The sequence below is a fragment of the Mastacembelus armatus genome, chromosome 5, assembly GCF_900324485.2.
Source record: "Mastacembelus armatus chromosome 5, fMasArm1.2, whole genome shotgun sequence".
NCBI classification, from domain to species: domain Eukaryota; kingdom Metazoa; phylum Chordata; class Actinopteri; order Synbranchiformes; family Mastacembelidae; genus Mastacembelus; species Mastacembelus armatus.
The window spans coordinates 19843973-20132330 of NC_046637.1; the positions used below are offsets into that span (position 1 = coordinate 19843973).

The 288358-nt window shown below is 39.7% G+C and overlaps 6 protein-coding genes across 17 annotated transcripts; 5 read left to right on the forward strand and 1 right to left on the reverse strand.

Moving 5' to 3' along the window:
• The first annotated feature begins 6226 nt into the window (after nucleotides 1–6226).
• Nucleotides 6227–21472, forward strand: rybpb (RING1 and YY1 binding protein b). Its single transcript, XM_026306784.1, has 5 exons — nucleotides 6227–6359; nucleotides 6966–7091; nucleotides 18841–19146; nucleotides 19236–19334; nucleotides 19659–21472. The coding sequence occupies exons 1-5, from the start codon at nucleotides 6334–6336 to the stop codon at nucleotides 19906–19908; spliced, it is 807 nt and encodes a 268-aa protein (XP_026162569.1). The 5' UTR covers nucleotides 6227–6333; the 3' UTR covers nucleotides 19909–21472.
• A 37390-nt stretch (nucleotides 21473–58862) lies between these two features.
• Nucleotides 58863–61152, forward strand: prok2 (prokineticin 2). The gene is made up of 3 exons (XM_026307577.1): nucleotides 58863–59018; nucleotides 60557–60682; nucleotides 61027–61152. Exons 1-3 carry the CDS (start codon nucleotides 58863–58865, stop codon nucleotides 61150–61152), a joined length of 408 nt encoding a protein of 135 aa, XP_026163362.1.
• A 4789-nt stretch (nucleotides 61153–65941) lies between these two features.
• Nucleotides 65942–67058, reverse strand: gpr27 (G protein-coupled receptor 27). Its single transcript, XM_026307537.1, has one exon. The coding sequence runs from the start codon at nucleotides 67056–67058 to the stop codon at nucleotides 65943–65945; it is 1116 nt and encodes a 371-aa protein (XP_026163322.1). The 3' UTR covers nucleotide 65942.
• A 5863-nt stretch (nucleotides 67059–72921) lies between these two features.
• LOC113130962 (eukaryotic translation initiation factor 4E type 3) lies at nucleotides 72922–80844 on the forward strand. The gene is made up of 7 exons (XM_026307975.1): nucleotides 72922–73239; nucleotides 74162–74234; nucleotides 75753–75847; nucleotides 76322–76382; nucleotides 76479–76545; nucleotides 76690–76845; nucleotides 77762–80844. Exons 1-7 carry the CDS (start codon nucleotides 73043–73045, stop codon nucleotides 77806–77808), a joined length of 696 nt encoding a protein of 231 aa, XP_026163760.1. The 5' UTR covers nucleotides 72922–73042; the 3' UTR covers nucleotides 77809–80844.
• A 2676-nt stretch (nucleotides 80845–83520) lies between these two features.
• foxp1b (forkhead box P1b) lies at nucleotides 83521–225739 on the forward strand. Of its 12 annotated transcripts, none has more exons than XM_026306082.2 (21): nucleotides 83521–84096; nucleotides 88114–88192; nucleotides 100335–100396; nucleotides 115309–115347; nucleotides 130083–130149; nucleotides 147128–147297; nucleotides 173789–173914; nucleotides 190800–190937; nucleotides 191210–191311; nucleotides 194729–194876; nucleotides 201047–201236; nucleotides 206195–206302; nucleotides 210473–210560; nucleotides 211857–211940; nucleotides 215912–216116; nucleotides 216351–216427; nucleotides 217054–217155; nucleotides 218275–218396; nucleotides 219234–219303; nucleotides 219511–219677; nucleotides 222294–222438. In XM_026306082.2, the coding sequence occupies exons 6-21, from the start codon at nucleotides 147139–147141 to the stop codon at nucleotides 222436–222438; spliced, it is 2031 nt and encodes a 676-aa protein (XP_026161867.1). In that variant the 5' UTR covers nucleotides 83521–84096; nucleotides 88114–88192; nucleotides 100335–100396; nucleotides 115309–115347; nucleotides 130083–130149; nucleotides 147128–147138. The 12 variants fall into 12 exon arrangements, with proteins under 12 accessions (XP_026161867.1, XP_026161858.1, XP_026161860.1 ...); XM_026306073.2 differs by having other exon boundaries at nucleotides 83522–83856; nucleotides 191207–191311; XM_026306077.2 differs by having other exon boundaries at nucleotides 83524–84096; nucleotides 191207–191311; nucleotides 222294–225739.
• Nucleotides 225740–282342: 56603 nt separating this feature from the next.
• On the forward strand, nucleotides 282343–286508 carry mdfic2 (MyoD family inhibitor domain containing 2). Its single transcript, XM_026306366.1, has 3 exons — nucleotides 282343–282439; nucleotides 284222–284443; nucleotides 286252–286508. The coding sequence occupies exons 1-3, from the start codon at nucleotides 282343–282345 to the stop codon at nucleotides 286506–286508; spliced, it is 576 nt and encodes a 191-aa protein (XP_026162151.1).
• The last annotated feature ends 1850 nt before the right edge of the window (nucleotides 286509–288358 follow it).

Consider the following 288358-nt stretch of genomic DNA (forward strand, 5'->3'; position numbering starts at 1 on the left):
TGGTTTGTGAGGTAGAGCTCTGTGTTAGGAGTGAGGGTGGGGGTTAGGAAGTCCTTGCAAAGCAATTTATCCTTTTCCACCCACAGCCACCTCCTACCTGTTCACTCTCCAGCTATTTTTAACCATCTCCTCTTCCCATCTCCTGGAACACTCTTACTCCATCTTAATTTTCTGTCATGCCTTCATCACCTGCTGACTCACCTTCTGCCTCTCAGCTCTACCGCCCCCTCTCTTAAAACTCCTATATTACTCTCTTTCTCTGAGCTGCATCACACTCTTACACATATCTGGTGTCGTAAGAGTCAAATGTGAAGGCTGGCCATTCATTTGATGCTTAAATCTCCTCATAATGGAGCCCAAGGGTATCTGAAATTGAGTGTGAAGACTACATCAAGGTCATTTACTCCACCCTACAGAATAGTGATGGATGTCTTGTCTGATTGCTTGATTTGGCTGCCCTACTTGTGGGTGGGGGGGGGGGGGGGGGGGGGGGCATATCCCATTGCACTTTCTGAACAAGGAAGTGTTGCAAATATATGGACAGTCAGAAAGTCCTTCTAAGCAGGAGAGAAGAGATGGAGGAGGAGGTGTAATTGGTATGGAGGAGATACTGTAGCCACTGGAGCCTGGGGAGAGAGGTGTTTTGTGTCCAGATTCTCGAGTAAACATTTGACGGATTAAAATAAAACATATTGATTGTTGAATAGATAGGGAACCATCTGTCAATACAGTAATCTGCCAAATTGACTGCGCCTCTTGGAGCATTGTGCCGCTCCAAACAGCTGGATTCACTCATAGTAAACCATAAACACCAGCCGTAGTCAGCTGAAACCTTTCCCAAGTGCCTGTGATTTATAATGCCTGGATTGTGTATGTGTGTCTGTGTGTGCGTGTGTGTGTGTCTGTGTGTGTGTGTGTACTTCCAGAAATTACTATAGACTGTGGTTGGACATGTACCATAGGGCTGGGTCCATGCACTTGTACCGTGAGAGTAAAAGGCCCATACACTTAGAGAAGCGTGATGTACAGATGCATTAAATTGTGTGTCTTTACCGTTTTTCTTGCTCCATCCTCTTTCGTAAAAGCAGTGTTAAGAACCGGAAACTGGTGACCCAGCACCACTCATTTTTTCATTCTCCTTTGTCTCTCTCTTTAGGCATTTCTGTTATGAAGATTAGGTTAATTATTTCATTTGATTCTCTGTAATACATTGTGTATGTGTCTAATGTCACCCTGTTTCCAGATAGCTGCTTGTGTTACTTTGGTGCACTGCATTGCCAGTTGCCAATACCTCTATAGTTTTTTACTGATGCAACATTCTGAATGAAGAACTTGTACTTGAGTGTTCCATAAAATTCAGTTTCAATAATCATCCTATGTTAGGTTAGAGCAGGAGTCAAGTACAAACCCTACACTCTGAGGTGTTGGGCTGTCAGATTGGTAATCAACAGGCTAGGAATTGACAAGTGGGGTGTGATTGTCTTAGTCTTTATTCAGTGTTATGTTTGAGAGTTAGCAAAGCGTGAGATCGCGCCGTGCCTCTACGCTGCACATTCTCAGCTTGCAAGCCTTTTGTTCTGCAGTCCTTTGTCGAGCCTGCCCCGGATTCATTGAAACTCTCCACTGCTGAGTGAGCTGAAGGAGCTGCCTTTTTGTCACACACCCTTATTCTCTCCTTCAACACACACCCACACAAACACATGCACATACACACACACACAGGCATGCACAAAGCCTGAAGCTCTGCCAGCATTTCGTGGGATAATCTACCTTCCTGAAGGTTTGCTTAAGCACCCTTCCCTCCCTCCCTTCCCACAACCCTACTTCTTCTCCTCCTCCCTCCTCTCTCCTCTTGCCTCCTCCTCCTCCTCCTTATCGGGCCTAGTGTAAGCAGCATGTGGTTTCCTGCCAAGTTCTGGGAGCCGTGAGCAGCCTCTCCAAACAGGAACACGCATGAAGACATTCCACCGCTGAAGGAAACAGTGTCCTCAACCGCCCTCCCCCTCTTTTGCAGTCCCCCTTGATGCTTCCATACATCTCACACAGCTCCGCTGGGGCTTGACCACTGGACAGTCAACGTGCATAAACACACACAAACATGCACAGACACACAAGATTGGGCATAGACTGCAGCCATTCAGCACCGCCATGGACATGGAAATGAAGATGGCTGTGAAACTGTGTGTGAGAAACAGACAGAGACAAACAGAAATAGTTGGAGAAAGAGAAAGAGTGTGTGCATGACTATTTATGAGTGAGGGACTGATATAAATTTTTTTTTGGGGGGGGGGTGCATGGAATGCTTGGGTTCACATGGACTTTGTATAGAAACCAGCTTATTCTACATCATTTATCATCACATGGACTTTGTATAGAAATCAGCTTATTCTACATCATTTATCATCATGTGCTGTCATATTAGAATTTTGGTGTTGGCGCATGAGTCTGAACCTCTCTTCAGCGTACTTGTTGTTGGAGAGGTTCTTCTACTGTATGGGTTTTATTGGAAATCCATGAAAGCTTCAGTTGAAAAGTAAACATCACTGTTAAGAGGACTAAGAGAGCAGTTGGAGGGCTGTTATGTGCCTGATAGAAGAGTAAATTTGTTTAAAATCGCAGGAACACTCTAGGACCAGACATCAGGTCTGGGTAAAAGCAATGACTGTACAAAAAAATGGCAAAGCTGCTTTGGTAATTTTGATGAATGTGGTGAGATGCAGAGAAAAAGAACAAAAGGCAGATTGGCATGTACATCATCTGCAGGGGAAAGGTTAAACAGGTCTAATCGTGATAGAGATAGGACAGAGACAACAGCAGTCTGGTGAAAGATTACTCTTAATGGCACAGGCAGCATCGCCGTAAGGTAAAAATAAACTATCTAAGCAGTAGCCATAGGAGGAAAACATATACTTGCTCTGAGCAACAGACAAACAGAAATTGGAATTCAAGTGAGCAACCAAAGCACAAAAGTAGGCTTTAAATCATTTAAAATCTTATTTATCAGCTCAGTGTTTTTTCTCCTGGCATGCCAGGCGTATTGATTGGGGAATGTTATTGGGGAATTCTGTGACAGATGATTAATCATAAGTCACTTTTCTCCACTGTGCATATGGACCAGTGCCAGAGAGAGAGCGAGGATGTGCCCTTAATCTGCTGTCCCACTGTCTTTTTAGCAGCCAATTCTCCCGCTTCTGCCCTGCTGTCTCCATCTTATCTCCACTCCTCAGTTTCTGAGCACTTCTGGGGAACAAGTAAACAGAGCAAAAAGGGCCCGGACAGATTTTCCTCTTTCCTGGGTGGTTTTGCTCACCAGGCATGTACATGGCACAACATCTTTTTGTGTGCCCACATAAATGATTCAGTGGCATATTGAAATTATACAGTGGGCTCTTCTAGTGAAACTGTGGAGGAGTTTTGAGATTCAGGTCAAATGTTGTTAGCGCAATACCAACTGAGGAACTTTGAGCTAGAAGACTAGTGTTGAAGATGTTGAACAGATTTACTCCTCACTCAGTTTAATAGCCACATTCTTCAGGTTTGTTATTTGCTGCTCAAGCTTTGAATAGGGTCTTTGTGAAAATTTCATTTGTTTTCGTCCCACCAATAGTGTCTACAAGAGTGTCATTAACCATGACAAATGGGTCTTACTCATGACCAGTTTAATCCTTCAAGTTAAATACACTTTTAAGTCCACAAAGTATTGGGATTTAATGAATTTGTCACACTGCACTCGGCCAGGCAGGAGGAGGTAAGAAAGAAACCAGGGTTTGAACTTCTCTCAAGCTCTCTGTGTTTCATTCTTTACATGGCTATTTCTGCCATATTTGTGTGAACAACCAAGTGCAACACTATGAATGCATAGAGAAGCCTGGAAATGTTTATATATTCCATATATAAACAATCTAATGTCTCCCACTTGTTACGATGGCAAGCTTTTCACCCCAACGTTGAGTATGGCCGTTCAACGTAACTGTAAAAACTTTTGATATCCAACAAAATTGAACATGTGGTACAAATGATTTCTATTTGAGCATAACCGCAACCATACATTCATCCTCTTTGCATAAAGGGCACACTGTTTCCTATGTTGGCACTCACCGCTGGCATTGCACATAAATTCAGAGGTGTGGAATTGTCTAATATGGACATAATTCCTGAGATTACTGGGCTGTGTATGTCCCTTCACACTGTGATGATGATGTTTGATGGGCATATTGGCCACTGCAGAGACTGAACCTGTGATTTCACCGAACACTAGACATTACTCAGTTTTTTTTTTTTTTTTTACATTCATGCCCAGAGGCAGTACAACCTCAATCTTCTACTGTCAGACACTGAGCAACCCTCTGGAGTTATTGGAATTCAAGGCTGCTGTGCGCTTCAAACAAAATGCTGTTTGAGACGACGGGTGCAGTCAGATTGAGTCTGAACAGTTTTGTGTTGTAGGTAAACCAACAATCTGACAGCGAGCCCTGCTTTCTTGGAGTCTGCTGGAATGAAATGTTACAGCTGTGCACGTTCATGATTGGCATGACTGTCGTCCTCCTTTGCCTCACATAAGTACTTTCACTGTATCTCACCCCTGATTTGTTTCACCACTTTAATGTCACGCTGTTCAAACTCGGGTGCTCACCTCTCATAAATAATGAATGAGGGCTAACTGTGCTGTGTGTTTTATTCTGTGAGTAATGTAAGCACCTTGCTCAAGGGTGTAGTTAATGAGGGAGGGAGGGAATCTGCCTCACAAGTGCTGCTCTCTCACCTTTATACCAGCTGCTCTCAGTAAATATTTGTAAATTCCCCTTAATACATTCTTCATCGCTGTTGTATCAATAAATCAGCCGCTTTGTGTACATATTGTAGTCTTTCTAAAAAAACATATATGTATGTAGCTGCAAGAAATCATTCCCTATATAAATTGCACTCATCACACTTTCTGGAAGTGTGGTAAGCTACAAGTTAAAACAAAAAAAGCACAGTTTTCCCTGGAGCTCATTACAGAACCAGCGAAGCAGGGTTTAATGTTGTTTTGACTGAATTGTAGTTATCGGTAGGCCACCGTGATGAAGCTCAATTAGAGCAGCATGCTATGAGCTAAGCAGAGGTAATCACTGGGCGGAGGGCAGACTTATGTAGAGGCATGGATATTCACTCCGAACAGAAAAGAGAGGGATTCACAATAGGACCTGGAGCCGTGGAGAGCAGCTAATGAGCCTACATGATTCACGCTTGGGCACCCCTACAGAGAGCCTTGTCCTGGGCAGAGCGGAGGCGCGCAAGAGGTGCAGTGTTTGCTCCAACACATTCCATGACGCAGCCGGTCAGAGCCAGAAGGGTAAAGGAGCAATTAAAAGTTTCTCTTTCAAATGCTGGGTGAATGAAAGTCTTCTGTGTCTTATTAGAGTCTTAAATCAATCCAGAGACTGTGGACATGTTTATTTCTGTAAACACAGGAGGCCAATGTGTCCAACAAAGCTGTATTGTCCTAATTTAACATTTTAATGTTCCAGATAGCCAAATTGCTTGATGTTAAAGGGGTACTGCTGAATATAACTTCACACTAAAGGTTGACTGATAATCTGTGGAGTTTCTATGTAAATTACTTTTTTTGGATAACTTTATAAAGGACACATTAAAATTCTGCACACACTGCACACAATGTATGCACATATGTTGCATCCAAAGTAGAGACATTGTCTTAGTGATCCATGACATTGCTCCACACTGAAAGGATTCCTGTTTAAATCACCTAGCCAGGTACAATGGCATCTTCCCATAGACCAAAAACACAACATTGTGAATATGTTGTTGTCTAGCCATGTTTAGACTGCCCAGAGAGTTTCCTCCTGTTTCATCTAGTGCATGCTAGGAGAAACTGACAAGCAAAGTATGCTGCATACTATGGTAACATGATTCTTCTTTTCTTCTTCTTCCTATTATTATTACTATTAATAATCATAATATTAATCATAATAATAACCATGAATGAGCTGGAAAACTGCCTTTGATTACCAGTTATCTCTAATGATCGTCAGAATACTGTCATCTGTATGCTTGTGTGTGGGTTGAGATGAGGTATGTCAAATATTTCTAGTAATTATTAAAATAGCCATAAAATATCCTTCCAGACTTTTAAACCGAACCGGCCTCTGATTGGTTGGGCGGCGGTCACGTGGGCCAGTGCAGTCAGTCGCTGTGCCTTGCCTCGAGCCAGCGCTGAGTGGAGCCTGTCTGCCAACAGCTTCAGCAGCGGCTCTATCAGGATCCTACTACACTCACTGACAATTAAAGGAGGCCCCTTTTTCTTCTTATTTCCGAGGATTAATCGTCACTATGGGCGACAAAAAGAGCCCTACCAGGTAATGCGACCACCCACTGTCGATTTATACTTGTTTTGTGCGTTTTGGACTCGACATTTGGATGCGTTTCCCCCTCACAGGGATCGTTTCTCCCTTTTTCAGTTGGTATGCCACAGCTAGCTAGAATAGTGCAGTCACTATGGCGGCTTCTCGCTCCCTACAACCCAGTCACTTAACAGACAAAGGGAAATTTTTCAGAGGTTACGCCTGGCATTCCCTGAAACGCTCTTCCGTCTCGATGAAGCCCTGTGGACGGTCAATGTCGAAATGGACATTGTTTGATATTGGTTTGGTTAGCCGACATGCTAAGCTTCGATGCCGAAAATTTTAGCAATGCTTGCCTGTCCGCTAGCCTAGCTGGCGATACAATCGGACGGTGTGACTAGTCGTCCGCTTCGCTGTGAGGATTTATTAACCAAGGACCACTACTTGCCGGGACTCGAACCCATATTTTTGACAGCCCCACCATGCTTTGTGCTGTACTAAGTAGCTTGTATAATACGTAGCGGGTTGTGTCTGTCACAGTCCCGTTTCTTGTTAATTTATGAAATATGTTGGTGGTATTTCTAAAACTAACTTGACCTTAATATTTATCTCATTTGTAAGGCCAAAACGACAAGCCAAACAGACCGCTGACGACGGCTACTGGGACTGTAGCGTCTGCACCTTCAGGAACACCGCCGAGGCTTTTAAATGCAGCATCTGCGATGTGAGGAAGGGCACATCCACAAGGTAACGTAGCGCTCTCGCTCTCTCTCTCTCTCTCGCTCCCTCGCTCTCGTCTGAGCGTCTCGTTTTTCCCCTGCTTGACTGGCTGCTGCAGCAGCATTGCATTGCAATTTATGGGAATGACAACTTTGATCGACAGCCTTATTTGTCCGTGAACGAGTGGGGACTTGTTGATGGACATTCTTGCAAACATCTTCTGCTGTTGTCTGGATTATCCGTAGTTTCTCATCTTATGCGACGGGCTTTGCATTGCTTTTATGCATTCGTCTAGGTAGGCAGGCAGGCTGCTTCAGTAGCCAGAGGGGGAGTGGGGTGGGGAAGAGGGACTATACTTCATGATGGCTGTACAGCTACAGTGCATCAACAAAGCAACAGCTGAAAGGCGTCTTTTTCATGCTGTGAAACAAGGTGAATGTGTGTTTCACCTACCTGTAGGATTGCAGAGGTTCTCTTAATGGTCTGACAAGTTAGATGTGTCCTGTATGAGGTGGGTGTACAGTCAGGAGATGAGCGATATAATCACATTTGTAGGTTATGAAAAGTAGTTTTAAGTTTAGGCTTACTATTGTCTTCAGATATATTCTTTATTTCTTTTGTCCATGAGACTTTTTCCATTGTACCATACAATTTAAGTCAGTGTCATTTCATACCCAACCTGGTGTGATACTGAGTGTTTAGAGGAGATCCACCCTCCAGTATTTTAAAAATCTATCTTTTGGCTATGGCTGGTCATTTTCAAAACTCAGTCTGCCATAAGCCTTTGTTCCTGAAGCCGTTTAGAAAAGACTTCACTCCTGTTTGATTTCAGAACAATTCTCCAGGATAATCATAGCAGCATTTATAGTAACAGGCTTGTATGTCCCAGACATTTCCCTTGAGTATAACTCAGAATTAATTTTGTGATGTCAGCAGAAGAGACTTATGGGAAATGGGAACTCAGATGAAATCACTGTATAACTTGAACATCACGATGGGATTCCCTTTCACTTTTGTGTACACTGACGCCTCCTCTTTCTCTTCTGGGGAATGTTTTTGATGATAAGTTGCGTGTGCCACAGTGTGAGTTTGTTTGCTCATGTCATCAGTTGCATGATGAGGTGGATAGATAGATGAGTCATTTGTGGGTGTGTTGACAAGTCCCCTGCAGTCTAATCTTTCCAGCTGTGGTTTTACAATGACTGGCTCGTCTTACACCCGGCCACACCACAAATGGGGAGAACAGAATTGATACTGGTTTACTGAGAATCCAAAAGATTGAGCTCAATCTAATTGTCTGGCTCCCCTCCCCCTGCGATCTATTCCCAGCAGTGTGTAGCTTAAGATCACAGCTGATGATACAGACTGAGCATGCTGTGAGAAAGCAGGAAACGGAGACAAATATAACGTAGCCATCCTGCCACTGTGCTTTAGCAATAGCCAGGTTGCCTCTACTTGATAAAGGGTAGCACATGAAAACACTTGAGTGGTTGTCACATCCCTGTTTGATCTGAATAGTTAACCTTAGATTAATGCAATTGTATAGTTGTGGCACAGGCTGTTATTCTAATGAGTACTAATTAGCTGTCTTTTCTTCAGTGTTTGATGTATTCCAGCAAAGAATGGGATGAAGCAACATGCTCTTAGCTAAATGATTCACACTTAATGCTGTGTGTGGATATTTGTCTTGCTGCTTTTATCTGCGGCTTTGCTTTGAATGCCCTTTCATGCATGAGGACATGTGTGTTCGCTAATTGACGTTCTTCTTTGCCAGCCGGTGTCAAATCACTACTTCTCTCAACACTGAAGTCATCAATTTGTGTTTGCTACAAGATAGATGAGCTTATGTATTGATTTGTGCAGTCATTGTGATGTGATTATGTTTAAAACATGTTTGAAGTGGCTGTTGTGTTGTTTTGAAGTGGTATTCTGCATGGTGTGAGTGTGGAGAGACTCTTTTCACCGTCCCCAAATGTAGCTGTTTTTCCATGTCCTGTAAAAAAAAAAAAAAAAGGTCAGCCAGTATTGACTATAATTGACGGTACTAAGGAGAAGATGGATAAAACTGAAGTTTGGACAGCATCACTGTCACTCACACTTACCTCCATCTATTATGAAAAAAGATGTTGGTACAACAGGTAGCAGTGAGCAGACAGTAGTGCTGTGCCATGGTATGGAATCAAATTACTGTCCTAATTGAAATTCAAGATCAGATGAATATTTCCATTTACTTACGTTCAACACATCATCAGTCATAATCTGCACAGTCACCGAGACACCAGCTGTTGCTACAGGTGCTGATAGTGATTATACAATTAGTATGATCCATAGTGATTGACAGATCGAACCTTACACTCTGGCGGGGCTTGAAACACACCTTATCCCCTGCTGGCGCTAGGTAACCTAGGTAACAGTGGGTCATGCAGCGCTTATTTACGTTAATGGAAGAAAGTAATGTGTTAACAAGAGCAGTGGCATCTGCATGCAGGGAGAGGCCCAGTTCTCTCCAGCCCAGCACAAACTAATGAACCTGTTGACCCAGTCCAACTTACTGATGTAACATGATATCTAAGTAGGCTAATTCTAGCCTCTGCTATTCTGACTCTTAAACAAGAAAGCACTGCTTTTTGCACCTGACCTGGCTGCTAATCTACAAGTCCAAGTAGTCCAGATCAGTCTCTGCATTCACTGCTACCTTCTTGGGTAACTTGAGAAGGGCTTGCTTCAGCATCCCCTGTGTGGTGCATGCTATCATATTTAAATGTTTCTGGCATCTGAACCTGATCGCTGTGTGAATGTGACACCATGTTGCTGTATATCAGTTTGCTTTGTGGAGGTGTTTGGTATGCATCTCTGACAGCCCAGGGGCCCAGGCAGAAACCATTAGGAGCCCTCTAAAACTGATTGATGGTGGGGATCACAGGAAGTCTTGAGGTACCTCAGTCTTTGACTGCTATGCTGTTATCTGTGCAGTGTTGCTCTGTTGTCAACAGTTTCAAGTAGTTTCCATCTGTGCTTTGTATAAAGCAGAACAAATGGGTGTCTCAATTCTCAGCAAAATTCAGTGCTCTGACTTGCTTAAAGAAACTAACTTAAAATTTATTAGAAACTGAGGATTCTTCAAGGACACACAAGGTTTATCAGTGATAGACTATGCATATGTAGCAGTATTAGCTATAGGGGTTTGTTCCTATGGATGCCAGAATATAAGGACAGTTGTAAATGGTCTTAAATACAATAATCATGTGTTCTTACATGTAAGTACTTTTTAAAGTACTTGATATACTCACACAGTGTTCTAGTGCTGCATTTAACATACAGGAAATGGTTAAAAGAAAATGAACAGAGAGCAAATATTAATTTTTGTCATGTGATGTCAATGGGTGGAGGCAAGATTGCTTAGTAGAACAAAGCCTAACCTGCCAAAGAAATCTTGATTGGCAGTGTGTAATATGCTGAAAAGGCGACTCCCTTGAAACATGCTTGTTTGCGCTTAATCAACTGAAAGCAACGCGTATTTTTTTTTGCTGTTAATTTGTATTGTTTATGTCATCGGGCTGTCTATAGATTTGACCCCACCAGTATTTAGTGTACCCATGAAAGGCTGTGCTGTGAGTTAAAACAAGTGTGTTTATTTTCTGTCCCATGTAGCCTGATGTTATGTTGTTCTGGGCTTGGTTTCACCCTGGCATGTTCAACTGGTTCAGCGTTAGACAGGTCTAAATTATGTTGTTAAACTGGTGTAATGCAAGTCAGATAATTACAAAAAAAATAAGGACAGACTTACTTTAAGCATAAACAGTTAGCCAACCTACCAGCCAGACTAACTTATAATTAAGACCCAGGTTTCTGTGGTATCAACCAGCGGCACCAACTGACAGGTGGTTTGCTGATAATACTGTAGAATGAGCAGTGAGAAGTTGATGTAAGTTGTATGCTGTGTTATTACATTATTCGCTGAATTCTTCCAGGAAAATATCCCTGTAGCTGTTGTGCAATTCATCCAGGAGGCCTTTGTTTCTGTAAAGTGAAGGGAGCTGAGCAGTTTTTATACAGTTTTTTAGTCAGCCATGTTTGTCAGTTTGAAAGAAGTCTTTAATTTACCCAGAATTCAGAAATTGTAATTAACATAGTCAAAAACTGAAGTTTTGTATAATAGAGAGATGTATATCTCCATTTCACTTTTGGTTAGCTTTTTCTTTGTGAAGCCATCCCTTAATCACTGTGGCCAACTTCCAAAAGTCAGCCATAAGCAATGTAACTGTAATTTGCTCATGACTGTTGATATTTACAGATGGTGACATGTCTAAGTAAATATGTTTTACATAACATCTGTGGCGTTGTAGTAAGACCATATGGGAAACAAAATCCACACATTATAAATGTTTGAGGCAGGATTGAAAAAACGAATCAGAATGGATTGCAAATCTGCAATCTCTCTCTCTCTCTCTCTCTCTCTCTCTCTCTCTCTCTCTCTCTCTCGGCTACACAATTATTGGAAAATGATTGAATGATTGTAGTGTTTGTGTGTCTGCATGTGTGTGTGGCTTCTGTCTTTTACAATGATGGAATAGAGTCATTATAATCTGTGAATTCTACCACTGTCACATTAAGGCAAATTGTCTAGGATAATGGAATTACATAAGAGGGACATGCTGGCGCTCAATTTATATCTGCACTTTCTCGCCCACCCCTGCCCCCACAGCAGCCCCTGCTCAGAGGAAACAGCTTTTGCTTATCCAGCATTATCAGCATCTGCACTAACACCCAAAGCACGAGCGCATAGCCATAATCTTTACATGTTAATTGCCGGATTTAAAAGTTCTTAATTACTTCATGGGATTTGGCAGAGTGTGAGTGATTAAATACAATAGCCAGTTTGGCAATTTGACAAAACAGAGAAATGTGGAGCGCTGTTGAATTGGGGCTCCTCCCATTCAGGAAAAAGATGAGGCAAGCGAATGAATGTGACAGTGTGTGAGGGGGGTATCTCAGGAAACTAAAGGAAAAGGCATGTGAGGACAAAGCGTGAGGGAGTTAATTGTGGAGTCACAGCTAGGACTTAAAGGAGTAAGGAGAAGAGGGCAAAAGAGGACAAGGAGAGAAATGGAGCGGTGAAGAGAGGAGTGTAGCGTCTGGACATTTATATGTATGTGTTGTAGAGAGAGAGGGGGGAGTATGGATGGCTACAAGGGGGGATGTGCTCACTCAGCCAAGAGTCTCCAGGGGTTGAAGCATAGCGAGGAACATCATTACCCAAAGAGGGAGAGACCAGACAGTCTCTTCTGTTTCTGCAAGAACCACCATCCATGCGTGGGAAAAGGATGTCACCAACTGACATGTCATTCAGTACAAATGGGATTGAAAAAGAAACCAGACTTGACCATTAACTTAGTAATTCCAAGGTTTTTTTTTTCATTTCAAAGTGTGCTAGTTGTGAGTAATCAGAGCATTGTCAAGAAACCATAAGTCAGAAAATCTGAAATGAGTGTGACAGGGTTGAATCCTGGCCATAGTAACCAACAGAGGCTTTGTGTTTGACCTCTTGGTGTCTGGTTTCGCCTCTTGTTGTTTTTGTTTGCTTGCTAGATGTTGTTCCTCTTTTGTAGAACACAACAGCCTGCTGTGAAGGTGCAGCGTCCCCTTTGGCAATCTTGATTTGTTGAACAAACTCAATCCGGGCTCTATTTCCACTATAGCAAACAGGCAGGAAGATCTGGACAGCGGTGAGATGGGGTGACCAGGTCTGTTTGATAGAGAACTCAGGCACAGTAGATGCAAGCAGAAGCATTGAGGGTGAAGAGAGGTGAAAAGCAGAACTTTATTTAAAGGCAGCTGGGTTTAGGGAGGGTGGATGTGTGGTTAGGGCACCAGTACGCAGGGAGAAAGTGAGAAGAGAGCAGAGAAAAAGACAGACAGTGATGGAGAGGCAATGGAGAGTAAGAAAACAAATGAGTGATACTAGAAAATGTGACACAGGGCTGCTGTTGGAATGACTTGCTCTCAGTTTGTCTGATGCCAAGCAGTTTGTAGACTCAAAGGTCAATCATGTAAAGGAAACACTTGTCAGTGTCAAGATAAGTGTCTTTATCACAGACACAAACTTATATGTCTTCCCTTTTAATTCTTCTGTTATGGGCCCCTTTTGTTTTTGATTGTCTGTCTCATTCAAACAAACACACAAACTCAGACAGCCAGACTCCTCTTAGCCTGTCAGGAGAAGCAAAAACACTCCCAGCAGGCTTTATAGTGCATAGAGTTTCCAGTTGTTGCAGAAAAATTGAGATATCTTTGAGAGTTTGCTCGGTTCAGTTTTGTCTGTACTCAGGACCACAGGAACTCAGTGTCATGCCTACTGTCTTTTTTTTTTTTTGCAGTTTGAGGAAAATGTGTAGTGTGTAGATACTTAGCCTGCTGTGCATATAGACAAAGCACCTAAAGAAATATGATGGGAAGATTATGGAGGATCCACAGACCCCCACAAGGATGGAAAGGTGTAGAGGGGGCGAAGCGACAGTAGCATTAAGCCCTCAAAATCCTGACTGGAAGGGACGGATGAAAAGATGAAAGCTTAATGCCTCTGGTGAGCAGTGGGAATGAACTGAGAAGCATTATGGCCCCAGGCTGCTCTTCAGGTGCTATCCTCATTCAACTTCCCCAGCACACACTCACTTATACAGATTACGCATGGACAACTGGAGGTAACAATACTACACCAGTCACTTTAGGCTCAGTCTGATCAAGAATTTCAACTTGAATATCTATAAGGTTGTCCATGTGGTCTCATGGAGGTGCATTTATAAAAAGATTTATATCTCAATCTTTGGACAGTCATTTTAACACAATTCCCCAAGACACAGAAATATGTAGCCCCAGTCTAGCCTAAAGCTCATTGACAAATATGTGTGTAGATGGAGTAATTTTTACTATCTGACATTTCTGACTTTACTGTAACCAAGAAAGTAATTGACAGATTGACATTGCCAAGCTCAACTTGGCACATTTAAATTTCTTTATGCAACCAGCAGTCCCAAAGTGTCAGAAAATGTATCCACTTACTCTGTGACCCCCCCCCAAAAACAGCATGTATTCCCATTTGTGCAATTAGAAGCAAAGATATGTTGTCATTTTTCTTTAAGCAATCTATTATCAAACACACATGGACTCATTGTTTCAGCTCTCTGCGTGGACACAAATCCGTACTGATAATTTCAAACTTGTCTTAAGTCATCTAACACTTTTTTGGACATTGTTAACCTGTTTTCAAGAAAAATATTGCCAGTGTCAGATCAACGAATTGGGTCATGAGGTGCTATTTCCAGATGTAGTTAAGTCATTCTGGAAACATTGTCCCACAGTACAACAATAAGGCATACAGATGGACTGATTAACAAATTTGAAGCAGCACAGACAAACTGCTCTGGGCTCAGCTTCCATCACCCCTGTTACTGGTTGTTCGGTGGGAGGCTGAGGGAGGGATTGGTCATCGCGTTTCTACATAATAACCAAGATGTACAGCAAATGTTGACACAGGCAAGGACATGTAGACCATGGTTGCAAGCACGTCATGGGGAGGTGCTGTGGCATTCTCACATGTTGGATCTGAGAGATGTGCTCCAGGCACAGGCTGTGAGGGTCCCTCTGTGCTATGTGGGGTGAAACCAGGTCACTGGTGAATACAGAATTCATGTTTCTGAACAACTTTGTATTTCACAAGGAGCCTCTGTTATAGTACTATGTGGATCTGGTTATTTACATCATCTGAATTAGAGAGTGCCTAATGTTAGATATAGTCTGACCACTTCAGTGGGCTGTCTGTGGTGGAAGAATATGGTCTGTCTTTTGGCTGTCTCACTTTCTCTCTCCTCTTCACTCAGCTGTTTGCCACTGCATTCACTCAGCCTGGCAGGAAATAATTGCTTGTCCTCTACACAGCACTTCAAATAAAAGAGCTGTGTTAATGAGGGCTTTCCTGCGCCTCTGTCTCTATCGCACTCTCCATCGCTCGCTCACGCTCTTCTTTACTCTCTCTCTATGAAGTGCTCGGGCTCATTGTTGTTGGTTTCTCTAGAAAGAGTTCCTCTGAAACAGCAGCTTCAGCTTTTGCTCTTGGCTATAGCAGGTGCCAGCTGCTCCTGACCAGTGAGAGCCCCAGCTGAGCAGAGGTGTGTCTGTCTCTCAGATGGTTCAGGCCAAGTGGAGCAGTCTAACTATGGGTGTCAGTCTGACTGAATTAGGAGCTTTTAAGCATGATGATAGTTATTTCAGGGCATCCCGTGGAGGGAGTCTCCCCACTCATCCCTCCCGCAGACAGTGGAATTTAGGGGCAAGCGTAGGAGGAGCTGTCAATCATGGTCTATTGTTGTGCGAAGGGGAGGTAATATGCTGTAAGCCCCTCACAGTGGGAAATGATTCAACAGCAGGCTTTACACACTTGACACTTGCATGCATACACACACACACTCTCTCTCTCTCTCTCTCTCTCTCTCTCACACACACACACACACAAACTTGGATTTCTGTCTTTGTTAGGACAAACAAGCATTGACACAATGCAGTCCCTTGATCCTTAACCTTTGCCCTCACAACTGAAGGCCTTACCTTAACCCTTACCAAAACCCTAATCTAAAACTAATTCTAACCTGAGCCCTAAAACCAAGTCTTAACCCTCAAACAGGAGTCTGAAAATGTGAGGACCTGCCAAATGTCCTCATTCGGATTAAATTATCCTCAAAATGGTCCTCACAGAGGTAGAAATACAAGTGTGTACTCTTTTACATGCACACCGACTCCCTATCAATATGTTGGCAGCAGCGGGAGGTTGGAGTAATTTCTGCAATTGGACCCTGGGGTTTATTCCTCAGCCTGCTCCCAGTATCATTCCTAGTAGCGCTTGTGCCATATAGATTGCCCCTGCTTGATTTGGACATTTGTAAAATAATGTTTCAGTTGTAAATTAACTTTCAGTAATGCTTTAGTTAGTTTAGTTTAGTTAGTACATTCTATGGTCAGCAATGTTTACACATAATTTAAATGTAAGCCTTAATTCATTTTAAATATGAAATAGATTTTTAAGCTAAAGGAGACTTTTTTTGCTGTGTCAGGCCACCACTGTTTAAGAAAAGCAAGTGGCATGCATGGTGCCAATGCAATATCTCCAGCCATGTTAATGAGCTACAGAGCAGTACCGGGAAAAGCCATGATGTGTGGACAGTAAATAAATAATGTGGCAAAGACAGCAGTGGCTCTGTCATGCCAGCAGCAACTCATGGCTGTCTTACAGCTGGCATTGAATCACCACTTAACCACCAGGGCTGATTGTCCTGCTGCTGCTGCTGCTGCTGCTGCTGCTGGCACAAATCTCAGGCTCCGACCTGGACCTCAGCTCCATAACACGACAAAGAAGCGTAGAGCTTATCAATCAATCACTCCTTCTCCATGCTCTGTCACTGCCAAACCTAACAGTGGTTCTGTTGGATGCTGTCTGTGCTCACAATCTGTTAACTCATGACTGTGGGTTAGAGAGACAAATATTTTTTCATGAGAAGTGTATAGGGGCGGTGAGTCGTCATTGCAGCTTTGTTGACTGCTGTTTTGTCAGATGGATTAAGTTACCTCCCCAAAAGCTGTCATACTTTGCCAGTGGCATTTAAACAATTTCTCAGCAGATCATTGGATCAGGAGTCTGGTGGAACTTCAGGGGACCTACAGAATTCCCATGGGGTGGGCTGTGACTGTGTCTTCCTAATAGGGACATGACAGAAAAATAAGGCTCGGCAGTGTACATGAGTCTGGAGGAATTTATATTAATATCATCTGTCATTTGTTTTAAATGTCACTGCCAGTGCAGCATGTGGTTAAGACATGTCTTATTTGCTCAATACAGATTTAGAAAATCAGCCACATACAGTATATGCCTGCTTTGTAACAAATTGATGTTGTCTGAGTGTCGATGATGGATAGCAAGGGCAGGTAGAAGGAGTCCCAGGCTCCAGAGAGCCACGGCAGCTAATGGATACTGGATCAACAGCCCAGGGTTCATCAGCATTCACCACAGCAGGTGTATTGATTGAAGTGTAGTGCAAACATTACGACATGATGCTCTATTAATGCCCTGATTGATTGCCTTCTGATTGGTTGCGTGTCCCCACCCACTCCTCAAGGAGAGCCGCTCTCACGCTGTAATAGGCCACAGCAGGAGGATACTAAATTAGCTTGATGGAGCAGTGGAGAAAAAAAGTCATGAAGGAGTTGGACTGGAAAAACAGAGGAAAGATGGACAGAATGTTAGCGTCTGAAAGTGCTAGGCTACTAAAAGATTAAGGGACTGAGGGAGTGGAGAGTCAGTTGTGAAAGATATGTGAGGATGAAAGTGCAGAGCTAGAGTAACTGGACTGGCTAGGCCATATGATGTTGCCAAATTGAAACACTGAGGCTAACCACTTAAGCAGCTGTCTGAAAACCACTCTCCACGGCAAGCCACTGAAATCAGCAGCATCATTCTGACACATCACTGAGCTTTGTCTATTTTTGCCAAATGCACTTTCTCTTAGACCCCTTTCGCTATAACCCATTCCCATGGAAAACACAAAACATTTTCTTTTCACTGGGAGATTTTCTTAACAGTGACGCTTGTTCATCTGGCCTTAGACTGACAGAGTTGCTCTAACTTTCAAGACTTCTTACTGGACCACAGGTCTTATAAAGCAGTCCTCATGTCAAGGACCCACTTGTACACTGCTGGGATATAACAATTCTTCCTGCCAAGACTAGAACTGGATTTGGAAGGCTTGTGTATACACAGCTAGCTAGTATAACTTGTGATCCTGTTGAAAGGCCTCCTGAGCAGCCATCGAGCCATGCCAGGCTGTTTGTTTGCACGCTAAGCTTTTCAAGTGTGTGTTTGTGTGTGTGAGCGTACTTGTGGTTTACTCCTTTACCATGGTTGCCCAGCACTGGCCTGTGATTATCCATGTTGCTGGCTGTGGTTTGGTCTTGGCTGAGTTGTAGTCTCTGGAAGGATGTAGTTATCCTTGCTTCTCTCCTGAGGTCCTTTGTGCCCCCCTCCGCCCCCCCAGATGTTGCTGGCTGTTTAAATTGTGTGTGTGTTTGTGTGTGTGTATTTCGGGTCAAGCAGCCTGACTTTCAGGTTAGTGTTCAACTTCAACATATTCAGACCCTGTTGATGTGCTCAGCTGCTGTGTATGTGTTTGTAGCAGTTCAGTGGTGATGCACTGCAGAAAAGTTGTTTTCAGAAAAGATTTCCCGTGAACCACCTCTTTTAGGAAATAGGTGGGATTGTTTGGAAGCTGCACATAATCTAAGTTGTCCTTGCTTGCATTGTCTGCTGAATAATAATGATCACAGAGGTTATGATTTGTGTTTGGCAGAGAGTAGCTCTGTCTGCTGGTGAGCTCAGTGAGTGGAACAGTTACACCATGTCCACCTGAATCTCAGTCTGTGACAAATGGGTCCAGCCCTGCAGTAATCAGATTAGAGAACTAAGTGACGTGCTGCAAATGTCCCACCTTGTGATCCTGTGCATTCATTTTATTACAGCCATGAGCTAACGAGATTAGCCTTCAAAACAGAGCTACTCCACCAGGAAGCGGCTGCACAAACCTCCCTCACCAGCACCAGCCCTTCTCCCTCTCCAGCCTTTGGTTCGGTCACCCCTTTGTCAGGCTCAGTGTACCTGTGTTAGTGCGTGGCCAGTGACAGCATACAACCCCACTATGAGGCTAACCCATGTTTGTGCATTGGATCTCCTCCACAGGAAACCCAGGATCAATTCCCAGCTGGTTGCTCAGCAGGTGGCTCAGCAGTACCCGATGCCTCCCCCACCAAAGAAGGAGCGGCGGGAGAGGAGCGAGCGCGCAGACAAGGAGCGCCCTGAAGGAGAAGGAGAGCGCGCCAATGGAGATGGTCGCCCAGAGAGTGAGCGTCCCGAGAGAGTCAGGCCAGAGGGTGACACCCCTGAGAAAGACAAGAGCGACAAGGAACAGCCAATAAAAAACAAACCCGACAGAGAGAAAGACATCAGCCCAGCTGTCACGAAGAAGCCTGGCAGCAAAAAGACCAGGTCAGTGTATGAGTCAAAGCTTCACTTGTGTCTCTGGGTGTCTTCTGTGCTGGCATTATCCTCACTGCTGTGTATCTGTTGTCTTCCAGACCCAAATCAGACAACCATCAGAGCCCACCCTGTGACAAACACAGCATACAGTCTGGCAAATCAGCAACCAAGACCAACAAGAACTCTCACATTTCCAGGTGTGTAGCTCTCACTCCTCCTCTGCATGTCTTTGTTAGAGCACATGGTTTCACATCTATGACTACACAGCACTTCTCTTGCAGTACAAGGTTAGTGAGAAACCTCAAATGATTCACAGATGAACTTTTACACTAAACACCCACTCTCACTTTATATACACTTGTTCTGACTGTTTATGTGTCACCCGATGAATTGAGCAATTTAGTGTAACCGCCCCCACAGTGCTGGCAGCCTCCCCCTTGTTATTGCTGAGGCACACATTTAGCTCAGCATTTCTAGTTATTAAGGTTTGTTTTTTCTTTGTTTTTCCCTGTGTCCATCAGACCCAAACTGAAGAACATTGACCGGAGCACTGCCCAGCAGTTGGCTATCACCGTAGGGAATGTGACGGTTATCATAACAGACTTTAAGGAGAAGACCCGCTCCTCGTCCACGTCCTCATCTACCATCACGTCCAGCGCGGGTTCTGAACAGCAGCATCAGAGCTCTGGCTCCGAGAGCATGGACAAGGGGTCGTCACGCGCCTCCACACCTAAAGGGGATCTCTCTGTGGGGCATGATGAGTCATTCTGAGGCCCCAACCCCCCCCCCCCCCATCTTTACCCTGCTCCACTCCCCGTTCTCCCCCACGTTTCTGGACACTATGGATCCCACAGGGGGAGAGATTTCACCTTTCCCATTGCCGCCCTGCCTCCATACCATTACCACCCCTGGATGCTGAGAGGAGCAGCCTAGCTGAAAGGAACAGTGCGGTACGCCTGGTGGGGAAACAGACACCCTGCTTGGGGAACTTCCCTCGTGGTTACATTCATGGCACAGGCGAGGAGAGCCGGGCTACAAAAAAATAACGCCCCACCTCCCCTGCGGTAGCATCCAGACACTTGTATGTATTGTTTTATATTTGTACGTGGATGTGAGGCCAAGTCGACATTTTTGTTTTTGTTTTTGTAAAGAAGAATTCTCCGCTGGGCACAATAACCACAATCATTTTAATAACTTTAAACTATTATTACCCTTATTTATTACCTGTTGCACCTGTATATTCTCCTTTTTACGTTGACGCTTTGCTGTGTAGCTCTGCCGATCGATTGTTCCTTCAGTGTTTTATTACAGTTTGAAAATGATAGGACAAGACTCAAGTCACAGACACACACACCCACATCATACGCACACACAGACACACACTGGTGCTAGTTACACTGTGAAGCGGTTTTGCAGATCTGGGATTGCTCATCCTCTCAATGTGACAAAGTGCTGATGAATCAAATTCTCATTCACTTTTCTCAGCAAAACTGTCTCACTCCGAACACAGTCTGGACCTCCATCAGGCCTGTGTGCTTGTCCTGTACAAGTTGATGTTCATGAGAAGGTCAAATTCAGTTCAGACACCTGACTTTTTCAACTGTAGATTGTTTGATTTAGTATGCTATAGCAGATCTCTTATACAGTATCTTATGTCCTTAACTGTACAGTGTAGGCTGTTGTGTAAAACACTAAAAGCTGTTGATATTTTCCGCATTCCCTACTTCAATATTGAGTTTCCTGGCTGAAGGCAGAACTGTCCTCTCAGCTCTTGAGCCAGAGTATTTTTCTGTTGTGACTGAAGGATGGTTACACACAGTTCCACTTTGTAAAACCATATCGAACTGTAAAATAGACCTGTTGTGTCAAGCTGTTGTGAATCGATTTCATATTTTTTTTTTTTTTTGTTGTAGTCTTGAAGACAACTTTTTTCTCAACCAGATATTCCGGAAGTGCAACATGAGCAATTTACAAAGTTAACAGTTCAGTTGACTTGTTTTTTTATTTTTATTAATTTAAGACTCCTGTCATTGAAGGCAGAACATGTTACAGTAGTTAACAGAATACGATTGCTCTTTCAATTTTTAGAACAGTAAGGCTTATTAAAGGTTTTTATTCACGTTCACCTTAGCTGATACTAGACCAACATAATTTCCTTTTAACTGTATGAAATTGTATAAAGAATAAATGTGTATATGATATCTTAGTTTTATTTATTGAAGGACCAAAGGAATTTCATAATGACATGATACATAGACAGATTAATAACAATTTGAAATGCAATTATCTAATGTGTGAGATGAATAACAGTTTAAATAAAGACTAATATAATCCATGTAAATGGTGTTCTTATTGTCCACTCATCTCTGTGCACAGCTAAATCGGGGCAGAGAACTGTCAATACTGTGAGCTGATTGGCAGAGCACTACTAGTTCCACACTGGTGGATCTTGCCTCACGGTGCAGACTAGGTGTGGGTAGGTAGCTGAGAACTCTGGGTCTGTTAGATTGAAGACTTTGGCCTTATTCAGCCCCCTCTTCACTCTGCTGGACTACCACAGTACATGTAGCTCCTCTAACAGAGGCCCCAACTCACCAATTCAGCTGCTCCCAGAGCAACTAAAACTGGGTTACCACAAAACTACTAGGATCAGGGGGCAGAATGTGATGTGTGTCGACTCACAGCTCTGCAGTTTGACACCTAGGGATGATAATCACGTGTGTTCTAAGAAAGGTTTCAAGTCCAGGAAATGTGTGTAAACTTTTTTCTGCTTTGAAGCTATGGTTAATATGTAATTATGTATTTTATTGCATACAAATATGGAATCAGTGTTTAAGCGAGGAAAAGCAATGTGAATTGAACTAAAACACGGGACTGTTGGGTCAGAGGGGAAAATGTGTCCAATTTCTGTTGAGAATAAAACCCCTGGTTTTTAATGCTATCTATCAGCAATGGGCCTAAAAAGCCATCTCTTCACCTGCCTTATCTGCAGCCACATTCACTTGACTGAGTACTCCAAACAGAAAGGATTCATTGTTAAATTATTGACAAATGGCGATTAGTATATGAATTATTGCTTGTATATAGAATTTTAAAAAGGTGCAAAAGCAAACACTATGAAAAATGGCATTGGAGCTGAAGTCTTTTGTTTCCTGTTTCCTTTCCGCGCAAGCAGTTCTGTTCTTGTGTGCGACCAGTAACCTTAATTTACTGTGTAAAGATGGTTACATTTTTTAGCTTTGTTTGTCAGAGACCCAAATATAGAATGCTTGTTTACTGTATAATCTTAACCGTGAATTTCCAACTAAGTGTATTATACAAACTCATTTCTTCCTATAACAATGTCTTGTACAATGCTTTTAAAATTTATTGCTCGGTTAAAAAAAAAGAAAAAGAAAAAAAAATAGTAGGGGCATAATCCATTCTTTGTTTGATCCAGTTTTCGTTTTTCTTTTTCTTTTTTTTTTTGTATGTTTGTTTTTTTTTTTGTTTTTTTTTTGTTTTTTTTTTTGTTTAACTTGTAGCTGATGTGTCATTGTTTCCCCTTGTGAAATGGTCACATTATGTTCCTGGTGTGGAAATGTATGCAGCATTTTCAGTGGATCACGGCTCCTTGTCTAGCTTATAATGTTAAAATAATACATGTTTCTGGCATGTGCACGACTTTGCGCTTATAGGCTAACCTGATCATTTTCCTCTGCTTCAAATAGAAATGTCTATTTATGAATTTTGCTTGTAGTTTTTCACAAATAAAATTGTTAAAGTTATCTATTTTCTTCTGGCGCCTCTGTGTCCTTTTTCATACGCGTTTACACACATATCAGAACGTCAGCTGCTTTACAGTATCAGATAACTGGAAGTGTGCATGTATCTGAGATGATAGGCTATTGATCAAAATGCCCTGAGGAGTGTGTGCTTGTCGAAGGGGAAGCCTCCACAGTGCAGTGACACATGGCATGAGGGAGTCCTCATATTGACAACTGCTTTCAATCATGTCTGTCTCCAGAGGCTGGTTAGCAGAACACTAATGCACCATCTAAAAGCTCAGATCAAGGACCGCATGTCTGTCGCCACTGATAATCTATGCAGATATGAAAGTCGACAACAGGGAGTACTTGTTTCTTGAGTAGATAAACATCAGTGATAAGGTGCTTGTAGAATTCCTTCACCATCAGACTGTGGCTGTCTTTGTTTTTGCACAAACATCTCTTTTGCTTTGGTATTGAAAAGAAAGTTTAATGGTTTAACCTTTTAAAGGGCTTTGCTCCAAAATTTTTTGCGTCAGTTTTGGAGTTGTTTTTTTTCCCTTTTGAATTTCATTAATCAATATTTCAAAATAAGGGCTTTTTTATATATATATATATATAAATAATAAATCAGAAGGGTTTTCTTTAAATATATAATGAATCAGAAAGTGGTCTTGGTCTTAGTGTCTTTAAGTGGTATAATATCTCATTTTTACATTCACAGGAGTTTGGTTTGGACTTTCAACATTTACTGTTCAAGTCCATCCATCATCTATAGCAGTTACCTATAGGGTTGTGCAGACACTGAAACCCATCCCAGCCAACTCAGATCAAATAGGGTTTGAACCCAAATCCTTGTTGCTGTGAGGCAACAGTAGTAACGATTGGATCACTGTGCTGCCCTCAGAGAGGGGAGAGGCTAACGGGAACATGAAGGATCTGGTAGTTTTGTATGTTGCCTTAGTCCATTTTAATGGTAGTGCATTATAGAAACTTTTTTAACATAAGAGGTAAATCTCACAAGTGTTTGTGCAAAACTACCCACATCTCTTATTAAAATCATTAACAGACTTTTCTCTCCTACCGTTTAAACACATAATGTACAGATGTGTTTTTTATGGTTTGCATTGCGTAAATAAACTAAATGCTTTTACTCAAATTTGACAAATTCATGAAAGCAAATCCGCCATAATAACACATCATCAAAGTAGCAGTTCAGCTCAAACAAGCTATTTTGGTATTCTTTCTGCCTCTGGCTATATATCTCCAGGTATCTAAGCCCTGAGCCCTGAGGGTATAAGCCCTGATATTTAACCTGTATCTGCTCCAGAGCTGTCAAAGACAGAGCGCAGAGAATCCCCCCTTTGGGGCATAAATTAAACATATAAAAAGAAAACTGCTTTCAAGTCACTAGCCAAGTAACAAGAGCAAAATCCTAACATATAAGATGACTTTCAAGCCACGAAATATAATTTCCATTTGATGTGATGGAGTGAAAATCGAAGCGGTTGACATTATTGTGCTTATTCTCAAACTCTGTGCTCTAATACTGTCAGTGTATCCAAAAAGAGCAGGTAGGATATCAGGAATCCATGTATTCTATGGAAAGCTATGAAAGAATAATGAGGAGGAGACAGAAATTTGGGCTATAATTTCTCTGTTGTTCAGCAAACAGCAAAACAGAATCCCACATCCTTTCTTTCTCTGCCTTGACTGAAGGAGAGCTGCAGACAAAAGCTTCACCGGGATTCTTTTCATCCTGGTCAAGGTCCAACCAGATGGCTGCATTCTGCTAGTGGACCCCTCTGCCAGCCCAAACTGCCATACCATGACCAGATCCATATGTTGAGGAAGGTTTGAACATCTGCAGATAACAAACTACCATTTTTATGTGAAAAGGAAATCACGAAACCTGATGCAGAACACTGGTAGTGTTTGAGGCAGAAGGTGAAGTGAGCCATATTTCCTCTCAAACCACAAATTTCTGTGATGTTTACAGCTGTGCCTGCGCTCGTGAGCCGGAAGTGCTGGGGGGGAGACAGACAGTTAAAATAGCTGTGCCTTATCATAACCAAGTGAAGCTTATTGTGTTTATTTATATAGTTTGAAGTGTAGTCATCAATAGGCAAATTCAAGTGACTCATATCATCCATTTTTGATTCACCTCACTCCTCCACCTGTACTCTATCAAAACTCCTGTGGAAAATGGTACAAATCATGTTTTACAAGTTCACACTTGTGTTTTCCAGAGAAAAATAGAACTATTAACAGGAAGTAAAAGATGGCGAATCACAAATCTTGCTCCGGTAATTATGTATCTTTTCCATGGCAGTTGAAGTCCAACAACATTTACTGCAAATGTTTCGCAGCTTTCTGTGACATTACATGGTCTTCATCAGCAGACAGTTTACCCAGTTGTCACATGCACGTGTTCAATCTTTCTGTTACTACTGAACACCTTGAAGACTTCACTCTGACGCTGGTTGGAACGTTGAACTTTAATTTTGACGTTGGAAACAGCAGTTGACAAAACAAGCTCAACTCATGGTCCACTTACTTATTTCAGAACGGTAGATTGTGTCACACTATATTTACAAAGATCCTGTCTGGGTTTGTTGCCAAAATGTGATATTTATACACAGAGTGCTGGTAAAAATGATATTTTATGTCAGACTCTGCATCCTTAGATCTACACATTCAAACACTGCTCACCTTATCAGAATGAACCCTTGCAGGCTTTTGCTCTTAGGCAGTATTGACCCCTATTTTCCAACTGCTTTTTAAAGCAACACCACATATTTTTGTCAGTTAGGCTCTCCTAGGCTCCGTCGTTTTTGTTTGCCGCCAGCAGCTTCCAAACCCAGACTGCCTGGATACCTGGGTACTTTGCCTTTATAGGTGACTCCAGTTGAATCCCCAATTGGGAGTTCTTGGTCCCATACCTGTTGCTGTGCCTGGCATTCAAGCATGCTAACGCGTGTGTTTCAGAATTGTCTAATTTGCTCACACTGTTCGAATACATACACCAAATACACCTACACACTTTCTGAATGCTGTTTTGTTCCCGCTGTTGTTGGAATCGATTTCTCTCGGTTTACATTTGAGCAGGCAACACCACCTTCTTCACTAGCTGGAGAAACAGCCTATTTCCATGTGTCAAGAACAGAAAATATATTGATGTAGACAATAATGCTGTCGAAGACTGCATCGAACTACGTTTCTGTTCTGATTCCTGTCTACTTCAGAATGTGTCTGCATCTGGGGGCCTAATCCAAAACAAGCCATTTATGATAGAAATTGCATGTAGTTCCAGTATAGAAGTTTTAAAAGATTATTGAAAGAAACCACAAAGTGTCAGACAAGCTTTATTTTCACAGTCCATTCACATTCTGTTTTGTCATTATTCAGTAATTGTCTTGCTTTTTCAAGTCTGGCCAGTCCCTCCTGCCCTGCAGTAACCCCAGCCCATTCCACCTTTCAAGTCACCTGGTTCCCTCACACCCACCTGTTATTCATTCCCCCATTAGCTCCCTAGAATAACTAATGGGTCACTTCCACTTCCACTGTTTGCAGATTGTATTCCTAGAAGGAGCTTTCTGCCCTTTTTTTTTTTGCAGACACCTGAGGGAGCATAGTTTTAGTACATTAATGCAGGTGAAGTCTGTCTAAATGTTATTTCAAGGATGTTAGAGGTGGTTAAATGGAGTTTATTTTTCTTTAGCATGTAATGGACATCTCATATACAGTGTTAGCCACCACAGCACCACTCCAGTAGCCACCATAAGTAACTAAGTGACTAACCCCAGTCCTCCACCGTGTTGTTTCTGGTGTGTGTGTTCTCCACTGGAGATGAACTCCCCCTGTTCCCACTCTGACAATTTCCTGCCTCTGCTTTGTCACCATCTGAAGTTAAAACAGTTGTTCTTGCTGTTGTGGACTGCTTTTCCAAGCTAGCACACTTTAAACCAGTACTACAACTTACCATCTGCTATAGAAACTGCAGATTTTATGGGCTCTGACCAGGGGCCTGAATTCACCTCTTGTTTCTGGAAAGAATTTTGTAGCTGCTTAGGAGCCAAGGCCACCCCCCCCCGCCACACCAATGACCTAATGGTGGGATTAAACCAGGAGCAGGAGATGATTGTGCATTCCCATTCCTCCCAGAATCAATCAGTCCTTGTGTGCCAGTGGAATATGCCTAGATCAAACTCTTCCATCAGTTTATGCCCTTTCTGACCAACCTCTGGCTCACTTTGGTCACCTGAGTATCTGCATACCACACCATTAAAAAAGGTCTATCCTGAAAGTGAGCATACACCAGTTGTGATCCACAGTAATGAGCCAAGCTGTCAGAGAAGAGGAAAATTACTTATTACTTATTATTTGAGAGTCCAGCCAAAGAGATTCAGTACTGTAAGGCTTTAAAACTGAACTTGATATGACTTATCAGGCTGATGAGAGTAGCTGATATAAAAACACATATTATGGAACAATAAACCTCAGCAATCCTTATTAACTCTTTCCAGATGGACACAATGGAGAATGACCAAGTGTCTATTAATCAACCGGACATTAGCTGCTACTCTGAGGGAATCTGCGAATGGTGCTGTAATTTGTGGCTACAGTAAGCAGTGATAACTTCCTTCTGAGATTTCTTTTCATGGGAAGATGATCTGCCTAAAGAGACCCGTGCTGTAATACTATTGATGTGATTATATTAAAGATGTCTGTCAGACTCCGTCTCACATCACTACCCACTGGAGCTCAGGCACAAGCAGCGGGAGCTCGCAGGAGGGGGGACGACGGGGGACGGTGGCACTCCAACTTCATCCACGATTTCCTCACCAAACTGACAAGATTACTGTAGGCTCCTAGATTACTATTGCTCCAGTGATGGTCGGCTCAAACAACACTAAACCAGAGTGAAGTCAGACAGATTTTTAACATTGCCCCCCCCCCCATCTGTCTGCTGAGATCAAATCTCCCAATAAAAGCACAACGATAAAGGATTTATTGAGGAGCAGTCTCAGTGCTCATAAAGTGGAACAATAAATCTCTGAAGAACTTTACCTCTTTTTTTTCCCCCAACATGTCTGTAGGAGGACATGTTTCATCTGTATTTTCTCTCTTTAGAGAGCTAAAGAGAAAAACAAATGCCAATTATGGACAATCGAGTGTTTGTTTTAATATTTGACATAAATGAAAGCCCTTTCGCTGTGGATGGACTGCACTGTGTAAGATATTACCCTTGTTGTTATTATCTGCCACTTGTCAAGATGCTACAAGATAATGAGGATCATTTTACGGCCTCAATCTGCTGTCTGTGCGTGTGTCTACAGTAGAGGCGGGATTGAGGTAACAATTGTCTGAGTGCATGAATTTGTCTTTGTGCTACAGAGCTGTATAATGAGCGGGCTTAAGGATAGTGTTAACATGACTGGTGGTGCAGTAAATTATTGATAAACCCTAGAGCCTTGTGAAGCTTCCAGAGCAGCTTTACCTGGAGGTCAGAAACTCAGCGTTTCACCTGTCACACCTCGCCCTCAAGGTCTGCTTTCTTACACCGTTTAGACATCACTCTCCGGATGATAGATAGATTAACCATAACTCATACAGGTTTTTTTTATTTTTTTGGTGTTCAGTGAGCTTTTTGACTTCAGAAGACACATATGAATCAGCTTTTTTTTTTCAGCCCCAAGCCTACAGACAGAATTGAGATTATGTCATCCACACGCAAATAAATCCTTGATCTCCGCTGCTGGTTATGTTGTTTTCTAAGTCTCGTCCCGAATACTCTGTCTTCTCTCTATTAATGGAGCCGTATTACTAGGCTAATTACTTCTGAACAAATTGTTTCTTGCTGCCTTTCAGCCTGCAGTGTGTAATCATTCTTGACCCACTCACTGAACTCCTTGTTTTAAGTATGTGAACTGTACAATATTCGCCATACTTAATTATTAACAGCACCAAACTGTGTGGGATGCACTGTCCATTTAATAACTGCAGTTGCACAGTCCAGAGAAGTCAGGGGAGAGGGAGAGGAAGGATGAAGCCAAGTACACATAATGAATATAAAATATGATAGACAGCGGCATACTGATAAAAAAAGAGATGATCAAAAGAAAGACTACTTTCTGGTGAGTAGTATCTGATCAGTTCCACAGTGGGGTCAGACACCATGCTACTTTGGGAATCCAGGTTTGATGTATGTTTAGGGCTCTAGTATGGGAGTTGGTGACAGTTGATAAAAGTGGAAGACTGATACTGTTATTACTGTGGTTTCGTTTTTTTTTTTTTTAGAGACAAACAGGTGTGCAGAGTCTCATCTCGTGTTTCCTTGTGGTTGATCAATCAACTGTCATATTTTTAAATCACAATATTTTATCAAGTTATGCTTCATCAAATGTATCTAGTGTTTATTTTTATGGTAAACAGCAGAATTTTCATACATGCTAATTTCCTTCTTCTTCCTTGCTTTTAACATGTTGAGTTATCACTTATTCCTCTGCTACTTTTCTTGCTGTCATCAATTGTAAATTGGGATTCTACCTGTTGAATGATGAGAGCAGGAAGACAGACATTTAACAAGCTATCTCAAAACCCCCTTTATGTTCAGATGTCTTTTTTTTTTGCATCAAATTTAAATGAGTATTTGAGTCAGAACAAGCTGCTCTGAGTGATTAGTGCTTTACTCATTTGGACACAAAGTTTGCTGCACTGACAGCCCCCAGAGGACTGCTCTATCCAAGCAGCCGGGCCGTCATTCACGCTGCAAATCATGCAAGAGTCCGACAGCTTGGCACAGCTCCAAACATGCGTTTTCATTTGGGAGCCATCCAAACAAAACCTTGAGTGCTCAGCCAAGCTCCTAATGAGCGATCCAGGGAACTGGAGGTAGGCTAACGTGAACTCATTCACTTGGACGACCCTGGGCCTGAAGATTTATTTATTTATTTATTTTGCCTGGAATTTAAATATCACAGCAAAGTAAAAGGAATCCGCTTGTATATATATATATATATATATATATATATGTCTGTTACTGCAACAAGATTACTTAACCCCGAAAGAACACAGTTTGACAGCTTTGCCGTTTGAGATGAGATTATGAAGTCATGCTTTCAGGGCTTTCCAGCTGGGGAACCTGTTCTGCCTGTGTACCTTTGCAGCCTCACCGCTGTCGTTGCTGCTGTCAACTTAAACTCATACAACACCTAAAATACTGCTAATTTATTTCCTCCTCTTTACAAAGTGTCACTACAACAGCTTCCAGGTTCTCCTGTCATAATAAAGGCAACAACTTGGCCTTGCTGACAAATGTTCAGTGAATAATCCCGGAGCTTGTACACTTTATGCAGCAACAGCTGAGAGTGTTTGGAGAAGTAGTCTTCATCACACACAAGGAGAGCATTTCACAAAACACCTGATGTCAGGGGGATCATGTCACAGATAAAATAATCAGCTGTTTTGTCAAGAGTTTTACAGGGATTTCACCACTCAGTGCCTGCCTCATGTTTATCTGTGTGCAGGTTCTAGACAGGGATTTTGGCTCTTAGTTTCTTAGATCTTCGTGTAGGCTCTGATGAACATAGCAGCTGCTGCCTGCACCGCTGCAGCTGCAGCGCTCCAACTAGAGACTGATAATGAAGACCATGCTGCAGAAGAAGGCGGAGGAAGGGGGGGGATTAGAAAGCTGAGGGGAGGCAAAATAAAGGTGCTTCTGCTGTGACATTTAATTTACAAGTGTGTGGTTGTTACGCACTGGTGTGATTGAAAAGTGTTAGCTGCTGCCTGATTATTTTTCGAGGCTTATGCAGCAGCAGTGAAAACCCCTCTTCTCTGCAGCAGGGAGCATAATGAGATGTTGAGAGAAGATAGAGCACAGTATGTATGAGCCCCACTCTTATTTCAGGCTCCGGTGAAGACGGCTGTCTGGATTCAGGAGCGGGGGTGGAAGAATGGGGGCATATGGGATGTTACAATCCTGTTGAAGATGTCAGTACCTACAAGGGTTGTGAGCAGTGCCAAGCGATGGCACCTTGCTGCCAGCTGGCACGACCAGCACTGCATATTGAGCATCTCTCCTGCAGCGCCCACAGAGCTCCGTGGGCCCCTCGGAGTCAGTGAGCCAGTGAATCATTTATGTTCTCACTCCAACTTGCCAACATTTGTATGACACACATTTTTTTGCGTTGTACTCTAAGGACGTTTAGGGATAAGACAAATATATTTGCAGAATGGGAATGCAGTAGCTCAGCTTTGTTTGCAGCAGTCATGAATTGCAGTTTTGTTTACAGCTTCCTCTCTCTTGCCTCTCAGCCTCAGACAGCCTTATGTTTTCACAGCCTGAGTCAGATGCAGGAGACTTATAGACAGAAATGATCGGCCCACTCTCGCACACCTCACCACACCACCCCAACCAGCCGAGACACAATGAAGTGAAGTGGGTTTCTGTTGGCTTAAAGATAGAAATTGCCTCTGCTCCTCTCATATATTTCATCAGCATTGGAACTCACCTCCATTCTTGAGAATTAATGGCTAGGATTTCTATGAATGTGAAAGCAGGCTGCTGTGCTGTCATGTTACCTCTGCTGCTTCACGCTACCGTGGAAACAGAGAAGCAGTCAGCTACATCACACAGAGCCAGAACCGACAACCGTTAACATACTCCTATCGTCTTGGTTTAGTTAGTACAGCGGCTCAAAAATGTTTGGTTTTGTTTACAGTAACAATATCAGATAGTTTTGGAGTGACTCTCTGATACGTCATTTTCATCGTTCTATTGCCTTTGTTACTCTTAAATGAATAGTTTGGGATTTTTGGAAATACACTCATTAAATTTCTTGCAAAGAGTTAATGTTGAAGGTTAAATGTGTAATCTTTAGAGCGATCTATAAGCAGAAATGGAATACAGTAAATCTACATAGGGAGCGGGTCTCCTCTCAGAGGCAGCCCTGTTGCACCGACCATGTTTCCACATTTGCAGTATCACAACTAGATGCTGCTGAATCTTTCACATTTTGCACATCGCACCTTTAAGTACACTAAAACGAAGAAGCAGATGTTTAGCTTAACTTAGCACAAAGACTGGAAGCAGTGACTGCACCAAGCCCAGAAATATTTACAGCATTTGGTTCCATGTGAAACCACATCTTGCAGCTTTTTACAGTTTAATATTTATATTGATTTAACAAACAAAATGTAAATTCACACATAGGGATTGTACATGTATTATTTTACCAATTCCTGGGGTCAGGTCAACTTGCTTCAGGGCCTGCTGGGAGGTACAATCCCTACAGCACATCTGGGGCTGTTCTGGCGTCTCCTCCCTCACAGCAGGTTTTCCTGGAATATCTTCAAAGGACACAGCATCAGGGATATCTTTGCCAGGCTCCAGAAGTACCTTTATGTATGGAAGTGTCAGGCAGACACAGAGATTCAGGCCTAACTTCTTTAGTGTCAGTACCCTCAGCTTTTGAACATTTAGTAGGCCAAAGGTAAATCAAGAGCTTTGCTTAATGGCTTTCCTTTTTCCATTATGGTCTGGAACAATGCTGGCATCAGTGAGGTCAACACGCATAACAATCCCATTCACCATTACAGGTTGATAATACTTTAATTCATTCCTTTAAGCCAGAGAAAGGCCACAGATTTCAAGGCAAGCTGAATGCCTCACAGTACTTGAGCCTCAAACGACCGAAAGAGTATAAGCAGACTCCCATGATTCCTCCTTGATATAGGTGGATCAAAAGGTGGTCTGCAATTTGTGCAGTTTCTCAATCTGACGCTCAAAAAGTGGTCTCCAACCCAGCACTTTGTTATGATGCTGGATTTCACAAGGAGTCTGAGCAGGACGGCAATAGATATTTGAGATGCACCCTCATTAAACGGGAAAAAAAGAAAAGAAACACACTGCTTGTACTCCACGGTCTACTGTCGCAGAGCCAGCAAAAAAAGAATATGAATGGACCAAAGCTAAACCATTTTTATCAGCCCAAAAATAATAATTTGGACATTCGGCTGTGTGTGTTTTTGTGTATGTGAATGTGTTTTTTTTGTTTTTTTTGTTTTTTTGGCTTCTGTTAAAGAGATAAACGTATGCATATTAAGACGGAATACCTGGCAGATGAGGCCTTTTCCTTGAACATAACTGTGTTGGCAGGTCTCTGCCTACTAGGCTTCCAAGAAGTAACCAGACAAATGCAGGAACAGCTCAATTGGTCAAACACCGTACGTGTGTTTCATTGCCAGCTAGTGGAAATCCAAGCTCCTTCTTGCCTGCGCAGCAGGAGAGCTGGAAGCAAAAACAGTTCGGCTTAGTCTGCAACTAGAGCCAGACTGTCCATTCATTATCAGCAACTAGCAAGCAGAATGATTTACAGACAAAACTTTTGAAATAAACCCCCTAACCCATATTTCACCAGAGGTATTAATGGCAAGCTACAGGATTCCCATTCAGTCCACTTTTGAGAAAAAGAGACCTGTAGAGTATAACATAATCAGATATAGGAAAACAGTGGTGTCCGAGTGTGTTTGTGCAGTTGGCTGGTCTCAACAAGGTGGATGTAATATTATAATGTAATAGAAGGACATTCCAGTATAGCCTGCTCTGTGATTCCACCAGTCATCACCTTGTTGATGGTTATAAAATATTTGCTTTTGCATGTTTGCTATGAGTTGTTTTTATTGTTAAGAATAGACAGTTGTGTTGCTACAAACTGTAAAAATTACAGTTAATATTAAAAAGAGAAATGTGTCAAAATCAGATGTTATGGGGCTTTTGATCATAACACACAAGCATCTGTACTTTTTTTGTTCACTCTTAATCTTGTCCTTGTTGGCTTAAAACTCTTCATTTATATTTCTAAGCATTTGTTTTTTTAACAATATATCTTAAAGAGATTGATAAAGAACAGCAAAAACTTTCTGAAGTAAGATTACAAAGGAAGAAGAAAAAAAACCACCAGGGAAGAGTAAAGACCATTTGACTTTTAATAGTCCAACTATGCCATCTTGTGGTAAGAGTAGACACAAAAAAGAAGAGTTTTCCTTGAACTTCAGGTGTGTTTTTCAGCTATAAAACATTTACCATCCCAGCATAAATCAGTGATGCAGCCTGGCCACTCCCTGAGCGCTGGAACCTGTTGTGACAGCAGCCCTGGTCCCAGTCAATTAGGCCATTGATTGAGTTGTCAGGGGTGAAAGGGAGTGATGATATGATGTGATCAGTGGTGACACCCAGTGGTAATGTGTTGCTCCTGGCGCTTGTTGCTCCATCCAGCTCATTTGGCCTCTGCATCTCCCTCCACCTAATCAGATATGACAAGCTCCCCGAGCCTCCACTTAAAAAACAATCACAGGCGGCCGGCCCAGTCGCACCCGAGCCCGATGTCCTGTTGAACGTTGGCCATTAAAGGGGGAGGGAGTGAGGTTTCCCTCTTTGCTCATTTGAGCTCTCCTCTTAATTGTAAACACATTATTCTCAAGACAGCCTTGGAAACACAGCAGATGTCTAATTGGCGTGTTAATTATCATTATGCGCCACTTATGAGTCAGTCGACAGCACTCTGGCTCTAAACCGGAGCTGCTGTCAGATGGCGCATGAGTTTTTCAACGCTATTTTTGAGGCTCCCCAAACTCACTGATTAAATCCATGCCTCATCATCAGACCATAATATCACATAGGCTGTGAATATTTGAGCAACTGTTAGAGCAACACTGTTAGAATGCCACTGGTTGTAAAAATGATTTTTCAAATCTGTCTCTGAGCGACAGAGCAAGTTAGTAGGACTCATCCCTCACTCCAGCACCAGCTGACCTGACAGGTTCTCCATTCTGCACGACATAGTTTTGTCATCAAACAGTATCAGGCATCAGGCAGTGCAGCCTTCTGTCTGCAGGAGGCTCTTCAGACTCCTCTCCGATTGTCATTCGTTCTCTCACCAGTAGAGGAGGTGCCATTTCACCTTCGGTCTGTCTCCTGCTGCCTGCTGGTAATGCTGGACACATCACAACTGCAGCTGATCACATATAAACAAACCAGAAAAATACAGAATATGTTTGGAGTAATGCTGCAAACATATTAGACTATCAGAAACATATAATGACAAATCCATCCATCTGTACTTCAGGGTTCGGAAAAAAAAAAAAGAATCTGTCCTACTTGTGTTTGCATCTTTTCCTCCCTTTATTCTCTTGCTTGGCTGGTGGTCTTAACCACAGTGACCACGACAACTTAAATTGGGAGGTCTGAAATCTTCAAAACATGTTCCTTCGTGTGAGGTTTTGATGGCGGTGCAGAGCACTAACACATCACTCCGGATTGTCCCATGGGTGCTCAGTTGTGTTGCAATACATATGATGTTTATGATTTTCATCATTTTCCCACTAAAGACACTATTCAGTGGCCCCTGGTTCCCTGAGCAAACACATCTGCATTCATTAAGTTTTTTAATGCTCTGTGCTGCTTGGATCATTCAGACCTTGGCTCAGAAATTCAATGGATGTGCACCAATTTTCTGTATTCAGTTGGTTTCCTTGCTCTTTTATTCTCTCCGTCAAGATCCACAGATAGAATACTTTGTGTTAGTGCTTTTTAAACAAGTATTTAGAATGCTACTGTGCTAAAACTAAGATAGGGATCATTTTATATATATAGCTACTAAAGTTTCTTAGCATGGTCACTGTGAGCATCTGAGGTCACAGAGTTGCCTCACAGAGTTGTTACCATACATATGGACCCTTTGCCTTATTCCTTTTTAATTTACTGTTTGTTTTACATTATCATTTTAAATTTCACACTAAGAGCACACCATTAAAACACCATTGCCTTTCCTAAAATAACTGAGAAATGACTCTACCATTTTAAGCCATAACTTAAATGTATTGAATTTTAAATGCAGACTCTCAAAAAGCCATATGTCATGTAAGAGATTAAATACTGTAATTTTTCCTCAGACATGAAATGTGGGTCTAACTTTAGCACATGCAGCACTCTCCCAACCCTCAGATGGGTATCTCCTCCTTTTAACAGATTGATATTTATAGGAGAGCCATCTGAATAATTGATCTGGAAGCTGAAGTAGCCAGCCGCTGCGTCACAAGGGCACAAAGAAAAGCCTGATAGCTGTGCTGGTTGGAGCTACTGGAGCAGAAGTTTCTGACAATGATGGAGGAGTGAGTGCAGCACTCTGCTCTGCTCTCCAGTGCCGAGCTGACAGCTATTTGGAACTTGTGGTCGGCGCCTTTCATTCTTCATTATTCTCCCATGTGTGCTAAAGATCACAGTCGCTGTTCTGGAGTGCAATTCCATTTAACCATGTTATTACAAATGTTTGAACTCTGGCACATTGGTATAAATTTGCACACATTTGCACACATTACGTTGCTGCAGGGGAAATTCTCAATGAGTCAAACATTTGCACTGTAGAAAATGGAAACATGAAACTGTAGAGAGGGCACAGTCCAAAAACAAACGACTTTACTGTTTTATGGTGACCTGACTTCATCACTGCACAATACAACCTCATTACAGCAACTCAGCATGGGTGGCCCCTTTCATTTTCTACTAATAAGACCCCCTTCATCTCTAATGAACATAAGCACCAAGGTCGCATAATTGGTGAACATAGCACCATGGGTATGTGCAGCAAGTTTGAAAATTGAAAAGTCACAAAAATGTCACATGAATATTCAGGCGACTCCACACAGCCTGAGACGGACAACAACAGCTGTGCCCTTACATCTTCATCTTCATCCTTCCACATCATCCTAATTATGGGGATATGTTAATTGGACATCTGTTGCCTGGAGTCAAATTCATCATTCTCTCTCTCTCATACACACACACACACACACACACACACACACACACACACACACACACACTCTCTCTCTCTCTCTCTCTCTGCTGTTCTCCCTGCCTCTGTCTCCATCTGCATGTCCCTGCTTTCTGCCTCTGTGAATGGCTGGGAGATAGAATCTGTATGTATCAACACAAGCATTAGAATGCACACACACACACACACACGCACACACACACACACGCACACACACAACCACACATGCATAGAGACCATAACCATATATATGCAGTATTTTCATGGGTGTTAAATTGTGTGATTGCCAGGATGCAGGTGGTGGTAATTTTTGAAGGCTGTAATTGGTTGAAGGCATCAGCTGGAGCAATAAGGCAAGCTGTAAAACCAAGTCAATTAAGGAAACATGAAATTTTCAGGAAATAAATATGCAATACACCGGCTGCTGTTCCTCTCTTCGTGGTGGATGTAACATAACATGCTGCCATTGGGTGGTTGCTTTTATGCCTCGCAGTTCTGTGAGAGCTTGAATTTTTAGCATGGCAGCAAATCAAACATTTAATCCTGCACCAACACTGCAAGCCAGGAGCTGTACTGTCTAGTAAAAGGCTAGTGAAGTAAAGGTTTAGGATCAGTGTTAGGGGGTGATGTCCAATGTTTCAATAAATCATAAATAAATGTGATCATGATCACTGATCAGGGCTGTAATTTAAGACAGAGACAAAATACACATATTTGAGGACAAAGATGTACACGTTTTGACAGAGAGGAAAAACTGTTCGAGAAAGGTGTCTAAGGAGCTCTTTCTATGGGGATGGGGGATATCAGACACAATCTGGCTGGAGTTTATTAGGCTGCCCTTTCATCCAGCCCCAGGAAGATCAAGAACACTTCACATGTCCATCAGGGAGGACACGCTCAACACCCTGTTTACCAAATATATTGAGTCTTGGTGAGAAGTGTAACCAACCTGGAGGATAAAATTCACCTTAAACTGGGGACGTATAAAAGAAGTCCACTTACCAGGACTCAACCTCACCTGGATGACTGAGAATCTTCATAGAAAAATCTATATGACCGTTTCAGTTGGAGGACAAGTTGTTGACAAAGAATGAACTTTTATTAAAGTGTCTCCTCTTCATGCTTACCTTTTCCCATGGCAAGCCTCTGTAAACCCTTTCAGTTGTCTCAGACTGTGCTGAGGGCAGACGTATTGACATTTCTTAACAGTGACAAATCTTTCCATAGTTTGTGTTGACAGTTGCTATTTTTGACTATTGTGTACCTGGTGCTACTGTGACAGGCAGCAGCCATACACCTGTCACCACTGGTAGGTGCCACAAAGCTGTATATTTTTCTGGGTTTTTATATTTAAATATCATCTGCTTTTAAATTAGGCAAAATGTTATTATAAATATAAAATAGATAAATATATGTAATCATATCCTCATGGTCAGGGTCAGGGTTAGGGGACAATCATGGAAAACATTGCAGTTTCAGTTAAGAAAATGCTAAATGAATTATAGGTTCATCACAAGAAGCAAACTTCAGTAGCTGGCATTGAAGTCTCAGTACTGCCTATATTGGCACAAACAGATGGTACTGAACCTAACGCCACAGTCCGTGTCTCTCCTCCGAGTATCCCTGGCTATGTTGCATCCTTAGACTCTCCAGGTGTCTCCGGATTTTCTCTCTGCCTGTGCCCTAGACAGCTGCCTCCCATTTCCTAATTGTTCGGTCCTGACTGCCACACCCACCACACCTGCCTCCTCTACCCTGAGTTTACCTGTCTGTGCTGGATTTTTCTGTGTACTAACTCAGCTCATTTTGGACTCTGCCTCTTTCATATTGCTCTGGATTCAGTCTTTAGATCATCATTTGGACTCAGCCTCTGGTTTTCCCGACCTGATCCCTTTCGCCTGGACAGAAAGTAAGCCTTTTTTCCCCCACTCTTGAGAAACTGTTAAGATTTATCTGCTGACCTGCCTGCCTGTTTGTGAGTCTTTGAGTCCTCTCCCCCTGCTTTGTGTGGCTCAACACTATTCATGACACTTTAATCATAAATCAAATTGCTCAATATTGGCTGAATCCCACGGGAGCTTGGAATGAAGTAGACTTTATATGACTGCAGTAGAGTTGGGTCAATACTTGAGTGGATTCCACTAAACTTGCTCTTAGCTCTGACCAAGTGGTACATAATGGAGAAAAATGTGTTTTTTGATGTGTGACCAGCATGTAGAAAACATTACTGGCTACCAATCAACTACTAACACTTGATATTGATCCTTTTATTCCAAAGAAGTTTTCTAGTGAAACTGTCCTGATCATCTCTATTCAACAATAGTTGACACACTTGCCAACCATTTTGGTTTTCCCTGGAAAATTCTGTTTTTTACTAACCTCTCCCTCCCTCCCCAAAATACTGATGCAGGATTGATTTAAATTTTTTTTTGTCAGAGTTCTAGCTTAAGTTTTGTATTCTCTGAGAATAGACGGTGAAATTAAAAGTAATTTATACGACAGTGCTGGGTGTTTTTTTTATTTTTTTTAATTCCTTCAAAGTTGCTAGAATGCAGGAAACAATGTCTTTGAGAGGGAGGACCCCAGATCTTCACTTCGGGCTTGAAATCTTCCCTGTTTTCTAAGTTTCAAGGTTGGCAGAGCCTCTTGATTTTTTTTTTTTATCTGAGCCATGAAGTAAGAAATATTTAACAAAGTTCTGCTCAGAAGCCACCAGACCTTGTTATTGCAAGTGTGAATATTTGTGTGATGACACATATGTCACCTTGCATCAGTTCCCATCTTCAGTGGTACCTCACATCTACTTTGCACATCCAGGTACTAATTAGAATTCACATTTACATAGTACTCACCTCTAAGCAGGAAAACAAGTTCTTTTAAACCTCTTCAAATAAGGACAAATTTTCAGTTGTGTTTTTGTGTGTGTGCGTGCGTGCGTGCGTGCGTGCGTGCGTGTGTGTGTGTGTGTGCGCCTGTATCACATGAAGGTTTGGTCTCTCTGATGATTAATTCTCTGTTAAATGATGCCAATGCCTCCCTAAACATATGAGGCAGACAAGGCTTTCTGGGAAGCCAGAGCTTACAGCTTTATTTCATTGCCTCAATGAAGGTTTGTTTAAGGTATATATACAGTACATAGATGGAGAGTGAGGGGATTCAGGAGGGCAGCTTGTATGGCTGCTCCTTCAGCTGACAGAGGGAGTCCTTGAGGACTCTTGACACATTATTCTGTGAACATTCATGCTCCTATCCTTTTACTCAGGAAAACGTTCTTTTTTCCCTAAGATCAAGCACATGTTGCAAATCTCCATTACATTACTGAGCAATTCTGCAATATATTCGAGTAAGACAGGAAGGGCTTCATCTGTATCTGTGAGGAATTTTTTAAAAAACAGTAATGGTATGCACAACTGTAGTGTGTCTATATACCATACGTTTTACAAGTAGCTTGGTCCTGATGCAAAATGATACAGTTAAACTCAAAAAATGTCAGTTACTGTAAAAGTGAGGGATCTGTGTATGGAAAGCAGTGACCACAACCCCCAGAGGAGATGAAATATATAACATGGCCTGTGAGCACCTTTGCTCACAACTTTGTGTTAATCAGCAAATGTGTTATTTAATATGCACATTTGACTCTGTTATACATTACCCATTCTTCAATGTCATTTATTATTGTTTGCCAATAGTATCCAGCAGTAACCCTGTCTGTGTTGGCCCTCCAGGCATTATGATTCCCAGTGCCAGGGTTATTGTGGCACTCCATTACAGCAGATATTTCCTCCTCCTCTGACAGCACAACTATAGACGTAGATACTGTCTACGGGGGCCAGTGTAGAAGAGTCTGTTGTCTGTTGTAAAATAATGTGGGAAAGTTTCAGTCGCAACTGCAGGCAGGTGCGGACGTTCAGGTATAGTAATGACACAGAGGCCGCAGAGTCATCTGTCTTCCCGGTTAAAACCCCAGAAGAAATGAATAAGCAGCTGGTTGTAACCACTGAAGTTTGGTGTTTGTCAAGCAATGCATTTTGAATTGATGACACATTTCCTGTTCATTTGGCGAGATGTGTAAATTCATCGTAACACTATTTTGTCATATTTCAACATATCAAAAAAATACTCACAATTTGACTCTGCAATATGTTGACATCACGTATACCAAATTTGAGATAAATCTCATATAAGATGTAAGAGAAGTATTTCCTCCAGTGCTCGGGCCCTAAAAAAAATGAATGGATGAATAAATAGGACTAGGTGAGGAAATGCCACCTACACTCTCACTTCTCCTGCAGTTTGCCATTTCTTTCAGATTGTTTCCCAGTGTGACACACTACTTGTGAGATCTCCTACACTGTAACAGTATTTCTGCAAGCCAAGAATGACACAAACTTCTGGGATAATTGTGAATTATAACAAAATAAAGTACTCCACCACTGAGCTGTTACCTGTCTGCTCGGTGTCTGACTTTGATTAACTACATTTCATTATTACATACATAGGTAACTACTTTAACTAAAATAAGTTATTCTGCTGTGCACAGTCACGTATTATCATATCCAAGAGATGTTTTTGTTTGTTCATCCTTTTTTTTTTTTTTTCTTCTTCTTCACAAAGCGATTCCTCTGAGACTGAAGTCTGTTTTACAAGTGAGTACCATCTATGAATAAATCACTTAAAACAAGTACAGAGACAAAAAAGGAACAATTCTCTGAACAACAAAGAGAACGATCGAGCTTTGCAAAACACTGTCAGTGAAGTTTGAGACAAAGACGTAACTGAGGTGTTGGAAATAAACAGGAGAAACAATAATAGACATATAGTGTATAGTAAAAAAAAAGGTGTAGGTGCTGTCACATGTTGATGTGTGGTCACATTTGTGTAGCTGTTGATTATTCCAGCAGCTGTTCAGTTTATGGCCTTAAAATGTCTCTTCCCACAGGCGATGTAAATTGTTGAAGTTGGAGAACTACAAGCTTTGCTGTGCCATACAATATTATTCTCTGTACTGTTTTACTATAGCTTGCTATGCCATAAGCTTTTATTTTGAAGAAAAAGCTTATATTTAAGAGATAATTTCATGTAATAAAAACTAACTGAGCTGGTCTTAAACACCCCATAACAAAGCAGTGTGGCTATTTAAGTAAATAGTGTAGAAAATCAGTCAGTGTTTAAGTAACTACAGGGCTGCAAACATATTTTTGTTTTGCATTTAGCTTGTTTGCAGTACATCTGTCCATCTATTACCAAGATCTTCTTATCTATAAGGATTGTGTGGGGGCTGTTGCTAATCCTAGCTGACATTGGTTGAGAGGCGGGGTACACCCTGGACCGGGCTGACCTTCAAAAATCCACAGTGATTATTAAATTAACTCCATTATGGAGCCCAGCTCCACTCTCGAAGTCAACATTAAGCATTCCTTTGATTCACTTTGACTCTGAAAGAGAAAAAGATCATCCCTACTCTGTGCTCATGCTCTGCCTGGGCTTTGTAGAATCTCATTTTTGGCAGAAAATTGAAAACTCAAATTGCATTGAACCTGCAACCCCCAGGCAACTCAGTGGGATGCCTCCATCTTTTTCAGCTCAGCATATATGAAGGGCAAGTAGGGGTTTTTAGAATAGCTTTGCCGACTGCTTTTTCCCCATGTTTTGAAAATGTTTGTGTAGCTTACTATTTACATCTGTTTATGAAGAGAAATCACTCTTTTTTTTTTTTTTTTTTTTTTTTCTTTCACTCGTTTTTCAGTGAAAGCCCATATTTTTTTCCCTGCTGTGTGCCACATCCCCCAGAGCTCTAAGCTGTGTGTCCTATTTATAGAGGAGCATACTGGCAATTTAGTTGAACAATGTGCTGGAGTCGCATCTTTGCTTCCATGTGATCTAGTGAGATGATGACTTTAACAATCACATTTGCTCTGTGTGTGTGTGTGTGCGCGCGCGCGCGTGTGCGTGTGTGTATCTGGTATAAGATATACACTAGACTCGTACTCTTTACTATTACTTATCCATTCCCCAATATGAGCACAAACATATCCCCAGGCTGCATACAAAAAAGAGCTGAGTGTCCCTCAAAGGTTCACTATTATTCCTCCATTATTATATTAACAGCCAGGCTGGGTTAATTAAATGGAAACCCTGTTCTGTCCTATAGTTCAGTGGAAGCAAGTTCAATTAACCTCCTAATTAAAAGCAGAGCTCTCTTGAAACATGAATTTATCCAATCCAATTTATTGATCAGTACCCTCCAGAAGAATTAAGTCACACAAATGGCAAAACGCCAACAGAAGAGGACATATATTAATAAGATATTTGACTGGCTAGTAATGTTATTCATGCTTATTTGAGCGACCTACATGTTTTATTTGCCTCGTAGATACACCTGTTTGCTGAATGAGAGCCCATAACTTCAAGTCACTGTGCCCAGGCGTCCTTGACTTTCCTTCTCCAAAGAGATTAATCCAGTGCTGCAGTGTCATCATTAGTGAGTCTTGGAACAGAGAACTAAAATATGAAAAAAAAATAAAATAAAATTTAAAAAGTACTTTCCTCCTGCCAAACATGAATAAACACAGCAGGTTCTTTTTTTGGCAGATGCCAGATGTAAGAGAAAGTCAGGTAGGGAGAAGCTGTGGGTGGATGCTGTACTCAGAGGAACTCTATGTCTGATGGATGGGATGAGAGCCATTAAAATGACACTGACAAAAAGGCAGGAAGTCAGATTATCATTGAGAGAGAAGGAAGTGTATTAGAGGTGATAGCCTTGCCCCACAGCAGGTGACGTACAGAGATCTGGGATGAGTAAATGGCAGGCTGGGTCTTTAATCATTGGGCTGCTTCTGAGTGAGCTGAGAGTTCAGAGCTAGTAGGACTGGAAAGGAGTCAGGAATACTTCACTTTTATCTGTGCTCTATGGAGGATATTCATAATAACAACATGCCAGGCACAAGTACGTACATGAATACAGTGTTGCTAAAGGATAAGCCTGGAAGTATTTTATATTTCTCTTTATTATCAAGAGATCTTATGAAAAAATATACTGATCATAACAGGCATTATTTACATAGCCAAAAACCTTCATCTATCCATGCCCAGACCTCCCTCTGTTTTTATTTTTTTTTTTGTGGTCATTTAGTGGAGTTAAGTGCATTGATGGCATTTAGGATAAAAGTCTTTTTGAAGGCTCCTTTAGCTATGGGATCCCTATTTCTCCTCCCTGACTTCAGAGATTCAAACTTGAGACCGGGTGGGAAACGTTTGCCAGGATCCTCCCTGCTTTCAGTCAGTTCCTTTGTTTTGGCCACATTAATTCCAAGTTGGTTGTTGTGGCACCATGACTCCAGGGCTTCAGTGTGGGCAAGATAAGCAGCTTCGTTGTTGGGGTTGGTTCTCTGTAGCAGACCAACCTGAGCCATATCATCAGCATATTTGATGCATTTAAAATTGTCCTCATTAAGTGTAAAGTTATTAGTAAAATAAGAGACGAGCACATGATAGAGAATGCTGCCTTGTGGGCAGTGTTTAAAAAGAGGGATCGGTTTGCCACTCCAGAGGCACTGTCCCCAACCTCCATATGATATTGCAGAGGTGTGTCAGCGAGGACAGCCCCACCACATCCAGGAACTCAGGGGAGGATCTTATCCACCCACTGCCACCTTGCCACTGTGCAGTTCACTGCCTCAGTGACTTCAGCAACAGTAATTAGCAAGCTCCCCCCCAAGTCCTCTGTCTCTGCCTCCTCTGCAGAGGCCATGTCGGTGGGATTCTTTCCACCACCCAACTATGTCCCCCAGTCAAGGTCAGCAGCACACCCTCTCCACTATACACACTGGCACACTGCGTTCCCCTCCTGAGTTGTCAGACACTTTGCTGGACTCTCCTCAAAGCTGACCGAAACCCAAAATTTCTGCTCCATGGCCTCACTGAACTCCTCCCACATCCAGGTTTTTGTTTCTGCAACCACCTGTGCCACGTAACGCTTGGCCTGCAGATACCCGTCAGCTGCCTCGGGAGTCCCACAAGCCAGCTAAGCCTGGTTGGACTCTTTCTTCAGCCTGATGGCATCCTTTACTTCCTGTGTCCACCACCATGTTCGCGGAATGTCGCTGCGACATGCACTGACGACCATACAGCCATAGCTCCATTCAGTCACCTCAGCAATCGTGTCTCAGAACATAGTTCATTTGGATTCAATATCTCCAGCCTCCCTCAGGATGTGTGAAAAGCTCTGTCTGTGGTGGGAGCTGAAGATTTCTTGTATAGGGGCCAACATACCTTTACTATGTGTTTTGGGTCTGCCAGGTCTGTCCAGCTTCACCCCCTGGCACTGAGAACTGTAATCAGTTGACAGCTCAGGCCCTGTTGGATGTCAGGTGAAATGACTACAAAGTCCGATCACTGACCTCCAACCTAGGGAGTCCTGGTACCATGTGTACTTTACAGACACCCATATGTGGAGGGCCATGTGTGGAGGGCCATGAGTGGAGGTGAGCCCGACTATTTCTAGTTGGTACCTCTCAACCTCCTGCAGAAGCTCAGACTTCTGGTGTGGTCGCGTGCCTTGATGTGTTTCCTTTCATATGGGGTCTTTTTGAGTCGTGCTTTGACTGCCCCGTTACCTGAAACCAATTTGCCTTGGGTGACCACACCAGGGGCATAAAGCCCCAGGAAACATAGCTCCCAGGATCTTTCAGGCACTCACACCCCTCCACCACAATAAGGTGGCGACTCAGGGAGTGGATAGCCAAAACCTGATTTAGCTTATTCTTTTGTGCCATACAGGTCCACTACTGAAAAACAACAAAAACTATTAAAAAGACATCAGTGAGTCACGCTGTTAACAATGTATGATGTGTTCCTTTGTGAATACACAGTCTGTTTATTTTGAGGCTGTCCCACATACACTTTCCGTTGGAAATTCCCACTAGGGCACCAAATCTGCAGCTGAAACTAGTCCCCAATAGGGTTGTTTGTCCCTACCCTGAATACAGCCCACAGGAATATCACCTGTACTAGCAACAGCTGCAGAAATGCCACAGATAGCATCTTTAAAATCGCTTATTTACTTCTGCTTCCCATAAATTACAACTGGAGTAGAAGTGCTCAGCGCTACAAGCAGAGCTGTATATACCTTTGCCAAAAAATGATTTGCTTTTAACACATTTTCATACACTGAGCAGACTGTCAAAGTGAAGGCTTTGGTTTGAAATGTTTCCAAATACCACATCACCTTAACAGCAGAGAGGAGTTTCTGTGTGTTTGTGTGTCTCTGTGCGTGTGTGTGTCCTGCCACGTCAGTTCCAGGGACGCCTGTCACGAAAGATATAGTACTATTCAGATCCACTCCAATTTAAACTAAAAAACCATGAAATGCAAATCAACCTTTAAGCACAGACACAAAAAATATAAGGAACTGTCACAACTTCCCTTTCGTGAAACTTCGACTGTCTGTATTCATATTTCTTACTGTCAGCCTGCCACATCTGCCACGAACGCTGCCGCTTCTGACAGAGAATCAGGACATGCAGTCAGCTGTTCGCCTGTAGGCATAAACACACTTAGCTATCTTTGAGATTTTATATCAGTGTCATGCACAAAGCTCTACGTGTCATTGTGAGTGTGAGAAATGGGGACACTGTGTGCCTTCAGAGCATCTTTGATCCCCTTTGTGCTGCTGTCACAGTCTATCCTGTGTGAAGTGGATACTGGACATTTCAAGATAAAATGCTTACATTCCTTTGAGGAATGAAGGAAGGGGAAATCAACCTGTAAAATGGCTCTGTAATAGTGGGCAAATATCACTCTAGCAACTCACTACCACTGTGGTGTGTAACAGTTGGCAATGTACATCACAGGTGTACAACCTCCTTTGGCCAAATGTGAGTCTTCTATAATATAAAACAAGCCATAAAACCCACTGAGGACCTTACAGATAAATGTTTTTTTTGTTGTTTTTTTTTGGGGGGGGGGGGGTTAGTAGGATTTTAAATCTATACTGTAATAAAACACAACATATACTGCAATTATATATGCATAGAGCACGTTGTACATGTCATCAGTATATACAGTATATTCATGATCATCTTTTTCCAAAATTTATCTGGATAGATGTGGTGACCTGGTCGAAACCAGATTCGAAACAACGTTAACCCCCACAGCCATTTCTCTGAGCAGCTGAGAGAGCAGGATGATGCAGGGGCAGGAGGAGGTGCCCAGAAGCCCTGCAGGAATTTGGGGGACAATCTTAATTACCCCCTCTAAGTGGCTAAAGAGTCTGAAAATGCTTCCAGGTGATTCTATTTCAGGCTCATTCAGCATTTCTGTATGTTATCTTTGGATATCAGTAGGTAACTGTCATTAAAAGTGTTTAATAATGCTCCAAAATACACCAAAGACATGACGCCACAAACACGCTACTATTCAGCTTTATTGGGAAATATGATTTTTGGAGCATTCTGAAAACCCCCAGATCATTACACCATTCAGATGCTCTCTCCTCAAAGGCACTGATGGCATTGCATGTAGTTGCACACATGCAATGCCATCAAAAAAAAAAAAAAAAAGTCTGAGATCTTAGGTAGGTATACTTTCTCATCTATGTATACCTGGCCAGTTGTTGTGTAAAGCACACATTGTGATTGCAGTTACAATAATCACCAGATTCAGTATCCCACCATTATCCCACATTCATATTTATGCTAGAGAGTAAAGAGATATGATGTGCAAATTTGCATATTAACCTAACTGTCAAAGTAATAACAATAATGTATCTCTGCGTCGTATAGCATGTGCAGTCTTCAGTCGTTAGTGTGACATCATGCTAAACTACATTTTCAACTTGACCATCTTTAGCTATGTAGAATAACTAGTCAAAGGTTGACCTTGCATGTGTCCCACCCACGGCTCCTTGAGGGTACATAGAACATACATAACAGTAAGCGATGATTGATGACAATGTTCTCCTCGAAAAACATTTTATATTTTTACCTAAGCCACTTTAATCTTAATGAACAAAGAGTGAAGAATCAGATTTTCTGGAAATAGAATGAAATGAAAGGATAATCAAATTGGCTGCCAAGATAAAAGGTGAAAGGCAATGTAATATTCCACAGCATCCTGCATAATATATGTGATGCCCTTGTACAGGGAGGAAATTGTCTTTCTAAAAATATTAGGGGAATAAAGGGAAATGTGTTTGAATGGGCATCTATGAATAATTGCATGCCCCTGATAACCACAATAATCATAATTTTTCTTTTACTTTTAATGATACATTTAATAAAATGATGTATCTACTAACATTGGCTATGTCAAATATGCAGCTTTTTCTTTTTGACTGACCACTGAAGGTTAAAGAGATCACTCAAGTGTTTTCTTTGTGGTTTGGTTCATTTTTAGAACAAGGTTGATTTTAATGAGCAACAGCATATTCTATTATTACCCTCAGCACAGTGTTTGGAGACTAGGCATGAATTTTAGGCTTATTTGTGCTGTTACATACTCATTTAGTCAGTAATAACAATGAACAAGTAGTTAAAATACACTTGGTTAGAATACATTTAGTTCATTTATTTCTGAGATAAAGAATGCATCATTCTGTGTCTCTGTTAGTGATACAGACATTGAGGTGCCATGCTGTGCTGCAAAGTCACACTGAGACTGAAACTGAGCCAGCACACTCTGACGTGTAAATTCACTGTATGACTCATTCACAAATGCTGAATAAATTACTTCACAGATAAAACATTAGAATTTGTAGCTTTGTTCTGCTAGAGCATAGAGAGATATTTATTTAAAGTCATTTCCATTCTCATGTATTTTGAAATCCAGAGGGGAAAAAAGGAAAGCTGAATAGCAGCCCTCATGATAAAGGCGAGCATGTAAGGACCGTGAGAAGCGGCACAGCACAGCAATGTTATTTGTCCATTATCTTTATACAGTTGAAAAATAATTTCCTGTTTAAAACCCTAAAAAAGGATTTAAAGCTGTGTTTGTTGAGTTTTGGCTACTAGGAGACCAGGAAAACCATAGAACAGCTGTGTGTTGTGATGTGACTGAAAGTGTAGGTGCCCTGGACTCCCTCCCTTGCTCCTGTTGTTCTTTTTCAATTTTTGCCAACAAGCTCTTGTTTTATTTCATTTGTCCACAGGACACTCTAGCAAGTGTTCTCATCATTCATGTCTCGTATTTGTTTGGCCATTTTGCCTCCCTGTGCTCCATCCAGCCACCAGATGGCTGTCACCTGGTTCACCTGGCTGTCCCTGCCTACTCACACACCTGTTCCCAGCTTCCTCATCGCCCCAGCCAGTATTTATACTAGTCATTTCCAGCTGATCAGATTGTCTCATTTCTATGTTGTTTTCTTGTTCTTGGGCTTGTTCTTGGGGCCAAAAAGTGGGCTTTTCGCTTTTCTTTTGCTTCTTTGTTCTAATTAACCCACTTTCCTTAATCTTGGACCTTACTGTCAGACACACACATCTGCCACACATGCTGCTGCTTCTGACAGAGAATCAGGACATCGCAGTCAAAAGCCATTTGGAGAGCTAATGAGGGAAGTGGAATCTTGTGGCTTTCAATTTGACCATGTCTTGGCAGTTATTCCTGCTTTATTTCCTCAGACAAGTTTCTTATTTTTCTTCTCTGCCCTGTGGTCATTGTTATGAAACAGCAGAATGAGAACTTTTTGATTTAAATGTTATATGACTGACATGTCATACTAATTGTATATAATACTGTACTCTAATAGATGCCCAGATTTCAGCTTTTCATTATTTTTCTGACAAAAGCTGCCTGCCACTGAAAACGGGACATTTAGGCTAAAACAGACAAGGAAAAAAGGCACTGGTAGTAAAACTATAACGAAAAGAAGTGCAGCAAAATTAGCAAATATTTCTCTGGAGATTCAGTGCTGCTACCAGTCCCATTCAGTTTTAAACAACTTGTAATTTGGTGTTATCAATATGCATGATGGAACGGGAGAGCCTTCCTCTGGAAGCTCCCCTATCTAGATTCTTTCCCTATTATGTGGCTCCATAGAGGGAGATTATCAGGCCATGCCATCAGAAAACTTCAGGGCCCCACAACAAGACCACACCAACCCTTACCTTTATCATATACCTGGATTTATATAATATTCTAAGTTGGTTTCTATCCTCTTCTCACTAGTATCAGGACAGTTTCAACTGTTTTTTAAACATTATTATAATCCTCTGAACACACACTAGATGATTCAACCAAACCAGGAGACCCTCGCACCTTGCCATTGGTATAAACGATTTCAGGATGGTGATCCCACAGACACAAGATTTCACAGAAAGTGATGTGATCAAACGTAACTTCAGAAGCCAGGAATGAAACGTGCTTGATATTTACAATTCTTGATCGGGGAGGACCCGACTTGATCAGGAGCAGCACAAAAATCTTATTGACACCACACACTTGAGGATTATTGATTGCATCAAGCCTTGAATTAGGCCACACCCCCATGATCACCAGAGGGACAAATTGGGCACAAAATCAGACATAAAATTGTCCAGTGAGTAGCCAACTGAAGCTAGTAGGTACATATATATATATAAAGTGTAGATGTTTATGATTTTTTTCTTCTAATGGGAGACAAGGCTTTATAAATAATTCTCACCATATGTCCAGGGGTGTTTTAGAATTTGTAGCACGAATAACTGAATGAATCCATGAATTCCCATTTATAATTTCAGTGTCAAAGACAACTCGTCTAACCCCAACACAGGCAGCTTTTCTTAATGCCATGGTGTTGTTTTTGTTCACAAATGATGCAGTCAAGTGAGTTGTTTCCTTTGTAATTAAGAAGCCAGAGCTAGCTGCTGTAATTCTCTTCATGAATAACAGTGCTCATTAACGCCCAGTGGAGCTATCTATGGACCAGTCTGAATATTTATGCTGCTCCAGTTCTCCCCACAGACACTCGTTTACTCGTTGACGATATTTGACATGCAGTACAACCTCTCAGGATACAGCTGTGCATCATGTTTTTATTTGTTTGAGGAGGCAAAAAAAAAAAAAAAAAAGATGTAGCAGGGCTGTGATCCCATTACAAGATGTGACAGCATGATTAAAATTAAAATAAAGGCTCCTAGGCTTTACCCAAACACGGAGGAAGTGATGAACAATCAACAGTATGAAATATAACCCAGTCACGTCTTTGTCCATCACAGACCTTGACCCTTTAATGAGGGGAGCATCTTTTTAACAGGACTCATGTTGTTCATCTCCTACCCTGGTGCAGTTGTCTTAGGTAAGCAAGTGGCTGGTAAGTGTTTTAAAAATGATTAGTTATTTAAGTTATATTTCATAATGTAATGCAAATGCAAAACATTTCATGGGTCAATTTAGCTTCTAAATAACAGTAAACTGAGTCATTCTGGAATATTGGTTACACAAAGTTGCCCCTTTGAGCTCTGGGTAAATGTAATTGTCATTTCTCATTATTTTCTTAAATTCTTAGCTGTAAACACTGAATGGAATCAAGAAAAAAATCAGTAGATAATGATCAAAATCCAGTTAGATTAGTCAGACTACATTATTGGTGGTGGTGGAGCTGGTTTGGCTTGCATTCTTATCAGATTTCAGTCGGGTGTCATTGCAATCCACACAACTTGATAATGTTCTTCAGAAAAAAATCTAACTGCCTAACTGCACTTCTTCTGGCTGGCTAATGTAGGACCAGAAAAAGCTGTATTCGCTACCAAAAACATTTATCCACGATACTCCTTTTTTTTTCTCCACCAAACTACTTTGTATATTGAGATTGAATGAAAATGCAGCAAAACCCTTCCATTAGACATCATTATCTAACTAATATAACATTAGGACTGTATTTGAGTTCACTGCTGCCAGGTTTATGGACCCAGGAATTAAAAATTGGGTACTTCCCAGTTGGAGTAATAATCAGAAAACCTAACCTAACAAAAAGGTTTTTGCTGCTTCGAGCAGATATTGTGGGAGTGTGCGTGTGTGGGTGGATGTGTGTGTGTGGGAGGGATTTTGCTGAAATTCCATATAAGGGAAACCTTGAAAGGAAGGAAAAAATGCTGGATGCAGAAGGTCCATTGTCTGTAATTTCAAGGATGAAGAAAAACATGTTTGGACATTCAGGGCTGCAGTGACCATGTGACAGAGATAGTTCATATGTCTTCTCAAGCTTGCAGAGTTAGAACATGTGCAAATTGCAGTCTGCTTTACACTGTTAACACCATATCTATATGCCCGTTACAGAAAGAGGTCATGAAACCCCTGGGCACAATTAGTCCTCATTAGGGATGCACAAATCAGCTGTTACCACCAGCTATTCATGCATTTACAGCTCAGCCCCTGTATGTGCCAAACATTGTGACAGAGAGTGTAGTGCTCAGAAACCTGCATCTGCATAACTTTACTTTATTTATACATATATTAACACCAGATGCACCAGAATAGGTGATTATCCAACAACAATTTAATACAATAAACACAGTTTCCACTACACATAAGAATGGGTATTAGTCTACATATAGTGACCGTTTCCTACACGAGTCACACAGACTATGCTATGATACTACTATGACCTCCAAGATGAGAATCACATGACCAGATAGCCAAAGGCATTAGTTGGCTAATTTCCATTTGCCTTGCATGTATGCATGCTTGTTCTATTGAAGATGGTGGAAAAAAAACAGACAAAACAAAATTGCTTGCTGCATTTCTTCATCCCTTCAACTCTTTAATTTTTATAAAGTGGTATTAAAACAATATAAACATCCTCAAATGTAAAAAAACAAAAAACAAAACCATGTATCCAATGCGTCAACCCTCCAAAAACTGGGAAAATGCCTGCTGATGAAGATGATATGTGATTAAAAGTTCACAAATGAAAACTGGTGATATTACTGTTTTAATTACTTTTCCAAGTTCAAAGTTAATGGCACTAATTAGCCCTGAACTTCAAAAGAATTTAATTTGAATTTCTATGATTGACATCAGTTCCTATCATCCCTACTACTATATTCATCTCTCTCTCACACTCACAGTTTGATTCCTTACCCACATTTTGCATTTGAGTTTCATGCATTATTTACTGTACAGAAACAGAGCCCAGGGACATTGTGGTTTTCCACATCATCCTCTCCATACAAAAGCAATCAACTCAACACCTTTTTTTTTTTTTTTTTTTTTTTTTTTTTACAAGTCATGTCGCACGGCTCTATTTTATGCACCAGTCACAACTCAACTCCTGAGTGTGCCATTACATATGAACTTACCCCCAGCCCTTTCTGACATGTTCCCTGTCCCTGTTGTATATGACCATTAGTTCATATACAACACAGGATTAATTATTCCACATGCTCTATCTATGTCTTCTTCTATGGCAAAAATGAGATGAAAAATTCTGAGAGAATTTGGAAAAAATGAGAGAAAATTCTCTCAGTTTGATGGCAAGGTGAGATAAAAACAAGAACGTGGATGTTGTAATAGCCTTTGATGCCTTTCTGTAATGAAGCTGTGCCCATTAAAAAGTACTCCAACTTTTTAAGAGTCTGGCCCATTGGTGCCCTCACACAACATATGATCAGAGGATTGGCACCAAAATCACTCCTGTGGCTCGCAACCCTTAAAAACACAGCATGTCAAGTAGCTGTTGTGTGATAATGAGCATCTGTAGCATACAGTATGTTTGTCTTTTTAACTGGCTGTTTTTAACTTAATCAGAGATCTAAAGCTGCCAGGCTTGTTTACTTGTTTATGTTGCTAACAATGTCTTCCTCATTAGTGAACTCCAATGACATTTTATTTTCATAAGGTATGAATATATAAGCCATAGAGTAAAATCCAAGTGTTTGCATGCATGACCAAACAAATTAAAGCGTAGTTGTTTAACAGTAAATGTATATCAGACTGGTGTGTTCATATTTCTCAATGGATTAAGATGTTTTTGCCTTATGGCTTTAGGTCTTTTGCTGTACAGCCACGTCAACACACTCACCCAGGGAGTGATAAACTTTACTGAAATGTGGCAGCAGAATTCACTTAACTTTCCCTATGTAAAAAAAAAAAAAAAAAAAAGATTCATCTGACAGAGGTGCTAATTGCAGAACCTACTCAGACTGAATATTGAATAGCAGCTCTTTTGGTGCGAATGGTTTGTGTGGACTGAAAGTTGTTTTTCATACTCTCAGTAGCAGCCATGCTATCAACTATATATACACACTCACATATATAGGATATGAATTGAATTTTTTTTTTTATAGGCCTTTGTTTAATTATTTGTCTTATGTTTTCATATCCCTAAAATATCATTCTCTGTACATTGCAACAAATTAGTTCAATCTGACGTTCATAAACAAGCTACATACAAAGCTTATACAGGCTTTGTGCATCCATAACACTTCAGTTTGCCTCAGGTACCATACTACCACACACACACTGTTATCCAGTAGGAATTCACTGTATATATCTGTCTTGTTCTTGACATACACCGTAGCACACACAGTCCCCTCCAGTGAAGTTACACGGGAACCTGTGTTTCAGCCACATTGTTAAAACATATTCTGCACTTCTTTGGATGATCTTACAAGACGTAACGAATATAAAGTCCACAATGCAGCATTTATTAGACCTACAACGTACCTTATGACTGTACACTTTCTGTCTGGAGTATTGCTACTTTCCCTGCTCCAGTCGCCTGTTTTATCCTTTTCCACTGCTGTGGCCTCAGTTGCATTTCTTACTTATTGGGCTTCAGTTTCCCATGTTGTGCTATCATCATATTTTTCACGCATGCAGTATTCCTTAATTTTATTCTGGAGAATATTCTGAACAGTGTTTGTGATTGTTTTGGATTAATGAAGTAATAATGAACATATGTTTGCATAAAGCATCTGTCCACTACCATCATTATTAGAGTTATTAATTAAAGACTTAATTAAAAAATAGGTACATTTAGAACAGATAACAATTTTACCTGTGTAGTTAACTATGGACATATGCGTTCATTCAATCAAAGTCAAATGCAGATTGACAAAGATGTGAAATTTAGTATGTCAATCACACAATTTCCTTGAGATTTCTTCTATAACTGGCATAGATGTCTCTTTAATTCTAGTCGTGCAATCCATTGTGGTAAATCACTAAAATGAAGTTAAGACCTTAAGAAGGGTTTTACACTTTATGTCATACATTTCAGGGTGGGGGTTTCCTTATTGTTTAAGGCCACCAGTTAACTAGCTGTTAGCAACTGCTAACATTCTCTTGCTCACTTTTATTACTTTTATTGTAACTAAAACTTCTATGCTCGAACTCTGACCATTACAGCCAAGCTTAAATCTAGAACTCCAGGAAATTAGCCTAATGACTAATCACGATATAATGAATTATGTACTGCTGAGCATACAAAAGTCTCTGTAATTAAGGCAGAGTCCTTTTATGTCGAGGCGAGGCTAAATTTGCACAATCACAAATATGAACTGCTATGACATGATGAATGTACCATCAGTCAGTGCATCACGGAGGTGTGAGGTGTGAATAAGTGATGGCCGTGAGAGGAAGTCTTTGTGAAAGGGAAACAGAAAAGCAAGGGCATCCCCAAGGATGAAATAGCTATGAATTCTCTTGTGAAGTAATGGAAAGCAACAAGACAGGGGTTGTAATCAAGGTAAAATGTAATCCATTTCTGGGTTGCAATGAATGCATCCACACAGAGACCAAAATTGTGCTCATGTCAACAAGAAGCAATGAGATCCAAGAGTAAATCTCTGTGTATAATGTGGTGCCATTCTTCCTAAGCATGTGGGAGTAACCCTGCTGGCTCTAAGATAATCAGAAAGGATTAGAAATAAATGATGAGATGAAGCTGAAATTCCAAAAAGCTATAGTGGCTTAGAAAAGCTCCCATGTGCAACATTTATTGTGAAACACTGTCAGCATTGAACTTTGCCACCTTAAATGAAATAATTTTCCCAGGCACACAACTCGCAGTTGGTCTCATGTCCTTCAGTTTTTGTACATCCAGTCCTCAGCTGTTCTGATAGCCAAGAAAAAAAAAAATTGTGTTCTGCCAGTATGCTACTGTATGAAAGACTAGTGGGTAGGGAAAAAGGCGAGGCATGTTGGACTCTGAGCGGCTTTGAGAGAATGTTAATTCTCCATGAAGATTGTGAAGTAGTAGACAGTGCAGAAAAAGGGAATAAGCCATCATTCAGTACTGTGATTCAGTTTAATTTAAAAAGTCCTTTTTTTGTCATAACTTTTTCAGGTCATTTTCTTTATTCAGTTTATGACAGTCAGTAAGGATTTATACACTAAAAAAAAAACGAGACAGGCAAAATGCTCATCCCTATACACACACCCTAATTTTTTCTCTGAGATTGTCCCAGCAGGTGGGGGCCCAACACTACCCAGATTTAGCCAACATGAAACCATGCAGCAGGGTCATAATTAAGAGAAATAAAACCCTACAGATTATGTGTGAGTGAGGGAAACTGGCATGTTGTGTGGCTCAAAAAATGTGAGGAGGCCTGCTGGGATCCTCGTGCACCCACCAGCAGCAACATTTTGTCATCCGAGGCTCTGATCCTCTGATGACATGCTTTGGCAGAAAGAATCCGATGTTTGTGACAAAACCATAATCTAGCCACCATGTGTCCCTTTCGCATGGTTATAGATGCAGAGTAGCTCTGGCTCTGTGCAGCCTGTGAAATCCAACATGTCTGTATATTTCCATAGAAAGCTACAGGGCTTATCCCTCTGTGCTTAGCTGCCTTGCAGCCCATGGAGATGTATTTTGTCAAAGATATAAGTACTGCTTGATGCACCTCTTTCATTCATTAAACGTAACCATTAGTGTAAATACGCAGACTGCCAAAAGGAGGGGCTGGGGGGGGGGGGTCTCCTCTGAGCCGGTAATCTCTGCTGACACACTGAGGAGTTGAGGATGTTAACCATGTCTGTCAGGTTGCCAAACACTCTGGTCTTGATGGCTCTTTCTGTCTCTCAGAGCCTCCCATCCTAAAGCTTACTAAACACGACAAAGGATACTCCACTCCTCTCCCTCTTTCATTACTTAGAAACTGTACTTGCACTTAAAATGACACTGTCCAGGAGACTACACAAAATCCTTCATCTTGCTGTATCACCGTGGAATTTGTGTATTTCTATTTGACCACTAGTGAAGTTCTGAATGATAAAAATGTGTTGAGGCATTAATGATTTTTTCATTAAGCAGGGGATGCTATTGTGAATTTATTGGGATAGTTAGCGGCATATGAGACAGTGACACCTAAAAAAAAATACTTATCTATTCCTACCTAATAGAGGCAAATGATGATTAATTATATCTTCTGGCAACACTGGAAACATTGTAAACCATCAGTGTTGCAAATAAACTTTTATACCAGTAATCATTTGAGGCAGTAGACTAGAACTGATGCACAGCTTCACTTCAAACCAAATGGATCCATTTAGTTCAAAGATGCTCTCTTTTTTAAAAGCCCTGGGCAGCAGTTTTGTGTTCACTCTGTTTTTATTTATTTATTTTTGCTTTACCTTTGCTCTTCAATTCAGAAAAAAACATGTAAGAGAACTGAATGCAAATGCTCCTCGAAGGCAGAAAATGATAGTTCCCTGGAATAGCTGTGAATGCTTATACAGCAGTGAATTTTTAAACTGTTCTTCACATTTTGTTTTTTTTTTTTTCAGAAATGTTTGTTTCCTTCCACTGTGTGAAGGAACAGAAGCCTCCATCCAGGGATTGGTCTATGCAAACAATTTCAGAATGTGATGTGTTGTTTTTCCATGGATATGAAATGTGCAGTGATGCACAGTGTGCTGTATTTAGATCTACACCATTCAGATTATGTATGCTAAGTCATCAGATTTTGACATCAGAACAGCAATGGTGATATAGTGGAGATACTATTTTACTCAGCTCATTAAATTACTATTGATTTTTTTTTTTTTTTTTTTTTTACAATCCTAATAAAATATTGTATATGCAGTACTACATTGCTTACTGCCCAAACAGTAGCAGCACATGGTGATTTAAGGATATGTCATTACTGTGCAAGGATATTCTTAATTTTATTCATCAGTTATACTGATGATTTTACTGCTTTTACCTGTGCTACTCACAGATGGAACCTGCACCCTAAAGATGTTAAATGCATCTCAGCTCAAACCGGTTTTAAATCCGGATTACAAAAAAGACTTGTTAGGTTGTATGTAAGACTTGTGTCCTCATGTACCACTCTGCCAAGCTGTGATAAAGACTGATTTAGCTCAGTAAAACTGACTGGCCATGTCAGTCAGCGGCACAGGACGTGCCACTGTTCTGCAGTACGTGACTTCAGGCAGAGGTACTACTTGGTTTCTTTATTACAGTACACTGCAGTCTCCAGAGGTTGCCCACAGTCTATACGCATTTGTGACAGAATGTAAAGAAGTAGTCAGGTTGGATGGGTGAGTGACAATCAAAGGACTCTGAAACAGAAAACACATTTGTTGTTTGCCTGAACCCAGTATACTATATACCTGTAATAATAATGCTGTTTCAGACCTTGATGTATTGTCTTCATGCAGAAGTACATTTCTCTTGTGAATGTCCATTGTTGCAAACAAAGCAGTGAAAAATTGCAGTACCATTTAGGCTTTTTTTTTTTTTTTTTTTTCAGGGGTGTAGTGGCCTTAAAAATTGATGTCCATAAAGTAAAAGTGTTTTTATTGTAAATACTGTTATAAGTGTGTTTGAAAGGATATATTCAAAATTGTCACCATGAAGCCTAAAGGATGGGGAGGGCAGGGCGTCAGAAGGATGACAAGGTGGTACAGTGAATAGGATGTTCATTGATTCTGACCAGCTTTAGAAAATTTTAGCATAAAATAAGTTTTGACTTTTTTAATTTTTTTTTTTTTGTATGAAAATGTCGTCACTTAAAAAAAAAAAAAAACATTGTCAGAAAAATGAAAAGCAAAGGAAGTGACATGTTAAAGTTTACCTTGGTTTTTTTTTTTTGCCCCAGCAACTCAATGCTGGTGTGAATGAGTCACAGAGTTTCTGAATGGCGGGCTGGGTTTATAAACCTCTATCAGTCTTCACCACATGAGGTTGGAGGCTACTCTTCTCTGCTGTCTGCCACATATGCACTTGTTGCAAAGTCCATCAGCCTCAGCGTCCTTACGTTTTACCTTGGAGTGCACAGGAGCCCAAAGTCAACTCTTCATCATGAGGCCCTTCTTTCTCCTCCTTTTCTCCCTGTTACTGGTGTCTCAGGGATCCTCAGCAGTCATCACAGGGGTAAGTGGAAACAAATAGTTAAGAGACCTCATGAGGCAATGGAAAGCCTTCTGCATAATTAAGCAGGCACAAGTACTTGCTGTTCAAACTGCTATTTTTAAAGAAAATGAAGCATGTTGTCCACTGCTTGATCTTTGTCTTGGTCTTAATGAGAAGTGTTTAGCATATGTTTATCAAGAATACAGTCATTTTTAAGCAAATATCAGCAAATTACATGAAATAATACTTTTCAACACAACACAAAGTAAGTGTCAGTAAGTTGTTTTTTTTTTCCCTCTTATTTATGCTTAAATCAAAGTATTTCATTGTATTTCATTAATCACTGATTTAATTTTCTCTTAGGTTTAAAATATTGGCAAATTATAGTTACTCCACATCAATAAAAGTAAAATATATGAATATTGTATATGTAGAAATATATTTACCAATCAATAAAACAACAAATATTTTAATGTGAAATACAACTAATTTAAAAAAAAAACACACACACAGACACACACACAGAGATACAGTTTTTAGGGGGTTCGGTAAAATGACAAATGCAGTAGATCAGTTTATGCATAAATACATATCAATTACAAGAAACCAGCCAGTGAAACTGCAAATATATTGTCTGAATGATTTGCCTATCCAAATAAGGATATAAGAGTATACATCACTGCAATAACCTGCTAATAAAACACCCACCCCTGTCACAACAACCCTTTCACTGCACATTGTTGATGCGAGTTGAGAGAGGAGCACACAGCCATAAAATAGAAATGATTTTCATCCACGTCTGTCACATGAAATCACTTGTGCTCCTCTCCATTGTGTTTCCTGCCTTTCATCTATAGTGAGAGCTGTCACTCAGCTTCTCATTTTAGAACCTGGAGCCATAAATCACCACCAATCCTGATGTGTTTTCTTGAGGTATGATATAACTAATTGTGTGATAATACTTCCATTAGCATAATACACTGTTACGGTAATAGCAGCTTTCAGTGTGTATTGCACTTTTGCCACTACAATACGTCAAGTCTGTCTAAAAGCTCACTGCCAATCTAGCTGCCTCTTTGTATTCATATAATAATTATTGCACAATTTATTTACTTAATATTACATACATGTATGTGCAACTACATACATAATTGATTTCATTGCTCCTTTCATTAGACATACGTCAATTGTACCTACATTGTTTTAATGACATTATATCCATAACAGTTTATTTTTTAAGCCTTATGCTAAAATGGTTCAATTAAAGTACAGTAGCTTATGTCCTTTAGGGTCTGTGTATGTGTGTGGACTGATATTATTCATGATTCACATTGTGGGGACTCAGCAAGCCTCACAAAGAGTAAATCATAAGTTTTGTTTTGTTTTTTGTTTTTTTTATGAATGAAGACTTGCTTTCTGTTTAGGGTTAGAGTTAAGAATAATCAAGTAATTATAGTTATGGTTATAACTGTAATTATGGTTTTAAACAAGGTTATTGTTAAGTCAATGTAAATTCCCCATAAAATATATAACAAGTGTGTGTAACTGTGTGTGTGTAGGCCTGTGAGACGGACTCTCAGTGTGGAGGGGGCATGTGCTGTGCAGTGAGTCTGTGGCTCCGCAGCCTGCGTATGTGTACACCCATGGGACTGGAGGGAGATGACTGTCACCCTATGAGCCACAAGGTAAGAGCTTCTACAGTGATAGTCATTTATGAAATGTGACACACTTGATTTTTCTCTGTGCAGTGAACTCTGCAAGTGGTGATACAGGGTGTAGACTAAATAATGTGCTCCTTACCATATTGTCCATTACAAAGATGCAGCAAACGGTCTGCATGTCACCGTAGCCTGTTGCAACTTTGAATGTGAGATAGTCTGCATTGTGAGCTTGTGTGATCACTTTTCATAGCCAGGAATTCCTAACCTATGTCTCGTGTCTGTGCCATGGCGCCAGCTTCCACTGTATAGCCATTATACCTGATGATAATGAAGCAAATCTCATGCTGTATCTCACTTTTGTTTTCTAGGTACCTTTCTTTGGGAAAAGACTCCACCATACTTGCCCTTGTCTACCCAACCTGTCTTGTATCACAATAGAGGAGGGCAGATCCAAATGTCTCTCACCACACAAGTACCAAGACTACTACCTCTGAGGACCAGCACAATCAGTTGTAGTAATTATTGTAACTATTGTATGTACCTTTAAATGCTGATTTCCATTTTGTTAATTTTATAATTTGTTTTGAATAAAAACATATATTTAATAATTCATCACTTTCATCATTTTGGACACTTTTGGTTACCTTAGACCACATGTGTGGTTGAACTGTACTGCATTATACAAGAAGCTATTTCTGTTATTTTGCCTAGTCTCACTAACATAAATAAGGCAAACAAAATAATAGAAACACCTGTCAGTACAGTTCAACAAGAGCACAGATTACAGCGTTCATAATGGTCACACAGGTGAAACAACATCTCCCTAAAGCAGTTGAAACTGAAAGGTATCACCTTCAGGACGGAGGATTGTTCTACTCTGCATTAGTTTTTGGTGAGTTTTCAGCTGCCCTCTAGGGAAACAGGGAGAGAAATACATGTTTTTTTTCACTGGTAATAAAATGACATGCTGAGTGAGCTCACAGGTACTTTACCCACTAGCAACTAATATGCAGATCTGACGGTATTTATTCATGCCTAATTCCTTTCATAATGACAAAAGGGGGAAAAAAAACTGTGTGAACATTTTAATTAGTGTTAGAAGATAAGGGGAGACAGGTCTTTTTTGACATTCACCTTGGCAGCAGGTCCTTTAAGACAAGGAAACAGTAAGACAGCCATGAAATGATTCACTGTCAAGCTATGATTAGTATTTGTTCAAGGCTCAAAGCTATAATCAGATTTGTCCAATATACAAGAAAGTGACTGGTGTCATTCTAATATTTTGTTATTGACACTGATTTTGAGTGAGCACATTCAAACAGCCTAAAATCTTTAATGTAGGGATGTGTGAAGAGGCACCGTCCCAGATAATGAAAGCCTGAAAACAAGAGTAGCATCTCAATAACTTCAGAATTTGTTCTAATTTTAATTCAGTAGTGTAAAAACATGGAACATGTGAAATATGACTATTAATTTTTTTAAGAATAAATGTCAAACAATATAGTTTCAGCTTCCTTAATGTAATGTAAAATGTAAGTTTTGACAAGGATGCCTTGGTCGAATGTTACCATACCATTTAATTGGTGTTATCTGGTGCCATCACTTCAATAATTGTGTGTCAGAAGGTGCACTCACCACTAGGCCAGAAAAGAGCATTGATTCTATCCTGAAAAACTTAAAGGTGTCACAGCTATAGTTATTATAACAAGAGCACAAGTCAGATGAAGTGGGTGACACATACAAGGGTAGGAGGATGTGATATATGGATGGGACAAGAAGATGCAGGACTTTCAAATAGGAGACAGTTGTTCATCCCATTTCAAAACGATAATCGGTGTTATAACTTTAGGAGGTTTTAACCTGATTAATGATTAGAAAGGCCAGTAAAAGAGTCAGCAGTAAAATCCCAACAAAGTGAGACACATTTCCCCCTAAGGATCTCAGCAGCACCAAAAATACCTGACCTGCATCTGCATTGCACACAAGCACGTGCAGAAGAGGATCTTCCTGCAGCTGAGAAGGCACAGCAATTATAGCACCAGACCTTGGCACGCTGGTAACAGAGCACAACCAGCTGTCAGGAACAAGCAGGCATGTTGTGATGCTAATGGTTATGGATGCACTGAGGGCAGACAGTGTGCTGAGGAGCTCAGTGTTGTATGGCAGATCAAAGTGATGGAAGGGGCCAGAGCTCAGAAACACCCCAGCAAATCACAGTGTGTAAAGTGTGTAACGAGAGAAGTGCTCAGCCTTTAAACACTGTGGTTTGGTGTAATCAAGACCAGTGTCAATGAATGCAACAGCAATTAGGTGAATCAATAGCCTGCTACAGGCTTAAGGATGGAGGAGGGGATTGGTGTTTGAGGGAGTTGGGTTATATAGCAGGAGGCACACAAAAAAAGCCCTTAGAAAAAAAAAAACTCTATTAACTGTTAAAGAGGTATTCTGTTGAGAACCATCAAAATCACACTTTTAAAATAAATATCACACCAAACGCTGGAAACACATTGTTTACCTGGTGACATTTTGTCATTTGGTGCTAGCCACACATTGACAATGTGACATGACGCTCATATAACTGACAAATTTCCACAGGCTATAATTAATTAGTTAGTTAGCATAAGACTTTTCAACAATATGAAACATTTGTGGTGAACTGCAGGAATGGTGTCAGAATCAAAAAGCAAAGGTGTTGTTTTAGATTTCCATTCCAACAATAAGAAAGACTCATATGTGAACAGGGGTGTAACCAAAGATTTTGGGAAAAAAAAGCCTGCTAACAATCATCAGTATATCATGTATAATGTAACACTCCAGTTTTACATATGAAATTCAATTTACTCCTTACAGTGGTTTTTACTTTGCCTGTGAAAATAGTCACACTGTCTTACATGACCCTGGGGAGGCTAGAGAGCTTCCCCAAAAACAAACCAGAAGACACCTGTTCTGCTTACAATTGTCTTTCCTTTGTAAAGCTACTGTAAGTGGACAACCTGCCATCTGAGCTACCTCTGCTGCACACGTGTTTCCTACATGTTTAGATTATTTGTGAACCAAAAATAATCTTATTGTAACTGGTGCAAATGAAGGCATGTAATGTGGTGAATTACTATATGATACTCTGATATGGCAATGAGGTATGTCAGTCAGAATGTGTTTTTTATGTAACAGACATTTGTGATGTATTTTATTATTTTGGTCTGCTTTGCCTTCATATAGGCGAACCAGCTGTTCTCTGATTGCTCTGGTCTTAGAGTACATTGGCTTTCATTCTAATGTCATCGGGGTTATCTCAGCTTCGCCTTGTGACGTACTCTGTAGATTTAACAGTAAGTGCAAACAATGTGGGGTCTGAAAGAAGTAAAAGCCATGGAGGGTTTAATGACTAATGCTATCTAGTTACATTTTGGGAAATGTAGGATTGGGAGCTTGTCTCATTTAGGACATTTATGGCAACAATATCTTGGCTGCTCCTTTAATCTTGACCATTTTCTACAGTGTGTCACACATATTGAGTTCACATACTTAACTGTTTCACCATTTATGTTGTGGTAGCAATGTAATTATTGGCTGTACTTTTTTCAGAGGAAACAATGTTTGAATGAATGACGTGCTACACGTATATTATTCTTAAGGTGGCTAGCATGTGCAAAGAGCACATGTGTCACATCAGTGACCTGCATTTGCATCTGCAGTAACAAAAGCTGTTTGGTTAAGCTTCTGGTTGTGGTTAGACCTTAACCAAGTGTTGTGAGTGCCAAACACAACCATAAAGCCAACCATGGGTATAGTCATACTGCAGTCACTACAAGCAGGTAGTAATCTACAAATTGCATATTTTGGCAAGTAACATTCACACTCTTTTTGAACACATTTGCGACTTGCCAAATACATAAATTAAAAACTTATCCTCATTGTCTTATTAAAAAAAGTAATCTGACAAGACCTCAATGTGCTTACAGGTGTAACTACAGTTCTAACAAGATTAAATTAAATATAAATTCACAATAGAAACATAAAGATGCCAATGTACAGACAGTATAGTTTGGCTGAATGCAGGGAAATTTTTAAACATATAACACGCTTCCATCTAAAATCCACGGGTAATTGCAACACTCATTCTCAGTTGCCTGTCAGGCATAGCTATGGCTGAGGGCAGGTGCACAGTGCATCAAAAAGAAAAGGACCCAAAACAAATATCTGATTATGGACTTTTCATTTAAAGATATAACCTGAGGTGCATTCAAGAGCAGAGTCAAATCAAGAACAGATATCTTTTTAAACAGATGAAAGAGTCTAAACAAATTATCATCCATTTCTTATTTATTTGCTAGGAAATACAAATAATGCAAACAACCTTTGCAAAGCATCATTACCATTTTCAGAATCCCAGTGTCCAAATCCATAGAAAAATATGGATTTTTGTATGTGTAGATTCTGTAGCGAACATGAATTGACCCAATTTGCAACACAACTGATCCATGAAGAATAAGAATTTGCAAAATTTTTAAGTTTTAACACCTTGTTAAACACAAAAAAGAGATTATGAAACATACAACATATGTTTGTTTGTTTTTTAAAAAGCAGAAACAAAGACAGAATTGGGACTTTACAGTATTTACATCTGTGACAATGTCATCATTAAAAATATACTGATACCTGTGCCTCATTTGTGTTATTTAAATGACTAGTAACCAAATATGTTGCAGATGATAAGAGAAACTGATTCTAGTCAGTTGATTAAATATCATCAGTCATGTTTCATCCCGCAGTTTTGCAGAAAGCAGAACACCTCAAACCGATGTGTTGGAATATTATTTCAAAATATACAAACAGACATTCATGTACAACAGAGCAGTGAATCAAATTAGGTCGTTTTACGCAATAGGGCAAATATAGGGGAAAATTCTCCAAAATTAGGACATAACATGACACATGTCATAAGGGCTATATCCTATATTGTGGTGAATCTTACCTACAGTACATCCAGAGGTGGAAATGAAATGATGGCTCAACCATTAAATCCAGCTGGTGAGGCCGGCAACCTCAAGCATATATATATGTATATATATATATATATATATATATATATATATATATATGCTTCTATTGCCTACCTCACATATCTTTATTCAGTCTAAAAAAAACGTGGGTAAACTTAAAACAGGTGGGTTTCCACGTTTCCCCAGGTTGCAAGTGACACATACTGGGGACCAGTCTGAGTACATTCTAAAACAAAGTGTAATGTGTCTTTGGCAGTAGGCCTGCTTGGGGCCGGTGTGGTTCAGATGACACAGTACGGCTCCATGGGTGTCTGTGTTCCCAGGCAGCAGGGGAAGCAGGCTCTGAGTCTCATGCGGAGCTCCTTGTTGAACAGGAAGCTGATGATGGGGTTCGCTCCGGCCTGGGCGAAGCTCATCCACACCGCAGCGGTCAGGTAGAGCTGCGGGACCGGGGCTCCCTTCACAAATATTCTCAGGTAGCAGGCGCTTATGTAGGGAGCCCACAGAATAAGGAAGGTCAGTGTGATCATGTAGTACATCTTCCCTATCCGTTTCTCCATCTTAAACTCGTCCAGCACCAGCAGCCGCCTGTTGCCGGGGTGAGAAGCCTGCCTGATGCCGACCAGCGTCGGCGGGGTGGGTCCGCGGCCGAAGCCGGCGATCCAGTTAGCTGCGGCCTGACCGGTGGCCCCTGGACCGTGGAAGGTCCAATTCTGGCTGATGGCCGGGACCAGCTGGGCCGGTTTCATTTTACGGTGATCGTAGACGAAGCACAGCATCTTTATGTAAACCACATGGGTCGTCCCCATGATGACGGCCAGCATCAGCATGAAGCCCAGGGTGTCGTTCGCCTTCACGTAGCGATGCTCGAAGATGCACTGCTCCTCCTCGCGGATGAACGTGTAGGTGCCCACATCGAAAACCGGAGGGAAAGCCATGGCCACTGAGAGAGTCCACACCATGCAGATCACCGACACGCACGTACACAGATTCATCCGCTTGGAGTAAAACCTGTGGTGGGCGATCGCCATGTACCGGGTGACGCTGACGCAGAAGAGCAGGAAGGCGACGTGGAAGCAGAAGAGCACCGACATGAAGGCGACGATCTTGCAGCTGAGCGCGCTGTACGGCCAGGCGGAGCCGGCGCCGATCGATGCCATCACGAAGGGGAAGCACACGGCAGAGCGCACCACGTCTGCCAGGCACAGGTCCAGGAGGAAATAGTAGGGAGCCTTGTGCAGCGAGCTGTCCTTCAGCAGCAGCAGCGACAGCGACGCGTTGCCCAGCAGGCTGATGCTCATGATCAGACCTAGGGAGGCCAGTTTGACCGCAGAGGCCGTGGACGCATAGTTCTGTAAGGACGGGCTGCTCTCCCCAAACTCAGTTGTGTTTGCCATTTATGCAGCCGAGGTAGCGTGTATTCCCACATCAATTCATCGGCGAGCGGTAGTATCCTGCCAGGGCTGAATGGAAACCAGAATCACGACCCGCTTTAACAAAAAAAAAAAAAAAAAAAGAAAAAAAAATCAGCCTGGGAAAAAAAAAGAGGTAGCCTATCCGTTCAGTGTCGTTTCGCGTCCATCCCGACGTACCGTCATCCCCATCAAAAACAAACCACAATCATCTTCTTTTTTTCTTTTTATCCTTCATCTCACAGCTTTGCGATGTAAAGAGCACCCCTGTCTGCTGTTCCATACAGGCAGCCCGGTTTGGGTTTGTGCACCATCTCGGAAGGCGTCCGTAGGCTACAGCAGACAAGCGGCTCAGAAAGCACTTCTCAATTTCTACCGATGGCGGAGGTTTCCCGTTCGTCTGGGGAGGAATAAAAAAAGCAGACGGTGCTGTGCGGAATCATGGCGCAATTACGCATCCGCAGCCTCATCAACGCCAGCCTGGTTTTATATAGCCTAGACGTGTTTGTTAAAGCTCAGTGGAGGTCGGAAGCTGGCAGAGGTGGGAGCGCCGGTGCGGGTTTTTCGGTGGATCTCACAGCAGCGTGTATGCGACGCACGTCCGCGTTTGCATGTGTTGAGCAGGCCTGGGATCAGCCAGGAGTCTCATCTGCCGGTCCTTGTCTATCGCAGTCTGCGGGAAGTCTGTCTCAGTATACTGACAAGACAGCTGTCCGCTATTAATACTGTGAAATACTTGATATTAACGGCATTTTTGAAAAAAATATTACATTTTCATACATATGTGATAATAATTATTATAACTGTGAGTATTAAGCCTGTAGGAGATCAGAAATAAATCGAGATTTCCACAAACACATTAGTTTGTCTACCATTGTCAAGACAAACAGAATAAAAACGCACATAAATAGATAAATAAATAATATTATTGTAAATGATACAGTTAATTGCATAGGCACGATTCATGGTCAATGGTCACTGTAACTTTTGTAGTGTTTCACACTAAAAGATGTGATCATTTGCTGAGCCTTATAATAGGCCCATTATCATAAATATATTTAATATGTAGGCAATTGACCAGTAATTTCTTATTCATTCTTCACTCTTTAAACTTGATTTTTATGCTTCTCTTCCAGACACTGAATGAAAACTATGAACAGGAAGCTGTAACTAAAGGTTATTTTAGACTGTAGGAAATTAAAGTATATACTATGTCTACTTAGGTGTTATAACACCTAGCCTATATAACATAAGCTGACCATAACTAACCATTGGTCACTTAAAGAAATAAAAACAAAACTCCTGATTTTAAAAGTCATCTTTCTGTATTTGTCTTTACTGTTTTGAATGATGCGTGTATAAAGTACACTTGACAACCATCCATCATCCATCCATCCATCCATCCATAGGGTCACAGGATCTGCTGGAGCCTATCCCAGCTCTCTTTGAGTGAAAGGCAGGGGTACACCCTGGACAGGTCAGCAGTCCACTTGACAACTAATGTTACTAGTCAGTCATGCTGTGAGTTATTATTATTGTTTTTTAAGTTTGCCCCAGGTTATTCTTGAAGTGAGAAGATTCAGTAAATACAGTCCCTGTTGCAAACACACATCAAAACAAGACATTTCTTCAAACTTTAATGCACTTACTTTTTTATTTTATGAACCTAAAAAATTAAATGGTAACTGTGCATGCAAAAAGGTTTTCAAAGCACAGGAGGCTATGAAAAGAGGTTGTGTGGCAGCCATCAGCAATGGAACAGATAGATTAAGGAATAGATTTAACTAAACACCAGCAAATTCTGGATAACAATGTCATGCAGTAAGTTAAGAAAGTGAAACCAAAAAGGGGTTGTCTTCAAAAACAGGACAGTGATCAGAATCACACCTGAAAATCCATCATGAACTACTTCAGGAAACACCAGCTGAAGCTTTTGGAACATCCAGTGACTTGAAGTGAATTAAAATGTGAATGAGTGTTTGTTTTCAATGTCTGTGTGCTGCATGGCTTATATTTAGTTACTCTTTCCAATTCAAAAATCAATAAAATATGGAATTTATTCAGGAGTCCCCAAACCTTATCATACAGCTGATGAGCCAGTTGTCGTCAGACAGTGAGGAATGATACACTGAATGCATTGTATCTAAGAACTATCTTATCAATCTGCAGCTAAAAAGGGCCTTACACGTGAGGTTAAATGTGATAGGTGTAAAAGTGAAACAGCAGAACATTGGATAAGTTGCTTGAAAACAGCTGAAAAGACCTTTTGCATTCTGAAAACACTTTGAACTCAGAGAAGACATATAAACATATACAAATCTAGCACACTTAATGTTAATATGTTAACAGCTATGTTAAAACCTCAGTCTCAGCAGGACCAGTTGTCATCATGTGGTGAAATTGCTACTGCAGTGATTCACCAGCACCCCCTGCAGCCAGCTCCATGCTGTATCAGGAGCATAAGGCCATCAACCATTCAAGGCCTCAAAGCTGTCTTACAAATAAGACTGGGCCTCATAGAAGAGTTAACATTCATCCTGGGGCTCAGCAGGAGAAATCTTTAAAGCTGTCAGCTGCACAGGACTGGCAGCACATTAACTAAAGGCGTTTCTGTCTTTTAGTATGCCCTGTGTAACAATCCTAAATTACTATCCTTGAGCACTTTAAAACATTTGCATTCACATTATTATAACAACCTCAAAATAACATCTTAAACCTGCTCATTGTAAATTAATGCTGAAATGACACATTTATTAATGGATTTAATTGATATGGATACATGTTGTATGCTATGACATCATCTGTTTGATAAAGTTTTGTTTAAAACAATAGTTGGGGCAAGGATGTTTTCATCTTATGAACAGAGGCAACAACTGCTTAAACATGCTGAGCATTTGAAATTATTTGATCTGAATTATATAAAATATGAGTTCCTTGAATAGCATTGCACTTCTCAAATGAATGCTCAATTATCAAAACTCTGCAACTGTTGTGCAGCTTAAAGCACACTGAGCTTATAAATATTGTACTGATGTTTGGGATGATGTGAAACCCATAATAAAATTTGTTGTTGGTAGTTGATTCTGCAATAATACGTCCATATACAGTGGTATGAAAAAGTGTTGACCCCCTTCCTGATTTCTTATTTTTTTGTATGTTTGTCCCACTTTAATGTTTCAGATCAAACAAATTTAAATATTAGTCAAAGATAACACAAGTAAACACATCATGCAATTTTTAAATGAAGGTTTTTATTATTAAGGGAAAACAAAATCCAAAACTACATGGCCCAGTGTGAAAAAGTGTTTGCCCCCTAAACCTAATAACTGGTTGGGCCACCCTTAGCAGCAACAACTGCAACCAAACGTTTGCGATAACTTGCAATGAGTCTGTTACAGCGCTGTGGAGGAATTGTGGCCCACTCATCTTTGCTGAATTGTTGTAATTCAGCCACATTGGAGGGTTTTCGAACATGAACCGCCTTTTTAAGGTCATGCCACAGCTTCTCAATCGGATTCAGGTCAGGACTTTGACTAGGCCACGCCAAAGTCTTCATTTTGTTTTTCTTCAGCCATTCAGAGGTGGACTTGTTGGTGTGTTTTGGATCATTGTCCTGCTCGAGAACCCAAGTTCGCTTCATCTTGAGGTCACAAACAGATGGCTGGACATTCTCCTTCAGGATTTTTTGGTAGACAGTAGAATTGGTTCCATTTATCACAGCAAGTCTTCCAGGTCCTGAAGCAGCAAAACAGCCCCAGACCATCACACTACCACCACCATATTTTACTTTTCTTTTTCTGAAATGCGGTGTTACTTTTACACTAGACGTAATGGGATACACACCTTCCAAAAAGTTCAACTTTTGTCTCGTCAGTCCACAGTATTTTCCCAAAAGTCTTGGGGATCATCAAGATGTATTCTGGCAAAACTGAGACGAGACTTTATGTTCTTTTTGCTCAGCAACGGTTTTCGTCTTGGAACTCTACCATGCAGACCATTTTTGCCCAGTCGCTTTCTTAAGGTGGAGTCATTAACAGTGACTTTAACTGAGGCAAGTGAGGCCTACAGTTCTTTGGATGTTGTTGTGGGGTCTTTTGTGACCTCTTGGATGAGTCGTCGCTGTGCTCTTGGGGTAATTTTGGTCGGCCGGCCACTCCTGGGAAGGTTCTCCACTGTTCCATGTTTTCGCCATTTGTAGATAATGGCTCTCACTGTGGTTCTCCGCAGTCCCAAAGCTTTAGAAATGGCTTTATAACCTTTTTCAGACTGATAGATCTCAATTGCTTTCTTTCTCATTTGTTTTTGAATTTCCTTGGATCTCAGCATGATGTCTAGCTTTTGAGGATCTTTTAGTCTACTTCACTTTGTCCGGCAGGTCCTATTTAAGTGATTTCTTGCAAACAGGTGTGGCAGTAATCAGGACTGGGTGCGGCTAGAGGAATTGAACTCAGGTGTGATAAACCACAGTTAAGTTATGTTTTAACAGGGGGGGCAAACACTTTTTCACACAGGGCCATTGTTATCCCTTAATAATAAAAACCTTCATTTAAAAACTGCATGATGTGTTCACTTGTGTTATCTTTGACTAATATTTCAATTTATTTGATGATCTAAAACAAAGTGTGACAAACATGCAAAAAAAAAAAGAAATCAGGAAGGAGGCCAACACTTTTTCACACCACTGTATGTAAGGTATGCTATATGTATGCTATATGTAATTTTGGTCATCATATTAAAACAAGACCTGACTGAATGCCAATGTGATACAAACAAGAGGAACCACAATTTGTCTTAACAAAAAACTAAAATAAAATAAAATAAAAATACCACTGTTTAGAGCAGTGGTGGAAAATATTTAAGCACATTTATTCAGGTACTGCAGTCGATGGCAGGGGAAGTTGGCATGTGCACAGTCTGAATTTAATGGCTAATAACCTTGCACTGAAACTATTATTTCACTGTCTGATGAGTGTAAGCAGAGGTTGTTACACATAAGTCTTTGGTGAATTTATATTACCAAAAATCTCATTGTTTGCGGTGGATTTGAGGTAACTGCCACTTCAGTAACGTACATAACATATTTTCTACAGTGTAAAGCTAAAGAAACACTCATCATGATGGCATCTGACACCAGGAAGGAGGGACAGGACCTAGTAAGAGACATGATTGTTCTGGCCTAGTGTCACTAGAGAAGATGGTTATAAGATTAAAGATGGTTAGCATGAACAGTGTGTTTGGTGCTGTTAAATTTGCAGAAAAGCTCAAAAAGGACGGTGAACTGCTGCTTCCTTTCGTACTTATCACCAAAAACATATAATTATCTTAACATTTTCGCAAAATAAAAAAAAATCATTTCTGATGAGACAAAAAATAATTAGGCTTATTTACAAAATATATATAAATAATAAACCACCTATACTAGGGGATCTAGTCCTGACTTTGTTCTGTCTTCCAGGGGTAGTTTAAAAAAATAAAGAAAGAATTAAACAGTAGCTTCAGTAAACAATCTGAAGCTAAGCAACTTGCCTAATATACTGATCTACATCTTCCTTCTCAGGAAGGACAACTTTATCTGTTATCTAGTAGTACAACAGTGCAGTCTGATAACCAGCAAATATGTAACAACCTACTACCATCATCTTTTTATTTATTTGGTAGTTAGTTTTCTACCATTATTTAATATATATGGCCACATTTCAACAGTCAAGTATGTTTTCATGGCTGCTGGTAATAGATTTGTGATTCTTTGTGATTTTCTGTGTCCAGAAAACCACTCCGAGTGAGCTGCACCTTTTTTTCCCTGCTCTTTGGATGGACCAACTGCGACGTTTCCGCACAGTGACGCAGAGACGTCAGCACTCGGTAGGCGGAAAAGCGGTAGTGTGTGTTTCTGTCTCCGGAGCTAAAACCAACCCGGGGCTTTTTATTAAGAAGACTCACAGAGGGACTACAGAGAGGTGTATCTTTTTATGCCTGTTGTAATGGCGGTTCCTGCGGGTCAGACGGATTTACAGCTGGACAGAGGCGCACTGAGCGGCCAAACACTTCCTCCTGAAAACAACATTGACATCGACGAGAAGGAGTTAGAAAATATCACAAAGAAACACCGACAAGACGAAACGACAGCGCTGCCTTTGCACTCACCGTGGACGTTTTGGCTGGACAGGTAGAATATTTCCTTGTTCCACGATGTCTTTTGGGTCCAGAGCCCGGGACGAGCAGGAATAACCATTCAAGGCCAGAGCTCTCTGCAGGCCTCCGGGAACAAATATAGCGGGAGAGTGTTTGCGTTTAACAGGACCGTGTTTATTTACATTACGCAGTCCGACACCGCAGAAAAGTTATTTAACGCGACGAGTCCTGCGTGAAACGATGGACATGTTTAACTCGCCTTTTTTATCTCTTCCAACTTGCAATTAAAGTGTGAAAGGGTTTGGGTCAAACTGAGGGTGTTATTTTTACCGATAGCTACATATTCCATGCGAGTCTGGCTTACAGTGTGCCTTGGGTTTGTGCACAGTCCTACAAAATAAGAGTGCAATCTGTCTCTAGCTCTGCCATTAAATGCAGCATAAACCGTGTCTTCTTCTTTTCTATGAAATCGTGATATTGCTGTCCATCATTTATGCTTATCTTATTTTTATTTTATCTATTTGCTAAACACGGTGACTAACTGCGACGTTTTTTTTTTGTTTGTTTTTTTTAACCACAGATCCCGTTATGGCTAAGGCAGTCATACTTCATACATTCACTCTATGAATTAGTCAATCCACTGAACCAATCGTGTGCAGCAATTTTAAATGTTGTATTTTGTTGTAATTGTTACAGTTGTATTATATTATTTATGTGTTTTATGTTAGTTTAAACTGAATAGATTCAGGTTGTGGGCCATGTCCACCATATGATAATCTTTGGAGGGACAAAAACAGGCAGCACTAAGATTGTCTCAGGTATGATTTGTTACCGAAACCCCCACAAAACTCTGTTCTAATGCTTGTCATCACACTCATAGAACAATAGAAATTGTCAACCTGTTGCTTTCTGTGTTCTACCAGTGTGTCATCTACACTTTTGCCTTGTTCTTCCAGGTCATTACCAGGCACGACAGCTGCAGAATGTGAATCCAATCTGAAGAAGATCTATACAGTTCAGACTGTTCAGGTGAGATTTGGTGTCAACTTAATTAACAAGCTACAGCATCTTAAAAGCAAAGAGATCAAGTGCATGACTTGGCTAAGAGTCAAAATCTCCAGAGAAATGCTTCATTGATACAAGGGTATGAAGTGCTCATTGGCGCTTAAAGCCACATTAGACATGATTGGTGGGAAAAAATGAAGCTATAATATCATGAAACATGAGCGTGCAGCACGTGGTTTATTGGTTTACTTGACATTCAGACTGGTTCAGAACACTGGTTTTTATTGCTCTTGTCACTTTCAAATTCCTGGTAATTTTCTGTGAGCAGCCCCTGATGTGTGTGTCTAACACATTATTTGAAAGTGCTGACAATATCTTTTGCTATGATGTTCTGATGGCTTGTGTTATCTTAAGGAAAAGTAGGGGTGTTCTCAATTACTTGATAGATCTAAAAGATTGAGGCTATACAGCAGTCAAATCTGGGTAATGTGTTGTGACAGAGTTTAAGGTTTGTTTGTCTTGATAATTGTAAACATGGCAGTATGCAGGCTTGTAGTTTCTGTTTGAATACACAGAGGCAAACAAAACATAGGTAAGCCCAACTCTTTGTGTTGGTTATATTGACATTAAATGTTGCCCTCTGCAGCAGTGTGATGTTAAAAGCAATTGTGTCTTTTTTTTTTTTTTTTTTTAATATCAATGAGGCTAGCCTAAATAACAGAAACACCTCTAAGTATAAGGCAGTACAGTTCAACATATCTTTTAAAAGCTGTTTTATATCAGATATGTACTGGGAGACAGGAACAACCACATATTAATACTGCATTTGTTTTGAAGGATACAGGTCCAACCACAGCATGTACAGTATATGTGCCAGAGGATAACTTAGAGAGTGTATTTAGCTATAGGCTATTCAAGGCAGTAAGCCCCATATTCTTTAACAGTGCTTCAAATGCAGTAAGATAATCTTGTCACAATTTGATAGATAAGCAAAATCATAATGATACAGTATTTTCCTTTGTGTTGGGTATAGGAAATAAGACTTGTATTTGCCTGAGCTTGTGTTGTCACGGTTTGATAAATAATGATCACACAGTTAAATCAGCACTTCTCTAAAACAGAAACTGAACATTGTAACCTTCATAAAGGAAGGTTTATTGCAGGACTGTTAAATTAGACTGCATTAGTTTCAACTGTCAGCTGACTTGATAGTTTAGTGTTGTAAATTACAGCAATGAATAGTTAAGTTACATACTTTTTCAAGCAAAAATGCCATTTATTTGCTGGCTCCACTTTCTCAGATGTGAGAATTTGATGCATTTGTTAGTTGTTATATATAATTGTAAACTGAATATCCTAGGGTTTAGCACTGTTGAATGAAGTCTTGCTTAAAATGTGTAAAGCATTTTGAGAAAATAATCCTCAGATTAATCTGTAATGACAATAGCAGCTCTATTCTAAGGAACAAGTTGGATAAGGAGGCAGAATTCTGCTATTGTACTACAGTCTGTTTAAGGTTGTTTTTTTTTTTTATATTTGCAGATGTTCTGGAGTGTGTACAACAACATCCCTCCCGTCACAGCCCTGCCTTTGAGATGTAGCTATCACTTAATGCGTGGAGAACGGAGGCCACTGTGGTGAGTCTGTTGTTGTATTTTTCTTTATCACCAGCTGGAAAGGAACACACCTTAACTACTGTAGCACACACAGTTATTGTTAATACATAACATTTAACGTATGCATTGTTATTAAGTAATAATTCCTTCAAATCCATCAAACATACAGATGCTGTAATTCTGAAAGTTGTAACGTCTGTTTAAATAATCATATAATAAAGCTTGATTAGTTATTCATACAAATAATTACATCATTAATATTTTCAGCATACTTCTTTGTGTCAAATATTATGTTAACTATACATAAAAATTTGGGCTAATATTTTCTAGCAGTTTATTCCAGTAGGGCATTATCAGTTTATTCAGATGAATATTTTTTACGCTTTTGACAACCTTTTTTTTTTACATCATCCAGCATTTTCTGTAACTAAACAGAAATGTTACACTCAGTCTAGTTTGCAAACATTGTAATGGTTTATGATTATATTCCACCAGGGAAGAAGAAAGCAATGCAAAAGGAGGTGTGTGGAAGATGAAAATCCCAAAAGACAGCACTGTAGGTGTTAATGTTCTGCTTAGCTACTTTTACTATAATACCACCACAAAATAAGATTGAATATTAACTGACTCCTGTGTTTTCTTCTTGTCTAAGTCTGCAGTTTGGAAAGAATTGTTACTTGCTACTATTGGGGAGCAGTTTGCAGATTACTGTTCCTCAGGTCAGTTACTGTTCATGCTTCATATTTCGTTTGTGTCTTCAGATGGAGAACATGTATTTGTCCTTGGCAAAAGAAATATGCAATTTGTTTACTGACCATTGTGTCAGCAGTCTGTTTTTAATTGATTCTTTTTTTTTCCCCCAGATGATGAGGTTGTTGGTGTCAGTGTTAGCGTTCGGGATAGGGAAGATGTTGTACAAGTCTGGAATAGAGATGCATCTCTCGCTAATGAAGCAAATATCTTGGGAAAAGTCTACGAGCTGCTCCCCTACATATCTTTTAAAGCTGTTTTTTATAAGTGTAAGTATGCAAATTTTTTCATTTAAATATATTGTAGCTTATTGTTTTTTTGAAAGGAGTTCTTTGCAGATTCCTTGTCAAACTTGCCTAACATGACAAAGTGAGATTGTGGGGGCTGAATTTGCATGAGTGCAGCACTACTTCATAGCTATGAAAATGTACTAGGAAACAGGAAGCAAGCACATACTACTACTGTTTGGTTTGAAGGATACAGGTCCAACCAGAGCATGTACAGTAAGCACCAGAGGATAACTTAGAGAGTGCCTTTAGCAGTAGGCTATTCAAGGCAGTAAGACCCATATTCTTTCATAGTGCTTCACACAGCTTCACATACAATAAGCTAATCTTGTCACAATTTGATAGATAAGCAAAAATCATAATGAACTACAGTATTTTCCTTTGTGTTGGGTATAGCAAATAAGACTTGTATTAGCCTGAGCTTGTGTTGTTTCACCTGCCAACTAAAAAAACTTTAGTTCCTTTAAAGATACATTGACTAAGATTTTACACATTATTGATAAATCAAGTGAAACTGGGGCAACATGTAACCGCAGCATCCTACTGGATTGCCAGATGTACTTGTTAGTCAGTTAATGCTCGCTTTGGACTGCATTTTCTACAGTTTGTTGCAACCAGTCAGTTGTGGTTATATAGCTTCAGAAAACAAGATGGGATGGAATGGGCAGCGATAAGAAGTGTATGGTGTGAGTTTGCTTTGAGTTTCACTAGACCCTTTAGGGGCTGTAAAGAAATTAGAGAACCTTTAATAATCAAATAAAATGTTTTAATTCAAAACTAAAAAACAAAATCTTTCTATGGGCAAGGTGAAAACTGTGTCCTAGATGGAAAATAAACTTTATTTATGCCAACCAGGTCTAAGGTTTACACTCACCATGAATCACTTTGACTTTTTCAGCTCACATGGAACATCATGCCTTTGAGGGAGGACGCTCAAGACATTAGATTGGAAATCACTTTTTTTTTAAATTTTAGCCTGAACTCTGTACCTGCCTTGACAAAAAAAAGGCTCTGTCCACAACCTAATCAAGGATATTATTTTCCATTCCACAAGGAAATGTTATCACTATATTTTTATAACTTTCAATGGTTGATGCCTTGTTTTGTTTTGATGTGGGTCCTAAACACTCTGAACTCTTCAGAGAATGTACAGTATATCCAGCAGAATCTTTCATTCACACTTCATTACTTTGTGTTGGTTTGGACTTCTGCTGATACTGAAGTGCACTGTCATATTCCTGTTCTCTGCCTGGTCTTTGGACCTTGCAGTTTATTGCTGGTATAGAGGTAGCAGCTATACATTCAAGTATGTTCTTACTTGCATATGTTAGATTTCCCCAGTTCACATCATGTTTTAAATAAGTGAACTTACCCAGTGCCAAAGCACTACTTTGCCGTAAGTGTATTCTAATGGTGGAAAGGGTTTTTATTCCGCTAAAGTTTTCCACTGAGGATGACATGAATGTCCCATTTGCTTTTCTTCATCAACTGTACATCTTATCTCATATTAGTTTAACACTTGGAAATATTGCACATGACTTCTTTTTCCACTCACCCTTTCTCTCACTTATATAGCCATCTGAGGGAATCAGAACATATTTTAGCACAGATATGGCTCTAAGAAACTTTAGCTGTGGTTTTGGAGATGCTATTTTTGCAGCTTTAGTTAAAGGGCAGAATTCATCACAGAAAGTGTCTTTTTGAATGTTCCCAGCCACAGCACATTTGAAATTTCTTTCAATACACTTATGTAAATTAGACTGTCTGCTCTCCTAAATGGAGTCATAGATTGTTTGGTGTATTTGTGCTTAACTAGTGGAACTCCTTAGTACTTGTCCATACTTGTTTTCTTGAACAATAAATCAAGTTTGCTTAATGGACTGTGTCCTTACAGCAATAACACAGAAAATGCAGCATTATTTGTTATATAGGAAGTAACGTTGAGTCCTCCTATCTCCTTATTTAGCATTATAGCTTGATCCAATATGTCAAGTTTTATTTCACAAAGGCCAAACACATGATTTTCAGTTGTCAGTGTTGATGGCTTTAAAGAAAATGACATCTATTAAACCGTATGTCACAATGACATGAGTTAATCATGTCCGCAATAATTTCAATAGAGAGACTAGAACACGTATTTTTCTATTTGATCTGTTTACAAATTGGGGCCATTTACATCACCTCGTCAGAGGTACCTTAACTAACGCAGTTAACACACAGTTTCATTATTGTTGTTTATTACAGTGTAAGCCACAGTAAAATGTGTTTATTTTGTCATGTGTCACATAGTTCAACTTTTAACTGGTTGATAAATTAGTTATATGGAGAGAATGTTTCATTAGTAAACATGATTTTTGCAGTGACACGGACAAAGTAAATAAAATGGAAATGAAATAATTGTGTTACTTCTGCACAGTATGAAGTGGGTTGTGGACCCACAGTATGTCAGGTTATTTTGTGCAAATTCGTTCAGATTGCACATTACACTCTCAGCACAGTATCATTCAATGCATGACAGGAATGAACCTCTCAAAGAAAAATTACGCGTCAGGACCGCGTGGAAATTGTTGCCCAGTTGAGGGAAGAATAAGTTTGAGTGTTTGAAACTTATTTGAAAATTTCCAGAAGTCTCTGGCTATAATGTTTTTTGTTTTGCTTTTCCATTTGTCAGTTTGTTAATAGACCCTTTTGCTTATTTTGCTTATCCAGCTGAAGTTGAGCAGATTTATCATACGTTTGGAGTAATGTTTCTGGCCACCAATATCTGGCACTTTAGCTGGAAATGTTTCATTACGATTAAGTGACTCTGATATACAATACAGTGTCTCAAATGAGGATGGAAGTTGGAGAAAACCAGAAGAAATGGTACCATGCAGCTTGTGATTGGCTGAACACACCTGATCCAGGTAATCAGCAGTGGGCAGGACAGGAAAACAACAGTGGCCCTGGAGGATCAGGGTTAGGCAAATCTGTTTTATGGGAAATGTACAACTGAAAATGGAAATCCATAAGAAAATAAGCATAGCCTAGAATATGGATTCAGATGTTTTGACAATAAACCTGATGACAATTCAGTAATCATCCTCAGTGAAATACAAGGTAGAATGAAACTGCGTAGAATTACTTTTGTTTTTGTTAACAAGTCTGACTAGCAAATGCACAAGATCTGTCTCCTGTGCATTGGGTGAGGGTGAGTAATTACATCAACAGTTTACTTAGGTTTTAGAGAGCCTGCACATCCCTTGGGATTATAAAATGCTTTCAGAAAGCTTGCCAGTAATTTAGGAAAGTAGTGCAGAGTGTGCAGTGATAATGCCCTCATAGAGCTGCATGTTCACAGCCAACTGAAGTGCTTTAAAAAATTGATAACGTGGACCGGCACACCATTTCACAGATAGATTGTATTGACAGACATCATAAGGATTCACCATGCAGTAGCTTGTGTGGCTCAGAAACATCAAATGATCAGAACAAAGTAGAACAGCTGACCCTGCTGGGTGCAGCTACAAAGAAAAGCTTCCCTATTGTGGGGAAATACTGCTGTTTTTGGCTGATTTGCACAGTCACATGCATTGTAACAAAAACTTACTGCCAAATTTAAAAAAAAAAAAAAACATCTCAGACCTTGAACTGCGGTTATGAAAACTAATTGAATGGTCTAATAAATATTTTTAATGTTAACAATGTTATTGAAACTTTAGTAGCTTTTCTTTCTTTCAGTTTAACTAATTCATCATGTGCCATAATTCATGAGGTAGGTGTTATGTTTTTTTTACACTCCTTAAATACGATTCTGGTGAAAAATGTTATTATCCTGTATCATGGTGTCCTTTGGTGACCTCATACCCATTTGTAATGAGCACTAGCATTAAAAAGCAGGTGACTTTTCTGGCCTTACATATGCATGTTTTTCTTTAAACACCTAAGATGGCAGGGGTGGTCAGACTGTTGATATTAAACAGGTTTCCAATTTGATGTTAATACTATTTTAAATATTCACAAGCCAACATAATTGTACCATGATAAAAAAGACTCAATATGTCTTTCTACATTTAAATTACATCTATTTACACCCATATACATATGCACTCAATATTATACTGCTTTACATTATTACCCCAAAGTATATTTTTGGCTATTTACTTATGCTTGAAATAAAAATGAAATAAAATCAACCACTTAAGTACACATTATTTACAACTGAAAGGCTGTACAGGGTATCCAGTTCTTCTTTCACTCATTTAACAGTTTCTTACAGGCAATTATCTCACCAGAAGTCCTCTTGTGTTGAAGACTACAGCCCCCAGTAGTAAGGGAAGTACGCTGTATGAAAGCCATCCATCCCCCACTGGAAATCAAGAGGAGCTCCTATTCATTTGTGTAATTACCTAATTAACAGAAAGCTAATTACTTTGTCGTGTGCATGCATATGTGTGGAGAGGCTGTTACATAACTGATAGTGATCCTCAATTAATTTGTAACTACACTAAATCAAGTCAGGGCCTTGATCCACACAACACATCACCAGCGTGACACCAACAAAACATGATAATAAATTCAGACAGAGAGACATGGCAGTTGGGTTCTGCTGAGCTCATAGATCCAGTATTGACATTGTGTAGATTATGTGTTAAATTGCCTTCATAACACTGTGTATACATTTGAGTTTTCTCATTAATTACAGCAGACAATCGTCTTTTCAAACTGGAAAAAAAATACAGTAATCTTATGAAAGACTGTAGGATTGGCTCAATATACAAATCATATCAAATCTTGTTAGGAACATAATGGGAATTAATTGAATATACCATAATAGATGGATGTCTGTCAAATAGAAGAATGTCATCTGAATGAAGGTGAAAAGCCACATCTATTACAGATTTTTTTTTGTGTTGTCAAAAGGTGAAATTTTTTCACATTTTAACGGTGTTTGCATACAGTGTTTTTTAAATTAGATATTTTTTTATGAAGTTCTCTCATTTGTGACTATGGATGTATGTGAATCATTGTGTACCAAAACTCACTAATTCCTAACCCAACTCTTTAACTGCAGACCTTTTAGCTGAATGGTGGAAAGGACATTTGTGTGTTCTGACTTAATGGGTCCTGAGGTCACACAACACTGTGGTTGTAGGCTATATTGAGGTAGGTTTGCAAGTTATCCTCCATAGCATTTTTAAACTAGATGCATATATTTTTGAATTCACATGATGAAGGTACCAATAGATAGTATCTAGTATTTTCCTGCATCATTTTGCATACCTGTTACCTAAACTTGCAACATTCAAAATGATGACATTTATCTTAGTCTATTGTCATAGTTGGTGCACTGTTGATGTGTCCAATTCACTGCAGAACAGCTCTTTTATCAATATTGAAGGGTTTTGATTGACAGTAACAACTAAAATGAAGGCCTGATGCCTGATGAAGATTATATTTCTGTGCCTAGTGATCAATCACTCATTTTGGAGCATAGTTGGAACCAGAGCACAGCAGTATTTACTTAGCCTCGCACGAGCTTGACGCCAAAACCTCAGACCAGTGCATGTCATTGACACATCTTGTAACGACCACAACATAGTAACTTTGATTTATGATTACTGCAATAATTTGTATTTGGTGTCACTTCACAGTACTAAACTGTGCTTTTTAGGAAGCCATTTACTTTTTATTGTATTATTGGAAGAGTATCCAAGCATTATGATTTCATTTAACATTCTTATAGGATTTAAAGCATGTCCGACTGTTTGGAAACTCACCAGTACACCAGAGGGTGAAGTTTATTAAAGAAAAAAATAGGTAGGAAACAGTTCAGTGATATTAATCTAAATTAGAGTGGGTTATTCTGTGGAAGTGTTACAGTAATTTTTCTTGTGCCAGTATATAGTCAGAAGGTGGCGCTCTCTACTAAGAAACAGTCTATCCTAAGAGGGTTCATCAGCAAACATTCCTCCCAGATGCAGCCATTATAAATGTAATGTCGTCCACTGCGAAATGAGCTGTGCTTTCTCAGACCTTGAGCAAGGGCAAAAAAGGACTTAAAATATTTTCTCTTGGGGTTAAATTAATGTTGCTTTACAATGACTGTTAACTGGACTGTTGAAGTGACCCGTGATAATTCTTGTCTTCAGAGGGGAAGTAAGAATTTAATTACTGTCATAATGTTTTTGCACTTTTTGTGACAGTGGTCATGCTGAGGGAAAATTGTTTAGAAATGAGCAAAACTTTTTCAACCGCAGAACTAGGTAAAGCAGAGATTCTTAATAACTTTGGCGAAATGTGTAAGCTATACCCCTTTCAAAATATTATGAAGACTTGGCCCACATGTGAGAAAATATAACCACAGCAAACTGAAAGACTCTGCTCTCTGGTTATCTCTCTGGTCATTTTCAAAACCAATATACCATCCCCGTTCAATAGTTAAAACTCATAGCTGAGATTAAACCATCTTTGATGATTATGTCAAAGCATTTCATCTTTTTGCTGTGAGGCGTAGAAACAGTTATGATGAACCTCAGATCAAAAAAAAAAAAAAAAAAAGAAGAAAGAAAAGAAAAAAAACGACAGGGACATTTTCTGAAATAATAGAAGTTCATTCTGTCTCAAATGTAATTAGTCAGCTTAGGCATTTTAGCTTTTCTGACAACCCCCTCTCTCCTGTCACACTTTCAGCTAAAACTAATGCATATCATTACATTTCCACATAGAAAGGACCTGCTAAGTGCTGCTGAATTGTACTTCTGACTGATGTTTCTATGAAGGATCTGCAACGCAATGAACGTTGTTTACTCAGCAGGTGGATATGACGTCACGGACTTGGAACATCAAAACAACAACATCCAAATCCGCGTTTCTTCCTTTTTTCTCCTTCTTTTCTCGACGTGTTAAAATCTAATAACAACATTAAGAAAGGAGCTGGTGCCTTTCCCTACGACACACACTTCGAGCCAGCGAGTGCGAAACTCCGCGTTTAGCTTTTTTTCGACGCCCTCGGTAAGATTATCTCCTTCTCCTTGTACTTTACTTAGTTAGTTAGTCCCCCCCCCATCTCCACCACCACTACCACCACCTCGCCACCGACACGGGCGGAGTAATATTGGTGTTTACGGTGTGATTTGTTGTCGCACGCGTTCTCGGTACACAACCTCGCGTGCACGGGCTCGTTATCTCGTACTAGCAAATCGGTACCCACCGCGTGCGCCTGTTAGCTGCTGTAAAGCGTTTTCCAGTCTGGTAAGTTTCACTATTATCATAATGTTAACATTAGCTCTGTTGTATGTAGATACCTGCTGCAGCTGCTTCTGCACCGAAACACACACACACACACGCACACACACTCACCGAGTTTGTTTTCGCTTTTTTTTTTTTTTTGCTGCTGTTTTCTGTAACTGTTACAAATAGCGAAATAAACAAATGAACACCTGTATTATCATCACGCAGGCTGGCAGGTAGCGCTGTGTGAAGTCGCTGTAGCGAGCAGCTGTTAGGGGAAAGTGTTTACAAACACACTGTTGTATCCACTACTTTTTTTTTTTTTTTATTTGGAAAGTTGGTTTTCTAACTTAGTCGAGGCTTCACATGAGACCCCGGGGGGAAATGCACCTTTGGGGAAAAAGTATTTTCACTGTTAATGCTCGTGTGTAAAGCGCTGTTTAGCGATGGCCGACGGTGTTAACACTACGTAATTACAGCGGTGCCCTGTTAAGGATAGGGCCGAAAAAAGTTTTTAACTTTACACGGTGAAAAGGAAGTTTGACTGCCGTGATTTCTTCGGTGCAAGACCAGGGAGCGAGCTTTTCCCCACGTGTTAGCAGTCCTCCAAATCGCTGAAAGACCGGAGGAAGGTCTTACAAATGCCCTAAACTATAGTTAGTGTAACTGTAAAAGCTAATAATCAGGGCTAATTGTATTTGGCGTTATTGAAGACTGTAGGAGGTTTGGTGTGGCTCGTCTGTTCAGCTACAAGGCGGTGTACAACACACTCAGAGCGGATATTCTCATATTCACGTTTTCATTAACACAAAGCATTTAGTGAATTGATTTAATTACAACTTAAAAGTCACGGCTCAACATCAGAACTTTTAAACATAATGTTTGATTGAACTGTATTGTTTGCTCAAAGTGTGCACTGAGTGCTTCTCAGATGTCAGATGTGGTGTGGGTTACAGTTGCACATTTTCTGTAACTGTAAATAGGCTGAAATTGTTTAGGACTTTCTTATCACATGAGGAAAAAATAGTGTAAATTTTGTTAAATTGGCAATTTATCGTTACCTGTTGTTTCTGTAGTAAGCAAATCAAACCCGTTTTTTTTTTGTTTGTAATGTTATGTTATCCTAATTCACTGTTCAGAGAAATGTTCATAAGCAAAAATAGTTTGCTTTATATAAATGTATTCAAAACAAGCGAGGTAACTTAAGGATATTTTATATATATTTTTTACTTTAATTGATATTTTATAGCAGGTGTAATACGGACAAATAGACGCCAGATTCATAATGAATTTTGCTGTGCAGCCTTTAAATGCATACATATTATACACAAATGCCTCTATGCTATTTTGTAAAATTAGAATTAGTATTTGCCCCCCAAAATGATAGCTTTATTTAAAAAAGATATACATACCAGAATGTCTTTTGAGAGAGATACATACATACAAACAGTAAAAGAATGAAATATTGCCCTAATATTTCATACAGTAACTCTGGTGTTGGTAACAACAGGAGTAAACCCTTCTGAAAATTTACAAAAGGGAAACTGCAGCTTTAACAACTAATGCTGGCAGTGCTCTCTTCTTCTTGGTCTTTGGATTAGTCATTGTCTGAGGGGAAAAAACACTTTTTTGTAGGAGAAGTAAAGTAAACAGCCTCCAACAAGCGAACCTTGACAACCCAGATTAAGGAAAACATTGGAGATCAAACAGTGCTGCTGCTGGGCTGTTGTCATGAGATGCCTGAGAGAGAGCTGCAGACTATTTGAACAGGCACTGGGGTTTGTGTGCTCACTTATGCAGAAATGGACCTTCACAACCCAGGTTTTAAAACACAGGATGAACTTTCTTTGCAACTTTTCCAGACCTGCTGTTTGACACTGCTGTTACATACAGACATTCAGCGTTCTGCTGATCGTGATGGGAAAAAACCTAACACTGTCTGCTTATTGACATAAGAGTGACTTCACTTTCATTGCTCTGTACTAGAGCTGAATAAACTAGGTTGGCATGGGGCAAAGTAAAAAAAGCTTGGAATTGAAGAAGAGCAGCTGTATGCATTGTAATGATTCTTTAAACACCAATGTGTGATTTTGTATTATTTGGAAAGTCCTTGTTTCCAGTTAGGCCTCTTCAGGCTCGGGCTCTTCTTTGTAGAGAGTTGAGCTGCAACTGGTAAGAAAGTAATCAGTCACTCACGTATTCAGTGTGAGGACTCACATCTCCGAGTGGAGCGGCCCTCTCTTTCATCTGATGCCTCAGTATTTGTGAACACACATTGAAATACCCTGTTCTGGGTGCGGAGGAGCTGTAAACTGACTGGGCACCCTTGCTTGCAGCTAAATGATAAGGAGAGTTATTTTCGGTCCAGTGTGGGAATAAGCTTCTGCATTTGCTGTGGTGTTTCTTGAACATTTATTTGCCGGCTTCACCCTTCATTTGATTTCAGATATAAGATGCAAACCAGTTGCTTGAAAGGTTTTTGCACAAAGCAAGACAAGTGACATGAATAAAGGGAATTTTCTGGTAAATGAATTTGTCATGTGATTTTTGCTTGTTTGATTCTTATAACACAAAGGCAAGGAATACTGGCAATATGAATATGAGTGCAGAACACTCATTAGTGCTGCATTTCATGAATGGCAATGATAACAAAGGAAAGCAGAACAATATTTCCAGGGTAAAAGGTTAGTGTGTCCCAGCCCCTGTGGCGTTCCCCGGCAGACGGTACTCCATGACAGGGAAGGCGATTGGTCAGAGAGTGGACAGCTTCAGGTGAGCTCTGTGCAGCTCCTCAGTCTCTATGGAGACAGGAAAATGCTCAGTACGGCCATTAACTCATGCAGCCATTAATTACTGTCTTCTTCTGTTATCTGTCCTTAATAAAGTGAGTGATGCTGACAAAAATTGTCATCCGTCTGCATGGGAAGAGAGGGAGCATGCAATTACTATCTATTAACTTGATTTAAAACATGAATTTACCGCTGGTGTTGTGTTTCAGGAATATATGACAACACTGATATACAGACTGTCCAATGTCAGAAAATGTCAGAAAAGAGTACCCTGCATATGTTGTTGTATCTGTAAAGTTGGTGTATTAAAGTAATTATTGTTGTGTTGTTTTACATTACTATTATGTTGGTAAATTAATACAAAGTTGGTTTTACATGGAATTAATTATGATTTAGACTAGATGGGCTCCACAACATTTTGTAACATCAATTACAATATCAGTAGGCTATCAATAGGCAAATCATACCTGTAAAAATATTTTGCTTAGTCCCTTAACCTGTGTGATGGCTTTTAGCATTGATTTCATAAGCAAATTAAGACTATTATCACCCTAATGTACTTTTTATTTTAATCTACATAAAATGTGTAAATATTCTGCAGGTAATTGTAAAATCAGAAGATTTGGAACAAAGATAGAAACTGAAGGCAGTAGGTATTGCACTGGTGTGATTTGCTTTGAGATTGAACTTTTGTTACAATAGTAATGAAAACTACAGTGAAACTGAAATTCATTATTGACTCTTAAACATGATGAACATATTTTTATTTTCTACATCTTTCATGTTCAGACGTGGATTTATGTGAATAAATTAACTACAGCCAATTTAGATAATTTAGAAACTTATTCACTAATGAATGAGATGAACTGTGTCCCTGATAGATGGTAGCTGATTTCCTATTCTTATTTTGAGTGAGTACCAAAGAATCCTGATAAGCAATAACTTCAATTTGAGTTTTTTTGTTTGCTATGGGAATGATGCAGGTAAACTACAAACATTTTTGTCCAGACATGAAGGGCTTAACCATATGCTACAAGCTGTGCTCAGCTGTCGGGCAAAACCTTAGCACCTGTTCCTATCAGCTGTCCAGTCTATGTGTCAGTCTGCATGTGTTTATGATGTGGCTTTAGTGGTCTGATGGATGATATTGCTTTTAGTTTTCAGGGATTTTATATAAAATGTGAATAAATGGGTATTTGTCCTGAGATGGTGTAGGTGAGGTACTCAAATGTGCTTTTTCTCATTCCAGAGCAACATGGAAAAGAAATGAAGCTGGGCACTTTGGGAACAATCTGAAGGCACTAGTGAACATTGATTACATCAGAACTGTAAGTGTTTTGTTGGAACTTCCATGTGTTTTTCTGAAGTTTGTGTTCAAACACCAACATATAATTTGTAGCCTTTATTTCTTAAACATATATCTTATTTTCATCTGTTGTATAGACTAAAATGTTACACAGCTTGAAGTGATGTACATCCTCGTCCTGTAGACCCTAGATCCGGCTATTACCCGAAATCACTTGTTAACCAGTGTGGTTAATCTGTTTTATATTTGTCTTTGTTTGTAGTTACTAGTGGTGGTACTTCTTCTCTTTAAGGTGTGATGGCTGATCATGTTGTCTATAGGCTAAATGTCAAACAAAGCAGTGTTCTCCTGCTTTAAACTGAAAGTCTTCATTTGAACCAAGTTTCAAGTTTCTTGATCTTAAGACCTATCTGAAAATGTATGCTCATACCTTCAAAATAAGAGCTTTCATAATCTGGCTATAGGTTATTACTGTGCCATATGTGTGTGAGAACAAAGCTGACACTTACTAATATGAAAATGAGTCACAGACCATTACTTAAACCCTGTTAACTGTAGTAAGCAGTGTCATGTAAAATAAGGTTGCAGGAACAGAGTTTTAAGGGTCTCATCCTTGACTTCTTGGCTGTGTTTTTAGTTGGCAGTCCCAGCTAATAAGAAACATAACATGGCAGGGCCTGCTCTTCCATCATCATTGCTGGGTGGAAAGTTGTGTGCTTTGATCATGTCTTTTGGGTGCATCACTCCGGCTTAGCCTGCTGCTCGCTATGTGATAAGCCATCAGAGTACTCAGATCTGAGCCGGCAGCTCTGTGGGCTTGAGGAGAGACAGGAGAGAGTAATGGAGATGAGGAGAGAGCAGCAATGCAAATTTTGTTGACAGACTGTTACTGCAGCTGTTCTCCTTGCCTTTGAATTCAACAATGTTACTGTCCTTCTTCACTCGTCTGTGAAGAAAAAGATGTTTCATTTTTAAGTCCTTTCTTGGTGGAACAGCACTCTTCTCGTGTTTCCAGATTTTTGCCCTGTTGGCAATTAAAACACATTTAATTAAAAGTGCATATTAATTGGCTCAAAGACACATGTGATTTAATGATTTTACAAACTGCTACATTCAGATGTAACTGTGGGTAACAGATACAAGTTCACTTTGAAGTAAAATGCTCCCGTTTTTGTACCGCATTCCTATGCCTGTGCATAAAACATCATTTTGAACTCCCCATTATGAAAGGGTGCTCCTAATTGACGGGTTGTTGCTTGTTTATTTGATATATATTTACCAGCTGGGTGGTAATTGGGAAGCAGTAATTACCCAAGATGCAGTGCAGTGCTTCAGCAGAGGTGCTACTGCACTGATGAGCCTGGAGCACAGATGAAAGTATGCAGGTTACTATTATCATCCTAGTCGGCTGTTTGAACACTTAACAGCAGAGAGTAGAGATGGCTAATTGGGCCTGTGTCGCTTATACAGTCTCATTGTTTACTGTGATGATGTACAGTGTGAGATCAAACTCATGATACCTTTAATAATGTCCTTTTTTGGTACAATTGTTACCAGTATGCCTGAGCAGTTAATAGCAACAGTAAAAGACCAGTGGATGTAAGGGCCTCATGGATTTGGAGTCCCTCCTGATGATGTAGTTCCTTCACTGATAATGGCCTTGTTAACTGAGATTCATTACCTCTTCAGTCAGAGTCCCCTGGATATTGAGGGAGAGTGTTCTCAAACTACTGGGTTTGCCACAGTGAAGTCATACTGATGTGGTTTTGTGAGCTATTCATGGAAGGTGGTGACGGTATCTTCCCTGACTCCTGATGATTCAGTTGACCTGAGACTGGGGTGGTGGGGGTAGCACTGACTTTGTTTGCTACTCAATTCCACTTTCACATGAACTCTCGCTTTCTCTCTCTCTCTCCCTCTTTTTCTCAGACACTTTCTTTTGCTCTCCATTTCGCTCCCTCAAACATACAGAGATGCACACCTTGTTTGTGTGCAGGCTGGTGTTGTTTGATAGCCTGCTCTCCCAGTAGATCTTCAGACATTGTTGTTGTTTGCCTGTATCAGTTGGAGTGTGTGACTTGCAATTGCCTGGGCTCCTTGGAGGGAGTTTGTTTTTGTTCTCAGTGTTGTAAACAGGGTGGGGCTCCATTCCCAAACCACTTAGTTGGAGATGGTTATTTTCACAGGAGTTATTTATTTTTTGTTCATCATTTTGGTCAGTACATTACATTAGCCTAGGATGGAATTATGTGTTTGAGCAGATAGTGTGGGTAACCATTTGCTGCATGTGCTGACTCGATAAAGATAGTTAGGGCTGGGTGATAATTCAGTGGTATTATTCATTCTTGTCCTTGTAATTAGAATAACCTAAAATTCAAATTTTATGCAGGAGCTCTTATTTTTTTAAAAAATAAAAATTTGCCAAAATTTGTCTTATCAGGTAAGCTGAATTTTATAGAATTCAGAATAACAGAAGTTGATTGAAACACTTGAACCTTATTTGCAACCATTGTGTTAACTTCATACTTAACTATGTGGAATATATTTTCAATACATTCATTTTTCAATGTTCTAACATATCAATAACAATATAGAACTTATCACAGCATGAATTTTCCAGGGAGGTGTAAAGGGAGATAGACATTGTAAGATAACAGTACCTATATTGTTCATTCATACCTCTGACCAGAGTAGATAGTATTTTCTATTTTCAGTAAATTCTTGTTTCTGGTCATGGCATACTGTACTGACTAACTTTTTCCCAGAGGAAAAAAATAGTTTGTGTTCAGATGTTGTTGTATTAGGAACAGTTTTTCAGTATTGAGATTTCAGTTAAATGCCAAAAGGTCACAATGAATTCAAGTCCCTGCCCAGTTTCCAAACCAACACTTTGGTTTATTATGGCCAGTTGGCTAAGGATTGTTGTCCTCTAGCCGACTAGTTTTCTGTTATTATTCACCGTTTGAATCATAGTAGATAGCACCAAGCCATGATATGACAGCAGCCAACTTAGATTTGTATAGGTTTACAACTTGCACAATTTTTTGTGGGCTTGTGTTAATCAAATAAGTGTAAAGTTGAGATCCACACAAAGATCCTTGTCAGCTGTGATATATCTGTGGCTTTCCCAGAGTGGCTCAGCATCAGCAGCTGAGGATGTGTGTAAAGTACCTTTTAGTTGGGAGACGACAGCCGCAGTGGCTGTCGCTGATACTGCAAAGGACTCACCAGCATCATACAGCAATCACAGCGGTCGGCAGTCTGACATGCAGCAGGCTACAAGTACGAAATGGTCAGCAGCAGAAATTGGGAAAATCTGTGCCATGTTATGTGAATAGGAAATGTGTCCATCTCCCTGCTGTTCCACTGCCACAAAGTTCCTGTCAGGGTTTTACTGCAGTGATAAGAGAGGCGGTAAGCACCTGCATAGACCAGCAAAATACAGTTGTTACTTCTCACACTGAAGCATAATCATGATACTAGAACAGTGTACATTGTCCTACACAATTCAGCATTTGGCTATTTTTTACATGCCAGTAGTAACTCAGAGAGAGACAGGAGAATTGTATCACTGGCTTTAAGTTTGTTAAGTTTATTATATACACATAGATCATTTCTCTGCTCTGTACAATCCAAGACTAAATTTCAGTAGTAAATGGAGTTGTCAATGCCAGATACTGAAGTTAACAATATACTTAGCTACATATTTTATACAAAGCAGACATACACAAAACTTCAGTGACATAATACAAATGGTTATGAATCCATCAGAATGGCATAAAATATTATATTTTTGTATTATCAATTCATCTCCAGTGCTATTTCATTGATTACAGGAGACATTTTGGCATGATTTGTGCTATAACCAATTACTGGTAGACCAATGTGCTTGACCTCTTACCTCATACTCACACATACACACTGGTAGTCAGGTGAATTAACACATAGCCTATGTGTAACATGTCATTTCAAAGAAAAAAAAACTACTTGCAGTGGTGAATAAAAGACAATGGCAAAAGTTCATGTTGTAATACAGGGCTGATCTTGCTGATCTGACTTTATACAAAAGCTGAAACATACACATATACTTTCATTTTTATAGACCAGAATTTTAAGTTATTCTAAATGAGTTGGTGTTGACTTAACATCTTGATCCTGACGCCCCCTCACCTTTCTTATGAAATGGTGAATATGCTTTTGTGAGGAATGGAATTTTTGTTTAATGTTGTGTCTTAAAAAGGCATTTTATGGAAGTGACTACTGGCCTAAAAAAGACCAAACTAAAGGCAGAGTGAGAGCAAGAGATAGAGTGTGTGAGTGGGTGAGCAAGAGAGAGAAACTAAACTGTAACTGAAACTTTATTTTGGTATTTATTTTGTTCCAGGTACGCACTAGTGTAAAAAGCATGAGAAAAAGTCTATTTCTGTACTTGCATTGATGTGAACAGAGATGGTGACTAGTCGCACCGGAGGTCAACCCAATCACAGCAGTATTACTACTAAATTATAAATTGGTTTCATACTCTTTTTATTCTCTTTGTATTGCAAATGCAATTTTAGTTTTTGTCATGAAAAGCTGGGAAATATAATTTTTTTATTTAATGCAATATTTTATAAAAAGTCTCTATAACTTCATTTTTTCATCCTCACTTTCTATAATTTTAAATATATTTTTCTATGGTAATATCAACTTGAAATGGTTCACCTCATTCCAGTGTGTTCCTGCAATATGAAGAGGCTCTATAGAGTTTGTGTAATCCAGGGGTAATAGACTGACACTGTCAAGTGACATCCAAGTTCCTGCTGCATCATACTTATCACATTCTGATCCACTACTGTTAACCTACTGCTAACCATTTACCGTTTACAGCCTTTTATTGAAAATATATTATACCTGTTGTGAATGCTGTAAATATGGTGTGGTTTAAGGAACCAGCTGTTGTGAGTTATTGGATATTTTTATAAAAGCTTTTTCATGTTGTTTATATGGAGTGCATGATGTACAAGCTTTTAATATGTTGACCAATCAATTCTTCACACTGAAAACAACTCACAGTGAGAAATGAGTAAATCAATCTTTTCATATCCTACTACAGAGAGGAGGTGGGCCGGGCTTTTGAGTGCATTTCTGTGTACTTTATACAGAATTGTATGTGATAATTGAAAGGCTAATTCAAAGAATTTTAATCATTCCGACCGACCCTCTTGCAGTGTCTTTTTTGCAAATGCCTCATAAAATGAATAGATGAGCAGTCTCTTTTTAGCGCATAATGGCTACATTAGAATATGAGATGGATAGTAGATGAAAATTCTGTATCCATCATACACTCTCTCTGTCTCTCAGTCACACTGATCTCTTTTATCAATAGTGGTGCTGTGAAAAAGACCTTGCAGGGCACAGTGAAGTGTTCAGTTGAACCTCACAGATGGAGAAATGAAAAAAGCAGAGGTGAGAACAGTTTGGGCAGTAACTGGTGCAGAATCGATTGTTTAAGAACCAGCTTAGCTGATGTGTTATTTCATGCTGTGGAAACAATCATACATTTGTTTTGTTTGTGTTCAAGTCTCTCTACCTTTGTTGATTGCAGTGCCACACCCTCCAACCAGATTCATAGTGATAGCTCTTTTTCCACCAAATGAGATCACGGAGACTGTGTTGTTCTCATCTGGGCTAACCACATAGTGCCAGTCAATATGTAAACAATGGTGGAGACAGTTTCTCATTGCCCAACTGACATTTCTCATGGTGAATCATCTGAAAGATGTCATCTCTCATAGTGCTTTCAGGGTGCAATGTACTTACGGCAGTTTCAATAATTCACTCTGTGATCTTTGTCCACTGCATTCACTGCCATATACTGTATATGCTAATTTTGTAGGCTGTTCAAGGCCATTCACTTCTTGTTTGAACTCTGCTCTACAAATAAGCAATGGTATTCCTGATCATGGAAAAACTAATTCTTGCTGACACTTTATAGCGGCTAGTTGTGCATAATATGCTGTATGTTGTTTTGCAGGAAACTGGTTTGCTTTGATAAAAGTTGCAAGATAATAGGTTGACAGCATATGGTAAGGCTCTTTTCGGGTAAAAAAAAATCTGCTCAAGATGATTGACAAAATATTGTTGAGATTTTATTTATTTACATGTGGTTATATACTTTCCAGGTTTGCTGTCTGTTCTTATGAAAAAGCTCTCTAAAAAGGTATTTAAATATTGTTTTAGGAAATATTCCACTGAAAAAGATGAAAATCGTTTTAGAATCTTTTTCCATAATCATATAATCACAACACTATTTCATGACGTACAGTTAGTAATATCATGCTATGAGATTGCATATATAGTGATCATTCATAATTATCGCTCTCCCAAAGTGGTCCAAAGAGAATCAACAGGGAGAAAATGCGGATCTGTACCTAACAGTAACAGTGGCTGTCTGTTTTCTACAGCACCTCTGCTGTTAACTTTAAATATAACAAGATTAAAGATGGGATTTACAATATGTTCTGTGTGATATCTTTTACTTAAACTAAAAGTGAATTGCACAAAAGTATTAATGACAAAAACAAATAGAATATCAATCTTCAACTCCCAACCCAAGTATATTCATAAGTGCATTTTATACCTCGTCATAGCTACCCATTTTCTCATAAAGACACCTGGCAGTGATATTACAGGAGGAAAACGTTTCATTTGCTTTCATGTTCTGTCTGAAACCTTAGGTATTTTCTGCTCTCACTGCTTGTGCTAATGTAAATCATTTGCATGGAGTTTGTCCCTGCTGATTAAGGCTGTTTGGACTGTTCTTCTTTGGAAACGTGCCAATTGAATTTTCTGCCTTTTAACACACTTGGAGAATGGGGAATATGGTTCTCATTGGGCCTAAGGCTTGATCTTCCTTCTTGCCTCCCCCAGTCCTCTCACTCACTCACTCTGACAATTAGTGAGCTCGGCCATCCCCAAATGACACACGTAATTAAAGAGTTGGCATTATAATTTCAATGTGTTTATTGACTGTTTATGGGTTCTGTGCAGTGCATAACGCACTGGGAGATTTCTTTGGTGTAAATGGATTGAAGGTTGTTAATATACTTGGTGGTAAAAGCAATTTCATGTGGTTAACATCTCGATACATCCTTTATCAGCCTTTTGACAGTTGCTCTGTTTGTTGCAGTTTGGCTGACAGCAGAAACTGGCACATGAAAAAAACAAATTATTTAGTCATGGGCATTTAACAGGCACAATGGTAAATGCATGTTTAGTAAATGATGCAATTTATTCCCTTCTTCTCCTTGCCAGGCTGGCTGCCACGGGACTTTTGCCAGCTTTAAATAAGTGGTACCCAGATGGTATTCACATGATGCCCACTTGGTTACAAAATGGTCCTGGGGAATAAAGCTGACTGCCACAACATCCAATGGGTCAGCCGGTGAGCCTGTTGCTTTTGCACTCTGCATATGTAAATGAGCTTATGTTGTGTCACTTTACTAAATTCTTTAGAAAGGTTGTATCTCAGGGATCCTAAATAAATTGGAAAAGAGTCATGTTAAATGAGAAGGGCAGGACAGAGAGACAGTGGAAAAATATTTTTTGCAGGAGTTGTTTATTATTCTGCTAGTGTTGGGGTTCTTGGTTCCTCAAAAAAGAAAGAGGGAGGCAAGTGATGAGCAGTGCCTCCTTCTCTTCATGATTTTTGAGCCTGTCTCCTCCACTACAGCTGTGCTGGTCTCCAGCCACCAGCCACCACTGCAGATTGATGTGGAACTAATTTTCTAATGCAAAGAAATAAACAAACAAAGGCCCTGGAAAAAAGAAACAATACTACAAACAACACACAGCTTATGCAAATGTTGGGGAAATGTGTTCACGTATCGATAAGGCCTATTTGTGTACGAAGAGGCTATAGGACAAAAGTGACCATTTTACAGATATGCACATTACAAACGTTGTTATTTTATCTGCAGTAGCTACCCTCAAACATCTGTTTAGTTTGTCTTCTCTCCTACAGTACATTTTAAACCCACGCATTATCAAACACATAAACTATTTGTTGTTGAGCTGTGACATAAAACAGCTCAGAACTGGGGAGTGTGTTTGTTGCTGCATGTACACATAAGACACCAGATGTTTCGAGGCAAAGTTTTAGTCATTGTGGTGGGAGAGGGGTCAAACTGTCAGTAGGTTAAAAGTTGAACAGCTTAAATAAATGCAGCACCCACACAATTAATTAGAGATGAGAGATTTATTGAGAAATGGCACATTGTCAAGAGTTTTTTTTTTTTTTTTACTTTGGGTCTAGTTTTTCAGCTGTTTGTATTGAACCACATTGTAAAATATGAGTATTGTGTCAAAGTCTGTTGCAAGACAAGGCAATTTTCTTTTGTGAGATATGTTTTTTCCACGAAAGAAAAATGAAATCTTAATAGCCCGTCCATTGTTTAGCTTTTTCTCACAGTCACCTTGTAATTGTTTCTGTGTCATAAGCAGCTATTAGTATTGGTAGAAAATGGTAATGCTTTGAGAGACCCATCTCTTCCAGAGAATGGCTCTCTATCACACTCTCACATTCTTTTAAAAGGGAAAAGGAAGATGAATTTTGCCCATAAAGGCTGTATCACAAGGGCTTTTTATCCTAAATGACTCTGGGGATTGTTATCTGTGGGAAGTGTGTCCTGCCTCCGTCGTGTTCAATCAAGTGTCCACTTAGCTGTGACTGGGAGTAATTGTTCCCAAGTGGGCCACACACTGACCTGTTAATGTCTGCGTTGACCCTCTAACCTTGTCAGCACGTCTTGGGGAGGAGTTTAAATCATGTGGATCTCCTCAGTGTCTTTACGCTACTGGGTCAAGTGGGCATCGGCCCTGAAAGACCACTCTCTTGTAATTGTCCCCAGCAGCATGGGTCAGCTAGGGGTGTTCCCAAAGACCGACTCTTATTAGATGAGGTACTGGGAGTGGTGTGTCTTAATGTGTCGAGCCATTGATCCGATACAGCACCAATGTCCCCCAGTGCAGTTACAGTCTTTCTGCAATATCCGCTCACTGGTTTGACTGTGCTTGAGTGAGTGTGAGGTAGGATACACTGGAGATCCATCTTCATGGCCTTTTCCATCTCAACTTTCAGATGATGATTTAACCATTTGAATAGGTTACACAAGTTTCCTTCTGTTTTTCGTTGTGTAACTTTTGTTATTCAAGACAACAGGACACGTTTAAGACACCATCTATGTTTTATGTTGATGGCCACATACCTCTTAAATTGATGTTTCATTCACTTATAGCCAGTGCCAAAATACTATTTTGATTTAAGTCGGTGAGGGTCACAGAGCATGTCTGACATGCATCATTGTAAATGTCATTTTCAGGTTTGACTTATGTTCCTTTTTATAGAATGAGATGCTAAGAGAGAATAATTTTGCTTCAGGCAAGTATTTATTTTTGAGGTTTATAATGTAAAATAGAATAAAGGTCATACAACAGGTTATACTCTTATCGTGTGATGTCATTCAGTCCCAAACACAAATGCACACAAAGTTGGCTTAGGTGAATAAAAAATCCATCCATCCATCCATCCATCCATCCATCCATCCATCCATCCATCCATCCATCCATCCATCCACCCACCCACCCACCCACCCATCCATCCATCCATCCATCCATCCATCCATCCATTCATTATCTATACCTGCTTATTCCTATTTAGGATCAAGGGGATCTGCTGGAGCCTATCCCAGCTCTTTGGGTGAAAGGCATGGGTACACCCTGGACAGGTCACCAGTCCATCACAGGGCCACATAGAGACAAACAACCTCACAATGGGAAATTTAGAATCACCAATCAACCTGGCATACATGTTTTTGGACTGCGGGAGGGAACCATAGTACCCAGAGAGAACCCATGCAAGCACGGGGAGAACATGCAAACTCCACACAGAAAGCCACTGTGCTTCCCGGAATTAAAAGTGAAGTCTCTTAATACTTTGCATTTAACTTTACTGAACTAATTTCAGCAGTTCCAGACTTGCTTAGGTACAATGCTTAGTTAGCTGCTGTTTGGATCTGATGTGACTGACTAACCCAGGTGTTAAGTCCTCAACAAGGACAGACAGCTTCAAATACCTGTCTAGTTTGCCTGGAAACTCACAAATGAAGGGCAATTAACACACATGTTGCAAAGTGACTGAATGTGGAGTTTCTTCAGAAACTGACATAGTTTGTAATTCGAGTGAAAAGGAGGGATTACAACCACATGTTTCCAGAGTAGGAGTGAGTGAGTGCTGAGCAGCTGGTGTGCAAAAGGTCACAAAATGAGAATGCTTTACTGTCAGAGATTTAAAAAAAAAAAGAAAATGTTTAGCCAACAGTCTATCTTAAGGTGTTTGATTGTTTAGTGTTTTTATGGACAGATTACTCTATAAAATATAATCACTTTTTAAATCCAGAGCTTGTTAATTTGTAATAAAGACTCCAAATCAGTACTACCTCTTAAGTAAATGCACTCACGTGCTATTTTAACATCCCTTTTGTGAGACCGCACATAAATCCCATCTCTTTTAAACCTTCTCATGAAGTGGATTCTAAAGCTTAAGTACATTTTCTGTTGGAGACATGGGAGTGAATGTAGCTAAAGTTACTCAGTATCCTCTGTTGCTGATCCCAAAGTGAGGGGATCTTTAAAAGCAAGTGCTTCTTTTGAGGGGCATAAGGGATACAATAGTGCAGCCATAAATCCATTGGGGGTTGGGGGGGAGCTGTCTGTTGCAATCAACATATTTTTGGGAATAATGAAAAGCATGCAACCAAGTAATCAGAAGGGTCTTATCTGGGGGTGATGGTGGGCCCAGGAATGTGGATGGGCTGTGGAAACAACGATTGCACTAATGGGGTTAGTTGAGTTCCACACTGGTGAATTACGAGGAGTTGGGACGTTGGGCTGTGGTTTGTTGTGTCTGGTTGGAGAGCTACGCAGCTACAAACAGAAACAGAATTGTGGATTTGGGTTTTGACACGCTTTCTCTCAGAACAGGCCAATTAACTGGGAGCTGAATTGCCTTGCTATGCTGCTCTAGAGTGCCACATTAAACAGCAAAGTTGTACACACATATATCATCAGGCAATGATCCACACATGCAGCCACAACTCCTATGACAGGGACAAAACCAGAAGACATTCATTCTGCTGCCTCATTTACATGATCTATACCGTATCTGGAAGTCATTAGAACCTTTCCAATTGTTTATATGACTGCAGATGAACGTCTTTGAGCCTAACCAGGTTTTTGAATGAACAAAGTGTCCAGCTTAGTTCACATGTTTTTATAATTGTACAAGTCATGCATCAAGAGTGTAATATTCAAAATATTTGCTATATACTAAAGTGGAACCCAGTGCAGGGTTTGTAGGTCGCTGTTACTGCGGAGCAATCAGACTTCTGGTATTTTAGTTGGTGTCATACTGTTATGTATAGCCTGTTGCTTATAATTCTGAACTTAACATTTTGTTAGCTATTTCAGTTTCATAATGTGGTATTCATAATGTATTTAAAATAACAGTGATAGCTTTTATTTTTCTAATATTATAAAAAATTACTAGGATGGAAAAATATACAAATAAAGACTATGGCCAGTGGAAATAAATACAGTAGGCTAAGTGTTGGAATAGTTTTAATAGCGCAGTTATTATGCTGGTAATTTTCTAACTATGATTGATGTCACATGCAGGTATTTAAAATGAATGTGGCATATTTTTTATGTGGGCTGTCATGCATTTATGAAGGGTAACTTTGTGACTATTGTTTTAAGTTGAAGAATGAACCACAGAAAGCAGTTACTGTGATACAGACTCATTTGCTAGTATTTTACATTGTCTTTCATAGTTGCTTATCTGCATATTAAGAGATGAAAAAAGATAACTTGATATGTATGTAGGCCAGGAGATGCCAGCAGGAATCAGTGTGTCATAACGTGTCAAAAACTTGTGGCTGATGATGATCACGTTTAGTTTTGCGAGTTCTTATGTCATTTCTGTACATGTGGGCTCAGTGGACTAGGGTAGGGGCTTTCCCCACCTTTTCACTTCCTGTTTGTAATCGTTGTTATGTTTCCCCTTCCTTCCTTCTCTCTCTGTCTCTCTGTGTCCTCTCTGAAACCCCAATGATCCTGCCCTCAAGACTGTGAGCTGAATTCTGATTGGAGGAATGGAGTGCCAGTCTGTCCTGCACCGGTGATCAGGGTATGTGGCAATCCTCCCCACTACCCCTTCTCTCCTTTCATACCATAATGTGTATGCTGAAACCGTAATTAGCTTGAAGCAGATCCCAACACTTTTTTTCTAAGCTTTTCATCAATTTTATTGTTTAGCTGTTTAGGTCAGTGAGCATGGTTTGAATGATAAAGACACAAATCAGTCTCCAACATAGCGATGAATGTTTAGGGAAAATGTCTAATTGCAATTTTACTGATCAAAATTGCAATTATTTTGTATAAATTAAACTCCAGGACTGTATTTGTTTAGGCTCCAGAGGTTCCCGAGCCCTGAATTGCTGCCCATGTTAAAGTTTTGCCAGTGAAATAAAAAGGTCTGGGGCTGCATTCCCAGTTTAAAATCAGTAGAGCAAATCAGGGCTACTTCACAAGCCCTGTTCCTGGAGGTCATGACTCAGAGTTCTTCAATGAATATATTTATAAACAATATTATATTCTTGCATTTAAAGTAGTCAGGGATTTACTGTCATTACCTAATGCGCTACTATCTACATGCCCGAACCGCAAAAGGACAGTTACATTTTTAGACAAAATGTAAAGTATAATTAAAAACAATTTTTTGCTGTTGAAACGTGCTGGTTGGAAATTTTATAACATCATTAATGATTACATGATTAATCTGTTAGTTGTGTAGTAGTGGAATCTCAATTTGACACTATTTTAACAATTGATTAATTTGACTAGCAAAAATTGGAAAAATTCGCTGATTCAAGATTCTTAAAAGTGAATGTTTACTGCTTTTCTGATTTTAAGACATCTTTGGCTCTAGGAAATGGTGATGGAAACTGTTATGTATTTGCTGAGATTTTATAGACCAAATGATTAATCGAGAAAATAATCGGTAGATTAATGAATCATGAAAATGTTCTTTAGTTGCAGCACTTAAAGGCTATCATTAAAATGAAAAACTTAACTTTTTCAATTAATGTTTTGATATAAAATTGATCAGCCGTCCAGAATACTTAAACGAGTGTCCAGAATACAAGTGTGGGATGAGTTGTTTTAGCTATGAATGAAAAATGCATAGTTCAGAATTTTTTTTTTTTTTTGGGAGGGGGGGTGTAGTAAAAACAGAAGTTTTTAGTGCTTGAGGATACTTGTGTCCCTTGGTATGCTTTTAGTACACTATTAATACCTTTGCCAACATAATAATATTAATAGTAATAATAAAAATAATACTTTCCTGAATAACCTGAAATCAATTACATATTTTACATCATTATACAATCATATTGCCTTTGCTCTGAATGTTGCACCCTCAGCTTCTTTGTGTCCGTGACACTCCTTTGTTTTGTAATATCTTTGCCTTACAGTAGTCTTTCTGTCCCTCTGCTCACCTCTGTCTGCCTTGGGAGCTCTGATTGGCTGAACACTTTCTGCACTATAGTCTGGCTGCTTGCCAGCCGTTCTGCCAGTGGCTGCTGTGCCCCCTGATCAGAAGAGAATGTGACATTTGTGCAGAGGTAATGGAATCTGCGTGCAATTAAATCTCTGACTGTGAAGAGGAGTCTATCTTCTCTCTGCTCCCCCCAACTCCTGCCATTCTAAACAGCAGGGGGGGTCAGGCACGATGATGAAACTGTCCCAGCAGGCCCCTCGCTGCACTGTCTTTCCCAATCTTTATGTCAGGTTGTGTTTTTTAACTTTGCTACAATTGCCCTGCCTCTGTCTGGCAATTAATTACAGAAAATGTCCATTAGGAATCTCTCTAAATATTGTATAAGAATTAATATTCACTAATATAAATTACATTACAGGGTTGCAATGTTACCAGCACTTTAATGAATTCTGTTGCAGATGACAGTTGTTATTTTGTGCTGACAGTTGTTGAATGGTAAAGGATGTTTGGATTTTTTTTTCAAGAGGTGGAGTGGTAAAGAGCAAGACAGAAAAGAAGAAAGAAAGGCAGAGGGCAGATTCATGCATGGATGAGAAGAGGGTCATACTGTAGCTCTCTGCTCCTCCTTCTCTGCTGCCCTGCCACTACACTTAACGCCTCATTTGTGGGCTTTGTGGCCAATGGCTTGAGTCTGTGATCTGTTGCCATAAAAGGCAGCTTTCCCCTGTGCTGATGGGGCACTTGCCTGTGGGTTAATACCAGACCCCCTCTATAGGCAGACTCCTATCTAATGGATATGTGTATCCCCATCAGGATAGCTCATAAACATAAAACTCTCTGCTGCCATTGTACTTGGTGGAGCTGGTTGGGAAGGACAGAGCCACGCCATGTAAGCATTTCCCTTGAACTTGTGTAGGAGTAGTTCCTATCTGTGTTTCTTGTCCACACTGGGTGGATGGAGATGCAGGATATCCAGGTCAAAGTTTGGCTAAATCCTCCCTGTGTTGTTTAAGCGGGTCTGTGTGGGTCTCTTTAAGTGACACAGTTTGATTTAAGTTGCTGAACATAGTACTTAATATAAAATGCTGAAATGAAAATGTATGTTTTAGTTAGAAGGTAGAGCACATTTTATTTTCCACATGCTGCTGCTGTATGTCTAAATCCAGGTTTTAATGTGACTATTTTTATGTCATATTCGTTTTCAAATTCAGCTTCCCTGGTAATGTGCTTTGTCATGATGAATAATTAATGTCAACATTGGTTGAAGGGAGTGTTGTCTCAGAAATGTTTTCTTTTTTCTGTACCCAAGGGTTAATTTGAACCAACAATCAAATGGACTGTCCTATTTCCTTGCTACACTACAGGTTGTAATAAAAACTACTGGGTCTTAACTTTATTCATGTAGATTCTGCTAAACAAATACATCAGTACTCCTCTTGGCTCTCTTGGTTTTCCTCTATTGCACATTACTTTGCTGTGATGTTTGATACAGATGAAAAGGCTTTGCTCAGGCAAGTAGAGAGAAAGACTTACTCCATTAGTGTCATTTGGATAGTGAGTTGGATCAGTCTGACAGACAGATGCGGAAAATTGTTTTAATTGTATAATTATCTGTGGTTAGCCACTTGTGTGGAAAAGTGCTCCGATGTGGGGGAAGGCCAGGGAAGAGCACATTTTGGCCTTTATGGGTTTATTTTGTGTTAGCAGAGGAAATGAACAACAATCGGGGGTCTCCAGGATAAAACATAAACACACACAAACTTGCAGACACTCCCCCTGGGCAGGTTGAGACGTGCTCAGTGAGATGCTGCCCTTTAAAGTAATATGTCTGGCCAGTGAACCTTCTCCTCGGGCAAAGACGAGGATGCCTGTAACTGTCTGATCAAGATGACACAACTAAACACAAATTTAACAGCTATGCAGACTGTGGCGCACTAGACATTGGCGCTCAGAAGAGAGAAAGAGACCTAGTGTATTAGTAATCAAGGTGCTTAATCACTTTCTTAACTGCCAATTTTGGTAAAAAAAAAAAAAAACTATAATATTGCCATGTTGCAAACAGCAAACAGCTTTTTACTGTATACAGAATGCATCACTGTCAGACTAATTAATCTTATTTTTGTGTATTGAACTTCATCACTTCTCATTATTATATATATGGTTTTGAAGGAAATGTAGTCCCAGTTAACTGCTTTAACAGATTTTGTGTATGCATTAACCATTTTTGGTGGGCTGTGCTCAACTAGTATATTGCAATTTATCAGATAAGGACTTTTTTTTGTTGTTGTTTACTTAGCAGTTTTGTAAAATACATATTACTATTATTATTATAATCTGTGGTGTCCTGGAAATATAAATGATGCAAATGTATATATGAGTATTTGGATTTTAGTGACCATTTCATTTTTATGAAACATAAAAGCATCCATACAAAAAGCTCATTGATGTGGCTGACAGTGGTATTTTGACAGATCAGTTACTGCATGATTTTCCTGGTGGGCAAAGCTAAGTCTAGGCCAAACTCTAAATGCTCTGTAGTCAGCAGCTGCATTCAGTTTTCAGCTCAACTCATTCAAGTGTAATAAAACAATGCAAAAAGTGCTGGAGGACTCTCAGCCTGAGTGCTCTCACTCTTAAAGGAAGAGTCGAACTAGGACAAAGGACAACAATAGAAACATGAGGTAGAGGTGCTACTGTAAAAATTTCCTTCACAGAGGGGCTGTTTCTGCTCCTAGTTTTCTTAATAATCAGAAACAGTTCAGTTGATCGCAGATCAGTTTGTCATCAAAACAAGCAGGTCTTTAATACTTAATGAAATAATAGATATTCACTCACAGAGCCAGTCTGATGAGACTCTTGCAACACAGCAATTTATGGTCTGAGAGCTTGTCATGTCTCAGTTATTACCTTCGTCATGCTCTGTTGTTCAGTTGCATCTCCTGTGATAATGCACAGGGGATTAGCAGGTAACAAGGCAGCAGTGCTCCTCTGAGGATATTGCGCGTGGCTTTGAATGTCTCACACAATGCTACATAAACGCAGGGGTGGGGGTGTGCCACCAAATGGTGATTTCCCAGCTACACAGGGAGCCTCCTACTGGATAATGTGGTAATGAAAGGTGACAGGAAGGACTCGGGTCTGGAACGAAGCCGGGGCAGCTGGTCAGAACAGGAGAATAGGAAGCAGTGTGCACCCGGGCTAAAGTGCAGCGAGAAGCAAATTAAAGCTCATATCTGCCATCTCCCTCGCCTCCCTGCACTTTCCTGTTTGGACTTGAAGGTGATTGGGAGCCAAGGCGGTGACAGTTGACGGAAGCTACGCGGAGGAGAGAGTATTTATTTACAGTGAGATGCAGCGATGCTTGTTCAGGATGCGGTTTCACGCAGGATGTGCCGTTGCCCCCTTCTCCCCCTCCCTGCCACATACACACCTCCTCCCATCTTTCTCATCTCCACCCTTACACTACAATCCCCAGGTTTGATCAAGAATGGGAAGTCAGTTATTGGGGAGGAGGGGTTGGCCTGCTGCAGGGACAGGCAGGCTGTATTGTGTAAGGGGCTGGGTCTGGACAGAGCCAGCAGAGAGCTCACTCAGCATGCCTTCCTGCCTAGCCCAGGAGGTGGTACCAAAGTCAACAGAGGTCACTGACAAAAAGGAGTGTGAGCTTTAAGATTGCATTGTGTCACAAATAATCTCTTTAGCTATTATAGATGGAAGGAAACAGCGTTTATATGCATACATACAGTTGAAAATGAGAGAAGTTGTGTGAGTAAAGTATAAGTTTGTGTGTTTTAAGACAGTCCAAAAGAGTGCCCTTCTAGGAATTCCATGTCCATAAGTATTGAGGGAGTTGAAAGTGTGTAAATCCCAGTAATTATACTTTACATTGTAATTGTAGTACAGTACAATTGCCTTTGTCACCACCCTATTCACAATATAGTATACTGTTAATTTTAAATATGCAGGTTATGTGCAAAATTATTTTTTTATACCACTTAACAAGGTATATACATAAAAGGTAACTTTATCATTTATATAAACCAGAATGTGCAGCAGCCACAACTTTTTACCTGGGCAAGTCATGCCATCTCTGGCTTTCATCTGGTGAGATATCAAGGCATAAGTGTGAGAGCATGCTCCGAAGGTGAGCCATTCTGTCTGCTGCTAAGTAGCTGGCATCAATCTGCTGAAAGTTTGAAAGGTAGGCTTTATGGCCTGCCTTACACACTCATCTGTGTGGACAACAGCATTTAAACTCCGGAGAACGTGCTACATAAAAAGCACATCTGCTAAAGCCTAAATTGTAAAATGGCCCCCGTGTGTCCAGGCAGTGTTAAAAGTACACAAAGTAAAGCAGAGCTTGTAACACTCCTTGCAGCAACAACAGTGGTATTCATACATTCACTAATTTTAATGAGCTCTTATATCCTCATCCTATTTTGATCTCCAATGGGTATAGATGTTATTTTTCTGAGATGCACAGTTTCTTTCAGATCTGACAGTACCTGTTTAGTTGAAAAGCTGTTATGTTTAAAAGCTGTTTAGCTGTTTGCAGCTAAATTACTGACAAAAACTACTTAAATTTAGTCTGTTTCTGGACTAACTTTGTTGAGTCAGGTTTTTTTAATAGTAGCTATATTTGCTTACCTAGTCAACAGTTAAAGTATAAAGGTCTCCCTTCAAAGCTTTATTTTCAATAGGGGATGGCAAACTAATAATGATTAAAAACAAGAGGCTTGCTGTGATGCTTAAAAGTTATAGCATAGCCAGCTAGTCTCAAGGTTTAACACGATAGCCCAATATAGGATGTACTATTAACAGATCTGTGACTGATGCAACTTAAGCAGCAGTTGTCATTGCAAGGACACAGTTATTGCACACTTTTGGGAGCTTAGTCTCTTAAAGAGGTAGTGTGCCTTTTCCGCCTAGTGGATCCAGACTTTGCTCCTATTAATGCTTTATGTAGTGTATGTTGATCTGTACCCTTCTGGTGGTTAGCTGTGTGCCATTAAGTTTTTTTCAGGGAATAGACACTTTGGACCTGACAGAAACCACATGTGAGAGTGAGGGACACACAAGCACAACAACCTAAATCTCAGGGCAGATTTGGGGTTTGTTCAAAATGGCCTGGTAAATAACTTGAGGGAGAACTGTTGTAGAACCCATTCATATCCACAATACAGGGGGCCAGGCAAGTTCCTATTTCTCTCTGGAATGGCCATGACAAGCTACACAGACAATTATTGCTGCTTGGTGTTGTTGTAATGGAACAGTTATTAAGTCATATTGGGCAAATGTTGTTTGCGGATGTAATAGTCCTGAATGTAAATCTTTTTTTTTTTTTTTGTTTTGTTTTGCTTTTATTTATACCCCAATATTGTTTAATGATTTTTTGTTTTTTTGCAGTGTCTTTTAATATTGCAGAAATATATATATGAATCTACAAGATGCAGACTGTACTCTGTAATGGTGACATGCAGGGATTACCTGTAACAGTAGTTTTAATAACAGATTAATATGTAGGTTGAGTTTGAAATAATATACTTGGTTCATCTGTATATAAAAATTGGATAGAACAGCTGGTGACTAGTGGTAATACTGTTACCTGATTTTGGACATTGTGTAGAGCAATAAGAGACTAATATAATTCAAAATATGTTTTAGCCTGACATAAAATCCTTATGTTCTTGCTTAAGCTTAGTTCCATTCATAAGCCAGACTAATCTTGTCGAAAATGTAGCCAACTCCGAAAAGGTCAAACAAATTCCAGATTGTATTGTTAAGTGTTTTTACTGGATCAGAGGGTCCATTTACAACACCTGTTACTGTTAAAGGCACTCAGGGAATAGTCATGAGAATTTACAGTGTTTTTAATCAGTTTTGTGATACTGTCTCTAATTGATAATGACAACATGGTTACATCTTGTATGAATCAGAGAAGATTTGTTATTCATTGTGATAGGTAAGGCTCGATGTGAGTGTAAGTTGGGTCTTAGCCTAATTGATGTTTTGGAAGATGAGCTCAATTGGATGAGCCATTAGGCCTATTACCAGAGTTTTATTAAATGCCCCTACCAAAAAAAGGAAAAAAAAAAAAAGATAGAGTCCGTTGTGGAATATTTCCTCCCTAGACTAACGGGAGGTTTGTTTGGTAAAAGGCAGATAATATATGTGTGAGATTGATCAGTGAGTAGCGACCCCATTATCTCCTGAGATGTTAATTACACTGTGCTCAGCTTGCATGTCAAAAGGCAGATAATTGAAGAAGGTAAAAGATGTGCCACACTTTATTTATGCTTTCACATGGAGCTGGTAGAAGATCGCCTCCTTTTCGTGAATGCTTTTTATTCCTCTTTCTTTTCTCCTTTTTTGTCTGCAATGTATTTATTGTTGGGTGATATTACATTGCCAGATCTAATAATTTTGCTATGATATTGTTCATTACTGTAGCCCGTGTGTGCGCATGTTGGAATCTTCTGTCCTGTCACTGCAATCACTGTCACAGCTTTCTAAGATGATTTAGATTAAATTATCTAAATTCAAGCCCTTTAAAGGTCTTGCAGTCAGAGGTGTCAGACCTCTTAAACATCTCACTGTTGCATTTTTTTGATGCTGCAAATAATTTCTGGCTTGATTTTAGTCACTGGTATTGGTGTTGCTGAAAACTGTAGATCTGAAAATGAATGGATGTGCACCCATGCACCCTGTTATCTTCATCTACTGTATTAGGGGGATGTTAGTATAGTAACAAATATCTTGTTATAGATGAAATTACCTTGTTATATATAATGTTACAATGACTACAGCTGCTAGATGATGACAGCAAGAGTGGTGAAACAACACAAATATTAAAAAGACAGGAATAAAGAAAATGGAAGCCTTTGTGGGAGAGTCTCGGTACAGTTTTTCAGTGCTTAAGTTCTGTCTAAATCTGTCTAAAGTGGTACTTTGAAATATGCTGTTTTGTATTATTTTTGTTTTTGAGTGTATTTCCCCTACCTTAGTGGCTTGGTATCTGTAAACTTCCTATAGACAGTGTATAAGCCATAGGGGACATGCTGTTCTTTAAAAAAAAAAAAAAAAATCTTGTTTGTCATTTCGCTTGCCTATAGAGATAGCGTCAAAACTCTGTTTCCTGTGGTTTCCTGTGGAGAACTGTGGTGTCTGTTTGTGCTGCAATTTACAAATGCACGTGAACGCTGTCTGTACTCCCAAAAACAAACGTGCACACACACACGCACACACACATACACATCTATACACACATTCACATACACATATACACTCTAAGTATTATTCTCTGTTTTGTGTTGTCATCATAACAAGGGATGGAGACTCGTGGGAGTGGTCATCAGACCTAAGGGCTGATGGACAGTAGCACACACATGATTTAGTGCATCACCTGGTGGACACTGCCATGAATGAGCACAGCATGATGGGAAACCACATTTAGAACACTAGGATATGTAGTCTGGTAAAACTATGTCTGGGTGACAGGGAATATTTCTGGTATTGAAGCTTACTTTTAGTCATTTGTGTATTTGCTTTGTTTTTTCAAAGCAAATACACAAATGAGTGTATTTTGTTTTTTCAAAGTGGATTAAATAAATCACTCTCAGAATCAGTAATGGTTTTACAGTGATATCATCACATCAGAGCAGAGACAAAGGTCCAGAGGTTTTTTTTAGTAGGACTTTACAGAGGTTTCAGTTGTAAGTGTTGAAAGAAGAAACTGTTTAAAGCCCTTCTCTTCCTAAGAGGAAATCCAGTACAGCAATGAAGCTGACGACTGTAGTACAGGTTCACCTTTGCTCTGACATCGGGAGTCCTCACCCCCCACCCTTAGCTTTGTCTGACCAGTATCTAAAAGCCATTAGCATCTTTCCACCACTTGTTTATCTGCCTTGCCAGCAGGCTAGAATGCTCCATAAGGCAATGAACTTGATTGGATTGGGTTTTTATGGTATTAAGTTTGAAGTGTTTTTCTCATTTTGGCTACTTTTTGTTTGCCAGAGAAAGACCTCTGCTCTCTTTGATGCCAGCCTGCAGTATTTTGCTGTGGCAGTGCAGCCTTATCTGCGCTTGAGGTCTGTACTTTAATGGGCTTTATTGATCTAAACAACATCAGGGGTTGCGGTGATGTTATTAAGGCAGAGATAACTTCTGTGTAATTCCACTCCAACAATATATTAGCCTTTTATTGGTCTAAATAACTTTGCCTTTTAGACAGTAATGCACCAGTAAGTCACAGCAGCTCTTCATGTCGGCAGGATCTTAATAAAGCATTTCCTCTGGACATCCTGCTGCGGAGAGAGTGAAAAACGACAGGTTAAAAGGCATGCTGGGAAGTTTCCATGCCATCACTGTAAATTATCTCTTTTGAATACATAAATAAAGCTAGAAGTGAGATGTGAACTGAAAGGGGTGGGGAGCGGGGTTGGTGGAAATTTGTACAAATGCATTGCAGCGCTATCTCTGTTTCACACATGAAGGTGCTATGAGGAGGAAAATTGCAGGTTCCAAAAAGAAGACAAACAGGAATATTTGTAACATTATATAGGCAGTAGCAGTGCTAGTTAATCTAAATGAATCATCTTATTAATCCATTTGAATTGTTGATCAGGCAACTATATGCAAAATTTGAAGATGCTGGTGTTGAATCTCATAAATTCGGATGGACAATTGCCCATTTTCTTTTTTTGCTGCTTAATCGCAATACAGAAATACACAAAATGTATGTGGTTATTAAAGCAATGAAGTGATTTTTATATCATATTATTAGTAGTATGTTTTGAATATACATAGGCAAGTATAGTAATAGTAATATGTTGTATATATTATTTGAGAATGTGGATATAATGGCAGCATAGATATGTATATACGATGTAGTCATTTTGAAAGAAAATTGCTGTAACAGGAATATTACCAGGAATAACAGATAAATATGACAATATAGGTTAATAATTCATCTGAATCACGCAGAGAATATAGAATAAAAGTGATGCAGCCATTATAATGTAATGAGACAGAATCAAATTAATTACAGTTTTGGAAAGTTGCTTATTGTTAGTTCAGCTTTGTTATTGATTTCATGTCCATGGTGCATTGTGTGTCTGCAAACTTTCTAATGGACAATTGCAATAATTCCTTTCAAGGGCACACATATCTAATATTTATATGAAATAACGAACTCATTTATCTGAAAGTGTATTTTCAAGGGGTGGGGGGTAGGGCTTCATAATTTGCAGCTATTTAAAGCCTTGGTTTTGGTAATGAATTATTTTGTCATCTCGACTGTGATGAGATTCATCTTTAATAACTGTAACAATTATTTTATTAAAAAGAGAAGCCATGCATTATGGCTATCTCACCAAGGTCTCAAGCTGGAAGGAATTCTCATTAAGAGCATTATATTACCCCGTTGCGCTTTCAGTTGGATATCCCGCTAAAATTACATTAGGTGTCAACAATGTTTGTGTTAGAAGTAAGCAGTCATATTTACAGAGGCTAGCTTTTTCATTTGCTGGCTGACATTAGGAGATGTATTAAAAAAGATACTAATGCTGCTCTGTATCTGATTAAGTCACTTAGAGAGAAATTCTCTGAATTGTTGACTTTTAATATAAGGCAAGCACTGTTCTGTCATCAACACAGACATAAATCTTCATTCATAGATGAGGAACTTTTAATTGCATGAGATTATTATGTGATTTATTTAGTTGGTACAAAGGACTGTTATCAGCCCGTATTTCCAACATTTATATCCTTCCGAAACTCTATAAGCATCAGGTTGTTTGTGTCATGATTGATTTATCAGTCTACATCCTGTGTTTTTTCTGATGGCTAGCGTGGTGTGCAACATTGTGTTTTGTTAATGGTTTCAGGCCCAGGGTTGCTGTTAATGACATGGTTGTAATTGTTTGTCAGTGTGATAATGTGTGATTTCCTATTTCCATGTGAAGTTGGACATTTGATGAAGGAGGGATCTTGTCAGGAAGACAAAGTGCTGTCATTTGTCAGCAGCTAAATGAGGTTCTCTCCAGACATCTCTTCATTGGCAATATTCACAGATCCTGTCTTAGACTTTTGCCATGATTTCCACGTTGGTCGGTGTATTGTATAAAAGACCAAAAAAGTCTAAACTCCGTCTTACTTGCTTATGTAATAGGTGAGACTAAGACAGTTTTCTGGCCTAAATTTGATGACAAAAAGTCAGAACCTGTAAAACTGAGATTAAGATCAAACCAACGAGATCAAAGTTTCATAAAGTCACTTACACTGTGTTCTGTGCTGACATAAAGAAATCTGTTAACTGTAGTTCACAGAAAGACAGAAGTGAAATTACTGAGTGTGGTAATCTTTTATTCTTAGTGTGTGCTAGGAGTCATCACTTCCTTAAACCTGACATTTCTAAACTCAGAAACTGTTTCATCATCTTCAGCGGAAAAACTTTGTCAGTCGTGTCACTGTATACATTGACTTTTAATTTTATGTTTCTGTGAAATTACTGTTGTTGGCTAATAGTCACTATATATATTATTCATTTTGTTTCTCTGGTGATGTCATAAATGTGTTAAGCACATAATTGCAGCAATTGAAGGACAGGATTGTACGGCTACCTTCATACTTTCCAAAGTCTTTGATGTAGTCACCCTCTGAATAGCCTGCTTCTGTTTTTGATTAGACTGATTCCGTATTGTGAGGCTGGGGGCAGATCCGACCTAGTTACCAAATTAATAGGCAAAACAAGCCAAACTAAGGAGAGGTGTAGCGAATAGGTCACCTGAGAAAACTACTTATTGTCACAGTTGCCCTTGCTGTCTTCTCTTTTAAGTTAAGTTGTGCAGTGCCCGGGGAGCAGTTGGGGGGTTCGGTGCCTTGCGCAAGGATCTCACCTCAGAGAGCATTGGCTATTCACTCCGCCCCACTGACAATTCCTGCCGGTCCTGAGACTCAAACCCACAACTTTTGGGTTACAAGTCTGACTCTCTATCCATCAGGCCACGTCTGCCCCAGCCAAGATTTCCACTTAATATTGGCTCACATCTTCATTGGTTGTGCTCTGTCTGCTGTAATGTAATGGGTGACGTAATCAACTAAATGTAGCCTCTGCTTTCTTATTATTACCTGGGTGCTTAACACTGATATGTTTTTCCGTCAAGGACAAATGGTGTAGGAGAAGGCAGATCCTGTGTGAAGTCCCTGAGCTCTCGCAGAGCAGCAGATCCCTTTTCAGCGCCAGCTGTTCTCTCAGATACACCAGGCCGTGCTGAAATTCTCTTAATATAATTCTGGAGGCTCAGGAGAATAGTGCAAAACAAGCGTGCCAGTGAGGAGAACGTTGAATTTTTCATCAGTGGGCCTCAACTCGAGTTAGTGGGCAGCACTCTCATTCATGAGCAGATGTTCAGTGCAGTTACACTCTGCAGTTAATGTGAACTTACTGGCCTCTCTGCCATTGGCTGCAAGGACGTTGGCAGCGACCTGGCATCTGAGAATTACTCCCAGTAAAAGGCGCAGGGCTGGAAAGTGGAGCCCTAGCCGTTTTTAGCCACTTCCTAGCCCAGGAGCTGAATCCTGGACAGGGGAAGGAACTGACAACTCATCCATCTTTAGTCCGACAGTGATGAAACACTTGCCACTTTTTGCTTGGGGAATAGCAGTGAAATTCCTGTAGATAAATTCCAGTTTTACCATAGTTTCTAAAGACGGCTAAATATGAACTAACAGCACTCAGCAGGTGAAGTTTGCTGCATGTGTGTGAACTATATGTACATGAAGACACCCACCTGCTTTTAGCACGAAACTGTTTTACATGCAGATGAAATTATAACAGTGCCATTGAAAGAGGAAATTCATAGATACAGTGCACCTGTGAGGGAGTAACAGTTTGGCCATGGTAGTTTTATATCTGGAACCAGCTGGTGCTGTGGTCAGCCTGGTGGACTGTATCATCCCCAGCCTGGTGTTTCAGACATCTGCATGCCCAAGCTGCTCAGCCTGGGCTTGATGTGGTCATACAGATTTATAATAGTTTCTTTCTAACTAAGCAAAAGGCTATTTAATGTAAAGTGCCATTATCTGGTCACAGTGTGTATGTGACATCAAATTTAGTAGGCAGCATGCCAATCATCTTGGATGTGTGTGAATGTTATCACAGTGAAGTTGTGCATATGGGACTTAAACAGTGGAAATGACAGGCTCTTGTTTCCTCTGCAGGTCTCATTTTCACTTTCTAATTGGTCGTTTTCAGGTTGGCTTTACAAGAGCAAAACTAATTAGTGTTTCTAAATTCAGCAGAAAAAAAAGTCACTTTGCTTGATTGTTCTGGTTTTCTCTCCTATGTCAGTCGCTCAACAATAAAATAAGTGTCTAATCATTTTCACATTGCTTTTATTTTTAAACCCCAGAGCTGAATGCCACTCCTGGTGTCTGGGCATTTTGTTAGGCAAGATCAGGGAGCAGTAGTTGCCCTCTCGCCTGTGTTTTCTCTTTGTGATTTGTGGGAAGTTTGGACTGGGGCTGATGGAAAAAAAAACAATGCGTTGTGTTTTAGGTGGAGTTGTTTCTGCTTTGATTGGGAATGTCCTGCTGACAGGAGCAGCCTAGCAAGTTTACAGTAGCTGTGACATTGCTGTTACCTTTATTCAAAGTGCTCCAGCTGCAACGAGCCCTCAGGAAGCCCAGCGCAGGCCCGCATGGGCGGCTGACTGGCCCACAGAGAGGAGAATGAGCCCTGTTTGGGTTGGCAGACGCTCCCCTCTCGGGGAACTTTTGCTGCCTCTGCAGAAAGGCCAGTGGCAGAGTCTCTGGTGGGGCGGCTGTGATTCTCAGGACAGGATGGGCTTTTTCCACCTCTCCTCCCTTGCAGGAAACACATTTTGCCGTTTCTTCCCTCTGTGTTTGCAAACGGAGGGAAGGCGTTAAGGCGAAGGGGCATAGGGCAGTGGGGCTGAATGACAGAGCTCAGCTTTGATGGGTTGAGCACTAATGTGTGAATCTGCAAAGGCAATTTAATACCCTTAACAATCTTTCGTGGGTATTCAGGATCCTAGATCTTAGTTTATATTGAAGTGTACTGTAAAACCTATCTCATTTTTATTTTTCTATCAAAACTGTAGAGATTCAGTTTTCAAAAGCCAGTTATTAAAAAGTGGTTGATCTAAGGTTATAAATGGAATTAGCACAATTCTCAAATTAATTTGGCCTCAGTTACAGTTTTTGGAATCTGGAATTATTTGTTTAATCAAGGGAGTTGTCATTTTGAGATGCTAAATATGTATCCACAGATATTTAAAATGTGGCAATGGGAAACCTATTCAATTCTGCCTTAATGAAGGCACTATTACACACAAAAAGCAACACACAAAAAGGTACTTAAGTTGATTATGGAAAAAACTGTAAATATTTACATATTCAAATAATTTCCACTGTTTCTCTTTTCTTTTCCTTTCTACCACCCCCACCCTTGACTTTCCTTCCTACCACCACTTTTCTTCTTCTCTCCTTTCCTTCTATCTGCTGCTTGCTGGTCCTGCCAGGAGACTCCAGTGGTGACATCCTGTGAAGCAGAGATCAAAGTAAGTACTTCTCATGCACATCAGTAAACAGCAGTACAAGTCAGTTAACATGGAAATGCTAGCCTTGCATCAAACCCATCATCATTTTCTAACTTTTGAACAAAAACGTTTTTATTGTGTTTTCACAGAGAGTATTATAGGATAATTGTTCTAGGTTTGAATGCCACAAAATGATAAGAAAGGTTTTGCATAGTAACCGATTTCCTCATTTCCTGATGCAGTTGCATATTTACATCGCTTTGAATGATGCTGAACATGACAACACTGACAGTGCCCAGTCAGTGCAAATCCTCTCTGTGTTGACGGTTGAAAGTTGAAGATAATGTGCTGGATCATGTCTGCATCCCCTGACTATCCTAGAAGTCATTACTCCTTGTGTGGTGTATAAACATATCAAAAACAAACAATGACCCTGGGCAGACTCCACACTGCACAACAATTTCAAAGCCTGCAGTGTAGTGTAAACACAAAACATGACTAACCTTCATGCTGGGAAGACTTCACCTTAAACCCAGTGTTTGTTTTATAGTCCCTGTCGACCTTGGTCAGATATAGTTTACATCTCTTCTCATCTCATGTAGCTCAAGTTCTGTGCTGACATTTAGGCTGAGGCTTTTAGTGCACCTCTGTAAAATCTTATAATGTTATGCTTTGACTGAGGTTGCTGATGCATATTATTTAGATATATTTCAAATATAGATGTCACTTACTGTATAGGTTTTTTTGCAGAATGATGGTAGGATTAACATGGGACATAAAAGCTCTAATTAGAAATAATACCAGTACATTTTTATTATAGATTTCATACCCGAAGTGATTTCTCCACTCTGTGTTAAAAGGGACACGAATAAAAAAGAAAAGAAATACAAAACAAACATTCAAAATGGATCTTCTTAATGATAGAGATGACACTGAGTGATATTTAATGAAATACCAGCATTGTCAAGATGTTCCAAATGTCTCAAATGTTCTTCTGAATCCTGAATTCAGTGTAAATGCTGCTTTTTCTGGGGTGTAGATTTCCCATACAGGGACCTTACATATCAAATGATGAATATTTATATTCACATTATATTATACTCTTCTGTCTCTGTGAGCTCTTTCACCCTGAGCTGGGGGTGACCGTAGGGTGACGTGGACCCTATTTTTAATAAAGCCCAGCTGCTGAATGATCGAATAGTGTCTCTAATTAAGACCTGAGTGTACACCCATGTAAAATTCTCTCTGGAATGCTAACAACTTGTGATATTTCCAGTGGAATTTGCTGTGCAGGTCTGAGAGAAAGGAGTGTTTGGAGAGAGGAGGGGTAGTGTTCATGTGGCAAGCCAACACGTTGTTCACATCCGTGTCAGATGAGGGCTAATGAAGGCCAGACTGATCCTTGGTTGCAAGCTTTAAGTAAATGATCTTTCTTTGAATGTATTAGAGCCTCATAGCAGAGTTGTGCCTCCCTGTCTTACTAGTGCTCCTGTATGTGTTTTCTTCAGGCTGGGCAAAATGGCAGACACTGTGTTCGACTGTGTTGAATATCAGCCAACCTGATATATTTTGTCTTATATCAGTATTATTACTTTGACATTGTGGTGTGGAACTACATACACTGATCATTTTCCATGTTAATGTTTCTGCAAAACAGTTTAGTAGTAAATGGAAAGTATGAGTGTTGTGTCATTTGACAATGTAAATGAGCCATGTCAAATTTTTCCCCACCCTCTTAAGAGGGATTGCATTTACATAACAGGCTGGGGGTTGATACTCATGCAGATTGCTCATGTAGACACACCTAAGGGTTTCTCATTTTGCTGTTATTTTTTGTTTTATTTTGAATTCAATGATTTTATTCACGAAAATATTTTAAATAGTTGCTGTCAGATAAACTATAGCAATAGTTAGACCTCAAAATGATGTCAAAACCAGACATTTTTAGTGCAGTTTATGGCCACACTAGCACTTTGCATTTAAATGAATCCTAAACGTGTAATTACAAGGCACTTTTGAATATTGATTGGAAAGACAAGGACATAGAAATGAAGCACTTGTGAATGCACCCCTTCTAAGCTACTGTACCATCCCATTAATAAATACCTTTCTGGCTCTATAGTGCTGGGCTTGCCTTACGCTGAGTGAAACAATGTCGTTTGATTTTCGCTGATGTTGCATGTGTACTTCATAGATGGATGGATTGGATGGATCCAATTAGCTATGGTCATCGTTCATGTATTTAAGCTGACAGTGGGAGTCCTGCATAGAATATCCTTGATTTTGGTAGTTTTGTGAAATGCTCTTGCAAAGCACTTTAACAGCCCATAAAGAGCACATTGTGAAAATGCACCTGTGATAGAGATTTGATTTAGAGCTGTAGCAAATTTTCTCAATTAGACATGGGAGAGAAATAATTGATTTTCAGTAGGTAGTGTAGAAAAATGGGGTATTGTTAGAGGATGATGAAGTGACCAAGATCCATAATTTCTTCCTTTACATATATTATTACATACAATAAACACTGCATTATCGCTGACTCTTAGTCAAGGTTTTAAACAGCAGATAATGTATATTTTAGTGCAGTGCACTGTATAGTTTTAATATAGTTTAAAGCCAACACATCACACATTTGCAGCAAGCTATGAGGATTGATGGCTTCTGACACTAGCTGCGCAGGTGCACGAGTGTCTCATAAGGCCTCCTGACCTTCCACATGATGCGTACCATGCTGGCATGTTTGTAAGAGCGAGCCCTGTTTGTAAACACGTAGAAAGGGATGAGACACACATTTGCCCCGGTCATGCTCAGCTCGCAGACTGGCACAACACAACGTGACAAGCAACAGATGTGTCACACAGGCTGAAATCAAAACAGCCGTCCAGCACGGAATTGTGCACACTATCAGACATGGCTGCTGTGATGAGGTGGGGAGGCAGTGAATGCTACTGGCAGAAGAGACAAGGCAGTACCTCTGCTGCTCCCAGCTTCCTTTCTGGAAGAGGACAAGCCTGTTTGTAGGCTGCTTTGACACTCTAGTCACTTTGTCATCTAGGGTGCTTGGTATAGCTCTGATCACATGTACACATTGCATTCAAAGAATGTCATATCAGCCGTGTGACAGGTAGGCTCCCAATGAGACAATAGCCAAAAGGGATGTCCTTTTCAATACGCTGTGTGAGGACAAGTGTAAAGTGTGGCAAGACAAAATAACATCATATGACACCACTCTGCATGCTCTTACGTTATCTGTTTGTAGTCTGAAGAAAAGCTGGTAACAGTGTGTTTTCAGAATTATCCTGCATGAGACCATAGGGAGACTAAAGTTTGTCCGTGATGTCCACTTCATGCAAGCTGATTGCTTGTGTTTGAAAGTGCAGCAGTTAATGATATTGTCAGTAGCTTAATCTGTCTGTTGCCACTGCCCTATAAGCAAATAGTGTGGCTGCATGTTGAGCTGTCGGAAGAGAAATTGGAATCCATCATCAGAACAAGTGAATGAATGAAGGTGCAGCAACAGCTGCTTGACTGATCACATACTACACACTGTCACCCCACGTGTTTACCACTCTGACAGCCACATGAGTGTTTATATTCACGGTGTAATTGAGCTATTTTCCTGAGGGCAGCTGTAAGCCACACTAAGTTATATCCTAACTTTCCATTAAAGCGTGAGGGGAGTTGTACTGATAGTAATCACACCCAGCGACACTGCTATGTAAATATGACTTATCAGCTTTGTCAATTTGGTTAAGTGGCATGTATGTGGGTGATTCACATATCCAGCTCTGTGACTCTTACACAGGCCACATGCAGTAGTCATTTATTAAACATAGGTAACTTACATTGTTAAGTGTATGCAGCAAGAATATAATCCGACAGTGATGGTTGATCAAACCAACATTGTGTAGAAAAGATGCAAATATAGTCAAGTCAAGCCTGTTGTATAAGCAAACTTAACTGTCTGCATTCAGCATGTACAGTATATGGAAATTGAAATGGGAATATCTAGATCTAAAACGCACCATTTAAATTTTCACATGTTAACAGCAAACAGTGTAATGCATTATGGCTTTTAGTATTTGCATATGACTCTGTTTGCTGTGAGCTGGGGCTGATACAAGGAAGAGGGAGATAGTGAGGTGTGGAGCTCACAAACAAAGCCTTTGTCTGCTAGTCATAGGTAAATTACATTAGATAACTGTACATACTTTTTAAGTTACTTCATAAAAACAAAACCTACCATATTGCTTTAATCGTCATTATTGTTCATATATCACAGTATTACTTTAACTTTTATTTATGTACTTTAACATAACCAACAGCCTCTTTAGTAAATAAGTGTCAACAAGCAGAAGTGGGGAATTATAACATTTAATATTATTTTATATATTATCATTGCAATTATGGGATAGGAACAGAAGAGAACAGAACCTTTGGGGTAGTCGTAATGTTGTTGTGCTAATGTGCCAATTGAATGAACTTATAATGAGCTCTTGCCTTCTACTACACAACTGAATCTTCACTTTTTTCAAGCAAAACACACCGAAAGCAGTAATATTAGTTAAGATTGATGGTATTTTTTGACATTTGCAATGCAATCATTTACATCCCTCATTTTTTAAAGTAACATATGTTTTTAGATTAGATTAATCTTTTCACATATAGTGTTTATTTCCTGGCAGCTGTTGTTTGTTTTGCACAAAAATGAAACTGAATGTTAGATGAAGCAATTGTAATTTGACCACTTCTAAAAAGATACTGCACTTTGTGGTGTTTTTGTCAGTGCAGAGCTCTTTTCAGCTCAACGGTATCAAATCTTTTTCTTATTAAACCAGTCATAGTCAGTAAACATGGAATATTTAATAGGGGAGAAATTGCTTATTAGGGAAGTGGATGTAGTTAAATAATCTAAATGTGACATGCTATGTGTTGAGATCTTATACAAGGAGAACAACAGGTAAACTGAAAGGCACAGACTTTTACTGTCCACATATCAAACACACAATACTGCTACTACCAGAAATGTATTGGAATGCAGTGTTAAAACTGACACATGATCTTTTTGTTCTGCCCTTTTGGAAGTATATGTTACACTTCATGCTCAAGACTTATCCGTCTCTTCATCCCTTTGCTCTCTCACCCTCCTCATCATCTTGGCAGTGAGTCTGTAGGTCAGACATTGAGCAGACAGACACCATGGGATGGTGAGAGGAATAGGGACAGACGGGGCAGGAGAAGGTCCTGGTCACTCTCTGACAGGGTTAAACATAGTGAAGGATTGCCAGTCCAGGCTCTAACATCTGTGGCCACCATCAACATGCACTGTAATTAAGTGAAATCTGCAATGTTTAATTCTATATGCTGCTCAATAACAGCTTCCAGTAATGCATAATTTAAGGAGTAAGGAAAGCTGTTACTTGACACCTTTTCACTTTGTGTTTAAATTTAGCTGGTGTCATTGTCCAGCAGCGTGATTAATAGTTTATCAGTCATGACTATACATCTCCATGAAATATCTCTTTTCATCTGTCATTAAATTGCACATGGAAATTGGGTAGATTTTCAATCAGCCATAACTTAGACCCAAAGAGGAAAATTACAAAAGGAAATAGCTACCAAGGTGTACCCACATGGAGGAAAGGCTGTGACCTAATATAGAATAACATTTGTGGTGTAAGTCTTTCTAGCACTATGCCTCTTTTACACTTCTCAGTTGATCAATTACATTTTTTTTAGATAATTGGATTGCGACCTCCTACAGAGCACAGTATGCGTCCTAAAGGTGGATTTAAGACATGTAGCAGCCACGGTGAGTTGTGAGATAGGGGCCTACGGCAAATGGTTGACCAGTGAGCCAGAGACTGGCTTCCTTGTCAAATAAAGCTTAGGCTTTTATTTCACCATATAATTCCTGTAAATCTCTTATGGAGGAATCTGGCCAAAGCAGTGCTTTTAATGGAAAGACACTCTGAATGTCTTCAGAGTCTGTCTTTATTTCTGAATGTACACACGTGTTTGCAGTCACCTGTGGTCCCTGGTTAGTGAGTGCATTTTAGTACGGATTATAAACAAGTTTAAGGTAAAACAAAAAGGTTTGTACAGTTATACATTATGATTTTTTTTTTTCATTGTGCTTGTTACATCCCAGTTGCTCAAAGAGTACTGGAATTTTAGATTTTGTTTCTGTATTTAACTTGGGGCTGGTGTGTGACTTTTCTTGCTTAATGTTCTCACACTTAGTTATTGAATGTCTCCAGTTTTTGCCCTCAACTATGCAGAACATTCCTTTTATTGAATTATTAATGTATATATTGAATTATTGAAAGAAGATAATTTCTGATCAGATTAATATTAACTCCATGTGAAAAATTAATGAATATGGTTAAAAACGATGAACTTACGGAACTATTAATATAATCATAAACAGACACAGTAAGAAGTGCCATGGAGTCAAATGTTTTAGGACTGCTCCATATCCCTTTTAATGCAGTTTCCCTTGAGGTCTGTGAATATGAAATATTGCAGTGGGCAACTTTGTACTCAGAAGCTTGGTTAATGTCATTGGCCAGTCCTGCCCCCGGGCTGATGATGGTGTCACAGGGGGATGTTCACCAGCATTTGTCTGCAGGTTACTACTGTCACCTTGTCTATAGATGACCTAGACTATAGCCAGGGGAAAAGTTACAAAGATGTTTTGGTGTTATTGGGCAAGGGCCTTTATCACCCCTGCTGATTAGCAGAGCTCCACTGACAGCTCCAATACTGGGCTCCTCCTCTCAAGTTTCACTCTGATGGCTAGTGACTAAACTCAATTGAGACTGTCAGCTTTACTGACACTGTAGGTTGTACAAAGTGAACTTCATCTAGTGAGCTGAGAGCAGGTTAAATCCAGTCTTTAGTTTTTTGAATAAAATTCAGCAGATTAGCTTTATCATTGTTGTGTTATTATCATCTTTCCATTGCATTCATAAAATAAGGGCTTCAGAAAAAATAAACCACTATTACAACATAATAGCAAGCACCTATGCTTACATTAATTGTGTTTTAAATGCTAATGCCACCGAAGAACATAATAACAAAGATTTAAAAGACTTCTTTTTCATAATCTGATAGCCAGGGAAAAGCAAATTATTTCAAATATTTGATATTTAAATTATTTTCAAATGAACAGAGACGTGAGTAGAGCAGAGGCGAGTAGTTTCCCCTGGTGATCCTCCGGGCTCCTTTGTTTCCTTGGTGTGTCTCCAGCTCATTAATGTTCTAAGCATGTGAGAGAACCAGACCATACTCCATAACCCATAGCTGGGTGACACCTCGGGTCCAACACACATATACAGGTCACGTGCACATACATCTACACACTCAAACTCCCTCGGCCGTTTAAAGTCTACTGGCTCTTTCAGGAAGTGATGGCCGCCGAGCTGTCCTGATTAAAATGACAATAGTCTAATTAACTCGACCTCGGTGTCAGTGCACTAAAACGGCTGATGGCCTGCCAGTTCCTGTTTGAAAACCCTTTGTCTCCTCATCCTCCATAAATATGACTTTTTTTCCCCAGCAAAATGCCTGAACCCCATTTGGCGAGCTTTGCTAATGGCAATTATTTCTCATAAGCTAATTAAATCCATGCAAAGTTTTCCATTTTTTTTCTCCCGTAGAAACCCTTCTGTATAATTCTCCAGGGATTTATCATTTGGGGTATATTATCACAAGCACCTTTATGTAGTGTCATTTAGATTTTATACAATTCCCAAATTCTGTTTTAGTCTTCAACCTGACTTTATTTCAAGCATTCATAGTCCCTGTGATTTACCACTTCAGTCACTTGTTGTGCTGCCCTCTGCTTTTCCACCTGTGGCCTCCACTGGTCAGCGGGCCTTGCAGCCAGATTAAAGAAGGCCAAAGATGATACACACAAATAGAGGAGTCCATTTTATGGCTGAAATCTTTCACCAAGCTGACAGTTTTTGAAAATGAGACTTTATTTGTGCCCCTGTGATTCTTTGGTATTATTTGATGGACTCATCTAAACTGCAGAGGAGGGAAAAAAGAACAACATAAAAAAACTTTAATGACTGTAGGAGAAACTGCTTTTTGTTCTATTATCCTTCTGTTGGTGATTAAGGTCTATAGGGAGATAATTACGCTTTAGTCTGGAGTTAATGAAACGAAAACTTCTCTTGTGAGAAGGAAGGGCAGATCTTTTGTACTGCTATCTACAGACATCTCCCACCCTTGACAAGACACACAGAGAATTGGTTTTGTTTTAATGTTGCAGCCCCCTCCACTGCCTGTCAGTCTGTGGCTGATATGAAGGATCTGTGAACGAAGCCAGAGTCAATGAGGTCTGCACTGTTGCATCTGCCTGTCTGTGAACCCTAGGCACGCTGGAAAAGATCAAATGAAATCATCACAACAGGTCATCTGGGATATGTGCTGATTTGAATAACAAAAAAAAAAAATCTATCTTCGTTCTATCCACTACACATTGTAGGGTTGCTACACACATACAGCATACAGTCATGTGTTCGCCATCAAATGACCCCGCAGTGTTGAACATAAAAGGAATGCATTGATTTGGATTTATCGAACAGCAACACAGGAGCCATATGTGTCATCTGACTTGAGGCGCCACTTTTGAACACATGGAGTTGTTGACCACCTATTGTCTAGTATCCCGACGCCACGCGGCACAAGTGGTGGCCAGAGAACACATATGAAACTGTCCTTGTGGAAGTTCACATCTGGTGTGTGTGTGTGTGTGTGTGTGTGAGAGAGTGTGAGAGAGAGAGAGAGAGAGAGAGACTGTAGGGCAGCATCCTCCCACCACCACCATCACCCCCACAACTCCCACCCTTCCAACAGCATTCTCACATTTCATCATCTGCTCTCCAGCGCCAGGGTGCTCCGGCACAAGTTGGCCACTCTGGATCCATCTGTTGTTATTATTTTCCACTGATAATTGGCTTGAACAATGGAATGCCTGTGTCCCCCTTGCCTTTGAAACCTTACACCCTGTTTATTTTCCAGTGGTCTCATTTCTGCTCTCCTTTCTCTCTCTCCCTCTTACTCCCAGTCACTCCTCAGTTTCTCACCCTCTCCCCTGCCTTTACCTAGTGTCACCTCACCCCTAGACCCTCCTTCCTCTCCCCTGATCCATTTGAGAGAGTTTCACATGAAAATGACATCTTTGACTGGCTGCACTACTATCTGTCACTCAGCATCTGACGCCACTCTCCAGATTTTCGGGAAGGGTCAAGTCCCATTCTCCTTAATTTATTTAAGTTTTTTTAAGTCTGGCAGTTTTCTCCAGGAGTTTCTTCCAACGCCACATTCTGTCCTGAGTGAGAGAAAAAAAACACTCAGGGAAAGACAGACAGATGAAGAGAATAACAGGGAGTAAGGAGAGTGGGGACGCAGGAGAGAGTCTTTAGAAAGGAAACACATTGGGCAATAGTTTCTGGTAGAAATACATTTTTCATGCTGATTAAAATTTAGCTTTCATTCTTTTCCATTTTCACCAGGAGGTGTGTAGAGCAGACGCATATGTAAAGACTGAATAAAAGGATCACAAGGTGTCATTTTTTAAATCCAGGACATCATTTAATGAGAAGTCACACCAATAAATGACCCAGTTAAATTAATTAAATTTGATATTTTAAACTTTAATTAGTGATTTAGGTTGTAATTAAACAGTTTGATGTAGAAGTCTTCATACTGTTGTTACAATCCCTTGTAGATGTTTTTATGCAACTGTTTTCATTGAGATTTTCCTGACAAATATTAGCAAAGTTTGTTTAAATGGTTTGTTTAAATACTAATGATGCTATCTGACAAGGTGTAAACAGATTATTCATACAGAAAAAAAATACCATCTCTGTGACTCCAGCTTCTCCATAATCTTCTGTTCTTCTCATTAAGGACATTTTTGAAGACTGACCACGTGTTTTCTTTTTCCCCCTCCTTTTGTTCTGCCTCGTGTGACCGTGTTGATGTTCATTTGTTCTGCCTGCTCTTGTCTAATTAAAAGAGGCCAGGACAGGTAGGGCTCTCAGCAGGCATCTGCTCTGTGCCAGTTCTTCATTTGCTGAGTGTTTGTGTTTATGCAGAGGGGCCTCTTCCTGCATATTTAATCTAGAGCAAGGCACCGGCTTTTGTTGTGTTTAGACCACATACTTCCAGTCCTTCTCAACACTGCATTCTGGGCTCCAGTTCTGTCTCTCTCTCTCTCTCTCTCTCTCTCCTCAGTACACACACGCATACACACACATACAAACACACTCAACTACCACGCACTACTTGAACTACTCCATACCTGCTATTTCACTGGCAGCTTTCGCCTCTTCTTCAGAAGTGGATTTCAAAACACTCAGTGCTTAGAGGGAATCTGCATCAATATACAGTTTGATGAACATGATGAAAGTCTGTCTAACTGTTCATGGGTAAGTCTGTAAAGCTTTCATTGCCTTTCCACACTTTTTCTCCTCCTCTTCTTGCCTTTTATGGGACACTGGTGGATGTGTGTGCATGTCCATGTGAGTGTATTTGTAGTTGTGTTCTGTTGTTGATTGACAGAGTTGTATAGTGTGTGCAATGGGTTTCACTGTAGGACCTGAGTATGCATTACTATGGCTCCAGTATTTCGATGTTATATTGCAAATTGTCAATGAAGTCAATCTAATACATGAAAATAGTTGTCTGTAAAGCTGTAATTTCAAAGAAAATATTGGGTTCGGTTTGTGACAATCTTCCTGCATTTTGGACAAAGTTATTACAAAGTTATTGTTAATTAATCAAAAAATAATATGTTAGTCAATATTAAAGATGATACTTATGATTTCACAAATTATTTGAAAATGCCATCCAGCAGTTATCATATATGTATGTTACCCTGATGTAGGTGTGTAGAATATGTGTATGGATGCATGGATATGTATGATGACTATGCTCAAGTTCAGGTGAAAACTTATTTTCAGTGGAGCAGGGTTGGAGGTGGTAGTAATGGCAGCCCCATGGTGATGTGTGAGGGTTTTAGTTCTTGCCCTCACTCATCACTTCTTGTTCTCCCTTTGTCTTTGTCTGGGGAAATGGAATCTGCAGCTTATTGATATTAATAGTGCACAGGCTCTGTGGTCAGAGAGGAGCTGGGACCTGGGCATAAGTGGAAACCTGATATGGCTGGGTAGAATTGACAGTCCTCCTACTTGACAGGTTGAAAAGGGCTTGGTTGTAAAAATAGAATTGCACAATATTCACTGTGTCTTAGCCCTTTGTGTTTTGTATTTTATGTGCCTGATTGGGACTGAACCTTTTGACTGCACTGATCTAATTTCACATGCAAAGTTTGAGACTTTTTCAACTGTGTGGATCCTGACTTGCCCTGGCTGTGACTTCTCAGGAGATAAAATAATTCACAAAGCACAGTTGTCTGACAGTTTTCCTCATTCATCAGTAGATTAGAATTCCTGAAGATGTAGAGTGGCCTGCATTTGGTTTCCACTTGATAGGACTTTTCACATTTGATGAGCTCATTTAAAGAGTGTAAAGAAATGCGCGGACTTGTTTGTTTTGGGTTAGGAGTGAAATTCCACTTCCTTGGTATTAAGACAGCAAAGCTCTCTGTGTGCACTCTGTGTACTTTGTTCTTAGCTCAGCAAAACGTGAGGGCAGGTCTAAAGAATCTGGGGGATCAGACAGGCCTGACATTCACCAGACTGCACTGTTGCTTTTTAAGCTTAGAAAAAAAAGGGCTGTCTGGATTGAAGTTGGGTTTAATTGGTGGGTTTTGGGTCTGTTTGCGTGTCAGAAAGTGCTGTTGTTTACAGTCTGTGTGGGTGTTAGAATACAATGTCAGGATCCTGCCAATCACATCAAAAAGAAAAAGCAACAATGCTTGTTTTTTTTCATAAACTGACTTTTTTTTTGTCTTTACGAGACTTAGCCATGTTTTTCATTTAATCATTCCATCTTAATAAAATCCCAAAAGAAAAGAGGGAGAAAATAGTGTGCACTCAGCCCTTTTAGCAGATCAGATCATACAGTAAGCAGCTGCATTTGTTGAAAAGTGAGTCATGCTTTAGATTTTCCTGTGTTTCAGAGCACAGACAGTGACTTGGAAAATCTCCTGCACACACCCTAAAAACAAACACCAATGACCCTGTGTATAGATATCACTAACTCCACGCAACTAAACTCTCCTACACCCTCTTCTTATTTACACAATACTCTTAATGTGAATCGACCAGCCAGAAGGAGCATTGAATCAGTCACTACTTTTTCTTAGTTTCAATCAAACACCATGCCTGTTTCTGGCACAATAAATAGATAGTATATGTTTATTCAGATGCTGATACTAAGTCCTGGGTGGGCTGTAAAGGACGGAGAGACATCTCTGACAACCCCTATTGACAACCATTGAGCTGAGCATTAATTAATATGGTAATGATGTGTGAAGGTTCATTAACGAGCCGCTACAGAAGTAGCCACAGATACAGTATTAAGCGTGCTTAGAGTAATTAATGGAATAACTTTACTTAGTGGTAAATATTCATGGGCTCTCATCTTTTTGTCTGCACAGTGTGAAGAGAGAGGAGAGCCTGTCCATTAGAGAAGCTGAAGAGCTGTCCGCAGAGAATGTGGGCCTTTTGTTGGGATTGGGTGCGTTTCAGTGGAGGGGTAGTAATTCATATTTTGAACATGCAATCTTACAACAAAGCCAAAGGCACTGATAACATACATAGGACTAGAGAGCATATTGTGAAGCCGTGACCCTCTCACAAATAGGGAAGTCCACTTCACAGGTTTGCGGGCAGAATAAAATACGTCTTTGTTCGTGCTTAGATGTAACTGCAGCAGTTCATTACCATAGCAAAAAACCCTTCTGATTGTCCATTTCCTCTGTTTGTGTGTTTTTAGCCCCCACCACTATATTGAAGCCCATGGTATTTGCATAGAGAATGGAAACATTTATTTGGATCATCTGATGCTCTAAAAGTAACCGTTATGTTATCTATTACACACAAGTGTCTTGTAACTACAGTTAGATAGTGCTACAACAGAAGTCTTTGTTGTCCTATTTTCTACTTTAACACAATACACCTACAACATCCTTTCAAGACTTCCAAAGAGAACCTTGCAAAATGCTGCTTAGTTTCCTTTGTCTTTTTAAATTGTTGCATTTTGATTCACATTCTTAGCTTAGGCATCTTACTGAGCATGCACATAACCCACCTAGGTGGGTAATTATCTCAACCAGGACTTGTTCTATTCCCTAAAATCTCAATGTGGGAGTGTGTGATGGGCTCGGTTTTCCCAACCGGTCGACGCAGCATGTGCTTGTTTATCCTCACCCTACGTTCTTTGCACCCCCACTGTTCCAAATGGCAATATTACAACCTTGTGCTGTTTGAAATGGAGACAATTATCTGTTTAGGTATTACAAGATGGGCATTATATTACAAAGAGAAAAGGCATACAGCTGCTATCAGGATCCCGTTGTTGCCTTTTCTTTCCAATACAAATTTTCCATCATTAGAATGATGGAACATTTATCTAAATGGATGTTATGCATTGGGTAAACTCATTTAGCTCCTGGGGCTCTTTCAGGTGATGGGAATTAATGATGTTTAGTAGTTTGAAACTGAAAATATCTGTCATTTGTCACCACTCACCATTGATTTATTATTCCATTGATGATATGTTAATTGAAGTATAATGAGTCACAGTAATAGCGTTGTTGTGTGAGAATGGTGCATTTTCAATGATTGTTCAACCCTTGGTAGAGTTCAGAGTGAGCTGGATGTTGACTCACGTTTTCAACAAGGGCATTTAACACATAATTAATGCTGAAACTGGGCAAGTTGGGCCAGTGTGTTTTATCTATGCTCAGTCTGCTTTAGATAAACACTTGCACAAACGCCTGGCCACAGTTTTGACTGCCAAATGTAAACGGCAAAAAAGAACAGTGGGAGAGGGAGTTGTTTTTCTCCTTTTATATTTGGATATGCTTTAATGCTTTTATTCAAATGCACCTGAGATATTGCCCCACAGTCTCTTTGCAGTTTACCATAAAAATAAGATTTTGTTTCCTTCACTTTTTTCCCCCCATCTTTTCTTGCCTGGGTTGAGTGCTCAGTTAGAAAGCTGTGCGCATGCAGATCAGGACTTAACAGGAGGAGTCGAGCCAGGGCAGAGCAGGTACAGGTACAGTGTGTTCACCACCAGGGGGGGCCAAGAAGGGTTACTGTCAGTAATATGAAAAGTTTTTGTCTTGCAAATAGACCACATACTCACATCAGACAAACCCATTGTTCACTTGCTATCACGAGTGGGTGTAGTTGTAGTTAAGAGACGGATGGAAATGCAAGGATGTGCCTGACTTTGACAACAGTAGGCTACAGGAGGATAATGACAGGTGCCTTCCGCCCTGCTCTGAGCTGAAATGGTGGCTGTATATCTGTAGCAGCCAGGGGAGGTACGCTGACTGGTATATCTTCATACAAACAAAGGATAGCAAACAGCTATCAATGCAGAAAATTGATTTCTTTCTGATGATTTGTCAGAACATGTATAAGGCTGCTTGTGCATGCTATCAATTCCAATCAATAGTAGCTGGCAGGCAGCTTGTTCTTGGTCGGATTTACTTTTTTCATGTATTCATGTTTTTTGAAAACTGTCTTGTGGGTGCTAAGTATTATGGTTAGCAGTAGTAATTATTTTATAATTGTGAATAATTCTCCATCTTGTGTGTGCAGGGCGAGGAGGCTGTTTTACCACCGCTGGAACTGAAGATTGCTTTAAATAAGCAAGTCCTTGTAAAAGGTAAACACACAATCATTCACCATGCTTCAGTCCCTGCATGAGTGTGAATGCTGTATTGAATTGGCTTAATAAGTAACTCAATGCAGTGTGGTTGTCTTGTTTGTGTACTGTATTTTGAGTGTATACATGTGGGGCAGGAGGGTGGAAGACTTGACACGTGCACTCTGTTAATGTTATAAGAAGCAACTAGTTTGAGAATAGCATGGTGAGTAGTAAAGGACAAGTTTCCCTGCAAGACTTAGTAAAAACTTTGTTGTGCGAGTTGTAGTTTTTAATTACTCATTTCACTTTGTTGAGAACTTCGAGAGATCGTAGACACATGGATGGCTGCTCATTGTGGAGATGTCTGTCTGTATGTGCATGTTGACATTTGTTAAGAAATATGGTAACACCATGTTTACTAAAACGAAGTGGGAAGGCAGTGGTTTAGGTTACGGTTCATTCTGGCTGATACCTCGTGTATGCTCCTTGCGCGCATCTCCCTAACTGAGAATGTTTTATTGCCCCCAGGATGTGAAGTTTTGGCTGGGGCGATCCGGTGAGGTGGAGTAGAACTGGGGGAGTGGTGTTCATGTATGTGTGTGTATGTGGAAGGTGTTGACAGTTCAGGAGCTCAGGGCTTCAGTGAAGGAGAGTGTCTGTTTTCTGTCTCTTACAGCTTTAACCTCAACATCATCCCTTCCTCTCCATATCATTTTACTATCTTTACCACGTCTTCTGAGTCTGTCACTCACTCTTTCCCTTCTATAACATGCTATGATTTATTGTTAGATAAGTAGGACGTGTGCAGGACATGTGACAATTAAAACTGTACATTTATTGTTTGAGGCTGTTGAAGTACTACATCCTGGCCTGGTTAACGAAATCCATGTGATGTAACTCAGGTTCAATCAGTATTGCAACTACTGACTGAATAATTTTAATGTTTATGAAATTATACAGCAACCATTCTTTTCTTATGGAAATATCTGAATTTTCAGAAGAATAATTTCCATGCTCTTATTTTTATAACCTTATGCCAATAACCAATATTATATTTTCACAACAAGTTTAACTAAAATGATAAACTAGAATATTTTCATGCCCCCCCCCCCCCATTTAAACCCAAAAAGATTTCCATGGAAAGTTTATTATTGAAATGTAACAAATCTCACTACAGCCCTTTATTAACTTCTACAGCTTTTGCACAGAGTTTAGTCAAAACAGAAGCAGCTGACAGTGTCATCATTAAGGTTGGGCCAGTTGTATTTCTGTTCATTATAGGACCACAATCATAAATTAAACAGCCTATACTCCCTTTTAACTTGATTCAGACATTCAGCACCGCAATTAGAGACCTCGAGAAAATTGAATTGAAGGACTCAAGTAGCTACTGTTTATCTGGAGTGTTGAGTCCACTCCACCAGGTCCCTCAGCTGCATGCCTCAGGTTTAAGATCAGCTCTGAAATCTTCCAAAAGGTTGTGTAATTAATGCTAACGTCTCAAAATCAGCTTAATTACTGACACAAGTTTTCAATGTGATTTTGATGGCATCACTAATGCAGAAATCCCTGTGGCAGCTTATGGGATTAGTATGTCTTGGTGTTTAAAGCTCTTTGAAAGTGCAACAGAGTCAAATATGCAGTGTGTATTTGTGTGCACATGTGGTGCTCATTTTTTTCTACATCAACCAAACTTTATTATATTTATAATTAATTCAAAACAAACTTAAAATGTACAAAAAACCTGCCAGGCAAAAGTTTTGGTTCCGATATCCTGAACACTTAATCATCATATGAGCATCTCTGTATGATAGCGCTTCCTCTGATGTGTGCTGTGTGTAGGCCTGCATCTAGGGCCAATTCATTCAGACCTGATGACATTCAACTGTCCATAAAGAATGGTATTGCTTTGAAGAATCCTCAGATGCTCAAAACATGTTTCTCTGTTTTGAAGGCTTCAAAACATTATTGTCCCATGCTGGACTTGATTTGAATTTCATGAATCTGTGTAAGAGAGAAATGCACATCATGCAAACCATAAGTTTCTTTTAATTCTACATTTGCTGTAAATGCTTTGGCTTATATTTCCTTAGTTTTCACTGTTGAGGTTGTTATGTTTAATCCACTTTTTTATGGAAGTGTTAAGAATAAACAAGTGGATTCATGAGTTGGACCCACAGAAAGGTCGTGTGTAGATTTATGCCAGGATGAAAATAGGGCCTCTGTAACAGTTCCCTTGACTGCATTTATTGCTTACTTTAAAAAAGTAATTTCTTTATATCAGCATCAAGCTGAAAATTGCCATGTATTAGTATTAGGCTTGGTAAGCTTCTAATTCTGTGGCATTTACAGCCGGCTGTGTTTCCATGCATTTATAACACTTTGATTCTTAAGAGCTGCTTTAATCGCTTATGCCTAGCTCGGAACATAATAAACAACTCGCTGTAGAGAAAGTGCCACATGGGGGAGATTTCTAGCAAGAAAGTTAAACGCTTCTGTCACTGGCAGTTTTGTTGCTGTGTTTTTCATGCACAGTAAGTACCATAATCTGCTCTCTGAGCTTGACTGCTGTAGTTAAAAAACATTGACAGGCAGAATAGATGCAAGAAAGCGTGAAAATAAAAAATTGTTGTCCCTACAAAGACGTCACAATGGAGACCAAGGCAGAGACATAAAGCGTACTTCTGCCTTTTCCTGTTGATTGAGATCACAGGATGTGTTAAAGTCTTCTAAACACCCTCACCTGGCTGCTTTGCCTATCTGATGCTCTGATATATCACCTGCCTCTGTATTGTCTGGCTAAACAGGTTGCACAGTTAAATGCATGCTTTATGCAGAAAAACAGTATGTCACACAATGGAGCAGCACACTTATTTTCTCTTGCATCTCTTACAACCTTCCTGTGAATGATCTTTCAAGGTAGGAAGAAATGCACCCATATCGATATGATGTGTTATCTGGAAGCTGCTTAAAATATCTTTTAGGGGGAAACACGTTTGGCAAGTTTCAATCTATTTTTCTATCAGCATCAAACCGACATGTCTTCTTTTCGTTTGAAACATATTGATGGATGTATAAACTGTGGTCGGCCTAGGAGAGTGAGCAGCTCTAATAATGTCAGCCTGCTACCAGGTGCAGACGACTAACATGCCACAGTCTTCGGGTGAGATTGACTGAGGCGACAGAGGTAAGCAAATTCCATCCACAGATGAGTTGTCTTACAGCCAGATGAAAAGAAAATCACAAAAGTGAGAAAAACTGTCAAAGCGATCTTTTTTTAGTGTTGGCCTTGTGCCTCTGCTTCAGGAAAGATGAAAAAGAGCTAGTAACTTGGATTGATTTGTTGTCTTCTGAGCAAAATGACTATACAGAGACATTTTTGTGGTAACCTAGGCTAGTATCTTTGAAGTGCAAAACTATACTGTGCTGTAACCAGTACAATATCAGTTTAACATATGCACATACTGTTCCTGCACCTAAAAACAAAGTTATGCATTCATATATTATGTTATTTTTAACATCTATATTATTAAAACAACTCTTTTTTATGGTCTCCTCTTTGACTAGTGAAGGTCTATGACTGTTTAAGGAAATTCAAAAAAGTTCCTACAAGCCACAGTGATTCTTATTTGGATAGTTCTGACTTCGTTGCAGTCACTTCATGCCATGGTAAATATCTCTTTGGCTGTCCTTTGCTTTCTCTGTTTATTTTAGAAAACAAATCCCTTTTAGGGATAAAGCACCTGGTGGGGCTACTTAATGGAATGGCTTCAGCCCTATGCAAATAAACAGCTTGCATTTTTGGTGTGAGATTAGGAATGAGGCTGAGAGGGCTGGAAAGAGGTGGGTAAAAACCAAACAAAGAAAGTCAACATGTGGAGAGAAGTGGAGAAGTTGCACGTCTGCTTCTGCTTCCTGTGATAGTTTACTGTATGTACTGTATGTCTACAGAAAAACATGTAAACACTGACACATTGTGAGCTTTGAACCTGAGTAAGACTTTCCTTTTTTCAGCTTTAATACTGAGGTAAAGATTTGGTTTGTTTTGTTGTTTTTTGTTTTTTTAAACAGTGGACCAGTGAGTCAGCATTGGATATAAATAAGGGCTGTAAAAGTCTAGTTTTTTAGACTTGGACCTAGAAAAGATAGTGTGCTAACCAGAGCAGAAGAAAAGTGAAGAGTGAAGAGGGAGGAGCACATGTGACCAGTGAAACATAAAGCAGAGTTATGTCTACATTTCTTTTAAATAGCTGAACATGCTTTTGAAATTAGTGAGAACTGAACCTTCAAACCAGGCATATCAACTATTATCTCAGCTGTTTCAGTCAGTCATGAGTTTGAGCTGTGCTTTAATTCACATCATATATTGTTAACACTTGGATTCATTTCTTTGCTGGATTTTTTAAAATAATATCCTAGAATCTGAAGATTCTTTTATGAAACTAGGAAGTAATAAAACTTTACTTCATTTAGCAGGGTAGTTTGGGTGGCCCCTAGGTTCACACTTGATCAAAAAAGGTATTTGTACTATAAAACCTGTTTCATAAGTAAATAGTTTAAAACAGGTTATGCTCCGACAGTCAGGCTCAATAATGAATCCATAGTACAACATAACTAACGAGCAATGCTTTGGATTCTTTGGCTCTCTGTTCCCTTAAAGTTCTGCATGGTTGAGATGATTTGTTATTGTCAACGGTGCAAATTTGCATGTCAAAGTTCAGCAAAAATTTGGATGCATATTTAAATTGCCACAGAATTTTGAAAATTTTTGAATTCATTTCATAAGCTAGTGTGACCGGGCTGTAAATCATAATTACCTTGTAGTTTTGATTGTGTTTCATCTGATCGTGTTAGCTTTAAACAATGATCCACTTTGTAGATTGTAGAATAACATTTTTGTAAGTATCATATTAGTACTGGCATTAAAAAACGTGAAATGCTATCCAGTTTTACTCTGGGCACCTACGCTCCATAATCACTTCAGATTAGCCAATGCTCTTATTGACACTTTTTTCTGTTTCTTTGTGTCAGCTGAACTGAACCACTATAAAATAGGGCTTTTCCTGTTGTCCGGTCATCTGCCTTCGAGAACATTTTGAAAAGATGATGGATTAGTATGGAGAGATGGCCGAAGTGGAAAGTTTTTGAAAGTTTTCAAATTTAGCCGCCTTAGTGTGGACATGGCCTGAGAAGAGCGGCATGGAAAGACTTTCTACCTAAATGTGGATCTGTGGATTTATTTATGTAATCAAGTTAAAAAAGGTGGAGGCATTTTTAGGCTGATATTTATTTACTGCTTTTTTTCTCCCCCTTTTTTTCTTTCTTTTCTTTTTTTGCTCTGGTTTTAGCCTTGGCTCTGCATTGTTTTTATAAACAAAGTCTCTCTGGCCAGCTAGAAAAAACACAGGGCTGCTCAGTGCACTGAAAACAGGAATGACAAACACCATTAGCTGAAAAATTTCCATCTCATTGCAACTATGTTATTGTTTACTTTACCATACACGTCCTAATATGGTTACCTCCCTGTCAAAGCCGGCCAGAGCAGAGCCGAGGGGCCCTCGCAGGGAGACACTTTCAGCTGCCACTTAGACAATAAGAAACAAATGTCACAGCTTGGCAAAATAGCCTGGCTTTCACAGTCTTACAGTACTTGGCCATCCATGCTGCCTGGCTCAGGCTTCTGTGTGGTATTTATCTACTCTGCACTGTTAGATGCCCTCACAATGTACCCCATCTCTCTTCCTTTCTGTGCCCTCTCTTCTTGTCTTCCTTCTGTCTTTCTTTATTTGTCTGTATCTCTCCATCGATCTCTGTCCCTGTCTGTGTGTTAGCCATGTGTAGGTTGACTGATGGGCCTCTGTTTGCTGTGTTAAGTTATTTATCAGGGGGGTGGGGTGATGTGTTTGGAGTGACTGCTGCCCTACTCCCTGTGGCCAAGTAGAGGCCAGTTCAGCCTCAGGTCACGCCCTGGCCTGGAGCCGATGCTACATTTGAACTGGAAACATCTTGGCGATTCTTTGAGACCCTTTATGATACTTGGATGAATTCATCTCACCACACAGACTCAGAGAGCTGAGGGATACTTGAGAATAAAAATAGAATTCTAAGAAGGGTGTTTCATTTTTATTGTTCTTAAGTTGGCAAAAGCAAAAACAGTTATGAATGAATGTCCACTGTACTATGTTTTATCTAAATGAGGATAAAATAATTATTTAATCTGTAAGGTTCTCCAAAGGTTTAAGAGTTACAGTTTTTGCAATCAGTAGTGCTTAGCAAAGGAAAATAAGAGTGAAATGCCATCAAAATCAAAAAAGTGGACAATACTCAAATTGCCAGTCATCTGAGAGTATTCGCCATAGATTGTTGGTATATAGACTATTAGGCATTAGGTTAAGCAACCTCACTGCTGGCTAGTCCAACAGTAGGTGGAAATAGGGTTTTTGCGGATGCATGGGCTTTCTTTTCCCAGTTGGTGGAGGAGGATGGCAGCCTCACCTCAATCCTAAAATCCTCACGTTTATGATATTTGCCCAGTATTATCTGTGCCTGTGGATGAATGGGAGGACAGAGCATGAGGAATGTAGAAGGTCAGACCGTGATTTACACAGTACAGAGCCAGAGAATCCTTGGGAAAATACTTGGGCCGGGATCAAACAGATGCCATGTGATATGTTCTTAACACTGACCTTTAAATTCATGCATTTTCTTGATCCCTTCTGACAAATGATGCACTTAATGCAAAGTTATAGATTGATAGATAGGTAGATAGACACATGATACTTTTCTGACCTATTGAGTCAGTATTAAAGTTACATAATCAATGTGGTGGTGTTAAAATACTGGTATTATCAGTATAAGTATACATTCGTAGTCTCCTTTTCTTAATTCCTGAAATGGTTTTCATGTGATTGGCACATAAGTCACATGGTTAAATACACTCACAGCGACTGAAGTATGTGTGGTACATACACACAGAAGGAGCTGAATGAATGTGGTCCAATAATTAGCTATCAATTGACATTTCTAAGTAGTGATAATTACAATGGTTATTCTGTTTTATCAGTTTCATTATAGCTCAAAATAACCCTCTGTTTATTATTTTGCCAGTATTTTGTTCAAGCCAAACTATAATTTCCACTCCATTGCAGTTATATTTTGTTGATAAGCTAATGGCACTGACCTTTTGTTTTTTTCCATCTGAGGGGAAAGACTGTACCCTTTTTGACGTTAATGAACTTTGTGAAAGGTTGTTTACTGGCTTCAAGGTCGGTTTCTGAGAAGGGCAGGAGGCTTTCTTGTAAACATATTTACAGCCAAAAATGTGTAAACATTGTAAATGTATACAGGTGCAGCAGGGGCAAAGCTGGCATATTTCCCTTTATTGTATTCCTAACCTTTCCCCTGTTACACACATGCATAAAGGTTGTTGTGTGCCTATGTGTTTATTTCTGGAAGTACTTGCCAGTAATATACAACTGACAAAAAGCAACACAAAAATTACTCTTAAAAGGCATAATGATGTTCCTGATCACAATCTAAAACTCTAAAACTGAGAGGGGAGAGAAGCACAGGACAGGCAGATAGCAAGGCAAGCACAGGACTAGTGGGGGTATTAAATATAAATTAATGGAATGTTGCTCAGGCACATCTCTGGGTGTAGTGTAGTGTTGAAAAATAAAATTTATGTTGCCGGCTACTAGCCGTGAAGGTGCATTTGGACTTAGTATCCTTTAATTAGAAGTGAGATATTAGCATTTCATAGGGCTTTATGCTGGGTGAGGGGATTGGCCGGCCACCGTGCCTTCATTAGCCAGCTTCTCTGTGTAATGAGTGCTGTCATTAACTGATGGAGTGGATTTGCCCTAGCTCTACCTTGAAAAGCACATCTTTTACATACTTGCAAGGAATAAGCCTTTTAATGCATTTCTTAATGAATAAAATAAGATGCCACTTCTTTAAAATTTGACAAGTGCATTTCTGATAATGTACACCTCTAGCACACCTCAGCTGCATTTTTCTTTTTTCTTATACAAGAGAAAAACAGAGAAATACTTGTGGAGATAACAGTGGAAATTTGTGGAACAAAGGTGCAAATATTACTGCCATTCACCAAAAGAAAAACATAATCTGAATCATATCAATAATATTGGATGATAAATGTGCAAGATGGAAAGGGTTGACTTTGCTTCATATGCTTATGAAATAAGGTGTGTATGATTCATGTCACAGGTCTGAAGAAGTGCTCTCTGAGCTATAGTGCTAGATGATAAAACTCACCATGTTTGTCATGGAAAATGGCAGGACAGCTATTGGATAAACCTGACTAAATTATATGTGCGTCTGTGCAGGAGTGTGTGCACATTCAACAACAGTCAAGACAGTCAGAGCTGTGGTGTTTTTTTGTGATATGGAAGTCTCCTTAAGCCTTTGGCTGCGGCTCTATTCTCAGAATCAGCCGTGAAGTGATTAGTATTTTATTGATGAGCTCCTGAAGTGGCAAGTGTGGGAAATTGGATCTTTGATCTCCTGGAGTTTGGGAAATATATCCTGAGTGTGTGGAGCTCTCCAGGTAAAACACCCCCATCCTACCAACATCACTATGATGCACTCAGACAGACAAGTCGTTTGGGAGGGATATTCCTCCCCTTCTCCAAAACACATATTTGTTTTGGATGTTTTCACTGAGAGTCTACATGGTGATTACAGATGTTCATTAACAAAATTGGGTATTTGTTTTAAACTTTAACCAATCACTTTGATATGCTAATTACAGTGTAATTTAATTTGAGCCCTGCAATGATGATGCTGTTATTACGGACATAAATGATGCAGTTAAGCTGAGAGTAATCTCATTTGCATACTGTACATGCCAGTAAATTAAGCCCTTTCCTGCGTTGCTTCAGCTTTAATTTTCCACTCCTTTTCACACAGCATCCCTCAGCCCCTGTGCCTAATAGCAGGCCAGCTTGTTTGATGTGGAAAGCTGCTTCCTTACACTAAATCTAGTCACAATATGTAATACATAAAGGCTCTCATTATAACTCTAAGTGATCTTTCAAGAAGTTGGTATTAATAAGCAGGCAAGCTTTTCATACTTTGTAGTGATGCACAAAACCAGTTTTGTCCCTCATCATAATCGTCTTCAGTGTTCCTTAATCTGCATCTGAGAAATAAAAACTATCATGGATATAATAACGATGTACCCAGGCCCCTAATAATATTGTATACGTCCTCTGCTATGTGTTGATCACAGTTAGCTTCAAAGAAGTGATTGTATTTTGATATTCCTGCTTTGAACAAAGATAAAGGGCATTTGGATGTATGAGGTTTTTTTTTTTTTAACCTCACAAAAACTAATTGAAAAATATGGCCTTGTATGTTTAGACCCAATAATTTGGGTGCTTTTTTTAAATGTCTGTATGAAAGAGGCACATATCTGACAGAGGGACATGACTGGCTTTGATAAAAGCTCCTGCGTCTTCATTAGAGAAGCAGCACCTCTTGGTGTCTCATTGTGTGATGTTTGCAGGGAGAAGGTAAATATGTTTGTCATACCGGGGTGTATGTATGCTGCTCAAACATGTGAGATGGGCCCCAGTGAATGTTGAAGACTTTGGTTCACCACAGCAATCAGCAGCACTGTGAATGTACAGTCTCACCATGGTCTAAACTTGCCCTTAGGTTTCCTCCTTACAGAGTCGGTCTTCCCTTTGCATTTTGAAGGTGGGTTAGGAGTGGTTTATGGACTTTAACACTGACAATACAATTGCCCTTCACTGAGAATGTGCCTCCATTTTGCACCATAAAGAATATTATTTTTCTGCTAGCCAATTTTCTCTGTTAGTCTCTAATTGGCTACATAAATCTCAGCTGTTGAGGGTGAGAAATGTTGCAGTGTCACACAGTGTAATCTTCACCCTTATTTACCAATTCATTAAGATTCATTGATGCAGGATCGGTGAGAGGAAATGACAACATAAATCAGGCCTCCAACATAATGACCCTAATCAGTTGGGAATAGCAGAAAATGTCATGATGAACTATGTCCTTGTATTAGTGCCACTGTACATTGTCATTGTCCTGCTTTATGAGTGGGACGCATCCTTCTGACATGGGCTGTATTTAACAAAAAAGAGTTGTTAAAACCTGATTCCATTAAAACACAGAAATTCATGTAAGGCCCTTTAGTATTTAGCCCTTCACCCTTTATCTTCAATTCAACTACTTAATGGAAGGCACAAACTCTCTTCCTTTTTAACCCTCTCTATTCTCGCTCTGGGAAGCTGTGGCTTTTAAAATAATAACACCCTTCTTAGTCTTAAATGACCCTGGCATCCACACCAATAACAGTGGTATAGATGTCAAAGTTAAGTAAATTTGAAGCAGTCACCGATCGCTGACAGCTGTAGGCATGACACTATTGAAATAAAACAGCCATTGCATTGCCATGCCGTTATTTGTGTGTAAAGGTTAATGATTGTGTCTGGATAATCAATAGCCTGACTTAATATCTCTGTACAAAACTCCAAACAAGAGTAGTGGGAGAGCTACACCTGCTGTGTGTTTTTGTCTGGAGAGAAACATTTAACAGTGTTAAGAATCATTTAAATAGCAGGGGTTAGGCCAGGCTCTACAATTTATTCCAGTTATCATGCACGGTATACTGAGAGAGGAATCATAATAAATGCATCTACCACGCTTGATGATTTACTCAGCTGCAATTAGTGGCTTACTTTGTGTGTAGACCTGTGGTTTACCACATCTCTATCTTGGTGATTCAACAGAACTGACCAGATTTTTCTAAAAAATGATTAGCCCACATGTTGTCACTCTGGTGAGTTGACATCCACCGAAAACACAGCAAATCATATCTTGTTCTGTCTTTGCATAGGCACACAATATTAATTCAACAGGTTTGTTGAGGCTAACCTCAGTTTGCTCAGGTAAATGCATCTGACACATTTCTTCTTCACAAGTTCACGTTCCCTTACCTCTAGCAGCAGCCTATGTAAATCTGATGAAAATGATTAAAGGTCCAACACGGTTTAAGTAATGTTAAAACAATAAGCACTTTTGCAGCTCCCATAGGATGCTGTTTTTCTTTGGGTATGCACGATTAATTGGTAAGATGAGCTTGAGGCAGGCAATGTGTGTTTTTTCCTGTGCATTGAGCCTGTGGTCAGAAAAAGAGGCCCCTGGTCTCCTGGTGTCTGTCCTCTCGCTGTAGTGTTAATGGGCATGAGCCACATGTGAGATTATCAAAGTCAAATGAAGGAGAGTCACTGAGAAAAATGTGTGGCGAACTACTCCTAAAAGAGGCTCCACATCCCAGAATTACTATTCCATTCATGTACAACCAGATTTAAACTCATTAGACTTCTCTATTTACTTAGTCTCTGTCGGCCCTAGTTGTACTAAAAATACCATGGCCTGCCTTACTTTGGCACATTCCGTCATTGTCTGTGCACAGCAGGCCTTTACACCGAGGTGTTTCTCAGATAACTCCATGCATAGAAGACAAACTGATTTGTGTATTTTCTGAAATTATGGATCTACTCAGCTTCTCCACTGGAGACTGTCTTCTTATTGTTAAATTGTGTGTGCTTGTAGTGTGATAATAGGTTGATATTCATATGCATCATCATAGTCTATTGCTTGGATGTCATGCCCCTTTTCTTTGCTTGTGGTGTAGTAATAGATTCAGATCTAGATTTCATGCCTGAGAATCCCATCACAGTCATCTAAATGTGTTCTAAACATGTGTTTGGCACCCTTGCTCATATTTTATGCCTTCCTTACATGAGGCTGACTGTTATTTTGGGAATAAATAAAATCAGTAGGGGATGCAGAGACAGAAAACTATGGATACTGGGTAAGGAAGCCTCACTGGATGGCTTCAGCTCAGCAGATGGCAAGTTGTTGTACACATGAAAAATTCACAGTCAAGGTGATGTGCAGCTTGAAAGACTCCACATTATATTACCTACCTTGTCTTTTGTCATCACTATTTATTTTTGGACAACAAAATGTTTGATCTAGCAGATGCGGTAACTCATTATTTGTTGTCAGACATAAATCAAGTAATTAAAGCTGTAGACTTTAATTTATGAGAGAGAGCACCTTTGTCTGTTCTATTCCTCCTAATTCCTGTTTTGTTTTTTTCACTCCGTCCCCTGATGTTGTTAGTGCCAGCTCTTGGAGCCCTCAGACATCCTTTATTTCCACGAACCCAGTTACTGAATAATTGAATGAGGTAAATGTTTAACATGTTTTTACAAGTTCCTCGCTGCGCTGTTGTGAAGAGCCACTGTTTGTTGGGTCTGGAAGAAAGACTTGGTTGCTTTGCTTGACAGTGATGTGTTTCCATAGGAGACCACCTCAGAGGCTGCCCACCCCGGCGTCACCCATCTTGTTCTCATCCAGTGTGGCTTGCAAGCAGCTGCAACACACCAGCTTAATGCGTTTTCAAATGTCAGAAGAATGACTTTTTGTTTATCTTGACTTCTGCATTGCTGTTTATTCTAGCCAAAGCTGCATTTGCATCGACCTTGATTCCCCAAAGCCCGGCCCCCTCCCCTCCTCTCCCCTTCTCTCCCAGAACCTGTTTACACTATGCTTGCCCTGAGTGTCACCTAGGAAATCGGCTGATCATTCCACCTGGTTAATATTAAATGGCTCCTGCAAGGAGATGTGTTTGTTCATAAACACAACCCCCCGTTTCTCCTGTTTACTGTAGCCATGGCAGCAATCACTTATTAAACAAACAGCTGCTTTGTTTGCCAGCATGAGTAGTCTGCTTATTCCCCATACAAGGCCTGGGAAGAACTTGGAAAACGGTTCTGTGTCTTGTGTGGTACAGGGATGTGGATTTTGCAATGGAGGTATTACTTGGATGGGGTGGGGTGCATGCTTCTACTATATTGTCACAGTAAAGTGTAGATATGCTTTGCTTATCTGTGACTTGGTTGAAGCAGCTGACAAGATTACATAGTTGTTTGGTCTGACTGTGAAGTCTGCTTTGCCATGTCATCCCTGCTGTTAGTTCTCTCAGCAGTGTGGCCAGAGCATTGTATTGAGAGCAGCTACTGAGTCCATATTGAGTTTATTTTTTATTAATTTACTGAGATGTTCCTATGTTGTCCCCCATTTGGAGATAATACATAGAAGGGTGTGGGTCTAAAAGGTTGTATGTCTGTCGTCCCTTGTATGTTTTGAAGAGACTCAGAGTAGTTTGCTATCATCGATGAGGACTGTGATAATGGATTATTTAACTCACAGCTTGTGTTTGTCTTGGACTTTCCCCAGAATCAGGAGCCAAAATACAGCAAAACATAAGACTTTTAAGAAACCTTGAGAAGCATTCTGTTGTTGTACCTTTGGTACATGCTGATGTGTTGTCTAGTCTAGCAACCAAGCTGAACCTAAACAGCTCTAAAGTGTACCTCTCTCCATTGTCTTCTCCTTTGTGTGTCTTTATCTCCCACCCAAGAAATGTTGTGCTTTTGTTGTGTGCTTGTGTAAACAAGGACTGTGTGAGAATTGAAGCAGGTGGCCACTGAGGCTTTACTGTCATGAACATTAAAGAAAAACACAACATGGAGAAGGGTCAAAGCACAGCTGTGCAGGCCGACCCTACCTTGAATCGACTGCTCACTTGTTTGAGCTGTTGAATTCCAGGCAGGCATGACAGGGGGACAGGCATTATATTTCCAGAAGTGGTGGTGGGGGCAGTGTTGATGAGCTCTGGCTGCCGGCTGTTCTTAACCTTCAACCTGTCTGGTCAGGTGGGAGACACATGTGACTCTTGTTTGTGCTGTACTACTCATATTTGAGGGTGGAAAAACAAAACTGTAAACAAACAGAAACTCTGACCTTTTTTTATTATCCACTGTTTGTTCCAAACACTTTTGTTTTGTTTTGCAAGCAACTCCCCCCCAAAGAACAGACAGGCGTCTAATAATCAACAGCACAGCCAGTTCTTTTTGTACAAACTGTTGTTGCCTTGTTTTGATCTCCTGGAATTTCCATTATTTTGATTCTCTTTTTAACATTTTTTCCAGCACAGAGAAAAGCTGACATGTTCCATTAATAATACAGATTTTTTTTTTCTCATGCCTCCCATTGAGTATTGTCTTATGTTGAAACATTTGTGTTTGGAACATGAATACATATGTTCCTAACTCCAGTAACTACACCCCTTCTAGCGGGACACTTGACCCATAATTACAGCTGAATTTGTGCATGTTGTATAAATGGAGTGGATGGAAAAACTTAGAGCTTTTTGAGTCATCTCAGACAAGGCTATCCCCTGAGCAAAGTGAAAATAAATAGATAGATAAACACTTGGCCAATTCACGTGGCTGAGTGGCCCAGTCCCCAGCTGATGGTGGTGTCCCTGCCTCAGTGCTTCACAGATTAACATTGTTATCAGCACAACTCTCTAATAAGGCTCTTTCCTATCTGGTTGATATTTATGATGGATAATGCCTATTTTCCATTTTCTTTTTTCTTCCAATTTTTTCACTCATGATATTGCAGCTTTGAATTATTTGGTGGTAAAATTAATGAGAAAGTAGATTTATGGCTTTCATTTGTTTGTCAATTCGAAAATTAATTGGGTGTTAATTTTAGCCATCCCCTCATCAGTGCTGGTACCAAGCATGCGCGCATTACTTTGCATTCATTGTAGCCTTTCTCTCCTTTATTGTGGGTCACTAGTCTAGTTTTGCATACATTAAAATAGCCCCGCGGCTCATTCTCTTGATTACTTTTTGAGATGCCATGCATTTGGAAATTTATGCCTTTCCGTTATAATTATGAAAATTTTCCATGGAATGACAGTGCATGTATAATAGCCATTACTTTTCCCTCCTTTCATGACGGTCTGAACAAAAAGAAAGCAGGCCGTCTGTTTCTGCATGTGGAAAAATGTCATTTATTTGAAAAATAAGTGGGGGTGAATAGCGTCAACACATGGTTTATTTCAAATGGCATTTAATTTTGCCTGAGAAGGTGTGTTTCTAATTGGTGTCTCAAAAGAGGAGTTGGTGGGAGCAAGGGCCTGTAGATGGAGTTGGCTGGCTGGCTGCATCCTGCCCCACAGTATTCCTCTTGCTCACTCCTTGTTTAGAAAATCCCATTATGGAGGGAGGCTGTGCCAGACTGCAGGGGTGAGCCGGGTCAACATCTGTCTGGAGGGAGGGGGGGGGGGGGGTGTGGGTTAGGAGGGGGGTTGAGGCAGCTCTAGCTGAAGCTCAGAAAACAGGGGCCTGTAGGCCAGGCCCAATCTGCTCAGACAGGCCCTGAGTGTGGGGGCGTTGTGACACACAACTGAACCGGCACAGGCCACAGTGTCAGATGACTCACTTGGTTATGCTTCTTGCAAGGAGGGCTTCTGTAGAAGTGGAGATGTAAACCATAGTGTAGTCAGGATTTGATTTTTGTTCTGGTACTGTTTTAGCTCACTGCAGCCAGCCCACAACTGCTACTGATAATACTGAGTTGGGTGAGATTTCTGAGAATCAGGATTTAAAAGAATAATACTGCTTATAGTGCTGTTTATTTTTTTAATAATCTCATATCTAGATTATTATCTCACCTATGCTCTGTAAATATTCTTGTGTGACAAGTTGTCAACCTCAATTTCCTATCTGTCAGCCTGAGTGTGTGTCCCCATGGTGTCTGGGTGTGTGCCTGCATCTTGTTTAGATCTGGATCTCTGGAGACACTGCACCCATGTAGCTGAGCACATATTAACTCACTCTGACTCCCCTATTACATGCCTTAAATGCAACACGATAAATCTGCATTTAGTTCCATTTTCACCTTCTTTCATGATGAGGCCCAGTGTTTTAAAGGCATTTATTCTGCTTCATATAAATAATTAATCAGCCAAGTTAATTCGCTTCTGCCTGACTTGGTCAGGTTCATTAACTGCCCTGGAACTGGGAGGCTGGATGCGTTGCGCCATTGAGGCCTGCTACCAATGCACAATAGCTGTAAATCATTCCACTGATTTGAGGAATACAGGCACAGATATGCACCAGTGTCACTGGCACTCATCACAAGAGAGGGGGTGGGGGGAGACTGCATGTCTGTCTGGCTTTTGTGTATCCAAAAGCATAACAGAGAGCACAAAATGTAAGCAAACAGCTGTGAATTCACATTTAACACAGATTGCTATTGTCACATTTTTACATTAAGCAAAAAGCATGCAATGCAATCATATGTAAAACTGCCCTGCCAGTATTTGAATGTTATCTTTTTGAGTTAGATTAACTTATGAAAGGCAATATTTTTTTTTTCAACCACTCAAAGAGGTTTATTTATATTCAGACCTGTAGTTTGGTGTTAATTGAGCACCCCTGAAGAATTTGACTGTTTTTGCTTGGCCTCAGATTGGATGTTTCTCATGGAGATCCTTTGGCAGGCCTCACACACTCACCCTGTTTCCCATTAAAAAGCCATTCTGCTGTGGTTCTTCTGGGAGTCATGCAAGTAAATATATCCATTTCCATAGAAAGTGTTTTGTTTTGGAGGTCCAGTGTTTTCATGGGCTCCTCTGCTCTCACTCAACTCAGGTTGGGTTCTTCTCCGATATGTGTTGGACCCCAACTCCTCCATTGCACCCCTGTATATACCCTATAACAAAACCTATATCCCACTCACTTTTCTCCAGCCCAGTATGGACTGGTCATATGCAAGGGATATGCACCGGAAAAGACAAAACAAAGGAGTCGTTCATTACTGTGGAGAAGCAGTCTGTGAAAGTGTGTGCATGTGTGTTTGCCTCATTGCATATGCTACAAGTAAACAAGACACAGGGAAGCACAAGCCAATAGGGAAACCTGCAATGAAAGTGAAATTGTGTGGGAAGGGTATGACAGATGTTTATAGTTTGGCCGAATGTTGAAATGCGACCTCATTGCTGCGTGTTTTAACAGCTGTTTCTCTCTGTCTCTGTCCCTGCTTTCTTTCTTACTGTGTCTTCTTTCAGGTTTTTAAGTCATGATGCAAGAATCTGGGACGGAGGCAACAAGCAATGGACCAGCCAATCAAAATGGAGGAGCGAGTGTGGAAATCGTGTCCAGGGAGGGACGACCGAAGAGTGCCACGCCGTCACTGGAGGTATCTGCAGCTGACCTCCTGCATCTACAGCAGCACCAGGTAGACCGGTCGCCTTTCACACCTGTCTTCACTTTATTAAGCGATGTCAACAGCAGGCCAAATTTCAACTCTTAAGTGCCACTTAATATTTAATTCCACCTCAAAGTACATGTAGTACATAAACACATCATTATTATTATTATTATTTATGCATATTGAGGTCCTTTTTGAATATTTGAAGAAGGAGAAGTGCTCTCTGTGTGATTGTTTTTGGTTGTGAACGTATTAATCGTAGCATGCAGCATCTGCATTTTGGTGAAATATTTATGATGGTGTTCTGGCCATATTTTAAGTATATAGGTGCCATTGGATTTTGTTGACAGTTAAGAAACGATGACATCCAGTAGAGTGACAGAATTTTTCCCTAGCTCATTGTAAACAGACCTCACACTCACAACTAATGCCACACTCTTCTGTGTTAACCAATGAAGTGCAGGGATGCACGGCAGCTTTATTGTTGGTGAAGCCCAAAACATTTTCACCATCTCAGACTTAAAGCAAACAGACAACCTCTTTCTGTTGGTGTCAGTGTTATGTGTGGCACACGACAGTGTGTTTAAGAAAACAACATTGAAAAGATCAGTGTGTCTTCTGCTATCTCGGCCTATCTGAAAGGACGACTGGGGTTGTTGTCAGGAGCTGTTTGGTGATGATGCACAGGCTGTGTGCCGCTGTCTGTTGTCACAGCACATCCATCAGCATTTGTACGGGGAGGGCAACAGTGCTGCAGCATGGAACATGGGTGATATGGCACTATAACAAATAGAACTAAGCGAAAATTCAATACTATAATTTATCATCTTTCAGTGGACTCATCATGACATTACAATGATATGATATTGTGACACTTTGATACATAGTGCTGTTGTCAGAATTGATGATAACCAGTAAGTTCATTTGTATCTTATTTTGGTATGAATGTAAACAGTTTGCTTAGTGTTTTTGAAAAGGGATTTGACATCTTACTTGATGTTATACACATTTCATTGTATGAAAAATCATTAGTGGCAATTGTATGGATCAGCCCTACTTATGTAACATTTGAATAATGACCTCAAAAGTAGTGACCTTAAAATTGTAATTAGGTTCATCATTTATCTGTTTCCCCATGTCTCATTCTTTTTTTTTTGATTATAAGATAGAAATATGCAGGAAAGATGAGAAAGAGAAAAACGTACAAGTCAAATGTGATGCAGTTCCATGTTTTAAGTTGGTTATATTTTACACCTGAGAATAAGATTCCTTGGTTAATCATATTTTTAGGTCATAAAAACAAGGCAGTACTCACTAAATAGCGCTGAAGATGTGTTAGCTGATCAGTACATTGAAAGGGCGTGTCAGCATGTTTGCTGCTCCTCAGTCCAAGTGTTAGGTCTTCGTCCCCCCCTCCCCTTGCTCCAGACTCCACCTCCTGTCTTTTTTTCCAGCTCAAAATGAGCATGTCGTCAGTGAGAAAATCGCAGCCATACTGAATTCATTACTGCAGTAGTCACACAAAACCATGGATAAAATTTCAATAACTGCAGGCCACAGTTGAGTAAACAGTTGCACTGAAACTTAATTCCTGTTGACTTTTCCTTCATTCTTTGCCAGAGGCACATTCTGATTCGCTCTGCAAAGACAACAGGGTTACAACTTTGACGAATGTGAGGCAGGGGAGAGGAAGAGCAAGAGAGAAAAGTGTCATGGATGTGCACTTGACACCAAGAAGCGATGGAAATAAGGCCTCCCCTCTAAAAACAAAAAAAAAGCAAGTTGTCCAAGCATAGTCCCTGTTTTCTAGTCATCCAGAAAGAACTATTACTCTCTAGGACCTGCCCTGGCATTTAAAGGAAGGAAAAATGAGCAACTCTCCCTTTCCCAATTCAGTGTATTACAGTCACATTTTCTGCTCTCTGCTTTCTACTGTGGTAAATAGCAATCACTTTTTGCTTTATGCTTTTTGAATAAATCCACTTGTTAATTTCTGAGCCTTATGGTTGCAGTTGAGACAGAATGGTGTATTAATTGTTGTGTGTGATAAAAAGTGCATGGATGTGGACAAAGGACAAGATGTTTCACTCTCAGCTCCTGACACTGGGCTTTGATAGGCTACTTACACGGGTAGTGTTACTGGGCAGGCAGGCAGGCAGGCAGGCAGGCAGGCAGTCTTTTTATTTTCCAATTAGACTAACCCAGGATTTTCACTCATGCACCATGAACCATGTTAATTGTCCCCAAGGCATTACGATCTTCGCTCAATTACTTGATAACTTTTTACTTTTGTGGCATTTCACAGGCTTTCTTTTAAGTTTTATTTGCTGCTTGCATTAATACGCCTCTAACTGACACACTGTGTGTTTTTTTTTTTCTTTGTTCACCACAAAGCATACAAGATGCTATTACCCCTTTAGGTGATGCACAGATCAATCTAAAATCTTTTTAGACTCCAAGTGCAAATGTCTGAGAGTCCCCTGAGTGAGCAGGAACAACAAACCTGGGAGTGGCATATCATTTATTCTTATTACGGAACATAACTATGAGAGACAGTCCTCATTAATAAAGATGGGGGATGAAATAATTGTAATCTGTTTGATCATCTTGATTCTGACAGGGGAATTCATCTTGTGGACTAGTCAGATTTGGGGGAAGTGGACCATAAGCTTGATTTAAGCATCTCTATTAGTAAGTCAAATACTGTTTATTAAGCATCAAGGAAGAACAAAGGCGCTGTCTGTCTTTTCTTTCTCTTAAAGGTACTGTGGAAATTTAGCATAGATCACTTTTTGAGGAACTCTGGTGATATCTGTTATGATGTAATGGTTGAACGTATCGGTGTTTTTGCACCTTATTGCTTTTCAGGCTGTGCTTAGTTGTTTGCAGCTATATGAGTATCTCGTTTTTTTAGAACTTGAATATAATTTTTTTCATGACAAGTGTTTGCCCCAGATACTGAGTGTGTTGACTTTCTCTGTGTTTTTGTTTGTGTTGCAGAAGTTGTGGTTTTATCGTTATCCACATGAGGAAGTGAAGATACTGTAGGAGAGAAAATACAACAAAAACAATAGTGTGAAAGAGCTGTTGCAATAACCTGTTTTGTGATTTGTGATTTAAAGGATTTTGCAACAGGAAGTTGTGTTGTGTAGCTGTAGTAGTCAAATAAACAGACCGTTACAATAATGATGTGGACTTTGTATTAGCTCTGGAGCAGCTGTCTGTTTTATGGATATTCAGTTTCATGCACAGTTTTTCTGTGGTCATTTTCAGCAATGAATTCATAATATCTTTCATGTTCAATCATGCAAAAAAAAAAAAAGCGGATACAGCTGTAGATCATCAAATATCTTTTAGAAAAGCCCTTTTAATCAAGTTAGAACAATTCTCAAACAATATAGTAAATATTTCTAAAATACCTGTCTCTCCCTTTCAGTGATACTGTACAGCTATACCCCAACAATATCAGAAAAATTAAAACAAGCATGAATAGTTGTTTTTGTTTTTGCACACACTTTGTGTGTTTAAAATTCTTTACTTATCACAAAATAAGTCAGCTAATTAGGTATATTTTTTCTTCACTGCCTGTGAGATTGAGGTGCCAGTTTCGTTGGGTGTGCAGACAAGAGAGTGACACATGTCACATTGGCCGCAGAAAGAGCTTAGCGGGCACAGATTTCCTGTTGCATAATGCAAAGCTTACACGGTCACTTGTGGGGGGCTTGAGAAGGTGGAAATGCATGTCTTAGTCACCGTCATCAAACTCTGTCTGCGAAGCCTCAGGGGGATGCGCTAGATAAAAAGCCTTGCTGTCGCAGCACAATCACACAGGTAGTCACACACAGAAAGTACACATACAAAGACGTACATGCTCAGACAGAATGCAGGCCCTAAAGGCCAGACCTCATAGTGAGGAGCCTGCTGGTTTCTGGCATCCACTCCACATTATGGGCTAATGGTCAGACTGAGAGTTAACAGCTTCAGGTCAGAGAGGAGGCCAGAGAGCATTTGCTGCCTAAAATCTCTGCTAATCGTATGTATTCTGCTCCTGAGATGAGGGCAAGAGGGAGAGTGCTAGGCCTAGATTGAAATATATACAGTGTTATGGTGCTTCACAAGATGAACACAGCCTTTATCACCATACTTTCCTGCCACTATCTTTGTGTTTACTCTGACAGAATTATATATGTGTGATAAAGTGAATGTGTGATAAAGGCCTCTCTGTTCTGGGTGCTTTGTGACCAATGCCTATGATGCATTATTCTACTGAATGTCTGCTTCCTTCCTGAGCCTTGTCATCTAACTCAAGTAGAGTGTAAGCCTTCATCCACAGAGTAGATCACACTGAAAAGATTTGATTCCCTGCAGTCTTACCGTGCATACCCCTGCATCTCTAGGAGATCTCAGGTATCTTCATGTATAGTGTTCATGTTGTCACAGGAGGCCAAGCACAGACTCCAGCTTATTGGAAAATCTGGCTGAGAGGATAACATCAGTGTTATGACACTGCATATTGCCCTAAATTGCTTTATTGGTAAAATGATAGTGCTCGTCCAATTTGAATAATTTTATGGAATCCCTCACAGAACAGTTTAATTATGTTATCACACAACTGGCAACATCTGTCTTTATACCACAGCACATGACAGTTTTATTACGGGCTGAATTTCTTTGCTGGTTCTGGCAATTGATGTGTGATCTGATTAATAATCACACAGATGGAGGTGAAAATTGAACAGTGATGCACTGCTATGTTGAAAAAAAGGGAAAATAATTATTTAAGGAAAAAAAACACAGCATGTGTCAGTGAAAATGCCATGACTGTTATTCACAAGGCTTAAGCTTTTCTCACTTGAAGAATAATGTTTTTGTTTAAGTTGCATGCACTTTTTATCAAAAAAATCTGTTTAGTCTACGTGCAACTCTTGCAAACCTTTTGTCACCCAGGTTTTGCTAGTGAGGTTTTGGGAGGCAAACCACCCAGCACCTCTTCTTTGTGTTATGGATGCCTTCCAAGTCTATGAACTCATTCATTTTGTTGAGTCTACCTCCAGCCGCCACTCTCCAACTGAGAAGAGATGAAGCACAGGTTGCATTTGGGCTGAAACCCATAGTTTAAAATAGTTGACTGTTGCCTGGGTTGACATCCTGTTTACACACCCTGCTTATGTGGGCAGCAGGAGGGGGATCACAGAGGTTGTTTGACATTGTGGTAATCAGAATAGATACACATAGGTATACACACACATACTCAGTCATCTCACATTAAAGATCCCATCTCATGTTAGCACCAAAGAAAAGAAACAGAATTGATTGAAATGATTATTACAGACTTTGAACTTTAACATTAATGGTCAGGGTGGTCAGGTTTTAGAAACACATTGAGACATAATAACAGTTATTCTAACATTGTTTAGCACATAAAAATTTCAGGAATTGGTAAAAATAGCTTAGTCACTTTACAGAGTTTCAGCAGCATTCTGTACCTACTCCTGTTATCACTTATAATCATTGCAGCCGAACACACAGTTTAGGTGTTCCCACTGACTTCCTGTTGTACAAATGTACAAATATTTGATCATGGGCCATAAAGGCTACCTATTAACCAAGGCTAGCAGTAATTCCTGTGCTGCTAAACAGACACATATGTCAGTCACGTTACTATTCCATACTACAAGCTTGTCTGACAACATTAAGTAAATGGCAGTCAAATTATTGGCCGTATTATCATTGCAAATGTGAAGTCACACAGCGTTGGCAGTGACAATTTTTTTTTATTTTTAGCAGACTTAATGTATTTCATTGGTAGACTCATGAAAGACATACTCTGTTTTCTTTGCCCACCCTTAACACAAGGTCAGTGTTACAGAGTTATCTATTATGAGGACTGTGAAAAGCTCTATATGGCTTAGGGTGAACAGAAGACCAAACTGAATAGATAACAATGCCTTTTCATATTTAGAAACCTAGAACAGCCGTTTGAAAAATTCAAACATAAGCATGCAGCAAGAAGAAGGACTGGGCTGGTAATTTACAGAGTCTTTACAGAGTTTACTGCACCGTCAATTCAAACGCTCCAACTAAAAAAAATCACGCCAGCAACTTGAGCAATGCTTTTTTTAGCATTTTGCAATTGAATTTTTTAAACTGCATTACCTTAAAAAAAACATTTTTGGAAATCTCACTGCTGGATTAAAAATATGGCTGGTAACAGGGGACAAATCTGATTACTGACCTTTAATAACCCCAGTCACCCTGTGCAGTAACTAAGATGTTAGACTATAAGATTCAGGCTGTTGCAGAGTATGTAATGCAATGTATCATGCTGCTCCCTGTTCTAGTCTGACTTCTGTCTGCTCTCATCCTCCATCTTTGAGTCTAAATTACTGTACATGCCTGTGAAGACTGTGTGTATGTGCAAAACCCTCATGGATATGTTCACATACAGATGCCTCCCATGTAAATGACACAAATGTATGCTGGTATCATTAGGAAGAGTGAAGTGACTCTCATTGTGTGGTGCCCGGATGGTCTTTGATGGCCACAGTCTGCATGTTTGTGCTGAAGTGGGCAACTCTAAACTTTGAGCAGGTGTCTGAAGCAGCTGGCTGGAGGCAGACAGGGAACCACGTCTGCATCAATTCAGTATTAAATGACTTAGAGAGAGGCCTCGGCTAGTCAGAGGACTAATGCATCCTCAATGTTTTATTTAAAGCAGTGCGAACAACAGCTTCTGAATGCTTCACATCAAGACTTGCACACAAACCCTCACATATGCACACATACACAGGCACCAAAGTAATTTTGTGCTGTTTAGCTGAGCAAGTTGTGTTTTTAATGTTGTAAATAAGTAACTGTTTTAACAGGGCCTCAGGAGACTGTGGTTGGGAAAGTACATGCTCAGACATGACTGGCTTTATTAGCCATTGTCAAAACACAGTTCCAACAAAACCTTGTCTTCAGCCAATTGCAATATTTACATTGGGTTAATAATAATGCCATTTTAAGGAGAAGCTATTCTTTAAGGATAGCCAATCTGACCCAGTTTATTAGGGATAGACTTAAGGATGCACAATTCCTCTTGGGAAAACATTCAAGCACAGGGCTTATTCATTTTTAATGAGAGCACTACTTTAAAAACTTCATAGAATTAATATGTATCAGTGAAGTCTTTCCTGTACAGAAAACTTCAGGGTAATTAATATTCATAGGCTGTGCTTGTTAACACCCCCAATGCTAGCGCAATGTAGATCCAATTAACATAGAATGGACCCCAAGGATTTGGGCAGATAAGGGTTAAATGAGCTATTGAAATTGAAACTGGGACCATCTCCTCTTAAAACACTTATTTGTTTCAATAAACCATAATCCTTGTTGTAGATTAAGGCATCTTTTGGATGCACATGCGAGTGGCTATGAAGGTAGAGTTGCCTAAGAGGATCCATGGAGGATCTATGTATGCATACGAAATGTTCATGTGTGTGTGGTTGTGTGGTTGTGCATGTTAATGTGCGTGCATGCAAGCATGGGCACTTGCTTGTATACATGTATGCATTAAAGGCATCGCCTACACTGCCAGGCTAATGTGAAAATCCTGTAGTAAGCCTAGCTGTTATATCTTATTCATGATCTCTTAGACATCGGTGTTCATTCTTGGCCACAGACTCTATGCCCCGGCCAGGCTAGGTGACAGAAGGGAAGGTGCAGGGGTTCGAAGGGCAGCTAGGTGATAGTCGCAAAATGCCCGTTTGCCACCTGCTGCCGTTTGTTATCAAAGAGACTGCAGATATCTCTCCCCAGAGCATCCTGAAACACCTGTGCTCGCCATGTCGCACATCTAAAAGAACTCAATGTTAAAGACTAGATTTAAACAGGTGAGCTATTCTTACCTACTTACCTGGTTTGCTTTTTCCTGCTGAGGGTAATAAGCTTATATCATGTCAGTGAAACACAAGTAACATTGAATGAATTCATGCATTTATACTAACAAATTCTAATCTGTCCAGAACAAAATGAAACTGAACTTTGATTTGCTGGTTTTTATTTTTGGTAAAAGAAAACGACAATATTAAAGGTATACTCCAATGATTTAGTTTTATCTTCTCATAAAGCTTGGAGAAAATAAAAAGAATATTTGGAGTTTGTCAGCACAGACCAAGCTTTTGACTTTTAATCCCAAGTATTGGTCCAACTCAGAAAACTGTTTTTTTAGACTTTGGAAGGATCTCTTAGACTTGATACAGTAGTTTTGGCATGTAGTGACAAAACCGAGCATGATGTGTAAAATTGGTGGAGCACTCCTTTAAGATTATTTTCTTTTTAAGAAGTAGAAATAAAAATTAATTTAGTTTATCAGCATGATGCCATCACATAAAGGCGATAAATGATGATGCAGATATTTGTGTGTGTGTGCGTATGTGTGTCTGTGCATGCATGCTGGTGCGTGCGTGCATGCATCTGTGTGTGCGTATGTGTGTGTGTATTTATGTACTGTGGGTGTAAAATTTGGATAAATGGAGTTCATCAGTTGCTCATGAGTCCATTGATAAATGATAAATTTGATATAATAATGAGGCACAGTTAATTGTTCAGCCCCATATCTGTAGTGGTTTCTCCTTTGAGAGTATTTTACATTATTTTTTAAATCACACAGTTGTGTTTCTTCAGCTTTAAAACACTTCAAAAATCATCACATCTAACAAAATAAAGGATATTTGCCCTGTAGTGAAGTGGTAAAATTTTGACCAGCCAATCAGTATACTGTGATTATATGACTAAGGTTGAATGTAACACAATTAGAATATGAATATATAAAATGAAATAAAATCTCAATTATAATTTAGCTGTTTTGAAAAATCATATATCATTACAGAATTATTGCATGGTGTGTCCCTTTTGCTGTGATACACACCCACTTGACAGCTGGTTTTGGCATCTGAGGAATATAATAAAGTACCAGTGCTGATGATCAAATGAGCCTTCACTGAAGTAAATATGCATGGACAGCCACAACATGTATAGGTCTCTTAGAGTAAATTTGATTGTTTGACATGTATTCACCCAAGTACGTATCAGTGATTAATAACAACCTCCCCCCCAGCATGTGCAGCAGTGACATGGCCTCTATTTGAGAGAAAAATGGCACAGGTCAGTATTCATTGGTGAATAGCTGTATACCATTTAGAGAATGATATGCCATGATGGGATGTCTCGTCATAAATAATAGTGATGGCACCTCCACATCCTGTGAATGACATGTGCCATAAATATACTTAGCCAGGCCAGAGACAATGGTTCATATAAATCCTCATGCAACCTTTTTCTCTCTGTAATATATTTATATATTATTAAAATGGACAATAAAAACAAATGTTTTTTCCTCCTCAGTTGGCAGCAGAGAGACCTCCAGAGCAGGACAATGTGTGCTGCTCCCTCACAGTGGTCTCTAATGCTCTGTTGTTATTTGCTTGTTTACAATCTTTGACATGATGTAATGGGATGGCTGTGAAAGTACTAGCCAGTAAATGGCACAGAAAATAAGACAGTCCTTTATGTCTTCCCCCCTCCTCTTTTCTCCTTTTCTCTCCCCCTTTTTTCTTGTTTTTCCCCTGCAAATGGGGAATATGTTCTGCATTTGACGGAAGGAACATGAGCCTTGAATATAAGTAACTGTTTTTTGCATTAGGTACTCCCTGGAGGTAGGGGGGAAATATCATGTCCCTGCATGAAATGTGAATGTGAAATCTAGCAGAAAGAAATATTTATGACCATTTTCTGCTTGATTAGAGCTGGATGACATGCCTTAGGAGACAGTGAGTGGACAAAAGGCAGCAGTGCTGCTTCTGGGCAGATGTTACAAGAAAGAGTTGTTTAGGGAGGAGGGCATTCTGTCCAGGGGCTCTGTGTACATGTCTGTGTGTGTGTCTGTGGGTGGGATGGGTTGGGTACGGGCGGTCGGGTTTGAAGCATGGTAGAGGAAATTGAGTAAGTCCAGCAGGAGTGTACTGGGAGGCAGATGGAGCATACACGAAATCAATCACTGGTCTTGTTATCAGACACAAAAATACAAGTAAGCTCTCAGATGCTGAAGCTGCATTTAACATATGAAAGACTAATAAAATAGGAGCTCGACAGATGAATGTGATCTTGAACTGGACATTGTAACTGCATTTGATTTGCCAGTTACACATCTTAGCTCTGGCAACAATTTATTAGCCATTTTTGGTTGGGACCAACAGTATAAAGTCAATGCTTGTATTTGTTTTATTTGTATTTGTAAAATTTATCATTTTTGCTAATAACTTAGCAAGTTAACTGAAGATATCTTTAATGTATAACACCTTTCAATGCTATACAGTATACTCATTTATATGATGTTACTGCTTTAATTATATATTAACTACATATTTATCTTATTAGGAAATACGAATTATTAACTTGAAACAACCACCTACGAGATGATAAAAAATAAAGTGCGGCTTGTTTGCCCTTTTAGTTTTGGGAGTATTACAGGTCTGTTAGGAATTACTATTACTACTAATTCTGTATCATTAATTATTCGATTTCTAATAATTCAGATGACATTTACAGACTCTAGAGATGATTTGGGTGAATTGGAATTTCAATTTGCATTACAAATCCAGCAAAAGTAAGGGACATCAAATTCAGTAAATCAGAGGAGTATTTAAGCAACACTGAAATTTTACTTACCATTATTCTGCATGATACAGAACTAAATACATGCCATTCAGAAGCCAAAATGGCCACTTACAAACCTGATAGTGTGTTGAATAAACCTCTGTCATCTATAACTGGATGCTATTTTGTCTGCAAATTAGCATATGTTATACTCTGTTATGTTATTACCATAAATTATATACAGTAATGGCAAAGGCCAAAACAAGGATTATTGAAAACCTACAGGGCCCACGCATTGATGATTGAATTGTAGGCACGTGTAACTGCACAAGATACGTGGTCTAAGCAATACAATTTTGTAGCCAGGCTTTTGTCAGTGGATGTGCTTTTCAGGGTGTGTTTTAGCATGTTAATGTGTCACCTACTAGTATGTGTCTAGGCCCAACAGAAATGCATTATGCCATTGTGTGCACATATTGAGACAACGTCCTGTCTGATTAATCCACACAGTGAAATTTTGTATAATATTTTGGATAATTAAACTGAGTATTCCAGAGCAGCCAGAGTCAGACCAGGGAGTAACATCAGTGATTGTCACAACTTTCAACTGTGTTGTGGTGCGTCAGAACAAGTGCCAACGTATAAATAATCAGTTAATTATTCTACGGATGCTATTGTCATTGTTGCACAAGGAACTCAGTAGCAGAATGATTGTCTTTAGATGGTGCCTGTGACAGGGGAGAAGCCACAGCTCTTAGAGCCATTTTGAATGGATCAGAGAAGTACAAAATTGAGAGTGTGATTAATTTTTCAATTTCTCTCTGCGGATATCTAATAATTGTGCCCATAGATAGCCAAAGGCTTTTATTAAACATTAACATGCAAAAGAAAAGTTAGAATCAGAAAGATGGTATTTTGGATTGAATAATGTAAAATATCTGTAGGGCAACAGGCAAAGAAGCAAACTCGTCCAGGTTTATTCTTCAAATGTTTTCCACCATTGCGATGCCTAATCCTAATTACTGAATTCTTATCTGCACACTCAACACTATTTATTTTTCCTCATTGCTTAATGCAAATTTCTCTAACCTTTTAATAACATATACATGTCAGTAATTTTTAAAATGAATGTCAGCCTGGTTTGTGTTATTAATTGGTACGTAACTCTACTGGACAGTTTTTATTTTTTAATTCTTTTTGATAATGAACGTGAGACTGTCTCCAGCATGCAAATGCTCGGCTCTTTGATCAGGTAAAGGCAGTGTTGCAAGGCACATGGTTCTTATAAAAATATATCAGCATGTTTTCTCATTGCTTTCCAGTAGATTGAGACGCTTTGCCTTTAAGAAGCTGAGCTTCACCTTCAGGTCTCACTCTCTCTTCTTTTCTCTCTCTTTCCATATTTCTCTGACTCTCCCTGTGCTGTCTCTATCACTTTGCTCACTTCCACATAATATCATCTTCATCTCAGATAGCTGTGGCACAGGGGAACTGCATTTGTTGATCAGATTTGGCTTGGCTGATGCCTCCTCCCCAGAAGTATGAGGATGTGCGTGTAATGCTTGCCTGAGCCTAGCCATCGTTGGTTGATTGAGTGATCCTGCCTGTCACAGGACAAGATAACCACATCAGTAAATACTCTCCACTCCTCAGCCCCTCACTACCATCCACCACTACCAGGGGCTACACTGCTCTCAACACACCATCATGAGTCTTGTGAATTCATTTTTAATTCTACATAATAGTCATAAAAGTTGAAATAGCCAAAATCTTATTTATTTAGTTCATTCTCTTATCAATCCATTCTAATCATAATTTTGAAGGTTACCCATAAAAGCATATTTCATATTTAATACATAGACATATTGTACCAGCTTATCCAATGGTTACAGTTCAGGTTACAGTTTTCTTCTCAATTTGATGAGGTCTCTAGTAAACATTACAGCACCAGACTCTGGTTTCACAGTGTGATTTTTTTGATATTACCTTCTCTTCAAAACATCACCGGCATCACAGATGGATTGAATTAGCGATTTGTGGTGTATTTATCTTGATCTGAGAGTAATTTGGTGCTCTCTGTCTTCGCACTCAAGCTCAATGAAAACAGTAAATGGTGTCCTTATCTTCTAGAGTGAAATCAAGATAGGCGCAAGAGGCTGTGAGTTATTTGTGGTTGATTTAGAGAGAAAGGAGGGACAGGAAATGGACACCCCTCTCACATTACCTCTTGCCATACAGCGGTAAAAAGAGAGATACAGAAGGAAAGTTTTTAATCAGCAGAAAGCTGGGCTTCTAATGTAAAAGTGTCAAAGATGTGCTTTAGCCCTGCAGTGAGTGAAATCTGGTCAGGTCTTGTGTTAAATTGAAAACAGGGCTGCTGGGATTTGGAACTGAGGAGACAGCGGACTCTGTGGTACCTGCATCTTGGTCAATTATCACAGTCTCCTGTGTTCTGTACCACTCCTGAGGCCTGCTCTCCTCTGTCTGGCCCACTACATGACCAAGAGCATAAAAAAAGTAAAGTAAATGATTTTGAAACAGTTAATTTTTTTAGTTAGTGATGATGTTTCTCTAAATTAACCCTGTGGCCTTAGACATATTTGCCTTGGATCTGATTCCTGGTGATTCCAAGTCTTTGCTAGCTCTATAGCTCATGAATGCAAAACTGCTGCGTGTGCCTCTATACCTCCCTATGCCCTGCCTGTAGGAGCATTGCGCTTATACTCACGCTACAATTGCATGTCCTAGCATATCCCAGCAGCCTCTCTGGCTGGAGAGAAAAGAATCATTTCCTGGCAGGTGTGATGTGGGGAGCCACAGCTCCAGCCTTTCCGCTGAGTCTCCACTGAGTGAAAAAAAATTGTAAACTAGAGGAGGGAAAAAATGAACGTTACCCACCTCTCTATTTATATGTGTATGTGTGCAGTCTATTTTAACCACCTTGAGCTGGAGCCAGGAAGCCAGCACTTGCCCCATATTTTAACCAGATGTTGAGGAGGGGAAGAAAAGCTTCACAAGAGTATTGCAATCAAAATAATTATCTTTATGGGTGGATGTTTACAAAGTGTTAAAGTGATATTCTGCAGGCGGACTAAGTGTGTCTTCTTTTATGTGTAAAGCACCTTTAACTCTGAACAGGAGCAATGCAGTTTATAAATGCCTTTACAGCTTTCTTCAAAAGAAGGAAAGAACATCTATAGTCGGCCACAATCCTCCTTGTCTCTGTCTCCCCTCCCTTTTCTACCTACTATGAATCATTGCAGACAGGACAGACAGGAGTTGATGTGGGCTCTCTGACAGATTGTCAAAAGAAGCACCAGCAGCGATTTGTAGCCACAGGGCAGCAGTACTGCTGTAACCTGTCCTCTTGCCAAGCACTCATATCAGATGGATGCATAGGTGCAGGCAATTGATCCTATCATAATTCATATTCCACCAGATCAAATTGTGATTTTTAATTTGATTTGGAGTTTATTATTTATTTATTTGTTACCTGATTGGGCAAGGCAAATTGAAATTTACAGTATGTAGGCTGACATCTAATAGAATTTTCCTCATTTTGCTTCAGGGGAGTTTGTTTTTGGAGCATATTAGCTTTGGCGCATTGTAGTTTGACACACTTTTTCTCTCAGGAATTGATGTTTAATTTGAATAACTACAAAAAGTGTGTTCCTTTGGTTTGCAGGGACATCAGTGTCCCAGATGAATAAAGAAGTAAATGAGGGGAAGAAAAACAGGTAATTATGCTGAACCAGTAAATGAATGACCCACTGACCCTCAATCCTAATTGGTTTTGTAGAGGCAAATTGTTTTTATCACCCATTTTGACGTGTTTTTGTTAACTCTCTTTTAGCTTTTTAGATGTAATTAATTAATGTGAATAAAGAATCAAATACTAGAAACAGGGAGGGAGGAAATCTGTGTCTCCTCCATTTACCAGCAAGGCAATTATAGTTGGCAGCTTGCACTTTGTGGAATGATGTCATATCCTGGAAGACTTCACCTCCCACCAGAGTCATAATAATGATATTTAGCTTTATTTACTTTTTAAATACCATACAGTATATGCATAATACTGACATACTGTTTATGGAATAATTAGGCCTGTAAATACACATATTATGGCAGTAAGGAATTCAGAAGAGAATACAACGGTTGTATGTAGTTCAAAGACAACATTTTTATTAGTGTGTGCACTGGGTCAGGCCGTCAGCCTCGCAAACCGTTGCAAATATGTGGCGGTCAGCGAGAGTACACCAAGTTATAGTGTAATGCTGCATGTGTGCAAGTGCATTGTCTGGGTGATGGCATGTGCTACTTTGCATGTAAATTCTTTAGTGATTCACCTCCAAGTGAACCCTCCGAGAGTGATTCTGGGACTGGCTTAAAGACAGAGGTGTGTTTTTATGACTAGGTGAGGCATGTCCTCTCCAAGGCCCTCAAGCACTGTATCCTTCTACCCTCCCCTTTAATCACTGTATCAACCGCTCTCATAAACTCCATGAGCTGTGTATTAGTGTGTGTGTGTGTGTGTGTGTGTGTGTGTTTGAAAGTGTGTGTGTGTTTAAATGCCATGTGTATGCATCTCTGAGCATGTGCCCTTCCTTGTTTCGCCATTTTTAAACTTAATCAGCAAAAAATAAAAGCCATTGTAAGCTAGCTCATATTAAAGAGGTGATTATTGGTAATAAATACTTTTTATATATACTTATTACAGAGGCAGTTTTCTTCTTGCGCTTAATGAGAGTAATTTGATTTGCTTGAGAGATTACAGTTTCCTAGAATTAATGCGGCAATCCCCATTCCAAGATAGAGTGAGATCTAAGATTCTTCACAGGTCGTGTGCTGCTAGATGCACCCCTCTCACATAGCAGCTAATGGAGTTGAACAGCAGTCTGTCATCCCCCCTCCTACCACCACAGCAGCTCTATAGCCCACATGCCCTTGGTTCCTGCAGTGCTTGTTGTTTGGGCTACTTGTGCCACCTGCATTATACTTTTACCTCTCATTCATGCCAGTCACTACTAAACACCTCTCTCTGAAAAAGGGGGATGCTGATTTATTGCATATGGAATGTTCAGTCATCAATGAAAATTCAACATCTGGGCAAATTATTCACACAGTTGCACTAACTTAAATGGTGTTCAAATTGCATCAGGACCCTCTTTTTTAAACTATACTTTTTTCTTCCTCGTCTGTTCCCTCAGCTGGTCGTTGTTTAATATTTCCACCTCATGTCTATGGAAGCCCTTCAAGCTTAGTGCATAACTTAATTTGAGTTGTGATCATCTTCTCCTGCGACATTTATTGAAGCCTGCAGCCTGCAGGTCTCAGCACCTAAAGCTGAAGGTGGCTCCGGCAGATTGAGGGCGGCCAATTCTCTCACCACAGTGTACGCCGCATGTTAATTAAGCTTGAGGTGGTTTAGAAAAGTGCTTACACTCAATAGGCTTTTTGTCATGACTTGTTAGTCCATAAATACACCAGAAAAAAGCTCAAATGAAAGAGGGTTTGTGAATCAGAATTGGGAACTAAGAATATGGGTAGTTAATCTATTGTCAAGTTTCAGACTAGTATGAGAACCTCTGATAGCCCAAGATTTTATCTTTGGTGGGACACAGACTGTAGCGCTTTTCAGACGTCAATTGTGGTATATTGCCTTGAAGTTGAACCTTCATTCTGACAGCTGGGGTTATTTACACTAAACAAAACAAAGCCAACAGAATGTCACCCTAGTGTTCTTTTTAGACAGCCGGCAGCATCTCAGTAGTAGAGGTGTGATGATGATGATGCCAGTGTGATGTATAACACGTCATAAATGTGAAGCAGACCAGTATTCCTTTTAAAACACTGACAAGAACCAATTGATGTGGTTTTACTAGTCATGCACATTGACTTTATAATTCAAACTCAAGAAAAGTTATCTATCATGCATAACATATAAAGAATTATTGTCATTGGTTTGGATTTGTGCGAGCAGTGTGTTTGTGCAATAAGACGCATTTCTCCATTGTTGGAGGGGAAACGGGAAGAGTTTCGGAGGACAGCAACAACATGCCAGAGCTTGAATGAAGGCTACTGCAGAAGGTCAGGTTCTTATTGGTAGCCTAGTGATTTGACCTTGTTTGGTAACATGTGATCTGAGTCTTAATTTGACCCCAGATTTTCATTAACCCTACACACTTACTTTTCCTTTTTCCAAGCTGCATGGCATGTCGTGCCTTGGTGGAAGGTTGCAGAAGTAACGCTTCATCGAAACATCACCACTCTTTACTGCCAAGCACAAAGCTGCTCTCCCCATTTTGCATAGATTTTGAGCCAGCGCATACGTGGCATTTTTACTACCATTACTACCTGGCATAATGCAGGGTCAACAATGGCTCTCCATCCTGACCAACATGGCTGAAAAATGTTGCCACAATCCAGCCTTGAGTAGACAGTGCATAAATGGCGTGCTTAAACAGCTGTAGATCAGTTGCAGTTGGATTACAGGTAGTGGAAATTCAAAAAAATGATTTCTGTCATATTAAATTGGTATAAATTCTGCGACATTGCCATTAGTCTCTACAAATGGCACCAGTTATTCAGAAATCCCCTGCTATTTCCTTTCCAAATGCTTAGTTTTGAGCTGCTGCCAACTGTTTTTGTCAGGGAACCAGAGGCATATTCTCATTGATATGAGATTGTCAGGTTCCTTAATCAGGTAGTGTACATAGGAGAAACATGACCTGCTGAAAATTTAGTACAGCTTATGGCAATTCGTTTTTTTTTTTTGTTGTTTTTTTTTTTAAGTGACAGTGAAGGAAATTTAAACTATATAAATCTAAATTGGCTACAGCTCTAAGTGATTTTCTAACATTTTTGTCAGTGAAATCACCTTCCACTCCTATCCTCATTGGACTAGCCTTCACTCAAAAACACAAATCTTGTTGCCATTTACTGAACTGTTGTGTTGAATTTCTTTGAGGTATGTAAGGTAAAGTATGTGTCAATTGCCAGCCATGGCACCAATTACCACAAAGTAAATACATTTTCCATTCAGTTACTTGTTGGGTTAGAAGTTTGGAGTATTTACTATTGGCTTTTCAATTGTTTAAGCTCAAATTGCTTAAACATAGAGTTTATGGCTGTGGGATTCCTAAGCTGTCATCATTGACATATGCCACGGTTCACTCATCACAAAAGAATCTGAACTAGGTGCTTTTGTTGTGTGATGTGTTTAGAATAACAGTGCATGTCTCCTCTTTATTTTATTTGCATACATTAATTCATTTTCCAGTTAAAAAAAAAAAACCTTTGTAACTGTTATTTACTGCTTTTACCTCCACAGAACATTACCAATGTAAAGATGAAACATGGTTCTATCTAAAAGTCTTTTACTTCTCTAAATTAGTGTGGTGTCACTAGAGAATATGTTTCTTCACACCTCACTTTGGCAAGTTGCCTATTTTATCAAGAGAGTCAATAATCTTCATTTGCCTTGGTACCAGAACTGGCAATTTTTTGTTTCTCCGTACATCTTCCTAGAAACAATGAAGGTTAATAAATTTGTGAAACACCAAAAAAGTAAGGCCAAACCTTCTGTCACATCATCTTCCTGTGAGATAATACATTACCGTCAAGTGTGACGGGTGATGTGTCTGGACCCTGCTGGAGATTACTCCTCTTTATGGCTGGAGCAATCCGATTTTTTTCCCTCCTTTTCTCTCCCCTCCTTTATTCCTGGCGGCATGGGATCATATTACCCATCTTGGAATGACTTCAACAGAGACACTGTTATTCCCAGGGAGCTGTCTCTCCCCACTGCAACTCAATCCATAGCCAATTGGACTGGCCTGTGATTTATAGAAAATCTTCTCCTTCGGAGGAACTCTCACTACACACACATATACATGCACATACACGCACAAACACACTCAAATACGCACACTAGGAATTCTCCCTCAGCAGCTCATGATGTGTTAGGTCTCAGGTCAGGGCAGTTCAAGGCAGTGGGTTTCAGTGAGAACAGATAGAGTTGAAAAGTACAGAAGGCCTGACCATAAAGGTTATGTTAGGGTTGTTGTTTAATGCAACATAAATACATCAAAAGCACAGTAGTATGGTTCATTTCTGCCCTGCTCTTTGGACAAATGTCACTACATTTCCATCATCCAGGGAGCAGTCGAAATTTGCTTTGGGCACTGTCATGCTTGTTGTCCATTTTAGTGATTAGTCAGATTATTCATCTAGATGAGTTAATCAACATACCCTGTGGTGTGGAGGCAGAACATGGTCAGCTGATAACACGTCACTTTAGGCTCCAAGTGTTGTGACTGTCCATGACTGTGGCAGCTGGCTGATCACGCTTCCCCTCCTCAAACACCATCCTACAGTTGTGTGCAGACTACGTTCATCTATATTCACCACAACTAAATTGGAAGATTTAGGGGGTTTTACTGGTCGTATCCTGAAAGTCTCGAGTGTATCAATATTGTTGAGTCCTCCATCTATGAGACCAGGGCAGATAGATCTTCCCATTCTAAACAATAGTATTCACGCATGATAAAATCTGCTCACAGTATTCTAGGTCTCACGCTGGGTTTTTGGAAGCGCCCATTTTCCCAAGCATAACACTCCCTGCTACAAAGTGATGCAACACTTCCTACAAAGATGCAATCACGAGGAGCACATGTTTTCTAGCAGTCCGTCTAAGTACCCAGCACAGTTGGCATGCCTCTGCTCTTTTCCTCCCACTTTATCAACTTGATGGATATTATCACCGTATTCAGCGGTGGGCATCCTGAGGCATCATATGCTCAGAACAAAAAGCTAAGGTCAGGGAGAGAGGAGCTGCTGAGACCTGCCTGCTGCATTGTTCTCAGATCTTTTGTGTGTTTGCCATATTTTTTTATTTCTTTTATTCACTCTCATTTTATCCTTCTCTTACTTTTATATTTCTTTTTTTTTTCTTCTTCTTTTTCTCCATCTGCCTCTAAATGACACCTAAGCAGTGAATGCTTCCCCGACTGACTTGCCTGTGTGTGACCTCCCTACTTTAGTGGAGTCATTCGCATGCAATGCTGAAGTAGAATGCCTGGCTCTTGGTGGGTAGACATAAGAGAGACAGTGACACGCGGCTGTGCGCTGATAGACTTTCCACTGGAGTGGATTAAATCAGCATCAGGCTAGTGGAGCTGATTACCCCAATATGAAAATGCAGTATCTTAATGGTACATATTTTCATGAGGCAGCCCAGTTGCCTTTCATTTTGCAGCTAATATGTCTATTCTTATGAGTCATTTACTTCTTTAATTACCTTTAGCAGCAGATGCACAATGGTGTATTAATGTGAATGATTTTTACTGCCACTTTATCATACTGAGCCTGTGAAGTTGAAAGGCGTAATTGAGGTGGAAGAGCGACTCATGAGAGAAACAATATTTAGTTGACAGCTTCTCTTGTACTCTGGGAGGGTGTTTATGAGTTTACACCGCACTAAAGCTGTAATAAACACAGTATTCGTTTAATAATGGCGGGGGATGAAAATGTTTTCAGTAAGATCTCCTCAGTTATTGAATCATCCCTGGAAGTTGTTTAGTATCACTAGACAACACTGTGCATGTCTGTGTATTCACTTGCATGTTGTTGCATGTGTGTCATCATTGTGTCTGTGCATGCATTTTTGTGGGCAATGAATGAACTGTTTGCAGCAAGCAAACCTCTCATTTGCAGCATGTGCAACTCTGGCAATCCATGTCATTTGCATTTGTGTGCTTGTGGTGTCTCTGTGTGTTTTGTCTGCAGCTTGTGTATTTTCCTTGGTGTGATTTTCTGATCCAGACCACTCTGAATAGAGGCCTTCTTTAGCCATCTGTTGTTAAGCTGCTGGCTAAGCAAGGCTGGGGAATCCAAACAAACGCCGAGCACACAGCAAACGGAAGCTGTCAGACCCGCATAGCTGAGCTGACCTCGCCTGGCTGGGGCGGGTGAACCCTCTGTACCAGGCTCCAAGCACCAGAACCGTCTGTTTACCCTCCCCTCTGCACCTCTTGCAACCTCTGCACCCCCCCACCCTGTTACATTCTGTTTTTTTTCCCTTTGTCCATCTTCCTTTTACCTCTTTTCTGTTTCACACTCTTATTCTTTTCTATCTATCTGTCTACCCCCTCCTCTCCCACTTTTCACTTCACTCCCTACATCATCAGTCCTGCTGCACAGCCCCCTTTCTTCCATCTCCACTCACAGTTAATAACTTTGCTTTCGTCTTGTTTTTCTTATACTCATTTTTTTTTCTCCAAAAAACATTTGTCAGGGCATTGCATTACCTGTTAAGGGAAGAGAGAGGGGGGTTAAAGGGGGGGGTGTGTTGGACAAACAAAATGTTTTTTTTATTGAAGTCACATTTTGTCTTATGTAAGTGCATGCACTCCCTTATTGTTTAAATGTGGATATTTGAAATGTTTAGTGTTGTCATAAATATTAATAGATTAGTTGAAAAGTGCAGCTAAGGAAGGGTTTCTAATGGTTTGAAGTGGGTATAAAATGATGATTTATTTATGTATTCTACATGAATTAGTTTGGAAATCTAAACACAGACTAGAGAGTGTTGTTGCGAAGGCCTGTAATGCGTAAGGTTTGAGTATCAGGGCCTGTTTTCCATGTGGAGTGGCTTTTTGGAAATGGCATTAATTATATACTTACTGGGAAACCAGACTTTTCCTGCTTTGCATTGCAGATAAATGTCTGTGTTACTGACAAGAAGAGAAAGAAAAAAATGCTGTTAATATAGACATGCATGATCCCTATACATACATTCATATATATATATAATATATATATATATATGAATTTCAATAAAAATTACTGTATTCCAAGTGAATTTCATTACCATAGTCATCGCATAGTCAACACTACTTTAACATATTTGCTGTCAGTCATATTGTGAATATAGGATCAATTTCACCTTTTGCAGATTTCATTGAAATTACTAGATAACTTTGCTGTCTTAAAATACTTCTACATAAATACATAAAAATACATAAAAATACTTCTTACATGGAGGGACTTGTGACAGAAGAACTGGGCCAGTGTCATTTAAAAGGAAGTGAATTGTCACATGACACGATAAAACAAATTCTTCCACCAAAATACAATTGTAAATGGCACGCTGTCAGTCAGAAAGTCAAGCATATAACCTTGACATTTCAACCTATTAGCTGTGTTGTTACTGGCTGTCTCTGAGTCACACTCTAGTGTCTAATAAAGCCTGGCAAAATGTGGGTAAATACACTGAAGCATTTACACACACAAGTGCAGAAACACACAAACAGATGCATGTCTATTCCCTTCTCCTTGTCTTGGAGTGGCCGCAGGGATCTGGTTACACCTGCTTGCACATCTTCTAGCAATTAGGAGCAATCTGCTAGAACTGTTTCACGTTCAAGGTCTTCCTCAGCTGTGGCAAAAGGAGTCAGATGCTTATAAAACTACAGAGGTCTTTTTGTTGGTGGGCTTGAACAAACAATGCTGGCCCCACTGTTTTCCACTGACTCCTGATGGAGACACCCTGAATGCTTTCCCCTACACGTTTACACACATCATGCCTATTTCCTATGGACTTTATATCACCATCCTCTATTTGTCTGCATGCATTTTAGATTGCTATTGTGAGTCAATAAAGTTGCATAAAGAGAAGACAAAAAGAGACACATCTGAAATTTTTGTGCATGTGCATTATTTTTTTGTCATTGTGGAAAAAGGTTCAGCGATGAATTCAGCAGAGAGCAGACTTGACTGTGTGGCAATGCTCTGAGCTGGGATTTCTAAGATACCAAGATCTGGCTTTAGCAGCAGGAAACCCCAAAGCCTGTAAATAATCCACATGTGCAGACTGCACATAAAGACATCTAGTACTTAGCAGTTCCCTTATCACAGCGTGATAGCCCAGGGACATAAGAGACGCTCCTGCCTCTATTCACTAATATGGTGTGAAAGTAGGTGCAGATAAAATGCCTGTTGTTTATTGAGGAAGTTGTGTTAACATGGGAAAGAGGGTTTGAACTCTGAACACATTCGAAATAAAAAAAAAAAAAAGGATTGCAAATGACAAGGATACCAAATTGCAATGTCTTTCTTGCTGATAAAACCTTGTCATGTGCTGGAGGGTGTTTTCTAATCAAAAGCACCTGGAGGCTGTGTGTGTTTAGGTGTGTGTGTGCTTGTGTGTGCGTATGAGTGTGTGTGTGTGCATGCACATGGTTGCAGACATACTTATTCCAGCAACAAGCTTGCTTCCTATACACCCTTATTTTGAGACTTTAATAGGGTTACTGTAATTGTATATGCTTAAGGAGAAGATAATGTAACCTACACAAATACAGATATGTATCAACACACAATATCCAGATTATTCTTATTAATTTAAATGAGCTCCTCTTTACACAACAAAAAGTCAGAAGGACAAAGTATGATTCTGTCCATTTTACTATTTACCATACAGTGTAATTGAACAAGAACAAACTACTGTAGTCACCGTTATCTACACTTACATTTTTTTTTTGTAGCTGTTTGATAATTTCAGACGCTAGTGTCTCTTAATTTGGACTGGTATAGCACCTGTACAACATGCTGTTTCCCTCTCTTCGCTGTGCTCTGAGCCTTTTGGTTGTCATTGGTTTCCAGTTGATCACATTTTGTCTGGAGCAGCTCTTCCACTTGCATGTCTATCAAGTGTCCAGTACCTTTGAATGGGAGATCAAAAGAAGAAAAATTCCAGAGGGGGAAGAGGAGGGGGCAAGCTCTGAAATAAAGGAATGGGTGCTGTGTAAACATTGCAGCGACAGTCCACAATAGATTATTTTAGCCCAGCCTTAGGCCTCTCTAAACCATGCCAGCTCCAGTGGCCTTTTTAAAATACAAACATGACAGCAACATTCCAGAGCATGGAACAGAGCTCACAACACAGGTTCTCAGCCTGCTCGCCTTTTTGTCTCATTATTTTTTCTAGCAACAACAGTGTTTCCCTTGCTTTCAAAAGTTACGCTGTAAAAATATTAAGTCCACATAGCCAGGCATGTGCTGTCAGACATCAGAATGATTACAGTTAATCTGCTTGGTCAGAGTAATTGTTGACTCTGTTTTTAAGTGAGTTTTGACTTAGTAGAGTAATTGGGTGAAACTGTTGCCATGAAAGCAGGAGGTTGTTTTAATTGTCCCATTTCCCATATGCAGTGAAAAAAGGCCATATTATCTTGTGGTGTTACCTTAATGCAGTCACAATGTCCCTTATATAGTATGTAACTCATCTGCTGTTAATAAATACTAATATATAGACAATACAAACATACTTCCACACACATCTGGACATTATGATGGACAAACTTAGATGTTACCTGTGTCTTGATTGCATCATATTAATACTTTATATAACATAATGAAATGATTCACAATATGTATGTCGCAGCATAGTCATAAAAGCATAAGTACTGAAACATATACTTGAAATATACTTAATATCCAGCTATAAGAGGATCACAAATTTCTTCATTTACTTTTCATTGTGCAAGTATGCTTTTTTATGTGATGAAAATGAGGGAAGACTTCCCAGAAATGTATCTCATCCATTACTGTCTGACTTTCCTATCATATCCTGTTGACTCAACTCTCTTCGTTCCAACACCCTCGGTTGTAAACCCAGATACACACCCACCACACACATTTCGCTGCATGTGTCATCATTTACAGAGAAAAAGAAAACAGCAAACTTTGTTTACTGTTTAATGTGCCCGTAATAACACGCCCTGTGTGTTGTGAATTCTTACAGCTTTTTTTTTCTTTTCATTTTCCTTATGAATTATCAATGTTTCAGTGGAAGAATCCATTTTAGTCACCTGAAGCTATGATGCCATAGTAACATTTAAAAAAATAAAATAATAATTGTTTGATCATTTGTTATTTAGCACATTATCAGAACAGCTAAATACTAAATAATCATATTAACATACCTAAATTTTATTATTTTATGAAAATTGTTTTAAAAAATTTGGGGTTTTGGTGTTGTATGGATGCATTTCTCATTTTATGGATGTAAATTTTTCCCAATGAAATGGTATATTTTTTTATGTACTATTTAATTAATTGAGCCTCTTTGAATGTCACAGTAAATAATACTTTTTACCATTTTAGAATAATGGTCTTTTATAATTATTAGATGGCTTCATAATGTGATGAAAAATATCATGCTCCATATAAGCTATAAGACACAAGCTCAAAATGTTATCATGTCTGCACTGGACTTCTGATTTCCTCCTAGTTCATAGTTTTGTTTCAGATTTTTCAACTAGATTGTAAGTTTCTCTGGGAAAAAAATAATGCTTGATGCCTAAAATGTAAGATGTAAATATTGCTGTCATGCGTGGGAGTGAATCTTGCTCACATAGTTCTTAGTTTCAATTTATATACTTTCTTTATGAGTGTATTTGCTTGTGGGGGGGGGGGGTTCCCCTCCACAAATTTCAAAGCAGAGGGCAATTAGGCATGCAGAATGAGATATGTTGCTGTAGTGTCATTTATCTTTACACATGGACTCAGAGAAAGACAGAGACAGACAGAGAGAAGGAGAATTTATGTACTTTAAAGTTAAGCATGGTTAAATGCCAGGAGTGTGGCCTCTTTGTAGCCTGTGGTCATATTTATGCCTCATGATGTCATCCGACAGCCGTGTGTTTGGGAGGGTCAGTACATACACCCACACAAGGACCATCATACAGCTGTTCGCTCCAACCCCTCTAACTGTCTCTCCCCTGTCTGACTTTATATTGTCTGACTTTATTGGCACTTAGGCCAATTCTTCAAGTTATCTTTTCGCCCATCACTGAGCTTTCTATCTGCCCTTTCTCTGTAGATATCTTACTTTCACACAGTCTTTCGCAGGTTTCACTTGTTCATTCGTTGCAGTACCTTTTTTTCTGATCTGTCTCCTCTCTGTTTCTCTCTCTCTGTCTGACACTATCTTCTTGTTTAACATTCCATCATTTGCTTTTACAATTTCTGAACTTCTCTAATAATTGACTAGCGATCTCATGTCGGCTGTCCGTTTGTGAGATGAGCTTGGATGTGCCCCCCGAATGTTTGTTTAATTGTGGGAGCTATCGTCTGAGGAACATGGAAAGAATGACTCCAGTTATTTACCCAGATGGTTTACTGGTGGAGGTGTGAGGCTGGCCAGCCCACTGTGGGAACACAACGCTTGCTTTTCTTGGTATCGCTGACCGTTTTCAAGACCACTGTGTTTTTCCCCCCAGCTCTCTCCAGCTTTGTTTGCTCTGGATGGCATGTTTGATTATTTATCGTAAGGGAAAAGGGAGTAGCTGGAGCAATAAACATGTGACTGCACTGTATTTTGTTTTCCACTGAGAAGGCCATGTCCTTTAACAGATATTTGAAGCAGCCATAAAGCCTTTTATTTGCTTCCTAGAGGGGAGTTGGACTGAGCTAAAGGAGGATCAAAAGCACTGATTAGCGTCTTTGACAGTTTGTGTTTGCTGTAAGTGCAACTTATCAACAAACAAATATTTCTTCTGGATGGCTGCAGATTTTTTTGTCTTCTTTCTGTCTGTGAATTTGTTTTGACATCTGATTATTGTTCCCTATGTGTCTGTGGAGATATTGTTTATACCAGTCATAGCTTTATGACTCTGAATGGGAGTATGAAAAGATGGGCTGTAATATTTGTTTGTTATCTATAAAAAGGTCAAGGGAATATTGTAAGGGGATACATGTGCTATGATAATAGACATCAAAGTATTCTCAGGGGACTTGAGCTTATTACTGGGCATATCTACTTCTACTGTTTTGCTGTTTGGTTTTTAAAATGTTTTATATTTTGTTTTTATTCTAGGCTCTCCAATTGGCTCGACAGATACTCCTCCAGCAGCAACAGCAGTCCCAGTCACAGCCACTTCAATCTCAACTTAACACTGGCCGCAAATCCCCCAAAGCCAACGACAAGCAGCAAAGCCTACAGGTACTGAAAATATGTTGTCATTCTCAGACACCCTCTTATTATTAACTCATTTATCAGATGTTTTGGTTATTTGACTTTGTGGTTTCTGAAATAAAAAAAAGAAGTGAACTTGTGCAACTCTCTCTAGAACACAGTGTGCAAGAAAAGCACAGCACTAGCCTAAGTTCACAAACAGGAAATTAAAATTGGCAGTGCAACATTTGCAGTTATGCATGCTCACACATTATGTGTGATTTAGCAGTGCACACACACACACACACATACACAGCATATAGAAGCTGCAGTGTGTAGAAATGGATGCTGTTTTGAAGTATATATGCCAGAGGGGCTAGAAAAGCCTGTGTGCAACCTCAGCTGGATCAGCTCCAGTAGTGCCAGGATACTTTGGTGAAGTCACACACATCAGTGTGGCTGATCTAGGCTTATGCAGTAGTAAGGCCAAAATTACCTAATACAGGAGGTCCATAGTCTGGGAAACAGTAATAGAAAATGTGGACATGAGAAAGAAGAACAGGTAAGAGAGCATTCCTCCCACAAAGTGGCTCTGTTCATGCAGATTAAGCTCCAGGGTTTTCCATGCTTTGCCTTTCATCACACACACACAGCAGAAATAAAAGAGGAGACAGGTCTCTACCACCAGCAGCAGGAGGTGCTACAGAGCAGCCCACAAGAGGGGTGGGTGATCCAGGTGGGGGAGTTTGGAGGTGGAGTTAAAAACACAAAAAGGGATTGGGATAGTACGAGAGTTGGGAGAAGAAGCGATAACAGCATTTTTGACGCGAAGAGAAAACAGCAGGAAAAAAACATTTTTATTTTCTTCTGCTTTTAATATGAAGAGCACCACATATCTGATGTAATATTTACATTGACTGCGGATCAGCTGCCTCATAGTTGTATATCTTTGTTTGAACAAGGAGCGGTTGTTTGTGTCAGAGTAAAAACGACTTCAGGGCATATTTGTTAATTAATACGGAGGCCTTGTTCTCTATGTCTGTATATATATGTAATATTTAATACCCTTACTATCCCACTGGGGGCCCTTTTTAATGAGCTATTGTAGCAGCTAGGTCTAATGTCAGGTTGCGAAAAAGCCTCTTTGTTGTGTAGATGTCTTCAGAATAGCTCCAGAGGATGAAATATGACTGTGATGACCTTTCGGTTGTGTGCATATTTGTCAAGATTCAAATAAGTTGAAAGGATCAAACTAAACAGTTTCCCCAGCTTGGCAGGGAATTGTGCTGCAGAGGTCAACAGAGGGGACAACAACGGCAGATTCCAGCGTACAGCCAGTTGTTGGTACATAGTGAAGTACTAGACCATCTCCTGCAGACAAAGACAAAATTAAAATTCTAATTTATTAATGTATACAGAGAGCTTGGCCAAGCTGTCACTCAGCTATTGAAAAGAGAGTCGTTTCTCCCCCCTGCTTCTCTTCTCCTCTCCTGCCTGGTTCTCGTGAAGGGAGCACAGGCTGGCTGTAGTATCTAACGAACATTGTAAATTGCCTGCTCTCTAATGTTTTATGTTACATTTTGCTGAGTTGTGTCTAAAACCATCATTATGGAAAAGCCACAGGTCCAGACGAGTGTTTGTTTATCTTTGAATTACATATTCTGCTAATTAAACACACCCTAACAACATACGCACACAGTTTAAAGCAAAGTGTTCATACATAAACATCAGTGTGGCCGTCTGTGTGAGGATGTATTACATTTGTTTTTGGTTGTTTTTCTCCACTCATGGTTTTCTGCTGGTGAGATTTCTCTTGCTTTCTCTTTTTTTCTCTACACCGTTTCTCTCGCACACAAACACATTTTGTGAAACATCAGAGGGTAGCAGTCTGAGCCTCATCTCACTTCCTCTTTTAAGAACAAGCCTGTGCTTAGAGGAGCCCCCTTCACACAGAACATTCACTATCTCCATCACACAGCCTGGATAATGATTCTCTGTTGAGTTGGACTGGGTCATCAAAAGACATGATCCAACAATTATGAGGCTGTGTAGTAAGCTGACACCCCATAAAAGCACCTGATCTGCAGACGAAACTCCATTCATCTCAGCGGCCTTCCCATTAGGCATAAGGAGATGCAGAGAGACTTTTACTCATTTGGAGATGTGACTCACTTTCCAATTCATTCTTATTCAAATCAAAAATAATGAAGCACGGTATATACAGAACATCTGAAAAAAATGACCTGCATAGAGTAGTAAAGGGAAAAAAAATATGACTCAAACAAGCCTCAGAATCCTTGATCAGCATTAAATGGCTCTTTGGTTTTATATCTCCAGCAGAGGTGCCCCCCCATACCCCTCACCCTTGCTCAACCCAGCCCTGCCTCTGGATGAAGATTCCTCCAGTGTGTACTCAGCAGCCTAGAGGTGCTTTAATCAGACTAGATATACAAACAGCTGCTATGCAAGCTGGAAAGCAGCTAAACATACTTGACTGGTCAAAAAGCCAGTAAATTACATTGACAGAATGACACGTGTAATTAAAAGAATCCATGCCACTTTTACCTTATGCGCTTCACACCTACAGTGGCACAACGATGAGAGCCGGCAACTCCCACCCCACTAATTACCATTATCAGTGAAATGGTAGGGTTTGACTCATTAGTTCCATGTGCATTTAATTAGAGGCAGGCTGAAATTGGATTTAACTTATTACTTTTTCATGGATCACTTTCTTGTCATCACTTCAAATTGGATTGGAGCCCCAGGTAACTAATTATGCCAGCCGCAGGATCAGGAGTGGAGAAATAGGTAATTAGGAACAACACTGTCGGACCCTTGCTGATAGTCCACCAGTACCAAAGTGGGGGGAGGGTGGGACTGCATTTGTGGCATTGCTCGCGAGGCTGACTGGTTAACTACACTTCATTGCAAGGGATCCTAGGTAGGCATCCACCTCCTACAGGGGATTATGTGGCATTCAGCAGGGATGAAGTTGTTGTGTCAACATGGTGTCTTTGCTATCAGTATAATGCCTAGATTATGCGTGTTTCCCACCCAGAATTGTTCATGATAGTGGCCTTCCATTATTCATGTCAGTGGTACAGTATGAGGTATGGCTAACAGCCAGCTGATCTCCTTGTGTGGACACTGCATTTCTGCCTGTAGTGTGTCTGCACCGATTAGAAGGAGAACACAGGAGTTTGAGAAGCGATGGCTAGCTAGTTTAAGACACTCTTTACTTGTGATCAGACCAGTGCTAAATTGAGAGAAGGGTAAAGTAAATGATAACTTCCCCTACTTTTGAGACCTTTCATGTTTAATCTTAAAGTGAAAAGCTTCTTTGTAAGAAATTGGAAACCACAGTAAAAAAAAGCATCGCTATCTTATGGGGTTCATTGTTTTCTGTACTTACTGTAATTATGTGTTGACTTTTTGTTTTTAAATGAGAAAAACTATTCACTGTTCCCTGATATTTCTTTGAACATTTTCATTATGTCAAAGGTGCTTTACTTGTTAATCTTCTCCCTCAGAGAAACTATGCCAGCAGATAATTTTCTTATCTTTACTATTGCCAGATGAATCCACAATCCACACTTCTCTTTTGCTTTCCTTTTTTCTTTTTCTCTTTTTCTCTCTCTGTTTTCACACCACAATGTACAGCCTCACAGAGGGCATCTCCAGGTCAAAAGATAATGTCTTTTCAGTTTACAGGATGAAAGCCTTTTAAGTTATAGAGTGCCCCCGTGCACACACAACACCCCTCCTCCCAGCATTTGCTTTTCACATCCTTCATTTGTGGTCTGTTGGGGGGAAGCGTGATGTGACACAATCCAGGGGCCAAGCCTCCATCTGACAGGGCAGAGAGAAGCTTTCTCTCCCTCTCCTACTGTTTTTGCAGTAGGCCCATGGCATTGTCCTGACACATGTATACCACAGCGCTCCAATCTGTAAGTCATTAGAGCACTAGGCCGAGGCCTGTCAGCTGGAGCTCAGCCAGTGCTGTAGGGTGATCTGAGGCAGCGTTTCGAGGTGTTCCTGCAGCCCATTCAGCCAGTGGCCCAAAGTGGCACGGCGGTGATAGCCCACTGGTGAGATGGCATTAAACACAACACTGGATTAATGTTCTGTGTTAGTTACTGTGACATTATCTTTATTTATGTATTTATTCACAGTTCATAATCAGTTTAAATACAGTATAAGAAGGAAGAAAGGCAAGGTGAAACAAGAACTGAGACAAGTCCTCAATAGAGACAGGTAGAACCAATAGTGGCATACTCCCAAAAGACTCAACCAACTCAAAGCGTTGCGAATTTTAATTGATTCACTTAATCACTGCTTTAGGCTTGCCAAGATTATCTAGCCAAAATTCTAATCTTTGCAAATTGATTGATACACAACATGAGATAATTCACAGAGCATGTGGACATAAACCATTTAAACAAAATAAGTGCACACAGTTGCTTTCAAACTTGTGACTTAACAGTGTCCATCATTGAAGGGCTAGTTTAATTTTATATTTGCTTCTTCTTGATAAGAAAGCTAAAATTTTAAACTTCAGCTGTTTTTCATCAAGATTGTAATTGCCGACATTTTTTTGCTGTCTTTGCTTTGTTACCTTTGAAATATGCTTAAACATAATGTGCTTTAACCAGAATAGCTTTCTTGTTGCTCAGTAAGGTGGCTGCAACAGTAAAGTCCCTTAATTCATTAGTTGTGTGTGTGCAACTCAGAAGTACTTGATCTTCTTGTTTGTAAAAATCTCAAGGTGATACTGTAATGAAATCTTATTTTGACACGTGCGTCGCTTTGAGGTGATACAGTCTGTCAGGAATGATCAACACAACACCAAGCCCGATGCTCGCATGGATCCCCGGGATCAAGCCGTCTCTTTTACTGCTTGTTTCCCTTGTCATATTGTAAAAATGTATTATGTGTACTGTATAGATTAGAACCAGGTTTGGGATAATCCTGTCAGAATGAAGTCATCTGTCCCAGTTCCACGCAGCCAAGCAAGCAGAGACTGGGGGGGCTGCTGTGTTGGGATCTCTCTCCCAGCCAAAACGATGGCTGTCGAATTGACTCCAGTCACAACGCTTCAAGCCACTTTACCATTTTCAGGACTCTCTTTGCATTTGAGGCCTGATGTTTCCCTCCAAGCACTGAACCCTCTCAACCCTCCACACCGCTTAAACACACACACTGACGCACCCCCCCCCCCCCAATTTGTTGTATCTTTGTGTCATCCTCTGGCGCTATATCTTGATGTCAAGCGTGTGTTGTTTGGGATGATTCACATGCCCTTTGCAGAGGGGGAGAAGGATGGATGGATGCACAGTCAACCATAGCATTAATAAACACTAACAGCTATACAAGGTGCAGTCAAATCAGAATCAACTCACAAAGCAGTTTCTCTTTGGGTGTCGTCGCACACTTTTGACAGCTTGGCAATTTTCTGATTCTGTTTTCACTTTTTGTTAGAAGAAAGGAAGAGAAATACTGTCTCAATCAGACAGCATGAGAGAGATGCAGAGACTGAAGGGCCTTCAGCTACATGAAGACATCATGTAGACTTGTATTTTGTATTTGTGTTGGACACGTTACAATAAACCATCATAGTGCAAAGCCTAATCATCTATGTAGCTACACCCAGCTTACAAAAAATGTCATGTCTTAGTAATTGATGATTGTTGCACTTTAATATTGCTTTATTAGCTGAAATAAATCCATGTGAAAGTAGTCAGAAGTCACCAAAGCAATTTTATTGGACAGAGTTAAGAAGAGGACAGGCTAACAAATAATTATTTAATAACACCACAGCAAATCTAAGCAGTTAATCATAGTGGTTAACTGTGCTGTAGGTTTACTATGTGGCCTACATTGAGTGTCTTCCTTAAAAAGTTATGACAGGAACCACCCACTGACAAATTTGTGCTCTTAATTCTAACAGTAAATCGTGCATATTTGTGATTACATATCTGATTGATTACAATATTATGGAAACTTATATGCAACTTCAGATTTAGTGTTGAAGTTATTTTTACCTCCACAGTCCTTAGAGAGTCATTGTTATTGCTCATTATAATACTGTGTGCTGAGTTTCTATGTGTTTCAGAAATTCCCCCACCTCTTTAAATTAATGTTGCTCAAACCTAAAAGTGTTCATGTTTTGACTAAGTGAAAAACCACAGTAGACGTACAAGCTCCATTATACACTGGCTGGCATATCACCTCAGGAAATATTTTGCAAATACAGAGTTCACATGTGCTGACTAATGTGTTCATGAATGCTGAAATTAAAAGTAAATAACCAAACCCATACATATAATAGACCAGGAGCCACACGGTGACTCAGGCGTGGCTTACTGTAACTCCACTCTGCTTCGGGTGATAACCTCATTCACTCTAAATATGACTTATTCCAAGTATCAGAGGGAGTATTGTTTGGTTGCAAATGTTAAAGTTGAGTTCACCCTCATGTTATAATAATCAAAATTTTAGAAGTTTTATAAAATGCTACACCAACAATAAATAAAACTAAACCATTTCATTTCATTTAGGAACAAGGGTACAGATAAATCATATAAAATAAATGCAAAAGTACAACAGAAGCCAGTGTGTTAAACTTTTATTTGGTAAACTATTAAATTGGCCTAGAATGGAAAAACAGCAGATAATCACTGGTTGTGTATCCTCCACTTCAGAATGTAGGCCCTTTTTGATCTGTGCCATATCTAAGTATAGTCGTAGCTTTGAAAACTCAACTGATAGGTTGTTTGGGTTTATATCTGTGTGTATATCTGAATAGTTTTCTCTTTTGACGTTGATAGAAAAAAATGTACAAATAAAGAAATATAAAGATAGAAGGATCACACATCATGGATATTGACAGAAAGTAGAAAGTATTTTTGTTAGCTTGGTGATATTATATAGAGCAGCTGTTATTTATATAGGTCCCACACCTGCCCTGCTGACTCCCTCCATCAGTAAACTATGATTTACTTTACACACACACACACACACACACACACAGGGAAACAGACTGAGTTTATTTTCTCATGACAATGGTCCAGGTCACCAGAGGCTTTCAAGAAGAAAAAAAAATGAGTGTAGTTTCGTATTTTCCTCCACTTCCTCTCTTCTTCTCACCTTCTCTTTCTCTAGTAGCAGTAAGACACTGGTTGGCATGCCGGCACAGCTTATTCACTGGCTGTGTTAGTGTTTTGGGAAGGCTTTGTAATTGGAGCCAAGTCGTTATCTTTAGCCAGAGCGGAGTAGAGCTCAGGCCAGACCAGACATTAACTCATACTTTCACTCTAACTCAAGCAGGAAATGGGAGTATTTTATATGTCATCCACTCTGTCATGAACACAGTCGCTCAGTACTGTCTGTAAACCATCACAGGGGACACCAGTTCAAGGCTCAAGGATATTGATGTTTCTCAGCACGCAAGAAAAAAATCTATATAGCGTGCACATCGACACATATGTGTAATTATTTTACATAGCGCAGGCAGAGATGCAATGGATTAGAAAGACGGTGTGTGAGAGGAGAAGCTTGAACTGTGTGTCTGCTAAATTTATCATGAGGCCTTTGGGAGCGTTGAAATGAGAACAGTGGCCTATTACTGTTAAGAAGGTGTTTTATTGAGAATACGCCGACATACCACCCCAGGGAGAGTGCTTGGGGAGAAGAGTGTAGCCATAGCCTAAACCACTTTGTGTGTGTGTGTTAAGTGTGTGCATGCAGTTGTAAGTGACATGCTTGCATGTCACTGTCTCTTTGTGTGAGCCATTTTGAGGGTGTCACATAGAAAATAAAAGTGCCTTTTCTTCTACTTAATTATTCACTGTGATATGTATGGGAATTGTCACTTTTGACACTTGAGGTGTCCCAGTCAATAATTTATATAGGTCAAGTCGGCTTAGAAGAGCTCATTGTTAGTTATTAGCAGATGAGAGCAGTGGCTTGTTATGCCGGCTCTCTGTTTATTTTACCAGTGTGTTTGTGGACTGGAATACATCCCATGAACAATCCTTCATCCTTGGCCAAGGATTTATAACTGTTGATATGAGCTGTGTTAGTCTTCTGTGTTCAGTTCTGTGTTTATTGTCATGATAATTAACAAAGTGAGGTGTTAATCTTGCCTCATACCTTTCCTCCAAGTGTGTTGCACAACTTTTTGACCCTGATTTTATTGTTATTACCAAAATAGGTTTGATTATTGAATTTCTTTACGAAATACGTACTTCAGAATAAAATCCACACACGATTAACATTGAAACAGATATTAAATGTTTATTTAGAAGATCAAAATATATATGTTTTTAAGAGGCGGGCTTTTCATTCTGCCCTCTCTCTCCTAGTGAGTTCAGTGAGATCTCCAGTAGGTGGCAGGGTCCTGTTCTTTCTTTTTCTCTTACTGAGTGCACATGGGTGTTAAAAAGTGTGATGATATCATGACAGCTAATTGCTCTCATTGGGATGGAGCTGGATAGATTGGCTGGTAGCTGGTGTAATGTTAGCTATTAATGTAAGTGGTTTTAGCTTGTCTGGGACTAAATTGTAGGATAAGTGTTAAATCTGGAAACAGTTTATGTACACAAGTGGTGTGTGTGTGTGTGTGTGTGTGTGTGTGTGTGTGTGTGTGTGTGTGTGTGTGTTTGTGCATGTGTGTGAGTGTGTGTATGTGTATTATATCTTATTTATTATATCTTACTGCAACAAGTTGCGTGCTGTGGTGTAAGTATATGCACATTTTTATTATTGGGGAAAATACAAGGCAAAACAAATTGGTCTCATAAACACAATGTTTTACTCTAATATAACATACGTGCTATTATAGGAGCTTGGGAAATTTAAAAGGAAGAAAAAAATCCAAATAACTACAAAGCTTCTGAATTGTTTGTGCATTTGTTGTTTTCAGCATGTGAAATGAGTTGTGTCTTTGTTCCGGCACTGTAAACATTTCCATTTAGCAGAACAATAAAGGGGCTGATAGCGGGGCCAGTTTTCTTTCTTTCCGCTGGATAGCTGTGTTTACTTATCTGTTGTTTAATTAAAGGGCCTCTTTTCTTTAGGCTCCCATTGTTTCAATAGCACGGCCGGAGTCCCTGCACAGGTCAAAGGGTTAACAGCCGTCAACTGTGCCTTTTTTTTTTTTTTTTTTTTTTTTTTTAAAGGGGCCCCCCACACAAAGACATGGGCTCACCTGCAGCACAGCCCGCGGCTCCCTATTGTGTGGCCCCATTTGAATTGATTATGTTTAGAGGGCTGGTTGTGATTGGTGGAGAAGGGTGTGGTTGATTGGATAGTTTTGTATCTTGTCAGCCAGGGAGCAACCTTTCGCGTGCAATCTGTCTGTATCCCGAGGAAGGTTGGAGAGACTCCACAGCACAGCACTTGTTCTCAGTTTCTCTGACTGCCAGCCTGTGTGCCTCTCTCTCTCTCTCTCTCTCTCACTCACTCACTCACTCACTCTCTCTCTCTCTCTCTCTCCCTCCCTCTCTCTCTCTCTCTCTTTCTCTCACTCACACACACTCACTCTCTCTCGTTCCCTCGCCGCTGTGCTCTCCGCTCTGTTTCACTCCGCACCGCATGGCCCGGCACTCTGTTTACCCTGCCAGCTAAATGGAGTTTGTCAGGTTTGTCAATATGATTGATTTCTGTGATTTTGCTAGCTTTCTTGTGTAAAAACTTGACAATTTAATTTGACCAGGGAAAAGGAGAAAAGGAGGCTTATTGTCTGTCTATCATTGATGTTCTATCATTGTAACTGGTTAATTTTGTCATGCAGTTTGTATGAGAGGAGCAGTTACCCAGCGCTTACTTTGCCTCAGAGACACTGACAGTTTACCACGACAGGAGAAAGCCATGAAATTAAGTGTCATGTACCTTGTACTGTATTGGATCTCACAGGAAGATTGTATGGATTATGCTCTTTTTTTTTTTTTAATCTGTGTGTTGTGCTGTTGATGGTTGTCAGAAACTGACCTTTTCACTTTCAGTTAATAGTTTCTCTTGCTTTGCATGCTTATCAAATACAGAAAGTGTTGCGTACAGTATTGGATATCTGTTCATTTTCATCACATTTCTGACTGTCATTTCACAGTTTGTTTGTTTAGTTTTGTTTACTTTGCTGATAGTGAGCCAACCAGTTAAGCAGGATCCTATACTTTACTGTTTGGTGTTTGAATTATGTAAAGTTCTAAGAAAAACAGGAGACAGGTTTGCCTTCTCTTTTACATTGTTGTTTTTCCTCACAAAGTTCCTGGTAAGTTTTATTGTTAGAACATTGCTGGTAAGGCATTTAAAGAAAAGGGCAGAAGGGATTTTATTTTTTTGTTACACATTAGGGTTTGCTGGTTGTGTTTTTTGTGATTATTTGTTTTTCTGAGTTAATGAGTGATGGTCAGACTTTGCTTCCTCTCAGGCGATGGCCTGGACTAATTTTCATTCTCCTTATGGTGTCACAGTGAATTAAGGCAGAGGCTGGCATAGCTCTATATTTGACACCGTCACCACAAAACCACATTGGAGACATGCTGTCACTCCAAATGTCATCGCTTCATATCTTCCTGAAAAGTTTGAGCGTGTGAATGTTTTTACGTGCTTGTGTGTTTGTGTACATCAGTGCTTGCAACCAATTGGTTGCTGGATAGATTTAGGTGGAAAAGTTGTGACAATTTTTTTTTTCCATTTTCAACTATGAGTTCTATTTGACAGCCTTGAGGATTTACACAGAACACAGCTATTAACATTTTATTGTTTAATGATCAAGTATTTTTGCTAAAATTTTAGGTTCTGTTAAGAAATACACTCCTGTAACTATAGAGGTCTTACTTTTTCAGTGTTTTTGTTTTTGTCTCTCTGCACTTACCATTTAGCTTAAACAATTTAGATTGCAGTGTTTCAGCACCTTGTATCAGTGCAAAAAAAAAAAAAAAAAAGTGAGTGCCTGAAAGAAAGAAGAGATGGAGGAAAACGGTAGAGGATCAGACGGTTGAGGAGGCGAGCAAAGCCTAAACAGGCCAGTGTGCACCGTAATGCCGTGCAGCTGTGCTGAGACTCGCAGTTTGGGAGAGCTGGAGTGCGAGCTGATTGGGTTGACAGTTTGTAATCAAAGTTGATTTATTGTTCATTAGTAGTGCATTAGCCCTTTCAGGCAGGGGCATTATTTGTGCAGTGGCCTGTCAAGGCAAGGGGCTGCCAGCACCTGTCATTTCTAAACCATGACACAGGCAACCAGATATTAGATGTGTACCTGGAGAGGGGGGCGCGGGGGGTAGCCTGCAGAGCCCCACGGTTCGCTGGGATATCCTTTACAGGGACGCTCTTTGCTTTGTACTGCAGCAGACAGGCAAACCGGAGAGGAGAGACAGGGGAATAGTTTAACAGTGATATAGTGAGCCACCAGCTGCTCTCCTCTGTTATTCCCCAGTTTTCCTAACTGAAACATGTTTTTACTTGAAAAAGGCTATCATTCAGTTTTTAAGGGTCATTACTGCACGGAATATATGCATCGCTGTTTCAGATAGAAAGATTAACTCTACACTTGAAATGCCATGTGTTTCAAAGGGTTGAGATGGTAGGATAAAGAGATTACACGCTGTAGAGTGTTTTATGGCAGAAGTTCTTTTTCATCTTGACCTATATATTTTAAAACAATAAGGGACATGATATTATCGGCATGTTGCACCTCGAAAATAAGGGTGGATTGTAAGGGAAATGTGTGGCCATAACCATGTTTGACATGTGCTCATTTTTAGTTAATGCTTAACTATTGCTGATGCAGACTATGTTTTTCTATATGCTTTTAATAATTGGTTGTATACTTTATATGAGTCACAAAACAACGACACCAACAGCGTCAAGAAGCAATACAATTTGTAGCCCTCTTGTCGGCCGTCATGGAAACAAGGATTAGCTTTGCATTGCTGGTGTGCAGAGAATAGAAACAATCTGCACAAGGATGTGTCGGCCATTGTCTTTTGACTACAGTTTCATTTGAAAGGGATTTTAGAGGCTGTGATCTTAATTAAATCTCAACTGACTCAAATAATGCATCTTAAGACGTGCATCGTTGCGTAACCATGTAGAGCTGGTAAACCATAGATCAGGGATCCACAGTTAATACCAACGGTGATCATGGTATGGTTTTTGGGAAGTTGTGTATGATAGTGGTTTGTGAGCCAGATTTTAAAAGTCAGATGCGTGTTACTTGGAAGTACATACTTGGGGGTGTGGCTTGAAAGGTTAGAAAGAATGACAGCACAGGAGTTACATGTCAAAATGTTTAAGTTTTGAAATACCCAACTCTTAATAACAAATATGGCATAAGTGTTATTTTATTGTATTCTTACATCTCTAATCACTATTATAATTATTCTTAGTATTATTATGGTTGTTAAAACATGTTTTTGATTTTTATTAGATATTACAAATCACAGTAGTGGTTTCTATATTATATTATTATATATATCTATAAGTGGTAATGGTAATGGAAACAAAAGCATTTTGTGTGTGTGTGTGTGTGTGTGTGTGTGTGTGTGTGTGTGTGTGAGGGTGTGTGTGTGTACGTGTGTGTGTGTATGTGTATGTGTATGTGTGTGTGTGGGTCACCAGTGGTCACCTGCACTAGTGGCTGCTTCCAGTGTGGGAAACGGCATCCAGCTGTTATTGTTCGGATGAGAGCTTGCTCACTTTGCTGTGCTGTTTGTTTGTTTAAACCCAACACTGGGACCAGCTCTGGCGAAAACCTGTTTGTTTGTAGTCGAAAAGTTAATTAAAAAGCAATCTTAACTTTTGTTTTTACAGTTGCTGCAAATAATTTGAGCTCCAGCCCCCTCACACCCCTACATCAAATACTGATTATATAGTGTATGATAAATGTGACTGTGATTATCCTGTTTATGTGAGCTGTAAACATTTTTAAAAGCGCTTGATTGTGAATAATAGGGAAGGAATTATGGAGGTTTTATCAAATTTGGAATAAGGAGTTATGTCTCGCTTAAAAAAAATGTAATCTTACTGAAAAATCAAAAATTTATAGTTTTATGCACATTTATCTTGTAAAAAATGTCTATATCAATCTATTATTATTATTATTATTATTATTAGTGAAAATTGTATCAGTCTGAATAAACTGCATCCATTTGTTTAGAAGGAAATAAATGCTCTACACCTCAGAGATTTCAATCAATTTGAATGGGGTAATGTTAATATGGAATTAGGCTTTCTAGTCTTGTCAACGACTAATTATGTTCACACATCACTTAAGTACAATAGCTCCCGTGAAATCCTCATTTTGGGGACATTTTTATGCAGGAGATCATAGTCTGGATGGGAACTCGTTTTCTTATGCCACTGCAGGCCAAGGTAAAACAACAGCATCAAACGGACTAGGCTCTGTGATTTCTCTTGGGCTTGTTATTTCTTTTTTACTTCTCAATTCCATTTGATGCCCCTACAAAACAAGATGACCCCAGGGAGCACAAATGAAAATTTGATAATTCTCTTCTTTCTTTTTTTTTTTTTTTTCTTTCATTTTTTTCTTTCAGCCAAGCTGTACCTTTGCGTCCAGTGAAACATCTTTGCCGGTTTCACTGATACTCACCTCCTTGTACCTCATCTATGTTCTTCCTAATTGCATCGGTCTGGGTAAACGGGCAAGCTTATAGCTCCCACAACCCCCCGACTCCTTTTCACCAGGGTTTGACCCCTGACTTGTTACAGGAGGGGGTGTTCAAGCAGTGTCTTCATTATCTCCAAATAAGTGACTCTATTAACATTTTCAGATTTGCTTTTTTTGTTCCTCATTAGATCATCTTATTTTGTATCTTTTCTCTGGAGTAGTGATGCACAGAGGGAAGTTGGTTTACTGCAGGTGTCCTTCTACTGTTTGTGTGAGCATGTTAAGGTGGCGCAGAGGATTATATAAATGAATGATTCCTATCTTTCCCAAAAATAAATATTTTAAAATATGTTCTTATTTTAAATCAAAGTTGATGTGCCTTTCATTTTTAAAAGTTTTGTCATTAAACCTTTACACATTTTTATACTGAATATACAGTGCAAGCAATCTACCGCTCTGCAGTATATGAAAAATATAGTTTTGGTTTTCATACAGTGGTTTTGTGCTGCATATATGTCTATATGTGCTTGTGACAGTTAACATGCCACAGTTTAGATTTGTGTATGTGTGTACGAAGCCAGCAGGCCTGTACTGGTATTGCCTCCAGTCACTCTGCAGCTGTGTGAGAATGTTCCAGGTTTGAATGTTTATGTATGGGAGGCACCTGGAGAGCACCACACCTTGTGTGAAATTCATAAACGTCAGCTATTTCTGGCATCATCAGAATGTCCTCTTTTTCACACCCTCATATTGGTAGAGTAGATTAGAGCTGGGCTCAGTGGATCCCTCCAGTTATTAGCCCAATATGAGTCTCCTTTTAGACTATCTTTAGATGGTGATATATTTTTCTGGATCATCTGGAGTCATGATGTTATCCAAGAGATAAGGGAGTGCACCATATGGGAGCGCTGTAAATGGCGACTGGCGTCCTGTGTTTGCGTTAAATGGGCATGATACAGCAGCCGGGGCAGTATTTTTCAGTTAAAGTGCCCCCCCCCACCCTTCCTCTGAATAGGACCCAGTGTTAGGCAGATTTTCACTCCTTCAGCACAGGATTAAATGGTAGTTGTTACATTGATCAATAGGTTAAGAAGCATACAATCCCTCTTGCTGTTAATGACCTCAGTAGTAATGGGTAATAAAATGGGGGTCTGTAATAGCCTCTTGCTGGAGCTGTGCACAGAGGAAGCTCCTCTAGCTGTACTTACTGTGAGCCAGATGCTCCCAACAAGGCAACGTGTGAAACCATGATGAGATACACACCTTAGGTGTAAAGAATTAAAACAGTTAAATTGAAGGAAATCTCAGCATAATTTATAATGAAATTGGCAGTTATTGAGAGCTGGTTAAGTGTGTAAAAACCTCTGTTAACATGGAAGTTTGCTCTCTCTCTTCTCACCTCACGCTCAATATAATGTGGTGAAACAAAATGATAATACATTTGGAAATAAGACCAAATTTACAACTTTGACACTGGAGTAAAAAAGAGCATGAAAAGTACTGAATAGATTTTAATGCATGTAGGGGGGGTGGGGGGCTTATAATTCAGCCTAATTGTGTGTGTGTGTGTGTGTGGGGGGGGGGGTCATGTTTAGATGAGAACTATATTTTACATCACATATGGTGCTTCCATGTCAGCAAAACAAGGCTGCTTGTTTGACCTTCAGAATACTTCATCAAAATTAGCAATGCCCAGAAAAAAGGACTTCAGTGGATAATGACTGTGAAATTAGGAAATGGGAGGCAGGGGCTATGCAAATGACAGGACAAGTCATGCAAAAGTCAAGACGAACTGCATATTAAGACATAATACAGTGGGGAATTAATATTGCATTTTCCTCCATGCGGCCCTATGTCTAGTAGTAGAAATGAGAATTGTGAAGTGTGTGTTAGTTCTGGGTGGGGCTGAGTTTTCTTGATTATCTTGGGGTTGGAAGAACACAGCACAGTGTAGTCTGGCATTGCTCAATAAAGTTAACGGAGAGCATCAAAGCTGGTCCGTCCTATTTGACATCACTGCCCTTTCCTCTGCGTTAGCAGTACAAGCTGTTCATTATGGCACCACTTTGTTTTTGTTTTATGCTACAGTGGGGAGAATGAATAAGGTGATATGCATGCAGGGTGTGTGTCAAGAAAAGCCCCTTAGTTACTGGACGAGATTTTAAACAGCTAAATTACATTCAGAAATGCATGAAAAATTCAAAGGGGTGTCATTAGCCATAAGACGGCCACACAATTTGGGTAACCTTGGTGAAGACAGACTGTCACCAGTTATGTCCGCTCTATCAGTTGCTGACATCAGTCTGAGAGACACAGAGCATATTTTAACACACATGGGCACATAGATACTGATGTACACAAAAGAACGATCACCAAAACATGTTAACAGCAAAGGCGCGGTACTATCAAGTACATCGCAGTTGCTCTTTGTCATCCAAATGTCAAGGAAAGGAGCTTTTAATGGTATTGCACATCACCGCAGTGAATGGCAGCATCCAGACACACTCTGAGTCCCCTGTGCCGCCGGAGCAATTAAAGCACCCTGACAACTGTGGAGGCTCTTTCAGTGTCACAACAAATCACTTCTTTTGAGGAGTCATGCACTCACACCTTTTTGCTGAGAGTTAGTTAGAGGCCTGTGTGTTCTTTTCCGAGACTCCTCCTCCAGGCACTCTATATTTTTGCAATAATAGATTGCTGTCGACAGCAACTCCAATGAAATGTTCTCACATGACATGTCTTGCGCGTATGATGAGCGAACCACAGCATTTTGAGGCAGTCTTTCACATCCTCAGGTATGGCGTATTTGCCATGTTGTATAAATTGCGAGCTGTGAGAAGCATCAGAGCTGATGTAGATCATATCATATGATGTTGAGGGGATTGTGTGTGATGTTAAAGAATGGACGCTGTAGCTGTTTACTCCACAGGCATGACACTAGCCTGCCTCAGTCTGGTGTGGTGTCATAATGGTTAGAGGGGCCCTAGTGTGTGTGTGATTGTGTGTTTGTTGAAGGGCATGTGGAGATTGTAACACATGAAGGTGACACTTGAGATGAATTCCTAGAACCCGGTCAAAAGCAAAGGGTCACTTTCTTTACACTTCATAATAGAATATATATTTTTGTTGATTTCATTAAGAAGCCTTCTTTTTTCACTTTGAATAGGAACAAGTGGTTATATAGGATAATATACTTTTTGTTTCCTGCCTTTATTCTGTACTGTATTAGTTCATTCTGTACAGGTGTACTCATGGACATTGTTTTTGACAAGTACCTACTCATTGTGTGCATCTGCGCAGGTTCCAGTGTCAGTGGCTATGATGACACCTCAAGTGATAACTCCGCAGCAGATGCAGCAGATCCTTCAGCAGCAAGTCCTGAGCCCTCAGCAGCTCCAGGTTCTTCTTCAGCAGCAGCAGGCCCTCATGTTACAACAGGTAATGAACAACTGTCAGTCATGTCATAAATCACACAAGGCCATCATATGTTTCATAATGGTAGATGTCTCTTTTTGGAATGAAAATCTTCTTGTGTGTAGATGGCATTTCACAAAGAAATATTCACTTTGAACTGCTATTCTTCTGTCCTTTTCTAAGCCTCAAAGACAAAATTCCTCAAAGTATTGAAAATTCTCACAAAACCAACTGCTGAGTTTCTGTGACTGACAGGCTTTGACTTACATGTCGCCTTTCTGTCTATTCTGCAGCAGCAACTCCAAGAGTTCTACAAGAAGCAGCAGGAACAGCTCCACCTCCAGCTCCTACAGCAGCAGCAACAGCAGCAGCATGCAGGCAGCAAGCAGAGTAAAGAGGTAGGCTGACATCACTCCAACCGCCTGCCATTACCAAACCTTTTGGCCAGACAGAGCATGGAAGGCATGTGTGCTCCCTCCCTCAACCCCATCTGCTTCCAGACTGTGGTTAAAGCAGAGAGGAGTGGGGGAGAATCAAGTGCACTCATGCTTCTGATTAGCGTGTCAGACTTGCTGGATAAATGGTAACAACTGGCTGATACTATGCTAAGAATACAGTTTCACACACATTTAAATTATAATAATTATAATATTTTACAGAGTCTGAGCATGATTTTTTTTATCAAAATTTTTTTTCACGTAAACAAATGTCCTTTCCAAGACAGAGATGACCGTTCTTTGAGTCTCATGTAGGACATAGTGAAAGGCAAAAGGGAGAACGTCAGGAACGCGGAGCACATAAATCTGAGAGGCTTTTCTCGGTAATTAACATGGAAATGGCAGAGGAAGAGAAAGCATGTAATTGTGAGATATCAGTGCAGAGCGCTCTCCCAGCTTTGGTGCCTGTGTTGAGTATTTTTCTTTTTTCTTTCTCACTCTCGCTCTCCTTCGCTCCCTCCAGTACGGCAGGGCTCGCTCACAGGCAGCAGCTTAATGTGTGTTAATGACTGGAGGACACAGGCATCACTGTGGACAAAGCAAATTGTTATTGTGTGGTCAGAAGAAGTTCAAAGACAATCTGGGAATTTTTGCTCTTGTCCCCATTGAGTTCCATATTTGGAGAGCAGAGAAAGCATTGAAAATTAAGCCCAGTGTTAGAAGCAGACGCACACACATCCACACGTATGCTTGCGCTCACACGTCCGTGTGCTGTCGAACCTCGCAACTTCAAAGTCGTAGCTCCCTAATTAATGAACTGCGGGCTTCAGTTTGGACAAGTTGCGGCGTGATGCTCCCATAAATCAACATGACAGCAGAGCTCCACGGCCTAAGATAGGGCCTGTCACCAAGTCGCATCTGATGTAAACACTAGAGGAGCAAGGAAGAAAAGATGGGGGTGGGGGGACAAGGAGGTGCAATTGATCAGTTGAATGGAGCATGAGAATAAAAGAGAAAAACTACTTTTGAAGCATATTATGTATGATCACAGGAAATAGATGCAGCCTCGAGAGGCTCTCCCCCTCTGCTGATGTTTTCTTTCTCTCTCCAACACTCTCTCTTTTTCAGTCGCATTTCTATCAGCCATCAAAAGAGAGAATAAGAATTATGCAGTGACTCCCCTGTGGCTGCCAGACAATAACCCCCTGTTGTTGCTTTGTGCCTCTTTTATTTTAAAGGCATCAAAATTTAGTTTTTCAAAGATCTTTAACTTTATATTTGAAGCTTGACAATAAAGGCCTGCCAGTGCCACTCTTTATCATTTGTCAGGGACTGTATTTTTCTCTCCCTCGTGCCACTTCTTGTTAACCTCTTATTTGGTCTATTGGGTGTGGGGTTTTTAATGTGTCTGCATGCTGGGAGTGCACAGGAGTTGCTGTCAGCTGATGGGACCAGAAGAAAAAACATGTGAAGCAGAGAGTTAAATTCATTTGCAATACTTAATTTTCCTTTCTTCCCTTTTTTTTTTTGAAAAGCCACCCTCTATTTATTTAGCATTTTCATGAAAGACATTGTTCCTCATGAACTCCCACCCCCTTAGCACTATTAGCTTTGTCTCAGGCTGTCAGGGAGGAGTTGGAGAACAGTACTGAAGATATGAGAAATACTGATAAAGCGGAAAGAACTACCAACCACTTTTCATAAATAGGACAGATCAGAGAAAACCATAGGCCATCTGCATCCCAAATTTCACTGAAACTTCTGAGATCTTTATCATGTCTCTTCCTTTCTCTATCTCACTTTCTCTTCATTTTGGGTTACGTCACACATGAGCTTGTGAATGAATCCGGTTACTCTTCAATTATGACCCTCCGCTACCACTGTCAAAGCTCCTTCTTCCCCTGATTGATCCAATGAGACGAGTCCGCTTGCTGTAATAACCAGTGCTGCCCAGGGCTTTATTTTTAGTGAACCAGTTCAGGGGAGGGAGAAAAAGGGAAGGCAGCTAGAACCTTTTGACAAGCTGAACGGGGGTGGGCGGTGGGGACACGTTTTATCTGGCTGTTTCAGTGGTCTCAGAGCCGCCAGCAAGTGACCTGACAGCCGCGTTGCACCGAGACCTTTTTTGTATGCACTCAATTGTGAGAAGTAAACAAAGTGGTGTATCCTGTGTTTGGTAACAGGGTGCGGTGCACAGCTTGGCAGCCCCGGCCCTGCTTTTAGTGCCCCCTCCTCTCCTCCCACCCGCTTGAAAACTGGCCTTGTATACTCATAAACAGCCTTAGTATCCTGTTGAGTCACAGGCATGCTTATTTTTTCCTTATCTGTTAGAAAATACAGAAGGTGTCCTTATAGCTCTAGTTGTTTAATTTGTAAAAACAGACATTTGAGTGAGTTGAGTGTGGCTTTGCTGACAGCTGGGACTGATGAAAGGGTTAAAAGTCATCTCTTTCCTCTGTGCCCCTGTTATCTAAATAGCATCTCTCATTTGTTTTGACTCAGAGGAGATTGGGGATATTAGATAATTTCCTTCTATTTATTATTCTGACTTTGTCTTTTCTCCTTTCCATTTTCTTCTGCACTCTCATATCACTTTTTTATCCTATCAAAGTTCACACGTTTCACTTTTCAGAGCAAAATGTGAAATCCCCCCCCCCCCCCCCCCCCCCCCAAACCTGACATCAGTGAAGACACACCAGTATTTTATTAAGGTTTTGTTGATAGCACAACAATAATAATAATCAACAAAACAGCTATCTCTCTGTCAGTCGACAGTATGTGACTGAACACAGCTTGCTGCGCTGGTTGGAGGAAGTGTGTATCCCTGAGCTCAGCACCATGCCTGGGAGAGTTGTGAGAGTTGCTAGGGTGGTTATTAAGCACTTTGATTTAGTCACACATTGTTTGCTGAATTATGAATGGCTGTAATTAAATTCCTGTGGCTCTTATTATGAATGATTAACTATGTTGTTTCATTGTTTGTCATTTGCCTCCCGACTCCTCGTTAATTAAGAGAGAGAGAGATGTATAGTCTACCTGTCTTAAGTAAGCCCAGACAAACCTACACTAAGGGCAAAATGTATGAAAATTACACTGTGCTATTGGGTGTGTTAGCACACAAGGTATCCATTAAACATGTTTTGAATGAACAAATGTGTTGTTCTGTAGTGCTTAATTTTACAACCTGTACTATGAATTCTGTGAACCTGAAATGTTTTTTTTTCCAACAGCATGTATGCATCCAGTAATGTACAAACCTGAAATTCAGCTTTACATGTTTGCACTGGTTGTTCTATATACTGTGTGCGTTTACTTATGGTGTACATCTCTGTCTTTATCTGTGCGTGCGTATATGTGTGTGCGTGTGCATGCCAGCAGCAGGTGTCAGCACAGCAGTTGGCCTTCCAGCAGCAGCTCCTGCAGGTCCAGCAGGTCCAGCAGCAGCATCTGCTCAACCTTCAGAGGCAAGGGCTGCTCACCATCCAGCCTGGACAGACAGGCCTGCCACTGCACTCCCTCACTCAGGGTCAGTACCTAATATTACAGCACTCTACTCTCTACTGACTCCCTCTACTTACTCTACTGAACTACTAACCTGAAGCACAATCTCTGTTTCTCAATAGAAGGATTGTTCTATAACAAAACACTGCAACAAATCTATGACTGGGGAATATATCTTGTTATTTCAGTATTTTTTTTAGAAATACTGAGGTTTGTTCATGTAGTGTAGTGTAAATTTGGCCAGCTGTTGTGTAAATGTTAAAGTCTTAGGTTATTAATCCAAAACTGTGGAGACTGGGCTCATACTGATACATCATTTCATTAATATATCAAATGATTCTGGCCTTGTTTTAAAAGTCTCACATTGGGCACTTAATTTTCTTCACCTCTTATTCTTCTTCTTCACTGAGCACAACTGTCTTTTTATAATAATAATTTTAGTTACAAAATGATTTCCATACAGAAAAATGATTCAGTTGTTTGGCAGAGGGATTTTAAACAGCAGTGGCATTTATGTCATTGCATTTTTAGAGTCACATGACCATTATGAACACATAGTTGCGCAGGCCTCAAAATCTTTTCTTCTCTGAGAAGAACCCAGTGCTTTTTGGCCCACAGAGGGCTCAGTTTATATTGCTCTTGGCATAAACAATAGGCAGCTTCACTATACAGATATCAGTATTCCTGTGTATTCTCAAAAACCTAAATCCTTGATGTGATTATTGATTTAATGTCAGGCAGAGGTATTGGAACTGAATTTTTGGAAATATTTTAGATGTTGTTTTTGTCAAAATCTTTTTGTGGGTTCTGTAGTTGTATCACTGTATATTCAAAGTGGTTTAATTTGCCGTTGTTATGGCCCTGCTAGAATACCTGTACAAATATGTTTAGTCAAAGTGAACAATGCACCACTTAAGTATGTAACCACATACGGTATGTGGTTTTACTTACTCAGGACACACCTACACTTGTCTAATTTACTAAATTTACCTCAAGTCTGGAAGTGCCTACTTTTTTCTGAACCATTGCAATGTGATAGGAATGATTTTGTTTATTATTTGTCTCACTGTTGAGAAGTAAAGCCAGAGTTTTCGTCCATGCTTTGTCCTTCAACTCTCTGTCCTGTGTGTAATTGGCATCCTGGTGGCAGACTCTATCAGCTTGGTGGAAGACTGGATCTATTGTTCGTAAACTGCCAGTGAACTTGTCATTGTGAAACTGCCTGTTACTCGATAGTGAGTCAATACTTGTTGTTTGGCCTGAAAGTTTATGTCTTTATTTATTCTTCAATATTTTGTTAAGGAGTGGTACCCTTGTGACAAGGGCGCCGTCATAAGGTTTTTAGAACATGACATTGACTATTCATTCCCAGCTAAGACAAACAGTTTTGAAATAACAAGATAAGGGCGATAAAAATGGGAGGGTTTTGGGGGGTGCTTAGGTAATAGGCAAACACAAACATGGTTTGTACAGTGGTGTTATTGTTTGGACTGGTTATGGAATCACTCATCCGCTCGCAGACGATTGCCATGGGCAGAGGCGTGGAGCGCTGCTGTGTTGTGAGTGTGCTTTGCTGAATTGCTCTGTGTCAAATGTCTGGCAAACACTCACACCCCTTGAGTAAAGCATTATACAGGTGATATGACTCTATGTACTGTACTTTTGATAGATTTCACAACAGTCTCAGAACATCCTGTTTATACTGTGGCATCACCAAATATTAACAAGATACTGCACCTTATCAAGATGTAGATATATTCAATTTATATTATTTTTACCCTTTCAGTTTTTGATCAGTTGGGGCTGCATGATTGATTATATGATTTTTTTATTTTTAGTTTTTTATTTATAATAATAGGGAGGTATTATCTATTATACTGTGTGTTTAATTTCTATTTGTAATGTGTCAATAAATGAACAAAATGGTCACAGTGAAATTACAGAGGGAGCTTCCCACCCTTAATGATGTACTGAAATGAAGTGTGTTCAGAACTGAGGTTATAATTTCTGGAAGGTGTCATTTGCATAAACATAAAGATAAGAAAGTAGATCTCCCCATGGGCAGTTATACAGTTTCAGTCTGATACAACCAGTCAAACCTGGTTAATTTGCCCTTCCAATCCATTGGTGGTTAACTCCATGTCTGCGACAGCTGTTACAACACTTAGGTTAGTGCTTCAGGCCACCAGTTTGTCTTTCTATTCTACACATTTTCTGCTTGACTGTTTGAAGTTATTGATGACCTTTCTGTTTTCCACATCACTGAACTCTTACATGCTTCAGCAGGCTAGGCCTATGGTGCTCAGATCTAATCTGCAATATTCAACTGGCAGTTAGCACTGCGTCGGAAGTGATGAGTTGATCTGCTCTGTTTGGGTGCCAGTGATTATGGATTTAAACTTGGGGGCAGTAAATTGCCTTGACTTTTTAATTGATTATTTATTTTTCATTTAAAAATGCAGATGTCAGAATAATTATTTTAAAAGGCCACTGATATCACATGCATTCCACTGTATTTACTTTTTCACTCACTGAGACAATGACAGGAACAAAAGGTTTTCAAATAATAGGTCACTGTAACAGAGTAATTAAAGCAAAATAGGTGGCTGGTCTGTATGTGTTTTGGAGCTTACGATGCATTGTATGGATTGTTATTTTTTTATCAGTTTCCTACATATTTACATTGTTCACACATATTGCGACAGATGAGAATCATTTTTCTGGAAAAAATGATGGACCAATGGCATACCTTTGAATTAGTCTTTCAAAAGTTTGATAGCACTAATTAAGTATAAATTTGTAGATAGCAGTCTTCAATGAAAAACAACTGCTCACATTATCTAGAATATAATTTGTTTCTTTTGCCATAAATTTGACATTAATGTTCAAAGTCTTGGAAGCAGCCAGACGGTATCTGTTATAAATTACAATGGTGTGTTTGGGGAGGATATAACTCTCATAAATTTAAATTTGATCCATCCACCCCTCCCCCCTCCTCTCCTCAAAAAAAGGTCTGTCCTCTTGACCTAATAAGCGAGTGAGTTGTTGAGGCTGATGTTGCTCAGATGTGTGTGTGTGTGTGTGTGTGTGTGTGTGTATAATAGAGGTGGCCAGTGTTTGTGCACATCTTAGCTAAAAGGGTCCCTCACTGTCCAAGTACATGCTGTGTAAAAGAGTGAGTTCTTGTAGCTGCACAACATCATTTAAGCTGTCTAGGAGAGGCCAGTGGGACAGTGACAAGACAAATTTGTTGGTAATATGAAAGCAAAGAATGTGGCGAGCCATGAAGTGCTCACAGAACAGCAGCACGTCAGGGACAGCGGTGGGTAATGCAGCTGACCTGTCAGTGATTGATACATCCAGCAATAGCTACTGGTAATAGCTCCTGCAGCATCAGGACAGGACATATTTCAGGTCTAAGGGGTGCATATCAGCAGGCTAGTGATTACGGCAACATAAACAGGGGTGCAGTAAAAGTCCCAGCCTGACGGAACAATAAACTAATAGCGATGTCACTGTCCCCCCCATGGCACCGGCACTGTGTGTGAGAAGTAACAGCTCAGTTTAAAGAGCCCAGAGCACTGGGGGCCATTTTTTATTTGGGGGATGATGGCCTGCAACTGATGTCATTATGAACCTTAAATCAACTTTCTGCTTGCTTGAACATGGTCACCTGGGTACAGGGGGACAAGGACAGGAAAAGGTTGAAGAGCTCGGCCTGTCTCAGTGCCAGAGCTACCTGCAGAGGTAAAATTGAGTTGGGAGGCTGGTGATCAATCAAGTGTCCCAACAACATACATTTTTTAAAGTGCTTGTCCGTATTTCCCAGTTGTAATGAGTGGAATAGTTGTGTTGAAAAATGGAAAGTGGAAAGATAAACCAATCCAGCATTTAAAGGATGGACAAACTGGGGACTCAAGAAAGGGGATTTACAGATCAATGTCATTATGTGTCCCACTGTAATCAGATGGAGAGAAACTCAATGCATTTTGTCCAAACACAAAATATAATACCCACTGAGGCATTTGTGTAATGATATTTTATTGTCATTTATGTGAAATCATGAGCCATAGCTGTTGTTTGAAGAGGTTAGGGTTAGATAGGAGACACAAGAGAGAAAAGGCGAACAGAGAGCAATAAAACTACACACCAGATTCAGAAAGAGACAGCTTGGTCCCACTCCGTTACCCCTCTCATCAGAGCGGTCTATCCGCTGCGGTTTCATCTGAGTAAACAGTGGTGTCGGGGTCACCAGGACTGCTGGGTAATTGAGCCAGTGTGGGCCGCCCTGTCAAGCACATCGGCTAAAAATACATTGCCCATTGTCACCGGGCACCAAGTGCGGGGAAAATAATTGTTCCCGCTGCCGGAGCACAGGACACTCACATCACCAGTGACCTTCCCCTTCTAAACCTGCGGAAAAAAAGAAACAAAAAAATACATATTTTGCTTCAAATTCTTTTTATGTCATTAAAACAACAATGGTCTCTGATAATGAGATTGAAAATCAGCAAGCAGTGGATTAGCATGCTATAACACAAGCCACAATATTAAGCATGTTTAGCCTGTCATGGATGTGCACTTTGATTAGGGCACATCAAGGCACTGAAGAGAATGAGGGAAAATACAAGCAGGCAGAATATAGTGCATGTGTTGAAATATTTGAATGAGGAAACTTGGAACGTGGAAAGGTTATTGATTTGTCCTGCAATCATTTCCTGCTCTTTGATATGCAAACGATCTAGTGTGAATTTACAGCAATCCTATCAGACTCATTTCACAGTTCTTAGCCTCTGCGTCTCTCTGGAGTCCTCCGCCTCATTAGGCCAATGTTCTCCATTACCAGCATAATTAAAATCTTTAGTAGCTTATCAAATTAAAAATATTTTTGCTGATCATATTGAGATCTTCACCTCACAGTTATTTTCCACAACAGGAATAAATTAAGACTAAGCATTTTGAACACAATGTATTACAATCTGGTGCTTGAAAGGAGCACTTCTGGTATCTATAGAGCTGGTGATGAGAATAGGGAGGGGGGATCCGGAGAATATAAACCCAAGTAGATAAGCATGTGCAAATCATCTTTCATTTGCCAGTGCTCATTTCGAGAATGGATTTAATTAATTGTAATGTTAAACGACTGGTCTTGCCCATTTGCTCTGTGGTTAAATTCACCACATATCCAACAGCTTCTTTCACCATGCTTAAAACATTTGGCTTATTTAAGCAAGATTTGAATACCCAATACATATCCACACATATTTCCCTTTTAGATGTTTCATTGTGCTATTAAGATTAGGGTTACCCAGATGCAGTATATTTTGACTGAAAATACAAATAGCCATAGATTTTGTGCCTGTGAGGCTTAATCTTTTTTTACATATGAACTTTATCCTCATTTGTGTCAAGTGAAAGCAATCTTCTCTGACACAGTAACAGACACACCACAGATGAACATATATATATTGTGTGCCAACAAAAGCTGTCTTCTCCCAGACATGGAAAGTGGGGTGCACGAACACAGCATTACCCTTCTTCATCCCAACTTTGGCCCTGGGTATCAGGATCGCTGTCACTCATAGACAGAACAAATCGGCACTCGGTAGATGTGTTTCCAGCACACAGAAAAATGTCTTCAGTCTGCAAGGGATTTTTTTCAAAGGGCTGTGTGAACTGCAGTGTGCTTGACTTGCTAAATGAGGTTTAAGTCTTCTGTGTCAATTGGAGGCGGTGCAGAGCTTTAAGTATTTTGCACATTAATGCGCTTTTGAGAATATTACCCCAGGGTCCTGTATCTCAAGGAGGCAGGGGTGGGATGTTTTCTAGTGTTGCTATTGTAAACTTTTTGTTGTGTGTGTTTTGCACATCTCTGTTGTTGAGAGAAAATGATGGTGATTATTCAGATTTCATGCCTTGTCTGGATGTTAATTATTTACTCTGGGCATGAAATTTGCGTGAATGCCAGGGATTTGTGTATACAAACACGCTTCAGATCACAGGAAAAATGGGAGGGAGAGAAGGACGTGGCAGAGAGAAGGGAGGAAGCAAGCACTCTCAGTGCATTACCCTGTAGTGGAATATTTTCTAATTAATACTCGGCTTTGTTTACAGACGCTTTGATTTAATTAAGTGATGAAGAAGTGAGTTGGATTAGCTGTTAATTGATTTAATTATCCAATTTGTTTGTCTCAGGCATGATTCCAGCAGAGCTGCAGCAACTGTGGAAGGAGGTGACAAATGCTCATGTGAAGGAGGAGCACAACAATAGCAGCAACAACGGCCACCGGGGCCTTGACCTGTCCTCCCCGGCACCGCCAAAGAACCCGGTCCTCAACCAGCACGCCTCCACCAATGGGCAGTACATAAGTCACAAGAGAGATGGGTGAGTCTCTCCATCTTGTAAAGTCTTTTTTTATATCTTGTGTGTTACATGTATTTGCTCTCACAATTAGGACATGGGTCATTGAAGGTATACAAACTGCAAAGGATCAGAGTTAATGCCTTTAAACAACAACAATTTGTCTAAGAACTCTTCCTTAAGTTGTCGGCACCTGTCTACATTTGATAGTAAAATTGATGAAACAGTCTTCATTGTTATCTTTGTCCAAACCAAACAAAGGGCCTGTGTGCCATAGATTCCCATTTAAAGTGTCTCACAGGGATTCAGTTGATGGACCTGTTCCCCCAGAGATTACTATTAATTTATAGATTAAGCAGTTAAGTATTATTTTCATTAAGGCCAGCACATTCACATATCTGTGTGGCTGGTTGCTGCTGGGAATTCTATAGGAACACACGAAAAGAATAGAGGGACTTGGACAAATGTGCCCAAATTCAAGATGGAATGACACACTATTAATGAGCAGGTCAGGGTATTGACTGATTGTTGTGCTATTGCTTCAATTACCTTAAGAGTTATGGCTGTGATTTATGTTTAATTTTCTTGAGAACATTTATGCTACCTCTGTTGTTTCACAAAAGGAAAATAATGTTTTTGTTTACTGAGAATCACCCTCTCAGTTAAGAAATAATAATAAAAAAAAATTCTCAGCTATTATATGATAGAAAAAACTAACATTGGGTGTATCATATTTTCAGAATTAGGATGAATCATCTATGAAAGGCTTTTGCTCCCTAAGCTGTGTGTGTGTGCGTGTGTGTGTGCATGTGTGTGTGTGTGTGTGTGTGTGTGTGTGTCTTTAAGGAAGGAATTAATTTGGCATCTTACACATTTGCTTGTTTTCTTGCACCAAAGCCTGATCTTTGAACTCCTAGTGAGGAGCCTCCAGGCACCATGAGCTCACTGCATAACATCTGACTTGTGTTTCAGTGATCAAAACCTACGCATCATTATGAAAGCAATGCAGATGAAAACATGTTTAGCACAGTAAAACCAGCAGGCCTTTGGAGGTAAAGATGGGTTGCTAGTGAGGCGGGTCATCGGGGGGTTGTAAAGAGGATTTGTGTGACAAAGAGAGCACATTCAGTGATTGAGGGATACAAATGGAGCACAGCTATTTCTTTGCAAGTATATTGCTATCGTTTTAAATGGATTCTTGACATACCGTATAAGCTGTGCAGAACTATCATCTTTACTGCGTTCCACAGTTATCTGCCAGTACAGGCACTGGAGAAAAATAAAGGGGCACTGTTCGCCCAGTTGACAGTGTCCACTGGCTTCCAGTCCTCCATCATTTCTGGCTGAAACTCTGGTTTTTGTGTAGCTAAAAACAAATCGCAGGGGAGGTTATTGACTCGTTCACTCCATCACACAATGTCACAAGTGAGCAAACAAGGTGAGCATCGATGGCAAGGACCAGCCTCAGCTGAGGGCTCCATGAAACATCGGAGAAGACATAGCACATGAGCTGGCAGCCCTCTGCCTTGCACTGACTGTCAGAGATTAAAGAAGATGTCAACAGCAGTTTAACACAAGCTTAAGTGAAGAAGGCAGTCTCAGTCTGAATATTCTCGCAATATCTTAGATCTGTCAAAAACCAAGCAGGTGAATGTCATCCACCCCATCTGTGCCATGAAGTTGTGGATTACCTACCCAGAGCCTCAAATTACTAAGAACAGATGACGGATACAAAGGAAACACAAAATATTCCTTATTAAATGCTGAATGATGCTAATTTAGATTCACACAATCAATAATCCTTTCTTGTGTTAATTTTGAAACACTTAAATCACGCAACTATTGAGAGCATTATCCCGTTCTTTTGATGATGCAGACTCAATTCTAATTAGACTCTATGGGAAAAAAATGAAATATTATTAAGTATGATTATTCTACGCAAGGCTCTGAGAAAACGTCCATGTTATAAACCAGGGATTTGAATAATCAGGTTGAAGATAATGGGCTGGGCCAGCCTGGGCGTAAATAGAGAGCATCCACTCATCCTCCCAGTGCTGAACTTAATGAACTTTTAATTGATGTGGTTTTGCAAGTCCTTTTGTCATGCAACAGAAACAAGCCTCTCAGCTGATGGACCTGTTTTCCCGACTGGCTTCAGATTGGTTTACAGCAGGCCCTAAGTACCATGTAGTTAGTTTCATGTGTCATATAAAATCTGCCCAGGCACAACGACGCCTGCAACTAAAACCTTAAGTGCATCCACAGGAATCACTCACCGGCTTTGCACTTCCGTCTTAAGGAAGAAGGAGAAATTCAATCACTGCTGGCTTGATACACCAAAGATGTGGCACGTGTTCCTGCTTTTAGTTGTCTCAAAGAACTCCCTGGCAAGGCAGGCTGGCATTTCTGTTTGTCTGAATAACATCTCTGATATGACCAGGCCTGAGTCACTCAATCTGTCAGCCCACGTTGTTTCCCAGCACATGAACTGTGATGCACAGATAGAGATATACCCATGTGAGCCAGGTCATCTTTATTCAATGATTTGCTTATTTAAATGAAATGTGTCTGATCTGTATCTGACATAAATTCCCAATACAGTGCCACATCAGCTTTGTAAGGGGGAGGCTCCTCACAAAGCGCTTGGCCCACTTTACTTCCCAACAACCATCAGTAACCACAGCTTGGGGACTGTAACACAGCAATCTGTTAAAGAGATAAATAATCAGATTTGGCACAGCACTCCCATCTCTCTCTTGCCTTTCATTTGTCTTACACCAGAAAAAAAATGGTAATTAAATCATTTAGAGTAAGGCATGCAGTGGCGCAGAGAAGATGGTAGGAAAGGATCGAGTATAACGCCCAGAGAATTAGTAAGAGGAAGGGAGCTGGCGTGGAGGGTAGAGGCAAGAGACAAGGGGAAAATGCTAACACCATACCAGTATGAGGAAGTGTGTGGACATGGGTCTTTTTGCTATTGTTGATAGATTAAGTCTATCAGTCCACAATGCCATCATGGTTTCACATAATCTCATCAAAAGAAGTGAACCAGCAAACAACAGCAACTCCTCTCTGTGTGCACTTTCTCTTGTCTCTCTACACACAAACACTGTGCAACACCTGAAAAGTTTGCACACTGTGTCCAGGTCTGTAGGTACTGTAATGTTCCTGCTCCTCTGAAGGAAGCTGATGACACGCTTTTCCTCATTGCTGTTACAAGATCATTAGAGTGTTCTCCCCCCAGGCTGCCTGACAATAATAACATCCTGACAGATCTGTTGCGGGTGCAAGTCAAATTTAACGCAACGCAGGGAACTGCTGAGCTTTTTTTTTTTTTGCATCGTATTCTGAAATGGGAGAAAACCCCACGAATCCCACATTCTTCTCCTATTACACTAATGTAGCTCATTTGGTGTAAATTCTGTCATTTACTACTGTTTAGCCATCCACCGTTTAAAAGGGCTCTTCTGCCGCCAGCCCCTCACAGTGCTTTGTGCTCAGTGATTCCCAGTGCACTCCACATTTCAATATCTTATTAATACAGCATTAACCAACAAGCCTACTCGCAGAGAATTTTTTAAAAAAAGGATCTCTTTAAATTAAAAACCAGCATTACCTTCACCAGTCTACACATTTCCTTGTTAAAACTCATTATTATAGGTAGCTTCCACCATGTATTTATTAGCTGTATCAAAACAGAGGTCTTAAAGTGAATGCATAATTCACAATTGAATAAAAAAAAATCAGACTTTTGAAAGAGGGAGAAAAAAAAGCTGCTAACCACATTCATGAATGCTTGACTGCTTCCTAATTACGATGCAATTATCACATGTTATGAACAACGTGAACTCTTAAGCAACTAATTATTACACAAGGAAACCTGTGACAACCTTTAAAATTTCCTGCTTGAGGTACAGCTTTACTAACATTGATACAAATGAGATTTTAATCTGAACATCAGATTGGAAAATTGGCATGTCCATGTTTAGATTACTTTCTTTTACACTAATTCATTTTTAGATCCAATTTTAAAATACAGCAAATTGATAATTGGCGAGGCAATGAACGATTTTAATATTTTTGTGTTTATTTTTCCTTTCTGTCTGGAAAGCTGTAGTAGAATTAGACATTATCTCTTACTGAATCTATGTATATGAATGAGATTTTAGTGGCTGGAGATATTCCCACATGGAACCATAATGGTTTGTGGTGTAATGAATCTTCCTATCTGGCCTGTTTTGTTTGATCACAGGGTTTACACTGTAGGAGAAACACCAGCATTGTGCTCACAAGCCACCAGAAGCACAGGTGGTAGCGATATAGGCCAGTCCCCCAGGCTCTTGTAGCTGAAAGTTGTGTGTGTTGTATAGTGCCTGTATCCATATGGCTGCCTGTCTAGCTTTCCTAGCAGACACTGTCTTCACACAGGCCGCTTTCTCTCACCGCTGATTGTGGTTAGCTGTGGTTCCACACCTCTAACCATATGGAAGATGTTGTAGAGTTTGTTTTTCGGGGATGTTCCTACTATTTAGACTGATTGTTCGAAGCCATACGCTCCCCATATATGCGTGCTTGTCAGCCCCTGGTGACATGGATTGGTCAGTAGATAATTGATAACAGGCTGGGATGTTTACCGTTTGTGCACAGCATGATAGTGTCTGATACTTTTGGGTGGTGTAGTACAGATTCCTCCAGGTAAGCTAAATAATTACATATTGATTTCATTGTGTTTTCAAAACATGACTCTCCTCTTTTAAGAGAAAGCATTAAGAGATCCCACAAGTTCACTGAAGTAGAAGTCAAGATTTTCATTTGTTACTGTACACACAAGGAGATCCAGCCAGACACCGGCTTAACCACAGACATCATCACCCTTTGATTTCTGTTTATGACTGTAGGTCTGCAACTGTGATTGTGTTCCAAAAAGTTGTGATCTGTTTTTATTTTTTAACAGTCTCTCTTACTGTGAATTTCTCTTTTAGACCCACGCTAGAAGAGCCTTCCCCCAACAGCCATCCCCTCTATGGTCACGGTGTTTGCAAGTGGCCTGGATGTGAGGCTGTCTTTGATGATTTCCAGTCGTTCCTCAAGTAAGTAAAAGTCATAGTCGGAAGTGTATTCCTGTCACAGTTTGTGATTTGTTGTCCTCCTGTTGGGTCAATTACACGTTCTGTGACCCCCAGCAACTCAGATGCACTACAGGTATAGCTGGTTGTTATTGCTGAGTGCGGGTGCCTGGGTTGGTCATCTCTTGAGAAGGGTACTGTGGCGGGGGTCTCCTTCTGAGAATGGCATGGGCCTCTAATTCCGGTGGTAAGTGCAGTTCCCATGGTTACAGGGGCTGTTTTTCCCAAACAAACAACGGTAGGATGTTTATCTGTAGCAGCCCACACTTAGGGTTCTCTGCATGTTTGCCCTTGTCATTGGACAGGAGACAATGTGTGTGCCTTTGGCTACCTTGCTCAGCTTTTTTGTATGTTTCTTTTAGTAGTCCCTTTGTTTTCTCCCTCCTTTCTTATTCTTTACTTCTATGACTTGTTTTTTGGTTTCAAGTTTTATTTATCATGCAGTCATCACATGCACACATGCACACATCAGCATTATGTTAAACATAATGATGTACTTAGCTACAACTAGGTCACCATCACCTGCTGTAGCATCTCTGCAGCATGGAACAGGTTTGACTTTCCAGCCTGACTCTGGCCATTGTTTAACACCATGATCCACCATCTGAGCCAGACCCCTGGTTTACTTATCAGGCCTGTGTGCAGTGTGCTCTAGGTAATCCAACACATAACAGTTCCATGGTTACGCAGAGCATGAAAACATCTGCGTTGTGGCAGCAGATCAATGGCTCACTGTCACCCCAGATTAGTTGCACTTTAAACAAGATATGACACAATTCCATTATCCTAAAACAAGCACTCAGCAAGCACCGTTTCCTTACAGATACAAGAAACAAAGATGCTGCAGAGGGTCGCTTCACAAGCTGCTGAAAGTTTTGACTGTCCTTTTCAACATTTTGAATCCTCTTTTGATCATAAACCCACTTTGAACACAGTTTGCGGTTCAATATCATATCACACTAGATTCTCCAATATGCTTGCTGTGCAACATGGAAAAGAGGCAGTTATATATTTGCATTCAGGAATACTGAGTTATTAAAACCACATATTACTCACACACACGTGCACACATGCACATACACATATTTCAGCTTTGGGAGTGTCCCCTTAAATCCATCACTATTTATTGTATTCTGACATTGCCTCACCCTTTGTTTATAGAAGCGAGGGGAATTAAATTCAGAGCACCAGCAGAGCTCTGCCTCAAAAAGTCTCTAAGTGCACTCTGCTATGTTTTTACAAGTGTTTTTATCATGGCAACATCTTGTTTACTTTAGTTGCCTGCTCAAACTGCTTGGAACATGTTAAGAAAACATTTGGGGAGAGTCTCCACAAAGCTGCCTTTGTTTAACAGCAGGCAAGAGAGCGAGCAGCTCACCAAGGTGTTAACTCTCTAGCCCTTAAGCACTTCCACATGAAACCCAGCAACTGATACTACAGGCCTCTAAAAAGAATCAAAAATAAAAACAAAGAATATATCTCACAATATAATACTCTTACAAAAGTCTTCTAAGCTTGGGAGAAATGTTGAAAATATGAAGAGACGTGTCTGTGTGTGCTCTGTGAGTGTGTCAGCAGAACACAGTGTACTGTATACCAAAGAGAAAGGTGAGGAGGACTCTAACGTCAACCAGATTTCAGCTCCACATGCCAACAGTAACAACTAACATGGGACTGAAATGTTGTTTTAAACTGTGTGTGTATTTATTCTATCTTTAAAAAAAACATTACATACCTACACACACTATCTTGATAAATACAAAGCAGCAAATCCTTGTTCCTGTTGTTCAGCACATAGAAATGCGGGATTGGGTTCAGCCTAGTGTTTTTATGGGGGTCAAGACCCTTCTCTTTAGTGTCCAGTCAGAGGTCAGAGCCAGTGAAACACTGCAGTGCCCTCTAGTGCTGCACTGTCTGTCTGCTGAAACTACATATATATATATATATATATATATATATATATATATATGTATGATACAAAAATAAAAGTAATGTTCTTAAACATCCAAAATGAATTTAGACATTTTCAATGAATTTCAAATGTTAATACAACTGTAAAGATAGGTCCATTTAATTTAAAATTCATCCAAGAGTGACGAAGATAAACCTTCCTTAGAGACAGCCTTAAGCTCAGGGTCCAGTCTATATAATTAGAAATTGTAAAGAAAAGAAATGCCAGCAAACTAACTGATATGTAAAAAGCCGACTTTTACAGGAATGTCTATTTAACTTGTTTTATTGTGGCAATTTACATTAGGGCTTGTCATCCTGCTAGAGAGCTTTTAAAAGTGACTTCATTTGCAGTCCAGAAAGTGACACATGCCAACGTTCATAGTCTCTCTCGATGTCAATTCCCTGTATCCCCTGTTCCCGTGTCCAGACACTTCTCTCAAGGCTGCATTAGGGCCATTTGAATATTTCATTTCCTATTAATTATGCACTGTGACTCTCCATGTCATTAAAAGAAATAAAGTGGAATGTAACAAAGGATGAAAAGAAGCAGGGCACATGTCTCCTATGAACAGAGAAATTCCAAAGCTGCTCACGTAGGCCACTCTTCATTGAAAATTCAGTCTGTGCCAGTTAAATTGAAGTTGAAATGTCTTTACCTATTATTTTCTTCTTTGAAATTTAGTGAGATGTCCTGAAATGTTTACCAGTTTCATTTTCCGACCTACTTAATTAAATGGGCATTTATTTGAGTCAAACAAATGGAAAGCGCTGAGAAGCCTGAATTGATTTCAGCAAAGGGGTTATTGCCCACGCTTTCTTTAAATATGCCTTTTTAATTTCTTTTTTGCCACAATAATTAACTTCAAGTGTTGAATGTACATCACAGTCATTTTGAAAAATGTACTATCAAAACACAAAAGGAAGACCTGAATGGGGAAGAGACCACATTTCCTATAAAGATTTAAATCATTCACCTCAAGGTTGGAAATACCGCAGCTGAACGGAAACCTTCACATTTCAAGCAGAGCACTATCAATTTTCCTTCCCTTCACGTGTCTGTTTTCTGAGCGAATGTGTGGTGTTTAATGCACAAATGTGTTTATGTGTCTACACATGAAGCAACGGCATCAAATTTATTGGGCTATCATAACGTCAGCGCTGCCACCGCGCCTTCACGGGTTGACTCGGACTATTTTTGATTTGCAGTAAATGACAGAAAAAGTGCATTTGAAAAGGCATGCATGTTACACGCCTCTCTCCTATCTGCCGGCGCCACTTTGTGCGCACACAGACATGCCTGGTGACAGTGACCTACATGGTCACCAAAGATGTGATATAATTTATGATATATATAATATATTGGATCCATTAGTGAGCATAATGAAGTAGTGAAATGAAAGGGTATTTGTGAAATCAGTTCAAACATCCTACTCGGATTATGATTAAATGATTAATGAAATGCCTCCGCATAAGCATTTTCAAACAGTAATTCATGCAGCGGCTGATAAAATTCCTCCAATCATATTTCCTTCACTCGTGAACCTTATCTCCACCATTTTATATAAATCGCTGCCCGGCAAGCTACTTATTTAGATTAGTTATAAACGTACAGGAAAAGAGAACATCTTCCCTGTATAAAATAATAACACATAATTATATCCATAATTCAAGTTTTGACAGATTCCATCTCCTTGTCCTGTTGTCTTTGTAGCATTTGCTCTGAATTTATTTGAATTTTCTTAATTTCAATGAACAGAAAAACACCAGAAAAAAAGGGAAAATTCAACCAGGCAAAAAGGGAAACTGCAATAAGAAACAATGGCATTATTGTTCTGGATTTAGAAAAGAGTCCACGCTGAAATTCTTCAATCATTCCTGTTATCCGTGAGCTATAGTTGAAGCAGACGTAACTGTCATGAAACACTGAATGCCATTCCTGTACATTATAAGAAAAATTTAATCTGTTGCTGCAGACATTATACATGTAATGCTGTTGGAGCTCTGCATAGCGTTTAACTAAGTAATATCACATATTCTCTATGCATTGTACTTTACTCAATGACCAGATTGTGTCAGTAAACCACACAGCACAGGTCGTTCCTTCTTCCATCTAAAAGACTGCAGTAGGCAAACGTCAAACTGACAATGTTTTTTGTGTGTTCTCTGTTTTTTGTTTTCCAGGCATCTTAACAATGAGCACGCCCTGGATGACAGGAGCACAGCCCAGTGTCGAGTGCAAATGCAGGTCGTACAACAGCTGGAGCTGCAGGTATTGTCTCAGCGTTTGTTTGGCCCCAAATATTTATGTGTCTTATTCTCCTGACACTTCCTCAACGTCTGCTGAACCCCTCCCTGTCTGTCTGATATCAACCACTGGGTCACTCACGGAGGGGGTACAGCAGAATAAAATAATTTTGTACATTTGCAAGTAACCAGTCATTAAAAATGTGTTATGTATGCATGACAGCCAGGAAAAGATATATGAAGGGCCTGGGGCTAAGTAGAGAAGATAATTACATTTTGAATTTTACTGGGTTTTAAAGTTATTTATGACTTTTAACTGTTTGGCACCAACAATAAAACACTTGGTGAAATGGCTCAGCAGCATAGTCTGGATAGATGCTCAGTGAGTTAAAGAAAGTTTATTGTAGCCCACTGCAGAAACAGTTGATGCAGTAATCAGTGCTTTTAATACCGTCCACCTTATGAATGATCTTCAACAGTCTTTCTCCGAGAAAGAAAAATTTGCATATGTACACTTAAGAAATGGTTTGCTGTAATTATGCTAGGGGTGGGTGGCTTGTAATGGCCACTGAGTGATATGTGTATCTCTGTTTGTGCCACAATAGTGAGTTAAATAGTGAACATAACCACTACGCTTATATAAGGTGGCACTTATGTTTGCAGGTAAAATGAATTGCATTAAACTGAATTTTTTAATTAGTGGCTGCTGCAGTTGAAAGCAAATGCAGCAGGGCTGAAATGTAATGTATTCCAGATTTCATACAGTATTTACTTGTGCTTTACATATTATCCATATCATACACCAAAAAATAACTAATAATGATTATAAAGCAGTTCTGGTTTACAGAATGTTAACCTTAAGCCATGAGAGCTCAGTTTATCAAACCATATCAGCGTCCTATTATTTCTGCTCTGGTGGTACGTTATCCACAGGGATGGAGCGAAGGTTTATCAGACACAGGCTTGCTCTGCATGCAGCCTATCACCATAATTTAAGTTGGCAGTTAAGACAGCTCTAAGTTTTAGACAGGTAGAGAGAGACTGCTCTTGTTATTGGCAATAAGACATAGTATGTTTTAACCTTGAATTGGAGGCAGTTAGATTGTCTGACCTGCAGAGTTGTTGACAGCTTCCAAAAGCATTTTGAATACAAATAATTAGACAGCCCAGGAGTAAAGAGATTGATTTCTTTAAATATGCTCATCATGAAAGATGCCTTCACTGAAATGAGATGTATGGAATTAATAAAAGTATAGAAGGAGTTTTCTTCATTCCCAAAAAAAAAAAAAAAAATCGAATATACTCTCTTTCCTCGTTACAGCTAGCGAAAGACAAAGAACGTCTGCAAGCTATGATGACGCACCTTCATGTCAAGTCCACAGAGCCCAAAGCCATCCCGCAGCCGGTGAGCAGCATACGTCTCTCTCTTATCCCTCCCCCATCCTTTTGTTTGTCTTAATTGGCACACATGTATTCATTAATCCCTTCCTCCATCTTCTTATTTATCTGCTAAATAAAAACAGCTGTTCTCTTGAGGGAGGCAGTAAATAATGTTTGGACCACATCTGCTGACATCCAAGATTCAATTTGGTGTCTGTGATGAACTGGATGCACAGTCTGTAACAGCCTCCATCTCAGCTTCAGAGAACCAGTGCCTGTTTGGGCAGAGAGAAAAAATGAGAAAGAACCGGAAAATAAAAAATAATAATATACATTATATATAATATTGTATTTATTTTAGGTCCCTTTTAAGTAAAATTACAATGTTCTTTCCTGTCAGATAACATTTTATGAGAGACATTTATTAAAAGGCCAAATAACAAACTCATTCTTATTCAAGGAAAATAACAAAAATATAGTAGGAAGAAAACAATTAAAACATTAAAAGTTTATTTTTCAACAAAATGCTGAAAACAATTACTGATATGTTGAGAGTCTCTCACACTAATCTTAACAGACATACTGGATTAACTGTGTGAGCTGATGTCAAGAAGTGTCATTCCAACATAGAGGAGAACCGCCTGATTTTGATTTTAATATTTGTTTTGTATATTAACAGATGTTTCCATAGGGTCATATATAGTTAAAAACATGTCAGACTGACCCTCAGCAGTCCATTTAAGGGAAACTAATTTTAGGTAAAAAATAAAAAATAAATCTCCCCATTTTAAGTTTCAACTTAAATGTTTGAGTTTTATTTGACAACAAAATTAAATGAGGTAAAAATGTCTGGAGCTGGTAATTGACCAAAATTGCTGCAGGTGACCAACTGAAATTTTGATTGAAACAGAAGACTGTTATATTGTTGACTTGCAAATCAGTCTTTCTTATTAATATTATACCATAAAACCTAATTGCTTAATCCCTGTCCTATATTGGTAAGGGTTTAACATGTAGCATTTTTAAGTGTCTGTGATATTTTTTCATGTTTAAGAGGGGGGAGCACCATATTTCAGTCTGTAGGACAGTTCATTCAGAAAGCCAGATGCATTTTACTGCAGGGCGTGAATCTAAATTCACACACACAACATCCACACAGATGCACAATATAAATACAGCAGTCCTGTCTCTGAACACACTGTGCAGCTTGGATCATTTATTTACAGTTAGAGAGGTGGCTATTGATGTGCAAAGGGTGTAGAGTATGTGCGCTCCACACAACGCAGCTAGTCAACATAAAGCGCCTGGAGATGTCGAACGACAATGGGCTGTCTGTTAAAGCTGCGCCTGTGTCACACACACTGATTGTGTAGATTAGACCGTAAAACGGGGGCTCTGACACGGGGACATTTGTATATGAAAAGTGGTAGGGGCGTCAGATAGCATCTTGAGTTCGCTACCTCTCCTGTCTCCCCGGGGCCTGTGAGAATGGCTGTGTCAGAGCTCAGCGTTAACACTCTCAAGAGGCCACACTGAGATTTTTATTCAAATAAATAGACTCCTATTCTCCTGCGCTGCCTTGCCTGCTGCAAGCTGCGACGAAAAGCTATGATAAATATGCCTGGCTTCAGCCGGGTGAGTGGTGGACTTACAGCGGTCAGGGCCTGTGGCCCCACTGAGGTTTTAGTGCAATTGCAACATCAAAGGCAGTAACCCAAAATACCTCCTCTAACTAGATGCAGAATGACAGTATTCTGAGAGCTGACTGGAGGTAGAGCCATTCTGAAGAACCAACTGTGTTCTTCTTGCAGTAATTACTAGTTCTGCTTCTCTGCTGTTGCATAATAAAAGCATGTATATGTAGCCAACTGTCAGAGCAAAGCAGCTCAGAAGAATTTGCTGGTTTACATTTAGTTATAATTAAAGACAAACAAACTGATACTGTGCATGCACAACGTCAAATGAATAGGATTCATTTTATTCTTCTGAGGTGGATGAGAGCGGGAGGGGAGATCAAAACAAAATGTGCCACATTAGCAATGCGTGTTTCTGTGTGTGTATGCTTATGTCTCTGTGTTTGTATTTGCCTCTGTGTGTGTGTGGGTGGGTGTATGCACTCGGTGTCACTAAGCATTCTTGTCAGAAATCTGACCTTTTACGCCATACATAATTAAGGAGGGACTTTTTGTTTATTTTCTTTAGCAGCTTGCAGAGTCAAAGCCAGTATAATTAGATCACCAATTACCATTTAATTAATTTCAGTCTGAAGTCTCATTTTGTCTAGGCACTGGAGTGAGCCCAAATGGTGAGGCAAACAAAGGCAAGGCTATTACCAGCCTGTCTGGCCTATTGTTGAAGCCTCTCTGTGTTTATGGCCAGGGAATATGGATGAAACATGAAACAAAGCCTGCTAATCCACAGGAAGAGAAGTCAACACTGCAGCCCCATTCTATTGATAGTATTGTGTCAGAAGCACGCAAATCCAAGTGTGATTTATTTTGTTCATGATTTAGAATAACACGTCTTCTGCTACTGTTGGTGAGGATGTAGCCTACAGTTGTGCGTCCCTGCAGTAATCCAAATTATTTGGGTGGATTCAAAGTTCACCCTCAGAAACATAAATAGCCATTGTGAGGACTTGAACACATGTCTGGTAAAATGGGAGTATCAGAAAACAGAAATTTCACAATTTTTTGTGAGAGTGGTGTGCAACATTACAATTAGGAAATGTCAGTGTTTTTGTAAAATAAAAATATATGTAAATGAACTAGAATCCAATGAAATGAAACATATTGTTAAGACAGTACCATGCCAGTACTTCATTGAGTCTTAGATTTTGGTGATATTAATAACAAAACCATCCTCACCTCCCCCACTATTATCATCTAAAAACTGTCCCCTGGTAATCAACAAATGATGTCAAAGATGAAATGTGCCCTACGTACGCTGTCCTTCCTTCCTCTAGCTCTATATTTCTCCTTCTGCGTTTTTTCCTTTTTTCTTTCTCTCACAATCAGAAGTCATGTTTAATTTGGAAACTGGCCTCCTTCGGCAAATTAGCAATTAGAACAATTTTGTGGGAATATGTATATGTGTCATTATTTTTCCTGCCAATTAATAGCTGGAGCAGGGGGTCAGGCTAGACTTTTCCACTTGACTGCTGCTTCAGTATGGAGGCTTGGCACTTGGCTCATAGCTGCCACAGCTGCTGGAAGCCATGCTATACCTTTGGAGCACTTGCCATAATTAGTTTACCTTGTAGCCATTATTACTTAGATCCCTCCTTCTCCTTAGCCCACCCATCCGATCCCTACACACAGGCCTCGGTGGTAAAATCAAATGTTTTCTACATTAGACTGTTCATGAAAATACTATGAGGCAATCCTTACTGTGGCCATCATGGCCCTGATGATGGAGGTCAGTCAGATACAGTAGTTAATCATCAGATCACCTCCATAAGCAGCTCCTAATTAGAGTCTTCACAATACAATATCAGCTTGTAATTAGCCCAGATTGGCTTCTTCCTCTGGCTGCCTTATTAGTATGGCTGCTCAGCAGTAGGTGAGAAACACACTGTCATTTTTCAGAGCTGTTCAGGCTGCCCATCTTCCCTTCACTACTCAACCCTCACTGGTTTCCACAGTGCAGACCCAAAGTGAGAGAATGAGGTGGGGGGATGTGTTATCCAAATGGGGCAAGAGGGACAAAAGATTAAACAAAGGCGCTGAAACAGAAAACTGGGAGCGGGCCTGACATGGCAGCCAGAGAGAGGGAGGGAGCAGTGTGCTAAGAATGGAAGTAGAGGAGAGTGAAGGAGTGGGGCTTCAGTGTTGTTTTCCAAACATTTAGCGAACATTCATGGATCATCTCAGGGCCCGCCTGCAATTAGAGAGGAGATATGCATAGTCAATGAGGCGTCTGAGACACAGGGGTAATTAGAGGACTAACTGAACTCATGTCTGTTTGTTTGGTCTTGGTCTGTTTTCCTTTACTCAGCTCAACCTGGTGTCCAATGTCACATTGTCCAAGTCGGCTCCTGAGGCCTCTCCTCCTCTGAGCCTGCCCCAGACCCCCACCACACCCACAGCCCCCCTCACACCTCTATCCCAGACCCATTCCGTCATCACAGCCAACAGCCTCCACAGTATGGGCCCCATACGACGGCGGTACTCAGAAAAGTACAACATGCCCATCTCTCCAGGTACTGCAGGATGTACATACACAGTTACATGTAAAAATAAATGCATGGAAATGCACACTCATCCAGCCTGCCTAAGAACCACATTAACATACTGTACACAGTGTCTTGTATATACACAGACGCCCATGTAATCATTCCATAATTTGTGTTATCAGCCACTGATAGGACATTACTGTTGACACCTGAGCACTTTATTCCATGTTGAGACGGTTTGTGTTTGTTCCCTGTGTACAGATATCAGTCAGAACAAAGAGTTTTACATGAATGCAGATGTTAGACCGCCATTCACGTACGCCTCACTAATAAGACAGGTAAGGACTCTGCTCAAGAGTTTAATCAATGTGGACCTTTAGCAATCTCCAGCATGCAGAAAAATAGCAGATGCACAGTCTAATATTTAGAAAGTCACAATTTATTTCTCTGTCTTGTCAAATTTTGAAAGAAGCTTAGACATATGAGTAAAGTACCCATTTTCATATGAGTTCAACAGTGTGTACGGGATTATAAATACACCCCCATATGACAATTGCATTTGATTAAAAATTTCAGGAGCTGTGATTATTGCCAAATTCATTTCACACAACAGTAGAGATTAACCTATTTTAAGATGGCCAGTCAATTATCGCTCTGCTGCAATAATCTGGGATCTCAGGAATTAATCTGAAGCTGGTAATAATTGCTGCCTTGTAATCTGCCTGGAAAATGTTTTCACTTGCTGTTCTTTTACACCCACAGAAGAAAACTACTTAAATCAGCCATTTTGCAGACTTTTATAAACACAGTGCACTTTCCATAGACTGTTTCTTTGCTGTTGACTGCTTTTCTCACAAAAACACACACACACACACACACCTGCATGGCTTTTGTGAATTATTGATAATTTTTTTGAAGGGAGCAATGTTGTAAATGTTTGTTTCTGTCACAATTCCTCATTCAGGCAATCCTCGAATCTCCAGAAAAGCAGCTAACACTAAACGAAATCTACAACTGGTTCACACGAATGTTTGCATATTTTAGGCGCAACGCAGCGACATGGAAGGTAATTTTGCTGTTCCTCCTGACTTTTTTAAAGCAGCACCAGAGAAGAAAGGAACATTGTGTTGATGTTAGGGAAAATTAAATGACAGCCAGGCATAATACCTTTATAAATGAACCTTTACCCAAATATATAACAATACCCTACTTATTCTGTTCAAATGAACCACCCTTTGAACAAACATATGAACCACATAGGAAAAACAAGGAGAGTAATATGTGCATTCTTTTAAAAAAGAAAAAAGAGAGAGAGACAGAGAGAAGAAAAATAATAAAAAAAAAAAATCTCCCTGTAATATGTGGGGATGTTCTGGTGGTGGGTGGCATTAGTTTAATATAGCAGTGCTCTGCCAGTGACTCCTGGCTGAGCCCCTCACACCAACTTCAAGACAGGAACACTCTGTTTTCTACCAGAAACAAACTAGAACAAAACTTCAGCCTGAAAAACAGAAATGATCAGAGTCAAAGAAAGTGAGATGAGTGTAATGAAGAACTGCAAGCCCCTCCCCAACCCTTAGCTGATCTGTTACATGCAGATGGATGAGACCCAACACACGCACACACTGCCACCACCCTGCTCCACCTCCACCCTCCATCAGCTCCCACACTTAATGACAGCCCTTCCGTACGGGCACATTGGTGTTATAAACACTAGATTCCACAACTCACTCTCTCCAAACATACACACACACACACACACATAATTAATATATACACATGCACTTAGCATAGCTCCTGGAATAACAAAGGGATGATAAATGCAGGTCTGTTTTCATGCCTGAATGCTCAATTTGGAATGGACCCTGGCAAGTGCAGTCTGAACCCAACCAGAACCTTTTTTCAGTTTCTGTTCATTTACAGTGACTGGTCAGAAAAGACAGCTTTGTGAATGATAAGAAAAAAGGATGTTACTAACTTTATTGCCATGGAGACCAAAAAATATTTAAGTGTTGTTTAAGTCACTTGAAACTCAAGAACCATTTACTGCCAATCACAATTTGATTTATTTATGATTTCCACTCAAGATTCCCAGTGCCTGTGAATATATTTTGTTTTTTCAGATATGTTTACTGTACTGATAGCAACCTCTTTTTTTCTCTCTTTGTCTTTACACTAACTGCAGAATGCAGTCCGGCATAATCTTAGTCTTCACAAGTGTTTTGTGCGAGTAGAAAACGTAAAAGGGGCTGTGTGGACAGTCGACGAAATAGAGTTCCAAAAGAGACGGCCTCAAAAGATCAGTGGGTAGGTTCGGACTTTTTGAGCCCTGACTAGCGTCTGTCTCACCGTTGACTGATGGGAAGAGGCTGTTGCTGCTGCTCCATCTCATTGTCTGTGTGCCATAACGTCCAAAGTCCCCGCTTGCTTAGGCGTGCCCCCTTCATGCTTTCAGAAGCCTTTTGGAGATGCCTTGTAACCCACAATGGCTTATTTTCATTTTTTCCCTTCCTCCCTGTGTCTGTCTGTCTGTTGGTGTGTCCGTCCTCTGTTCTGTTCATCACTGCATCTGCATCTGGCTGCACCCCGCTGGTTTGCTTTCCCAGGGTGCCATTCGCACCAACCTTTCCCTGCATAAGTGCTTTGTGAGAGTAGAGGATGAGTTTGGGTCCTTTTGGACTGTTGATGATGAAGAGTTTAAGCGTGGCCGCCACATACAGCGAGGCCGCCCTCGGAAATACACCGCTGATGAGAGCTTTGACGGGCTGCTCGTACAGTAAGGACTTCCGCCTGCTATGCAAACTTCAGAAACCCCCAGCCCCACCTGCATGTTCCCCCTCTCGTTGTTGCCAATGCTTTTTGTGTTTAGCTCACCATCCATCATGCTTTCACGAGATCTGCCTCCATCAGCCTATTCTTTCTTCCTGTGAATTACAAAGTGTTGAAGATAGTTGTGTGATATTGTCAAGTGATTGAACATCTCAGAACTATAGGCTTAATATCCACATTACTACACCTGTAAATGTATTATGTTCTTATACAAAGTGCATTGATTTCTTTTTATGAAATAAGATACTGTAGCTGAGGAATACATGCTAGGTGAGACACAAGTCTGTGGTTGTAATTAAATTTTTCTGTTTGCAGAAGTCCAGCCTTAGTGAAGAACATTCAGACCAGCTTGGGCTATGGCCCGACCCTCTCTGCTGCTTTCCAGGTAAAAAAAAAAAAAAAAAGTGACTTAATCTTTAGCAGCCTCACTCAGAACTTTAAAAGTAAAATAAATGAAAGGCTCCCTCCATTTCATATACCCTGTCTTTGTTTTTAGGGAGATGTTCTGGCATGAAATGAGTGATGGGCAACTGAGAAAGTGCTGACAACTCTCTTCCGTTTCACATTTAATGCTTTGGGCTTTGCTTTTCAGGCTTCAATGGCAGAAAACAACATACCTCTATACACTACTGCTTCCATTGGAAGTCCCACCCTCAATTCCCTGGCCAACGCCATTCGTGAGGAGATGAATGGAGCGATGGACCATGGAAACAGCAACGGCAGTGACAGCAGCCCAGGACGCTCGCCCCTGCCAGCTATGTGAGTGGCACACACGCTCTCTATCTCTACCACAGTCTGTGTAAAAAGAAAGGAAGAGCGTTTCAGCTCCACTGACACTGTAACATTCTAAACAGATTTAGACAGAAACCTGTTTAAATACCCACCCAAAACTCAGTAAAATGACGTAATACATGGCATCAGATGAAACAGAATCACCGTTACAAAAGACAATAAATAAAGTGAGGAGGGATGCTATTGGAGTGGTTGTGTGGGGTCATGGCCAGAGTTGTGGCTGGCCTCCCTGCAGAAAAGGAAACTCCACCTTTTCAAAGCTTCCATCACCAGACCGGTCAGGAAGAAAAGAACGGAGCCCCTCTGTTGTTTTAACAGCAAGTTTATGAACCCTCTTTATGTCCTGCTGTCTGTCTCAGTCCCGCCTTAATCAGCATTCCAATTTGTTAAAATATTTACAAAATGCCAAAACTCAGAGTGACAGAGCTGTTGGCTCTGATATGATGAAACATGAGCTTCAGCACGTTCAGAAACACCTCTGTGCTGCTGAAAGAAAAACAGCACAAAAGCATAATTAGTCTGGAGGACATCATCCAAGATTCTCATGTAGGAAAATCGCGGTCGGCCTGGAAACCGCAGCTCCCCGTTCACTTGCTGTATAGGAGTATCTATTAAGTTGCTTGAAGCCTAAAATAATACAGCACACGCTGCATCGTTTCCAGATGTGGGGGCAGACCACCGATGTGCAGCATGGATAGATTCAGGGATGGCCTCCTGAAATGTCTGAGCGTGGGGGAAATTCTGCCTGAAAACAAAAAAAGGTGCAGTAATGAGCTCCTGGTCAAATGGAGGAAAGTGCCATCCCTAATCACTGTGAACATAGCTCTAAGCGTGGCTGTACAACAGGAAAGGCAGAGACAGGATGGGTGTGCTGGCCTAAAGGCAGCCTGATTATCCCTCTGCCTCTGTCTTCAGGCTGATAGAGCTCACCAGCACTTTCTTCATAATTATGTCTATAAGCTTTATGCAAGTACAAAATGAGTTAAATCTGTTGTCTTTTGCTTTTAAAGAACTTTATTATCTTGTTAACAAAACATACCTGCTGTTTTATGCCTTTGGATTGAGCATTAAATGTTATATACAGTAGTACTGTCAGGTGAAGTCTTCTTACAGTCAAGGAATAGGCCATAAATTTCCAGGTGCAAAACATCCTTGTTATTCTCTGATGGTTTGACTTGCACTGTTTCAAGTACAAGTTCATCAGTACTGTTAACTGTATAACAACATGTGTTTTCCACATGTGCCAGTGTGTTAACACTGTGAAGAAACCAGAGCATTTCTCTTGCACAGCCAGACAAGAATTGGGTATCCAGAGATGGCTAATTATAAGCAAAGTGTAGAATCAGCATGCCGTTCAATAGCATAATAATAACAATTTCATGTCTGCCCTGCAGCCACAGCATCAGACCTGAGGCAACAGCACTTGTGGAGTTACTTTGATATGAAAATGATAGAAAAGCTTACTTTACTTTTCCCCCTTTTTCTAATTTACACCAAAATATGGCATCTCATTAGCATATGAGCATCTCCATCACAATAGTTACAAATCACACAAGACGTCCTGGTGCGAATAAATCAAATGTGGGCTTTGGTGGTGAAGAACGTGCCAGTTGTCCCTTGTTGTTGTAGTAAATGAGCCTGATGCCTCATCCTGACACTGCTTTACCTCCACTACAGCAGCCTGGCACCGCAGGTTAGAGCAGCAAGTCCCCTGCAGCTGCTCATAATGTTTTTTTTTTTCTCCTTTCTGCCACAGCCAGGCCTCCTCTCCCCCTGCGCTTTATTCCTGCTCTGTTTCTGTAATGAGAAATTTGGCAGATCTCATCTCTTTAGTGGCTCTTTTGCCCAGGCTGTGAGCTGGGGGGGGACTCATGTTTTTGCCTTGTTTACAAGTGACAGCGTTATTATTCTCATAAGGGCTCTGTTTCTTATCACAGTGTTGTGCCGAGTGCGCCGCTGCTGCTGTCCTCGCGCGCCTTTCCTGCCAGCGCTTTTCTTCCCTTATTGACATTTGGTTGAAAATATGCATTAATTCTGGAGTTTAAAGCATGTATGCCGGTGCCTGGTCGCTGTGTTTGCTTGAAGTTGATTAATGATAGAAGCCGGCTCGGGGTCGTCCTCTGGAGACCCGCCTCGCAGGTTGTGCATGTTAACGAGCAGGAAGGGGAACACACAGCGCGCCGCTGATCCTCCGCCACCAGGAGGCTGACAACAGAAGCCCACTCGCTCCACAGAGTCCATTCTCTCCTCTCCTCGTCTCACGTTGTTAATCTTCCTCATTTATCAATTCTAAGTGAATACCCTGTTGTCAGTTGCCATGAAAATAAAAAGCCTGCAGCTTTGCTGGGATTGGAATACCTCAAAAGAAAGCTGAAATTATCATCAGCGCCAGTGAGGCCCCCAGTCACAGTCTCACTGAAGCCAGACATTTGTTTTTGTTCCCCTGTTTCCTTCTTTATAAACAGAATCAGCACAGGTCTGTGTCATTGTGTGCCTGCATGTGTGAAAGATTATAAAAAAGGATGTAAGAAAGTTAAGGATAACGAACCGGAGCTCCACTTTCACTTTCTTCTCCTCCTCTAGGCATCACATCAATGTTAAGGAGGAACCACTGGACCCCGAAGACCACGAAGGGCCCCTCTCCCTGGTAACAACTGCCAATCACAGTCCGGATTTTGATCACCACAGAGATTACGATGATGACCAGGGCCATGACGACATGCTGTAAGGCTTGCGCCGCCCCTCCCCCAGCCTCAGAGGCCGAAGCAGTCTGGGTCATCTGGGAGACAGAAGCGCTCTGCAGATAACAAACCTTGAACTGCCGCCTAAGCCACTGATGACTGCTCTCAAATGTCTCACAGTAAACGTTTTAGTGCCATTACAATATATAGCAAGAACACACACAAAAAACAGAGAATACACCCCACAAGAGGGTCCTTTTTTCTGATTTCTTTCTACTTTTGATTTAAGTAAAGCTTAAAAACGTGAAAACTTCATTTCTACCGATGTGTTGAACGGACTTGTTTGGTACGGGGTGGGGGGGCGGGGGTGCTTGTGGTCTGACTCTGGGAGAACTGCGCCCTGCAGCCAGGACATACTGCAAGGACTGCAAGGGAAGGAGTTGTGTCTCTCCCTCCCACCCTCTTCCACCGTCTCTCTCCCTCCCTCTCTCAGACACACACATCTGACCACAAAGTGAAGAGAGAGAGGGAATGACTGACATTTAATTTACACCGAGAATGTGTGTGTGAGGGAGAGCGAGTGCGGACTTCTGTTCATTGTCACTGCCTTCAACACTTCTCATTGGTTTGATTCCATCTAGGGTGGGAGGGTTGTTGTTTTTATTTGGGTGTATATTTTGCTGGGGGGTGAGAGGTTATAAAATATCAAAATAATGTGTCTCTTCCACCATTCAGTGCTGTTATTGATGTTGCATCTTTTAGTTTAACTTCTTTAAACTGATCAGACCTCATTCCCATGCTGTGGAGATTCTGTGTGGTCAGCACTTGATAATGAATGTTTATGATTTCTTTTCATGTTGTTCTTTTAAACACACAAAGCAGAATGTCAGATACCAAGTAGTATTTTTCTGTCATTTATTCCACAATCTCTAAAAAAAAAAAAAAAAAAGGGAAAAAAAAGTCACCACTTTGACGTGTAGCCTCCCCCTCACACTCTCACTCCTCTTCATCCCCCCCAACCACCCCGACCCCGCTCATGAAGTCTATTGGCAATGCACTACTCATAATGAAGGCTCTCTCCACGCATCAATGAAGTTTAATTTAAGATGCGAATGAATGACAGAGAAATCATGCAGGTTATGATTTATCCTTATGAAATTATACTTTAAAACAGCCCCTCACGGCAGAGCATGCTGAGCTGCAACAGAATTTCTGATCACTTACAAGCTCCAGGTTTTTTAAAGCAAAATGAAAATGTCAGGTGTGCACCGGCGAGATAATGATTTAGACCAACTAATTGTGATTCCTGAACACAACTGTCATTGTTAATCAAATGTGTCTGCTTTTCCACGTTGTAATTTTATTCAGCGCTCAAAGATAAACGTGCATTCCCTGTAGTTTTATTTGTATCACACACGACTAGTTTTAAGTTTTAGTGATTGAGAAAATCTTTGTTTTCTTTCATTCAAGGGAACAAAATCCCAAGACTTGCAATAAGACCTAAACGTTGCACATTCCAGCATTTGACAGCCATCATAAAGGGCCCGAGCATACAGTGCATGGTATTTAGGGAATGTGGATACCTCAGCGCTCGATGTCACCCAAAAAGCCAATAGCTGTAGTCCACAACATTGAACCGAGCAGAATCCACATGTGATTTTCTGATGCAGCAGCAAAAATTTCAGCTTTGGTAGATATTTAAAAGAGATCATTAATTTCAAGACTGCAATCAACCACTTTAAAATTTTTTATTTATTATTATTATTAGTATTATTGTTATGTTTTATTTGGCTTTTATTTAGTTGATGATGTTTTTAATATCTTGTTCTGTGACTACCAAAGATAAATTACAAAGTCAATGTTGTGTGTTCCATGCAATAGCAGATAAGGCCAAATATCCCTCCTCCATTCTCTCCTGTCGGACGATCTCAGCAGCTGCGATCGAGCCGGTGGCAGACAGAAACGAGGGAAACGCTCCTCAAACTGGTTCTTTTCGTTCATTTTTTTGTAAAAACCAAAGGGGGTGTCTTGAAAAGGACAGCTGCAGTAATGTTTTGCAGTGACCAAATCTTTAATGGGAGGTACTGACAGTCTGACTGCATGACGACATGATGACCAAATTAGGGAAACTTTTTTTTTGTCTTTGGGCCAGTGAGTGGAAAAGGGAGCTTCTTGGTCAGGAGCAGGTTTGTTTGCAAAATAAAGGGTATGCAGATAAATCGATGAGGAAAAGTATAGTAGTAAATGGAAAAAGCTTTGCAGAGAACAATGTGAAATGGATTCTCTACTTCAACTGGACCACACAATGATTCAATGTTTCTCTTCTTTTCTTCCTTAGACATTTGTATCCTTTGAAATGATTGTATGCCACTTTTAGAGGTTTTAGCATCTTTGTTAAGATTGGCAAGACTTTATGATTGTGTTTAGTTTCTGTCAACTTATTACTTTTTATATTAAAAAACACTCCTGTCAAATAATAAGCTGGGTACAAGGTACTTTATGGCAGTTATTGTAATTGTTATTTTTATTTTTATTTTTTTTTTAAGTTCACTGCTCATTAACTAAAAAGGAAAAGGGCAATCTGTGGTTTCCAGAAGATGTATTTAATATCCAGGCAGCTGTGGGATGGGTCAGTTACAGCCAGGCTAGGATCGTGAGAACAGGGCCGAGCTCATCCACAAACCCCCAGTCATCTGGCTGGTTTGTTTGGTATTCAAAAAGGAGGGAAAGCGCTGATAGATTAGAACATTCTCAGCATGTGTAGCTTGACATTACTAAAGATAACAGCATGAGAAAACCGTTAGTACGCATACCTCAGTTCAAACCTATAGGGAATGATTCAATTAAATGAGAAAAAATAAACAAACATTTCACTCAGTTGCACTTAGTTGTATGTCTTGCATGTGTAGTCTGATACTATAGAGAGAAAAGTACAAAAAAAAAAAAAATGAAATTAGAGCTTGTTTATCTTAAAGGTTTCATCCTTTTGTTTTTGCCATACAAAGCCAAACCTTAGGCCGAATAATATCACCCAGCTGTGTGTTGCACCATTCATCCTGTCAAAGTCTGTTCTCTGATGTACTGATGGGTTGTTTTAAGGGCGTTCCAATATTAGGTTGTACATACATGTCAGTATAGCCTTTGTCTTTTCCTGTCCTTTCCTCTCTCTCTCTCTTTTTTTAAGATCAAAAAATACATTTGTGTTATGAAGTTTGCTTTATCGCCACTGCTTTGTATTAACTATGAAATAGCTATGAGAAAAACTGCTGTATGTATTGGAATAGCAAACTGTGCTACAAATGTATTTTACTTAGTAATCCTTGCTTTAAAAAAAAAAAAAAAAAAAAATCTCATCATCCTCACAGACATCTGGGTGAGCTGGGTAGGGGCAGGCTGGGGGGGAGATTATCCCCGATTTTGGATTTTAAACTGTAATATAGAAAACAGACTTTTCTCTGTTATCACTGACCTAAGCATTTTGTACAGATTTTTTCCCTCTTTGTGTTAAGCTGTTTTTTGATACTTCCTTTTAATGGTCCAACCACTGCCTTCTGTGGCTGTATGTTAAAGATTACTGCTCTGAGAAAAGGGCAGACAGGTATATTTCCTCTACAAGATGGAGATATCTTGCATGAATAATCCCAGGGTCACAGAGATTGGGGTGGGGTTGGGTGGGAGGGGTATGGTTTAAGTGGTCAGTAATAATATAAGGGTGTATCAATCTAATGATATTTTATATGAAATTAATAGGAAAAAGAAGAAAAATATGCAGTGCCAAGATGTAAAGAATATTGTTAAATGCTGTCTTTTTTGTTTTGTTTTGAGAAATTCATTTCACTCATGCATCGAAGATGTGTCTTTCTCATCTCTCATGTAGGTAAACACACATTTTGTTTGGTATCGGGATATTTATATTTTTATCTCAACGGTTATTGTAAGTGAGGCAAACCAAGCACAGCAGGCAGGTCAAAGGTGGAGATTCAGGCTGCAACGTCCTGCAGACCGCAGCCGTGTGGCATCAGATCCCCCAACATCACACACTGGCACCCAAGCTAAAACGTCATTGTTTCATCCATCACCAACCATCCAGCCTGCTGTCATGCCGTCCCCCTCTTTCACCCTTTCTCACATCACACTTTGTGATTTTTTTTTTTTTTTTTCCACATGGAGGGGGTAGCAGGGGTAGAATGGAGGGAGGGTGGGGCAGCCCAGGAGCTGTCACGGTGCTCACATCCTGCAGCAGCTCGTCTTTCTCTTTCTTTTTTTTTTCTTTTGAAGATGTACTCTGTAGTTTCTTTTTTCCTGCGTTTTTTATAGAGAAATATTATGGCTCATCACTTCCATCAGTCTGTAACCTCCTCATCATTCCTTGTCTGTCTGATGCAGACCACTCTGTTGTAGTCAGTGGCAATGACTGACGTGAGCATCCTAAACATGCAATAAAATGCTGGTTGTTCAGATCGCTTCCTCCAGTCTCTCACTTTATGTTTTTTTTTTTTTTTTTTATAGTGTGCCGCACCTGTTTATTGCTGTCCCTTATAGCAGAACTCTAGTGTTGATGAAAGAATGGCTTATCCACAGTTAAGTATTCATCTCTTTACACTGCTTTTTATTAAAACTTGGTGCACTTGCAGCATTCATAAAGCTTCTTAATACAAAATGTTGTTTTTTTTCTGTTTAATTACCAGCTACTTTAAGGTCAATCTGTGCATCAAAGCTGAGAGAACAAGCTTCTCACTGATCCAAACTCATATTACCAGATATTTTTGCATATTTACAGTAACATGTTTCAATTTTGCAGACAGCACCTTCAAAGGCTGTTTTCCTCATGATTCCAACCTGCAGAACATTTTTAACACAGACCTGTGTTTGTGTCATCTGCTGCAGGGCTCTCATCTCTGCCTCAACATTAAATTATATCGTAATTAAAAAGAGACAGTTAAACTGTCTTTTCCTAACAGCAATTTAGGTAACTGCATTTGATAAGCTATAAATTGTAAGAGCATTAAAATTCCAGAAATAATAGCGATATGGATTTGGTGACAGGAGCTAATGCTGATGACCAGGACCTGGTTTTTTACGACAGAGGGACAGGTCATGTTGGCCACTAAACAGGAGACAGAGATCAAGTCTAAGCACTTTTAATCTTGTGAAACAAGCAATTACAAATAGTTGCATTGATTTGTTAAAAAGCTTTAGGTGACATAAATCGTTTCTTGCTTAGCTTATCGCTGGAAAACATAAATGTCAAGTGTATTATTAATTAATGCCTTTGAAAGACAAGATTTAATGGAAATGATATAAAATCACAAGCAATTTCTCTGTAGGTAGTATTTCACCGAACGCTCAAGATTCATGTGTATCAGTGTTGTTTTCATGACCCTGATCACAAACTGCATCCGTTTACATAAAGTTGGAGTGGATGCACAGTAATGGAGTGTGTTTGTGTTCAAAACAGAGCCGTAATAGAAGCATTCACATAAATGAATTGCACAGTAACTTACAGACAGGCATTAACATATGATATTATTATGGTCCATAAAGATGGATGAAATATTATGGGAACAGTGGGTCTCTGTAGATATACTGATACAGTGACATGATCGGCCAGTACTGGCCCTATGCACATAAATTCCAACTTCTTTGCAGAAAGCTGACAACACATGAGCCTTACCTAAAAAAACTTTACATTTTGGTGCAATTCTTGATTATTCACTTTTACATTTGAATCCATAAAAAGGACCCTTAAGTGAAACAAACTAGTGATTATCTTTTTTTTTCTTTAATCACTTCTTTTTACTATACAAGACAATGAAAATGCTTATGTTTCTTTTATAACCTGTACATTCATAACACTGATGAAGTTTTTTCATGGCAAGTCTTAAAGATTCCAAAACAAAAGCTAGTAGAACTTGATGTTGATGTTGGTGATGTTGCCCGTCTTTCTTGATGCCTCCTCCCACAAACTATCCCACAATGCATCATTCAACCTATGTCATCCACAGCCTGTGGTACTGAGGTGGGAGCATTTTAAAACTTGAGCAACTGAAATCAAAACTGTCTACATGCTTCGATGCCACTTGATATAAGTCAGCAAATGTCTCTTTTTGTGGACTTGAACTAGAACTTCATTAATAGATCACTGCTGCTCTGTCTCCACGATCATAAATATTACTATTTAACCCCCGAGAGATGCTCTGTAGCTGCTCTGTCCCGCCTCACAGACACCAACCAGCTCACATATTATTTAGCTCTGTTAGATTGCAAAAACAAATGTGGATAGCTGCTGTTCACTTTATTCTAATTAAAGCACGGCAAAGCCTCATCCATTCACACAAGAGCTTCAGTCAAATAGTCAAAGCTGGCAAACTCCCAACATTGCAGCAAGGCAATTAGCAGTCCTGCAATGTTTGTTATTCATGGTTTGATGTAAAAATTTGTTTATTAAGATGGGCTGCAGGCGCTGGTGTGCAATAGACCTGCTTGTAATTAGATTCCAATTATTTGTCTGTTTCTGATATTGTAAACTGGCACTTACCACATCAGTTAAATTGACACACTGCACTGCTTGGTTTACTCGGTAATTAAAATGTGTTCTGTTAATTAGATGATGACCACTTTATTCCAGGGCTCTTGTGTTTGGGCTCCTCGGCGGCTCGCTGTTTGGATCATGAGTTGCCAGACGCTTCCCTAATCAGCCCTTGTTTTGTTTCAATTACCACCTGCTGTTCAAAAGGCATGCCTCACTGCCCCCCACCCCTACACACACACACACACAAACACACACATAATACACCACTATAACACAAGGCCTGTTTCCATACCAGCTCCAGCTCCAACACAACAATCAGTAATCCACAGCTGGGCCCGCTTTCTTCTTTATTAGAAGGCACAGCTCGCTTTCAAAGACAGTCCAGGCAATTAGAAAGGGAACTAAAGGAAGATGAAAGTATAAAGGTACTTATCACATCAGTTAGCAGGCCTCGTGTGAGTAGCCAGTGGTAATTACACTCATTGAGTAAATAGCTGAGATGCTCAGATGTCTCCTTCTCTTGGTAACAGAGGGTTAAGGGTGGTGGAGCTGTTGGATCCACTCATGGATTCACTAACTGAAGGTAACTAACAATAAATTCTAAGTGCTGTGATGGGACCTGAATGTGGATGCACTGTTGGATACACTTGTTGAGATGCTAGAGCAAGCTAAACTCAGCTCTGTTGACTTTTACTCTCTTCTATCCACAGTTTCAGTTTAGTATGTGGCCGTTTCTATCTTTTTGGTCAGAGGTCATTTTAGTCAAGTTTTATGTCAAGCATTAAAGCTCATTTTGGAAACTGTTTCAAACAATGGCAACTCCAAAATATTTTAAACCATACCATACCATGCTTTATTAGTGGATAGGGTCAGCTGAGAGATCTGCTGACAGGATCATCAGCTGAAAATAGTCCTCAAACCATCCATCCATCAAACGTACAATTTTCTCCAGTTTAAGTGGAGAGTATATATAGCTTTTGCAGTTGTTCAGGGTTTTAGCCAACATTTATGGTTAAGTTGTTGGGATGCATCATTGCTGTTAAATTGTTAAATGATGTATTAATAATGTTACAGATTATATTGTGTTTTATCAAAGCATTGCAAAAAGCTGAGAACAGATTTTCATTTACTTCCTCTCCCTTTTCCAGTTTCAGTTTCCCATCACAGTAGCTATATTTTCATCAATCTTCATATTTATCTGTAGAAAAGCAGCAGCATCACTGGAAGTGACAGATCATAAGTTGATCGCAAAAAAATGTAGTTTACTTTTTTTTTTTTCATTTTCAATAAAGCCATTGTGTTTAACTGTAGTTTCAATACATTAAACCTTTAGCCGTGGTTATATAATATTATAATACATTATACATTACTACAATTCAAAAGGACAAAGTGCACCTGCATTATAAAATGACTTGAAGACTTCAGACGTGACTCAGACTTGTATTTAATGACTGGTGAACACCTCTGCACGCCCACTGAATGTCCTGACTTGGAGCAGTGGTGAAGCCTCAGGCCTGGTCTGCTGTAAGCAAAGTAACTGTGATGATTAAATGTACTGCAGCTCTCCAGTCAACTCCAGCTCTGACTGTCTGACCTGCGCTTACATTGCAGCATCCAGCTTTACTGTGAGAAATGTTTGCTTTGAATAATTGAAGAGATGCAGAACAACATGAATAATTAGGTCTCGCCCTCGCACTTTGTGTCATAGTGAATTTACAGAAAAATGGGTGCAGGTAGGAGAGGTTTATATATATATATATTAGGATGTCTTCTTCTCTTGCAAAGCATTAGATGAGAGGATCAATAGCATCCTCATATTTGTATAATAAAGAAAAAAATACTCATAGCCGCTAGTTAGCTTAGCTTAGCACAAAGACTAAATATGGGTGGCAAAAGCTAGCAGCTTGCATTGTTGGTAAGTCTAAGTGCTAAAGTAGGTTAAAAGATTTTATCTTCATGTTTAAGATAGAGACAGATTGAGGTGGTATTGATTTTCTCATTTAATGCAGCATATTTAGCAAAACACATCACTATTTGTTTAAACTCACTTTGCTCAGGAAGCACGGAAAAACTGTAATCATTTGGATTTTTCTGTTTGCAAAACAGACATAAAAATGTTCCACAAATTTTCTGAACTAAATAAAACTGCACTCAACTTATATCTCATTTTGTTTAGAAACCTCACTCGTGGAAATTTAAATAAATGACAGATGTAGTTAGAAGTGTATTATTGTAAACTGTAGATAGCCTTACAGTCTGAATATCTTTTCACTTCTCACCTGCTCTGATTCCTATATGAGCTTTCTCTCCTTCCCCTGTGAAGTTAATGCTTTTCCTCCATTCTTTAAAAAAAAAAAAAAAAAGCTATCATTTAACCATGTGATGGGTAGTGTTTACATGCAGTGAACCTTGATTGAGGAAGCCTGTGACTTTACACTGATGCCCTCCTAATCTGTATGAGTGACATGCAAATTTCTCTGATGCTGCCATTCAAAACACAAACATGAAATGTTGGTTTTAGAACCGGGAGACCTGGTAGAGTGAATTTCAAGTGCTTATTCAAATATTTCATTAAAATGTAAATTTTTACACCACCTTACGTCTAGCTGTGCACAAGGCATGACTTAAGAAGTTATGAAGTTATAACAGCATTTTTCTCTCTGGTGCCAATTAACTGGTGGGGGACTATAATGGCCTTACCTTGTTTTATCACTTCATAGCAGCATGCCGAGAAATGCATCGCATGCAACAGGAGCTTCGACGTAATGACAGCTAAGATTGGTAGACCTAAAGAAAAAAAAGTCAAACATGAAGCCTCCTGAAGAGTGGTGGCTGATCAATTCTCTTATCTCCCACAAAGTGTAAATGAAGTGATTTAAATTAGAGTTATGCAAAAGAAAGGAGTGAAAGTCAATTGTTAAGATGGTCAAACAGCTGCTGCTGCTGCTGCTGATGCTGATGCTGCGGGATGTTCAGGTTTAGCTCAGACAAAGCCTAGTTAATGGCTCACTTTGCTCAGTATGTTATGGAAGCATTGAAAACACTTTAGATTTTTATTTTATGACTCTGAAACTTATCTTGATGCTGACAAAATGCAATTGTTTATATTGTAACAGTGATGATGTGAATTGATAAACATTTCCTTGATTTTGCATGTATTTATATGTAGTGTTGATATAGCAGCTTTACTGTACATTTGAACTGGTCCCAGAGATGATAAGGACCCCAGTGATAAGGACTCATGAGTTTTATCTAAGACTCTCACATCACAGATAATCCAGAATATTCCTAATTTATCTGCACCTGAAAGGCCTTGGCAGTGTCAATCAGTGATATATTATCTCAGAGTGTACACTTGTTAAAAGATGTATCAATGAATAAACCGCAGCATGTTGACTTTTAGGGTGTCTATCAGGCTTATGTTTGCAGTTCCTCTCCCTTGATTAGAGAAACTTCAGCGACAAGATCCTCCGGGTTTGTATTGCTTGAGGTTCTTCACCCGCGCCTTTTATTTCTTTATTTATTCTCTCATTTTTAACTTGCAGGGGGGAAGAAGACAAAATGGTTGCAGGTGGTGATGAAAATAAGAGCCATCCATCATTATTTATTAGGCATGAAAAAGATACACAATAATGTAATTTAATCTCTCAGCCGACAATTATTTCCACATATTGATAACGCAATGCGAAAAGTGCCATGAATCCTAATATGATGTTTGCTTTTATTGGTGTATGATACAACCAGAACAAATAATGTAATTGTATCAGGGAGAAAATTTGATTATTTGCACATGCTAACATTATAATACCAATCTGGCGCAGACAATGGTATCATATTATTTTGCTGTGCTTAACTAGTTACAATTTGCATTAAGTTATTATGTCTGGGTGGCAATAAAGACAGCTCTCTCCCTCTGGTCTGTGCTTTTCTTAGTTTCTCATTACAGCTCGGAGAAATTTTGGGGGGTTTCAAGTTCAACAGCCTGCGTGAATCCTGATTTGAAGAGGAAAACTTTTTACACTAAGTTTTAACTGCAACTTAATAGGATTTTCTTTCCTGACTCTGTGGTATGTCCTTTATTTATTTATTTTTTTGCAGTTCCAATCCAAGCAGACGTTACTATCCAGTGCTCATCCAGGCCAATCTGAGGTTAAAATAACAAGACACAATAGATACATTTACTATGCACATGACAGTGCCAGAAACAAAAACACCTTTTTCCATTAAAAAGTAAAACGCTTTAAACATTTGCATATAGGTGCACTGATTTGGTTATTCACAATTTCAAGATGATTAACATTAATGAAGGAGCAGCTTGATGCACCGACTGTCAGGCCACATCAGGACACTTCTGTAACGTCCCCTATGTTTTGCATGGCAAAGCATTCACGCCATACTGAACTAATGACCAAGTCAGCCTGTGTAAAATTAGACCGTATGTCTACACAAGTGTCTTCCTGACATTATGAGAATGTTTTATTGATGACTCATTATTAGCAGTCTAGCAGTGAGGTGAGTTTGATCCATGCAGAAGATGCAAAGTGTAATAATAATAAAGCCTGCTTAATTATTTATAACCAAAACCTAATCCATCTCTGCAGAGAATATGTACATATTTTAGTGTCTTATTTGAATTTTTGCAACAAGCACACACACCTAAAAACCATTAGATGGCCATGGTAATGACAGGTTTAAATGGGCTGATTTTTAAGAATTAATGTGTTACTGCCACTGCATGTCCCAGGTTGAAAGAAAGAGCTCTTCCTGTTTATTCTGTTTGATTCTGAAAGTGTAAAGAATCTCACTGCATGTCCCTGTAGAGAGGCGAGCAGAGCACACACTGTGTGAAGGCGTCACTCTGCACCGGAGGCTAGAAAAGTGTTTGCAAGTCATTAGTGGTTTGTAAATGATATTTGTTCCCATGTGACATATCATTTGAAATGGTTTTCTAATAATAACACCCACTGATAATAAAATAAGAGGGCCTTCATGTTGTGATTATGCTTTTCATAAATTTGGTTTGGAAAAGGAAGCGAAAAGGGGGGGGGGGCATTCAATATGAATAAGCGCTCAATATGTTGATATAAATTTTACACTCAGAAGGTGAGCATGACACTGATACTCCAAATGATAGGTTTGCTTTGAGGTTGAGTTTGACCAGCTCAGTGGATGAGTTCTCTGCATCCAACTTGGCTGTAACCTGACTCTGCTTCATTGTAAAGAAAGCACATCTTTCCTCTGAAGCTCATTGCACTGTATTCTAAAAGCAAAAAGCTTGAACAGTCACCTCCTTTCTTAATGACTCCTGACAAATACCCTGTCTTCCTGCAGTGCGTGTACTGTTCACCACAGCACAGAGCCGAGACAACTTGGCACAGTATGCTGTGTGTCTGGTGAATAGAGATCCATACTGCTGCTCTAACACCATTTGCCTTCTATTTTATGAAATGAACCAGCGGCTCGGAGATCAATAGGCCCCCGCGGTGAATGCGAACAACGCTGCTGGGTCCTTATCAGGAGCCTGCTGCCAATCTGTGGCAAGCGAAGCCTGCACCTTCCCTGGATACACCATTGGTCTTTGAAATTAAAGTTGACGCCTGTAATCCAGGGAAATGGTCCCTCTACTCTCGCTTAACACCGGTTTAGTTTCAGCCCAGCTGATGATAAAGCATGACAGAAATACAGAGCACTATCTTCTTGCTGAGGTTGATAGGTTCTGCCAGCTTATCAGGAAACAGGCAGCTAACCTTCTTGTGCCTGGCCCGTGGACAAAACTGAGGAGTCAATTTACAAAAGAAGCTATGCTGAATGGCTTGTAAATAAAACCATTCTTTCTCTACAGAAGACAAAAAAAAAAAAAAAAAAAAACAGCCAAAAGAAAATAACCAATTTTTATAACCCACCCAAAAGTGAGTAAATGTATAACACAGGAGTCTAAGCGCTAGTGATAGAGTGTATTCATGTAAATCCGCCCAAGCACAGCTGCAGGAAATTGACAGGGATCTACTGGAGCGCTTTGCCTGTAAAGGGTGGGATTTACATGCCTAACTAGGGCTTAACCACCCTCCCCCGAGTTTACCTGTTACTCTCTGGCCTCTGAGCACACGTCTGGATGGGTTAAGGTTGCACTGCTTATTTTTAATGCCTTTTCATCTGCCCTCATATCTGTCAGTCTCAGAAATTAACTTATAAACTCCATCAGGGCTACTCAGTTTAGCAAAAGTGGATTGGTTTGATGGCACATCAGAAGTTTTGTTTGTTTCCTGCTCCAGAGGCCTTAAAACTTTTTTACAGCAGACATCAGATCGTGTAAAGTTAAAGCGCATGTGTACAGCAGGATATGCCAGAAGCCGAATGAGGCTGTGAGGTGTGAGTGCTGCTGCAGGATTGCTTTATGGGTAATTGAGATCACATTAGTGCATGTGTTCCTCCTCAGGAGAAAGTGCAAGTCTTTTCCTTTTGGACAGGATGTGGCTTTGGATGGGGGGGCATCGCTCGTGGGCTCCACAGCCCTCAGCTGAATCTCAGCCCCTGCAGGCGGATTCTGTAGACTGCTCATGGCACTTTAGACTAAGCAGAAAAAACTGTGTTTGGCTTGCTTTCTTTTTGTTTTGTTTTTTTCATGAAAGCCACATCTGTACACGTAGAGCACGCAGCAGCGAGCACACGCCAAAAGCAGTCTCAACAAAAACATCGAAATGTTTCCTCATTTGTTTTTTTCCTCTGAACCTTAGATCCCTCCAGATGATTAAAAACACAAATAGCTAGCACCATTTCTATTAATGCCATCATCCTATCACACAGGAACCAAGCACAGATGCAAAGCGTTCCTTCTTGCCTTGTGTGTTTTGTGTTTTTCCCCCTTCCAAACAATGATTTTCAGAACTGGAGTCGCCGCCAATAAAATTAATGGGAGACTTGCTGAGTCCATACAGGAAGTGGGCTTTTTAAATAAACACATTGTTTCCAAACTAATCCACACCCCTATTGTTTACAGACAGGGAACTGGGCTGGGAGCAGACCAGGTCGGTCCACCCCAATTAATCCACCCTCCCCACCCCAACCACATACACACACACGCACACTCACAATTCCTGTCAAGGCCACTCCATTTCTAAACAAAGGTAGAACTAGATAAAACTGTCAAGTAGGAATTTCACTTTGATGTTATGTCAGGTCATTGTCTGTTTTTATATTCGTTTTCCAAATGACTTAATATTCAGAATGACATCAACTATGAATAATTGGCTATTTAAGCTGTAAATCTGGATACTGAATTCAGCATTTGGAGATGGGATTAGAGCCACATTATCATGAAGGTTAAATCCAGCAGTGTTATTTATGCTTGTAGTGAGTGATAATTGTTTCATAAACATCTTCTTGTCAAATCCGATTCAAATCTGAAATCAAAATCCGTTCTATTTAATCAGGCTAGCATCTATTACATTACCATTACCGAACTGGAGTAAATATTTTCCTGTTCCTTATTTTTGATTAAACTCTAACACAATCCCAGTCCTAATCCTAATGTTCTCTTAGACTTCCATCTTTAAATTGCATGCCAGGCTCATTAACATGTAGATACATTCTACATGGTTCTTTGCATTGACTTTACAAGGCTGATTCACATGCCACCAATTCTAGGTTGTCTGTGTTACATTAAGAGAACATGAGAATGTTTTTTTTGGTGTATGCCATTTTTGGCTTTTTTAGGGTCACATACACTTTTAGTAAGGATCCTATGCACAGTTTTAGAAATGAGACCCCAGCCATAGGAGTCATCAGTGAGGTGAAGCTCCTGCACTCTCTGTGCTGTTTGTCCCACATGAAGCTATAGAAAGGAGAGGCGCTATCAAGTGCTAGCTGTCTCTCTTTCATCAGGGGTTGTGGTGATGGCAAATGACAAGGCAACAAGTTAACAGCTAACAACATCAGCCCACAAGTTAACTGTCTATGGCCAATGACTTGCGCAATAGGTTGTAACAGCAAACGCACCAATCTAATTACAGAAACCCAAATTTTCACTCCCTGTAGAACAGTAACACAGAGAATCAAAGTCCTGCCTCTACAGGCTTGTTCCTCTAGCGTCTGTCTGTAATCTGAAACCTGAAACTTATTAAAAGTTGAAATCTTCATAATTTTAACAAAACTAACAATAATATTGTTAATGTTAAAACTCCATCTCCGTTTGTTCCACTTTATTAGACCTTCCAATCTTCAATTTATTAAAAAAAAAAAAAAAACTCCTTAGCTAGACATGAAGTGAGCCACATGACAGTGGTTAGTGATTTGCATAATTAAAAATGTCACTATGATTCTGAATGAGCTTTTCTTGATTCTGGAAGTTACAGTTACAGTTAAAAGCATATATATAAAAAAAAACAAAAAAAACACATGATTACAACATTTGGATTAAAACGATCAACTGAAGTAAACATTCATAACATAACATAACACTGTTTTTTAAAAATTATTATTAAAATGAAGGGGCTCTTATGTAATGAATATATTTTGCATGATCGAATTATCATCCCTGTATTTCAAATATCTGTGGTTATTCAGAACCACTCTGTCAACCACTCTCACTTATCGCCTCCTGCATTGATTTTAGTTTCAAATACTTCCAGTCACTTATACATCCATTTACATAATGTCCAATGAGAAAAATTTGTCAGACAGATTGTAATTCATATTGCTCTATCACCCCCCTGTCCCCCCCTCCCCGCCTCCCTCTCAGTACTTCAGCTACCTCACATTTACATTTCAGTCAGTGATTATAGCCTCTCGTGCTCTCACCCCACTGACAGTAAATACAGGACTCCACTATCTCAGACTAAAATGCGTTTGGTGGGACCTGAGGGATGGGCATGAATATTCTGCCTGGTACATATTTACAATGTGCTGCTAAGTGTCACATTCTGCAAGTGCATCTTTTAATAGCTTGCTGCTCTGTGTACAGCACAGCGTGGCACTAACAGTGCCAGGAGCCTCAGACGTGCTAAAAATGTCTGATTTTGGCTTAAAGTGGCCACCAAATGGCATGTGATATGTTCTTGGAGGCTGCTGTTTGAGTGTCCAGCACACTCTCTCTTTCTGGACTGATTATTTTGTTTTGTTTGTTAAAGCATGCTGCTTTTTGTTTTTCTTCCTTCACACTATGGATTTATTTTGTGGTATGTTTCTGGAATATTAGTGGGTAGAAAATGAAACTCTTGACACATGAGCCACTTCCTGCAAGTTGTCAGCTGCACTTATTGGACACATCATCATGGAAAAGGTCAGGCAGTTGGAGAAGTCATCTACTGTTAGTTTACTGTTGACCACACCAGAGAAATGAACAAATGAACATTTGACATGTTTGTTCCTTGGTGTTTTTGCATAGATGGCTCTGAAAGGAACAAAACGCTGTGTGTTTTGTACAGCTGACACCCACACAGGCAGCTGCTGATGACAAATGCTGGGCACCCTGTAGTCGGAGTGACGCCTTGCGCAGAAAGCAGGTTTTATCTTCACTGTGTTGGAAGCCACTGTAGGAAAGTCTGCTGTGTTTGGAAAAGCTCACTTTCATTTCCCCCACTGCTGGATGCCTGTTGTCTGTTGACTTCTCTTTCTGTGGTAACTCAATATCCAACTTCATAAGGAAAAGTCTGTCAGCTGATGAGTCATTGTGAAGCTTACAAGCATTAGTTTTTAATTGCTCTTTGAGCGGAATATATTTCGTGTTGGGTCTGGCACAGAGAGGTGAGCTGGGATCTGTTAGGCTCGGAGGGGAATTGTTTGCATGTTTTCTTGTTTGCTTGTTTTGGAACGGCTCAGAAACTCATCTATCATGCAGCAAGAGAAAAAAAAAAAAAAAAGGACAAATCATAATAATCACACTTTGCCACAAACTGCTCTCCCTGGCCTTCTGTTTTCCAAGTCTGGTTACACACATGTTGGCTCCGCAGAATATTCAATAGACATTTATAGGAAATAAATTAAGAGATGAATGCAAACCATATGGCCTTCAGAGGTTTATTTGTAAAGCCTCTGCATCAAAGCTTTTTCCAGATCGCACCATATTAGCTATGTTTTTCCAGTCCAGCAAAATCAGGAAGGTAACCACAGACTTCCCTGATGGGAAACACATGAGCGGCACTCCGTCGAGACAAGGAGCCTCTTACATGGATGAGGCATCATGAGTGAGCATCAGTAAAAACAATTATTCCCTACATATCTGGATGTCAGATGTCACCCTGGGTAGACTTCAACAGGAGGGGAGGGTGATGGAGCTACGTCACTGCTTTGAGAAACCTTTGTAGCCTCACAGTGACCCCCCTCTGCTACATTCACACTGTGCATGTGAGGCAGCCAGGATGCCTGTGCGGGGTGTGGACTTAAAGACACACTGGGAAGCAAGCCAAGAGGAAATGGCAGTGCCTAGGGTATATACTTCCACCCACTCCCCCTTTTGCCCCCATGCATTTCATACAGGCCAGACAAGTTTACGGTTTCGTGCATTTGAGTGTGACAGCAACAGCCCTCCCTGTGTGTGACGGGCCCAACAGCAGCGGTCTGCCGACACCCGGGGTGGTTTTCCCTTCTTCACTGTTGATCTTGGGCTCGTGCTCTCCACACACAGATGCCTGCCAATGTCAGACGTTTGAGAGCCACACCACTGAGTCCACAGCTTTAACCAGGAAGGTATTATTTTTGCTGTGGAGATGCACATTTTCTGCAAGATGTCAGGAGTGCATGAGGGTTGCGGTTGCTTTTCCAGGGCTTCAAAGTATAGAATCCGCATATGACATAGGGTCTGGAAGCGTTCTCATGCCATTTCATAGCTTAGACAGCATGGGGTCAAGTCTCGATCTCTTTCTGTCCATTGCACACAGAGATAAGTGTTTAGGGCCTGCTGAAGTTTACCTCAGGACTGACACAAAAGTACTTCCAGGAAAAGCCAGGGATTCCTGTTCAGGGAAAATGCATCAAAGCGCCTGACTTAAGGCTATAATTAGCCACCGTGGTGTTTGAAATGTGGAAGAGTGAACTCTTTGGAGAAGCTGAATAATTCATTTATTTACGTTTAATTTTCCCTCAAATGAGCAAATGTTTCACAACGATTGAGTGTGACTTGGCATACTTAATTTGTACTTTGTCAGTGGCGTTGCGTGCGTTGGAGTTTTAAGAGATGCTTAAAACAAGCATGAGAGGTGCCGTGTTACAATAAGTGATTTTACTTTATGGCTACAGGAAAGAAACACCTTTTCCCCACTCATTCCTGTCTTTCAGGTTGTATGACAGACGGGGCGTCCTCCTGGCAGAGAAGAGGAGAACACTGGTGCTGGATAAATACAGTCAGTCCATTCTTTAGTGATGTGTTAACTCCTAAACTAATACAAACGTACGACCTATACCTCTGTCTCCTGTTCTGAGGACCAACATTTAGAAGAACGCACCTTTGTCTTCCCATGAGAAAAGAGGAAAGCTTGTCTGTTCTTTCTGCCACTGACACGCTTGCTGACAACTCACTGCTCCACCAGCTTTTCTTGAGTAAAACAATTTACAGATATTTAAAATTTACTGATGTTTTCATGCACTGTGTGTGGGGAGGTTTTATATAAGGCAAATTCGACAACGTCCCAGTTGTAAAATAACCTTTGGTGCCACAGATTCCATAAAAAGGAAAACATTACTAACAGCATGATCATTTTTTATGTATGAATGATATTTGCACAAGTCAAACTGTTTCGCAGGTCTGGTTTAATGTGGAACTGTTCCTTAACTAAACACTGTCAGAGTGCACAGGGACCGCTGACGGGCTCACATGGAAGCGTTTCAGCTCCAGCAATCACAGCTCAGTTTACTCTGGCTACTCTATACCTTGCACCTTTACTGCACCTCGTCAATGCAATGAGAAACAGAGAAAGTAATTTTGTGTTTGTTGGCAGCTGAGGAGCTGTCTCTCAGTACGGACCAGAGTGGAAGCACGACTGTCAGCGATGCTCAGGGAAACAAGCGACGTCCCGGGCCAAATTGCTATCTCTATCATTATCAAATCTTCACACTGCCTTGTTTCTCAGCACAGGATCAAATAACTCTCAGCTTTAATTTCTTCTAGTGCATGATGTCAACGCGGACTCCATGAAAAGCTAAAGAAAAACCACTTCGCCATATCTGACAAACTAAAGATAACCATACCTCTTAGAGGCTTAATTTGAAACAGGTATGCACGCTGTCCAACAGGAAGAAGTGTTTAGAAATTGCCGTTCATTCCAAGTGACTGCACTGACTATCGAGAACTGTGATTTGTTTCTGTTTTTTCATCTACAAAGGCAGAAGGCAGTAGCAACTGGTTGCCTAGAGAGGCCTGCCAAACCAATTGATATTCTTGGGTTTAGACCAACTTTCCCTAAATATGGATAACAGATTCCTGGTTTATAAAACACAACATATTTATATGGGATCTACAGTGCACGGAAATATGACGATAACAAGCTTTACATTTATTAACACTGAAATGCCACAAAAACACTACAAATGAATCAAATTTTCTTCGTGTTTGACTCTTTGTATCTTATTATTGTTTGATATTTTCATCAAAATCAGAGTGAGTAAGCTGAGCTTTCAGTTTCACGTAGAGACACACCATCAATAGAGCGTTCATTTATTTTAGCATTTGTACCACCTAAACAAAAAATTTTATGGATGCTGATTCAGTCTTTACGTCAGCTTTCATTAGCTGTGCAAGTCATCCTGCTATAATTTCTGGTAAAGCAAAAAAACCATACCTATCATATCACTAAGGTACATTTTCATACAGACAGGTCTTGTGGTAAATGCCACTTTAAGACTCTTTGTGGTAGATGACGGTTTGTGCTGTGAGTAATTCTGATCTTGCAAATGTGTTTCAAGCGATTTTAATACACTGTCACTCCAGCCCGTACCCAGCGCATCACATATTGAAGTTTGTCAAGTAGAGATGCAAAACGGTATGATCTCCTAGAGACATACGGGGTTTTCAATAAAGAACAATGGTAATCCACTGGCTTTGGTATTTGACACCCAGGTCATGTACTTACATTGATGTAGTATATGTAGAGAAAATGTATTCATTAGAAGGAGACTGGGATGGATGGGTCATACAACTAACCACATAGTTTTTTGTTTTTTTTTTGTATTTAAACATAACCAGATAATTTTGTGTGTTTACATTAATTAAAATAATTGGTACTTTTCATTGATTTGAACTTGATCTCTTGAGAAAGTTACAGTTCTATACTTGGGGAACTATCTAAAGTGATTAGATGTCCTTGGCCATAAAAACAGCTTTCAAAATGAATTCTTAAATCAAGTGTTCTTCTTTTTTTTTTTTTTTTACAGTCCAGATAGAACAGCTCATTGTGTATGATAACTACAATTTAGCTCAGTGTCCTTATGGAGTTACTGTTACACCAAATGTTGCTCAATTATATTTCCTCGCTTTTATTTCCCCCATTTGAATTTGCTTGAACCAGCGATTTATTTTTTTTCCCCCAATAATGTGTACGCTCTCTTGAGCTCTAGTGTCTCTTGAGCTTCAGTTGATATTGTTTTTCTTATTTTGTTCTTTTATGTGACTCTCCTTAAACATCATTTAAAAAAAAAAAAAACGAGGGGAGAGTTGATCCTCATCTTTACTTAAAACCCTCTTACACTAATCATCAGTTCATCAGCTCACTTGTCTTTGTCTTCACCCCCTTCAAAAACTCTTAAAACAGATGAGAGTCACCTCCAAATAATGTCTTCATCAAGAGCTGAGGAGAGAAATCCCCACAATTCCTAGTTTCTTATTCGATGTCAACCACTGGCTGTCCTTCGAAGTGCAATCTTGTGTCTGTTTCAATAATTAAAGCTGATTGTATTTCAAATAGAATATTACATTTATAAAAAAAAAGTCATATCTGGAGCAATACTTGGATGGACAGCTTTACATTAGGGATAGAAAAGAAAAACCACACTCAAGTCCCCACCCCACCCCAGCTATGCAACTGATTACATTTTGTGATTAAAAGGAAAAATAATTGAATACCCCTGAAAACCTCCAGTTAATATTGACATTTTTACCACAGTGGATCCTGGTTGCAAACAACAAAGATGATTCTGTTATTGTTGTATTCTTTAGATCAAAGGCGGCTTTAATAAAGGCCATTATAAATACATCTGAAAATTCACTCTGATATTCCGCAAACAAATCAATACAGGATGTGCACCGTTCATTGGTCTTTTATTGCAGCACTGTAGGCCGTCGCTGAGGTACCACAGCATAATGAACAAAAACCACGCAGGGCTTCGGCATCCCCACTGTGTTCAAAGTCATCCATATCCAGTGCACTTTATAATTGAAATAAAGGTAATCTCTCCATCCCTTTAAGCTGCACATAACATTCTTCTAGTGTTGTATACAATAAACATGCAATAACTAGGGGAATCTACGGTCTCCACACAAGTCAACTGAGAGGCTAGAGGTTTTGTGGCTGACCATTGAAAGAATAATGTCCATCACCAACAGCTGTGATATTCTCTGCTGACTAAATGACGAAACTGCTATTATTAATTGGATTTAACTTTTCAAACTTTGGTGAATTTCTTTAGGATGTACACCAAATTGTCTATGCCCTTTGTTAATTATTAAATAGCTAAGTCAGAGTGTGTCCTTAAATCTATACACCTTTTACTCAGTGATGGTTGATTAGGCCTCAGCATCCCTATCCTTCAAAAGCAGCCTACTTTATTCTTGTGCAATATTGATGAGCTGCAGCTCTCTCAGTGGAGGTGCACAGCCTAAAAGCCCCCTCTTGGGCTGCAGGCCTGCGTGGGGAGGGTGACTCCAGTGGACCCTATGGGCCAGTGTGGGCTGTACTGGAGGGTTTAAAAGGCATAGATGAGAGCAGAAAATTCTTAACATCCCCACAAAAGGGAGATTCCATTAAAATAAAAATGAAAACTAAGTACAGCGAAGTTTACTACCATCAAACTACATGCTGAAGATTTTTTTAAATGAAAAAAATTTAAACAGGGTAGCCATGGTGGGCGATATAAGTAGGCAGTACTTCCTTTACTATATCTGTTTTACAATAGGACTGCTTTAGATTTTTACAAGTACCATCATTTGTCAGATATTTAAATCACAGGAATAACCAAAAAAAGACATTCCTGAGTTCATTTTCTCAACTGATGTTTCAGAAAATGTACAATATCATATAACATAATTATATCCAGTTGATATGTTGGTAGGTTTGGTGTCACAACAGCATTATTCCTTTCAGGCTCATATCAGGACTGATGTTTCCACTGAGGACCATAAAGTCTCCCTCCCTCATTTTTCCTAAAATGTTGGTTTTTTGGCCACTTCACCTTTGACTGTATGCATTTAAACATTTGCACTTCTCTACAACAAGGAGAATTATTCTACTTTTTATTCCTAAAATCCAGCCTGTCCAAATTTGACTACTTTTTGGCCAAAATGACTCAGTATTTATCCAGCAGAATCTTACTAAACACATCAAACCATGACTTTTTATTTTATGGGTGCATAATTTGTTACTAATTCCTTTGGATGTTTCCTGGAAAGAACAATATAATCTGCTACAAACTACTGGGAAACTAGAGACAGACTTTTGAGACAGCTGTTTGAATGTTTTGAGTTTTAAACCAGTAGCTGCTTTCCAAACATTTCTGCTTTAAATAACTTATCCATTTCAATAAATCTGGCAGAACAAATCATTGAGCAGCTAACTGACTAAGTTGGAAAAATCCAAATAATAAAACAAATGTAGGGACTTTTTATTTGGTGTCTGTGGTGGTTGACGACTGATGTTGAACCTTGTTGTGAGTCCAGTCCTGTTTTCCCCTCTTGCCATTAGACACGTACATCTCTTGCCATTTCCCTGAATCCAACACTTGCAGTTGCAACAAGTCCAGGCAGGTTCACTGAGTAATTCTGGGAAGGGCAGGCTATAATAAACAAAAGTAACCCAAATAAGGCAGATCGGGGAGAAGTGTGTGATATTATAGAATGGCTTGATATGCACACCATCTGCAGTTGATGGTTATAAACGAACAGACTGTGTCAGCTGCAGGATTTATGAGGTAACTGTAGATCACTGACCATTTGGCAAACATAACAACAAAGCAGCAGCTTTGATAAAGATGTTATAAAAAAACAGTGTAATGTGATCTTGTTAGAGGCAATGAGAAATGGGAATTTAGTTCAGTGTTCTTTCATATTCACCAAAACAAGATATAAGAGTATTGCTGATATATCGTAACACTGTTTCACACTACCAGATATGTATCTTCAGCTGACGAGGCTGAGAAAAGGATCGGCGTCATCTCTCACCTACAGCACATGACAGCTACACACCTCACCTCACTATTGTGCACTGCAGTATATAATAAACCTTGTTTGAAGTACATTAACCTGGCGCACAACAATGGTAATGTGCACCCTGAGGGGGATACCGGCATTATTGACTTCCTGTTCCTGGAATGTTTTTCTCCTGACTGTTAACTGAACTTACTTTAAGTTTGCAGGCATGTGTGGAAAGTGAATATACAAAATACATATCCTACTCTTTAAATGTATAAATGGGGTTTTAACTGTTAATTACAGTGAGAGCTGAAGTACAGCTGAGCCTTCAATAGCTGCATTTGTCCACCTTCATCACTATGTGATGTTCAAACATCTAAACATTTAGTTGCTGCCAGTTTCCTATTTTGTGTGTGTAAATAAATAAACACACTGTGTAAATTATGTTGTACAAGATGTTACAATTCTTATTTACAAGACATTCATAGTAACTTAAAACATCATGATTGACATCCACATTTTCTCATTGTCTAAAAAAGAAACTGATGGAGGCTAACAATACTTACAATATAATTATAATATATTAATATTTATTGATTAAATATAGTTATTGATTGTTGGATTACACTGACAAAATATATCAGCTGTACATCAGCTGAGCATTTATGTTGTTTTTTTTTTTTTAGCGTCAACTCTTTCACCCACAGCAGGAGTTATGGAAAATCAATGACACAATGGAGAACATCACAGTAACCAATAGCATCCAGTTTTACAATCAATTTGAATTGTCCAAGAGCAACGTTATGAGCTGAGGATCCCCCTGGAAGCCACTCAATGTGGCTGTAAACTGGGATGTATTTTATATTACACATGAAGATAAGACTAAGAAAACAATCTGGCAGTACTAGTTGAATCTAGTCATAAAAGATGGAAAAATTGTGTTTTCCTGTAATACGCTATTATCACTGTTGCCTTAGACTCTATGTAAAGATGGATGATGCATCACCAATTCCATAAAAAAGTGATGCCAAAATATTGTGCATACACAGGCTGACATCTTGTTTTTGTGATACATTTTGCCAGCAGGTCCTGCACAGTAATGAAAAGAGGCGGGGCTACAGAATCAGGCTGCCAATGAAAGCCATCAGTCATCTGAAATACACTCATTTTTATCATTTATTAAAAATACACTTAGTAGAAAAATGACCACTTGTACACACAACAGTGTGATAATGTCTTCCTAAAATGAGAAATTTACTTCATTTGGACTTTGAGTTTGGCTCATGTTATGACCTATACTGCAACCAGCCACCAGTGGAATTTAGGGTGGTTTCACTTCTAGGGAATATGAATATGAATATGCCATTCACAGCACTTGGGACAGTTGTGTGCTAAATTATATTTAATGTGAAAAACAACACAAGTTCTATAAAAGTGTTACATATTTAGGTCAAAAAATTTAAATAATTACTTGAAATAGCTTGAAACAGCAGTTTTTATCTTAAAACACCAGCGTTGTATCACAGCCACATTTTTTTCTAGTCACAGTTTTGAAAGGAAACTAGATGAATATACAAATTCCATGATGTTACATTTCATATTGTCAGTGTTTTTTAATATGCATGTATGTTTCACATGTACCTTTAATGCGCCTGAGCCGACCTCAATGAGCGTGAGTACAATGTATACTTGACTGGCATCTTTCAGACCTTGTTGCACCTGTGACATCACACTTTCATCATTTTTATCAGCACATTTGATTATATAATTACATCACATTATTCAATGCTCTTCTCACCTTCAACCATGTGCTCTGTTTCTTTGGGTAGTGACACTATAACACTGTGTTATTATCTATTCCACTGTCTGTCACTTTTCATTACATTCCCCATAAAAAAAAATGTATTGTAGCACAGTATGTATTTTTCTTTTGTAAACAACAAAGCCAGTGTCGTCTTTTCCAGAGGTCTTACAGCACTACATTATCATGAACCTTATGAGAATAAACAGCAAATTTGTGGAAAACTTTGAAATAGATAGTGACGACACTGTGTTGTGGGAACTTTTGCATTAATTCACACTTTCAGAGCAAACAGATGAGGAGACAAGCTTCTGGGCAGGTTACATCCACAGAGCTGTTTATCAAAATAAGCAGCCAGTCCAGAGTGGTCAGCTTATTGATTTTCCTGCCAAATATAATCTGTTTCACCATCATAAATCTGTGTCTGACATCTGCACAAAGCCCCATTTTAGCCAAACACTGCCAAGTAAGGCTGTTTATTCACCGATGGCCTGATAGTCTCCATGACAACGCTCACTACAATTAGACAAGTGTAATCCCGCCTTCAAACATGCACACAGTTAATTATTTCAGCACAGAGTGAGAGGCGAAATGCGAAGAGGGGAGATAGAGAGGCAACTGTGGAATCCTGGTCTGCCGCTGTCAGTCCACCTCATGCAGCGGTGTGTGTGTCTGTGTCTGTGCCTGTTTCTGCTGCACACTTTGAAAACAGCTCAACCAGCCTTTAATGAGGACTGGACCAAAAGTAAAACATGAAGGATGAGATTGAGAGATAAAAACACAAGTATACAGAGAAGGCTTTGTTGTCAGTTCACATCTACTGTACACTGAATGCACAAGATGTTAGAGGGCTGTTCCAACCAGATCACACACACAAAATCACAACAGCAAATAGATTTTGGTTTACATACTTTGAGAATTCTGCCTCCATACATGGAGATCAATGAAATTTTATTCATGGTGCTTGATTAATTTAAAAACAACATAAATATTCAACAGCAGTATTGCTTCCTAGATGCTGTGTATCTGTTGTATAAAACACAGTTTAAGCTGTTGTCACCTTTGTTTTAATTTGATGCAGGTGAATTAACTGCGCCTGGCGTCCAGGCATTTAGAGTAGAGCTGTTCAACAGTACAGTGCACTCCACAGGAGAGGTCATGATATTTAGTCCCGCATAAATGGGTTGAACTCCAAAAACACTGAATTCTACACAATGCAACCTGATAACATCTTTCATTAAAACCTCCATCACTGAATGCAAGCCCTCAGGACCAACACTGAACTGATTTTGGGCTGATGGCCACATGTGGCACACACTGGCCAAAAAATTTTCCCCATATTCGCTCATTACAGAAAGGACAGCTATACTTTACAGCATCAAAAACACCCAAAATGCATTGTGTCTTTGACACCACAGTATCCACTTTTCATAATACCGTTATTGGGTAAACACACACATTTTCAAACACCACACTTACTAATTTGTAATGAAGGACCTACATACATTTATAAAGTGTTAAAGCCCAAGCTTATCACATCATCAGGGTTATTTTCTCAGACTTCAGCTTCCACAGAGCACAGAAGGTTTTATACAACTGTTTTCACAGTTAAACTAAAAGCTAAACTAGTCAATAGTGTGTATGAAAACCCTTCCCTCTACCTTTCCCCTCCCTCCTTTTTTTTTCAAAAACTCCTGCTTCTCTTCATTTACTGTGCTTCACCTTATCTTTCATAGATAGTGATTTCATAAGGAAAATCAATGGGGAATAATGGCCTTTATGGATTCAATTTCTTTGAGTACTTCCTGAAAATTGATCACCAACGTTTTATATGTTCAGCGTACATCAATCCAACATAAAGTCACACCATTAGCAAATATCTTTGCAGGTACGTTAGAGTATTAACAGGAATTTAAGAGATGAAGAATTAAGTGGCATCATAGTGCTTTAGTGTGATAGACGGTGTTTTCTCAACTTATAGCGAAATACAGCACCACGTACTTTCTCCCTTCCCCAACCTGCTCTCTTCAACTGTTGACTCACAAAACACCCTTATTCCCTAGAAACCCTCAACAAGCACCATTTGCTCCTGCTCGTACCATGTTAACAGAAAAAACTCATTTGCCATGTATTGTTAAAAATTTTATTAATAGCAATTTATGTCACTCAGACAGGGCCTCGGCAGAAAAAGAAAACATTTGGGCCTTGTACAAACCTATCACTCAAGCTGTCAAAAAAATTTGTTCTCATGCAATATAAATAGGCCCTGAGTCTGCGGGTAGAGCGATGGGATCTGTTTCTGTGAGGGCGACGGGCTGGTTGTTGAGAGACTCCCAGTAAAACAGGTCATGCTGTTCACATTAAGAAGCTTCAATCACAAACAAATGTTTTATTTAAAGAGCCAAAGCGTTGTTTACTTCAGTCTGCTTACTCTCCTTCCCTTCTCTTCCTCTCCCACCCAGGCACGCTCTGTGTGTTCAGCACATTTGAACGCCGGAAGCATCCTAAGAGGAAACAAAAACAGTCCTGACAGGAAGCTCTACCCTGTCATGTAAAGGAACAAATAGGTAGGCATGTAGCTAAATGAACAAAATGCGCCGACACAGTTTAATAAATGAAGCATTCAGGGAGTACAAATTTGTTAACCATTGCACAACTTACTATTGCTGTAAATAACCTCAGCAGAGCTTGTTTGCTGAGTGGATGGGAGGGTAAATTTGAGTACAGCACAAAAGAAGAGTGGCCTTTTGCTGTATTTGTCGCTGACAAATATGTGATGATAATGTGATGCCGCAGCCTGCAGTACTGTCACAATCTGTCTCGTTATTATGAGTCCAGTGAAGGATCTCTGCCGGGTCACAATCTGTCTGTTGTCCTATTGACTGCAATTGTGACTGAAAGCCAATTGTATTGTCAGCAGAAGACATGTCTCCTATCAGCATTTATCTACAGATAGTTCCATAATTCATCAAGGTTGTCTCTAGGATAAGTCTGCTGTTCTTTGTAGCTTTTTGTTTAGTTAGCTTCTCACTTAACTCTTGGTAAGAAAGCCTATATGCATATTTCTTAAAATACTGAACTATACTACTGTTTTTATATTTGTATCAGGCAACTCATAGAACTTCAACACAATACAGGGTTTACCATATATCTCTTCTTAATTTAAAATTAACTAAACACAGGATCCGAGTCTCTTGGGCTTAAGGTTGATCAATGGTCATGATTTGGTTAGATTTTCAGCCAGAATCAGGACTGAATGCAGGGCCAGGAGGAGCAACCTAGTGACTGAAACTAGTGTTAACGCCACTCAACTTCAAGTACTGCCTATATTTACAGGACAGTATCCATGGAAAAAAAGGCATATTCATTCAAAGAGAAAAAGTCCTGGTCCACATTTTGACCGATTATATGTATTTTAGCTCTTGTAGTGTTGTTGTGTTCCCGAATCTCAGCAATCACTGGTAAGCACAATGAAAGTGAGACCAAATTTTAAATAGCCCAGAGTCATGCTTTGACCAGCAACAGAGCATACAGTCTATAACCTGCATTTACCATGTGTTCAGTCACTCTCCACTGCGATGATATTCCTTTTAAAATACAACATCTTTCCATCTTCATGCTACTCAGAAGCACATTAAAAGCGAGTGTTTCATTAGTGCGGCTGTTGTTGTTTTTCACACTGGAAGGGTCCTGTTTTGCATATGATGAGATGATTGTGTGTGTGAGCGGGATGGAACGAGTGGTGCTTAATGTGGTGGACAGTGATCAGTGGCTCAGGACTGCAGGCCATCTCATTTACATTCCGCCCGTTTGTGGACAGAGTGCTGCAAATCTACCGCGGCTACATGCTCCCTGCCTGCAGCACCCACCCAATATGAGTGTGTGCTACTGCCAAGTCAGCCAAGGAGAATTTTGCACAGGTTAAAGCCTCTAAATGAAAGCAGTTATTCTCATGATTAATTCATGAGATGCTGAATTATGGCTGACAAACAAGAGAAATTTAAGTATGACAAGCAAAATGAGGCATAAAGGCTCGTACTACAAAATGAGATGATTGAGGGAAGTGTGGGAGCTTTTCTCTGGCACCGTGTAAAATCTGACCTGGTCAAACACAACTACATACTCCATCCTTGAGCTTTTGATGTGTTTTGTACCCCTCCCCCCCAACAGAGAAAATATATGTGTTTTTAGCTGCAGGCCATGAAGATGGACCAAAAGAGAGAGGGGGGGGGGGGGGGGGGGGGGTTGTGAAAACCCAGGCAGGGGTGCCATTCTGTCGGCCATTCACATGTCCTCCTCCAGCACTCACAACAGCACCACACAGTGAGACAAAAGGTGAAGGGTAGGCAGGTCAACACACACGCAACACGCACAACACTTTTCTTCACCTTTTTCCCCATCTCCCTCTTCATCTGCCACTCTCTTCACTTCAACCCCCACACCACCACCAACAAACCTGCATTCATTCTCAAGCAAGTGATGTGAAGGTTAACTGGCCTCTTATCCCACCTAAAACAACAACAAAAGGAACATGAAGTGATAGTGACGCTTTAGATTACTTCAAAAGATGTCGGTGCGCATAAGCCCCGTGTCTATCTTGATCACCAAAGGGGTTGACGTGAGGGAAAATAGCACTTCAAATGATGCAACAAGACAGTGGCGACAATTTGAGGGGAGTTTCTGCAAACTGTGATCACATGTGTGAAACAAACCCTTGACATTTGAAATAGATGGTTTGTTTGAGCTTAGATCAATGCTGCAGGCAAGGAAGATAAAAGAAAACAAGAAGAAAGTGTACAACACACTGGGGGCTTTTTTTTTTTTTTTTTTTTAACTTTTTGCTTTACTGCCTGATATTTACCTGCTACGCAAACAGGTCATAATTTTAGGGATCACACTTATTCTGACAGGAATTGCTCTAGAGGCAGGGAGGAAATCTTCCCTCAGGACAGAAAACACTATTAACTTTATTATTGTTTGAGTTTTTCCTGTTAATTCAAAGGAGCTGTATTTACATGATGGATCGACAGTATTGACTGAATCATTTCCATAGTGTGTGAATATGCAAATAGCTGCTCAAATGTTAGAAAATACATACCCTATGTGCAATTATGTAAATTGTCGTTGGTTATTCATTCAGTTATTCACCCTTGTATTCGCTCATGCATTCATTTGCCATATTAGGGGCTGGCGGTGATGCCCTGAAAGCGGCAGGCTCTCTCCACAGGCTATGTGGACAGACAATAGGCAGGGAGAAAATCCCCCTCTCCAGAGTTGTGCTGCAAGTTGACCCACTCACAGCACACAACACCGTATGGAGAGAGATTGCTTTGAAGAGGCCTGCATGGCCCCGCACACCAGCACACAATGAGTACTCACACACGCACGCACATGTGCCTAGGCATCCATAGATACCCTTGACCTTATGCACACACATACTGTACATGATGACTTTCTTGTTTCCTGCTGTAAGTCACACACACTGAGCTGCTGCAAGTCACACACACAGCTGCTGTACTCCTGAAAATGCATTTTTGGTTTTGCATTTCCGGTCAGAAAACGTGAACGAAATGACACTATAAACCGAAGATGTCATCAAATCCCTACTGCTTAATATGGAAAAACTTATGTTTTGATTATCAATATACACAAGAAGGACCACAGTGTTCATGAGACATGTGGTTTATGAAGGAGAGAGATGCAGCTTCTTCAAAGCTGATCAAAAACCAAGTTTAATAGTTGAGCATCCTCAGGTCTGTTTTTTCAGTATTTTAGCCCATTGTACATCCCAGGAAACAATAGTTTTCATTCCTATCATGTTTTTCTGCCATGCAAGTGTACAACCAGCTCATAAATATGCTCCCCAGTTTTTGAGAGCACATGGGAGGGTCACTGCAAGGATTGATTTCCATGAGGGCTGACGTGAAAAATGTCCACACAATGTTCACAACACATGGTTCTGATCAGACTTTTGACCTCCCCATGACCTGCAATCACTAATTTTGAGCTTACTTCCATATGGAGAGGGAGTGAGGAATTAAAGGTGACATGTAAAGAAAAGCCTGCAAAAATAAAAGTACTGAAGTGCATTGTGTCATAACTAACCAGTCGTGATGAGCTATTTTCATTCCTGAATAGCTTTACTGTGTAATGTAATGATGCGCAGGCACTGACATCACAGGTGTGTGTGTGTGTGTTCAGGTGTGTCCCTCTTTCCCGCATACACTCCCATTCATTAGGAGCCATGCGTTAAGACTAATGTGGTATTGATTTGGAAACACAAGAAAAGCATAGCTGACATATGCTGGTTTCTTGGCTAATATCCAGAATTGTCTGTATGGTCTGACAAAACAAAAAAAAACCACAAACTGATGTTGTACTGTAGCTTAACACAACACTCGCTGAGGCAATAGTCTGATATAATGCATTGCTGGAGGGAGAGAGAGCGCCCCATTGCGACACCCAGGGTAACTCAAAGGTATGTTTAGTGAAGCAACAAAGAGCAGGAAGGAAATGCAGAAGACAAACTAAGCAAAGAAAGAAAAAAAAAAAGTGCTGATGTGACTGTTCCCAGCATAAAAGATTCAGTGCTACACCAAAGTACATTTACACAAGTTTTTACTTAAATACAAATTTGAGGTGCTCTAACTTTACTTTGGTTGTTCCATTTGATGCCACTTTATTCATTACTTGCCAGCTGTTAGTTATTAACTGCCCAACAGACTTAAAATACAAAACATCTAATGAGCTTATAAACAAGGACTGTTTGGATTCATTCAAAAAAGTTTTTTAGATTAGAAGCAATGAGTACTACCATGATCGACTACTGCAGTAAAATTCAGTTTAATGCATCAGTGGTAATAATTTAGTAGTATAATATACACCATTAAATTCATTTATTAAAATGAAACTAAATATATTTATTAACAGACTTTTTTTTCCATAATGGAGACAAGACCAAAGTTGTCTCCAAAGCTGTAGCTAACAAAAAGGCAAAAGGTTGACTAAATATGGCTACATCTAACATGGACTTTGATCTTAATCTACAGTGGTAATATGACTCACACACACCCTTTGCTGCAGTACTTTTAGCCCACAGTCTATTTGTAGTTCTATTTAAGTAAAGTTTTCAATACAGGCTTTCAAAATGTAACAGTATTTCTGTGATGTGTTATTGGTACTTTAATTTAGGTAAAGGGTTTAAAAACTTACCCGACATCTACATAAGAAAAGTAAATTTTCCAGTTCTTCTGTTTTTCTATGCACAAATCACTGTGGAGGTACAGGACATGCTAAAAACATCAGAGGATAAAAGAGACTAACCTGCTTTTTATTTTAAACTTAAATACAGGCACTTCCACAAATGTCTTTCTTTGTTGGGAGTGCATCTTTCTCCCACAATAAGTGCACGTTGTCCCTGTGCGACGCTGCACCCGCCACATGCAGGGCCTGAAACGTTCCACGCTCCATGTTTGGGTAAACTGCGTAACAAATTGGAGAAAAGAGGCTGGAGCTGAAGGCACAGTAAACTCCCTCCTGGACAATACCATGCTGTATTATTAATACAACAGCATAGGTCCTGGTGCTGTAACCTGCAAAGATGGGGGGGAACATGCTCATTGATGATATCAAGGTGACTGAACACACACAGAGCAGTGGGGCAGCTACTGTTCAGGCTGCATGGTGGGGCTCACGCTGTGGACTAGGTGCCTGGCTGCATAATTGGGAATTATTAAACATGGCTCTAGCAGCGAGCTGATCATGAAATTGTATTTTCAGTCTTGAGGGATGAAAGCAAGAATTAAAATGTTACCGTTTGTTAGGAAGCGTGGAAAAAAAAAATTGAAGAGTCTTGTCCTAAACCTCCCATGATTCAATTTCTTTTAAGAAACAAAGGAAATGCATTTGGACAAGCAGGGAGATGGATGATACAACCTGCTGTCGTAAATTGTGGATCGTTGTAAATTGCAATCTGGTTAAATATTTCAGCAGCAAATGGACGAGCGTGATGAAATGCAGGTTGAGATGTTGTCCTCTACAAGGGAAAGAAGAAAACAGCATCTACAAACTATGAGCAAAGTAACAGAAGGAAAAAAATAAAAATAAAAAAATAAAGGCATCTTTTCAGTTTTTATTGTATATTAACAACAGTGAATGCGAGACTTACACAATATTGCTAAAATTGGCCGTGTATAACTGTAAACTAAATGTTGCTACAATATTAACTTAAATACCAAATAAAAAATAATATATATATATATATATATATATTTGCCTCAGTGCTGCTGGTGGAACGTTGGTGAGTCGCTCATATTAACCATATACCTGCTATTACCATGCTAATTCATGACATTCTGCAAATGAATGAAAGTATAATTTCTACCATTTTCTTTTAATTGTGGTGAAACCGGCATACAACAAACAGTTTTATTTTACTTACGTAAGCTACAGTGTAAATAAGTAAATCAATGAGTGATTTTGACAGTTTACTGTAATGTCACAGTGCAGCCGATGGTTTCTCTCAGCTGCTGAAGGCAAAACACCAGCTTTAAAAAACTTTGGTAGATGCTTCAGAGTGTTGCTTTTAGTCTGTCGGGCCCGGCAGGTTGCGTCTGTGTTTTTACGGCGCTAGATACGAGACGTTTGTAACAATATATGTTACCCATGCTATACATCCACATAACCAGCAGAAAGTCCGCTAAAATCTCATAAAAAACAATTTTAGTAAAGAAAAAACACAATTCAAACAACACGCAGTTAAATGGCCACATGTCAAAAACAAGCTGAAGGTGCCAGACCTTCGTGAAAAACTAAATAAAACACATGCTAATGCGACAAGCTATGCGCCGTTTGAAACAAGTCGTATTTCTCTACCACTAAAACTCACTGAAAGACCAGCCAATAAATTGCAAATATAAGTTTGAAATTACGAAGCGATGATTGTGAATTTTGTCTTACCTTTACATAGGTTGTTTTTTTTTTTATTATAAACACAGCTTCGGCTATCGGCTATTCCACATTGCTTTGTGTTACATTGAAATGCTTCCGACGAGAATCCATTGACTTCCGCCTTTAGGACTCTACGTGCGGGGTGGGCTATCACGTTTGTCGAGGTCGTTTATCTCCTGGGGTTTACTGTCTATTTGAAATTGGAGGCTAGCCTTCGTTTCTATAGGCTGTACAGTTAAGCCTGAAATAATTCATACCACTGTCAATTTTAAGGAGTTTTTGATTTTTCTAAATTATACAGTAGCGTTTCACCCCAGAAACAACACTGACAGAAAATGCTAGAAAGCCTTCAGCCATACACAATTTATTTTTCAATTACAACGTAAACATTTTTAACAACACAAAAATGAAAAAATCATTGTGTTCAGAATTATTCATACCCTGTTTCAGTAATCAATGGCAAAGCCTCTATTTGTAATAACAGCCTCCAAACAATTCCTGTAATTGCTCACAAGTTTATAGCAAAAGTCCTCAGGAAGTTTTAACCACTCATCCTTGGCAAAGGATAAGTGCCCCTGCCTTCAAGATTTCAGGTTGTGAGGCCTCCTTGCTGCGACCCTTTTCTTGAATTCCACCCATAGGTTCTCAGTGGGGTTGAGATCAGGACTTTGACTAGGCCATTTCAAAACTTTCACATCATTGTCTTGCAACCATTTCTTTACCACTTTGGCTGTATATTTTGGGTCGCTGTCCTGTGTCCATCACTTCCCCAGGTCCAGATTCTCAGCTGACTGATTGATGTTTTCTTTGAGAATCATGAGATACTGCTCATTTATTATGATGTCTTCCACTTTAACTAAGTTGCCAGTAAGACTTGCTCCAAAGCAACCCCAGAACATTAGGCTGCTGCCCCCGTGCTTCATGGTAGCGATGGTGTTCTTTGGTTTGTAAGCTTCATTTTTCTTTCGCCACACAAAAGCCACATCTCTGTGCCCCTATAGACCAATCTTTGTTTCATCTGACCAAAGACCAGAAGACCAGAAGCTTTCATCTTTATCTATGTGAGCCTTTGCATAGGCTAGGCACGCTTTCACATGCCTTGGTTGAAGGAGAGGAGTCTTTCTTGGTCGATGTCCATGGAGGCCACCTTGATGTAATGTCCGCTGGTGTGTCTGCCTAGTCACACCAGTTGAACTCAGTTTTGCCAGCAAAGCCTTTGTAGTTATTCTTGGACTGATCTGTACTTGTCACTTGTCGCAGTTGACACTGTTGCCTTCCGACCCCGTCCATGGAGAGTTTTCACAGTGTTAAACTTTTTGTATGTCTTGACAATACTTTGCACAGTCGAAACTGGCAGTTTAAATTGCTTTGCAATGTTTTTGTATCCTTTTCCATCCTTTTGGGCATCAAGAATCTTTGCTTGCAAGTCCTCACTGTGCTCGTTGGTCTTTGGCATTACAGCTGCCATGTTGATTCCAAACTGGCTGATGTTTAACGCTACTCAACTTATAGAGTGCAGAAAACTGGTCCAAGAAACATTTACAATGCTATTAAACACATTTCTGCCTCAAAAAACATAGTTTGTTGTAATATTTCATGGTTATTTGACATGATTACAAGAGGGTATGAAGAAATTTGGACATAGTAATTTTTGTTATCACTCAAAGGTGTTTGTTTGTGTAGTAATTCAAAATTAAATGGTGTGTGCTATAGACATTTCTAATATTATCTCCCTATCCCATTTTTTTGGTAGAGAGCTACAATATAAATTAGAAAAATCAAAAACTCCTTAAAATTGACAGCGGTATGAATAATTTTGGGCTTAACTGTAGGTGTCAATCATCCAAATCAGCCAATGGGCTCTGGAGCTGTCCTTCTGCTCAACGCCCAGCGAGTGCCATGTAACAGGAAGCAATATCCCAACCTCAAAAAACATCCAGTACTGCTAAATTGTTCTGTGTTTCTGCAATTGTTTGAATTATTTTTATTTTGTACATCAAAATAAAGAATGGCTAGCAAGAAAATGAGTAGAAACATCTCTCAACTAAAAGCTTTATGACATCGCTCTGGTTTATTTTTTTAGCACCAGTCTTGGCACATATAACAATCAGATGTTGTTTATATGCTTTCTTGAGGTTTTAGGCTGCAAAAGCATAATTATAGAGGGTCATTTCAATATAAATTTATATATATATTTTAGGCAGAAATTAAATCCACAATTTTTCTTGTATTCCATCATCATTTGCTCTTACCTAGTAGAATATATATTTAAATTTTCTATAATAATCAACAAAGACTTACCTTTATTTTGATACCCATCTTATCCATGTAGACCTTGTAGATGCTGAGAAAAACTATATTTATTTTGGTTTTGTCATTTCAAGCAGTTGCCTTAAAAAATGGCCCAGGGCCTAAGAGGCTACAATGATGACGTCATTTTTCAGAGGATTTCTTCAAAATATGTTAAGGGTTCATCAATGCTTATCAATGCTGTTTGACATTTTCATTATATCCAGTATTTTTTTTACTACAGCATGTTCTTTTCATTGCACATAGAGTTAAATAAAATGTATAGAAATAAAAATCTTTCCTATAAATAGGATTTCTACTAATGTTTACTAATTGTCTAAGGGGAAAACATGACCATCAGACTTCAGTATTTCTATGTTACACCATATTCTATTAATATCTTAAATCACAAAACATTATCTACAATGCCTTAAAAATCAAGATTACATTATGAAATGCAGTTAATCAAATATGTAATTTATAAAACTTATATTTATAATAAAATTTGCCTTGAATATTAACTTATAATTAATTATATAGCTAATTTGCAGCAATACATATATTGAATAATCAGTTTTATTAATCTGATTTATGACTCATGTATAAGGGCATACACTTAAAAGACATGGAGCACACCACACAATATCAGCATTGCAAAATAAAACAACCAACAACCTCAGCCAAATACTGAGTTAAAGTTTGCAAAGGGAGCAAATCAGAAAAGTGTGACAGACGATATGCGTCTTTGAAATGAGTTCATCTCACTGGAATCATTAGTTTGGAGCTGTGAGCAGAACATTTTCCTCTGTAGCAGCAGTTTCAAATCACAGTGCAATAATATTTTCCAGCATAATCTAAAATGATGTTGGAAAAAAACTGTGAGTGGCTTGATGTGGCAAAGGAGCAGAGGATGTTAGTGATTGTCCTATATTGCTCATGCGCTCATGGATTACTTAATTATCAGCCCGTGCCGACGTTTTGCTCTGTTAATGGTAGGCAATATGGCCTTTACCTCACTTAAGGAATAAATTGTATTGCCCCGTCTCTTTCCATCTTGTAACACCCTCCCACACACATACAAACATCCCTTCCCTTCTCTCTCCACTGCTCATATAGATCATTTAAGCTGGAATGGGATAGTTACTGAAGCAAAATCCAGATGAGATCCAGTGCTGTTTCACAATAACAATTTCTTTAATTGGGCATCTCTGCCTATTTCCTCGCAACTTGTTTTATTCATCTTTGCAAAAATCAGGATCCTCATTGACACATGCTGGGTTTATGATTTTGAATCATGAGGAGTGCAACTTCTCAGAGAAATTGTTATTGCCTCAGTGGGAAACGTTGTTGTGAGCAGAGGTTCAGAGGATAAAAAAAATATTAGGTTAATCATGAGCTCAGTCAGTCGCAAGATGTGGCAGGTGGTGGTTGGATCAACATCAGAAGGGAAATACTCACCTTGAAGTGGAGGAAGGCAAGGCAGGAGATACTGTAGGTATCTGTGTCATCAGGAGGTCAGTGTCATTAGAAACTACAACAGTGAGCCTAAGCTACACTGAAAAGGACAAAAACAGTCTTAATATTGAATGTTAGTGTGACATGCTCCAGGATGTAAAACAGATTTGATGGTTTTATTGTGAGTTTTTGCCAAATTGTGTTTCAGTTGTCAGACTCACAATGTACTTTCTAAAAAGGCATGGCCAGAGGTACAGCATCATTCTTTATTCCACTCATTATTCTCCTCTACCCACAGTGAAACTCAACCACTGACAGTTTGGTCACCGATTTGAGTGTGTTATGCTAATAGCACATCTTATGTCACCTTCTGTTGGTAGGATCTAGCAGAAATGAGGGGGGGAACACAGAGGTCTGGTAACCTCACTTATTTCTAACCCCCTTGTTGTTTCTGAAGCTTGAGGTCTTCAGACCCAGCTGTAGCTGTTACTTATTTTTAGACATTTTGGTGTCAAAAACAGCATTATATAACTGAGTGATCATTTTTTTTCTGGATTCCTCTGCGAGCAGTCCCATTCTGAATTTTATTAACCTATTAATATGACTATTTTAGTTATCTTAAGTTTGGAAGTTATCATGAGTAAAATCTTTCAAAAGTAAAAATACTCCTCATTAGAACACATCAGTGTAAGTCACATTTGAATGCTGAGATGTTTGAGGTAGAGCTCTGATATACCTCTTTTCTGTGTGTTTGGATATAGTTATAGTTTAATGATGTCTGACCATATATTTTGTATGTAAAATTTTAAAGGAAAACATCCCATTTTTAAGTCTGTTTAAAAAATTACTGACATGCTCACAAGTAATGTTTTTGTGCGCTTTAATTGGCCCTTGTGTCCATACAGACTGTGAAGAGTCCTCTTCTTCTGGAGATGAAATCCACAGTCTTTGTTCTGTGCTAAATCTGTTTTAAAGTTCAGCTGAAGCTATGAGGCTTCAGAAGTCTCAGACAAATCATATGGGGATCTTCCATATTTGCAGTTTTCTTACTGCAAAATTTCCTCTTTGTAGTTTCACAGATTGTGTTTTCTCACTGAGCAGTGGGTGATGAAAACTAACACAAGAAGGGAATTTTGTACTAACCTTGAGACTAACTTTGGAAAATACTGACCTGATTTGTGTAATTCAGACTGTAATGGACATTTTTTATTGAAAAAAAAACAAGAACTGTTGATTTTGTCCCACCATTACACTGAACTTAAACTCTCTAGAGGAGATAACTCAGGAGATGATAAAGGGTTAAAATACTTCATAAGCACTGGAAGAAGTACTGAGATCCTTACCTAAAGTAAAAGTACAAATACTACAGTATAAAAAGACTCTTTCACAAGTGGAAACTATTAGCTGCCAATAATTGCACATTTCACATCAATATATAATATATCACTGAATCATAATTATTGATGCATTATTATGTGTCATTGCTGTCATACTGCATCTGGTTAGGTTGGAGCTTATTTTAACTATGATTATAATTTGAATGACAATCCAGCTACTATGGGGTAGCTTGTACATTTTACACCAGGGATCAATAAACTTTTATGATTACACTGTATGTTGCTTTTCATTAGCTGATTCTAAAAAGTACTTAACTTGATCACATAAACGTAGAGGAGCAAAACATACAATTTTTGCCTCTGAAATGTACTGAAATACAAATATTGTTCTATTTGTATTTCAGTACATTCATTGTACATTCATTGTACTGAATTGTGTTCTCTTTGTGACATGTAATTAAACTGTGTCTGAGATGACAGCAGATACCTGTGCACGTCTACAGTAGTCAGCCACACACATGCAGCTACAGCACAGGGAGGGCAACCACTGAGTCTGATACTGCTCTAAAGAGTCCTACTGACCTCATCATGAGTTGCACTCTCAACAGGAAATCCTCTTTGTTTCACACTTTCCCTCCAGTATACTGTTACCAGCAGCAAGGCCTCTAACGCTCCTAAACCTTTGAAACCTTGTTCTCCAGGTTGGTGTGTTTTGCCCACTCAGGCCTGTTTGCAGCAAATACCCTGCATTAATATCCACACGCAGATCTTTTACCAGAGGATTATTGAACATTAATTGCATTAGCATTTTCTCTCTGACAACAAGGTGGCTCCTTATCTATGATCTTCAAACTGCGACTGGGAACTATTGATCTGGGCCATGTTGTCATTCAGATGATAATTAGGAGCGGGTGAGAGGTCAGCATCCAATCCGTTTGAACATCTGGATGAGAGTTCCTCAAGGACAATGGGAGCCGCAGGGATGCTGCCACTCTGTCGAGCCCCATGTGTCTTTATGTGCCTAAGTCCATTATACAAATTGTCTAATTAATTCCCACATTCCAGCAGAGTGGCCCAGCAATCAATGGAGACAAAACACTGAGAGAAGAGCCCAGTCAGAGCCTAGTGTACAGTTGCAGTTAGTGCATACAGAGCTTGGGGTGATACACCTGCTGCAAGATTTTACTCCAACCTTTTTTCATAGAAGGAGTCATAATTATATTTAATTACAAAAACAGAACCCCAGTGTATTCTTTCATCAGTAAAGGTATTTTATTTTGTGATTTTTTTTAAAAATGGTATCTTCCTGGAGATAACATTATTGACATTACTCTAAAAGAATTCTAGACTAACAACACACTGTGAGTGAGCTGGAGATGTAGTGGTGGTCTATCACATCTATAATTAAAACTGTATTTTAACAACATGCAAATGGAGATATTAGCAGACCTAACATATATCCTTCTCATTGTGACGGGAACAGAGTTCAAAAGAATCACTTTACAGAGACTCTACTTTGCAAAAAGTAGTTCAATGTATTCTTTTTCATGAGTAAATAAAGGTAATCTCCATGGGTGCATTAAATTCTGTCGCCGCTGCATTTATGTTATCATTAATGCGATGAATAATTCCGTTTGCACACTGCAAAAGTGCTTACAGTAGAACTTTGGAAGAATCAACTGAACAAATTGTGTAAGAAATTCCTAAATGGTCTTGGTTGGAACGTTTAAGCATAGAAAAAAGTCTCCTGGCTCTCAGTGTTTTGTACCATGCTGTACCACTGCATGGTTGACCACTTAGAACAATGGCTTGTTAATCCGCAGTTCAAAGGAAACTGGAGCAGAGCAAGAAAACAGATGTTGCTGTGGTGAAATTTTCCAAAAGTACAGATAAGCACTGGATTAAAAGGTAAAGTGGCTGTTTTAGTGTGCAAATTATTATTGGCTGTAAATTGTAAAATCATAAGCCTGTGGTCCTGTTAGTCAAACAGTGTGAGCTGTTGTTCTACAGGAAACAGTTCAATGTAGTTTCTGTTAACATGCTGCAATGTAAATGAACAGCTAAACTGTACTTGATCCAAATGTGCAAATGCAAAACATAAATGTAAATCAGTGTGTGCGCCTGGGGAGGATGCAGACAAACAATGCAAATATTGCCCCCTTGTGGTTCATGTGCACTCTTGAGCGTTAGGGGGAACTGGTAGCCATCTGGGACAGCAGAGACACGGTACCTGTTATAGCTTCATTTCAGGACGTACTGTAAAATAAAGGTTGAAGCAGTAAAGGTGGTGCCTTTTGAATGAGGTTGACATCATGTTAAAATCATGACTGACATGAAGGGGGAAAGCTTTTTAAGTTTAGAATGAAAATGTCTAGAAAATTTTTTTTTTTTTTTTCTGCAGCCAAACCATCAGATTAACCACCATCTCCTCTGATACCACGCTCTCTCCCTCTCTACTGTGCGTCTCTCCCTTTCTCATTAGAGCAGAGTAAATTTCAATGTCACTTAAAGTCACAGCTGTAATTTATTGGCTCCTTAATACTGACGGACAAAGGTCATGAGCAGAGCTGTGAGCCGTTCTATCAGGTTTATCTGTGCAGGTCATTAACCTTGACCTGGTGTAAATGCACTGCAGTCCAGGAAGATCCCCCGTCCTGCATGTGCATGTTTCCATGCCCCCAAGAAGTTCCTCCATGTGACGGCCACTCACACTGCTGCCGTGTTAGCTCAAGTGCTTTAAACTTGCCTTAATTGTCATATGGCAGCCAATGCAGCTTTCTTAATTGATCTGACCTTTCACAGCACTTTCTAATTTCCAATCCCGCTTTCATTGTTCCATCTGGCACTTTTAAAACGACATCTGGTTGACTGTACTTTACCCGGTGATCTCTGTACAGTTATTTTTAAACTTAATGTATGCCCCAACAGATGTTAGTTTTTATAGGTGAGTGAGGTGCTAGACTGCGCTCTCCAACACCAGCCAGGTCCATAATACGTCCCCCGAACAATTCAAATATTGACACCAGAAATTACAAGCCAGGTCGACTGAAAACTCTTCTGTATTATGTTGGGTTTATTGTTTTGTTCCCTATTAGCTAAACATCAATTCAGCAAAGCTTTCTCTAATCCCTGCCCATAAATAAAACATTGGCTTTCAGTTTATGAACAAATAAGTGGTTGGTTGCCATACTGAGTTCAGTTTTTGCAAAAATGTCTTAAACTCACCAGTATGGCTGCCATACTCGGATCTTTTCCAGTGGCATCCCTATCCAAAATGTTAAAATAATCCCTTCCCTGACTAGAGTATCATTTTTCTTCACTCAGATTATCTGATTGAAAAGCCTCTTCACAGAACTGTTATTTATGAATGAGTTCCAGCAGTGGGCATCTTCCACGTCTGCATGTTCTCCCTAAGATTTCAGTAACTCCAAGGTACAATCATTTTCTTCTTAATCCTTTCTCCTAAACTGCAGTTCTCTGTCCTCCCTATCTCCCAACATGGACGATATGTTGCAGGCTTGTATAGTGCTCCCCTTGAAAGCTTCATTTTCTGCTCTGACATTTTTCCAAAAGATAAATTTCCTATGGCCTGTATTTTCATGGGGAAGTGCTCAGAGATGGCTCTATCTGCAGGCTGTTAAATTAGTGCCATATAATTGACTGATTAAACGCTTATTGATTGCTGATATCCAGATCATGGAGACAGATACTCTTGCCCTTGCATTTTACACTGCTCTCTGTTCAGGAGGAATAATACAGAAACTGATCCTTCACTGGTGCAAGATTTTGAGGATTGAACTTTTGTAAAGATTTCTGAGAATTCATTAGAATTGTAACTTTTTCTGAGCAGCCACTTTAATAAATGCATATCTGAAATTAAATGTACTGGGTCTGTCTGTTTGATAACCTAACAGGGCAGTGTTTGGTAGTCTCACAGGGCTTTAGGAGACAGGGATTGACATGCGGCAGCCTCAAGGTCAGAGTCTGCTGCTCCCCTGAAAGTCTCCAGCCACTGATAGACACGTCTTCCCTTCAGAGCCGTGCTGGAGCGAAAACACCACAGAACATCTGTTCACAAACAGCCCTGATGGAGCCATACTGACACTGAATGCACACCCGCCACCCGCACCTTACCACCCAATTCCCCGGTTGGGGCCAGATGGCAGCCCGCTCTGCTGCTCCCTCCTCTTCTCATACAGGACAAATCATGAGAAAGAATGGCCTGCAGGTACCGCCCCAGGCACGCCTGTGCCACTCATCGCTGACCACCCTCTGGTGGCTTCCAATGTTCCCTCCTGTCAAAAGACAAATTGTCCAACAGACTGCTCTTTTATGAATTCACCCCGCGGTCCATTTCTCAAAAGAGGTTAAGGAAAATCCTTGGCCTGAGCTGCTCAACTTTGAGACAGAACTCTGTTCTCTGGAAAGTTAAGCTGCTTGAAGTGAGAGTAAAACTAGATGTCCAGAAACACAACAGTCGACAGAGTAGAACTGGCCATTCGCTGTATGTGGTGCAAAGTGCTTCATTTTATATATATCGGAACATACATGAGGAAGAATGTAAGAGATATTGCATATTAGCAGACAGCTTAATAGTAAATCTAGAGTCTGAAAATGAGATGAGACCATTGCCTGGCAAGTGTTTATTTACTCTCGGTTTCGGGAATCGAAACCTAAAATTTGAAAAGGATAAAGACAAATGACTGAAGTTAACCACTAACAGTGATACAGTTCCATGTGCAGTGGACACGTTAGCACACACACACACAAAACCCACCATCAGTCATCAAGCAAGTAACCAAAATCATCTCATCATCCTGAAAAACAATAGCTCTGTTGTGCGATTCAGCAGCTGCTTGTGTGCTTTTCTGGTTACTTTCATGTGATTGTGGGTTTTTTCTGTGTTGGATCTCACTTTGAGAGAGCCCTGGACTACTGCAGCTCTAAAGCCATCTATGAACAGGTGAAGCGCTTAGCAATGACACCACAGACTAAGTGTGATTAATTTTATGGCACTTTTTACATTTCTTTTCATCTTGAAACTGCACAAGAGATATGGGTGAGAAACAATATATCTCTGATAATAAAATTGTGGCTTATGTCTAACTGCAGAATCTACTCATTTAGCCTTAGCACTAGTTTTGGTTTACCTCAGGTCAACTCTTATCTTACTTATATCACTATAATACTTGCTACCTTATTTTGAGCAAGCTGTGGATCAAATATATGAGATTTTCTACCACCTTTATGTGTTGATGCAAACGAGGCTCTAGTTTACTGCTTTTAAGTTTACGTTGTGCAAAATGGCCTTTGTGGTCATAGCTTAGGTAAAAACCTACTCATTTATGCTTGGTCACATTAGCACGTTAGCACACTATGACTCAAATAACCATTGTCTGCATGTTCTCTTCATATCACTCAGCAGGACTTTTACGTCAACAGAAAAAAATGCAAATTTACCTGGTACTTACTAGACACCAGCACCACATATGACTCTGCTATAATTCTACCAATAATACTCATACAAATACTTAATGAGAAATTCAATCACAACACTTATTTCAGGTTTAAGTCATGGAGATATTTTTCTCTTTGTATGCTGATATTGTCTGAGGTTATTCCGGAGAATGAAAGGCATTTGTGGTGTTTACAGCATCAAAATTTAAAAACCCCATTAATGACATGTCCTCCCAGAAGCAATATTCCTAATACTCTGGATAATCCACAAACCTCAAAGTCAATAGCTTCAACAGTTTAGAATGGAAATTGTTAAAAAACAGAACAATCAAGTTCTGTGTATCCTGAATAACAAGGCTATGTTTTTGAGAAGAACAGTCACTGTTGCATTTTTTTTTAAAATATCATTTTCAATGTGTTTTGTGCCAAAACACAGAATTTAGTTCATCTCCACTTTATTAGTGTGGCATCAGAAGTCTCAAAACCTCAACAAACAAAACTGTTACTGTCTGTATGTCTACACAGGGTAACCAGCAAAGAATGGTTTTTGTATGTGTGTGAATTTAGTGAACTGACCCTTTAAAGGATAAGCCTTGTGATAGTTCAGATTTTTTTCATTGACAACAAGCCCATGAAAAGGGCTAAACCAGCAGTGCTTTCAAACATCCCCAGTCTGTCTCTGGCACTCAGTCATAAGACCCATTATTCATACTGCAAAAATATGTCTTTTTAAAACAGGCGACAAATACATCATTTCATTTAAAAAAAAAATAGTATTAGCAGCCATGTATTAGTGCACATTTGGAAAGCTTGGTATTTATTGAATCAGGGTGGTGTGTGATGTTAACAACAGATCTCTGTGGCACAGAGAAATACCACCAGACCTACAGTATTTATAGTGCCTGTAACACTGACTTTATCTTTGTTAACATGGTTTTGGCTTATTTTGTTTGATATTGCCTACTTTAACTCATGATTGAAATGAAAATTTTAAAACGGGACAAAATGGTTTTGGTACAGCATTAATATGCTGAGAAATGTAGAAATAATTGCTGAATTGTTGTATAATAAGCCATTTAAAATTTAATATATATTAATATTAAGAACATTTTAAACCATTGGTATATTACTGACATCATACAGTACATATGTGAGAAAGCCCAGTATCAGCTGATCATATGAATCAGTCTGGTGGTGTTGGGCTCTGGCTCTCACTGTGTCGCAGTGACACGAGTTTGACCTGTCAGCTGGTTCTGGCAACGTCCGCTCCAAAAGTCCACATAATCAAAAGCTTCTCTCCATGATCAAACGCTCAGCTTTGTCCAGAGCACAGCCTGCTGACCCCTGCCAGCTGCTTGGAATCATTTGAACTAATATTTACACCAATTAAGGAGTTTCATAAACATCAAATATCAAATCAAGCGCTGTGAAAAAAGCCTCACAAGTGTTCCTAATGGGAATATATGACTAAATAGGGTCAGCTGTTGCATCATCAGGATGACTAACCAATTTTTCGACAGCTTCTGTTGAGCTATGCAACCACTCTTCCCCGTTGCTTCCTGACCAACACTTCAAGCATGTTTACAGTAAAGCTGTGATGTACTTGACTGTGTGATGTGCTTTAAATCATCTTGAAATAAGCAGGCCCAACGGCAAAAGATCTCCACCAAACGGCAGTGGTGCTATTCACTTTGCTAATTAAAGCATTGCTGCATGAAACACTGTGTGTGTTTGTGTGTGTGTGTGTGTGTGCGTGTGTGTGTGTGTGTGTGTGTGTGTCTTAATGGGGCTAAGAATTTTCACCTGACAATTCCTGCCACCTCCGTTCCTACCACAGGTATGTGTCCCAACAGCCAGCAGCACCCTGTCAGAAGTCCTTACACTGCACTTTGGCACTGCTACTTTTTTAACATACCTTGCTGTTTTTCTAATATTCTCTGTGTATTACCATTAAGAGAGTAAATTTGAAAACTAGCACATGGGATGCTATGCATGTATGGTTTCATTCAGCTAGAGTGAGAGCTGTGGCTGAATCCTGCTAACTGACAGAGTGGAGCCGGTTGGCGCTGCAGGGAGGACAGGGATAAAGGCAGGGTGTGGATTGGACGTTTTGAAGGAGGGGGGTGTTTCTTTTCTTTCAGACCCACATGATCTCACTCCTGGAGAGTATATCAGGCAAAAGCAGCATGATCATTAAATGCCAATGCTGCAAATCTTTTTAATTATCCTCCTTCCGCCCTAGCCCTTTAATGAGAGGAGTATCCACAGATAATATAGGTAATTGGACAATGGGATTCACTCATTCAATTACTGACCACTGAATCTGCTCAAAAGTTGATGTGCTATTCTCATTCTTGATTCTGACTACAAGTCTCTGTTAAGCATCCCGGTAAAAACAAAAACAAAAATGTTCTTTCTGGTGGATTGTATGTTATTTAAATACATTTTGGGCCCTGTCCAAAAAGTATATTACATTATAATTTGTTTGAACCATGAAAGGGTTGGATCTTAAATACTTTGTGGCTGACCTATCCATAAAATCTTGCTAAGTAACCACTGGAATGCAATGTTGGTCTCTGCACTTATACCACATATTGCAATTTTCATTGCGAGATGTGGATGTTGAGTGATCGGCTTTTGTTTGAAAGCTATTGAAATCTGAGATGAGTGTGTACTAGTCATTTAGATGGTCTGTTCTGAATCTAGCAGGACAATTCAGCTGTGTTCAGAATGTCTACTGGAATGATACTTAAAGCTCATAATGAAAGGTGGTCACCATTAAAGGAATAGTCAACATTGTACAAAATAAATTCTTTTGCTCTCTTGCTGAGAGTTCCAGTACATGTGAAGACTGGTACAACTCTTATGTCTGTTTATACTAAATACCCAGGGAGCAAAAAAATTTGAATTGTTCAATATTAAGCTATGGACACAACGGATGCTATGTCATTAAGTTTTAAAATTTAACTTTAATGCAACATTTCTACAACAGTGATTATTCCTGTGTTTTCATATGATCAATCATGTTGTGTATAGGTCAAACCTGAAATAGTGGCCAGTGCAAAAAGAGGGAGGCAAAATGGTGCAGCCATGGTGGATTGGTGGTTAGCACTGCTTCCTCACAGCTAGACGATTTGTGGTTCCAAACCCATTAGGGGCCTTTCTGTGTGGAGTTTGCATGTTCTCCTTGTGCTTGCGTGGGTTTTCTCCAGGTACTCTGGTTTTCTCCCACAGTCCAAAAACATGTATGTCAGGTTGATTGGTGACTCTAAATTGCCCATAGGAGTGAGTGTGAGTGTGTGAGGTTGTTTGTCTCTATGTGGCCCTGTGATGGACTGGTGACCTGTCCAGGGTGTACCCCTGCCTTTCACCCAAAAAGAGCTGGGATAGGCTCCAGCAGATCCCTGTGACCCTAAATAGGAATAAGCAGATAGGGATAATGAATGGATCAGAATCTAAGTCTCTCCTGTAAAAAACAAACAAACAAAAAAACACCGTCCTCCAGAGAAAGAGCTACACTTTAATCTTTGAAAAAAAGAAAATGCTGGGTACACTGATGGCTACATTATGTACTACATCAAGCAATAATTTTCACAATGTACTATAGTAAGACATAATTTCACTACATACTATTCAAAAGTATCATTTTACCCACATAGTAAAGCATTGTTTCCATGTCATACTAAGGAATTTTTATCACATAGTAAGACGGGGGCATAATAAGGCATAATTATCTTGTCACACTATATTTCCAAAGGAGTTAAATTAATGATATTTTCTATGTAATACTATACTAAGGTAATTGTTTTACCACATACTATTTAAATGCCAAATTGTAATTTCATAACATGCTAAGGTGTTATTTGCACATCATACTGTACTAAGGCATACATTTCATGGCATAGTATAATAATGCATCATTGTGACCAAACACTATAGTAAGTATATCTTTTTTTTTTTTTTTTTGCATTATAAGATCACAACATACTAGACTAAGGCATGATACACACTACACTGATGTATTATTTGCATGTCATACTTTACTAAGTACTTTACTAATTTTCACCATACACTGTTCTAAGGCACAATACTGCATTTATCTCATACTTTACCAAGGCAGATTTTTCACTGAAATAATATACTAAAGCATACATTTCATGTCATCCTATATTACATCCTATCCTGTGTTCCTGTTATGATATACTGGGACATAATTTTCACCACAAAATATATTAAGGCAAAATTATGACCTCATGCTATAGGAAGGCAACAATATCACATCAGAGAGGTGCTGGTGTACTGTGAAGCAGTCTTATACATGAGGCCGCAGGCTGTGCTGATATTCAGCACATCAGTACTCGCTCTTGTGTAATATTGCTTTTATACAGCAGTTCTAAAAACACCAATTATTCGTTGACAGTAATAAGCGACAACAAATTCTGATTTGATTCTATATTTAATTAGTCATTTGGTTCTGCCAACACAAGTAGTTCTACAATTAGATGAGCTCAGTCAATTTTCATACTGAATGTATAGGCTAAAGAAAACACAATTAATAAATGATTAATCAGGGTAGTTTGAGCCAGTTTAAGTCCCATTTACACTGCCCATTCAAGGCAGGAGTTATGCACCAGGTTTCTACCAAAATGTCAGGACAAGTGGCAGAATTTATACTGAGTGAAGTCCGCCCTTTCTTGTGTATAAAATGAATGAGGCAAAGTGGGGGGTGATAAATGTACTTACACTGATTTTTTTACTCTTCAGTGCACTTTACGGCTTTACATTATTTGCCATTCACCCACTGGCACACTCACACACCAATGGAACAGCCACCAAAAGCAACTTGGGTTTCAGTGAGGACGCTTCAGTCTGTGGCCTGGAGTAGTAACCAACTCTTTGATTAGTGGATGACTGATACAACAACAGTCTAAATGCATTACATATTAAAAAGATGTTACTTAGTTATCCAACCAACCACTCTCTTTCTCAAATCTGTCAAGGTTGGACTTCCAAGGCAACAGACAAGGAGACCTACAAGGATGTTCATTATATGAGTTTATGCAACAATTAACTATGTGTAATATGGATTTAATGCCTCCATTATAGCTCAATTAAACTAAATAAGTAATTGTTTTTTGATCTGCACTTGGGATTTGTTATTAAGGATGAAATAATTCATAATGCTTGAAATTTTACCAATGTATGTACAGGACAGGAGCTATGACTTATTGATGACCTGTGTGTTTACCATCAAATAATTAAAGTGACTCTTTGATTCTTTTGAATAATAACTAATCTATCCTGGCCTTTAATCAGAGCAGTTCCAAAATGTTAAACATGTGATCTTATTAATATTACATATGCTCTACAAACAATTCAATAGTACATTTAAAATAATGCAATTTATTACCTTTTCATTAATTTATATAAAGCCAATTTAAATTGAGCTTGCCATTACTTTGCCTGATCCTGTCTGATGTCAGAAGCTAAACAGGGTTGAGCTTGGTTAGTACTTGGATGGGAGACTGCCTTGGAAGACCAGGGGATAGACTCTGGGGTTGCGCAAGCCAGTGTGGTCTTAGTGTCAGTCCAAAGCTCGAGTAAATGAAAGGGTTACATAGAGGGAAACAGGTAAGACTAAACGTGAATTTGACCTTGGCATGCTAACAGAGGTGAGTTGAAATTATTTAACTTCAGCAAAACGTTTGATCTTGTCCCACAGTTTTGTGCTAATGTCTGTTCACCTGGCACCCCGACTGTTTGGAGCGAATAGCACAGACTGCAAAACGGTCCAGCAGTCAAGCTCACACGAATGATGCAAGAAGAAAAATTCACTTTGCTACCTGAACATACCTTTACACATGGGCTTTTGTACAAATCAAACAAATTAGATACAACATGATATTTGGTGGGTTTTAGAGTTGCCTTTCAGCAAGACCAGCTGTTTCCTCTTTCCAGACATTATGTTCAGCTGACCAGGTTGCCGGCTCAAGCTACATTTTTATGGATAGATAGATAGATAGATAGATAGATAGATAGATAGATAGATAGATAGATAGATAGATAGATAGATAGATAGATACTTTATTCATCCCTCATTGGAGAAATTCAGAAATTCAGTTGTTATTGTACGTTATTGTACAGACATAAGAGTAATATCAATCTTCTTATCTATTAACAAGAAAGTGAATAAGCATGTTTTGAACTGCTTTTGTAAGTAATTATAAATGTCTCTGTCTGTTTGGCCTGCAGTAATGTCTTTGGGTTTTTAAGGTTTATTCCCTCAAACATAGGATCGCCAGTGCTTCCTGGCTATAAAAAGGTTACTGCTTTCCCCCATCTGGACACCCTCTTAATGCTCAATTGAAAAAACGAGCCAGTCTCTGGATATAGGACTTCTCCAGTTTGAGTGAATTTCAAACCTGAAGGCAAAATCTACAAAGCACAGCAAAAACCCCAAGAGAGTGGGAGAATTCCCCCACTGATCATCCAATTCGGCTGATAGCAGTGTGTGTGGAAAAAATGAAACTAGGAAGGAGGGAAAAAATTTCACCTTGCTTCTTTGCAGCATCCCACATTGATCCAGCGCATTAATCATGAGCAGACAAACAGCATGTTGTGTCTGTTGGTAATTGTGACTTTCAACCATACTTAGCCTATAGCTACTCTCAACATGAGCTGATAAACCACTCTATTACTTCTGCACAATGTAGGACACATTCTGTCGATGGCAGCTGAGAGCAGGGAGCTTCCAGCAGAAACATGACAAAAGGCAGTTTATCTGTGCTCAGAACTGTAATAACACACATTTTACCAAGGAGACGCTAAGATATTTTCACAGTGGCATCACTCTATTAGAGAAACCATATTTTTTACTGGGGAGGAAGATCCTTTATACTGCTAGCTTTCCAGCACAGCGCTCATGTTAACATCCAGCCCCCCCGTCCACTTGTGAAATTCACACCTCCAGCTAGAGTCATTATCATAACTGTTACCAAATACTGTAACTCTCAAGTTTTAATTGCAGTACCATTAATTTCCAATCTGAATGATTACCTTGCACAGACAATTTCATTTCCAAATTGACATTCCCACTCAAATGGTTTCATATAAACACACTGATAAAAAATAATAATATCTCAAGGGCCAAATAGCACGAAAGAAGGGGGGAGGAAAATGATTTCAATATGGTTTGGAGGCAGGCAAATTGTATCAAGAACTAGCCACATTTACCCCTCCAAGGCTTTAAAACAAATATGCCCTTCAACTGACGCGTTATCATTGTCTCCGCACTGCAAATAAACTATGCCTTGCCTCATTTCTTTTCAAGATAAAAGACCAGTCGTTTGAGCATAATGGTCAGGGCCAACAAAATGAAATAATAAACCATTCATTAAATCAAGCACACAAGTGGTAACTTTTGTAATAAAAGATTCTGAAAGTTTAATTAATAGCAGTCGTTAGCGCCCGTTTAAAACTTATCGATTTAAACATAACAATATGTTAAAATAATGTATCCTGCAACAGTCATCACCCTCCCTTGGCTGGGCCTGTGCTCGCAACACATTGTAATCAACAGATTGTTAGACATGCATTTTCTGAGCCACTGACAAACCCTGACGTATGGGGTCGAAGGGAGCATTCGTAATCCATCCATTGCTGCAATTTATTATCTTATTTTAATTGTATACACAAACATTGAGGTGATTTAGGTGACACGATGGAAAGATGAAATCCGTTTATATTAAAAGGGTTGCTCACCCCTGGAGTCCACTGCCAGCAACACCTTTCAATGACTGCTTTTAACAACATGGTTATTGTTTTATTGATCAGCGTTTTATTACAGATTTGACACCCATGTTATGTGTTAATCGAACTGCATATAATTTTTTGACACATATTTTACGGGATTATGACTGCAATTAATTTAATAACTATTATTTTTTCAGTGATTTCGGCCTTAACGAGGTTTGTGGGATAGTGCTCCATTCGTCTTGGCCGTGTTGTCACTCATGCACTCTCCAGCACGGTGGAGCAGTGCATGACCTTAATGCAAGCCACGGAAATGGCCAATGGAGCTAGCGTCCACCCTCCCCAGCTCATTGTGGAGGCACCTTCTTTTGTTCTAGAAAGTAATATCACTATTAAGGAAGCCATTCATAGGCCATACAGTTCCTCCCTTCTCCACTTAAATGCTTCAAGCTTATGGGAAAATTATACAACGCAGGCTTTGCTCAAAAGTACTTTGAGGATGTGTCATTTTTCAGCTAGTGTACATTTAACCTGCGAGGGGAAAAAAAATAACCATTTCCCACAATGTAAAGAAGGATTAATATCTTTTCTTAAAGCAGAAATTATGCAACATTGGCTTTACACACAGTAAATCAGGGAAACATAGGCGTCTGCTGATGCTGTGTGGTTAGTTAAAACAGGACAGTGGGACAGGGAACATAACCACGTGTCAAGCTGAGATAAAGCTCATACATCTCTGAAGGCAGACACGGAACGGGGCCACTGTTGGTCAATAGCCTCTATCTATGTCTACTCTCATCTCTAAGAAGTGCACATCTGCTGAACATGGCACAATTTATCTATCAGAAGAATTATTAATTAATAGTTCATCTCATCCTGTATAATTGAGGACAGATCTGGAACACCATTAGCTGTGATAATAAAGAGAGCGATACCTCCCGCCCACCTGAGCACACGGGAAAAGCCTCTGCTCTGATTCTTTGTGGCCCTGTCAGCAAATGTATTCTTTTCCACTGAGCAGTAGTTAACAACTTATAGGTTTGTCAAACCAATTTCATTCTTTTTAAATCTTCATAGCAATTATCTTTTTGCATAATCAGTTTCAAGACCTTGGGGGTCTACTGGGTCTTGTAACATCTTTAAAATAATTGTTCAGATAGTAATTTGAAGTTTTGTGGAAATTGCTTAATAATCAGATCCCAAAGTCAATATTTGGCTGAGGAACTAAGTCGTAGATGGGAAAGACTTCATGGGGCTCCATGAAAGCGAACCAGCTAAAAATAAAATTACATCAGGACTCAGAGCCAACTCAACATAAAAGCGTGCATAAGTGTCTGCTTGCATGCTTGGGCTTGCAAGTGTCCACATGCATATTACAGTGTGAGTGTGTGTGAGAATGTGCATGGGTGACAGAAAGTTTGTCTGTACAGGTGAACATGATACAATGTGCAGATGAAGTAGGTCCATTTGAATTCCTATTAATTTTCCATTTTAACACACCATCAAAAAAAAAAAAACAAAGTCAGAAAGATATCAGCAGGAATAAAGCTCTATTATCATGAAAAATTAACAGCTGTTGTGGACCTAGCACGGCAGTTATCTACTTTGCGCATTTGAAAGATATCCAACTTAAAGGGAGGGGGCACGGATTTTATGTTTGTCCCAATTACCCTTGTAATGAGATGTATCTGAGTCTGTAGTAATGACAGTAATGAGAAAGATAAAATGACAATGTGTAAAAACAGAGCTGGCATATCAATGACTCGCCAGACAGAGCTCTCCATCTGATGTATGCGGGGACAAAAGAAGCTCAAGATCCATGAGCCCCAATAGCAAGGGCAAGTAAAGAAAATACAGGTCTAACACAGTTGCTCCCCATGACTCCTAAAGTATATATGAATCACCACCCTTATTATCACTCTGACACAGCAAGGAGCTTTGCTTTATGAACACTACTTAAGGAGCATCTCATAATGTGCTCTGACTAAACCCAATCATAATCTGTCTTGCCCAATAACAACAAGACAATGCCTGATGTCATATCATCATTACACTAATAGCAAAAGCCCACGCTACTCTTAGCTCTACCCAATTAGTCATTTTAAACTGCTTATTGGTGAGAAAGCATCAATGATCAATTCAAGCATTTAGCCTGTGGAGCAGGGCTTGAGTCAGTGCCAACATTGATTATCTGAAGGAGCAAATTGGTCCTTAATGGGGATTTCTCATGATGCCTCTGTGAGACTGCAGAATGTTCATTTTGTAAAAAAAGTTTTACAAATGGAGAGATTTATATAACTTTAGCATAGATTATACAACTTTATCATAGATTATATAACTTTAGCATAGATTATACAACTTTAGCATAGATTATACAACTTTAGCATAGATTATACAACTTTAGCATAGATTATATAACTTTAGCATAGATTATACAACTTTAGCATAGATTATACAACTTTAGCATAGATTATACAATTTTAGCATAGATTATATAACTTTAGCATAGATTATACAACTTTAGCATAGATTATATAACTTTAGCATAGATTATACAACTTTAGCATAGATTATACAACTTTAGCATAGATTGACAGTTCAGGTTCATCATGAAATAAATACTTCAGTAATGGCATAGTTTATTAATAACTGCAGGATTTAAAAAGTAACTAATTGCTTATTTATTGTCCCAGCAGCACTTACCAATACTGTTACATTTATCAAATTATTCTATGTAATGTAAAGGTGATTGCTAGTGACGAACCACCATTATTAGACTACTACTACTACTAGACTCTAGAACATTTTGTTTTACTTTAATGGGTGAACTTTTTTTTCAAATTTGTTTCAGTCTCCATTCATTCAATATCTGTACCTGCGTATTCCTATTTAGGGTCACAGGGATCTGCTGGAGCCTATCCCAGCTCTTTGGGTGAAAGGCAGGGATACAGCCTGGACAGGTCACCAGTCCATCACAGGGCCACATAGAGACAAACAACCTCACACACTCACACTCACTCCTATGGGCAATTTAGAGTCACCAATCAACCTGACATACATGTTTTTGGACTGTGGGAGGAAACCAGAGCACCCAGAGAAAACCCACTGGAGGACAGGGAGAACATGCAAACTCCCTTTTGAACCAGGAACCTTTTTGCTGTGAGGCATAGGTGCTAACCACCAAGGCACTGTGCTGCCCCATTGTGTCAGTCTCACTTCTCTCAGTAGCCTCTTTTTCAAAAAGCAAACTTAGTTACTTAGTAGTGAGCTGGCTAGTGGAGAATTCAGCAGAAGTGGTGGATCCTCTAAGGAGCTAACAGCTAGAAGAAAAACTTAAATCTTAAAAGTAATTATATTAATGATGGTTTAAGGATTAATTTAATTTGACCAGATACAAAACACATAATCACCCATCAAATGTCGGCCCTTTATTTTTGTTCACAAACCTACAGTAAATGTGTCAAAACTAAAGTCCTCAATACTAGCACTGAATGTTTCAACAAATAGTTTTAAATATGGATCAGTTTGAGAATACTTTATTAAGGTATACATAATGTCTTGTCTATATTTAAAAATGCACTGTTATTATTACTATCAAATGTCTGTTATTATATAAACAGCAGTATCAAAAAATTATGACACACAAGTAAGTGCATAGTGCTATTGCCAAGCTACTCTTTTAAAGATTTATTTTAAAAAATATGATGAAAAATATTCAAATATAACTCAAAAGATTTGACCAAACACGGAGTGGGTTTACCGTTGTTTAATCTTTGTTGATATGCAGTGGGATACAATAAAACCTCTGATATTAACAAACCTTTTGTTATGCAAATTAAATACAGAATATTGACAGAGTAAAATGAAATAGACTGCCTGAAACCAGTGCAGAAGCTCTAAAATCAGAGCAATACAGCCTAAATGTTAATAGAAAAAAATCTATTTAGCCTTTTAGTGGATTGAATAACTTCAAGGCTTTTTACGAACACCCCATGGATCATCAGGAGGTCCCAGGTGGGACTGTTGCCTCAGGAAACTCTTACTTCCTCCACTGTGGAGAGAATCCCCAGTTGGTTTAAGTCATATACTGTTAGACGCCAAAGAATCCAATTTACCCCATTCCCATACTTCTTTGATTTCCTTTTCTTTGTAAGGTCATTTATCTGCAATCTTAATTTGGAAACTGTGATTTCTTCCCTCTGTGACAAGCAGCAGGAGTCCCCCCACCCACCCCCCACCCCCCACCCCCACCCAGCTGTCATAAAGGCAGGCAGGTGTCCTTAAAGATGTTGAAAAAAACTGAATATAACAGGCATGTTCAATTAGATAAAAAAAGATCCTGAAAATGAATGATTGAGTTCTTAATGGGTTAAGCAGAAACACTCCCCAGAGCACACAAGGTGAGCTCTGCTTTAAGGTACAACACAGTAAGTGGATCAGTACAAACAGTAAATCTTGAGGTAGTTAACGAAGACCATGATTTACTGCAGTTATGTATATTCTTAAAAGTATCTCCAAATGCATCTTACTAATAGTGGAGCAGTCAAGTCTGTCAGAAAGGGATTCTTTGATTTCATATTTCATCTTTTCCCAAGCATGTCTCAGTTTCTCAGAGGTGATTTTTCAGGGTTATGACCTAATCCTGTAAGGATAGTAAGGATAGAGGTGTTCATCTCTCTCTTGCACTAAAGTTTAAATTCGTGTGAAAACAGATGGAGCAATTCAGTCCTTAAAGCACAGAAAATTTTGGCAAATGTTCGGAATACAAATTATTTGAACAAAAGCTGACCATATAAACCAAACCATCCAATTTTAATGACACTATTAAATATGGCAGTGTAGCAAAACAGTGAAATATCAACATATTTTCTTGATGACTGATATTTACTTGTGATGTGTTTAATATTTCTTTGTTCCTATTGTAAATGAGTTAGAAAAGATAAATAAATAGTTATACGCACATCCCTTATGTAGGTGCCAGGCTATCCAAATGACTTCACTACAGAAAGATAACGCCTCCACACGCAATCCAAAGTGAAAATGTGAAAAGTGACAACATTTCAATCCACTTTGGATCTTTGTCAGGTCACAATCTTACAATATCCTAAAATCCAATGCCACATCTTAATATATTATCTACAGCCAATGGACTGTGATGTTTCAACAGGTGAAATCAGTCATCCATTAGAGCAACAAAAAATAAATGAACACAATTACAAACACAATGTACAATTACAAAAATCCAAAAGTCAATATATGGACATACAAATTATACATATAGACAAATGTGCATATAATACTGTAATTTTCATTGCACATACCCTAAACTTGTTATTGAGACCTAAAAAATGTAAATTTCATTTGATTATTGTCTTATAAATAATTAAAGCAAAAGCAACCACGGTCTGATTGTTTAACATGAACCGAATACTTCAGTGGCTGGTTTTTTTATTGGTCATATTTTAGATTCAGACTTTTCATTTGAGGATAATGACATCTGCCCATAAAAGTAAACCCAGTCCACCAGGGTTAACCACTTGCAAAAGGAGAGAGTGAATATGACATCAAATGTCGCTTTCCCTTTGTCTTAGCCGACCTCAAGGTGACATGGAAGTCTGCTCTCATCACCAGAGCCAACGATGACACTTATCCTCTGTGGAACTCATTAAGGGGCAAAGAGAATATCTGCATGGGCAGCATGTTCAACAAACTAAGACATTTTACTAACACCAGAAAAAAAAAAAAAATCACAATTTCCATTCAGTTCTGTTAAACACCTGCCAGGGACACACACAGGCATGTTGTAAATGTTAAGTTGCCCTTCAAATGTGATGCAGACAATACTTTCTGGAAGACTTTGAATTATATTGAATTATATCCTGGAAGTTCTTGTGAATACAACCTAAAAGTTTGTTTTTTTGTTCCCAGGAGATCACCTGTTTTAGCAGACCATACATGCTAACACTAACACCATAATACTCTACATCGATCAGGCACCTAGCTTTATCTAAAACACTTTTTGCCATTAATTAATTTTTTGCCATGACAATTGTTTCAAAACCAAAACACAAAAAACTAAATAACAGTAATTTGAGATTTTATCAAGTTACTTGACATCGACAAAAACATTGTTTGTTTTGTTGGTATTGTTTTTCATCTGGGTGAACTAACCAGTAAATCCTTTCAACAGAAGCTCTACAACATGTACTGTATTGCATTTTCAGCTAGAACTAGTTCCTTTACCTTTTGTACTATTCATTTTCAAACACAACAATGTCCTTTGTACCACGTGTGTAGAGTCAAAACACCAACAGAAATATGACACAATATTTAATATACCAGCTCTGCCAAATATAAACTAATTGTGTTAGTTAGTTAACATTTGTGGTCTCACCACTCATTATGAGCTGCCAAAAGTGCCAAAGTTGCAAAAAAATTGGTAAAGGTAAATTAGCATTGAGAATCCAGAAACAGCACTTATACCCAGCATGACTGAAGCTTTGATGAGAATTGTGTGTGTGTGTGTGTGTGTGTGTGCGTGTGTGTATATGTGTTGGCTATGACTACTTGTTTACAACTATAAATAATGGAGTTGACTGTAAGTGCAGCAAAGAGGGTCAGAAAGCTGTCACTTAGATGTAGTGTAATTTGCACCTGAACTTGATCTCAAGCTATCACTTTGTTCTGCATTAAGGAAAGCTCTAATGGATTAGAATGTCAGATGCTGCGACTTTTTGTGAATGCAGAGCCCTACAGCTCATTTCACAGAAATCGCATTTCCATGGGAGCCAAATTAACCACATAACCTGCTGAACCTCTCTGACGGCATGATAGATGTTAACCAGTGAATCAAAACCTGCTGTGTCAGTGAGAAACAACAAGATCAATGCGTGGGAATATGATGTTATTACATCATGAGTGTGGGCCTTTTGAAGAACACAGTCCATCACACTGTATCATCATCACAGCACAAAGAAAATGAGAGGTGGAAAGAGAGAAAGAGAGCACTAGAAACTCTCTTCAGGGTTTATATTTACACTGAGTGCAGCATAGTTGGAGCTCAGTAGACAAATACTCTCACATCTTAATTTTTCAATTAGCATGGCTGTTGTTCTCTAAACATATGCAAACACAGCGGGGCATCTATTAAAATGCAACTCTAGTGTTGAGCCTAATTAGAGTAAATTGGTTGGCTTGCATTCAGAGAAATTTGAATGCAGCTCGGCATCCATGTTTCACCACGTTTCGCCCCAACAAACAAACTGGCACTTGCTGTCTCATGCATATGTTCAACAGGAACACAGCCTTGAAAGAGTGCCTGAGATGTTGTGTGTGTATGTGTGAGTGAGATTGACTATATGCAGTATAGTAAGTGTCCTCATATGTGCTGCATTATTTTTTTTTTGCAATGTTATTTTTTTTTTCTTTTTTATAGTCACTATTATGATTCTAGTACAGACTGAAAAACAGTGATTTGATACCATGGTATTTTAAATTTCTCATATCATTAATGTTACTGCTACAGTACATTACAAAATCTCTTTATAATGTGTACTGATTGCTTAATAGGGCATTTGTATAGGGAATTAACATTTTAAGATGATATTTCCTTTTATTATGTGATGCTCTGCATTTGCGTTTGAACTCCTTAGCACTTCATAACTCAAACTAATAAAATGTTGCTGACTTTGTTCCAGTGATGTTTGGATAGGAGCAGATCTCCGGTATTTTTGCCAACGTCACTGGAACATTGGAGAGGCTTATAGTACAGCAGGCAGCAGGCCAAATGGACCCTGGTGCATTGCAAAGGATAATTTGTCCTAGATGTGCTCTGCGTTGCCGAAGTAAACACCTGCTCCAGCAGCCAGGACTAGAAGACTATGTTGCAGCCCACTGCGTGAAAACCTAATTCTTGGAGCTGACGATTGTATGAGACACAGAGCTTTGCTAGACATTAACTCAAGCTGGCCTCAGTTGCGTGGAGCCTCATATTTTTGGCTTGAGGTAACCAGGTTTGTCATACTAAGTGCATTTTTAATTTGTGATGCAATGGACCAGATGGCAGATGAAATGACTCTGAGAGCCGATGTGAAAGACAAAGAGAGAGTAAACACTGCTGAAGAGAGCACTGCATGGGTGAGAGGAGGTAAGTTAATGTGACCCAGGTCTGGGGGGAAAAAAACATGCATCAGCATTGAGTCACTGTGCTTCTTGTAAACCTCTGTTTTCATAATGTACACTCATCGGTGTCATTCTTCCTGTTTGTGGTACTGGGGAAATTTCATGAGTCTAGTAGCACAACAGAACAGAACAAATTACATTTTGCAGCAATGAAACAAATGGATTTTGCTTACATAGATGTTTTTTATATTGTGCAGATGTTTTCTGTTTGATTTTTCTGATGTGCAGTAAATTTGAGTTTGCAAATTGATTTGAAACATGAAGTGATATTATCTTCAGATCCACCCCTCCCAGTAAGTCTAATAAGTGAGTGTAGCGAAACGCTCGGTGAAACACTGGAACAAAACCTGAAAAATGCATAATATGCCTGCAGGCCTTGTTTCTCTATCAGCTAATGGTCATGGGCATGGACCAGCTGCACTTCTTACTTAATTCATTAGATAACCCTGGAGCATCAAGCTTCTTCTCAGCCTAAACATACATACAGACAGCACTGATTATGAAGCTCATTTTGACTTGTTATATTTCAAATACCAGTGCCTGCCTTCTTCACTTTGCTGAGAAATGACCCATAAAAACAGAAACAATTGTAATGAGAGATAAAAGGAAACGACACGTTGGCAGAAGGTGATAACCTGCGAGACTATTTTGACCTTTATTTGATATTTGTTAAAAAGCAGTAGATCAAATCATAAAAATGGACAACACAACCCTGAGAAACGTCGATTTGTATCTTTCTTTCAACAATTTCGATAAGACAAATGCAATTTATTCAACTTTCAGAAATGTGTCCAGAGTGTGAATAAATCATTAGGCATTAAATGTTAAATAAAACAGAGAAAGGAACAGTGAATAATTCATTTTAAATAGGTGGTGAAAAAGTAAACACTCTCCAGCCAGCACAATAATTCATTAAAATCTATTTATATCAGATGTTAACAAACAGACCTTTAGAAATTTCACAGCCTAATTCCACTCTCTGTTTTCTGATTTTCTGCAATTTACTTCTGCTCTTGTAGACTTTGAATACAGTTTTGGAAAAACAAATAAAATAGCTGAGCATAAGTTTCTTTTATCAGTGTCAGAGAGTCATTTGATGCTTCTGGCACTTCATCCTAGTTTGATGCAACAGTTTGACAGGTTGGGACATAAACTTATTCACTAGATGAGTGGACTGATTCTGCTCTGATGCCTGTAAGCTAAATACCTAGTGAGCTTCGCATAAAAAACTGGAATCAGGGGCATAGCATTTCTTCATGTCACCATGCAGTGGTCCATAACCTTAAGGAGAATTTGTTGTTTTAATCTAATTCAATATGTATTCAGTATTTCTTCATTAAAGTATATTTGGACAACTGTGTCCTGTGCTGGTATAAATACTGCTTTACATGCTTTTTAGGTTGACAGAAAGAAACAGTTGATTATGTTGGCATGGAAATGATCAAGCTTAGGGGCAATATTGGGTTTTAGTAATGCTCCCTTAGAACCATGGCTCTGCTGAAAAGTTAAAATGCTTCCAAAACTATCCACAGGATTGTTACATCATATTAAGTGTGGTGTCATAAGATATCATGTGTCATATTGTATTCTATCATATTGTGTTGTGCTGTACCATGTCCTAGTATATTGATATGTATTGTACGCTATTGTATTGTGTTATATTGTGTCTTATTGTATCATGTTGTGTCATATCATATGATACAGGCAACTTTAATCCAATTTATTAAAAATTTCATCGTTTAAACAGAAACAATCCAAAGTGAGGCTCAAATCAACAACTGCAAACCCAGTATGACTTCAGAACCCCAGCCTGGCGTATCTGCTAAAAATGTAGACGTTCGGCCACCCAGAGAGTGTGACCGTTCCTCTTTACCTCTGTTCTCTTTGAAAAAGTACCTGAGGAGTTCTTCGTCTTCAGTGTCTTCCACCACAGACTCCCTGTCTTCTTCCCAGCAAAGCAACATGGGAGGTTAGTACAATTTCATCACACCAGGCTGATATCCTCTAACTGGAAATACTGCTACTAAAGCATCCAATATGAATGGTTAAAGTCATTTCAGAAAAAAAAAAAATTGGGTGTTACTGAATCCTCAGTAAAACCATTATGAAATAATTTTTTTCATCCTTCATCTAGTGATGAAATTAGCAAGGATTAATATGCAGAATAATAATGCCAGAGACCACAGACAGAATAAAAAATTTGACAAATCGCAAGCTCTATTCCTCACCATACTGTGGGAATGCTTAAATACAGTTCATATAATCAATTATGAAATGTGTGAATAATTTAGAAACTAAAACTACAGCAAAAATGGGAAAGACTAATGCACAGAAATGGCCACCGAAGTAGACTTGCTACTGTACATGCAGTAGCATAAGTAATTACACCACAGACTGTTTATATTCTCATGCACTTCTATTAAATATTAAATAACTAATTTTAATTAAAGAAACAGTTCAACTTTTCAGGAACCCTTATATTCCTTTCCAGGAAGTGAGAAAACTGGTGTTAAACTCATGTGTGTATATTAACTCTAGAGCTGGGGCCACGGCAGGTTTCAGAAGTCAGCCGCTAATTACTTGACAAACAAAAGGCTACCTATAGTGCTTATGTCCTCCTGTTGTACAAACTGCATTAGGTTTACCTAAATAAACTGCCAACTAATGTAATGTTTTAAAGATGCAATATATTATCATCAGTTTCTGGGGCAAGGGAGGGCACAATGGCCATCTCCTTTAAACGAACCATGATTCCCTGTCTACAGCCGGTGTCTGGTTTGTCCAGTCTTGGGCTACTGTAGAAACATGGTGGTGCAACATGGCTGCTATGTGAAAGGAGACCTGCTCCTTATATGGTTTTAAAGGCTCATTCTAAGGTTAAGAAAATTCAACAGTTGGTATTTCCGGTGAATGCAACCTTCTGAGCATGTTTAATACACTGTACAATTGCAACCACATTCAGAGCATCATGATCCCACAAGATTTTATGACAGTCTAACCATAGGTCGTGCAGCAGCTGCCTGGAAAGTTTAAGTGACCATAACTCTGTGGTAATCTGTTTTATTCACTTAAAAGTCTGCATAATTTCTTCTTGCTCAAAGCCTGAATGTTGCCATCAAAGATATTCTATGAAAATGAGCACAATTATCTATCCCAAAATGAATGCAGATCACGATCTAAAATTTAAGACCTAAATAACAGAGGATTGTGCAGCCTTGGAGGTGTACCTTCTCTAAAATCTTTGCAGCACAAGTCATTAAGCCTTTCTTCTGGTCTCTTTGGTGAGTAACTGCCTGTTCATGGTCAGTGTCATTCTATGATCTCACACTTCATAGCACCCATGGGGGCACCATTTGGCAAAGGTTGCTGGGAAGAAACATAGCATTGTTTCACTGAAACCACAAAGCAAGTTGGAAATGCCCCTGGCAAAGTATACAAGAGAGACTTCTAGTAATTGATTATGTATCCAAACAGCTTTCTTGCTTGTCTCTCTACGAGGGAGAGAGATATGATTTCTTAAATTATGCATGTGTAAAGAAAGGAAAGGAGGCTTTTAAAATGCTATAAGATATACAGTAAGTGAAGGCCAGTATCTCTTATAGAAATGCAAATGATTTATGTCCCAAGATATGGTTTAAACACAATTCATCACAGGTTATTTCAAAGAGGTCAGTCAAAAATGTGTGAAGGGGGTTACAGGCTTTTAAGAAGACAAACAAAAATAAAATATTGAATTAATACAATAAAGTAAAGCATGTTCCTGTGTGCCTCCCTCAGATGACTGTGCAGGACTCATCTTGAACTGTCTCTTCTGCCGGTTCTACGACATGATGCTCATGGTGCCTGACTCCTGCGAAAGAGTTGCCAATCATTGCTGCCCCAACTACAAACAAGTCATCAGAACAGTGGGGTCCACACCCAGCAGTGACGATGACACTTGCAATGACTTGGATTGTGGTCTGGTCAGTCCCTGTCGTGATTCAAGTGACTGCCTAGAACTGGCTATGGAGGTTTCTGAATTATGCTACCGCTAGTAGGAAACTAATCACCATAAACTGGTTGGCTAACTGGTTGGTCAAAGGTCAAACTGTCCCATGTGAAGTGGAGGATTTCTAACTGCTAAGAAAACAAAGACCAATAAAACTGTAAAATGTGATATGTGTGATATTGTAACCTTGTGTTTATACGATATGTCCCCTATAAAATAGCCCCATTCTTCACTGATGTTTTGACACTAATGATGGCTCCGGTGTTTTTCAGTGTCCAAGTATATAGTGAGCAAGTACACACAAAGCTAAATTCAATCATTATTGATGTGATTAATGCCTCATAGCCAGGAGGTTCTTAGTATGAACCTTTTGGCCAAGTGTGGAGTTTGTATGTTCTCCCTGTGTCTGCATGGGTTTTCCTCCCACAGCCCAAACACATGCAGGTCAGATTGACTGGTGACTCTAAATTGCCCATAGGTGTGAATAGTTGTCAGTCCTGTGATAGACTGGCAGTCTGTCCAGGGTGCACATCTCACCCAGTGTCAGCTGGGATCAGCTCTAGCTCCATCCGAGAACTTCTACAGGGTAAGTGGTATAGATAATGGATGGATGTTTCCTGCTATGCATTGTTAAAATGCTTGCCATATAACGGTCCATTGGCCTATCAGTGGCATTAACAATAGAAACATCAATGTGATGGGAGCTGTAGGTTAAGGGTCATTGTTCCTATTACTCTTGTGCAGCAGCAGAATGACCACAGATTAATAAAATATCAATTCAACTTTCCAGATCTGGGTAAGTTTATGTATTTGCATTCAAAAGAAATTGAGCAAATTACCTTTTAGTTCTTATTTGTTGAATCTTTTAGTTCTCATTTATTAAATCTTGATTTTATAGAAAGTGACAGGGCAAATTACATAACAATATCTATCCAAGGTTTGCTAATATTTGCTAATATAAGCCAACAACTCATACCAGACCAAATGGCCTGTAGAAGCAAGACCTGTAAAATAGACTTGGGAATTCAGGTTTTAACATCAGCAGGAAACAATATGGGTGTTTTCTTGAAAGCTTTAAATATATTGTACATATATTGAGGTTGCACATGTTGGTTACAAACATCTTGGCCATCAAATGAAACATAACAAACATAAATAGATGTGTCTGATCTGTCTGATCTCAATACTTGGTTATAAAGAGTGGGACAACATACAGTTGTCGCGTACTGTGGGTAGTGAATGAATGAATACCATAACAGCCTGAGTAAAGTAGTGTTTTGAATTTGAATTGTACAGTACCAACTCATCATGCTACGAGGCAGCAGTGTCATCACAAACAATACACTGGCCTTGAGGCCTGCGACTTCCATCGCTATTCTGTTGTTACACATACTGACACACCAACAAGCACTTCAGCTTCAACATGATAGTCTTTCTGAAGTATGAAAAAAAATCTTGAAGCCTGTCCCCTGTTGAGCGTGCCTATTTCAGTTCAAGTGGCACTGGAAACACAGGAGCTGTTGGATATGGTGTTTGTAGGACACTCGTCCTTGTCGCTCCCCTCGACCTCTGTTCTCAAAGACAGTTCTCTCAAGTGGCAGATCACTGTTTGGATCACTTCAGTCTGAAATATGTCCTTGTCATATAATGGGAAATGGACACAGGAGCATGGCTGCTATGTCAGTGTGAGAACAGTATACAGGACAACATTGTTCTTAAGCATCATCTGCTTCTCAGAGAGGTCAGTGTGAGAGCAGAGCCGTACAACATAGTGTTACTAGATTATGTTCAATTACCAAACATTTGTTTTCTGCCAACACATGTAAAGACAAAGAGAGTCATCTCTCTCTACAAATGAGGAGACTATTAGGGAGCAATTGTCAGAAGCACTTCCAT

What these genes read in the sequence shown, in the direction of transcription:
- rybpb (XM_026306784.1), top strand. Translation starts at nt 6,334, where the DNA reads ATGGGCGACAAAAAGAGCCCTACCAG. An exon ending in GACAAAAAGAGCCCTACCAG is followed by an intron (nt 6,360 to 6,965) that starts GTAATGCGACCA and finishes CTCATTTGTAAG; the next exon opens with GCCAAAACGACAAGCCAAAC. An exon ending in AAGAACTCTCACATTTCCAG is followed by an intron (nt 19,335 to 19,658) that starts GTGTGTAGCTCT and finishes TGTGTCCATCAG; the next exon opens with ACCCAAACTGAAGAACATTG.
- LOC113130962 (XM_026307975.1), top strand. Translation starts at nt 73,043, where the DNA reads ATGCCTGTTGTAATGGCGGTTCCTGCGGGTCAGACGGATTTACAGCTG. An exon ending in GGAGAACGGAGGCCACTGTG is followed by an intron (nt 75,848 to 76,321) that starts GTGAGTCTGTTG and finishes ATATTCCACCAG; the next exon opens with GGAAGAAGAAAGCAATGCAA. An exon ending in TGCAGATTACTGTTCCTCAG is followed by an intron (nt 76,546 to 76,689) that starts GTCAGTTACTGT and finishes TTTTTCCCCCAG; the next exon opens with ATGATGAGGTTGTTGGTGTC.
- mdfic2 (XM_026306366.1), top strand. Translation starts at nt 282,343, where the DNA reads ATGGACCAGATGGCAGATGAAATGACTCTGAGAGCCGATGTGAAAGAC. An exon ending in CACTGCATGGGTGAGAGGAG is followed by an intron (nt 282,440 to 284,221) that starts GTAAGTTAATGT and finishes TCGTTTAAACAG; the next exon opens with AAACAATCCAAAGTGAGGCT. An exon ending in CCAGCAAAGCAACATGGGAG is followed by an intron (nt 284,444 to 286,251) that starts GTTAGTACAATT and finishes TGCCTCCCTCAG; the next exon opens with ATGACTGTGCAGGACTCATC.
- foxp1b (XM_026306075.2), top strand. Translation starts at nt 147,139, where the DNA reads ATGATGCAAGAATCTGGGACGGAGGCAACAAGCAATGGACCAGCCAAT. An exon ending in GCAGCAAGCAGAGTAAAGAG is followed by an intron (nt 191,312 to 194,728) that starts GTAGGCTGACAT and finishes GCATGCCAGCAG; the next exon opens with CAGGTGTCAGCACAGCAGTT. An exon ending in CGGCCTCAAAAGATCAGTGG is followed by an intron (nt 218,397 to 219,233) that starts GTAGGTTCGGAC and finishes TTCTGTTTGCAG; the next exon opens with AAGTCCAGCCTTAGTGAAGA.
- prok2 (XM_026307577.1), top strand. Translation starts at nt 58,863, where the DNA reads ATGCACTTGTTGCAAAGTCCATCAGCCTCAGCGTCCTTACGTTTTACC. An exon ending in CCTCAGCAGTCATCACAGGG is followed by an intron (nt 59,019 to 60,556) that starts GTAAGTGGAAAC and finishes GTGTGTGTGTAG; the next exon opens with GCCTGTGAGACGGACTCTCA. An exon ending in GTCACCCTATGAGCCACAAG is followed by an intron (nt 60,683 to 61,026) that starts GTAAGAGCTTCT and finishes TTTGTTTTCTAG; the next exon opens with GTACCTTTCTTTGGGAAAAG.
- gpr27 (XM_026307537.1), bottom strand. Translation starts at nt 67,058, where the DNA reads ATGGCAAACACAACTGAGTTTGGGGAGAGCAGCCCGTCCTTACAGAAC.